The sequence below is a fragment of the Microtus oregoni genome, unplaced genomic scaffold (assembly GCF_018167655.1).
Source record: "Microtus oregoni isolate MIOR12 unplaced genomic scaffold, Mior012 000000F_ref0000247, whole genome shotgun sequence".
Lineage (NCBI taxonomy): Eukaryota > Metazoa > Chordata > Mammalia > Rodentia > Cricetidae > Microtus > Microtus oregoni.
Genome location: NW_024543059.1, coordinates 80,329,872 through 80,568,985, shown reverse-complemented (window position 1 = coordinate 80,568,985; position 239,114 = coordinate 80,329,872). Strand labels below are relative to the sequence as shown.

At 41.2% G+C, this 239,114-nt stretch overlaps 2 protein-coding genes across 2 annotated transcripts; both read left to right on the top strand.

The window, feature by feature from the left end:
- Positions 1–74,548: 74,548 nt before the first annotated feature.
- Pde5a (phosphodiesterase 5A) lies at positions 74,549–198,496 on the top strand. The gene is made up of 21 exons (XM_041649022.1): positions 74,549–74,925; positions 92,063–92,651; positions 103,233–103,322; positions 118,686–118,757; positions 120,708–120,797; positions 127,557–127,694; positions 130,147–130,214; positions 141,597–141,705; positions 142,604–142,691; positions 153,516–153,691; positions 155,031–155,090; positions 166,177–166,323; positions 171,380–171,505; positions 173,574–173,668; positions 180,305–180,392; positions 184,397–184,497; positions 186,130–186,207; positions 187,491–187,554; positions 190,693–190,767; positions 191,535–191,618; positions 194,558–198,496. The coding sequence occupies exons 1-21, from the start codon at positions 74,804–74,806 to the stop codon at positions 194,684–194,686; spliced, it is 2,589 nt and encodes an 862-aa protein (XP_041504956.1). The 5' UTR covers positions 74,549–74,803; the 3' UTR covers positions 194,687–198,496.
- A 24,371-nt stretch (positions 198,497–222,867) lies between these two features.
- LOC121450771 (fatty acid-binding protein, intestinal-like) lies at positions 222,868–227,706 on the top strand. The gene is made up of 4 exons (XM_041656061.1): positions 222,868–223,094; positions 224,331–224,503; positions 226,919–227,029; positions 227,432–227,706. Exons 1-4 carry the CDS (start codon positions 223,028–223,030, stop codon positions 227,480–227,482), a joined length of 402 nt encoding a protein of 133 aa, XP_041511995.1. The 5' UTR covers positions 222,868–223,027; the 3' UTR covers positions 227,483–227,706.
- Positions 227,707–239,114: the final 11,408 nt, after the last annotated feature.

The window sequence follows — 239,114 nt, the reverse complement described above, 5'->3', positions numbered from 1 at the left end:
ACCACATCAATACACAACAAAAGAGAATTCCAGACCCATTTCCCTTATGAACAGAGAAGCAAAAATTCCCAGTAAAATAACTGTAAATGATAACATATCAAGAAGATCACCATGACCAAGCAGGCTTTATCCTAGAGATATAGTGATGGTCTAACATACAGAAATATAACTCACTATATAATCAGGATGAAAGATGAAAATTACATGATCATCTCATTAAATGCACAAAGGGGTTTTGACAAAATCCACCCCCCCTTCATAATAAAAGTCCTGCCTATGCTAGGAATACAAGGGGCATACCTCAACATAATACAGACGATTTATAGCAAACCTCACAGCCAACATCAATCTAATTGTAGATTTAATTAAAATCAACTTCACTAAAGTCAAGACAAGGCTGTCCACTCTCTTCATACCTATCCAATACAGTACTTGAAATCGTAGCTAGGGCAATAAAGACAATGGAAAGACATCAAGGGGGTACAAATAGAAAGAAGTCAAAGTATCTTTATTTGCAGATGATATGAGCATATTATTAAGTGACCCTAAAGACTTCACCAGGAAACCTGTACAACTGACAAACAATTCAATCAAGCGGCAGGACACTAAATCAACAACAACAAAAAAAATCAGTAGCATTTCTATATAGAAATGACAGATGGAGAAAGAAATCAAGGAAGCAACACCTTTTACCATAGCTTAAAAATATCCTGGGGTAATTTTTACCAAGCAAGTGAAAGACTTTGCTGTGGTTTGAATAAGGATGGCCTCCTAAGTTCATATACCGAATACTTGGTCATTAGTGAATGGCAACACTTGAGAGGGATGAGGAGGTGTGGCCTTGTTGGGGTAGGTGTGGCCTTGTTGGAGGAAGCAAGTCACTGGGACTGTGTTCTGGGGTTTCAAAAGCTGCAGCCAGCCCCAATGTCTTCTCCTGCTGCCCTCTGACCTTGATGTAGAACTCTGAGCTACCCCGTCTGTCTGTCTGTGTGCGGCCAGCTGTACTCCCTGCCATGATGTCTCAGCCATAGAACACTGACTAAGATAGACCTACATGACAGAAATTTTAGGTCATTGAAGACGATATCAGACAATGGAAAGCTGTACCATGATGATGGATAAGCAGGATTAATATATGGCAAAAATGCCCATTCTACCGAAAGCAATCTATAGTTTTAATACTATCCCTTAAACTATAACATGTTTTTGTTTCTTTCTCCCCACATGCTCATTCCTGAATTACACCACATTGCCACTAGGGGGCAGAGGAGTGTTTCATTTTGTGAAATGGATTCATCAGCAAAACCGATGGTGCTAATTCCTGCGCTTATTTCATAAATTAGACTCAGTTGGACCCAGTATCAACAGCATAGCACAATTAATAACACTAAAATTAGGAAATTTGAATCATCTCTCTCTTCAATACACCCATAGACTTTTGGATGCACGTGCACTCAAGCTTCCAAAAACCTTGCTCTTTTATTGATTGCCAAGTGTGAGAATCCATAACAGCACCTCCGAGACTTTACAAAGTCGAGAGTATAATTTTCTCTACAGTTCAAAGTCTTATTTTTTCCATTCTCTCTTTCTCCAAAGTGTATAGAAGCTGTATTACTTGGGGGTAAGACTGTCATCTCATTAAAGAATGTATTATTATTGTATGATTGTCTTTAAAATTCCTGGTTTGAGTCTCATATAATGCACACTGATAGCTATACTACACTAACAGGCATTCTTTGGGACTGTCTACTACTTTTAACTGTAAATGAGTATAATTTTAGAAGTATAGCTCAGAATTATAAAGGATCTCTAATTAAGCTTGTTTCTTTTTCTGTCTTTTCTGGGGATAAAGGACTCAGAATTTATTTCTGAATTTCATTCTATCACAGCCTTGGTATTGACAGTGCAAATCAGACTCTTAAGAAAAGCTTGTTAAAAAATAAAGTAATGCTGAGGAATATTCGAATAAAATGGATTAGGAAACCCTCAATAAGGTTACTTCTTAAAATCATATATCCAAATATTCCCTTTTTAAAAGATTCATTTGTGTTTATGTCTGTGTGAGCGTGTGCCACTGTGTGGGTACTCTCCGAGTCCAGAGGAGGGTGCCGTGTTCCTGAAGGTAGAGCTGCAGGTGTTATGAGCTGTGTGGATGCTGGAGACAAACTCTGGTCCTTTGGAAGAACAGCAAGAACTCCTAACCACTGAGCTCTCTCCATCCTCAGGGAAATTTCAGTGGGATTTTGGAGAATTTTCACCACCTTTTCATTATGCTTATGGAAAGATACTTTTAACAGTAACCAGAATTTGTCTTTCCTCACTATTGTTGTAAACTGTCAAGTGATGAACTGCAAACATCCCAAACTTTCCTCTTAGTGTCCAGCTCTATTAGAAGCCCTGCAGGCAATGCATCTTCGTGTCCAGCCGTCAGCTAATCGGCTCCTACTGTAAATTTCAGTCTTAAATCAGAGGAGCACTGGGCTGACTGGGACTTTTGTGTCCTACACATTTTTAACTTTGAAACAAATTTTATAGTTTATGTAAGTCTATTTTTAGCGTGGTATATCTTATTCTGAATCCTTTTATCTCCTTTTAAAACCATGAGGTCCTTTATAGAAAATATGTGTGTCGGTACAGAAGTTGGAACCAGGGTCTGGGGCACTGCTGTGTCAGGCCTGACCGTGCTGTTGTCTGGAGGAATGTGGACTTTGGGACTTGGGAGTAAGCAGTTGAACACTTTAAGAGGGGCTTATGGGTCATCCCAGTAGGAACATAGAGGATAGTGGTGCTGAGGGTGATTTGAACTCTGGGGGCCTGGCTTAACAGGTTCCAGAGGAGATCAATATTAATATGGGGGCTAGAGTCTGTTCTTGTGATATTTTGATGAAGAATGTAACTATTTTCTCTGCTTGTCCAAAAAGTCTGCCTGAGACTAAGTTGAAGAGTTTTGGATTAATTGCATTGGCAAAGGCAATCTCAAAGCAGCCTCGTGTTGACTCTGCCGTGTGGTTATTCGTGTTCACTCTTATGCAGATCTGCAATGAAAAGGACACAATTATTGCTCTCGAAGAAAAGCAAACTCTTTCCACAATAGACTGGTGTTAAAATGGCCAGGGGAACTCAAGAACCCATTCAATGCCTACTTCTCTTTTGTTTGGGTCTGAAAAAAAATAAAGATACTTCTGATTTATTTGAGTTATACATGGAAAGCAAAGTATTCGTGTTGGCAGGAGAGAGACCTGAGATGACATTCATCAGTCACATTTTTTTCCTCAACGGCTCTGCTTTCCCTTTTGCTTGTCGTATAACAATAATTCTATAATTGTAATACCGTTCCAGGATATGCACATTAACCCTAGAGCTTGGGGAAATAAGATACGAGGGTAGTAAGTTAAGGCTGGACAGTTCTCACCTCTTGAACTCTTCAAACTGTCTTACTGCGGGGCAGTTAACATGAACTGAGTACCAACCCCTCCCAACAATCTCCTTCACAGCTCCTGCCACCTTTAGGAGCCAGCTGGAGCTACAGAGTCTTAGCAGCTGTCTGTCTATCACACACAAGGGTGATTTTCTAACGCTTGTCATTAAACCACAAATAAGAGGGAGTGTTCAAGAAATGCGAATACTCAGTTCTTTGTCCCTGGCTGTTTCCCTGAACTCTGTGGGCATTCCAAGTGAAATAAATATATTTAAAGATCCAAAGTTAACATCCAGTTGACCCATTATATTGTGAAAGCTTTCCACTAATATCAAAGCCTTAAAGAGACCAAAACAAACAAACAAACAAACAAACAAAACATAACAAAAGCCACTATAAACCCATACCCTGGATGAGCATAGGTGTAAGAAAGTCTCAGAAAACTCCTCCAAACCAAAGTTCAGAACAAATTAGAAGATCATACACTGTGAAAAGGTCAATTTTACTTCAGTTATTATCCAATGTACACAAACCTACAAATGTGATAGACAACATGGATTTAAGGACAAAAATATTGTGATTCTATTAATGGGTGAGAAAATATTGTGATCATATCGATGGGTGAGAAAAAGTCAGTGACAACGGTTCACTGTCCCTTCATGGTCAAAGTCCTGAAGAAATTAGGAGTAGAAGAAACATAATCTTAACATAATAAAATCTCGCCGGGCGGTGGTGGCGCACGCCTTTAATCCCAGCACTCGGGAGGCAGAGGCAGGCGGATCTCTGTGAGTTCGAGACCAGCCTGGTCTACAAGAGCTAGTTCCAGGACAGGCTCCAAAACCACAGAGAAACCCTGTCTCGAAAAACCAAAAAAAAAAAAAAAAAAAAAAAAAAAAACATAATAAAATCTCTATATATGGCAGACCTACAGCCAACGTTACACTAAGCAGTATAAAACTGAAAATATTTCAGTGGAAGGCTAGAAAGTCAGTCACTTAGAGAAATTCAAACAATGACAAATAACAGGAAGTACAAAATGGCTGGAGAGGTGGCTCAGCGGTTAAGAGCACTGCCTGTTCTTCCAAAGGTCCCGAGTTCAATTCCCAGCAACCACATGGTAGCTCACAACCATTTATAAATGAGTCTGGTGCCTTTTTGAGGAAGAGACCTGGTCAGTTGTTCTTATCAACTTAGACTGTGAAACCCAATATGAACAAGTTCAATAGAACCGCCATATACCAGCTGCCCATGCACGCTTCAGCATTACCAGGGCATAAATTTCAATTTTTTCAATTCACAAATAGAATTGGTGATATCTATAGGATACCATTAAAAGACCAAATCTATTAGTCCTTGGTAAAACAGAGGGAGAAGTTCAAGATAAAGACATAAAAATATATTCAATAAAATCATAGTGGAAAATTTCCAAAATCTAATCAAAGAAGTGTTTTTTATGGAAAGCATTTAGAACAGCAAACAGACAAGATCAGGAAATAACGTTGTCATGTGAGAACACAGGAAAACACCTTAAAATAGAAACACAGGTAAGCGTTTTCTGATTGGACGATGAGACCAAGAATTAACAGACGGGACTGCATAAATTAAAACATCTTCTATATGGCAAGTAAAACAATTAATTGTGTTAAGGGACAGTCTATAGAATGGGAGAAATTTATTAGTTGGCTACACATCACATGTAAGGCTAATATTTAGAATATAGAAGGATATCAGAAACATAAATGCAAAGAAATCAAGCAATATGATCAATCAAATCAGTTAATAAAATGAGCAGAAAGTTCACAAAAGTGGATGAACAGTGGCCGACATGGAAAGGGTTTTCTTTCGGCAGCCTTAACCATACATATGGAAACGACTCTGTGGTTCTGCTATCTCACCTCAGCCAGAAGAACGATCCTAAAATAACAACAACAAAAACGCAAATAACAAATTCTGGCAAGGATGTACAGAAGAGGAATCCTTACGCTGCTACTAGGAATGTGAACTAGTGAATTTCAGTGTGACAGTTGTTCAAAAATCTAAAATTAGAACGCTCATGTGACCAAATATACTGCTTGTAGGCATATATCTGAGGAACACTAAGTGAGCATACCCCAGAGATAGGGTAGTACTTAGGATAAGAAATATCCTGGTAGCCTCATGTCTTTGAACACTTGGTCCCTAGTTGCTGGTGATGGGTATTTTTTTTTTTAGATTTGTTTATTTATTATGTATACAACATTCTACCTCAATGTATGCCTGCAGGCCAGAGGAGGGCGCCAGATCTCAGTACAGATGGTTGTGAGCCCCCATGTGGTTGCTAGGAATTGAACTCAGGACCTCTGGAAGAGCAGCCAGTGCTCTTAACCTCTGAGCCATCTCTCCAGCCCCTGGTGATGGGTATTTTATAAGTTGCTCCTGGTCATGGTAATCTATCACAGCAACAGAAGGTAACTAGCTCAGAAGTTGGCACCGGGCATCTGGTGTCTCTGTGAAGAACTTCTTTGGGTTGTTTTTTAGAATGATATGAAGACTTTGGAATTTTGAACCAGAAGCAATTGAATGCTATAAACTGAGATTAACAGTCCATTTTAGGAGGACCCTGGAAGACAGTTGTTTTGAGAGCAATGCACAAAGGCCATAGAGACAGCAAGATGTATTAAGTTGCTGTTTGCTGCCGGGCTAGAACATGCTAACAAAACCAGCATGGGGAGGAAAGGGTTGATTTGCCTTATGCTCAGCCCATCATTAAGGGAGATTAGGGCAGGAACCCAAGCAAGAGCCTGGAGGCAGGCACTGAATCAGAAGCCCCGAGGACTGCTTCTTACTGGCTTGCTTCTCAGAGCTGCTCAATTTGCTTTCTGCATTCCAGGACCACCTGCCTGGGGATGGCATTACACACAGTGGGATAGGCCCTCCCGGATCAGCCATCAGTGAAGAAAATATCCCACTGACTTGGCCTTCAGTCATTCTGATAGAGGCAATGCCTTCACTGGCGTTACCTCTCTTCGGATGACTGAGGCTTGTGCCAAGCTAACAAATGGGGCAGGTTCTTTTCGACTTCCAGCCCCAAAATCACGACAAAGAGATTTAGTATTAACTATGAAAGCTCAGCCCTAGCTCAGGCCTGTTTCTAACTAACTTTTATAACTTAAATTAACCCATGTCTATTAATGTATGTGTTGCCATGTGACTTGTGGTTTTTTTTAAATCTCTTCCCCTGTTTGTTCTGCTTCCTCTGCGTCCGGCTGGCAACTCCATGTTTCTTCTTCCCCAAGACCTCTCTGTCTCCAGAAGTCCTGCCCAAATTCGTCTTGCCTAGCTGTTAGCCATTCTCCTCTTTATTAAACCAATCACAGCGACACATCTTCGCACAGTGTAACGGAATATTCTGCAACAAACAAACAAACAAACACAACCAGCACAGTTGATCCCTTGACAACTTGATGCACAATAACCATATCCTTTCTTTCTTGCGAATTCCCAAGGTCTCACATTAATGTTTCAACATAAAACCATGTAACTTTAAAAGCCCTCAATTCTTTTAAAAATTCAAACACTTTGGAGGTTTGAAAAGTCAAACACTTTTAAATATGCAACGTTTCTCTGCAAGTTCAAAGCCTTTCAGCTGTGAGCCTCTATAAAATAAAACATACATTAAACAATTTCTTTAAAAAGGAGGAACCAGCGAGTAGTTGCAATCAGATCAAAGCAAAACCAAGGTTTAGCACTACAAATAGCTCTGCGTGCAGCATCTGGAGCTCACCCTCTTCTGGGATCCACAGGGCTTAGGTAGCCCCCCTTTCCGGCTCTGCCGTTCATAACACATGCAACTTCTTGTAGGCTCAGGCTGGTTCCACCGTACGCCTGCCGCTGTCCTTGGTAGGAGGACATGGTCCTAGCGTTGCCAGTATGCTGGGGTCTCCACTGCAATTGAGATGAGTCACAATGCGTGATGCCAATCTCTGTCTTAGTTTATTTTCTATTGCTTTTTTAGAACACGATGACCAACACGAACTTAAGTAGGAAAGGGTTTGTTTGACTCATGCTCTAATATCACAGTCAAGCACGGATAGCTCTTGTTCAGGTCTACAACTGAAAAGAGCATGTAGGACAGAAAGAAATACAAAATGTAAAGTCTGGAGACAAAATGAGCACTAGGAAACCTAAGGCTCTAGCCAAGGCATATGCTGAAAGAGAAGTTGTTGAAGAAATTGGTCTTGTTAAGCGGGGCCTTCTGCTCTGTGCTGGAGATGTAATCCCAGGACAGACCCTGCCCAGATCAGTTTCCAGCTAGTGAAAGAAGAAAGCACAAGTTGCTTCAACACACACAAGCTGTAGATAATCTGGTCAGTGGGGGAAAGGGTCCATCCCTAGCTAGAGGCCGACAACAGCGGTGTTATCTATGTGGTACTGGCTTAGGAGTCGTGAAAGACACAAGAGTCAGGGGGTCATGGATTCTTCCTCTGTGGTTTCGGGGACCTATTTAGGTTTCTTTTTTTTAAAAAAAAAAAAAAAACAAGCAAACAAACAAAAATGAACAAAACCAGAAAACAGTGAGCTACATTTTTAAACTAATTTGATTGCTTCTAGATTTTTCTGTGTCTATTTTTATAGTTTCTATTCCATTCGCTTTATAACACTGTGACTCAAACACTAAGCAAGCTTTTAATCTAACCTAACAAGAAGATGAAATGAGGGCAAGATACTTTGATGTTAGTACATAAAAAACCAAAGCAATGTCAAATCATCTCTGATGAACCTTAGAATTAAACATATTAAGCATGCTTTAATCTAAGGGTCTCATTATTAAATCTGGTATCACAAATTGTTATTAAAGCAGGTAGCAAAAGGCAAAGGCCAGGAGGTGATTAGTAATAAAGAACTAATTGATCAGAATTGATTGGAAGATAAGTATTTTTAGTTGGTGATTTTAGGAAATAGTTGACATCCACAAGTGCCTTTGCAAGGTCTGCATGACATTAATAATTCATAGTCAGTGCTGAGAAATCTTAATAAGCAAATGCCTGCCAGGTGTGATTGACTCCCAGTTTCATCTCCTCTGTGGATGAAAGTTCTTAAGAAGCAGCTGCACCTTCCTCTGAACCTCTGACAGGCCGGTTAACTCCTTAGAATGTCAATGACCATGGAGAGTTACAAGTCTAGAACCCAACTTGGGCGTTCTCTTGGTTTTTTGAGACAGGATTTGTCTGTAGCTTTGAAGACCGTTCTGGAACTAGCTCTTGTAGACCAGCCTGGCCTCAAACTTTTAGAGATCCACCTGCCTCTACCTCCAGAGTGCTGGGATTAAAAGCGTGCACCATCACTGCCGGGCTCGTCTCTTGCGCCCTTAAGGGCTGTTTACTGAATTTCAATGTGTATGAGCTAACATTTTTGTGACCATCAGGGTAGATCTCCCGGGATGCAAAAACTCTTAGTCCCCACCAATCACCAGGCTAAGCGTCCACACTATCCGAGGCGTATAGCAGAGATTTTTCCCACTTCGCTTTAACCTGACTCCCTAATGTTATATTTCAAATAAATATATTTGAAAAGTGTCTTGATTTATGCTTTTCTTGTTCTATTACCATAAGAGCTTTAGGAAACTTCTGCATTGGAATATGAATCTGGACGAAAGTGAAATCTGTGTTCTTGGGCCATGCTCACTGATATTTGGCTGTAGAATAAATGACTTCTTTTCCTCTGTGAGGTAAGGATTGGGTCTTTTGTGCCAACAGCAATGAGTCTGATGTGCAGCCCTGAGAACGATCCACTTTTCACCAGAGTAATAGCCTGGATAGAAGGAGGAAGCCAGCATGGCCAGCCCCACCCTCACCCCCACCCCACCGTCCCCCAGTCTAAGCCACCTGGTGTTATCTCCTTAGGAGGATTGTGGTGAGCTAAAGATCCCCTCGTTTGTTCTGAACTGAGAGTTTAAGGATTATATTTGATAGATGCTTTTTTTGTTTCTTTTTGCTTTCTAAGTGTTTGGTTTAAGGAATCTATTTTGTTTGCTGGCTTTGGAAGTGTTTTGTTTTCTAGCATTCAATTTGGTTTTTGTTTGCTTACAGACTTCTGAAGGCATTTTGGTTTGTAAAGCTTGCTGGAGCTCTCCCTTTTCTACTGCCAAGAACTTTTCTTCCATATATTATCTAAGCAGAATGTTTGGGGGAAAAGATATTTGGGTATTTAGTATTCCAACTGGTCTTATGTCTGTTTATTTAGTGTGTTAATTCAACCTGCAAGCTGAAGATTAAAGTGCAATCCAGCTAAGCTAACTTAGATTTCCCTCTATAGGGAACACTATTATTTCCGAATTGTTTTTTGATGCATTTAACTAAAAAGTTCTCAGCAGTAAATTTTTTTTAAGTCAAAACTGTGTCGCCTGCTTTAATTGGAATATAAAATCATCTAAAAAAGAAGTAGTAAAATTAGTAATTTATAAAACCAAATGCCTGTAAAAATTATATGTGAGTTGAAAGGAGATATTAAAGGAAAATAAGATTTTTTTTTTAAATTTGAGAGGTTATAGCAGAACTAAAGATAAATTCTGAGAACAAAACTGATCTCTGATCTCTTTCTCTGACGTGTTAGGACAAATTTGCATCAAAGAACAAGATTATAATTGCTACTAATAAAGTTGAGAGAAAAAAAAGATCTCATTCTGTATTAAAATTCCTATTTATAAAGGCCACTTTTCCTTGGGAAATCTCTACCTGCAGTTGGGTAACATGTTTGTGTCAAATTTAACATGGTCCCTTGTTCTCTGCACGTTGACCAGTTGTGGGTTTCTGTCTGCTGCAAAGAGAAGATGTTTTGACAAAGGGTGAGGGCTACACTTACCTGTGGTCACTTGTTGCTAGATATTTGACTATACCATGTAGAGATATGTCACTGTGATTGGTTTAATAAAAAGCTAAGCGGCCAATGGCTAGGCAGGAGATCTAGGTGGGACTTTCAGGCAGAGAGAGCTCTGGGAAGAAGAAAAGGGGAGTTGCCAGCCAGACTCAGGGGAAGCAGGACGTGTAGGAGGAGAGGTAAAAGCCACAAGCCCTGTGGCAGTGGTGTGGAAGGTCCTTCTGTCTATGTGTTGCTTTTATTGGTTAATGAATAAAGAAACTATCTTGGCCTGTGATAGGGCAAAAGAACAGAGCTAGGTGGGGAAAACTAAGGTGAGTAGTGGGAGAAAGGAGGTGGAGTCAGAGAGACACATGGAGCCGCCGCTAGTCAGACATGCTAAAACTTAGCCAGTAAGCCACAGCCACATGGTGAAATATAGATTAACAAAAATGCGTTAAATTAAGATGTAAGAGTTAGCCAATAAGAAGCTAGAGCTAATGGGCCAAGCAGTGATTTAATTAATACAGTTTCTGTGTTATTATTTCAGGGCTGGGCAGCCAGGAACGAACAAGCGACCTCCCTGCAATGTGGCACCATGCAGGTTAATAGAAATGGGTTCACTTAAGTTATAAGAGCTAGTTAGAAACAAACCTAAGCTAAGTCTGAGCTTTTATAATTAATAAATAAATCTGTGTATTGCTATTTGGAAGCTGGCAGCTGATGAAAAGGCTTAGTATAGTCATAAGGGTAAATATTTAGAATGCAGTCAGGGATTACATTGTAGTGAAGTCGTGATAGTTCTCTAAGACTCAAGAACTCACTAGCCCTAAGTAGCTTGCTAGGTTTCTCTTCTGTTCAGTGGGCCTTACATCCAAGTAGAGAGCTGTTGGTTACCACTAAGATGTGAATGCCACTATTGCGCCTTAAGGGATATTGTGCTACTCTCTGGTCGTTGTTGTAGTTCATAGGCATTAAGCTGGTGAGGATTACAGCTTGCTTCCATCCCTGAGTTTCTATGAGCAAATGAAATATGACTAGGCCAAAAGATAGCATGCAGATCGGAGTAAATCTTTACTAGCTGTGTGTCAGAAAGAAGATTAATATTTACTATATAAAAACCCACAAAACTAAATTCCAAGAAGCCTAGCGATTGAATCAATAAATGGATTAATGAAATGAACAAACATTTCTCAGGATATGAAATATGAATAGCCAATAAACATATGAAAATATTAACATCCTTAGCCATTAAGGAAGTGCAGACTAAACCTACATTCAGATCCCAACTCATCCCAGTCAGAATGACCATTATAGGAAACCAAATACCAAATTCTGGCAAGTACATGTGGAAAATAGAACTTGAGTAAACGCCTGGTGGACCTGTAAATTTGTCTAGTCACTATGGAAATCTTTCTGGAGGTTTCTCCAAAAGCTAAAATTAGAAGTACAACGTAATACAGCTGTGCCACTTCTGGATAGCTATCCAGAGAATTCCAAGACAACCTGCTTATTGAAGTATTATTCATAATAGTCAAATTATAGAAAAAACCCAGATGTCTACCAAAATATGAATGAAGAAAAAAATATATATATATACACACAATGGAGCTTTATTCAGTCATAAAGAAGAATTAAATTATGCCATTTGTTGGAAAATGGATGCAATTTGAGATTATCATATTAGGTGAAATAAACCAGACTTTAAAAGGCAAATGTTGCACGTTCTCCTTCATTTGTGATATTGGATTGCTGTATAGCTTCATCAGCTGTATATATGCATGCATGTGCATGTGAGTCTCTCTCTCTCTCTCTCTCTCTCTCTCTCTCTCCCTTTCTCTTTCTCTCTCTGTTACGTAGTATTTAGTTCAGTTCCTTAACAGCATCACGGGGGACTGACAGACATTCTACTTTTCCATAACACATTCTTCAGGGTGTGGATCTGTCCTCCGGAAAACTTTCCTGCATCATAACTGAAATATATAGTATAATGTTGTCTCTTTTTCTGTGTCTCTAATTATGAAGAATTTCCCCCCAAGCATCCCAGTAGATTCCCCTCCATGGCTCCTTCATCAGAAATACATTATACATACTGCTGGTAGGGAGAATGAGATTACCATGATTTTATTAGGAAAACACATGGCCTTCTGAAACAGACCAAATCATCCAAACAAAAATTGATGTTCTTTTGGAAAGTTGGAAGAAAGGAGATGTGGCGGGTTTTATCCAGCAGCAATGCAAACTTGGTACTGCTGCAGGGATTAACGCCTAGCAAGTGACTTTCACTAAAAGGTACCCCATCATTTCCCAGGGTTGAGGTATAAAATTGATTTCTGAAAGGAGATTTTATTGGGAGAGTCTGATAACCCAGTCTGAATATTTGCAGCTTGTGGCTATGAAACAGCAGGACTACGATCATAGAGGTTGAGGCACAGGTCACACCTGGAGAGAAGCTTGAAGAGGTTGGGAAATTTAAACCCTTTACCTGTTAGGAGAGCGGTAATCATCTTGTGACTCAGGCTGATGGAATTTGAAGTTTCACCCAGAATGCAACCATCTCTCCCATGAAAAGATCAGTTCCAAGTAATATAATTGCCAGCCAGAGAGAATCTGCGTTCCTGTTTTGTCCTTTTGTGAGCTTAGTCTAAACATAACGCCTTTCACATATCTCCTTGGCTTGTCATTCCTCGTATGTTTGCTACATTGTTGCCTTGCTTTCTTCACAGGTCCCTACTCTTTGTAATTTTCACGTTTCACTCTTGTTGCTGGCCACCAACAGCTGTCATTACAGTTGGAGGAACTAAAGAATGGAAGATACTGTAGGCAAAATGGACAGTCTATGTTCTACCAATAGGACCGGCTGATTCTCCTTGAAGCTGGTTAATGGTTGTGGCAAAAGGGGCCGAACGAGGTTTTCCAGTTTCTCAAGAGAAATCTGGAGACTTAGATGCTTACAATAGTGCACAGAACTACTGGGAATTGATTTGACAAGTATGTGCACTTTATGAAAACTTGATTTGTACACTGTACAAGTTAATACAGTTTACTTCAAGGGAAAGAATCTAAAGTATAGAGCAAAGCTAAAAATTTTTAAGGACTGAGATATGGCATAAGAGCAACAGTTTGTAACTATCATTGGTACTGTGTCTCATAGTTTGGTATCAACTTGCAGACAGAGGGATGACTTTGGGATGGAGAAGACATTGGGTTACCACGGTAACTGAGAAGTTTGTCTATTTTGACCCTTCTACTCTTTATATACTCTTATAGTCTATATAGTCTTCAGTATCTTCAGCCAAAGGACAGAAAGCCTGACAAAGAAAGCCTACTGTTCTCGGGAGCTGGCTGATGGCAGAAAAGTCAGAGAATTTCTATTTCCTTTTTGCAACTATTCCCCAAGTAATAAAAGAGAACCTATTCCAACTATAAGTCTGGAAAGCCGTTCTAAATTTCCTAAATGTAACAGAAAGCATCCCAGGCACAGCTCCTTGGTGTGGTTTAGGATTCTAGGGGTAGAAACAGATCCTTGTTAATACATATCGGGGCCTGATGTTCCAGAGACGTTATTTATCTTGCCTTTCTGCTAACTCTTGTTTCTTTTTGAGTGAGTGATTTAGGATGAGATTGGACCTTTGTGGGATTCACAAAAAAAAGTTTGAAGTATTTTGCTGCTAAAATTATAGTGGGGCTATTTTTTTGTTGTTGTTCATGTTTTAAGGACAGATTTAAACACTCGAACCTTTAAAAAGTTGTTATTGGAACAGGAAAGATCAGGCCCTTAAGTATGTCCAAATATACATTGTGTGAGAATCTGTGAGAAATCACAACCTGGATAGGTTGCAATTAAACATAAATAAATAAGAACACAAAAGAACCTAATTAGTGTAAATATATATAATATAATGTAAAAATATGCAATGATAGCATACATACTTTTGGTTTCTAAGCAGAAAGAACAGAATCGGCAGTACTAAAGGCCATCATTACTTCAACCTAACGGGATTGTAACAAAATCACACCAATGAAAGAGATAGGCAGTGGTGAGAAGCAGAAAACAGCGATGTTTTGTGGCCACATTGGAAAGAAGAACAAATAAAGTGTTCTACTGGTCCCCATCTGTCTTCAGGGTACTGACGTGGGTTTTACATGTAGTGAGAGGGCAAGTGGCATACATAATTTAGCAGTCATTGTCAAAGACTGACTCATCACCGTCGCTACCTCCATCTTTCAAAGCGATCATTAAAGGTGCCCCGTTAAGTTGTAAACGTGCTCACCGTTGTCAACACCCAGGACAGTCCTCTCGATAGACAAAGACGTCCACTTCTATTCTAAGGCCGTCCTTATACTTAAGAAAAGTGTCCTCATCTGGGAGGAGAGCTATTCCTGGGAGATTTTGCTTTTCTTGGATTTCGAAGAGTCTTAGGAGGAAAGGCCGATGATCACCTGTCACTGTGATCCCAGTCAAACCACAGACACAGCATGAAGGCTGAGATGCCAGAGATTCATCTTAAGTCATCTTCCTTGCAAATGAAGTCAACACTTTTTAGCAAACGCAGCTTATAACCACCTCCTCCAATAGTGTGTTATTATTGTAGCCTACCTGTGCATATTCTGATGTCTTACCCCTGTCTAGCTATAACTCATTATTCAGAGGTCACCTTTCCCTGTCCCCCTCACCCCTGCTTCATGCTCTCCACAGTCCTAACTACTGTTCTACTCTCAACTTTGATGAAACCTAGCTGTTTTGATTCTATAGAGGAACCAAGTCTTGTAAGCCTTGTCTTTCTGTGCCTGGCTTATTCACTTAATGTGATATCATCTGGATTCACTTGTCACAAATGATAGGATTTCATTATTTTCATGACAATATTTGATTGTGTGTGTGTTTGTGTGTGTATACACTATTTTCTTTACTCTTGAAAGAAAAGATAATTACTAGTTGTTAGCCTCTTGGGTTGTTTTATTCTTTTTGGATAGTGCAGTAATGAACAGGGGCTCTTTTGCAGTATTCTTCCTGGAGAGACCTAACAAATATCCGCTCATAGGGCACTGCGAACAGACAAAGGAACAACTGTACTCAAGTCAACCTCAGTAAACTCATGGGAAGCCTGATGAATAACCATTCTCCTTTCGAAAAGAGTAGAAGAGATGGGGGTAGGGGAGAAACGGTGTGCAGAATATCTCCAGAAAACATGTGGTGCAGAGACTCAGGTAGCTCTCTGCAGCTGGACCCCTGAAATTGTGCAGCTTCTTGCCCAGGACTGGCACTTCTTGGCCTGTCTATTTCCCAATTAGATTTGCCTCGTCCAAGCCCCTTGATACCAGAAATTTTCTAGCTAACATACTTACTACATAGACCTAGTGACTGTCCAATCATTGCACGTGGCTCAGTGACCCCTAGCCCTGCCTGCCCCCTGACAGGAATGTTCCAGTTGCTCATATCCAGGCTTCAGACCTAAGACCGGTCCACATTATCAGGAAGATTTGTTCAAATCTCTCTGATCAAACCACTGATGGTACCAGACTATAGCAGAGAGAAACAGCAGAGCTGGGCTGGAGGATTTAGCTACAAACACCAGACAAACAGAGGAAATAAAGATTCCAACATTGCTATGAGTTAGTCCCATCCCAAACATTGTAAAGACCTCCACTGAAAGAGGAAAGCTGGCTTGAACAACAAAGAAGGAAAAACTCAGCCAACAAACCTACTCCAGGTGCATAAATCACAATGAAGAAAAACAACATTAAATGTCAAAATTCCAGGCCACCTCTGACAACTACAAATACTACAGTAAACACCTAGTGAAAATTACCCGGGAGAACTCTCAGAGAAAGAACTCAAAAGAATCCTTATAAGTAGAGTCAAACTCAAAGATAAGGAGATGGGTGAAACAAGAAAGTAAATCCAAGACAAGAAAATGGAGTTTGAATATTTTAAGAAAACCCCAACTTAAATGATACTGGAAATGAAAGACTCAACAAGACAATTTAAAACCTCAGTGAAAGCCTCACTAACAGATGGACTATGTCAAAAAAAAATATGTAGAATCAGGAATGTGAGACAAAGTAGAGGAACCGAATCATTTAGTAAAGGTCTGTGAGAAAATATATACATATTACACACACACACACACACACACACACACACACACACACACGTGTGCTGTTGCCTGAAAGTAATCAGAGTTTATTTACATTTTCTAAAGCATAGTTATGGTTCTGACATTTTAGAACTCTTTTAGGACTCCTGAGAGGGTATAGATGTAAGGGACACCATGAACTGGCTCCGTGGTTACTCATTCTGCTTCTGCAGAAGACCTAAGTTCTATTCCCAGCACCCGTGTTGGGCAGTTGACAACTGCCTCTAACTCCAGTTCCAGTGGGGCCTGATACCTCAGGCCTTGCAGGCATCTGTATTCATATGCACATGCCTACACACAAATGCACATACACATATAATTTTAAAAACAAGTCTTTTTTTTTGTTAACAAAAGAATACTAGATATTGGTGTAGAATGAATGTTATCTAATTCCAGATTCAGGTGGGATTTACTTACAGGTCTCCTTGTAAGTACACTTATGTGCAAATCCACGTGCCTAGATAGTGTAACCCTGCTGATTCTGCAAGGGTGGCATTGAGAGCTAGCCCCTAGATAATACTTCCCCTGTCAGATCTGTGAGATGGCCACACTCTGTACTCAGCTCGCCTCTGCCGTGTCTCTCACAACTTCTGTTTTCTTCATTCCCCAAATATGATGTGTCTGCTGTCTCCAGCTTATCCCTTATAATCACCAGATTACAATCTCCACACAAGCCAGAATCATATCTTACTCTTTTCTACCCATTCTCAAATACGGTGTTTGTTTTTTTTTTTTAATACAACATGACTTCTTGGAGTTTTTGATGAAATAGTATCTAAAGCTGTATCTTAAGAGATGCCTCAAACTGTTATTTCTACCTCAATTATGTCCTTATTTTGTCCAAATAACTCATACTGAAAATCGGCTACATTGTTATCTTTGTGTTTCTAGAATTGAAACATTTTTTAATTTCTTATAAAATAACATAAAAGCATATTTTAAAAATTATAATAAATATTTCTTCAGTGTCCTTTTCTTTCCCTAGGTGTGTTGGGGCTTAAACACATTGACATAGATGGTGGGTAAAACTGCCACAGTTTAAGCCTTAACCAGTTCAAGAATAAGAAGTTTTTAAACCAATAATTCTCACTTCGTTATTCTCCAGCATATTTTTTTTTCTGTAAAATGTACCTATAAAGTGTTACAAAAATAGTTACTTTTAATAGTATGACTTCATCCCAACCATCCAAAGAGCATTCGCTACATGCCATTTCATTTGAGTCTTTGGATGTACCAGAGAACATAACCTTCATCTCCTTTCCTGGGTAAGGAGTTTGTTGTGTAAATCTTTACAGAACAGAACACTGTAGTCTTATTCTTTCCCACTGCTTTTCAGGATAAAGAGTTTCAAGCCGATGCAATATATTATTTGACTTCCACTTTAAAGTGAAGGCATCCCTAAAATATCTAGACTGGTTTAATCCAGCAGTCCCTGTTAGAATCCCATGTCTCTCCACAGCTGTTGTTTGCTTATTAGCAATCAAAAAATTCAAAGACAACACAATACCCCCCAGGATCTGGGCTCTATGTGTATTTCCTATCCCTACATGGCTTACTCTGTTTATATCACTTTTCTTCTCTTTTTAAAGACTTTACTATTTTTTTTTTGTGGTTTTTCGAGACAGGGTTTCTCTGTGGTTTTGGAGCCTATCCTGGAACTAGCTCTTGTAGACTAGGCTGGTCTCGAACTCCCAGAGATCCGCCTGCCTCTGCCTCCTGAGTGCTGGGATTAAAGGCGTGCACCACCACCGCCCGGGTTTTTGTTTGTTTTTCGAGACAGGGTTTCTCTTTAGCTTTGGGGCCTGTCCTGGAACTAGCTCTTGTAGACCAGGCTGGTCTCGAACTCACAGAGATCCGCCTGCCTCTGCCTCCCGAGTGCTGGGATTAAAGGCCTGCGCCACCACCACCCAGCTAAGACTTTACTATTTTTAAACTCTATTTTTTCTAACTGACTATACCCACTTTCCTTCCTTTGTTAAGACTACGCACATTCTAAAAACACACTGTAAACAGGTTTAGGGGTTTTTCCCATCTGGATCTGTCTGTATTGCATATCTCTAGCCTTTTTTGTTTGAATGAACAAAATCTTAAACTGCCGAGCGACTGCTGGGTCTGCTGGCTCTGTGCCCTCCTCAGTCCCTGAAAGCTGAGCTTTATGCCCCAAACCTGGGGAGAGCTGCCTTCAGCTGGGTACTGATCTAAGAAGCTGGTGCCCTGCGCAGTGGCAGGTATTTTACTCAGCTTTTTGTTCGACTTAGTGCACAGGCTGCTCAAGGGCTCGCTGCATGGCAGAAACTCTTAAAGGAACCATGGCCCTTTTTCCCTCAGCTTTTCCAGGCCCTGTGAGGGAAATATGGGCTCCATATTGGAATACCAAAATGCACCAGGGTTTTTATTTTTCTTTTGGGCCACCAACCAGCCCCCAAATCATGACACAGAGACTTATTATTAGTTTTGAATGCTTGACCTAGCTTAGACATGTTTCTGGCTAAGCCCTTTTAACTTAAATTAACTTGTTTCTTTTTATCTACCTTTGCCTCGGGGCTTATTACCTTTCTTCTGTATATCTTACTTTCACTACTTCTCTATGGTTGTCTGGCGTCTGCCTAGCTTCTTGCCTACGGTGTTCCCTTGTTCTTCCTCTCTAGCCTAGATTTCTCCTCCTATCTTTTTCTCTCTGCTTGCTATCCCTGCCTATCCTTCTCTCTGCCTCGCTATTAGTCATTCAGCTCTTTATTGGACCAATCAGATGCCTTAGGCAGGCAAGGTGAAACAAAAACAGCACCTCCTTACATCCTTAAACAAATGCGGCATAAACAAAAGTAACACAATTCACACAGTTAAAGTAACATTCTGCCGCATAAACAAATGTAACATCTTTGCCTGGTTAAAATAATTCACAACAAACAAGGAAGGAGAAGGGAGATAAGTAAAAAGAAGAATTAAATTTCTTTCTCATACGTTGTGTCCTGAACATCAAAATCTAAAAAAATAAGGTTTAATTTGAATCGTGTGTATGAGTGTATGTCTCTGTGGGGGTTTGTGGGCGCAATACATTTTAAATATATTATCCGTAAAAAAATTTAAAAGTAAATAACTTCTATTGCTGTTAACTAACTGCATTATTTTATGCCCCTGGCTAATCAATCTCTAAATTAAAATTTTCTCACAGGATTAGTAAAATAAGAAGATTGATTCCTCCCTCTCTTTCTCTCTTTTTTTGGTGATGGGTGCCACATTCTTCAGTCCTTGGATGAAAGGGACAGTACTTCCTTTCTCATGAAATCAAAGCTCCCGGAGTGTTTGCACAAAACTGGTCAGGATGTTCGTCTGTCTCCAGCACAGCAGTTATGTCAGTCTTCCCAGCTGCTGCCCTGGCCAGCCCTCCTCAGGCCTCAGCGGATCAGCACATCTCAACACCAAAAGCTGCCTTGTCTCTCCGTACGAAGAATCCTGCCTCTCCAGAAACTCATGCCTCCTCCTCCGACAGAGGCGGCATGGAAAGACTGCCAACCCTTGCAGATTAGAGCCTGTTCTAGTCTATGGCTCGATCTTCTTAATTCTGGATGTAAGTTTGATCTCTATATTCTTGACAGAACAAACAGCTGAAATTCTCACAGTGTTAAAAAAAAAAGCTGTGTCTATTACATTTTAGCTTTATTCCCAGAAGACAAAAATTCCATAGAATTAAAAATGGGCAAATTGTATTGAGAAATAAGAGTCATTGAAGCAGTTGGTTACTTAGGACTGGTTATTTTTTAATATTGCAGTATGTGTGTGGTAAAGTATTATATTGTGGCTTACTGTTCTTCAGGGTCTGGAAAAATATAACTGAATTACTTTGATATATGCCTAAATTCCATGGATAACTTTTCAGCAAAACCAAAATAACCCCACAAACAAACAGACAAATAAAACAAAAAAAAACCCCACAATAGAATAATCTATAAAAACAGTAATGTCAATATATTGACAGAATTCTCTAGCATGAGCCTGATCAAACAAGGTTGTGAAACCCTTTTCTCTAAGGAAGCGCAAAAGGATGTTTACATTCCTAAATTTTCTTCTCATCTCAATCCAAGTCTGAAGACTGTAGGAGTTAAAGGCCATTGCATCTCATCCAGGGAAACCTCCAGTGGTAGAATTCAAAAACAAAACAAAACAAAAAAACCCTGAAAGCAAAAGGAAGTCATCTAGTGAGAATGTGGGAAGCTGGGGCAAAGAGGATGTAAAGCAACAGCATCCCAAAAGGAGAACGAGTCCGCATGACTTCCGACCTTCTCATCTGCTATGTATTTCCAGCTCCAACTCAAGGCTGAGGCTCTCAGCCAGGAATATCATCAGGAGCATTCCCAGAGCCATGTCACCACCCAGAGCCACTATGCCGCACTAGACAAGACTCTCCGCAAGTGTGACATGAGCATGGGTCTTAAAAAAATAAGAACTTCCTCCAGTTATTCTGAAGCACGTTTGTGTTGCAATCCCGACTTCCAGTAAGACTCGCTACCCAAACAGAACTGGCATATTTGTGGCCATCCCTGTGTGGTTTCATACACAAATCAACAACCGTAGGCTCTAGATATGTCAAACAAAGTTGGCAAGCTAGCTTCCTAGATCTTTCTACCAGGCCTGTGCAGTTGAGAGCCTGGCTCACAAAGATTCCTGAGAATAATAACGAACTCTGGTCTCTGGCCCAGAGTGATAAATCCTGTTCTGGTGTTCCAAAATTGCAAACATCAATCTCAGACACTCTGTATCATTTCAGAACCAAGCTGTGTGGACCTACATATGCTGCAAAGAATGCTCTTCCCTTCTTGGACCCCTGGGCCATTTAACAGGTAGATCTGTGCTCTTAAATTCTTCTTGTAGCACTGTTTTCTAGCAAGATTAGACTATGTGCTCCTTCATAACTGTAATTTTGCTACTATTACAAATCACAATGTAAATATTCATGTTTTCTATGGTCTTAGGAAACCCTGTGAAAAGGTTGTTTGATTGCCGGGTTGAGAACCTCCAGGTTGAGAACCTCCAGGTTGAGAACCTCCAGGTTGAGAACCTCCAGGTTGAGAACCGCCAGGTTGAGAACCGCCAGGTCGAGAACCTCCAGGTTGAGAACCTCCAGGTTGAGAACCTCCAGGTTGAGAAGCCCTGCCCCAGGCACTTTTCTGCTAGTACTTGCTCCACCAGCATGGTCTCTTCCAACTGCACCTCTTCGTCAAATACACACTGAAATCCTGAATCTAAGTTTTGACTGGGGAAAGATTCTTACAGTATTTTTCTAAGACTAACAACCTTTCCCTTCAGTTACCTAGAATCTAGCGAGGCCAAAGAGATCACAATGTCTTAGATTAAAGGAGTTGGTAAATGTTGACCCCGCCACCACCGCCGCAGCTTTCCAGAAAAATATGTTAATGTTTGCATTTCCACCCCAGAGGGCTAAGTTCCATTCTGATTATCCACATGGATATGAGAAAGAAAGGAGGTTGAGAGGGCATTTAGTAGGATAGGCATTTCTTCTCAGAACTCCAATCGAAGACCGATTTGAAAAGCTCCCAGTGTTGAACCAGCAGAGTGTGAACTTCTTGCTCCCAGCGTCCTCCTGGTTTCCCTCCCTTGCTCGGTTGCCACACTTCTTGCCAGGATTTTTCGTTTTCACAAGTGGCTCCATTAGCTCCAAAGCTGTGTAATAAATTCAGCTCTTTCCTGTTTCTTTATCTCCTACAACAAACCTGCCAGCAAGCACGATCAGTTCTGCACTCTAAATCCTTACTGATTTCATCAGCCTCTCTCTGTCTTCATTGACTACAATGCAGGCTGGCACTGTGTTGTCCTGAGACTAGCATAAGAAGGGACAACTGACTTTCAAATATGTACTGTGTGCCCTGTGAAATTTTTTCTATACCCTGATCTAATGTGTTTGCTCATTTTTCACTCACACCTTTTACTGCACCAGTCTGGGACTGTTTGGAGTCTAAATATTGAATCTGAATCCCAACTTCAGGTCGGGTTTTCCAGATGCAGATTCGCTGTTCTGCTTACCACCCCACCCATCCCACCAAGCATTGTGCCAGTGGCCTTGTCAAAGAATCAGCAGGTGTCAGGTGAAGTTCAAAGCGTCAGCCCACCAAGCGGTGAATCCTTGTTAGATGAATCTTAGATAGGCAGGATGATGATGAAAAGCATGTTTTTACCTTATAATTATTCACTTGAAAAATAAATGTAACCACATTATAATTTCTATATTGCCTGAAGGATTTTGTTGAGGTGTATAAACTGTAGAAGAAAAAAGATAGAGATAGAATATAGAATCAGAATATAAAAGAAGAATAAAGAAAAGGTTTGAAGAAAACCATTAAGAAAGCGTGTGGGTATCTTTTATTTTTACTCCATTAGATAAGAAGTCATAGTACACTGATTCTGTGTATTCCCTTTGAGCCCGGTGTTGCTGGAGGCTGGCCCCTCAGGCAGCAAAACCACTGTACTTGGTGGTGAGTTTTCCCTTCCAGTCAGCCAACCACAGTCTTCATGGCTATGGCTGAGCCCTTCTCTGACATTCATCTCTGGTTGCTTTCCATAGCTAAAAACATGACTGGACAACCCAGGGCTGGTCCTCCCAAGCTAGCACTGCACATGCTGTGTGGTGCATTTGACTTGGGGCCCAGGGGTGTTGGCTCACTGTTTTCACATTTTCAGCTATGGTATAAACCATCATTATCAGCCACCCACCTGTGAATGCTCTGCCAGTGTCCCGCCAACTCCACTTTTCCTGCCACCACTACCACCGACAAGGTTAGTCAGATCCACGAGGCAGCTGTTTTCAATTCCAGCTTTTGCTCCCTGCTGCCGGTTTGTGGTGCAGTGGCTCAGCAACAGGGCAGGTCACGCCTCTAGGTCTCTCTTATTATTATGTTTAAAACTCCTGTGGCTCAAATAATGTGCCTTTTCCATACATGTGACTGCCACCATTTTAACTGAGGTCAGGTGACCTTACCGCCATCTTTATTGAGGTCAGGTGAATTCACCGCCATCTTAACTGAGAGCTAGGTCAGGTGACCAAGTCTTACCATCCTTACTGAGGTGTATACCCTGCCTGGTACCTCAGTTTACTTATGTTTTTGTCTCTAAATTCCTCTTGCTGACCGTTAATTTGTGTTTTGTGCAGTGGCATGCTTTGGTAGGGCCCGCCAAGAGCATCCACTTTGCCCAATTCCTGTTCACTATGTGTGTATGCATACATTGAACTTAAATGCACCTATGTTTAACTGTTAAATGTTATAATTATCTGTTCATTGTAGACTCATTCCAGACTAGAAAGCAATAAGTCTCATGTTTTAAATTGGTATGTACTTTTAAGTTTCTTAATCCAAACCTGCTTTAAAATATATTAAGCTGTCCTCTCTACTATTGTCAACCTTAGAGAGGAACTTATTTAATCCTCCTAAAATTATTCTGTAAAACAAAATCTGAAGGAACATTTTCTATATTTTTTATGAAGCCACTATTATCCAGATGCTAATCACATGACTCACCTGAAAAAAAAATGTTATAGACCAATATTTCTCATGAACATAGATACAAAAATTCTCAATAAAATACTTGAAAATTGAATTCAAGAGCACACCAAAAAGATTATCTGCCATGACCAAGTTCATTTCATTTTAGAGATGCAAGGATGGTTCAACATACAAAAATCAATAAACACAACCCATCACATAAACAGACTAAAAGACAGAAGCCACTTGATCATCTCACTCGATGCAGAAAAGGCATTTGGCAAAATTCAGCACCCCTTCATGATAAAAAAACCCTGGAAGAGACCAGGGATATGAGGGATATATCGCAATATAATAAAGGCCATTTACAGGAGGCCCACATCCAACCTTATTATAAACCAGAGGTTCTCAACATGTGGGTTGTGACCCCTTTGACAAACCTCTATCTCCAAAAATATTTATATTACAATTCATGGCAGTAGCAAAATTATGGTTATGAAGTAGCAACGAAAATAATTTTATGGTTGGGGGTCACCATAACATGAGCAAATCTATTAAAGAGTCATGGCGTTAGGAAGGTTGAGAACCAATGTTCTGAATGGAGCAAAACTCAAAGCGCTGCCACTGAAGTCAGGAGCGAGACAAGCATGTCTACCCTCTGCGTCCTTGTCCAATATAGTACTTGAAATCTTAGCTAAAGCCACAAAACAATTGAAGGAGATCACTGAAAACAGACCTATTGCAGGACACAGCCATACCATTTCTGGACTTATTCCCAGAAGACTGGTACACCTTAACGCAGAGACACTTGCACAGCCATGTTCATTGCTGCTCTGCATGTAATAGCCAGAAACTGGAAAATTTAAAATGAAGATTGCCACATACATTCACATGTAGATAAACGACACCGTCTTCCAAACACAAATGCCTGTGTTCTATTCTTTCCTTGTTCCTTTCTCTCTGAATTTTAAATTACTGCTTCCTCATCCCACTGAAAAGAATGATTGGTTAAATAACCCACCCAACATTTGCCCCTGGAGTTTCCACAGACATGGGAAAAACACCACTTCCTCTTTGATCTGTAATAGATAAACATCTCTCTTAATAAACAAAGCATAAATTTACTGTTATTTTAAAGTTTCAAAATTAACGACTGAGAGACTCGGTGATATTTGATAATTCTCCACGACATTAGCACCTGCAGTTTGAATCTCAAAGTTTTCTTTCTGTAAATTGAGGATACAATGCTGAATTCATTGGGTACATGAAGAAAGAGAAACACATAAATTACAACCGTTATACTCTGCTGGACACTTAGTCGTTATCTTCTTCGCTTAACAAGCTTCAATTATATCACACACTTGGAAATCAAAATGAAAGCATATCTTCAGGAAAAAGGATATTTCACATAGCAATGCAAGGTCCTAATAAGCTTGTTTAAAATGTCATATAATTGGTGATCATTGTTTATCTACCCCTTCGACGTCCAAGGATATATTTGGTTTTATTATGAATTCCAATTCTTGAAAACCTTGGAGGAAAGTCTTCAGTAACGTAGTATGTCAAATACAAGCCCTGTTTTGCTTATTTATACTAAATAGTTTCTAATCCTAGCCCATGATGCTGCAGAAGATTTATTTGTAGAGCCTCCAGCCAGAGCTAGAGTTCCTCAAGTCCTGAGTGTACATAAACTCCCTCCAGCGCATTGCTCTGGGTCACTTCTGATGGGACTTTGATTTCAGCATGGTTGTCCACTTAGGTTTAGAAAAATACATACTTCTGGATCATGTTTTCCAGCAACGGCTCTTTCATTTAAAAAGCATATCGTTGAAAATTAAAATTTCAGCTGGGTGAGGAGGCACATATCTTTAATCCCAGCACTCAGGGGGCAGAGGCAGGCAGATCTTTGTGAGTTCAAGGCCAGCCTGGTCTACAGAGTGACTGCCAGAGAACCCTGTCTCAAAAACAAACAAACTACCAAAACCAAAACCAAACCAAACGAAAAGCAAAAAATAAAGAATTAAAGCTTCACTTATAGACCAAATTGCTACACAGGTTATAAATTAGATCTTAAAGGTAAGCTCCCTACATCTTAACTTTTTCAGAAACGTGTGATTTCCTGAGTTCTTCACATGAACTCAACAGGTTTTGAACATTTCAAGCTTGTCCTACAGATTAACATGAATCACATCCAAAGTTACACGTTTTCATTGCCCAACTTATTATCTTCCCACAGCAGGGAATGAAGCTGTCTATTATGTACAGCTGGCTCTTTGAGATTACTGCCCTGTGACGGTTTTAGATATTTGTCTAACTGTGTTCTCACTGAAAGACGATACGAGCTGAAAGAAAACTGGTTTTAATAAAACACAAAGAGAATCCCAAATGTTTAAAAATTCTGCTCTAAGTCTTCAGGATTTTGTCAGGCACTTTTGGAACATTAGTAAAACATAAAAACAAAATAAGCATATTTGAAGGGAACAATCGTATGATTTGTTTTGATAGTATTTTAGTAGTGAATTCATAAAATTGGCTTCCAGTTGAGACATTATTATATAAAATTTCAGGAAGTGAAAAAACCCCTTCCTTCAGAAATTTTAGCTGCAGGTTTAGTGATAAAGACCTATCATCTTATCTTGGGCTGCTCAGCTATTCTGTAAAATCATATAACCAAAACACATGGAAAATAATTATACTCTTTAAAATTCTTTCATAGATATTATTTTAAGAACAAAGTTACAAACTTCATTGAACCGAGTTGTTTAGACTACTGTAGGAAAAAACCTATTGTCATTCTTTACTATTTTTTTTTGACATTTTGCTGATCCCAAAATAGGGCATTTTACTAAAAGACACAATAAGGAAAGTGCTTTTCATTTCAGAATAAAACTAATATACTGTAGGTAGTATTTTTCTCAATCAATTTCACCCTTTTAAATACATAATTGCATTATAGCCTGAATGGGGTAAACCAGAGAATTTTCACAGAACTTGGGAATGAGGGTCAGAAATATTAAAACCAGCTTAAGAATTGAACAAGAAACAAGAGTCAAAACACGAGCTACGATGGAGGATTTCACTTCACTGGACTTAATAACCATGCACTGTGTGCCGGCAACGAGAGGTCCAAAAGATGAACAAGTTCAAGGGTATATGGAGTGGGAGCTCATGGAAATTCCAGGGAAGGCGGGGCATGAAGTCACCTCCAATACCGACCTCGTCAGAGGGCGAAGTGGCTTTGGGGGTCACCGATGGTTTTAGTTCATACCGTGTTCTCCATTCAGTGCCTGTTTTCTAAGTTCTTTTCCAAACCAGTCAACTGAGAAGGCTGTTCTCTTTATTTCAGTGAAGCCCAGCAATGTGGCCGCTCTAAAAATCTGGGGACATTCCAACTAATGTCTGATAATCAAGAGTGGATGTGAGGAGCTACATGTTACTTCCAGACCAAACCCAGCATTTTCTGTACTTCCCCTCACCGCTTTATGAAGTTGGCAGAGACGAGATGCTACGTGATCGTGTGTGTACGGCGAGGTCGCTTTTGTTTCTGTAGAAAAGGCTTGAAATATGCAAACATACTCATTTACGCTTAATGAAAAGGCACAAAGACCAACTGAGTTGGGGGTAAAGATTAGCTGACTTCTCAAACTGCCTAAAACTCTGCAGGACAGAGGTACTCCATGACCAGTAGGTAGGAAGGCAGGGTAGTTCCATCATGGAAGCCTCATGTCAGGATTAGTAGCACAGAGACTTTGTTCAGCTCTGTTTAACTGCTGAAGAGAATAGGGACATGAACAGTGATACAGTCTGCCTCTTTGTATCATGTCCATCTTCACACACACACACACACACACACACACACATTCACACGCGCGCACACACACTCACACGCACGCACACACACGTGAATAGAAATTGTGTCTCCACCATCCTCAGCACCTTCTAGCCTGGGGTCAGTGGCCTTGCTTTAGCTTTGTTTCAGCACAGATTTTGAGTTCCCGCCTGCATAGACACATAGGCAGCCCCCTAAATAGTCTTTTGGCTAACAACGAGCAGATTCCAGTTCTCTGAGGATTAACGACTCACTTTATTTCTCTTGGAAGGCTTGGCTGTAACTAAAGCCCAACATTTTGTTTATCTTCCACTGTTTATCTTCCAAGAAACACACTCAAATTCATTCACCATGACAAAGTGTCTGCTATGGAAATATGCTTTAATATTCTGAGGGCTTTTTGATAGGAGAGGGATTATATCTAATTTTGAGAGTGTTTTAATCCTTCCTAGAGGTGGACAAAATATAAGGTTCTTAGAGATTTTAAATATGCTTATCTTTGTTGAAGTGGTGTTTCTAAGCACACTGTAATATATAAAGTTTAGCAGATCTATCCTTATGGCAATTGGATTATAGAAATCTATACATTTTAACAAATTCTTTTAAATTCTTTTGATCGGCTATGACACCATTTTTTTTGGACAACTGCTAAATATTAGGAAGAGAAAAACTTGCGTTCTTGGTCAAGCCACAGAGTGGGTTCTAATTAATTACTGGATTCCATGACGAGAAAACAAAAGCACGGAGGAGGTGGTTACAATCCGCAAATTCTACCATTAGTCCCCAAATGCCTGAAGATTTATCATTCGTGGGCGCATTGTTTTCAATTCTCACTATTAACTAAACAAAAAAAAAAAGCAATAAAGATGGTAAGATGTAACTGAATGGAGGCCCACTCAACAACACCCCCCACACCTATCAATCCCTTTGGTCCTACGTGCACACTCTGTATTGGAACTAGTTAGAGCAATGCACTGGGGTGGGGGAGGGGAAGATAGTAAGCCATTTTCAGTTTCCTCTCTAAACATATTTTTATGAGAGTAGGAAATAAAGGAACTCAGCGATTTTATTATTTGTCTCGATGACTGGGTTTTAGCAGTTAAACATAAAAAACCTCAAACATGATGTTCTATAATTCAAAATACATGCTAGAAGACTAAGTACGTCAATGAGAATTAATACATATATAGTCTTAGCCTTCCTTCAACCAACATTTTATTTAATTAATATTTAACACTTATTGATCATATATTATATGTCAGAATTTTATATTTTAAGTATGAGGACTATTATGTCACACTCCCTTCCCAAAAAATATTACTGGATAAATGAGGATTGTTGGTGAGAGCCAATTATTCGCCTTGGGGATAAGAGAGGAAGAAAGTCTAAAAAAGAACTTGGCAAAGACCAGCGTTCTGATGGTAAACATCAAACAAGTGGATCTCCGTGATTATTTTCTAACAGAAATTTAAGTGGCCGGTTATCATGGTGTCAGATCTCAATCTGTCAGTTCTACCAGGTTGACGTTTCTCCCGTGGAACTGGAAAGTGGCACGTTCTGACCCCCTGTGAGGCCATGCTAGCAATTACTGTTAGTGACCACACTCCGACAGCTTCCCAGATACCCTAGGGACCCACTTATAACCACATAGCCAGACAAACTGGGAGACAGCGTGGGTCAGGACTGACGTGCTGTGTCCTGTAAATGCACCAATGTGTCCCCTTTTCTTTGTCTCCTTTCACCTGTAGAATTTAGAGCACCTGAATTATATTCATTTTCATATTCTCTCATATTAATATTCTCTCTCTCTCTCCTTTTTTCCTCCCTCCCTCTTTCCTCCCCCCTCTCTTCCTACTCCCCTGATACATTAAGTATCTGACCTCTGATTACGCTTTGGGAGCCTAGCAATGACTTCATCTTCATCTAAGTGTTTCCCAGCCTTAGAATGGTATATGCTCACTTCATACCTAACAAATAAGCTATCTCCAAGTAACAACCACTTGCAAAGGAAAAACTAGTTTTCTCCAGGGGAGTCTCACTGGGTATGTAAATCATACATAAGCAGCAGGCCCCATGTTTAGCAGTAGATGGCCAACACAAAACAAATTAATAGGATTTTTGGAAGTTTTTTTAAAATCCTAATGGTCTTTTGTTTGTATATTATGGTTTCTCATTTTGTGTTTTTATGAATCTTGTGTGTTTGTGTGTGTGTTGTGTGTGTGTGTTTGTGTGTGTTGTGTGTGTGTTTGTGTGCATATGTGTTTCTTGTGCTTTTTTCTTTCTGTTTTTATTTTTGTCTCTTTGCTTTCTAAGGAGAGAGAAAAAGAAGATGTGAAGTTGGATGAGTGGAGAAGTGGGGAGGACCTTGGAGGAGAAGAGGGAGGGGAAACCATGGTCAGAATACACTGCTTGGGAAAACATACTTTTAATAAAAAGATGTAGGTGATACTCAGGGATGGGAAGCAGGATGAAGTTCCTGCTTCATCAAGAATATCCTTAATGAAAACTTGTAATTGTTAATTGAGAGTGTTAAGATAGTTCAGTGGATGGCTCTGAACTCATGTATATATATGCAATACTAATTGGACTTACCGGATTCCTAAAGAATAAATGAAGAAGAAGAGGAGGAGGAGAGGAAGAAAAAGAAGGAGAAGGAAGAAGATGAAGAAGAAGAGGAGGAAGAAGACAAAGAAGAAGGAGGAGGAGGAAGAAGATGACATGAAGTTGGGAGGGATATGCCAGAGGGGACATCAGGAGGAGTTGAAGGAGAAAATGGGTGATTTCCTTGTATAGTTTTTCTTTATATATACCATGTTTTATTGTATATTTATGTGAAATTCTCAAAGAATAAAAAAGTTAAAGAGAATTTAATGACTGTAAGCCCAGTTTATTACCCCCACATCAGTTTGAACTAACCTCTGGAACTATGGTTTTTATGTCACCAGTGCAAATAGCAAAGCAAACTAAAAAGCAAACTATTGCTATAGAAGTAACTTTTTGCAGACTCATGAAAGGATGTTCAGGATCTCTGGAGAGCCACAGACACTGTTGAACCACCATCCTTGTCTAAAGTCAACAATGTCCCTCTGTCTGGACTTTATAATGGCTTTTCCATATCTATTCTTGCCCCCCTTGTAATCTATATACCAAGGAACAGCCTAAGTGAACTTTTGGAAAGTCAATTTTAATCATATTACTTTTGATCCAAAACACTTGTATGAATTCTAATACCCTTAGGACAAATTAAAATACTTGCAAGTGTTGACAGAGTCACTCATAAGCCAATCCTTGCTAACTACTGCAGAATCACCTCTCCGGGTTCTCCTCCTGGATCTTTTTGCAATGGTTCCTTTCTGTTCCCAGAATATAGTAAATATATTATTATACCAGGATATTGACACATGTCCTTTATTCCTGTAATGTTTTCTCCATATGTCACGTACCTGATTCACTTCATATCTTTCACCTATCAATTTAAGGGGCATTCCTTAATAATTGCTTTAGATTCCTCAGAGATATATGATCTCACAAACATCCTTGGGATTTCATAACTACTGTGGTCCTACATACATTTGAGGTTAGCTTCCCCCACGAAACTAGAGATGGTCAAAGAAGAGATGGGCAGACTTGCTCTTTATCATATCCCTAAACCTGGGCATGGATTGAGAGCTTCGAATGCTGTCTGAGTTTGCTGAAAGATGCCATCTAAAATCAAAAAGAAGGAACTGGAAAATTGCTTATTTATAAGTACCAACCTGTCTGCTCCTTTGAGTGCACAAAATTGACACTGTGGCCTCAATATATAGAACAGGAAAGTATTTGATGCAAACTACCTACCAAAGATGTTGTTATTATTAAAGAGAAAGAACAGCAAAGTGAAGACACAGAACATCTCGCTCATCCACACAGTAATCAAATTTGAAACTTAACCCTCATAATGAATATCTTGTTATTTTATTCCACAAGTCTCTCTCTATTTTAATATAATAAATCTCCAGGGAGATTCATAAGTTCTTCATTTAAATATATCATATAAAATCTGTGACATATACAGCAGATATCTGAACTCAAAGGTAAACTTAACGGAGCCTTATGTATAGAGGTTCAAAGGTAAACTTAACAGAGCCTTATGTATAGAGATTCAAAGGTAAACTTAACGGAGCCTTATGTATAGAGATTCATTGTACTTCATCCATTTCTCACCTGCCCGTAGACTTCAGGAGAAAATACTGAGCTCTTCTAATAAATTTTAGTCAGGTGGGTAATTTCTTGACTTTCTAAGCAGTGTTATCATGTTTTTAAAGTTATCATAGATACTTACTTGATGTATTTCAAAATTTGTACTTTAACATAAATAATACTAAGCTTTTCCTAAATTAATATGGGCTAATTAAGGTTTTGCTATTTTATTTGTTCATTTTATATAAATGACTATTTGTGTGGCTGATTTCCGTCTAATACATATGCACACAGTAGTCTATATGAACATTCACAGTGTTTGCTAAATAGTTTTTTCTCTAATCAGTTTTAAAATTTCCTAGTATTTGAATGCTGATTTAACCCTGCATATAGTATACAGCACTGATGTTTTGATGTAATCACACAAGCCTAGTTATAAGTGCTACAGATTCAGAAAGCTTAAGAATAACACATTCAAGACCTCGTTTCACTTTAAAGGAGAGACTTGGAAGGCAGGGGCCATTAACCGGACATGTCACCTTCATTGTCACCTTCCTTTGTATTCCTCCTGCCGTATATCAACCGCAAAATCACAGCTCTCCACAGGGGAAGCCTGAAGTCAGACTAGCGAGAAAAGCAAAGTGCCACATCCTTCTTGATGTTCCACAGAGGGATGCAACTGGCTCTCCTCATCAGTGACCATATGGTCACGCAGATGTCTCTCTCCCTTCCTGGGCTAGCAGAAAACCATCTTCTCTACTGAGTCACCATTATGTGCCAGCCTTGAATACACATTGTAAAAGTCAAGGCCTGCAGAATGAGTCCTCTCTTCGGAAGACAAACAGAGCTTTAACTTCTTGTGAAAACATGAAATGCTCCAGAATCTCACTTCCCCTCTACAGTCTCCACATCTTTTTCCTTTTTTCCTGACAAATAGCACTGAGATGCTGTAATCATTTTAGTGTCACCTCTCTCTTACATCTTTTAGCCAAGCTTCCAGGAATTCCTATGACCTCCTCTAAACAAGCAAATAAAAAAAAAAAAACCAAAACAGAATATGAACATTTCTTTCCACCTTCACCGTGGCTACAAATTCACACACTCTCTTACCTAGATTACTGAAATAGCATCCTGCCTAACTTTAATACACACATACACACACACATACATGCATAGGCAAAGTGTGTGCATGTGTGAGAGAGAGACAGAGAGGGAGACAGAGAGAGAGAGAGAGAGAGAGAGAGAGAGAGAGAGAGAGAGAGAAGGCAAAAACCGAGGCAAAAATAGAAGTGAGTTGTTAAGGAACCTACTGTGTTGGCCAAGATGAGAGACAGCTAGTACTCCTCACATGCCCACTTCCAGCACATTGACTTCTGTACTGGTTTTAAATAAACTAGGTATTTTCTTAATGTTTCTTGTCTGGGCAATTTCTTAACAAGCTTTATTCTGAGTGGGTGTGATGGCTAATCTTGGCTGTCGACTGTATCTGGAATCAAGTAAAACTCAAGTAACTGGGCATACCTGTGAAGGGTTTTCCTGATTGCAGCATTTGAGTTGGGAAGACCCACCCTCCATCTGGGCCACACCTTCTTGAGCAGTCTTTGTAAAAGGACATAGAAGATAGAAGCTTTTGCTTGTTGCCTGCTTGTCCTCGCTCTCACTGGCAAATTCATCCACATTGCTGCAGAGGCATTTCTTTGCTGGTGTTAGAACCCACAGCTTTGGGATTCCAATGTAAACTGAAGATGAACTGAGATGTCTAGCCTGGAGTGAACAGCTGCTGGATTCTGGCCTTTCTGTCAGGAGACAGACACTGTTGGATTAGCCGGACCACAGCCTGTAAGCCAACCTAATAAATCCCTTTTTTACAGTCTACCAATATTTCTATATTCTGTCAATACTCTTCCTCTAGATAACCCTGAAAAACACAGTGTCCTGTTAAATATTCAAAGAACTCCCCATCCATCTACCTATAATGTATAAATCTCTCTCTCTCTCTCTCTCTCTCTCTCTCTCTCAGTTTTTTGAGACAGGATTTCTCTGTAGCTTTGAAGCCTGTCCAGGAACTAGCTCTTGTAGACCAGGTTGACCTTGAACTCACAGAGATCCACCTGCCTCTGCCTCCTGAGTGCTGGGATTAAAGGTGTGTGCCACCACCACCTGGCTAAAAATCTCTTTAAGTTATTTTCCTTTTATATAATTTATGTTTTCAAATCTACTTTTTAATTTGCATAATTTTATGCTTATTGATCCTCTTCCACAAAATAAACTCTGCAAGAGCAGTTTTCTCTGGTTATTGTCTTTTCATGGCTGTTTCTCAAATACCTAAAAGTGTACCTGGCACATAAGAGGTACTCTACAAGCATTTACTAAATATAATTATTATGGTAAATATATATCAGTGTTTAGATAGCAATATACAATTTAAATATTGATGATGCCTCCAGTTCTAGCCTTTTCTAAATTACTATTGTCTGCTAGAGAAATTCAATTAAAATTCTTGGGAACAAAGTATCTTGAAGTGTGGTAGAAAATTAGTATTACAAAGTGTCCTTGAGACAAGTACAATGCATGCCTCTTAGGAAGTCACAACTCATGTTTTCTTCTCATAGATTCTGCTGTATAGAAATCTCCCTACCTGGGCTGGTAGAGGTTAAGAGCATTGCCTGCTTTTCCAAAGGTCTTGAGTTCAATTCCCGGTAACCACATGGTGGCTCACAACCATCTGTAATGGGGTCTGGTGCCCTCTTCTGGTCTACAGGCATACACACAGACCGAATATTGTATATATAATAAATAAATAAATATTTAAAAAAAAGAAAAAGAAATCTCCCTACCTGTAAGCCAGCATTTTCCAGAGTTACTTAGCAATCTTTTTTTTTTTTGCATAGAGCAACTATGTCTTAGTTAGGTTTCTATTGTTGTGATCAAACATATAATCAGAAGCAACTTGGATTGGAAAGGATTATTTCAGCTTACACTTCCACATCACAGTCCTGCACTGAAGGAAGTCAGGGCCAGAACTCAAACGTTGCAAGAACCTAGAGTCAGGAGCTGATAAAGAGGCCTTGGAGGAGTGCTGTTTCCTGGCTTTCCCATGGCTCATTTAGCCTGCTTTCTTATATCCCTCAGGACCACCAGTCCAAAGATAGAGCCACCCACAGTGATATGGGCTTTCCACATCAATTAACAGTCAAGAGAATGTACCACAAACTTTCCTACAGGTCAATGGTGTGTGTGTGTGTGTGTGTGTGTGTGTGTGTGTGTGTAGGGGTGCATTTCTCAATTGAGGTTCCCTCTTCCCAAATGACTCTGGTTTTTATCAAGTTGACATAAAAGTAGTCACCACAAACTGCTAGCATCCCATGGAATTATTGTTCTGAACATTATACTTCGCAATTACTGCTCTAGGCCAGTGAAAATAATTTTACATTGAATTGGATTTGGCCTAGGAATGCATAGTTGGTTCAAGTGCGAAAGCAGTAATTGTAATGAGTTATATTCATTGAGCAAAGACTGGGGCCCACAAGATCACCTCAACAGATGTTGAAAAAGCATTTCACAAAATCCAGATGCCTTGTGTTATCAAAGCATTGAAAAAATGAACACACACACAGACACACACACACTTGGTGGTAAGAGTCTACTAACTTTTTCTACACTCAGTATTAAAAAGGAATATTTACTCTCTTTTATGCAACAATAGAGTGAAGATCCTAGCCGGGTGATTAGGCGAGAACTTTTGAATGAAAAAGCAAACTATCTTTATTGTAGTGTTTATTGTTTTTGTGTCATACTAAGGAAAAACTTAGGAAACACTAGGAATTCATACATACACATGCATGCACTCATACATCTTTATCCATTACAAATGACACATGAATGTGTTCTATGCCTTTTCCTGATATGGTGGTTTGGATAAGAATGGCCCCATAGGCTGACATGTTTGAATGCTTATTCACCAAGGAGTGGCACTGTCTACAGGAATTAGAAGGACTGCGAAGTATGGCCTTGTTGGAGAAAGTATGTCACTGGAAGTGGGCTTTGATGTTTCAAAAACTGATGCTAAACCAAGGTTTTCTCTCTCTCTCTCTCTCTCTCTCTCTCTCTCTCCCTCTCTCCCTCTCTCTTACATACCCTCTCTTGGCCTATGGATCTGGGTGTAGCTATTGCTCTCGTATCACGTGTGCTGCCATGCTCCTGGCCATGATGATAATGGATTGACCCTCTGAAGCTGTAAGCAAGCCCCTAATTAAATGCTTTCTTTTATAAGACTTGCCTTGGTCATGGTGTTTCTTCACAGGAATAGAACAGTGAGTAAGACTCCTAGGGAACGGTAAGCAAACAGTCATTCACACCGGATAGGACATTGACAGACTCAAGAAATTATTCCGTCCAAGTCCAGCGTGGTGAAGCAGCGAGTACATTGAAGTTATTTGCGGGAACATGGGTGAGGGTTTATTCACCAGAGTATGAAGTGACTCAGAAGCAGCTGCATCCCTGAAAAGTCCCATCACAACGAAAGTGACCCCCCAAACTGCATCCCTAGTGTCTCATTCTCAACTTCATGCCTTCTAGTTTTTCTTCTAGCACCTCCCAAAAATGTATGTAACTGGGAGAAAGGGTGTCGAGGAGTAGTGGCTGGGATCTCTGGAGAGGGGCTGATGACCCTCCCTGTCTCCTTCTACTGTGGAATGTCTACAGCTCCATGGCCCTTACTTTAGAGCTAAACAAAACAACTGTATTGTTTTGCTTATTTGGTTGCCATAACTACAGCTCGACTTCATGATGGCAATGGTCATATTATGCCTGGAGGAAATGACTAGAACGTTACATAATGATCACAGAATTCAAGACCCATATGCAAAAATCAGTTGCATTACTATCTATTAGTGCTGACTAAAAGAGAGACAAACTTGAGAAAATAGAGTATTTGTTAACAGTATCAAAAGGGATAAAGTATTTAGGCTTAATCTAGCTAGAGGCACAACAGGAATACACTGAAAACATATATGATCATCAGGTAAATGGATGTCCAAGTCTTGGAAAGACAGCCTTTGTCCATGCTTTGAAGATTTAGAGTTATAAAGATGACAGTTCTTCTCCTAAAGAGTTCTACAGATTCAACACAATGACTATCAAAATACACACTGATTTATCCTTTTATAGAAATTGACAATCTTGTCTTAAAATTTGTATGGAGAATCAAGAGTTATAAAATAACAGTCATTCTTCAAAGAAGATAAAGACATAAGTTAATAATGTCAATACTTGTTACAATACTATTGCAGTGAAGTCACTAGAGAACTAATCACATCTAGATCTCTACAGCAGTGATTCTCAACCTTCCTAATGTTGTGACCCTTTAAGACAGTTCCTCATGTTGCGGTGACCTCCAACCATAATATTATTTTCATACTACTTCATAACTGCAACTTTGCTACTGTTATGAATTGTAATGCAAATGTTTTTGGAACTAGAAGTTTGTTAAAGGGGTCATGACCCACAGGTTGGGAGCTGCTGCTCTAGACAGACAGATCCAGATAAAGGTATATGTAGATATAGACTTGGATAATATACAATATTATGGTGGAGGATTTGGGGTGGGTTGAGGGAAGAATTCACCCTGGAAATCAAAGTAGAAAGCAGGGTTTTGACTTAGCATGCTACAAAGAGGTCCAGACGTAGCAGTAACAGAAGAGTCTCATGCACAGCAATGGGTTGTGGGGGTCTCTGTTATGGAGGGGTACTCATTCTGTCAGGGTGAGTCACATGTAACAATAGAAACGCAAATGACAGTGGCCTGTGGCTGTGGCTAATTTTGTTGGGATGCATCATTCTGTTATTCCAGCTTCACCATTTGAGCTGCTGAAGTCACACATTTTCTTTCTTGGGATCCAATTTGAACCTGGCTCACACTGCAGGCTTGTTCTTTTTCTGGTCTTTCGATCATGACCTTTCCACCACATTCTACTCTGATGAGCGATAAACTCAATCTTGTGACATTAGAGATCTCCAGTAGCTTCCACAAACCTTTTCAGATTGAGCTCTACTCATCATTTCACTTGTAGAAGTTCCACGGTGTACCACAAAAGTGAACTATATTCAGGAGCAGTTTTGCTCAAAGATCTGGGTTGTGTGCTAAGGGGGTTTACATCTTACAGCAAGGATCTAAAGCCTGGCTGAAGCATCATTTGAAGACAGAACTCCTGAACCTTAGAAGAAACAAACCTAGTTAGAACGTTTAAAATGTAGGAATCGAGCCAAGGTTAGGTTTGTTGTGTAGACTTATGTTAAAGTAGTTAGAAAATGATGAGACAGAAACTGGAATTAGGGTCCACTTGATTTTTGGGGAGAGATATGATAACATTTTAATGAACATAAGGTATTTTCTTCTCAGGGTCTAAGAATCAGATTTTGCTTCACTTTCTTAGACTATAACCCAATGATGAGTCTGAGCAACCAGAAGGGACTTCTCCTATGTGGTCCCAGGGGATCAGTGACTCCAGTTCCTAAAAGGGCATCACTCGAGGGCAAAGGGGTCTATGATATTCCCAAGAGACTCAAGAGACAACTTGCAAAAGCCTGTTCTGTTTCCTGCAAGAAACTTCTGAAGGCGTCCATCCGATGGTAAGAACTATTTGGTGCTGGAGCCAACAGTTAAAGCAAGGGTGCTGGAATAATTTCAGACCGAGGAAGATCCACCAGTGTGGTATCATAGAGAGATCCTCAGATGAGTGGGAAGATTGTAGTTAGACCTCCGAAGGGATGGCCGGAAAAGAATGGAAGCCAAAGCTGTAAAGTGAACCAATCCACCCAGCAGTGGAAGAAATCCACACTGTTGCTTGGTACCCGACGGGGGCTGAGAAGAAAGAAACAAACAGTTCGGATTCCACCAAAGAGCTGCTTTGGGCAGAGAGCCTCAGTTTTAGGGAAAGAGGGCTTTTCAACTTAAATGTCTGTTAATAATGTCGGGTCCCTTGCCTCAGAGGCCTGTGGGATTTTATTTTATTTTATTTTTTTTGAGAGAAGTACAGTTCAGTGTAGGTCAGGAAGAGCTACGAGAATGTTTTTAGACTCTCTCAGACTTAAGACTCAGATGAAAATTACACCTGCCAGGAGGTTGGATATTTCCTCCAGAATACATGCTGAAATTCAGTTATCATTGGACTACTACTAAGGATGAAGACTTTACATTATTGCTGCTTTTTTTTTATGGCTCTCTTTTTTTCTTTCTCTCTCCCTCCCTCCCCCCTTCTCTCTCTGTGTGTGTGCAGATGCATGTGCTTCTGTGTGCAGAAGCCAGAAGAAAGCTTTGGATCCCTCATAGCTGGAGTTGCAGCATTCATGGGATGCTCGAGTCATTCCACGGGAATTCAAATCCAAACTTAGGGCTTTATGAATGCGCAGTGAGCCCTCTGAGTCCCGGAGCCACCTCTCTAGCCCTGGCCAAGTTCTCTGCATCTTGTACCTGCTCCCTTACCTTTCCACCCTGTTATGTCACAAAACAAAGACCATGAGATGATGGTGTCATGCTGTCAACCTTCCCAGCTTCCAGAATTGTGAAGCCGTCAGTTTCTACGTTTGTAAATTACCCCGTCTATGGTATTCTGCTGCCTCAGGAGAAAGTGGGTTAAGATATCTTAAAGTCTCACCTTTCTCGTCAACATATCACTTTCCACAAGCGCAGAGGACGTGTTAGCCACGTGGGAAGGAGAATTTTACATATATATGTGCGCACAGAAATCTACTCAGAATCCTTTAAGGGCATCCATCAACACTTGAAAGGTCCTTGGAAGCTTTTAGTCTCAGAATAAATTTGCTAACAAGACAGACCTCAAGAGTTAGCTTCATTCATCACTTAGGTGCAGCATTACAAACTTGTCTCATCTGAAACAGAGAGCGCAGCGTTTCTGCAGTCCCGCCTGATGCTAACAGTGAGGGAGCACAAAATGACTGTCTAAAAACCTCACTACTTGACAGCTATTCCGTCTTCCTTTTGTCTTAGATAGTGGCTTTGCCCACAAGAACACTGCACAGTCCCTGGCTGCTCAGAGAACACAAAGTCATGCTCTCTGCCTGCCAGGAAGCTGGCCCGGGTGGGAACCTTGTATATCCAGCTGTAGGATTAGCCCCATGGCAGTTGTTTGACAAGACAAGGGAAGGATGTCCAGAGAAGATTGTGGGGTCATCCTGGGCCAAGCTTCTCGAGTTCTCATCTGTCTCCTTTTAAAGCCTGTGGAGCTGACCACATGCGGGTTCGAGCTTTGATAAAAATGAATCATGGGATGGAAATAAGCACCGTATCTGGCGCACGTTTTCCTCTCGTTTCTTTGGACACTGACTCTAAACAGTGGCCTTCCGTGGGAGTAACAATGACCAGCAAGTATTTGTAAAGAATTTATATTTTATCTAATGATGCGCCATAAATTATGTCATCTTAGGTAAAACATAACATTTGAAAATGGTATTTCATAGGTCAACAGACTATTAAATGAATTACAGAGATGTGCTTAGGTTTCTCAAACCCAAATTTCTCTGCTTATAAAACAGCAATGCTTAAAACAAAACAAAACAAAACAAACCCCAGCAATGCTAAACTTCCCCGTTCTTTCTCTTGTATTGACAATGATGTTATTGCAATACTGTGTGTGTTTTTTAGACTAAATGATGCTTTTCTGGGCCAAGATTCCAATGCCTACTGGGGAGTTTGGGAGCCAAATGTGGGAGACTAATTTGTCTTCTTACCTTTGTTTCTATTTTAATCTGATTTTATTAGCTTTTAACTTTTTGTATCATATATTTTGTAAGTTATCTGTCCCCTAGTCCTTTTGTAATAAAATGAAACTATAAACAATCACACTTTAGCGAAGTAGTAGAATTAGTTGTTGGTTGTTCTGGACTGTGTAGTAACGTAATTACAGGAATGGAGCACAGGAAACAGGAGATGATCTTAGTCCATTGTTTAGGCGCACCAATATATTTACCAATTTTAGATAAATGAATTATCAAAAGGAGGTTCTACTTAAATTCTGGGAGAATTTTTTACTTCAGCATGTAGTAGAAGTGACTAGCGAATGTTTGTTAGTGTCTCTGTATATGCCATGCTGTGTGTGAGATTGTTTCAGCTCCATCAATCTAGGTCTTCCTATTAGGGGTTCTTTACGTGATGCTCCATTGCTATCCCCATGCTCGATTTATAGAAGAGAAAACCCATGAGAGAGTGGTATCTTGTCCAGATTCACACTGGTGGGAAGTGGCAGCTAGGACTCAAAGCCAACTGGCTGGTGATGACCATTTTACATCACTATGCAACATCACCCTGAACAAGACAGCTGTACACATAACTCTCTGAATTCGGACTCCAATGGCTCAGTGGCTTGTCTAGAAAGGGGAATTTAAAAGAATCATGTTCACTCAGAATCATGAACTGGATTTTCTAAAAGGCCCATACAAATTTTATTTTCTTCTTGTACTCTGGGCAAGAACCACTAAAATAGACGAGTGTTTGATTTCTATTTACAACCTAGACTATACTTCAAGGACTACATTCTTTTCAACCTCTTTTCTAAGTCTTTGAAATATAAAAACGACCAAATTGAAATCAGTGTCATGGTGATAAAATAAACCATAATCCAAAGAACAAAACTACACATAGGGCCCTCACTTCCTCTTCCGGCTAATAAATGATGCTACCGGTGCTGCAGCAGGGACTGACCCACATTCTAGGGGCCACATAAATTCAACAAGAGTGGCAACACTCTGCGGGATCTCCCAAGGCCTTTCGTTTGTGAAGTATTGCACTGAACCATTGGAAATCCACCGGATGGTAAGAAAACGGTACCAAGAAATCCTGAATAATGATAACTTAGGCAGTGGAGTGGTTTGAATGAGAATGGCCCCCATAGGTTCGAATCCTTGGGCCTCAGGTTCTGGAACTATTTGGAAAGGCTTAGGAAGTGTGGCCTTGTTGAAGTAGCGTGATGTGCCCTTATTTGAGGAGGTGTGTTACTGGGGTTGGGCTTTGAGGTTTCAAAGGTCCACACCAGGCTGAGTCAGTCTCTCTCTCTCTCTCTCTCTCTCTCTCTCTCTCTCTCTCTCTCTCTCCTTGTACCTTATGGATTGAATGTGAGCTCTCAGCTACTGCTCCAACACCATTCCCACCAGCCTGCTGTGTGCTTCCTGCCATGATGTTTACGGACTAACCGTCTGGAACTGTAAGCAAGCTCCCAATTAAAAGCCTTCCAATTAGGTTGCATTGGTCCTGGTGTCTATTAAGAGCAATAGAAGAGTAACTAAAACAGACAGAGACTAAGTTAACAATTTCCCCGACAGGAAACAATTAGAAACAGGCTAACGCAATGCTCTATTACGAATTCTGAGCAAATAGTTTTGGGTAAATAGTATGTTAACTGAACCTTTTCAAGCCTTTAACAGCATCTGCCAGTATTGCCTTGCTCTGCGTGTGGCCTGGAAGGGGCAGTATGAGAAAGGTGCCTACATCTTTACTCCTTGCACTCTTGCCAGGCAGGGCTGATCTGTTCCTTGAGGCTAGCAGGGTCTGCAGACATGGAGGCAGCTTGAGAGCCCTGCTCACTACAGAGGCCTCCATGGTCTGCCTTTGAGGCCCAGTCAGCGAACATGGAGGTTGTAACTATGAGCTCAAACCTTTGATATGCTGACTCCTGTTTGCTTTGTGTTTTTGTATTTGTATCTACTTTCGGAAAAGCAAATGCCTCTTTGATTGCTGACTTTCAGAGGTTACCTTAGGCAGTTGCTCCATTTCTTTAATTTTTTTCTTATACAATGGCAGTGGGTTTTTGATCCTACTGCACGTACTGGCTTTGGGGGAGCCTAGGCAGTTTGGATGCTCACCTTACTAGACCTGTGTAGTAAAAAGGGCAGGTGGCTGGGCTGTGTTCCACTTTATGGAATTTGGTAAATTAAAATATGTACACCACACCATAGACACGTATTCAGGTTTTCAATGGGCTACTGCCCTGAGCTCAGAAAAGGCTGATTCAGTAATCACACATTTATTGGAAGTTATGGCCATCATGGGTATACCTGCGCAAATAAAGACAGATAATGGTCCAGCATATGTAGCTAAGAAAATGAAACGCTTTTTTGATTATTATAATATAAAACACATTACAGGTATACCAAATAATCCTACAGGTCAGGCAGTTATAGAAAGATCAAATCGTACTATAAAGGATATGCTGAACAAACAGAAAGGGACCGAAAATACCCCCAGGAATAGATTACATAATGCTTTATTAACCTTGAATTTTCTTAACGCTAATGAGAAAGGAACGACAGCAGCAGAGAGACATTGGATAATGGAAAAGTCTGCTGAACTAAACCAACCGATTTATTTCAAAGATGTGCTGACCTCTCAATGGAAGCCAGGAGATGTGCTACGTTGGGGAAGGGGATTTGCTCTTGTTTCCACAGGAGAAGAAAAATTGTGGATACCATCAAAATTAATAAAGTTTCGATTTGAAGAGGAGAAACCTCTTGGAAAGGAGAAATGACAACTTATCCACAATGATGATATTCATACAGGTGGTAAGAAAAACATATAGAATGGGGGCAGGGTTCTGTTCTTATCTCCACAGGAAAACACTCATCTTTGAAAAATTCAAGGGACCCTGGATATTTGGATACTGACAGATGGAAAAATACCTGCCCAATAGGAAATATCAAGAAAACTGAATGGGTTGTGTAAGTAAAATTAAACCATATTTCTAAATTTATAAAGCTGGTTTTGAAGTTGGACTCTGGCTCAGTCCCTCTCCAATTCCAAGCCTGTTAGTAAGAGAAAAACCCAGAGTTTCTGGAGTTTCTGTCTCATGTCAAGAGCCATGATGTGGGACAGAAAGAAATATGAGTTTAGAAAACATCTTTGCTTTTCTTCATATCTATCATACTTTTCATTGAATATATCTATCATGTCTTTCATTGAATATATATATATATGTCTATATGATTAATGTTTAAGTTTTTCATAATGAACAATGAGTTTTTCCTGAAGTGACATTTGAAGTTTCCAGGAAGAAGATGGGGCCCCATAACAACAACTCCACCTGGTTGATATGACGTCATGATACTGATAGCGCTACTACAAGACCTGCTTTGGATACCAGCTGCACAAGACAGTTCCAACTTGGTTAGCTGAAATGGTGCACATCTTATACAACATTTTGGCCAGACCTGCACAAAATTCTCAGAGACTATTGGCAATTTTAAAAGACATTGATCTTGAAATTTAACCATCATTTTACTTTCACAGGATCCCCCAGAAAGAACGTCGCCCCCATGACAGCTGGAAGTAATTCTAGAGGACAACGTCCCCTCTCCCAGTAAAGTTTGCCCTTGGGTTTAGGGACATCATTTAGGGGTTGATTATAATTAGTATACGATTAAGGGTTGGGGGAGGAATTTTATAAGCTCAGGGATCATTTTGGGAAAAAAAAAAGAGGGATGATGGGATAATAGATTTGTAATTGTGAGTTACTGTTTTTAGACAAATATATTGGTATAGATTCTTGTATATTGACACAAAGTTAAATTATATTGACTATTGTAAGCATGCATGTTTCTACCTCTGCTTAAAACATTTTTTATGTATTGACATATATTGTATTGATATATATATTGTATATATTTACCATATTGCAGTGTACATTTCTACCTCTGATTAAGATACTTATATAATGTTTGTGTATTGATATATATTTACCTACTGCAATGTATATTTGTACATTGTTTATATTTGGAGGCCATTGTCCTCATTTGTTTCACAGTCGTTTATTGTCTTAGTCTTTAAGTTAGATAGATATTGAGAATTATATGGACTAATAGTCATCTAAGTTTGTCATTTATAATTAGACTAATCAGGTTCTTTATGTATATAGAGATTATACTCAGTATAGATAGATAATCTTCAACTTCTTCAAAGAGCTGTAGAAAATGGCCTTTAATCTAACTCAGAGTTTTGCGGTAGTGAGACACAATTGCTCCTGGCAACACCACTCTATTCCCGAGAGAATGTTGAGCACCAAAGACACTCCACCTGGAGCCTTCTTTTTGGCAGAACTGGCCTTGGGGCAAAGAAATGCCCATACCCCAACCACTGACAAAGATACAGAGCATGCATCAATGGATAAAACAGGGCTGTCATATCCTGCCAAGACAGGGTAAGATAGTTTTGAAAAGTTGCTTGCCTTTGAAAAATGGTATGTCAGTTATGTTAGGCCTTAGCCAATGTTGGTTGCTTCAACGCTGCTAATGTGACTTTGGGTGATTGCCTAGGTAGCTAGTTGTCTCTGTGATTTGTTGCATATTTTGGAAGTTGTTTTACTGAACTTCCTAATTACCCAGGTAACATTATTTCCCTTCTCAGATCTTCGATGGGGTTGAAGACTATATAAATGCAGTTACTTTCTCTCATGACTTAGCCAAGTTATTTATTATACAAGACCTAAGCTAGTTAGAATAGGATATTTGTACTTATTGTATATAATTTCATAGTAGGTTTAGAACTCTCTTATTTAAACAAAAGGGGGAGGTGTTACGGGAGGTCCTTCCACTCCTCCAGCCTATCGCCGCTGAGATACCAGCCCATTGGGGCGTGGTCTCTCTCCCTTTAAAAAAGCGGCCACTTCCCTCTCCTCTCTCTCTTCACTTCCTGCTCCGCCGGCGACTAGACTCACTTCCTGGTTGCGCAGAGGGCTGATAGTGATCTGTAAGTTTTTTCCCCTTTAAATAAATACCACCCTATTAATCATAATTCCAAACTGGTGTGGCATTGTTTATGACTTACGCCTTCAGACCTGGATAGAGGTGGGCGGTCCTTGGGCTTCACACAGGTCAAGGAACCCTGATTGCTCTTCGAGCTGATGAGGGAGGGGGACTTGATTGGGGGAGAGGGAGGGAAATGGGAGGCGGTGGCGGGGAGGAGGCAGAAACCCTTAAATAAATAAATTAATTAATTAAAAAAATAAATAAAAATATTAGCCTAAAAAAAATGAAGATGCTGATCACTACTAAAATTTTGTTGCTTTCAAGGCAATGCATTTTCTAAAGCTAGCCTCTACAGATTATGATGAAAAGTAGCCAAAAATTAAGTTTTTAAAAATTGCTTTATTTTATTTATTTATTTATTTTAAGATTTATATTATTTTATGTACACTGGTATCTCACCTGCAAGTGTGTTGGTAGATGTGATAGTTGTGTGTCAGATGCCCTAGAACTGGAGATACAGACTATGAGCTGCCATGTGGGTGCTGGGAATTGAACCTGGGGCCTCTGGAAGAGCAGCCAGTGCTCTTAACCAATGAGCCATGAAATGCAGCCAAATGTTAATTTAAAAAAAAAAACCAGTCATTATGTCATAATGCCTTCAAGAGAAGTTTGTCCAAGTTGTGCTACTTCACAAATGATAAGAGATGGAGAGACTGGAGAGATGGCTCTCAGTTAAGAGCCTTGCCTGCTCTTCCAGGGGACCTGGGCTGGATTCCCAGACCCCACATGGCAGCTCACAGACATCTGAGATTCCAGTCTTAAGGAATCTAACTCCCTCTTCTAGCATCTGCAGGAACAGTACATGCATGGTGCTTAGACGTGCATGCAGGCAACACACACACACACACACACACATAAAAAAAGAATAAAATACATTCTCACACATACTACTGTGGGTTAATAAATGCCGTATTTTCTTTCCCACCAAGGAAATTTATAAACATTTCCATGTTTTTATCCCTCCTGGAATGCAAGTCTCATGTGGACAATGAAGAGGTGGAAAAAGTCATGAAAAGCTACTTGGTTCTGACATGGACTCCCCACTCAGCACCCCGAGGCTTACTGTCCCGAAAGCCAGAGTGCTAGGACCCGTGTCAGGACTGTCACAGAGGCACAGTTCTTGCCTAAAAAGGAAGAGAATGAAAAGAGAAGGGAGTTCACGTTTTGAACATCCAGATGTGTTAAATATTATGGTACGGATGTTTACATAGCATACCGTTTAAATCCCGACAGTGGTTTTGTGACATGGCTATTTTTATGAGAAAGTCACTTGAAGTTCAAAGAAAGTGAATCCCTTGTTGAGAATACACTGTTAGGGAATTATCGTTCGACTATCCGAAGACCCTAAAAGCCAGCTAAGTCTTTGCAGGTTCTTGCCTCCACCTTGTCGTGGGTTATGTGTGGTAGGGAGAATAGTCTCAGCACACAGATGAAACAGGCTGGCTTTGACTTCTGACACAATAAGCTTCTGTGTTCTCATCATAAGGGCCCTTTTAAAACAGCACACACATGTGATAGATAATAGATGGGCTGAGGTCTGATCTTTAATGCATTTGATTTGATTGATAATGCATTTGTCCTAAGGTCAAATGGAAAAGTGACAGCAATATCAAGTCGCAAGTCTCAAAAGAATACAGAAAGGGCTTAGCCTGGGGACAAATAAACACACACACACACCATGGACCAAAACATACACACACATTACATTACATATGTAACACACGCACACCACATCATATATATAACACACACACCACACACACCACATCATATATATAACACACACACACCACACACACACAACACACACTCTCCCATGACTTTCCTCAAAGAGAACACACAGACGTAACCACTGTCCCATTCAAGAATTAGCAATTCATGATAGCCACAGTCTTCCTCTTGCTACCAACCATGATTCTGACTTCTAATATTTGATCAGCTTTGCCTGCTTTTGACCTCAATGCAAAGCGGAATCATCCGGTTTGTGCTCTTGGTGTCTAAATTCTGCTGAACATAATTGTTTGAGATTCATCTGTGCTGTTACATGAGATTCGTCCCTGCTGCCACATGTAGAGTTGCTTGTGTTCATTGAACAATGTGTCACTGTTTGAGTAAAACATGACGAATTCATTCTTTCTGTGTGCATGGACATTTAGACTACTGTCAGTTTGTACTTTTATTTAGGTTTAAAAGTGATACATACATATGTACAAACTTTTGCTGTTCCCATATTTCCATTAGCCAAACCTAAGAATGAAATTACTGAGGAATTGTCTGTACATTCGTACAGCTTTAATATTTATTTTGGAAATATTTTCCAAAATTGCTTTAGTCATTTACACTTGTACTAGAACAATGTTTCAGGTGCTTCACACCCTTCTCAGGCTGGGGAGTGTCAGTCTGTTTAATATTTGCTGTTTTGAGAGCATACTGTGGTATCTTGTGGCTTCAGTTTGTACTTCCCTAGTGGAAGATAACCTGGGCACAGGGGTCCACACCTGTAATCCCAGCCCTTTGGATGAAGAGTCAAGAGGATCATCAGTCAAAAGCCAGCCTCAGCATGTAGTGAGTTCAAGACCAGACTGAACTGTGTGTGACCTTGTCTAAAATAAGAGAAAACTTTTATGCAATAGGGATATGCTTCTTCCCAAAGCGTACATCAAGGCTTCCAACGTTGTTCTGTGTTCTCTATCTTTTTCTTTTTGAAAATTGGAATTGTTAGTAAGTTTTCCCTTTTTCTTCTTTCTCTTTGATCCTCTGATTATGAGTCTAGTGTCGGTGTATCATAGCAGTCTGAGTGGAAAATGTCCCTGTGGTTTCTGGCCTTTGGTCTCCTGGATCTCAGTTAGAGGCAGTGCTCAGGGAGGGTTAGATGATCCAGGCTTGCTGGAGGAAGTGTATTCCTGATGGTGGACTTGGAGTTTAAAGTCTTCAAGCTTTTGCCAGTTTACCTTTCTGCTTTGTGCCTATGGCTCAGGATATGAGGTCTCAGCTTCCTGTTCCGGCTGCCTTGCTGCCTCTCGCTACCATGCCTACACAATGGACTCATATCCTCTGGGACCATAAGCCAAGATATACCCTGTCTTCCATCAAGTCACTATATGTAACTAATATATGCATGTGTTGCATTGCTTGTCTTACGCTTTTCCTTTTTGCATCCTTAATTTTATTTTATTTTTATCAGCAGAGGTTTTAATATAGCACAATTTATCAAAAATTTCCCTCCTGAGTGGTGTCTCCTTTATCTTGTCTCTTTCCAGGTTTATAATGGCATTCTTACTTCTGTAAACTGTCCTATTTTTTTCTATCACATTTTGATCTCAATACTAGTCTTAACTAATTTCTGTTTATGGTATGAGTTGCCCTTACGTTTCCATCTCTGGAAAACGATCAATTATAGTCAATTATCCAGGGTAAAAGACAGAGAGATCATAATGAACCTAAAAAGGAGGAAAAACATCATTCAGTGGGAGACAGTCAAAGAATATTATGTTTAGGATTGAAGATGAATCCTTCAGAAAATATATTGGAAGCTGTCCCTGCTAGCAGTAGCTTTATTCTGGAGGAATAAGAAATAAATAAATTGGCATTTGAGGGACAACGACCTCTAGTTTCTCACTGTGGCAGGAGGTAAAGGAACTTCATTCTTGAAAAAGGTTCAGAAGCCTCAACAGGGATATTCGTAACAACAACAACAACAACAACAACAAAATGGTTTGTATTTCAGCTTTGCCCCTGGCCAGCGGTAACAATGCAACTACTTATCTCTCTATGGAAAGTAACACGTATCTCCTGGTTTGAAGGGAGGAAACCACGAGTCTCCACTTCTCGTAGCCTGCGTCCCCCAGCAGTTGCGATACCCTACGGCTTGCCATGGAAACGTGACGCTAAACGGCTTCTGCCTCGCGTTTGTTGGTCCTCAACTGGACATGTTTAAAGGCTACAGTGCAGAGAAAGCAAAAGATGGAAATCAAGGAAATCAAAGGCCGGCTACTTTTATAACTTTGTCAAAGAAAAACTAAATGAGGCAGCTTAATAGTAATGGCCGAGAAACCCTATCGTTTAAAAACTCCATCAAGGGTTTTTAGAAGGCCAGAAACAACCATAAAATGACTTTTTGAGTCCAAATACATGTATGAAATTCTCCAGGAGAGAATTATCTTAAAGTATTATATTAGAAACATAGCATCCTGAGTCAGATGTTGAGGAGAAAGACTGAGGCGTCTTCAGGACTAGATGTTTGAATTTATTTTACAGATATATGGAAAATAATATTAATAAGCAGAAAGTTGAACATGTAATCTCTTTGATGAATTTATTCATCAAAAGGGCCCATATTTTCATTATACCTCGTATTCTTGAGAATGTTAGGTTTTCAGACTTTACAAAGTATAGAGCTTTGCACCAAATGATAGCGTTAACTTCAGTGTCAATCTTGTTAGAAGCACTGCCCCAGGGACTGAGAGACAGTTCAGCAGCACCAGTGCTTACTGTTTTTGCAGACGATATGAATTCCGTTCCTTGCACCTATATCATGAAGCTCACAACCACCTGCAATTCCAGTTCCTGGTGATCCTTTCCTGGCCTCTGTGGATACTGCACACATGTGGTACACATAATTTCACATAAACACACACACAATTAAAATGAAAAGAAAATCCATTTCTCAGCCCCTCTTTTGACCCAAGGACTCAGGAGCAGCATCTTAACAAAGCCCACACATGATCCATACAGACTTTGAGAAATACTGAGCCATGCAGCTAATTGTCTGTTATATGATAGCCAATATGATAACGCACATCTTTAGGATAAAGTTGAGAGTGGGAGGATGGGCTGATGAGATGGCTCCCTGGCAACCAAGTCTAGGACCAGAGTCTCTCAAGTTTTCTTCTGACCTTCACGCATCCAGGCTTACACCTACAAACAGACAGAGAGACAGACAGACAGACAGACAGACACACATAAATATATCAAGGGTGGTGAGACTGAAGAAATAAACACGATGTCGTGTAAAGCTAAATTTACCTCTTACAGGAGATGCTCGGCTCTGCATGCACTGCCCACGTTAGCCTAGCTTACTTAAAAATTATGGTGATTCCATCTTACTTTTGATTTCTATCTTGTGCTCAAAGAAGACAACAGATCAGTAAAAACAAAAAGAAATCACAGGAGAGGAAGGAAAGGCAAATTCTCTCTGAGAGAAGTACAACTAACAGAATCAGCTCTTCATCTAGTCCTGAAGACGCCTTCAGTCTTTTTCCTCAACATCTGACTCAGGATTCTATGTTTCTAATATAATACTTTAAGATAATTCTCTCCTGGAGAATTTTATACATGTATACAATATCTTCTGATTACTTTGATCATATTCATCTCCTCCTCCTCCCAGATCCATCCCTCTCTCTCACTTCAATGGTCTTCTATTTTCTCACTACTGAATTTAATTTGTGCTTCTCATACACTCATGAATATGGATCCATTCATGTGACCATAACGGACTTGCAAGGGACCACTGCACCTTTAAACAAAACCGACTCTTCTACTCCCTTAAGCCACCAACTGTAACTGCTCAGCTAGGAGTGTGAGTCTCATGAGCCCTCTCCATATCCACGCAGAAATGGTGACCGGGTTGGTCTTGTGTCAGTGGCTACCACAGGAGCTCAGGGTCCTATCACGTCCGGAAGCTACTGTTCCTCTCCGGCTCCCCTGAACTTCGGCTCTTACACTCTTTCCATCCCTTCTTCAAAGACAGTCCTCGGGCCTTGTTGGGGAAGAGGGTGTCATGGGTGTCCCATTTGTGGTTGAACCTTCCCCTGAAAACTTATTCTTTGGGTCCTCTGACCAGTTTTGAGGTTTTGCTAACCTTCATCCACTGTACAGATGCTTTTCTGATGAGTCCTGCCTGACAGCTGTCTTAATCTGCAGCTATAGAGGTAAGTATTTAGAAGGCGGTTTAGTACTATGTCAGGTTAGCAAAATAATAGTTCTGTGTGCACCATACCATGAGGTTTTGGTCAAACTGATAGTAATAGGCATGTGTTTCCTCCTGTGGAGCAGGCCTTAAATCCAACCGATAAGTGGCTGGATATCCTCTAATAACATTTGAGCCATTGAACCTCTTGGCACATCTTATCAAACCAGTCATTATTATAGTTGGTAGGGTTCACAGTGGGGTAAGACACTTGAGGACTTTTGTCCCCCAGCAGTCTATACAGCACCTCCTGGTGCCATTAAATATGGCCAGCAGGGAGGGAGCTGACCGATAAGCACCGGCTTATTTTCTCTGTGCTCCGTGACCGAAGTCTGTGGTGTCTTTAGTAATGGGATCGTCCTGTCAAGTTCTGGTGGATCACCAGGAGCAATGGCAATAGCTTGCATTATTTTGGGGTCCCTAAGACACTTCTGATCGACAACTTGAGGGGTTGTGTCCCGCACCTGGCACTGCCTTTTTGGTTGGCAAGCTGTGCTTCTGGGACGAGCATCATCTTTTATGTAGAGCGGCTCCAATTAAACGTCGTGTGTGTGTGTATGAAGGTGAACCCAACAACACAGTATGCTGTCATGTGGTTTCTTTTTTTTTTAATTTATTTATTTATTAAGGATTTCTGCCTCCTCCCCGCAACCGCTTCCCATTTCCCTCCCCCTCCCCCGATCAAGCCCCCCTCCCTCATCTGCTCGAAGAGCAATCAGGGTTCCCTGTCCTGTGGGAAGTCCAAGGACCACCCACCTCTATCCAGGTCTCATAAGGTGAGCATCCAAACTGCCTAGGCTCCCCCAAAGCCAGTGCGTGCAGTAGGATCAAAAACCCACTGCGATTGTTCTTGAGTTCTCAGTAGTCCTCATTGTCCGCTATGTTCAGCTAGTCCGGATTTATCCCATGCTTTTTCAGACCTAGGCCAGCTGGCCTTGGTGAGTTCCCAATAGAACATCCCCATTGTCTTAGTGTGTGGGTGCACCCCTCGTGGTCCTGAGTTCCTTGCTCGTGCTCCGTCTCCTTCTGCTCCTGATTTGGACCTTGAGATTTCTGTCCGGTGCTCCCATGTGGGTCTCTGTCTCTGTCTCCTTTCATCGCCCTTGGCATCAGTTACCCCCTCCTCATTGTCTCCCCTGTCCTCCCATTGCCTTCTCCACTTAAACCTTCCTCTCCATTATTTCTCTTTGCCCTTCCCTTAAGATCTCTCTCCCTGCCACAGTGATCCCGTTCCATTTTCTTGGCTTCCATGGGTACTCCAAGTTAAATGTACAACTTGAAGAGTCAATGGTAAGGACCCTAAATTTCTTCTGACTGTCTGTGTCTCCTTTTGATGAGATAATGCACTTTAATAATAATGATCTGAGGAGATAATCCATATTAGTAATAATGAGTGGAGGAGATAATCCATATTAGTAATAATGAACGAAGGAGATAATCCACATTAGTAATAATGAGCAGTTGTGATTATAGGTAGTATTTTTGGTCAGTTGCTTATTCAATAACATTCTAGTGAGTACCATAATTAAAGCGACTAAGATCACTATAGTTCTAGGAGCCTACAAGTTTGTGAATTTCTAGATGGTCCACTACACTCTAGTAAGTGGATATACCTCCTTCCAAAACCGACTTACTATTGTTACCTTCACTAGAAAAAGTTTGCATGTAGTCAGACTTTCTTTAGGCCACCAGCTCCCAAATAATGACAAAGAGACTTCATATTAAGTATGAAACCTTGGCCTTAGCTTAGGCTTGTTCCTAAGTAGCTCTTATAACTTAAATTAACCCATTCATATTAATCTACAGCCTGCCACAAGGCTTGTTACCTCACCTCAGTACAGTGCATCTGACTTGTTCCACAATTCTGTCTCTCCTTCCCAGAGAGAGTTTCTATCTCTGCCCAGAAGACCCACTTATTCTCTTGTGGGGGCTCACAGATATGAGCCTGTTCTACCTTGACTAAAGATCAGAGAGTTTGGGATTATTTTTGCTTTTTCAAAGTTGTTAACAATAGGTGTGGCTACAAACACGAGCTCTTAACCTAGGGTGTGGTTAATTAGTGTTTTGAGTATAGAGGTGGATTGTCTCCACCTTGCTATTCCTGCTCCTTCAAAGGAGATTGGCAGGAGGTTCCATGGAGTAGCTGCCTGCAGAATACTTGTCTATTCCTTATATCATGTTAATGAAGTCTGTTGCCTCCCCCTCTCCTTTTGGAATGAAGTATATAAGTATGTGGTAAATAAATATAGGTGGTTCAGTATTCACTGAATTTCCCTCCTGGTGCTGTTCTGTGTTTCTGTCTTTTATTTCTCTCATCTCTCTGTTCGTTTTGCTTAACAATTCTAATCCTTGTGTTCCTACCCTGAAACTTGTGAATTTCATTGAGGCTAGACCCTGACAGATACCGTTCTAATGTGTGGCTTATGACATCCTCTCCTACCTAATTATTGGTCATTCAGCTCCTTATTAAACCAATCAGAAGGTGACTTGACAGAGACACATCTTCACAGTGTGCATAAAGGGTTATCTCACAACATTTGTAAGTAAGAACAAATAGAACTGTATTAGTTACTGTTGACCAAGGCAGCTTATGAAAGAAAGCCTAACCATGAGCTGGACAAGGACAATGCCAATAGACAAGTTAACATGGACAGGAAAGTCCACATGGCCTCAGTCCTACACAAAGAACTACAGGGCGGTGGTGGCGCACGCCTTTAATCCCAGCACTCGGGAGGCAGAGACAGGCGGATCTCTGTGAGTTCGAGACCAGCCTGGTCTACAGAGCTAGTTCCAGGACAGGCTCCAAAGCCACAGAGAAACCCTGTCTCGAAAAACCAAAAAAAAAAAAAAAAAAGAAAAAAAAGAACTACAGGCAACCAAAGAATGCTGACAGTAGGAAATAGTTTTCCCCATTGAAGAGATAACTGATTGGTTATCCATTACCAAATGATCAGCCCTTAAATCATACCTACAAGCAATATTACACAGACTGAGCAGGTTGTATTATGTATTTAGAATATATATGTATATACACATATACTTGTTACATATATGTACATAACATCAATTAATGAAAAAATAGGCTATGAATTTGAAAAAGAGCAAGGGAGGATGTATGAGAGGATTAGGAGGAAGGAAAGAGAAGGGAGAAATGATATAAATATGCTATAATCTTAAAATGTATGATAAATATTTTTAAAGTGTTTATTTAGTTTATGGATTCAGAGTTTTAGCATCCACGATGGTGGTACAAAGTCATATTGGCAAGAACAACTAGGAGTTCACAAGCTGATCTATAAGCAGGAAGCAGACAGCACACTGAGATTGGCAGGAATTTTCTGAAACCTCAATCCCGTTCCTAGTGACACACTTCCTTCAACAAGTCTATTCCTTCCAATCCTTCCCAAACAGTTCCACCACCTGGGACCAAGCATTCAATCATGTAAGCCTATGGGGACATTCTCCTTCAAGTCACCAGAAGAGCTATCACTAACATGTCTGGTCCAAAGTATATCTCAAGAACTTTGTTAAATGTCCCAGAAATGATTTTATATATGATAATTAGGAGTCCATTTATCAGTTGTCATTTACTGGACTTCAGAGGTTAAGCTGGAGGGGAAGGTCACTCTAACATGAAATCATCACTAATAAGTGGACCAATCATAATGTGGATTCCTATTCAAACAAACATCAATCTTACATGACGCTAGTCTGGCTTCATCCCAGGGCAAGAGGCAAAGGCAGGGAGAGTGGTCATTTATTAGCTCAGTTAGTACTTACTTGTTTATTTTGAGATAAGGCTCCTATGTAGCGTCCCTGTTGTATAGTCAGCAACTCGCTGTATTTCCAAGGCTAGCCTTAAACCTGTGATCTTTCTGCCTCCGCATCCTAGAATGCAGCACAACCGTAGAACTTGGTAAAGAAGCAGTTGATTAGAAAATATATTGGAACCCTGTTGAGATCACAGGCAAAGGCACCACTTAAGACCTGATAGAGACAATACTAGTTAATAATGTAGAAGGGAAATTTGGAAAACTGTTAACAAGATATGTTCTTTTTAAAGTGACCTTAATACCTAAGGATTATAATCCTGCTTTTAAAACAGCTCGAGAAAGTTGCCATTCTGCCCTATTATCTGTTGCAAGAAAATCATGGCCAGTTAATACCAGATTCATTATTTATGATAAGAAATTAGTATATTTTAGAAATAACATAACTATGCTTTAGGATGAACTCATTTTCACAGAGCTGAGCTTGAATATTTAAGGATGAATTACTTATGACATGTTATGAAATTTTATAGTATTTTACAGTGCATTTATTCTAAGATGATTTTTTTTTCTGATATCAAACTTGCACAGATATAAAGCCTTGGAACACGGGGACCATGGGAGAGGGTTGAAGGTGGGGGGGGGAAGAGGAAGAGAGGGGAGCAGAGAATAATGTATAGCTCAATAAAATCAATTAAAAAAAGCATTTTCTGTTTCATTATTATTCATTTTATATATGAGAAAGCAGGCTGTGCAAGACTTCACGGTTCACCAGCTCACAGTCGAGAACAGTCTGGAAGATCCTAGGAAGCACTGCTGCCAAAGGAGAATTCTAAAGTCATCTCCATAATAAAAATTATTGTTATAATATGAAAAGGACAGAAAGTCAACTTAATGACAATGAAGTCAACATGAATAGGGGAAATGTTGCTTTAAATCCCTGATTTTTAAAGCGACTAAGAGTAACGTGATGAAATATGGTATTTAAAGGACAGGTGAATTCAATGGACTTTTTAATTTGGGGGCCAGAATACGTTTTTCTCAGCAGAAAAATCAAACTCAACTGTTCTAGAAAAAAAGGTTCCTGAAAATAGGATATCCATTACAACATTTAGCACAAAGCAATTTGGCAAGATTAGAGGGCTCCTGGAACCAGAAACCCATCCGATATAAGCTCCCTGCTACACTGCTCAAGTTTTTGAACAATGAGTATTCGATTTATTACGCATGCAAATTGAAACAAATGATGCATCCCCAGAGGAACTCTGGGGACCACTTTCCACTCGTAGGCTTACCCATGAGGCCTATACTTTATGGATATATATGCTAATTAAGACAGTAACAAACTCCTCGGTGAAATAAACTGCATGATGTATTTGCAGGGCTTTACTTCTCTGAATTCTGGGCTCTCCTCCTCTTCGCACATTTGAGACAAGTTAGTCTTCTTGATGTGACTAGCTGGATCGCATGACATTCTTGGGGGATGAGGGGGTAGAAGGAAAATCTATTACATATGATCTACTTTCAGGGATCCTGTCAGGCAAATTCTCTGTAATTCTGTAAGAAATGCAAATGCCAAAAGCAAGTGTCACAGTCTTACAAAAGAAATTTGAGCTAGGGAAGACAGTTGCTTTTCAATATCAAACTGAAGAGCAGCCAAGAAAAAAGAGATTGAAAACCACAGATTTAAGTGTCTGACAATCAAAATGAATTAATAAAAGTCATCAGGTAAGAATGAAACCTAGCAACACATCATAGAGAAGACACGTTTAAGCTAATAGCGCCCCAGCATTTGCCATGCTTGATGACTTTCTCTTCCACATATGTAGCTTTACTCAGTTCTTAATTACTGCATATTAAAAACAGACATACAAATGCTTTTTATTTCTTTAATTCTATAGCACAAATAGTGTGCACAGCTGTGAAAAGTAATGATAATTACTCTTCAGTTTTGCATACACATGAGAGTGAATTCTACAGCTTAAGCTCAATCCATAGGCACACCGAAGAAAAGAGAAATTATATTTGAGAATGTTTACAAAACCTACAAAAGTAGAATGAAAACTACTGTTTCATCAGAATTATAGATGAATAGGTCAACAGAATTGCCGCATGTGTTCTAACACTGCAGGGAAACGATGGCTTGTGTTATCTGGCCATATCTTAGCAGTGTGGGATTGCAGCTGGACAAATCATATAATTGATTAAATACGAACTGGGGAAATAATCTCCTCACCTAGAGATTGAATTGCTATAATCACATCCAACTAATTTATAAGATACAAATCAGGGGATTGTGAAGGCAAGGGAGCGAACAGCTGCTTCAACAAATGTAACACCAGCGAGGTGTTTAGAGAAATTTGTGCAGGTTCCGGAACTTACTGCAAATGTTCAATATCAAGTCGGGCAGGAGAAAGGCTTTCCATCTGTATGTGGGCTTTTCAGACGTTGCCGTCAGAGGAACTGAGTATAGACATATGAAGTAAGAACAAGTTACTAGGAAAGTTTAAATTAAAACTTAAGAAAATTGCATGCTACAGGATCATAAAGGACCACAGATTAAATGTCATCCCCATCCTTCACTCCACACCACATAACTCTCACAAAGAGAACAGAGAGGAATCTGAGAGCTGGAAAGAATTTTTCCCTAACAAGGTTGCATTTGGAGCCTTATGTTTGAAAAAAGTGAAATATTGGAGAAAGAGAAATTTGCTTCTTCTGAAATGTATAACTTCCTTTGATTTCAACTCAATATATGTTGAGAAGTTTGTTTACTGATTTTAGGTAAAATGGAACTTCTTGTGTGGAGCATTTTTATGGGAGGGAGATATCAAATTTGTCATAAACATGGTATCACTTCAGGCTCACTGAGATGGCAATAAGAGAAATGGACATCTGAAGTTCTGAAGGAATGTCAAGGAATTGGAGCCCTTACAAGGGAATGTGGAGCCATGTAACTGCTATAGACAATAACTTGGCGGTCCTTCAAAAGTTAGACAGACGGTTATCATATGGCCTAGTAGTTCCACTTCTAAATATTTATCTAGGAAATTGAAGACATATGTTCTCACAAAATTTGCACATGCTCACAGGAGCATTATTAATCATGACCAAAATGTGGGGAAATCCTAATGTGTGCCCATCAGTGAAGAGTGGGCAAACAAAACGCAGTACGTCTTTATGACTGAATACTAGTTAGTCAGAAAAAGATGTTATACTACTACATGAAGCTTGAAAAAATTATATTGTGTGAAAGAAAACAGAAAGAGGGCACCTGCTTCACAAGCATAATTACCTGAGTTCAACTTCCATAATGCATATAAAAATCCCAGTTATCATGTTATTATTACCATATTGTAGTAATATATAGTATATGCCTATACTATGATTACTATAGCTTGTAATCATAGTACTTAGGAGGAAAAGGCAGGGGATTCCTGGTGATCAACAAATTCCAGGCTCAGTGAGAGACCCTGTTTCAGAGGGTCAATGTCCCTGAAGATGACACCCGAGGTGGTCCTCAGGCCTTCACATGGCAAGCACATTCAGTTGTATGTACACACACATACACACAGACAGACTCAAACACTTTGAAGAGAAAGCAGTTACAAAAGGGTACCTATTGTATAATTCCATTTTCCTTAAATAGTCACAAATAGGCAGACTTATAAAGACAGAAATTTGCTTCATTGGCCTGAGTAAAGGGAGAGACAGTGTTTAAATAATGGAGTCAGAGTTTATTTTGAGGACCATGGAAATGTTCTAGAATTATTGATGTTAATTCCTCAACTTTTCTGTTGAAAACATTCAACTAAATACTTTGAAAGATACTTTTATATAGAACACCATATAAAGCACATGTCTGCTTATCTTAAAACAATCATTTACAGGGTTCTTTAGAAAGACATTGTGGGCTGAGGGAAGAGCTAAGAACAGTTCATCTCTAATTAGGCCAGAGGAGTATCATGGTCTGTTCTGCTCTTCAGCATTTCTAACTAAACAGTATTTAAAGTGCAATGTTGTTTCGAAATATCTGTTCCAAATATAGAAATCTGTAAGGTAGAGTTTTTCATTCTGCAGTATGGTGAAGAACTTGAAGAACATATCTGAAGTACTTTGTTTGCCCAACAAAGCAGGAATCAAAAAGTCAAATGGTAAAAGCCATCAGGGTTCAGGGAGGTGGGGGTGGGGGGAGAAGTACCAGACTTTTCTAACGGTTTTTGTATCACAGTAACAAACCAAATTTAGTCTTGCTCCACATAATCTAGACATACAATTTGGGGCATTTTTTTCTGTTCAAAGACAAGATTGCAAAAGAGATGCATGAGAATAAAAGGAGGTGAAGAGTAAATCCTGGCCCGGAAGAGGCGCTAGATCCAACAAAAAGGTATTTAAAGTGCAATGTTGTTTCGAAATATCTGTTCCAAATATAGAAATCTGTAAGGTAGAGTTTTTCATTCTGCAGTATGAACAGGCAGCCCGTCACACAGGTTTCCAAATGTATCAGTGTGGTCTCTTGAAAAGTGTAGTTCAAAAGAGAGAAGTAGATGGCAGGCAGTGCGAAGGCAGCTGCTGCACCAAGTTAGATGAGGACTGAAGCTGTCATGCCGGACGTGCAGAGCAGAGGCTCTTTGTGGGCTTGCTGGGTGCTTTTCTGTGGAGTGGGAAGAGAAGAAAGCATAACAGCAGTGAGTTTAGAAGCGAGTTCTGTGAAGAAGTAAAAACCTGCCAGGGCATCCAAGAAGAGCAAGAGCCAGGCGCAGTAAGGATGGGAATGAGCCGAGAAGGAGAAGGCGAAGAAAGCAAAATGGGCATGGGGTTTTGTCGAGGAGGTAGGCAGAGAAAGAGGTAGAGCTGGGATGGAATCAGACAAGGGCCCCTTTTCTGTTTGTTGTCATTGTTTTGTTTGTTTGTTTAATAAATAAGAAAGGAGGTGCCTTCTAGGAACTGTTCTATTGCTGTGAAGAGACACCATAACTAAGGCAACTCTTATAAAAGAAAGCATTTGATTTAATTGGGGGCTTGCTTACAGTTTCAGAGGCTTAGTCCATTATCATGGTAGAGACTGTGGCAGCTTTACCTAACTTTGAATTTTCTAAATGTTAATGAGAAAGGAACAACAGAAAGGCAAGACATTGGCTAGTAGAAAAAAAACTACAGAGTTAAATCAGCTGGTATTCTTTAAAGATGTACTAACCTTATAATGGAAACCAGGACATGTGTTACATTGGGGAAAAGGTTTTGTTTTTGTTTCTACAGGAGAAGAAAAGTTATGGATACCATGAAAATTTATAAAGATTTGTTTTAAACAAGAGATACTTCTTAATTAGAAGAGATGATAGTTCATCAAACAGCATGGTTGTTCAATCTAAACTAACCTATAATACTAACAAATGCTTTTCATTTTATCAGATATTACTTGCCAAAAGAGAATCTTCCCAAAATTAGAGTGGGGGAAGGGTTTTGTTTCTATCTTCAGAGGAGAATAAAGGTATCAAGCTAAGGAATCTGAAGGTCACAGAACAAATGAGACATTTGAAGAAAAAGAACAAATCATCCAAAAGAAAAAAAAAGCTTCAAGAGAAAGAGGAAATTGGTCTATTGGTGTGTCACATTTCCAACAGGATAAAATTTCATAAATCTTCCCAAATGTTTGTTTCTTCTCTTCTCTACAGATACATAATGCAAACAGTCTTTTTGTAGTTCCAATCCAATTAAAAAGAAAAGCTGGCTCTGGAGTTGGAGTGTGACTCTCTCCTTCTCTAAACCTAAGCATGCTTATTAAAGTGAAGTCCAAAATCTCTGTCTCATCTCAGAAGGGTTACTTGATATGGGATACAAGAAAAAAAATATTTAAGGACTATTATATTGCCACTAGTTTCATAATCCTTTGTTGGGTTTTTATTTTATTTTATTTTTATTTTGAGACAGGGTTTTTCTGTAGATTTGGAGCCTGTCCTGAAACTAGCTCTTGTAGACCAGGCTGGCCTTGAAGTCATAGAGATCTGCCTGCCTCTGCCTCCCAAGTACTGGAATTAAATGTGTGTGCCACCATTGTCTGCTTAATCCTTAGGTTTATATTGACTCTTTAATAGCTTTTACTTAAGGTATAAGATTTTTAAGATTAATATTTATATTTATCTACATATATTTTAAACTTTTTGTCATGATATTAATGGTCATATAGAGTACTAACTAATTCTAGAAAAAGGCTTCATCCACCTTTCTATACATGATTTTGGGTTTGAGTCTCTATCAATTTTCTGCAGTGAACCATAATGACATGTTATTTCCATAACCAATAACAACTTGTAACCAACCTCCCTAAACAATGACAAATATCCATAACCCACTGAACGATCAAAAACCATCCATCCCACCTCTTGGGAATGTAGGTATTGTGTTCTTAAATTTACTTGCTGATGTCTGGGAGCAATGGCATCATTAGGGGATCCAGAAAAGAAATATTTTTTTTTTTGGTTAATTTTCAAGTCCTGGGAGAGGTAGCTTTATCATTTGTTGTCCAGTTTCTGCATATTGGGAAAGTGTAGGGCTTGTCTCAAGTCTTGGCTAGAGTAGTCTGTGAGGTTGAGTCCTCTCAGTTAGCCTCCTCAAAAATGGAGGAAAGCTGAACAAAGAAGATTAGATTCAGAGTTCTTGTTTTGAAAAGAATATATGATAGGATAAAAGGGTAGGCTATTGAATCTACTCTGGAAAGAAATAAGGGAGGATATATATATATATATATATATGATAAAATAAAAAGACAGATTACTGAATCTACTTTCAAAAAGCAACCACTTGTTTTAAATGTTTACATTGGATTGAACTTTTGCATATTGTATTCAAATTTGTATAGGTACAAATTTGAGATTAATTTTGTTATAACATATTGTGCGTACATTTCTACTCTTGTTCAAGGTATTGTGCCTATACAACTCATTTAACAATGTAATGCAAATTTTTGTCCTTGAAAATTATTATATCCAACTGTTTAGGATAATATGGAAATGCAGGTTAGTAGTTAATCACCTATTATAATCAAATTTGTAGTCACATTAAGTATGCTTTCAAGGTCAAACAGATATATTTTAGATAGACAAGTCATCTTCAAATACTTCAGAGATCTGCAGAATATGGCATTTAAGATGTTTTAATAACATAGTTTATTTTTTATGACAATGAGATATGTCAGCTTCTGGCAGCGCCAATCTACTTCAGAGAAAATAATGGCCATTGGAGAAGTTCTACTTGGAGTTTACTTTCTTTGTGGCAAAAGTAAGCCACGGAGCAAGAAAATTCCCTTGCCTCAACATCTGACAATATCCTGTCGTTATTGGACAAGCAGGACACTAAAGAAAGTGACTGTCAAACATTGTCAAGACAGGGAGAGATAGCCCTTCAGAATATCCTGCTTCACAGAAAAGTCAGTTGGATATGCTAGGCATGTAGGCCAAAGATGGATGCCCCAATGTTGCAGAGGAACCTTGGGTGACTGTCCAGGCAGCCAAATGTCTCTGTCATTTCTCACATTTGTTTTTGGAAATCGCTTACTTGCACTTCCTGCCTACTCAGTTAATATTATTTCCTCCTTGGGTCTCTGGGGGAATTGAATCTAGATAGCTGTACATATAGTTTTCCTTGTTTACCAGACACAGAAAGCAAGTTATTATAGAAAGTAAATTAGGTATAAGACTTTGGACTCACCAAGATAGGATAGACATGGAGTATTTTCTCTGAATTTGTCCAGTGCAAATGAACTAGAAATTGTTGGTGCATTTATTGCCTGTATATATTGTATAGAGTTATTGTATTTATTGTATATAGTTTTTCTTATATTAGTTATAGCCTTCTTTTTATTTTACACAAAAAGGGGAAATTTATTATTTGTGTTTTAATAAATAAAACTTGCCTGAAGATCAGAGAGCAATGCAGCCATTCTAGTCAGTCATACAGGCCAGGGAGTGGTGACACACACTGTTAGTCCCAGAATTTGGGAGACAGGCAGGTGGATCTCTGGGAGTTCAAGGTCACCTGGGCTAAACAAGATTGAATCTAAGTGAGAAACAGAGCTCACACAAAGGTGATCCAAGCACTTGGGAATCACATGTTTTTAATCCTAGCACTAGGGAGCTGGAGACAGGAGCCATATGGCTGTGCTGACAGAGGAATCTGAAGGGGAAAAGATAAAAACTCTTAATGATTTTCAAAAATTGCATAGGGGATATTAACTGGCTAAGGCCCACAATTGGATTGACAATTCAAGAACCAAGTGATTTATATCAAACTTTACAAGGTGATAAGGACTTAAATAGTCCAAGAAAATGATTAGTTGCGGCTGAGAGAGAATTGGCTTTGGTGGGGTAGAAATTATGGGATGCACATGTGGATGGCTGGGATCCAGAGCTGGATTGTATCCTGGTCATACCTTGTGTGCATTCTCATACAGGAATTCTTTCTGCAGAGAGGCGATAATATCTTAGAATGGATATTTTTACCACTCAGAGTGAAAAATTAAAGACCCCTGTAAAAAATATTTCTACATTGATCCTGAAAGGAAAATTGAGATTGTGTCAGTGATCAGGAAGAGATCTAACAGAAATTGTAGTACCTTTTACTAATGTCGAAATTGCCTCATTATAGACAGAAAGTGAACATTAGCAAAGGGTCTATAATAATTTCTTCAGAGAGATTAGCAACAAATATCCCCAAAGCAAGAGATTTCTGCTGGCGATGGTGGCGCACGCCTTTAATCCCAGCACTCGGGAGGCAGAGGCAGGCGGATCTCTGTGAGTTCGAGACCAGCCTGGTCTACAGAGCTAGTCCCAGGACAGGCTCCAAAGCCACAGAGAAATCCTGTCTTGAAAAACCAAAAAAAAAAAAAAAAAAAAAGAAGAGAGAGAGAGATTTCTATTGATTAAAAGAACTAATTGGAGCTTTCCCCACATTATTTGGGGAACACCAACTTCTGGAGTTCTTTTATTCTATACTGATACAAACAAATCAGGAAAAGCAGGTTATAAATCAAGAAGTTTAAGTAAAGTGGCTCAAAGTTGTTATGATTCCATTCAAAAGTCAGAATTATAGGCTATTCTCATGGTATTATTAGATTTCCCTGAACCTCTTAATATAGTTACTGACTCTCAACATGCAGAAAGATTTGTTTCACATATTGAAACTATTGAACTTATTCCAGATGATTCAGAATTAACTCTATTATTTGTTCAATTACAAGACATAATTAGAAATAGAAATCATCCCTTGTATATAACACAAATCAGATCCCACACAGGCCTACCAGACCCTCTAGCATAAGATAATGATGAAATCAATCACCTATTGGTTGAAAATGTTCTAGAAGTCTCGGAATTTCATAAGAAACACCGTGCTAATATCAAGGATTTGAAGGAAGATTTTTCTATCATTGGCAGGAAGTCAAAGAACTTATAAGGAACTGCTCTACTTGTTCATTGTATAATCAAACTCCACTACTTGCAGGAAGTAACCAAAAGGGTATTCAGAAGAAATTAAATTTGGTTAATGAATTTGTTTCATTTTGCAGAATTTGTCAAATTAAAGTATGTGCACCATACTGTAGATACATATTCAGGATTTCAATAGACATCTGCTTTGGGTTCTGAAAAGGCTGATTCTGTAATTGCACATTTATTAGAAGTTATGAACATCATTGGGATACCTGTATAAATTAAGATTGACAATGCCCAGCATATGCCTCTAGTAAAACAGTTTTTTTTGCATAATACAATAAGAAACATATTACAGGTATACCACACAATCGCACAGAACAAGCAGTTATAGAAAGATCTAATTGCACTTTAAAATATATGCTTAATAAACAGAAAAGGGTAATAAAGACCTCCTGAGATAGATCACACAATGCTTCATTAACTTTACCTGTTTAAAATGCGAACGAGAACAGAACAGCAGCTATGGAGAGACACTTGATAGCAGATAGAAAAATCGGCTTGGTTAAATCAGCATATATACATTAAAGATGTGTTGACCTCTGAGTGGAAGCCAGGATATGTGTTATACTGGGGAAGAGCTTTTGCCTTTGTTTCCACAGGAGAAAAGCTACGGATATATTCAAAACTGATAAAAGTAAGATCTGAACAGGAGAGACCTCTTGATTAGGAGAAGTGATAATTCATCAGTGTGACCATTCAACCTAAACTCATTTATAAGACCAGCAAATCCTTTTCATTTGGCTAGATATAACCTGCCAAAAAGGGAAAATCCCCAAAGTTAAGGTTCAGGCAGAGTTTTGTTTTTGTCTTTCCAGGAGAACATCCAATTAAGGAATATGAAGACCACTGTACAAATGAGACATCTGAAGAAGGACAAATCATTCAGAGAAAATGTCCCAAGAAAAAGAGTAAATTGACATAATGGTATAACCTACTTCTAACAGGATGATACTTCATAATTCTTCCCAACTGTCTGTTTCTGCTATTCTCTACAGACATATAAGGCAAACCGTATTTTTGTAATCCCAATACAATCAAAAAGTAAAACTGGCTTCGGAGTCGAAATCTGGTTCTCTTCTTCTCTAAAACCAAGCATGCTTATAGAAGAAATATCCAAAATCTCTGTGTCATGTCTGAATAGTTGCCTGATAGGGGACAAAACTGACCATAAAGTGTACTTGAATCAGAGGGTAGAACTAGCTACTAGCACATCAAAATTAACCATAGAAGTTTTGGAAGACCAAAGACATAGAGAGAAACACAGGAAGTAGTAGGATGTGGCTTAGAAAGATTTTTGTTCATGTTGGATCAAGGAAGGAGAGAGAGAGAAGGTAACTGCTCACTTCTCTGAAGTTTCTCTGATCCTTCATTTTCTTACCCAGAGTTTTTCTGACTCCCAAATTTTTCTTGATAATGAATAACTAAATAAACACTTTACTAGAGTCTTTTTTGTTTGCTTTTGTTTTGTTTTTTTTGAGGCACGGTTTCTCTGAATAACCCTAGCTGTCCTTCAACTCACTTTGTAGACCATGCTGGTCTTGAGCTCACAGAGATCTGCCTGCCTCTGCCTCCTGAGCACTGGGATTAAAGGTGTACGCCACCACCACCTGGTTTAGAGTTTATTAAATGACTTACTTTTAAACTGGTTTTAGTCAAATGTGGCACACCTTGCTAGAGCTGACATCGAATTGATTCATTCTTTGCTATCTCGTTCTAATCATTTTATGGTTAATTATTTTGGTTAGTGTGGGACATTTTCTTTAGTGATTAGATTATCTTTAATGGAAAAATGAATGGGAGGAAATGATTTTTTGCCTACGACTGCTTCATGTTAATTAACTTTTTTGAATAGCTAGTATTATTTATTAATAAAGACATATTTCCTCTGTTTAATGTAATCTCTATGTACAGATGAAAGAGAAGCTCATCCCTTCTTCGGTTTCTTAGCTTGATCTATGCCTTAGACAAGATTTAGTACATTATCACCAGATGTTGGCCGACACTGACCGTTAAGATCCCTAGGGAAAAATTCCACAGTTGTTTTTTATCATAAGCCCATCCGTGTTACATCCGTTTGTTAGGAAAATGTGTCTAAAATCTGTCCTAAATCACCCTGCCTTAATGTAATTTTATTTCCTCTACATGTGATTGCTGTTGATATGAAGAACAGTTGCTTACCGTCATCTGTGTAAGGTCTTCCACATGGATCTGCTTTGTACCTCAAGTTAAGTTCCTGATTGCTGCAAGAGGCTTTTGTAGAAACATTTCCTAGTAGATTTGGAAAGAGATATTCTGTCCACTTACTGGATTGCTAAGACCCAGTGTTAATAGGATTAAGCTGCTTTTGTCCTTTAAACTGAGAATCAGGACCTAAATTTGCACATTTATAGAATGAGGTTGTAGTTAAAATTTTGGCTGATATTAGGATGTTTGTATAACAACTTAAAGTATGTACTCCAGCATGATCAACAGAAAAATGCACCTTTTTTGGCACCCAGTGTTGCTACGTGGGACGGTTTTCTTACTCAGTGTGGTAAAAATCTCAAAGACCACAAAACAGACAAACAAAAAAGCTTAATTGTTTGATTAACTAATTAAATTTAATTGTAAGTTTAATTGCCAACATTTTAACATTCAACACACTGAAGAAGGGTTACGGCACTCTAGGAAAAGTCCCACGTTTCATTTTAAATTGATTCAGCAAGTATCTCTCCAGCCAATCCTTTGTGTGGGTTTTCGTGTCTGCTGATAGTGCTGGAACACACATTGTAACTTGTTACACAGGTGTCCTAATATAAGCCTAAAAATGTAACTACAACCTTATATTTTAAATGTGTGGATTTAGGTCAGATCCTGATTCTCAGTTTAAATTTACAAAACCAGCTTAATAATAATAATATTGTGTCATAGTGGGTGTACAGAATTTCTTCTTCCAAATTTTGTAGCTGGCAAGGATGCCTCCCGTTCTGTGGGTTTCTTCTTCACTTCATCGCTTTTTAAATCGTACCCAAGTTTTATGCGCTCTTGCTTATCAGCTGTTGACCTTAAAACCTGTAAAAAATCAGGCCTGATATTCAGAAAGTTCTTTCCTACACCCGTATCTTGTAGGGTTCTGTCTTACATTTTCGTCTAGCCATTTTAGCATTTTAGGTTTCAAGTTGAGGTTTTTGATCTGCTTGGAGTCGGTTTTCATGAGAGTTACAGATATGAGGCTAATTTCATTTTTCTGATGCAGAAATCGAGTTTCTCAATCACGTTTGCTGAATGCTCTGTCTTTTCCCCAGCGTATATTTTTCGCATTTTTGTTAAATATCATGTAGCTATGGCTGTAGCTACATGAACTCATGTGTAAGTGGATACTTTTCTCTGTCTCTTCTGGTCCCATTGGACTGGTTTTTCTTTGCCCACCTGTTCCCTAGTAACTACCCAGAGGCTTAATATCAGTTACAATCATTTGGCCAATGGCTCAGGCTTCTTATTGGCTAGCTCTAAGTATAAATTAACCAATTTCTATTAGTTTATATTTTACCATGAGGCTCATGGCTTGTTACCTCACGTTTCTTGGTTCCCCTGCAGTTATATAGTGTCTCCTCAACTCTGCCCCCCTCCTCTGGATTTCCCACCTGACTTTACTCTGCTAAGCCATTGGCCAAAACAGCTTTATTCATCAACCAATAAAAGCAACACATATGCAGAAGAACATTCCACATCACTCATATTTGGATTTTTCTATTTTGTTCCATTTGATCCCATGGCTATTTTGGTGAAATTGTACTGTTTCTTTTAGTATAGCTCTACAGTACATCTTGAAATCTTCAATGGCAATCTCTCTTGTACTGCTCTTTGTTGCTCAGGATGACTTTGGCCATCTGGGTCTTTTCTGGTTCTATATGAATTCTAGAATGGTTTTTCTATTTCTGTGAATAATGTTCTTGTTTAGGTTGAGATTGCATTGTGTCCGTACATTGCTTTTGGTAAGATGGTCATTTTCACAATATCAGTTCTGCCCATCCATGAATACGGGAGATTGTTCCATTTTCTAATGCCTTCCTCTCTTTCTTACGATATTTAGAGGTCTTTCACTTCATTGGTTGTGTTTATTCCAAGATATCTTATTGTCTTTGATGCCATTGAAAATGAGGTTGTGTCATGATGTTTTTCTCAGCATGTCTGTTTATGATATATAGAAGAGTTATTGATTTCTGTAAGTAGATTTTTGTGCCTTGTCACTTTGCTTAAAATGATGATAATTTCCAGGAATTTTATGGTGGAATTTTTGATATCTCTTACGTAAATAAAGATGATTTGAGTTCTTCATTTTTCCTTTTGTGTCTCTTTAATTACTGTCTCTTGTCTTTTTGCTCCAGCTTGTGTGTTTTGAGTACTGTATTGAAAAGGAGTAGAGACAGAGAAGAGCCTTGTGTGGTTCCTGGTTCTAGTGGAATTGCTGGGATTTTGTCTCCGTTTAGTGTTACGTTGGCTGTAGACTTGTCATACAACTTTTTTAGGTTGAGGTATGTTCCCTTCAGTCCTACTTTCCCTATTGATTTTATGGTGAAAATATTGGATTTTTGTCAAAGGCATTTTCTGCATCTAACGCAATGATCATGTGACTTTTGTCTTTAAGTCTGTGTATGTTGAACTATCGCTGCATCTCTTCTGGGATCAGGCCATCTTCATGGTGGTGAAGGATTTTGGTAGGTGCCTGTACTCTGCTTGCTAGTGTTTATAGAGGAGTTTTGCATCTGTATTCACCAGGAATATTGGCCTGTGGGGCTTTGCTTGCACTTGTGTCTTTACCTGGTTTTGGTGTTAGAATAATGTTCTCTTGTAGAAAAGCTAAGGCATGTTCTTTCGGGTTCTTTCTGTCTGTCTTTCCCTTTGAATAATTATAGAAGTATTTGTTTTAAATCTTCTTTGAGGGTCAGGTAGAATTGTGCTCTGACTCTGTCTGGGCCTGGGATTATTTTTCATTAAAGTGCTTCGTACTGCTGTTTCTACCTCTTCATTTGTGATGATTTGTTTACGTTTTTCTTCCCTTGGCTTAATTTTAGTAACATAGATGAATCAAGAAATCCATTCTTTTCTTTTAGATCTTTCAACTTATTAGAGTAGGTTTTAAAATTATTTCCTTACAATATTCTGATTATTTTTTATCTTCTATAATGTTTTCTCATTAATTTGGGTCATGTCATTCTTTCTTCTGGTTAGTTGGCTTAAGGATCTGTTGCTTTCGTTTATTGTCTCAAAGAACCAATACTTAGAGTCATTGTTTCTTTGGATTGTTTGTTTCTACTTCATTGATTTTTGCTTTAATTCTTGCCATCTCCTGTTTTTAAGTTTAGTTTGTTCTTATTTTTCCAAATTTTTGAGTTGCATCATCAAGTCATTTATTTATGCTTTTTCTGATGTTTTTAAACATAAGCACTTAGAGCTAGACATTTCCATTTTAGAATCACTTTTAATGTGTCCCCAAAATTTTGTTGTATTGTTGTTTTATTTTAATTTAGTTCCAGGTATCTCTTTTTATTTTTCCTTATTTCTTTTTCACTCATTGACCTTCCAGGAACAAGTTGTTTAAGTGCCATGTACTTTTGTACTTTTATCAGGGATTGTTTGCTGTTGACTTAAAGTTTTATTGCATAATGGTTGTATAGGATCCATGGAATTACTTCACTTTTTCTGAATTGGTTTTGTCTCCCAGGATCTGTTTTTTTCAGAGATGTTTTCATAGGCTACTGAGTATAACATGTATTCTTTGGTGTATTAAGTCCATTTGATGTAAGATGTCATTTAATTCTAAAGCTTCTAAAGTTTCTCTGCTTACTTTTTGTTCAGATGACCTCTCTATTGGAGAAGGAGGTGTGTTGAAACCATCTGCTATTACAGTATTGGTGTTGATTTGTGTCTTCAACTCTCAGTAGTAGACGTTTTATGAAATTGAACCCACTGTATTTTGGTGATTATGTGTTTAATATTATAATGTTTCTCTATTAATTGTTCTCTTCATTGGAATAAAGTACGCTTATTTGTCTCTTCGGATTGGTTTTAGTTTGAAATTCATTTTTTGAGGTAACAGGATGCCAGCATAGGCTTGCTTCCCGGTCCCATTTGCTTGGAATACTTTTTTCCCATCCTTTCTCTTTAAGGTGATTTCTATCTTTAAAGCTGAGTTTCTTCTAAAAAACAGGAAGACAGACTTTGTTTCTTAGTCCATCCAGGTACCTATGTCTTTTGATTGAAGAGTCTAGGCCATTAATAATAAATACTGAACGATTACTGAAGCTCATGTGGCTGGGTGTGGAGGCACATGCCTTTAATCCCAGCACTCTGGGGGCAGAGGCAAATTATCTCTATGAGTTAGAGGTCAGCTGGATCTACATAGTTTTTCCAGGCCAGCCAAGGTTATATAATGAGACCCTGTCTTAATCAAAACAAAATAAAATAACTCCCCCCCCCCAACAAAAACAAAACAAAAAAACAGGAAAAGTATGTGTATATTGTTGTTTGTAGGAGGAGGGTCACAGCTGGCTCCGGGCCAGCAGAGCATGTGCATGAGTGACTTCCAGATGAGCCAACCAGAAGTCTGCCTAGAGGCCTGGAGACAGCTGACATCACGATGACCTGGGCCAATGAGAGAGAGACAACACAGCATGCCAAACTGGCACCGCCCCTGGGTTCTGGGAGGGAGTGTAAGAGGGCTACCCATACCCTCAATGAAAGAGCCAGCTTTCGGTTTTCAGCTGGCTCGGTGAGTCTGCATCGTTGATTCTGTGCCTTCTCACCCCCTCTTCCAAGAGATTACCTATGTAGGGTGGTGGTGGCTCATGCTTTTAATCCCAGCACTGGTAGGCAGAGACAGGCAGATCTCTGTCAGTTCCTGGCCATCCTGGTCTACAGAGCTAGTTCCAAGACATCAAGAAACCAAAAAAACTAAAACTAAAACGAAACGCTGTCTCAAAAAAGGCGGATCTCTGTGAGTTCGAGGCCAGCCTTGGTCTACAAGAGCTAGTTCCAGGACAGGAACCAAAATGCTATGGAGAAACCCTGTCTCGAAAAAAATCCAAAAATAAATAAATAAATAAAAACCAATACCAAAAAACCCATTGCAACAGTTGTTGATGTTGTTGTTGTTGTGGGGTGTGTGTGTGTGTGTGTGTGTGTGTGTTTAGTCCTGTATTGCATTTCATTAATTATAGCTTTGTTTGTTCTCTTTGTAGAGTATCTTGGCCATGCTAATTCCTCTCCTTAGTCTCAAGGATTGATTCTAACATTCTTTGTAGGATTGTTTTGGTGGCTATGAATTTTTTAAAGTTGTTTACTACGCAAATAGTTTTGCTGGGTATAGTAGTTTATGTTGGCAGTCAAGGTCTTTTAGAATGTGGAGTGCATTGACCCAGGATCTTCTGGATTTTGAAGTTTGCATTGAGATATAAGCTGTTTTTCCGACGGGTTTCTCTTTACATATGCCTTGTGCTTGTTCTTTTCTCTCTTGTAGTTTCAATAGTACTTTTTTTTTTGTTCCAGTATTTAGTGTTTTGATTGTGATGTGATGTGGGGAGTTTCTTTTATAGCTTTATCTACTTGAGGTTTTGTGTACTTCTTGTCTCTGTATGTTTCTTTCTGTATGGAAAGGTTTTCTTTTATGATCTTGCTCTATGCTCCTGTTCTGGAATTTTCTTTCCTAATCCATGTCTAAAGCGTCCAGGATTTGGTTTTTCCACAGTGTCACAGTTTCTGCACATTCCTTTTTTGTGGTTTAAATTTTTTCATAGTCTTTGCTTTTTTGGTCTAGTTCCTATATTTTATATTCAAGCACTGATATTTTTTTTCTTCTATTTGATCCATTCTGCATGTAAGACTCTCTTGAGTTCTTTAGTTGGGTTATTTTGTTTTTTTTAGTTCTATTTTCATTTTAGCTTGATTTTTCTTCAATGTTGCTATCAGAATGTTTGATTCTGATTTTAAGTCCTAAAATTTAAGTCTGTAAATTTCCTTCAAGCCTATATTTATATTTTTTTAGACATCACTCAGGCATTTATTGCTATCCCCTTAAAGTTCAATAAGTATATCTTTAATTTTACGTTTATGTTTATGGTTTAAGTTTATGGCTATCCTTTTAAATTTTGTACCTGAAGTTCATTTCGGTACTTAGGAAACATTTCCATAGGACTAGTGTGTTTTCTGGGGCACATAGTGTCTTGACTGTTCATATTGTATTTGCAATGTGACTTGTGAACGTGAAGTTCTTTCCTTTGGTTGTATGTTTGATGTAATAATTTGTCCTGCTGGGCCAATGCAGGAGCTGAGTGATGTGAGGTTGGTCAGGTAAAGTTGGTCCTGTGGGTGTGGACATGGCACCAGGGCTGATGGGAGATAGGAGGGGCAATTTATTAGGCAAAGATGACTGTCCACCATAGGTCAGGCTTGGAGGTGTTGAGATGGCAGAGGACAGAGGGAAGAATGAGAGAGGGAAGGAGCAAAATCAGCAAAAGAAGTCTGGGAACTGAACCCCAACCTATGGAAGAGGAGCAAGGACTTTTAACCACAGAGTCAGCTCTCCAGTTTCCAGAGTTATGTTTCAGTGTGAATTGTGGATGGGGGCACGAGCAGTCGAGGTCCAATTTCTAACTCTTATTCCAACGAGTTTAGTTTTAAATTAAGTGACTTCTTGGTAGGAGGAATGTGTGGATAGGAGGGGAAGTATACAGAGAACACTCACCAATGAGGGGAAAGTCCCCATTCTCTGAGCATAACCAGTATTAGTAATTAGTACTGCATTAACATATCAGGAGAGCACAGCCACTTTAAAATCTAATATAAGATATCACATGTTGCTTTGATCATCGTGTTTTTCCACAAACCTAGAAACCTAAGGCAATGCTATGTTGAGGTATTGATGTCAGTTAAATATAAATGAATAAGTTTTACATTAACTTCATTGGGTGTTCTCAGTTGTACATGGGTAGTTATTGTTAGTGTTCTTAAGTCAGCATTATCGTGCAGAGGTATTCTTATTTTCAGAATTCACAGGCAAGGACAGATGGCTGTAATTTTTTTTTTTTTTGTCCTAAGCCCATCCCCAATCTTGCACTGTCAAAAGGAGGGTCTTTGCTACAAGGAACCAGCACACTTCACAACTGATGTTAGCATTAAGGAAATTAAGGAAGGGTGTGGTTTTGTTGGAGGTTACACCGTTCCGCATCTGCAGGTTTCTCCTGGTGGTTTGTACCTCAGTTCTCTCCCTAGCCTGTGGGGTCCCTGGTAGGAGTGCTCGGAGTGACTGGAGTGCTCCTGGGAGGGACGTGGGTTCTGGGTCCTCTCCATCAGGAGCTGCTTTATGGAGAGAAAAAAAAAAAAGATGGGGCTGTCCTTGTACTACTAAGAGGAAAACGCCCTGGTTAACGTTCCCCCCCCCCCGCCTCCTTCGTTCTGGACTCAGCGTGGGTCCTCAATGTGTTACCTTCCCCTTCCTTCAGTTGGGCATTGCATACACGCCCACCGGCACCTTTGCGAGCAGATGGAAGCTGTCTCGGCCCACAGCGCACCCCAGCGGGCTGTCTGGGTTTCTCCTAGCCCGGGCCACTTGGCTTCCGGAGAGCTCGCCAGTCAGAGCCGCGGCAGATGCAGAAAGCCGGTCTCCGTGGGACCCCAACGAGGGCACCCGCCACCTGGGAACGTTGGGGACTTGGAGGGGCGGGGCAGGGCGTGCTGGGAGACTTGCCCGCGGCCCTGCGGCTTCGCGGGAGGAGTGCCGGCCTGAAGCCAGGCAAAAGGGGAGGGTCTCGAGCACTGTCCCGCTCCTCCGAGAGAGGGACCCGGCCGGGTGGAAATCCTGCACCCGGGAGCCACTGAGACGCGCGGCACACACCATGGAACGAGCCGGCCCCAGTTCCGTGCAGCCGAAGCAGCAGCGGGACCAGGACTGGGTGGAAGCGTGGCTGGATGACCACCGGGACTTTACCTTCTCTTACTTTGTTAGAAAAGCCACCAGGTAAGAAGAGGATCCACAAAGGACACGGCCAGGGGCGTGAAGCGTGACCTAGGGCTTATTTTTTTTCCCCATTCAATTTTCCCCTTTGGTTCAACATTAAACAATCCCGGTTCCCCGGCCCTTTGCTTCTGAAGTAGCTTCTCGGTCCCAGTGCGGACTGGAGTCCTGGACTTAGAGCGAGCACGGTTGAAAACTGAGGCGTCGGATTAGATAGACTTGTCCACGAAGTTAAAAACAAAAATGTATAGCCGGCCTGAGAGTAAGATTACTTTCACGCACGCTCATGGGCCTTCCCACCCGGCCCCCAGCCCCCTCTACCCTCCCGGTTTCCCCCTAAAACTGATTTAGCAAAACCAAAACAAGCCAGAGCCCCCTTCCCAGCGGCTCCGGAAGCACCGCTGCGGGCGCGTCCCTGTGGCCGCGCTCCTCCCCTGCCCCGCTCGCTCTGACCCTGGCTGGGCGGGGAAGCCGGGGGGATCGGGACCAGGCCACCGGGAAGCCCGGGAGCAGCAGCGTGCCCTGGTCGCCCCAGGGAGGACTATCTTCTTGGGTCCCCAGGCAGTCCCCGGATCATCCCGCCGCAAGCTGCGGCGCCGCTAGGAGGTCCTTCCAGGAGCTTTGCTGCGCGCACACAAAGGGCGCGCGGGGGGGCTGGGTGGCGGCTGGGGCGGACTCAGGGGCCCGGGGCCCCGGGCACCCCAGAGGCCAGCTCTTCCTGGTCGCGAGCCAAGCGCCGGGAGGCCGCCGCGGAGGGCGGGGAGGAGGGAGCCTGTCCTCCAGGAGCCGACTGCAGCAGGGGCAGTCGGGGCGCGCGAGGACTTGAGAGTGGAACCGAGGGACGAGAGGGTGGAGCAGAGTGCGTGGCGGGCGGGTCCCCCCGAAGCTCGAGGAGTCGCCTCGAAGCCCGCGCGCGCGCTCATCTCCCGCGCGCCGACCTGGGCTGAACTAACAAGCTCTGCTTTGGAGAAGGGGCTGGAGCCCCGCCACCGGCGCCTTGGGGCAACGGCCGTCGAGCAGCTGGTGCTGGCCGCCCGAGCCGGGAGGGCGACTCTCGCCGGGCGGGGATGGTGGACAAGCCAGCGGGGACTCGCCTGTGCGCGGCCGCCACTCGGCCCGGCGCTGCCCGCCAGGGGGCGACGCCACGCGGGGTCCGCAGCCGGCGACCCGCAGCGAAGAGGAGGCACGGACCGTAGGGGAGCCAGCCGGGCACCCACGGAACTCCTCCGGCCCCGAGAATCTCCCGAGTCCACCTTCCGAGGAGTTCGGAAACCAGAGTCCCACATTTGCTATGTTGCCCTTTGGAGACAAAACGAGGTACTTCCTTCAACATCCCACTGGCCACTTTGCCTGGGGAGGGGTGCGGGAGTCGTCAGGGTTGGAGGTGGCACTCAGCACACCTGCGGGAGTAAATGGGCAGTGTGATTTTGTGTCTCTTCTTGCTTTCTCTCCGAGATACTGTTGGGGGTCAGTTTTCCCTTTTCCCACCCAGTAGTCACTTCTGAACAGTTTGGACGTTTTGCTTGTGAGCCTAACTTTTAATCTCTGAGCCATCCTCTCCCGGAGAACCCAGATAAGCTCTGAGTACCCACCCCTCCTTTCATTCCACCCCCCACCCCCCAGTGCCTTCTTCCTTCAATCTGTGAGTTTAGAGCGATAAGATGATACCTCCGAAGGGAGAGCGATTTCTTTTTAAAACGTTACTGGGTGTTTGAGCAGAGGCACCAAGATAGACAAACCATCTCGAGCTAGAATTATCGATTGCTGTGAACCAACAGTTTCCAAGGGTCACTAGCGACTCTGAGACCATCTGTCCCCGGTGTCCTGTCTCTGCACATTCTCACCCTCTGCTCCCTTTGAATTAGAGCACAGGAAATGGGGAGGGGCTAGAGAGCAGGGCTGAGTTTTAAAGAATGCTTTGGAGGTGTCCTTTAGACGGGTTGTTAATAGAGGACAGAGTAAGACAGCTTGTCTAAAAACACCGCAGAAGCGTCCCATTCTTTGTTTCCCCTCTCCGCTTTGAAGACAAACTTTGGACGGTTTACTTGCAGGTTTTTGACTAATTCTAGGAGAGAACACTCTCAAACCTTCCAAAAACCTTGAAAGCACAGCAACATTGTATTTGAAAGTCTAAACAGTCTCAATACATTTGCTATTACTTTTTTTCCTCTCAAGTGGAATACGATTAAAATCTCAATTACAGTGCTTACTGTAAAATTTAGATAGTCGGAGACTCCAAAAAACTGTTTCCAGTTAAGGCATTATTTGATTCTCTCTCTCTGAGTAAAACTTGGAAAATGAGATGACAGTGTAAAATATTTAAAGGCCTTCTTTTTGAGAAGTTGAGAAAGTTATTAGCATAAAGAATAATACTCTAGGAATTTTTGTGCAGCCCTTGGTCGTTCTTCGTGGAATTGAAGTTCGGCTTTTTGCTGGCGATATTAGCTGAAGGCTTTTTACATAAGCATAGGAAGCTGGACACCACTTGATTATTATTATTTTTTTTAAAAAGAATGGCTACAAGGGTTAATGTGCTTCACATTGTTGAGATAAAAGTTTACTGTGTTCATTTTAGCCATGTTAAGTTTACAGCACAGTTCTTTTTAAACTAGAGCCTGCGTCATTTTGTTGTGCTTTGTAAGTATAAAAAAAACATATGTGCATATGTAAAAAGTATATGTGAGTCTACAGAGAGGCATGTGGCGTGTTTAAAAGCTTAAAATGAATTTAGATTCATTTAGAATGCCCATCTGCAGCAGAAATCGGGCTTATTGATAGAAATGTTTCTGCATTTATTAATTGTTGTCACGTGGTACAAATGTATGATATATCCTCCTTTCCGCCAAGCCCAATTGTCTGCATCGAAGCGTAGTCCCGGAACATAAACTCCTGGCGTTCTGGGTTTTCATACACCTCTTAATCTGGCTTGGCCTTGATAGCAGTGAGGTTGTCAAGTTGGTTTTTTTTTTTTCCCCTTAAAAGTCTCTTCAAATACATAGCCACATCTGTATTAATGGCTATATTCTCCAGCAAAGGAATGGATGAATGCTTCTTAATGGTCACGAACCATTTACATGAATCGGAGTGTGAAAGTTGAACGAGGTGCAACATAGTCTATTAGCATGAAAATTCACTTTGCTTTTCTAGTAAAGGACTAGCGCACACCTCCGACCCTCGCTATCCTAAACTACTGGGAATCCTTCAGGACTGAGTTAATTGGAGGCTTTAATGTGTAGCTGTTTACAAAGACAGCCTTCATGGTGCTAAAGCCTCCCAGCAGCTGCTGTTACTCCTGAGAGCATATTGGAATAGTGTTACCTTTCATTAGTTACTAATCGGGTCTATGACTGTGGGTGATGCTTTAAGTCGTTTAGTACTGAAGGGGTGAGATGGATGCATTTTATTGTTTGTTTGCCAGGCCAGAGCCTGAGAATATTTGGCCTCCAGTGGAAACAGGAGATTTAAGTGAGGACAAGTTTTATGGCAGGTTGGATCAAAGTCCAGAAACAGAAGTTTTACAGGTCCTCGCAGCCTCCTGTGACACACTTGACACCACAAAGCGGGGGCTGAAGTAGTTGAGTCCCCAGGTCCTGCCGTTGGGATTCTTCGTTCTTCTCTCCTTGACTTTTTTGTATTTGTATTTATTTTTGTTGGTGCAGTTGTGGGAATTAGCTATGGTCTTCCGCACGCAAGGCAAAGGCTCTGCCAATTGAGCTATATTATACCCAGCACTCGAAATTTTGAGGTAAGGTCTCATTAAGTCGTCCCATGGTTTTGAACTCACTGTGTAGCTCAGGCTGAATCTATCTCGGCTTTCCAAATATTTAAATAGTTGGTATTGGCACAGGCCACGATGCCTGGTTCTTGTTTCATTTCTAAAAGATGTAACATTTTTATTTGTAAGGTACATTCGTTAAACTTATATGGAGGCTATAAAATACATATTGCTACCCATCCTTAAAACTCCCTCTTTCTGCAGTTACATAGAAATGGAAACCGTTTCGGCCTTCAGAGAAATATTTACTATGTGTATTTTTTAGACAATGGTATTGGAAATACTAAGTTCTTCAGAGCATTTGCCCAGTCTGAGTGTGACTATGGGTGTGTGTTTATGTATTTATAGCAGTGATTCTCATGCAGTAATGGACAGTTTTCTTGTGTTGTCCTGCGCCGCGCTGCCTGCCTTCGAGGCTCCTGGATGCTCTCTGATAACCTTCTCTTCTCATCTAGAAGAATCCATAGAAGCCCTTGGAACAACAGCTATTTCTCGTTGCCCTCTTCTCTGTAACGCTTTCATTTCAGACTTCTAGATCCGTCTCAGATCCTAAAGTACACGATCAAGATTTGTAAATATGCATATATTTTATGCAGTATTAGTCATCGATGCCTTTCTTGAAGTAAAGTGATGTCCATGTACAATGTAAACTGAGATAAGCTTGTAAAATCTATAGTCTTTTCCAGTTTGTGATCTGAAAAATCCAAAGAAACTGTCAATATTTTCATGATATCATGTCCACAGTAGTTTAAGATTAGGAAACAATGGTGTTTTTCTTATTTGACAAAACAAGATTTATTTTTTCATGGTGTTAGGGATTGTATCTGCAACCTGCAGCACCATAGACAAGTTAGTGTCCCATCTGTCAACTTTGTGTAGGGCCAGCCCCAAATTGCCCTTCAACTAATCCCACCTACACAGATGATCTCTGTTCTCTGACATTGTTTCTTTTAATGTAAACTTTTAAAAAACTGAATAAAGTTACACATTCAGCCCTTATCAACGTCAGAGGATGTGGTTTGCGAAGATGCTCCCCTTCCATTGTATTTGGAAACAAATTACTGGCTCGCTCCCCCTGCCGTGAATGTTTCCATAATGCTCCAGAATGATTTCCTCTGTAACGGGCAAAGACTACACAGAACTGGGCAGTATTTGTTTCTAGCCTAAGCAGAGTTTATTAAACTTTCAATTGTGGTTTTCGGGTTGCATTTGTTTTTGTTGTTGTTTTCTGAGCCGAGTGTAGAATAAAAAACATTCCTTCCTAGGATGAAAAATTTGTTAGTAAGCCCATGGAACAATCAAACAAATCAGTGCGTTGATTGGTCATTCAGAGTTGAAAATGCTTCGTTCCTGAGTTTAGGGTGCAGATGAGCTGCGCACTGTACAGGACTTTCTGGAACTTTAGTTTGGAGGCTCAGATGTAGGTGCAGGTTGTTGGTGTTGGTGTCACAGTCATCCATGTGCCTGGGGAGCAGCTTTGGTGTGAGGCTCCCAGGAGTGAGTGCCCGAGAGCTGTAGGCATAGGAATGAAACCGGAGAGTCTCGCCACATGACTCATTCATTTGATATTTAGTTCTATAATCATATTTGCTGACTTGGTATTCTCATTTTGTTTTAAATGCTATCATCATTCATTTATTTTTATAGGACTTTCTTCATTTTCAGTGAATGGTAGGACTTTGTAAGCATTTCCAATCAAATACTTGAGTATTAAATTACTCAAAACAAATTGAGTGTTAAGTTTCTAAGAATCTTGTTGACAAATAGAATAAAAACTATCTTAAAGCCTTTAAAAAATATGTCCATTTCTATGGGCTTGAGTTTGTAATGGACATACTGTTTGAATTCTTTTTTTTTTTTTTCTTTTTCTGAGATGATTTCTCTCTGTAGCCCTGGCTGCCCTGGAACTTGCTTTGTAGACCAGGCTGGCCTTGAATTCAGAGCTCAGAAATCTGCCCGCCTCTATCTCCCTGCTGGAACTAAAGGTGTGTGCTACCACTGCTTAGCTTTTTTCCTTCTTCCCCTTCTCCTTCTCTTCCTCCTTCTCCTTTTTTTTCCTGTTTATCATGTGCCATCCTTACTATCTTCTTTGATAAAATGACCTCTGAATAAAGAAGTGTGTGTTTGTTTTGGGGTGTGTGGGTGGGGGGCATTCTTAAACTTTGGAGGAAATTGACTGTCATTTGATGTTTTAGTGATAAATATATTTATTTATATATATATATATCTATATATACACCATCTGTATTCTCTGTTGAATTCCTATGTAAGAATGTAAGAAAATATCCTATTCCTTTGAGCTAATAAAATAATTTAACCCTCAGATACACACAGAGAGGGACCGGGAAGAGGGGGACAATGAATTTTATAGTTATAGAATCCATTGTTTTAAATTTAAGTGATATGCCCCTCATATCAGAGGCCTTGGGCTCAATTTGTAGCATAAATCAAACAAAATAAATAAATAAAACAAGCCCCACCCCTGTTAGATAAGGGCTTTCTTTCTGATGTCTGGTATAGTAGTTAGGGAGCTTTTGTTCTCATATGACAAAACCCTACCTCGGCCCAGATAGAACTGACTGTTCATTGGAATGCCCAGGGATTGGATCAGGTGTGCGTTCACCTGATCAGATAATCTTGTTAAGAGTCTGTTTGCCTGTCTGTCTTTGCCTTGCCCATTTATCTGTTGGCCTTGAACTTCATCTTTGGGTGCTGGCAAAATTCCTCTTCGGTGAGTCTTAAACTTCTGCTGTTAACAGGACACCTTCTTAGCCTTAGTGATGCACCCCACGCTACTCCCCTTTACTGGGTTCATCTGCCTTCTCTGCAGTAATCCAGGAGAGTAGGGAAGTTCGATTGCTTTAGTTGGGCAGTAGCTACACAGTTCTCAGTTTTCCTTTATGGAAAGGGCTGTGGGGGAGGGGAGAAGAAAAGGGAGGGAAGAGGAGGGATTGTCAAAGTAATGTGGACAGAGCCAGTGTGCCAGGTGCCGTATCTGGTGCTGATCCTCCCCGCTCCCCCCCCCTTTATTTTTTTAGAACCTTACTCTGTGTGGCGGGCTTTTCTAGAACTCTCTATGTAGCTTCAGGTTCCTTGTCCTCTTCCTGCTTCAGCCTTCTGAGCCCTGGGGTGAGTCACCACCACCCCCATCTTTTCATTTTAATGTGTAAGCCCAATGTGGAACTTTTTAAAGTCAATTCGACGTAGATAGGTATAATTTAATCGTAGCTACAACATTTGTGCAACTGCAGTCCTAAATTGCATTTTAAGTGAATTATGAACAGAATGATAAAACTACAATCAAATGCAAATTGGCAGCAGTCATTAAACGTCCCTTGCAGCATCATTAGCCCCGCTGTGGTGATGAGCAGTACATCCTGGCCATCAGGCCTCTTCCATGTCACCCCGCAACGGCAGCTCCCACCTCCCGCCCTGGGAGCTCTCTGCACCTTTAGCATGACATCCTCACTTTTGGATTTCTTTTTCTTTTCTTTCTTTTCTTTCTTTCTTTCTTTCTTTCTTTCTTTTTTTTTTTTTTTGGATTTTTCGAGACAAGGTTTCTCCGTAGTTTTTGGTTCCTGCCCTGGAACTAGCTCTTGTAGACCAGGCTGGCTTTGAACTCCCAGAGATCCGCCTGCCTCTGCCTCCCGAGTGTTGGGATTAAAGGCGTGTGCCCGGTTGGATTTTATTTTTCGTGTGGGATGGAAGTCTGCCTGCATATTAAATTTACTTTCCCACTAACTTATTGAAGGCAGTAAGTGGGTGATTCCAATCATTTATGGCATACTTTCACCTTTTTATGTCTTAGTCATGACCTTTTGAAAATACCAAACTAAAGCACTTTTATGAAATGTAGTCCTTCGAAATATGCATGTATTGAGTCCTCAAGTCTTCAGACTGATAATTATGCATGTATTGAGTCCTCAAGTCTTCAGACTGATAGATGACCACTTAGCGCCATTCCGCCTGTTTCTAAACTGCAAACCAATCAGCATACTTAGCTAGCTCTAGGTTTCTGTTCCTAAACTTTCTTCCAGATTGCGGCAAGTTGGCCCTTAAGTGATGTCATTTCTCCATGCACATAGGAACGCAAGGAAAAATACAAAGCAGGGTGACCCTCTCAACCTGGAAGCGTTTTTTCGTTCTCTTTGCCTCTGCTCTCGGTTTCTCCCAGAGGAGAACTCTTGGGAATTGAAGAACTTTAGGCGGAGGGTTCCTTTCATTGCCATATCAAACCCAAGTGAAGAATGTACCATCAGGGTAGAGCTCACGGAGGGTGTGAGGGGCCTCAGAGGTCTTGTTTCCTGTGCTGTCCTTATAGCCAGCTAATCTTTTATTCACCTAAAGTGTTTCCCAGACGTATAGGTCGGGGTTTGACTGTGATGTGCTTTGCTCTGAGACATTATCCATCAAGTTTCAGGGTAAATTGCTTCCTTGGGCCCCAGGTACTTAATGCCAGGAGCATTTCTGATGTCAAGAACACCCCAAGATTGTGACACCAGTCTGTACCCCCACATTTCCAGATTTCCCTCAAGGACTGGCACCATCACTCAGTTTAGACCCACCATTTAAGAACCTTTAAAAATGCATTTATGTTATGGAAACTTGGAGCCTTATATGTGCCAAGCTTAGGTGTCAATTCCTAATCCATCTTTCTGAGAGAATGGCTTTAGCTATGGTGTTTACTAACTCTGTAAATTAGTTCTCAGGACAGTAAAAGGAGATAATGCATGTTGTCTGCTTTTTCCTGCTAGTGTTTTGTTTTATTAGTAGTTTATGGTTCTCACATTGAGAATTAATTGCACCTAAAACTTGATCATAAACATTGATAGCTATTTCCTTTTCCTGACAAATAGGAGTCAGAACAATATTTTAAAAGGCCTCAAGTGTCCTTCATTCTTAGGCTTTTTATCAGTGGTCTGACGGAGCCTTATTTGGGATTGTGTAAGGCTCTAGCAAGGTAATTGGAACAGGAATTAGGCCCTAAGGTTTTGCTCCCAGCTGAGATGGGAGCTGAGAGGGGCCAGGGCCAGGCCACAGCTTCACCCCTGACTTTAACGGGCTCCTCCAGCTCGAACATTCCTTGCTTCTCAGGAGAACACAGCATCAGCTTCTCAAGTTAAACAGTTTCATTCTTGTATTTTTCCAAGCTTGAGTAGCGGATCCAGGTCAAATTATGCAAACCCTGTAGCTAAAACTGTATAAAATAGGATCTAAGAGTAGGAAAAATAGCCAACATTATTTTTATGAGAGTTATTTTTGTATTTTTTTTCCTACAAATAATTTTAGGAGATTGTTTTATACAATCATTCTTTCCAGCCAGAGGACTTAGTAGGCGCTTTCTAATTCAGGTACTAGTGATTAATTGATATAACCGGTGGATTAAAAAACATTGAAAAGAACAAAAAATATGACATTTTAATAGTATAGTTATAAACATGAACATGAACTTGAGTGCTGTGGATTAGTCACACCTGCAGATCTTCCCTTTGTTTTGTTTGAGGCACCCAGAAAAAGCTCTCTCAAAAGTTATTGCTCAAGGAACTGCTCCGAGGGTATCCTTGAGGTCCAGGGTTGGCCACAACCTACTCCTAGTGTTTCCCTTCAGTTGTATAATAAATAAAATGAAAGAAGAAGAAGAAGAAGAAGAAGAAGAAGAAGAAGTAGTAGTAAAATGGCCAACCTTTATACTTAAATGACCTATAGCATTCTTAATCAAGTTTTAAAAATATATCCAGGTATAGAATTATAGAATTATCATATTATAGAATATTTCTGAGTTAATTATATATATATATATATATATATATATATATATATATATATATATAATTTTTCAAGACAGGGTTTCTCTGTGTAGCTTGGGAGCCTGACCTGGAACTAACTCTGTAGACCAGGCTGACCTCGAACTCACAGAAATCTGCCTGCCTCTGCCTCCCGAGTGCTGGGATTAAATGACCACCGCCTGACAGTGTATTTTCTAATATATGTGGCTAGATAATTTTATCCTTTTAGTAGTAATGGGAAGACATGTTCATTCTTGTAATTGTTTTATTAAACTAAATATCTAGCTCATAATCTTTATGTATGGTTTAGAAAATTATGTCGTATATGAGTCTCCACATTGTTAATGTGGAAAATCTATTTTTAAATTTTAATTTGAAAAATATCTTGAAACATTTTCTTTTTCTTCATGTTAAGAGTTTCTGTAAAAATTGATCTTTTACATTTATTTTAGTGCGTGTACACGTGTGTGTGTGTGTGTGTGTGTATACACAAGTATACCGCAGTAAGTTTTTCAAGGTCAGAGGTCATATTGTGGGAGTTGTTTCTTGCCATCATGTGGGCTCCAGGGATAAAAGCTGGGTGCCCATGCTTAGAGACAGTTACCTTTACCTGGTGAGCCATTTGGCCTGCCCCAAATGGTAGTTTTAAATTAAGTGCTTAAAAGGAAGTAATGAAGGGCTGGGCATGTAATCCCAGAGAAAGCTAAGACTAAGAGCTTCTTACGTTCAAGTTCAGCCTTGGTGAGTTCTAAAATAGAACTGAGGAAGAAACAATAGTTCTTATTCTGTTGAAGTAAATTGAATAAATTCTCGTCCTTTAAACAGTCAGGTGATTTAAAGTGAATACTATAGTCCGTGTTCGGTTAGTTATACCATCACTGTACGCACATTGAATTAGGTTTCTGGACTGTGCGAGGCAAATAATATTTTACAGGGAGAATAAATTATGTACCTAGTGTCATATTCTTTGAAAGAGTTGGTGTGGGTTTCAGTCCTGATTCTCTGTGACCAGAGCCCCTCAGATATCATTATCTACACTGAAGTTCATTATCAGTTTTAACGAAAGAAAAAAACTAAAGCTTATAGATTTAATGTCGTGTGGAATCTAACTCAAGAAGAGATTAGAATTTGTCTAAGCTTCTTTTTTAGTGTACAAGACCATTAAATAATGGGGTGTCTTTGCTAATGTGAATATATGTTGTGAATATATTTTGCATATAACTTTAATGTAAAAGCCTCTAATGTCATCGGCTTTTTAAAAAGTGACTGAAAATCTAGCCATTAAGCTACTGCAATTAGATCTTAATTAGATCTTAATACTAGAACAAAATTGCCCTAAGTATGGGGCAGTGACAGCACCTGGTGTTCTTGCAGAGGACTGGGGTTCAGTTCCCAGCATCCACACCGGGAGGCTCGCAACCATCGGTAACCCCAGTTCCAAGGGATCCGGTGCACTCTTCTGGCCTCTGTGTGCACTTGAATGTCTGTGCTGTGGATGCACTGACTTAGGTACACATGTCCAGAAAATAAGGAAGGAAGGAGGAAGGAAGGAAGAGAGGGAGGGAGGGTAGGAGGGAGGGAAGGAGGAAAGGAGGAAAGGAAGGAAGGAAAGAAGGAAGAAAGGAAATAAATAAATTTTTGAAAAACATCCAAAGTGCAGAATATTTTCAGTTAAAAAAGTTCTTTAAGAGTATTTGTTTGGGGGGTTGGAGTGATGGCTCAGCGGTTAAGAGCACTGGCTGCTTTTCCAGGGGCCCTGAGTTCGATTCCTAGCACATGATGACTTACAACTATCTATAATGAGATCCGATGCCCTCTTCTGCCCCACAGAACTGAGAACATGCAGACAGAGCACTTGTGTACATAAACAGTTAAATCTTTAAAGAAGTAACAATTATTTGGGCAAAAGGGTAAGATGCATTCCGTTAGTTGCTTTGCAAACAGATTTTATCCATATTTTAATTCAAGAGAGTTATTAGGTTTATATCACAATTTTGCTTTGTCTTGTAAATTTTTGTTTCCTTATTTTTATTGATTCTAAGATATATTCTATAAAACATAGACAAAATATTTTCTTTTTTCCTATCAAAATATCTAGAACACTCATGATACATTTGAAGCCATTTAAGCAGTTTGACTTTGATAGAGAGTGGTATGACTGTTCCATAGAGCTACTTAGAGACACAGCTCTGTGTGTGTGTTCTCTTTGGTAGAAAATCATATTGGAAATGAATGATATTTTGCTTCCCTGTGTCCTATCAATATACTAGGCCCATGATAAGTGGTAGACACAAGCTCAGTGGTATTTTTGGAAGGATTTTTTTGTCTCATAGTCCTGGCTTTTTTTTTTTTAATCTAACATATCTTTTCTTCATATGTTATGGTTTTTGGTTTTGTTTTGTTTTTATTGGGATCTCTGTGTGTGCGAATGTGTGTCTCAGCACCTGTATGTGTCTTGTGCTTTGTCTTGGGCTCTTTTCTGTTTGTTTTGTCTTATTCTGATTTGTTTGTTTTCATATTATTATTATTATTATTAGTGCCTGTTTGTCTTCTAATGAGAGAGAGAAAGAAAAGGTGTGAACTTGGATGGGTGGGGAAGTGCAGAAGATGAGGAGGAGAAACTGTGATCGGAATATATCGTATGAAGAAAAATACTTTTAATAAACCTTGAAAAAATACTCATGATTAATGAGGAGCTATAACTTGTCTAGTTCAATGAAAAACACAAACTACAGATTCCAAGTTTAAAATAATCCTGAGTGAAAATGAAGATTTAGTTTCAACACAATGCATGCTATTTAATTTTTCATTTTTAGTAGTATTGATGATCTGTAAAAACTTAAGAGGATATATGTAAAATTGAATTCTGTTTTATTTATTTGAGCCAGGGTCTCATTATTCTCACAGTGGCCTTGACCTCCTGGTATAGCCAAAGATGACCTTGAACTTCTGATCCCTCCTGCCTCTCCCACTACAGAACAGGCCTTACAGACATGGCCCTAGGCTTGGTTATGTGCAGTTCTGGGGGTTCATGAATGCCAGGTGTGCTGGTTAGTTTTATGTTAATTTGACACAAGCTAGAGTTATTTTAGAAATTTTAGGAAAAATTTCCCCATCCGATTGGCCTGTGAGCATGCCTGTAGAACATTTTCTTGATTGGTGATTGATGTGGGAGGGCTCAGCTTATTGTGAGCATCGCCACCCCTGGGCTGGTGGTCCTGGGTGCTCTTAGAAAAGAGGCTGAACTAAGATGGGCATTAGCCTGTAAGCAGCTCCCCTCTGCAGCTTCTACACAGCTCCTGCTTCCAGGTTCCTGCCCTGACTTCTCTCACTGATAGACTCTTATTTGGAGGTGTAATTGAAAATAATCCTTCCCTTTCCAAGTTACTTTTAGTCATGGTGTTTGATCGCAGCAATAGAAACCCTAACTAAGACAGTAGACAGACATTCTACCAATGGAGTCACATTTCCAACCTCAAATTTATCTAAGTATTCGTTAAAAAGTATTACTAGTTTGGCACCATTTGTTCAATTATTAATTAAGTCTATCAATTATCCTTTTAAAGGAAGCATAGGGGACCTGTAAACTGAAATGTATAGCATTTTATTTCTGCTTGCGTGTAACTTTAGCTGTTGAGGTTACAGTAAAAATTCATGACATCTCACCTCCTAATTATCTCCCTGTGTAGCTTTGGACCTTCTGCAATCAGCAGTCAGTTGATTCATGTCCTTCTGTGTACTGTAAGACCCAAGCCTCAGAGCCTGGAGTACACTACAGCTGCCCGAGCTTGGCCAGCCGTGAACCTGGGGATGTGTTCCTCAGCTCTCTATCCACACGGTAACAACATCGTGATATGTACCACAAGGGAGTTTCACGAATCACAATGTCTCAAAGACATTGATTGTTATATTAAAGCATTTCATGAACACTTAGAGGGGCCGAGTGCTGTCCCTAGAATGGAGCCTTGGAATAATACATTTCTGATTAGAGTTGTCTTCTAAAATTAGTTGAGATTTAAGACAGGAACTCAGGGCTTGCTGGTGACAACTTCCATTTGATTCCCTTTCCCCCCCACCTAACCAGTATGGATCTTTTGCTGTTTCCCGTGTTTGGCATCTGCCGACTAAGCCTGCACACCATCCGTGATAGACAAGTTGACAAACACAAGTCGTATTTACCATTAGTGTTACTTGAGGGCAGTTGCTGCCAGCAACGATTTTGAGGCCTTCCAGGTTTTCTTCAGTTATTTTAAGACAATACTGTAAAAGCTGAAAATCAAAACTAACTTCTGCCACTTGTAATGGGTATACAGTGCAGCTCACTTATGAGGTAAGAATGCTCTGTGTCTCAAGATAAGTGAGTGACTGGGCGGTAATTTAGTGAGGAGAGGGAGCCATTTGGAGGGGACGTTAGCGTGAGGATCTTGGGAATCAGTTTTCACTACATTTTTTTTTTTTGGCTATCATTCTTTGAGGTATTTGTCTTTTTATTCACAGCCTTGTAAAGCTAAAATCAACTAAAAGACTTCAAGCCTCGTGCTTTCTGATTGCTCTCAGCAGGTTCTAAGAGCTGTTAGTAAGGAGAGACTTGTGTATTATTAATTATCAGTGCTTACAGCAAAGAGTAAAAACACCTATGGGGATTCTCATCCCCTTACCCCAAATGTTTTTTATGCAATTAAAACCCTATTTCAAAAAGAAAACAAAAACAAAAAGACCCAAGTAGAAATGTTCTGGAAAGGATAGCAGTTGGAGCGCCTGCTTTGGCCATGGCCCAGAGCGTCCATGATGGATGCAGCTAGCATATACCAAACCATACCTGTCCCTCTGTCAATGGGTTCGTTCTCTCCTCTTCTAATTGGCTGTATTTTATGAAGCTCTTTTCTTGGTAAAACATCTCCATTAGTGTGGCACTAAGAACCCAGAACATAATAAAATCTTATATTCGGTCATCTTGCATCCCCTGTATCTTTTCTGCTCACATTTAATTTTAACTTTAAGAGCAGAGGTTATGGACTTCTTGCAAGCTTTAAGTTGACTTGCCCATCAGCCCTGTGTCAAGGGTAAAAGACTCAGGAGAATTTCTGCCTGTTTAAAAGTGAAGAAGCTAAGGAGCAACAAGAAGTTTGACTGTTAGATCCAAGACCATCTCCTGGCCAGCGGACAACATAAACTGTTGTGGGGTCTTATCTTGTCAACACAGCAGCCATTGTTACCACTAAACACCCTGACCTGCAGAGTTTTGGGAGTAACTGACCATTGAAAGCTGAGCCCTAAATGGGATGTCTAAATCATTCCCTCCAAGGCTCAGGGAGCATTGCTTCTTCAGTGAGGGGCGCAGAAGCATGTAAGGGCTGGAGGAGGGGAACATCGTTATGGGATCTATCTTTTTGGATGTGGCATGGCTATTGGATGTCAGCTCTGAGCTGCACCAGACTGGTACAGGGGAGGGAGGGATTCATGAGGCCCCATCCCTCCCCGAGACTGCTGTTGCCGTCTATGCTTGTCTTTCCTTAGTCATGTAACCACTGGGGTTGTGCCCATGTTTCTACTAAGCAACCCCTTACTCAGTGGACTGCAAAGAGAGTGTGGGGTGGCTAGGGAGAGGAGGGGGTGATACCTCTCAAGGGAGAAGACTGCTTGGGAAGAGAAGGGATTAGCAGGAGTGAGAAGAAAAGCAAGGGTTATGAAGGGTAATGCATTCTAAGATGTGTGAATGTGTCCTAATGAAACCCCTATTGTATATAATTGATATGTGCTAATAAAAACCGTTTACCAAGCACTAGCTTGACTACTAGAGAAGCCACAGTATCTCCACTTTGACTCCCATGTCAGCCCTGCATCTGATCTCCATAGTGTTGAGGTTGGAGCTGGAGTTATTCCCTTCACGCAGGTATTTTTGACCTTTGACTCCACTGAAGATAGTCATGCGTCTTCTACTTTTTGCTAAGAAGATGGGGAGTGGGGTGGGCTTGAGAGATGGCTCAGAAGTTAAGAACACTGACTGCTCTTTCAGAGGATCCAGGTTTAATTCCCAGCACCCACCTGGTGGCTCACAATTGTCCAGAACTCCAGTTCCAGAGGATCTGATACCCTCTTCTGACCTCCACAGGTGCCAGGAGGGCACACGGTGCACAGACATACATGCAGACAGAACACCCATGCAAATAAAATAAATTAAAAAAAAAGAGGTTGGAGTAGTTAGTGTTTTATGGATGATGCAATTGAAACTCGAGAGAAGAAGGTGACTCACCATTGCTCATGTATCCCATTAATAACAAATGCTAAGGTTAGAACTCAGAATTGGAGGCTACAAACTTATAATACCCCAAATGGACTCTAACCCTCTGAAACCATAAGCTGCACATTAAATGCCTTCCTTTATAAGTTGACTTGGTCATAGTGTTTATCACAGCAAAAGAAAAGTAACTAAGGGAGTAGTTGGTACCAGGCAGTGGACTATTGCTTTTACAGGCCTGACTGTAGTGTGATTTTGGAGGAATATGGATGACTTTGGGACTTTGGACTAGGAAAGCATTTGGTTTCTGTAAGCAAGGCTTCCTGGGCCACCTTAGTAGAATTTGGAAGATAGTAATGCTAAGAGCAATGTGGATTGTGCAGGCCCAGCTTGAGAGGTTTGGAGTGCTATATTATTTGTGTTTTAATAAATAAAGCTTGTCTGAAGATCAGTGCAAAGCAGCCATACTAGTCAGCCGTATAGGCCAGGTGAATCAGAGAGAAATAATATTAGCAGCTGGGCTGGAAGGCATTCTTGTGATGTTTTGGCAAGGAATATGGCTACATTCTGCCTTTGCCCTACAAATCTGCCTGAGGAAAAACTGAAAGTTATTAATCTCCTTGACGGAGGTGATTTCAAGGCAGCCTACTATGGCCTCTGTTGCAAGGTTGTTAGTAATCACTCGTATGCAGGTCTACAGTGAAAAGAGCAAGTTGGGGGAAAAAAACAAATGCAAAATATACATTATGAAGAGAAAGATAACACCAGAAAATCTAATGTCGGAGTCAAGGCTTGTGCTGAAAGAGATGAGACAATTAAAGAAAGACCTGATCCAAAGTGAGCTAAAGGGAGGAGGGCACTCAGGTCGAGACCCCATTAGCTAAGCTTCTGAGGAATTTTCTGTTTCTGAAAGGACACAGAAACAAAGCTGCGGAGAGCCCAAGGTCTGGTCCACACTGATCACACACCGGCACTGAGCCTCAGGCCCAGCCTTGGTGAAGAGTTTTCATGTTTAGTAGCACAAGCCCTTGTTAAGGTCAGCCTAGCTGCTGGGCTGTATTCAGCCAGGCTTCTGCTCCAATTAGAACCCTGCTGGTCTTTGCCAAGCAGATAGAATTGCCGTTAAATCCCCAGGTATTTCCTCTGTCACGTGGTAAAGGAACTTTGCTTCTTGGAGAAAGAAATTGCCATCCACAGAGGTGTTTATATTTTCATGTATATATATATATGGAAAGATTGGAGAGTGCTTACAACTGTACATTGACAGGATTTTTGGAAGTTTTACAAGGTACTACTATGTTTCCTCAAATATCTAACCTGTCTACATGTTATGGTCTGCAGAGAAATGGTCAACGCATGGTTTTCAGAGAGAGTTCACACCATCCCTGTATGCAAGGAAGGCGTCCGAGCCCACACGGAGTCTTGCACCTGCTCTCAGCAGCAGAGCCCTCATGCAGATAACGCCACCTCTGGAGCGCCAGCCAGAAAAATCTCTGCCTCTGAATTTGACCGGCCTCTTCGACCCATTGTTGTCAAGGATTCTGAGGGAGCTGTGAGCTTTCTCTCTGACTCAGGAAAAAAGGAGCAGATGCCACTAACCCCGCCAAGATTTGATAGTGACGAAGGGGACCAGTGCTCAAGACTCTTGGAATTAGTAAAAGACATTTCCAGTCATTTGGATGTCACGGCCTTATGTCACAAAATCTTCTTGCACATCCATGGACTCATCTCCGCCGACCGCTATTCCCTATTCCTTGTTTGTGAGGACAGCTCCAAAGATAAATTTCTTATCAGCCGCCTCTTTGATGTCGCTGAAGGTTCAACCCTGGAGGAAGCGTCCAATAACTGTATCCGCTTGGAGTGGAACAAAGGCATTGTGGGACATGTGGCAGCTTTTGGTGAGCCCTTGAATATCAAAGATGCCTATGAGGTAAGTAGGGGAGCATAGAGCATCCAGCAATGGTTGTGAGGAGTGGTGGGAAGGTGGGAGGGAGGTGTGATAATTTGCATGATTGGAATGTAGCCAGGGCTGTAGCTTAGTCAGTGGTGGAGTGCTTGTTGTGCCTATGCGTTGGATTGAATCTCCAGTCCTCAAGGGGATTGGGGAGAACAAAACAAAACAAAACCAAAACCAAAATTAACTAAATATATGCTAGGTTGCTAGCATGTCGATGCCAGTTTTTCTTCCCTAGCACTTTAGTACCAGGCAGGGACTGAGGGAAGTGTTTTCTTTTTCCATTAAATATAATGTAAGCAAATGCATCTCATATTTGCATGCTGATGAGTCTGGGCTATTTCTATTTGAACTTTGTGATTTTCAAGCTGGGGTTCTAAAATGATAGGTCCAGAACTTGTCAAAGTAAATAAATAAACAAGCTTCTTCTTTCATTCAGGATGCATTCAAGAAGGCGCTGCCATCTTTTGAAATCCCGTTGACACCAAAGTTTGGTTTTCTTTCCTTTCATCTTTGCTTGGCCTTTTTTACTTTTCATCAGATGGACTCTTGGGGGGGGGCAGGGGGGTCCTACTCAGTTGTTAATCAGTTGTTAAGTGATGACCGAACGCTGGGAGATGGGTATTCCTCAACCTTCAGTATTGAGTTTTTATTTGCAAAGATAGTAGGAGACTTTATGTTTCGGCATCGCTGGCTTTGAAAGTTCTGTCAATGGCTAGTCTCAGTTTTCTATTTTCTTTAAATAGTTAAAAAAATTCATTGTAATGAATTTACAAATGAAAATATCATGCAGCTAGATTAACATAATCACCCAGGCTAACACTTGGCGAGTCCCTACCGCTGTATATCTAATGAGTAAATGCTGTTCTCTTAGCATAGCCATTCTGAAGCCATGGAGCTTCAGTTTTATACTTTCACACTCATTATTTTTATACCCTATCCACAACAAATTTGCTTTATATCCTTTACCTCAGTCCTGTCCGTCATCATTAATATTACTATTTTTTCTTCCCTCTTTATGTTCCTACACATATATTTGTATATTTGTTTACATATGTAATGTATACATTGTAGGTTAGGATCCACACATGAAGGAGAACATGTATTTTTTTTTCTTCCCGAGCTTGGATGACCTTGTAACTGTTACGAATTCTCTGTCCATCCATTTTCATACAAAATTTTTATTTCATTTTTTAGAACTGACTAATATTTTCTATGTGTACCAGATTTTCCTTTTCTATCTGGTGGTGGGCCTCTTGGTTGGTTTTATTTTCTTGCGATAGTAAACAGAGCAACAAGAAACATGGATGTGCAGATATCTCTATGATGGGGTGTGGAGTTCTCTGGGCCAGTGCCCGGGAGTGAAGTAGCTGGGTCATATTTAGTTCTGTTTCTTTTTTTTGGGGGGGGGGAAGGGAATCTCCAGGTTGCTTTTCATATTGACTGCACTAATGTGTACCCCACCAGCAGTGAGTACGGTTCCTCTTCTCCAAACCCTCCCATATTGACTGTACTAATGTGAACCCCACCAGCAGTGAGTACGGTTCCTCTTCTCCAAACGCTCCAACATTTGTTGTCAGATTTCCTTTGCTCATTTTTAAGATTTATAAACAGTTTATTTTATGTGGGTAAGTGGTTTTTTTTTTCCACATGGAAATGTGTGTACTGTGTGCATTCCTGGTTCTTGTGGAGGCCAAAAAAAAAAAAAAAAAAAAAAGTGTGCTGGATACCCTGGAATTAGAGTTACTGATCATGTGCTGGGAATCAGACCTGGGTCCCAGGAGAGAGCAGGAAGTGGTCTTTACTGCGAAGCCATCTTGAATATATTTATTTTGGTAGTAGAGATGTTTTCTTATTAATTCTTCCAGTCCAAGACTAGAAGGTCTTGCCATCTTCTCTTAAGTGTTTATTAGATATAGGAGTTTCCTGATAGTCTAAAGGGTCTTTTATCTGCAAATACGGATAAATTGACTTCTGCCTTTCCTGTTTTTATCCCTGTACTATCTTTGTTTGGTTTAATTGCTATAGCTAAGACTTCAAGCAAATATTAATTGTGAGAGGGGAGGCATCCTATCTCATTCCTGACTTTAGAGGATACACTTTCAGTTTTTTCTCTATTCAATGTAATATTGACTGTAGGTTTGTGATAAATAACCTTTGTTTTCTAGAGGTATGCCTTATCTATTCCTAATATCTCTAGGACTTTGTCATGAAGCCATATTGAGCTTTATCAAATGCTTTTTCAGCATTATTCAAGATGCTTATGTAGTTTCTGCCTTTATGTTTTTATTTTTTAATGTGTGTTATTTATTTATTTAATTTACTTGTGTTGGACCAGCCTTGTCTTTCTGAGATAAGACCCATTTGGTCATGGTACATGATCCTTAATATGTTTTAAAATTTAATTTTTAAGTATTTTGTTGAATTTTGCATGTGGCTCAGCAAAGAAATTGGTCTTTAGCCTTCCTTCCTTCCTTCCTTCCTTTTGTACATTTACCTACCTAGTTTTAATGTCAGAATAATACATAATGGTTTTATGGAATGAAGTTATTTCTTGTATTGTTTTGTTTCCAATTATCTTTGTAGTTTTTTTATACATTTCTTGCTGATTTTTACTTTGATTAAATTGTAATCAGATCGGATGAAAAGCATTACCTTGGGCTGGAGAGATGGTTCAGCAGTTAAGAGCATTGTTTGCTCTTCCAAAGGTCATGAGTTCAATTCTCAGCAACCACATGGTGGCTCACAACCATCTGTAATAAGGTCTGTTGCCCACTTCCGGCCTTCAGGCATACATGTAGACAGAGTGTTGTATACATAATAGATAAATAAATAAATAAATAAATATTAAAAAAAGAATTACCTTGCTTTTTTTTTTTAGTACTTATTGAGACTTCATTTGTGTACTAGGATATGATCAAGTTTGAAGAAAATCCCATATGCTGCTTAGAAAATGTGTATTCTCTATGGGGTCAAATATTGTGTGTGTGTATACACACACGCACGCACAGGCACACGTATATATGTTAAGTCTAGTTGATTGTTAGTGTTCTTTAGCTGTGAAGTTCTTTGTTTGCTTTTAGTATGGAAGACATCTCTAAATTACAGTAGAGTATCAAAGTTTCCCAGTATTACTATGTCAAGACCTATGTGTTCTTTTGTCCTTTTATGCCTTTTAGTGGTTTGTTTTTTTTTAAATACTAGAGCCTCCAGTATTTGATGCATACATGTTTAGAATTGTTATATATTCTTGATGAATTATTCCCTATATTAGTGTATAGTGTCCCTTTTAATCTCTTCTAATTGTTTTTTGTTTTTAGTTTGGTTTAAAGTTTACTTTATTTAATATAAGGATAATTAGGCCTGGTTGTTTATGGTTTCCCTTTGATTAGTGGTTTGATGTCCATATTTTTGCTATTAGTTTTTGGTTATCTTTGGTGGCTAATTGTGTTTCTTGGAAACAATATATAGCTGGTTCTTGTTTTTAGAATTAATTTCATTAGTCTGCATCTTTTAATTGTAAGCTGAGGCCATTTATATTTAAAGTTATTGTTAAAAAAAGGAATTGAAGGGATTATTGTTAGTCTCCATATGGTTTTGGGGATGTAAACTGGATTCTCTAGAAGAGAAGCCGGTGTTTTTAACCAGGGAGCCATCTGTCCAACCCCTTAAAATAAATTATAATTTTTAAAAAAAGCATCTTAATTGAATAAAATGCTACTTTGCCTAGTGATGAAGTAGCTTGCAGTGCCTAAGATTTCTTCTAGCATTCTACTATCCACTACACCATGCAGGCTTAGGGTTGGTGTGGCCCAACTCACCATGTTCCTAGTGTCTGTTTTAGTGCTGGGTGGGTAGGACATAATAAGATTTGCTGGCTTAAAATTATATTGGATATAAAGGATAACTGGAATTTCTTGCATTAATCTCAGGTTTCAAGCTGGTTATATCTGTCAAGGCAGTGTCATCAGGATCAGGTGTGACATAGAGTGAGGAAGATGGGCGAAGACTTTTTGGAGAAAGAAATGTTTAGTGGGCCCTGGAAATCATGTAGGACTTCCGTGACTGGGATGTGGGCCCGATGAGACTCCGCAGTAGAGAGAATTGGGGAGGAGAGTCAGGGAAATTGGGTTGTGGACTGTAAGGGTCCAGGTGTGAGTAGGCTTTGGGGAGCTGTGGGTTCACAGCCAGGAAGCCGCCGAACTCTTGATGAGGGGTATATTATTGAGTCAGAACCGAAAAGAGGCACTGAGGGAGTTTTGGAGGGTGGTGAATATTCCTTAAATTGTGTTTTAAGAGGAGAAAGTTTCATCTTCCGCAGCCTTAAAACATATTATAAAGAAATAGAGGCTGCGGGTATAGATTATTTTAACCGTCTGTAAGTGAGGGAGTGGGTCGCTGAGCCGGAAATCGGAACAAAGGGGCGGAGTTCCCAACAGCAGAAGCTGCGCTGTGTGGCTGCCACAGCCGTTGGGGTACTGCAGTGATACACAACAGAATCAGAATGGACTGGAGTTTGGGGAAGGATAGCTGAACAATGGCGGAGAGGAACGTCAGGGCAGTGGTGTGTCGTGGTAGTTCAGGTCGTTTAACTCCCCGGATAGTTTTCTGATGCTCTTTGAAAAACTTAATGGTCTTCATGGAGCTGCTCTCAGCCTCCGAGTGCTCTAGTAAGAGCCATATTTTCTATTCCTGCCGGATTTGCATGTCCTTTCTCTTCCTGTGGGAGGGGACAGCAGGATTTATATATACTCTTCAGTGGCACTGTAGTCCCAAGAATCCTAGGACCATAAATACTCTTTGAAAAGCTGTCATTTGTCCCGTGGTCCTGCGTGTCTCAAGCGTGTCAATACTTCACTCGCCTCATTTTATTTAATCTACTTACCATGTTTGAAGTTTGATGAGGAGTTTTTGCTTTGTAGTTGATAGCGGTTTGGTTCTTAGGCTATGGTCTAGGCTAACCAGGTCCTCTCTTTTGCACTAATCCTAAAGGTGCAGCCTTTTAGACTCAGGTTGCTCCTTCTCTCCACCGTTGGTATTCTCCATCATTAGTTGCGGTGACTTTGTGGACTTTCATGTCTATTATTCCATCGCGAGTGTGGAGCTCATCTGTGTTCCAATTTACATTGGTATTAGGCCCTGGGAGTCATTTATCTCATGGAAAATTCTTCTCTCAGCTTCCAGCATAACTTGAATAATAAAAATACTGTCTCAGGGCCTTTTGCAAAAATAGTCAGATCATGAACATATGTTCGGATGCTTCCTGAGTCTGGCTTCTTTAACTATGAGCTAGTAAAAAACGACCCTGCCAGTGTGTTTGTCCCTTAAGCTTCTTTGGCCACGGAACACTTTCAAGGTTATAACGCAGAACTCCAAGAGGGAGCCATGAAATATAACTGCTTATTTTGAAGCTGAGAACAATTTCTAAATCTTCATGGATGCTTTCATTGTGAGAAATTGTCAACATTTGATTCACTACTTAGAAATCCACCACAGAAAATTATATAAGATAGCACATATCTGAAAACATAGTTAGAACTGATAAACTTATTTATTACCTTATTTCAATTATAAGTTAATATCCTCAGCTTAGCCCAATGGCTTTGTTAGACCATGGATACCAAGGGGAGGATTTGGTGGCAGGAGCTGTTTAAACACTGATTGATGTTGGGTCTTATGATGTCCTAGTTGGGGAAACTTCCTTCGTGTGGCATTGGCTTTATATAGTAAATATATATTAAATCAAAAAATTTAATAGGAAGATAAATTCAACAGATTTACCAATAAGAAGGTAAGGAAATGTTTGTATGTGTAAGATATTGACTTAACAAGCTATGTTTTCATAATAACAAAATATTCAGTACCTACACAAGACTACCTGAGATGGGTGCACTTTTTAAAGAAAGTTTGTATAACTGCTCCCTGTGATTGTTTTTATGTCGTAAGGCTTTATATTATTAAAACTCCTGCCTCTTCCCTGACCTGACTCTAATGCAAGCCTCAGTGCTGCTTCTGCATGGCCACACCCCCACACCCCCACACCCCCCATGGTCCGTGATGTCTGGAGGGCACAGATGATGTTAATGAGGATTCACAGCACCATTTACACGGCTGACATCACATAACTGCCATCCCTCCCACCCTCCTTCTTTTGCAGAGGAACAAATCTGGGTCCTCTCACTCCGCGGTCCTCACTTTCTTCTGAAGGACTCCCTACAGATCCCTTAGGCTTAAAGGCGTATGGAATCTCTCTGGTGAATTACTAATGAGTACAGTTATTTCCAAAATAAATATTAGAAAAGGAAAGAGCACCAGCAGATGCTTCAATTTAGATAACTCATGGACTCTTGCGGTGCTGTTGTGCCCCCAGGGAACACAGTCTGGGAACTGCTGTGCCTGCGCCTGTCCATGTTCATGCTCTAATTTTAGGCATTATCTTTAAAATGCCATTCTTGGAGAAAATGAGCCCTTACTTGGCAACTCTTTTGTGTTTTTGTTTTCTGTTATTTTCGTTTTGAATGCACAGATCAGTGTAAGAACCTTCCGCGCCCTGTCTTCTCGGCTCTTTACTTGCCTTCCCTGCTTTCCTTCATTGTGTCCCTCTTTCCTTCCATCTCTCTCTCGTAAGTCACACATGCTCAGTATGTTTTTATAGTAAGTCGAAGATATACTTTTAGTAAATATTTTATCATAGTTTTAATTTTTTATTGGTGTGTGTGTGTGTGTGTGTGTGTGTGAGAGAGAGAGAGAGAGAGAGAGAGAGAGAGAGAGAGAGATCACATGTGTAGAAGCCAGAGAACAACTTACAACTTCTGGGAGTTCTTTCCTTCCATGCACCATGTGGATCCCATGGATTGAACTCCAGTTTCCAGGCTCAGTGGCCAGAACCTTTCCCCCACAGAGCCATCTCACCGGCCCTTCTTTTTGTGTTTTTCAATAAGCATGTTCTTCTTCATGCAATAAAATGATCAACTTCAGCAGAGCGGACAGTGGTGTGATGCTCTTATCTAATGTGTACAAGCATCCGATAGTCCACATTCAAGCAACGCCCCTCATTGCGCTCAATAATCCCGGTGTGGTTGTTTTCCTTTCCAATCGGGATGCAGTTCAGGATCCGATCACTCATCCTGCTCAATAACCCGGATGTAGTTGTTTTCCTTTCCAGTCGGGATGCACTTCAGGATCCGATTACCCTCAGAGCTGTCATGTCTCCCTCCAAGCTAATACGGTTTGTCACCGTGTTTATCTTCCTTGATTTAGGTATGGTTGAAGGGTACGGGGCAGTTATTTTTAGACTGTCTATCATGGGTAGACCGAAGTTAGGCCCTTTTGGCACGGGCACCCACAGAGGTCTAATTTTGAGGCCGTCTTTGGTTTTCCAAACAACAGCTAATTCTCAATTCTCCTGTGAAATGTGGATGTTTACAATCTGTTTAATTCTATTATTACCCCGGAGGCACAAGCCCTATAGGTTAAGGCGACAGTCCCACCTAGGTGCTGTCTTTCCCAACACCCATCTCAAAGGTGACCCTGGCAACCTACACTTCCTTCACGCTGTCTTCAGTAAGAATCCCTGTAGCCTTCTCAGGCTCAGTCATCTGAACAGACGAGCCACACAGCTCTGCAAAGCACTGTGTCTTTGGTTAAAACTCTGAAACAGTTCAACTAAAGGGAACCCAGGATAAGACACGGGGGAAGGAAGAAAACCCTGGGCCTCTCTCTGGTTCTTGGCTACCCCAGCGCAGAGATACCAGGTGATCCTAGAAGTTCCACCAACCCTGTGTTTGTGTTGCGATCTTGGTGTGTAGATACAAATTCTGCTGCTTTGACTACATGGTTGAGTTAAATCCCCTTCCTTATCAACTGACTTTGCAATGACAACATTTAACAAAATTTTTACAAAAGGTACATTTTTATTCTTAACATTTGATTTAGTACTTTGTACAGTAATTCACCAATCCTTAAGTTTTACTTTCTTAACCCATCACTATTAATATTCTTTCTACTTTTCTTAGATACAGTGAAGTCTAAAGATAAAAACGTCTAGATAAGCAGAGATAAAGTAAGAATTATTTCGCTGGAAACCTTTGGCTAACACGGCCTGTGTATCTGAGTAAAGCCTTGTGCTTATTTGCAGGAATAAAAACCCAAGAATGCAGTGGTGCTTATCATGTAATATATATATATATATATATACACACACACATATATATATATATATTGATTTATCTTTTCCTTCGACGTTATCTTTAAAGCCAACTTCAGTTCTACCCTCTTGAGAAAACTGGCCTCATTTCTGACCCCATTTGATAGACTCTGGTGTAGTCACCTGATTCATTCACAGCTTTGGCTTTGCACAACGTTAGGTCAATTTAAAGAAAAAAAAATAGAGAAATGACCTTCAAGGAAAGGAGGGCTTTCCTGTCTGAATATCCCATATTCCTGAGGGGAATACCAAACGCAGCTTTTGGAGCAAGGCTCCTATTATTAGGTGGAGCACGGAACCGGCTGGGGTCTGTATGCTCTGTAGTGCTCTTTCTGATCTCACCGTCTGTGCTCATGTGCGACTTTCCTTCCTCAAATTCCAGTCCTCATGAACACGCTTTGTTTGAGGATTATAAAGAAGGACCGCATCTGATAATGAGAGTATCACTATAATTTTTCTAATTTTTAGTAACCAAGTATTAAGAAGACAGTAATATAGTGGAAAGGTGCGTTTTTTAACTTTACTTAATCCATATTTAGAACTTCTATGCTTTTTACACATCTTCTGTAATTCTTAGATATGTGTCCTTATGCTTAAAAACAGAAACAGTAAAGATGGGGCTAGAGCGACGTTTAGGCAGCTGCGGCGCGAGCCGGGGGCTGGGGTTTGCTCAGCTCCTGACCCACATCAGAGAGTTCACAACTGCCCTAACTCCAGCTTCAAGGCGTGTGCTGACTTGTGCACCTCCTTGGGTATCTGCTTTCATGTGCGCACACACTTACACATTAAAATGCCAATTAAAAAAAAATGTCAAGAGCTAACAAACCCCTCACAAACACCCGGTGTAGATAGAAGCAGCGCCAGCACTTTGGAGGGCAGAGGGAGGAGCCATGCCTCCCCACTGACAACCTCAGCATCCTGAAGACTTCCCTTCTACTTTAAAACCAAGCAAGGATTCAGGGCTTTGGTGCCGACAAGAGTGTAAGGACTAGCCAGTTTAGGAAGCAGAGTCGAGGTTTAAGAAGGCTATTTGTAGCGGGCGGTGGCGGCACACGCACGCCTTTAATCCCAGCACTTGGGAGGCAGAGGCAGACAGATCTCCGTGAGCCTGAGTTCAAGGCCAGCCTGGTCTACAGAGTTAGTTCCAGGATAGCCGGGGGTTACACAGAGAAACCCTGTCTTGAAAAACCAAAGGAAAAAACAAACAAACAAACAAAACAAAACAAAAACCTCCAAAAAACCAAGCTATTTGTCTATGAGTTTAAGAATAAGGGTTAAGCCGGGCGGTGGTGGCGCACGCCTTTAATCCCAGCACTCGGGAGGCAGAGGCAGGCGGATCTCTGTGAGTTCGAGACCAGCCTGGTCTACACGAGCTAGTTCCAGGACAGGCTCCAAAGCCACAGAGAAGCCCTGTCTCGAAAAACCAAAAAAAAAAAAAAAAAAAAAAAAAGAATAAGGGTTAAGAGAAGAAAGTTAGAGATGCATATGGAGCACTCACAGGGAGGACTCCCTGTGTGCTAGACAGTCACATATGGAATTAGGGTGGGGCTTGAAGTTAATATCTTTGATGAGTTGTTAAGACTGAGTGGCTCTTCCTGGGCAGCTGATGAGATGAGAGTCTAATCTACAGGGATGCAGGAAGACATCTTCCATGTAAACAAAAGTTAGCGGATTTCCGGGCCAGAAATCATACACATTCAGGCCCAGGTCATTGCTACTTTAACATAAGATTGCTCTTTATGAAATGAACATTAATTCTATGCCACCGGCTTTTTTGGAAACTGTTTGTGCTGGACTTGGAGGTTTCCGCTGAGCTCGTGAGAGGCTTTAGCCAGACTCCGGGGTGAGGGGCTCCTTTTCTTTTCCACTTCCCCATGATTTCTAGTTCTCTCCTGTCCTGACAGGGTACTCTGGATGTGCAGAACAATCCTCACCGCAGAAACTGTATCATTTGCTGGAAAGGTTTTAGGGCAGAGCTACTTTCTTTTGAGTGACAGGGTAATGACAGTCAGTAGGCAGATGGAGACAATTTCTCTCGGAGGTCAAAGATGCGACTTGTTCCTCAACCACAGAACTCTCTAAATATTTGTATGCCGTTTAGCTTGGAACTATTGTTGAAATCTTGGTTTGGGACAAGGCGCTTGGTTTTTGTAAACACTGGAACCCCAGAACAGCCTCTTTTACAGATGTTTTGGGCTTACATGGTTTGCTGTCTTCACAATGCTGAAATCATTACTCAGGAGTAGCAGGGGAAGTCAAAGGTTAGATTTCTCTAATCTAATGCAAGAGAAAAAATCAAATCAGTCTTGGTACAGGTAGGCCAATAAATTGGATTTCTTTTTTCTTCCTAGGATCCTCGGTTCAATGCTGAAGTTGACCAAATTACAGGCTACAGGACGCAGAGTATCCTTTGTATGCCAATTAAGAACCACAGAGAAGAGGTAAGGCGATTTTTTATTTCCTTTAAAAGGTCATTTGGAAATAGTTTTTGCTTTGAAAAATATTTTATACTCTACACATGTATGAAAATCATACTTTCGTGACAAATTATTGTTTAAATTAATGTATAAATACTTAAATGTTCTGCTTGGGATTTTTAAACACTAGTTACAGGGTTGAATGCTGATTAGAACTTGCCCGTGACCATTAATTGTATGCATTTTTGCTTCCTATCTAATGCATAGGAATTCTAATGGATTTATTTCACATTGTATGATATTGTCTAAATAATGCTTATTTCATAAATGATCATCTCATTGGTATGGTTCTCGGTTGATTTCTTTGGATTTACATTGCAGTAAGGAACACCTAGAAATCGTAGCTAATTTCAATGACATATATTTAGATGTGAAATTATAACAGGTATGAGAAAATATTTCGTATTTCATCTAACTAGAAGGTTTAGCGTCTGTTAGCACCCAGTTCCCGCATCATTTTAGACTTCCATGAAAGGAACAGTAAATTGCCAATTAAACCAAATGTTTGAATCGTGCATTCTCAAATCTGAAATCACATTACAACCAACCAGGGGATTCTGAAAGATTGCCAGTTAAATGAGTCATTTTTGTTGTTGTTGTTTGTTTGTTTTTGTTTTGTTTTTTGAGGCAGGGTTTCTTAGTACAGCTTTTGGAACTTGCTCTGTAGACTAGATTGGCCTCAAGCTCAAATAGATCCGCCCGCCTCTGTCTCCAGAGTGCTGAGATTAAAGGTGTGCGCCACCACCACCCGGCTGAGTCAGGGTTTTAAAGAGAGTCAATGGGATGCTTATAGATAAAGCTGAGATCTATTATGGGAATTAGCCAACATAATTGGAGGCCAAGAAGCTGATAATCTTCCTTCATTAGCCTGGAGAATTATTATATCCGGTGGTGTAATTCACTGTGAGATCTAAGACCTGAAAACCTTGGGGGCTGCTAGGCAGGGCCAAATCCAAAGGCCTTAGGACCTAGAGTTCTGAAGTTTGGAGGTTGGAGATGGCCAGTTCAGCTTGAGGAGGGAGGGCATTTTGCCTCTGCCTCTGCCTGTCTCGTCTACCCAGATCCTGAGTGTCTTGGCCATTGCCCACATACATTGGTAATGCCCATATGCATTGGTAGATGAAGAATGTTCCTCATGGGATTGTTGACTGAGGTGCTATTCCTTCCTGAGACACCGTCACAGGCACACCCAGAAATGGTTTTACCTGTTGTCTGGGCTCACTAAAAGGGACTGATAGATAAAATTAATCTTTAACATCAGGGAAGTCAGAATATCTGGATTAACTGTTCTGTTGTTACCAGAGAGAGCATCTAAGATGGTGAGAGAGAGCAGGAAGCTGAGACATCACATTTTCAGACTCAAGCATGCATTGGAGAAAGCGAACTGGAAGTAGGGGAAAGGCTATATGAATTGTAGGAACTGCCTCCACTGACATACTTAACGTCCCCAGATCCTTCATAAATGATAACAGTACCAACTGGGGACCGGGTATGCAGATACCTGGGCCTATGCGAGAAATGTCTGATCCAAACCACCATAGGTCCACAGAGGTCCTGCGTGCTGATGTGTTTTCAAAGCCCACTGTAGGTTCCCATAAAGTCTGTGTTTGTATTCGTCAGTCTTAATCTCAACTGTGGAGCAGAGAACCATCTGCTATGGTGGAGCATAAACTCATGCCTTTCCTATGGCTTAGCCTAATATGGAGTTTGTATCCAGCAAGGGTCTGACGTCAGTCAGATCTGTCTTCATTTTAATAGCATCCCTTCTTTTCCTCTTAGAGGCAGACTGATCTTTTCAATCTGTGGCCGGGGCCAGTTCTCCTATCTTCCTAAGACTCCCCAGATATCACACCTAGGGTTAGGGTGTGTCTCCAGAAGCAACCACGCTACTGAGGCTTGTGAAGACCTGATCTTTTGTCATTCTACTAGGGGGATGTCATTGTGAATGTCAAGTAGAGTCTGGAGTTCGAGGTTCTCAGACTCCACAGCATCAAAGGGAGAGATAGGTGGATGTGGATAGATTAACCGGCTGGCCTCAGCCAATAAGACACCCCCTCTCCCCAAAGCTATGTCAGGACCACCTTGCCCCTACACTTCCCTGCCTGGGGCAAGCCTCCTGCTAATTGCACTTTTCTCTTGTCAGGGTCTGTGCCCCCCCCCCTCCACTTTTGCTTCCTAGAGGTTTTCTCATTTTGCGCTGTTGCAGGTTAAATGGAAGCTCCCAGACTTGTGGTTATTCCTTGTTGTCAGGCCCTTAAGGTAGCTAAGTTTTAAATGATAGGTTCTTTTTTTAGGGTGTGCCTGACCACTGCCCTCTGAGTCATATGGAGTGGCAGAACGGATATTTCTGGCCTCCTCTATGCCTCTCAGCTACTGACCCTTCTGCAGGAGGAATCACTGTTTGACCAAAACCCACAGCTGGTTTGGGGTTTGCAGAGATGTGGTTTGTCCTGAGGCCAGGACTGCCTGTCTCTGTTCACCTTTGGGATGAGGCGACCGCTCCCTCCCCTCCCAGGGAGCCTGGCTGCAGCTGCCTGACTAGGTTTGTCAGTCTTTCTCCACACGTTTCTGTCATTGCCACTGTGAGAAGCTCTTCTCCTTCACTGAACAGTGTAAAAGACATGTTTTCTTATTTTCTTTTCTCCTTTTTCACATCAGACAGAGGCAGCCTCTGACGACTAACCTACCGGAAGTCTCTCAAAAATTTATAAATTTACAGCCCCCCCCCCCCCCCCTGTGAGACTTTTAGGGATGATTGTTTGCTCTCTCTTATTGCTTCCTGGATGACTAATCTGGGTTAAACCTTTTGAGCTTCACTTTCCTTCCCTGCGGAGTGGGGCAATAAAAGACCCACCTCCTGAGCTGCGGTCACTCTGCAGAGGGCCAGGCAAGCTTTGGGACACAGTGGAAATGGTCAGGAAACACCATCTAGCGCCTTTTGAAAGAACACAGATAAGCAGCAATAATGGAACTTGCAGCTGAAGGAGAGAGAAGGAAGCCAGAGGCTGTCACCAGCCACCTTGTAATCGGCCTGCTGGGCCCCAGATGATAGTGGCACAGTCCTGGACTTCGTCATTCTGTTTACTATCCTCTAACTAACTGTAAACTTTCAAGGAAAAATGGCTTTCTGTTCTTTTTTCTCATAGCTGGGGCAGAGCGGATTTACTTTCTTTCTGTTTAAATCATTAGTATTGAGCTATCACCCATTCCAGTTACTTACCAGAGAACCTAAAAGAGCCATGGTTATTAAATTACTGTTTATGTCTTGTTTATAAAGTAATTTATACTTTCCAGTGACAGTAGTTATTCAAGGGAGGTAGTTCTGGCAGTTGTATGAATGGGGCAGTTACATATTAAATACTCAAGTCTGTGCTCTGGTACATTATGGAAGATTTTTAGGATTCACCAAACTACTGAATATTGCCTCTTATTTATCTATCTATCATCTATCTATATATCTATCTATCCATCATTTATCTATCATTTATTTATCTAGCATCTATCAATCATTCATCTATCATCTGTCAATCATTTATCTATCTGTCAATCATTCATCTATCTACCTATTTATTATTATCTATCTATTTATTTATCTATGTGCACATACATGCATGTGTGTGTCCAAACATGGAGATAGAAAGTAGCTTTTAAGAGTTGGTTCCCTCCTTTCATCATGTGGGTCCTAGGAATTGAACTCATGTCTTTAGAGTTAGCAGCAAGCACTTTTACTTGCTGAGCTATCGTGTTGGCCCAGCCTCTTGTTCTTGTGAGATATTCCAGCAAATTAAAATTTTAATAGTTCTTTTCAATAATGTCAGTAATATTATCTATCGTTGTAATCCATTGATGTGATGGATATAACCATACTGTTTCAGAAGTTGGGATCATAGCTACTCATACATACAGTGCAGGAGAGTAAGTTTTTATATTCCTCCCTCTCCTCATTTCCTCTTAAGATAGAGGTTAATGAGTCAAAAAAAAAAAAAAAACCAAAAATGAAACAAAACTAGTGAAGCTGGAGGAAGCTAAAGTATTCTATTTCAGAAGGGTCAAAAACTATTAGCTAGAGGCAAATGAATGGCAAAAGAGAGAAAAGAAAGAAAGGAAGAAAGAAAGAAAGAAAGAAAGAAAAGTAGATCTGGGGGTGGTGTCACATGCCTTTAATCCCAGCACTCAGGAGGCAGAGGCAGGCGGATCTCTGGGAGTTCGAGACCAGCCTGGTCTACAAGAGCTAACCTGGTCTAAAAATAAATAAATAAGTAAATAAATAAATAAATAACTGTCCAGGTTGTGTGTGAGAGTGGGTGAGGGTGTAGAACAGGACTTGGGGAGTGATTGCCTTATGTGTAGAAAGCAGTTAGTTACCACGGTGACATTTCTAGAGTGAATTCTGTGGGAACTGTTCTCGGGACCTGCCGTTTTGTAACATCTTACTCCCTGTTAACGGCTGGGGAGACTAAGACTGGAACTAGAGTCCAAAGCTAGAGATTTCTAAACCAGCATCCACAAGCACGCCCTTTGAGGCTTCTTGACACTCTGCTCTGGAGGACAGCAGGACTCTGTCTCCCACTTAGATTTCTGTGGCTTTGCATGGGAAGGGGCGCTGATGTGGAGATGTGGGCAAAGGCAGCCTTTGTTGTCTTCTGAAGGCTCTTCAGCGCTACCGCCCTGAACGCAAAGAGAAGGAAGGAAGGAAGGGGCAAAGACACATTCTCTAATGTCTTAAGAGGAACCCATGGGCTACTTTACTGTTAACAAAGAGTTACAAGAAGGACCAGCGTGCCCCAGAAAGCGACCGTGGTATGCCAACAAAGCAAACCTGGAGAAAGCAACGCAAGTGTGCTTTTCAGGCCTGCTGTTAAATTTCATTCAGGCTTAATTCTGGGTTTCCCAGGCAAGGGCACTTGAGATGGTTTTTATTTTCGTCACTTGTATTGGTTATTTGTGTAAGAAGTACAGAGAATTTAGCTGCCGCTGGACCAGATGGCCTATTTCTGAAACACTGCCCTTTCCTGAAGTACCGTTCCTTGGAACATGCTAGGAACGAGTGTTCCTTTGTAGTTATAGGGACCAAACCCAGATACTAACTCTTAACTGAGAGACTCAGCACTTGGAGGCTTACTGCAGCTTTGTCTGTCAGGATCTTGGGAGGGGTGAAGAGGAGACAGCAGGCAGGACATCATCAAACAATGCAAATGCTCCAAAAAGCCCCTGCCAGTTTTTATGAGATTTTATGGAATAAATTCTTCGATGAATTAAAGACACAATGCACACCCCAGTTACAAAATAAGGCACGAAGACATGTAATTCAAATTACAACTTGCAAAGGTACATGCTTTGTAGAATGTAAACTGTATGACCTATGTTTGGTTATTTGGAAGGATTCTCACTTGTTTTCATCAACACCAGAGTCTTACTTAGTTTGACAGGTGATGGTTGTTAGATTTCAAAGTGGGGCAAATGGCTGAGGCACCTTTGAACACACCAAAGCAGACCCTGGCCGCCAGGTTCTCCCTGCAGAGCTCAGAGCTCAGACCCTACCTGTTACAGGGCCCTGATGGCTGGCTTATCCCTCCTCCTGCACGAAATTTCTCTAGCCCAGGAACAGAGCTGTCCTGCCCCCAGCTGCCCTTCCTGTATAATCAACCATTTTGGTTACCTGGGCTTTCTCTTCTACCCTCTTTTGGGCCTCCACAACCCCCTCCCCACTTCCCCTTTCCCCCACATGGGGCTCAGGGTCATGTCCACTCTGGACTCTCCCAGATGTCCCTGCCCCTGGCTGTGTACTCCCGCATGTCTACAGTAAACTTTCTCCTCCACCATCCCTAGGAGGAGTTATGCCCTTTCCTTTCCTTTTTATCTCTTTTTCTTTTCTTTTCTTTTTTAATTTCCCATTCAATGGTTGAGTCATTGAAGAAGGTAGATGCTGGCGTAAGAAGAGACATGAAAAATAAATGGTGTACTGAGTGTGGCGGTACACGTCTCTAAGTCCAGCATTCTGTAAGTGGAGACAGGAGGATTATAAATTCAAGACTAGCCTGGGTTACCTAGAGAGACCTTAACTCCCCCCCAAAGCAAATAATAATAGCGACAACATTAATACATTTTAAAGAAGCAAGCAAAATACTTGTTTTTTAATTTTTCCATTTGGAGTGCGAGGGTTTGTGCACCAGAAGCAAAATATCTGTACCAGGTGGATATTCAATGGGTCCAGCAGTCACATGACAGACAGGGCTGAGCCACTGAGACCTGGCAGAGCAAGGCTGAGAGCCTGCTGCTGTGTTCATCTGTGTCTTCGCCCCCAGCCTTACGGCAGGAGCAAACGCCTGCTCCCGTGATTCGCACATTGCTGCTTGTTCCATCTTGAAGGTACAGGCAGATGGTCCTGTCCTGTGGTCTATGCCCTGTATAACAATGGAGACATTCTCAAATTTGATGAAGAGATTTGGTTCAAATAAAATGTTATAGTGGTATGCCTATAAGTCTTCAGTTCCAAGGAAAATATAATTACAAGAACCGGCTACGTTTATTAGTGAACTGTCGGTTGGTCTAAGTCTATTTTAGTCTAAAGAACTGGCTAGCTTTGAAAAACTTTTAGATGGTTCCCTGAGCTTATTCCCCTGCAGTGCTCTTTCTTGTAGGTTTGTTTTAGAAACAGAATAGGAGTGCACAGAGCAGTTTCTGTTTGTTCTGGACGCTGAGGAAGATCTTTCTCTTTTCCACATTACCACTTAAATAGCAAACAAAGACATTAACCACGTTCCCAAGGGGGGGAGGGTAGGAACATTTTCTAAGAATAGCGGATAAAAAACAATCTAATAGGTGAACTCTTTGCATCTACACCATGGACCCAGAGTGAAAAAAGAAAGTGTATAAGCAATTCAGGCTTGAGGAATTCGTTTAGCCGTTTTCTATGATCCAAATGATACTTTGATTGTAGTACTTAGAAAATTGACTTCAAGCTATCCTTCATTCAGTAGAAGATTTAACTTCATTGGTACATTCTGTAACCATTCTGATGCTTGCTGGAGGGTATTTTATTTTTAATTTTACAGATCATTTATAAGTTTAATTTCGATGAGTTTTTTTTTTTTTTTCTTTGTGAATCTGACTTACTTTATTTCACATAACAATTTGTAGTCTCATCCATTTTCCTGAAAATGTCATGATGTCACTTTTCTTCCTGACCGAGTAAGGTTCCATTGTATATATGTCCCATGTTTTCTTTTTTTTTTTTTTTTTTCTATTTTATTTTTTTTTTTGAACAAAATCCCCTTTATTATTTTAACAAGTGTCACAAGTTCGCTTTTCTTTTCCTAAAAAATTAATTGGTAGGGATTTTTCTTTTTAATTTTTTTTTCTTTTTTTTTTTTAATTTATTTATTTATTAAGGATTTCTGCCTCGTCCCCACAACCGAGTCCCATTTCCCTCCCCCTCCCCCGATCAATTCCCCCTCCCTCATCTGCTCGAAGAGCAATCAGGGTTCCCTGACCTGTGGGAAGCCCAAGGACTGCCCACCTCTATCCAGGTCTCGTAAGGTGAGCATCCAAACTGCCTAGGCTCCCACAAAGCCAGTACGTGCAGTAGGATCAAAAACCCACTGCAATTGTTCTTGAATTCTCAGTATTCCTCATTGTCCGCTATGTTCAGCTAGTCCGGATTTATCCCATGTTTTTTCAGAGCTAGGCCAGCTGGCCTTGGTGAGATCCCAATAGAACATCCCCATTGTCTTAGTGTGTGGGTGCACCCCTCGTGGTCCTGAGTTCCTTGCTCGTGCTCCGTCTCCTTCTGCTCCTGATTTGGACCTTGAGATTTCTATCCGGTGCTCCCGTGTGGGTCTCTGTCTCTGTCTCCTTTCATCGCCTGATGAAGGTTAATATTCCTGAGGATGCCTATGTGTTTGTCTTTGGATTCACCTTCTTATTTAGCTTCTCTAGGAACATGAATTATAAGCTCAATGTCCTTTATTTATGGCTAGAAACCAAATATGAGTGAGTACATCCCATGTTCCTCTTTTTGGGTCTGGCTTACCTCACTCAGGATAGTGTTTTCTATTTCCATCCATTTGTATGCAAAATTCAAGAAGTCCTTGTTTTTTACTGCTGAGTAATACTCTAATAAGTATATATTCCATACTTTCTTCATCCATTCTTCCGTTGAAGGGCATCTAGGTTGTTTCCAGGTTCTGGCTATTACAAACAATGCTGCCATGAACATAGTTGAGCATATACTTTTGTTGTATGATAGGGCCTCTCTTGGGTATATTCCCAAGAGTGGTATTGCTGGATCCAGGGGTAGGTTGATCCCGAATTTCCTGAGAATTTCGATGAGTTTTATGTCGCTCTCAGTTGTGAGTGTTAAGGATCTGGAAGCAGTTGCAGGCATTAATGAACAATTGCTATCTGTAATATTTGACCCAACACTGTAGACCTGTTGATATATTTTGATGTTTTTCAAAAATTATTTAAGTAATTGTCAATGAAATTACAACTCTCAACAGAAATGTGTACCAACATCTACATTCAACCAAGAACTAAAGTCACACAGGGAAAATGTTCCATCAACGTTCATGACTCATGTTCCTTTTTAAAGTCTGATACATTTTAATATCTGCACCACACTGATATAGAAATGATGAAAAAGGTAAATTTTTGTATCTAATCCAAAAAACAACTGTTAATCTCAAAATACTTTATATTGGTATGGATTTTAGTTTATTTGCTACAAATTTAAAGTCAATTTTGTTATACTATATGTATATTTCTACTCTTGTTTAAAGTATGTTTATTCAGCTCATTTAAAGATGCACTGTATAGTTAAGAAATACAAATTAATAGTCATATATGATAGTCAAATATACATTCATGTTAGCTTGATTTTCAAGGTAATACAGAGATGCATTTCAGATAGATAGGCATTCTTCAAACACTTCAAAGACTTACAGAATATGCCATTTACAATGTTTCAAGAACTTAGACTTTTCTTAGACACATCTGCTCCTGACAGCACCAATTACTTCAAGAGGATGATGGGCATTGAAGAACCTTCTTATGGAATTTGTTTTCAATATGGCAAAACTAGCCATTTGGGCAAGAAACTGCTCTTGCCTGGACTGCTTGACTGTATACTATATGAGCTAGACATGCAGGACCCACAGAAAAGTGACTGTTCAACTTGTTGAAATAAGGCAAGATGGTCCTTCAGGGTTCCTGCTTCACAGAAAAAAACTAGGAGACATTCTTCAGGACACAGAAGAAAATGACTGACAAACTGCCAATATAGGCAGGACAGTTTCAAATTTCCTGAGAAGTCTACCAGACACTCTAGGACTATAGGCTGAAGATGGATTCCCCAATGTTACAGAAAACTTTGGGTGACTGTCCAGGCAGCCAGATATCTCTGTTATTTCTAGAGTTTTGGAAATTGCTTACAATGCACTTTCTGTTTACTTAGGTAATATTATATCCTTTTGGGGTCTTTGATGGAGTTGAAGACTAGATAGTTACAATTATAGTTTTACTTATGATAAATGATAAATTAGATTAGATACTTTAGACTCACAAAGATAGGATAGATGATAGAGTATTGTCTTTAATTTTGTCAAATACAAATAGACTAAATATTGTAACTGTAATCCTTGCCTGATAAATATTTTGTTAATTTTGCAATATTAAAGTTAAAACTTTCCTTTTTAATTAGACAGAAAAGGAGAGATGATGTGGAATGCCCTTCAGTATGCTGTGAATATGTTTTATTGCCACTGGTTAATAAAGAAGCTGATTTGGCCAATAGCTAGGCAGAATATAGCTAGATGGGGAATCCAAGCAGAGAAACGAGGAAAGAACGCCAAGTAGGGGAGGCAAGACGAGAGGTAACAAGTCACGATCCTCATGATAAAATATAGAATAATGGAAATGGATAAATTTAAGTTGTAAGATTAGTTAATAATAAGCCTGAGATAATATGCCAAACAGTTTGTAATTAATATTAAGTTTCAGAGTGAATAGTCAGGAACTGGCGGGCAGGAGAAACACCTCCAGTTACATCACATAAAGATTTATGCTGAAACTTTACTGAAAATTCTACATTCTTCTCTCCTGTAAAGAGAAATTCAGTCTCGTAGGCTGAATTTCAAGAGAAAGAGATGTGTCTTAGATTTTTTGTAGTGCTGTGATGAAAAAGCATTACCAAAAGCAAGCTGGGGAGGAAAGGGCTTCATTTTGCTTACATTTCCACATCCCAGTTCATCAGTAACCTCTGTCCCCTTGTGTTACGTCTTGTTGGGTATTCACAAGAAAACCAATGTCCTTACCATTCTCTTCTTATTAATGGGAAAAATTCATCATTTGCTTGTTTTTCCCTATGAGCTGGGTATAAATTTCCCAAATAAAAGAAACTCATTAATTTATAGAGTAAATGAATTTTTTAAAAGAACGCTTTGGCGAATTCACTACAGTTGATTATATTGGATATCACTGTTGTTGTATTTACAGTATGCTGCCGTGTTATTGTGTATTACTGTTATATTTACAGTATGTTGCCGTGTTCTAGTGTCTTGGGGTGGTGTGGCATTTGGGTGAGGTTCGACTAGCCTACAATGAGCCTTCTATGGCTAGGTGGGAGGGCTGTCTGATTTGCAGGCTCTTTCGTTCCTCCCTTGCCTTTGAGTTCATGTGGAGCATCTGTGGGAAATTGAAGCGGGGTGATGTATTGAGATTGACATGTGACCTCAGTACATGTCTGGGATTAGCCACTTATTGAATAAAAGGTTGCTCTCTGTGACAGTGATGGGTTGTCCCTGAAACAGCCAGCTGTCACATTCCACATTGCAAGCCAGGAGAGGCTCAAGGCATTCTAGAGAACATTCAGCCCTGTAGGGACAGGGCATCTGTTTATGCTGTGCAAATGCCAGTAAAATAGAGGCTCCTTTCTGCTTCAAAATGTAGCACAGGGCACCAGGTAGGCAGCAAGCAAATGGGCTTCCCAGTAAGGGATCTGACATTTGTAGTGGCTTTGACTCTCACATGTGAAGTCTGAGCATACACTTCCCATAAAAGCTGTGTAGTTCATGCTTGTAATCCCTGTACTCTAGACCAGGAGGCTAGAGGATCAACCAGCCCAGCCTTGGCTACATAGTAAGTTCCAGGCCAGCCTAAGCTATAATATATACTGAGAGTATATATTATACCAAGTGTCTTGTTCATGGTAGACAATCATCTCTCACTTAGCTAGAGTCTCAAACCCTCTGTTCTTACCCTGTTGCCTTATTCCATGTTCTTTTTAGATTGTCACCCATCTGCAGGTGGAAAGAACACCATATACATGTTTGTTTTTTCCCTTGATCTAGTAGTTTCTTGAGAGAAATGCCTGGCATTTGTTTGTTTGGTTTGCTTTTGGTGGGGATTTTGTTTATTGACTTATTTATTTTTGAGATAGGGTCTTGTACATACCCGATAGACCTGGAACTCCCTTTGTAGCCCCATTTGGCCTTGAAATCTTTACAGAACTCCTGCCTCAGCCTCCCTATGCCACAACGTACAGACATGGGCAACTGCCTCTAGCTGCCTGCCTGTTTTTATTTTTTTAAAAAAGAATATTTGTTTCTATGTGTCTGGGTGCTTTGCCTGCATATTATGTCTGTGCACACATGTGTGCCTGATGCCTGCAGAGTTCAGAAGAGGGTGTGAGGGTGTCACATCTCCTGAGATGGTTCTGAACTGCCGTGTGGCTGCTAGAAATCAACCTTGTGTCTTCTGAAAGACCAGCCAGCGCTCTCAGCTGCTGAGCAATCTCTTCAGCTCTCCCTCGCCTAGATTTTAATGTAAATATTGTGCTCAGATAGTCATCCTACCTGAAACAAAACCAGCCCATCCACTTCTCATCTAAGTCTACAAGATTAGTAGTAGAAAATTATTGGTTACCAGAAAGGATGAGTGACTTCTTGCTGAACTACCTCATTGTATGAAATTGTCTTAGTATATATCTTTCTTTACCCTCAAAAGAAATTAAATATAGTCAGCCTTCTATAACCATGGGTGCTGCTTCCATGAATTTATCCAACTGCAGATAAAACTATTTTGAAAAATTTGGTTTGTTTGGAATATATGCAAACTTTTTCCTTTGTTATTCCCTGAATGGTACAATACAGCAACTAATAAAATCGCACACAATGTATTATGCATTATAAGTAATCTAGAAATGATTTAAAGGAGGTGGGGGATATGTATATGTTATATGCAAATTCTATGCCAGTTTATATGAGGGAGCTTAACATTCTCAGATTTTGGCATTGGAACAGCAAGAAGCCTGTAATTAATTCCCCGTGGCTTCTGGAAGACAACTGCATTGCAAATGTTTGGTATTGGGGGACAAAAAGTAGACTTCCAGCTCAACAGGCCAACATGAGAAGACAAAATTGATGTAAAAATCCTAGCATTCTACAAACTTGTCCAAGGTCAAATGTTACTAAAAAGTGAGGTTTAAATTATACAAATGAATTTAAAGAGAAGGGAAACCAACAGATACCTGGAGCCAAAAGGGAACCCAAGGTTAGGGAAGCGAGTGTCCAAAAGTCAAATGGGCTGACGGTGTCTGAGATTCCCTGTGGAGAGAGTGTGAAATTGGCATCTGTGGACTGTAGGTGAGTTTATGCTGCAGGAGGAAGTCAAGTGGGCCAACAGTGAACTCCGTAAGAAGACTTGTCTGTGGAATTCTACCCATGAGCTGAGCTCATCATCATCAATGATGTGGGCAAGTTGTGGCGGAGCTTGCCCTCTGTTTAAGCTGTGAGCCAGGAAACAGGAACCTATGCCATACACGGCCAGCAAGTTCAAATTCTCATCCCAGCACATGCAGATCACTGAGCAAACAGTAGGCAAGCTCTCTGCTGGGGGTGGACTTACAGTCCAGTTAGGATCTTCGGAGATGAGCACCAGACACTAGTATCTAAATAAGAAAGAAAAAAATAAAGAATGGATGAAGGGTTTCATACACAGTATACTTTAAAGATATTTTTCTTTTAACCAAGAAGAAAACTTTTAATCTCATAGTTATGAATAATGCTTATTTATAAATAAATACCCCTAGTGTAAAACCACAAACTAAAACTTAGGTTGAAAGGGGAGGCGTACAACCTCTTGCCAACAAGCTCAGCACATGAGAGGTAGAGGAGGGAGGATTGCGCCAAGGTCAAAGGTGTCCCGGTTTACAGACAAAGATAGACCCCCATCTCAATCAAGAAATCAGAGTGAGAGAAATAGCGAGGGAGAAAGGAAAGAGGAGGGGGAAGGAGAGAGAAAAATTGGGACACAGGTTTTAATAACGAGAGAGCCCCAGGGACCATTCTGTGTCTGAAGAAACCTTGTTCCAAGTGCTCTGATACTAAAATGGAAGACACCGGGAACTCCAGGGAGCCAGCAGTATTTTGAGTCTGCTTTTCTAGTGGGAATTGATGTTCCCTGACCCACACGTCTTCCTTCCTGTAGGTCTCCCTGGTTGTCCACTGTATAGCCCACTGACGAGGTTGAAGTTTCCGGTAGTCTGGAATCTCATTTGACTTCATCTTCAGGGAACTCCAACGACTTTAATGAAATCTCAATATGATTTCTGTAACTCTTAATTTCAGAGTTGTACAGCTGATTTTATTTTTTTTTCACAACTTCAATGTTGACTTATCTCATTGTCAGTTTATGGTAATATACTGATGGTCTAAAAGGTTCTTATAATTTGATTTGGGATCAGCTTTTAAGTAGCTGTGTGTTTTTGAGTGAACATGCTATCCTTTCTGATAAGTGACCCCTCCACCATTGTGCCCTCCATAATACTAAACAATCACACAGCGTATTGACTCCACATGGGTCATACCGTGCCCACTGAATTCTTAACTTCTTCCGGGTAACCCTTTCTAATGTCTTTGTTATTCGTTGGTTTTTTAGTAGGCAGTTGTTAAATAAATAAACTTGTTGAATAAGTGAATGGATGGGCACTTAAAATCGGGTTACACTTCTACGGCTACCCATGAGGTTGTTCTCAGCAGCTCTGTTTGAAGGGAGGATGCCCACCTATCTATCAACCAGCCATGGTGGACCTGGACCGAACCTTCCCCAGGTGTCTGCCATTCAGACCAGAGCATCTAGAAACATTAAGTGTATACAAGAAGCTTGTGAAAGTCAGAGTGAGTTGAACCCAGGGCAACAAAGGCAGTTAGGATAAATAAATAATTCTCTTTATAAAAAAAGCTAATTGTCCTTTTATAACATAATAAAGAAGGAGAAAAAAAAACAGTGTTAGAACTACCAGAAAACTGCATCCCTTTAGAATATATTTTCCCTTTTTTGCTCTGTTCTCCTAAGGGAGAGTTTTGTATCATTTTTCTTGTAGGTAGGGAACTTAGTGTGAGCTGGACCAAGAAAGATGAGCCTCCCACACGGAATGAAGGCTGCGTTTCCTAAAGTGTGAGCACTTAGGGGGAAATAGTTTATCTTGACGATGCTAAATTGGGAAAAGAAGGAAACAGAATTCATATTAAGAGGAAGCTGAAGTAAGTTTTAAGTTGCTATAAACACAGAGTAATTTCTCAACCTGAAGCTGGAGCTGGGCAAGCCTAGTGGCCCTCCAAGCTGACAGATGAGCGGTTTCTTCAAGCCTTTCTTAACCTTTTGTGGAACTCAAGGCCTACGGGCCAAGTTTAGCTTGGCCAACTTAAGTACAGTTTATCTTTCAAATTCCTTCTGACCTATGTGAAAGTAGGCTTCGCCTGTTAATTCCTGTTTGGTTTTTTTTTTTTTTAATAACTTCTTTTCCCAAAAATAATTCTGTTGAAGGTCAAATAATTTTCAAGGCCAGAAGTTTCAAAAGAGGCTGAGCTGCATTCCTGCCTGAGAAATTCTTGTGCACTAATGATTCTCCTGCATTCCTCCGTAACTGGCCACTGGGCCCTGCTTCACTTTCAGTAAATGAGTGATTAGCCTTTCAGAGACAGTCGAAATCAGTGCAGAATGTTTGCTTAACTATATGTTCTGTGGGAGAGATAAAGTAGTTTTGCCTGCTGTTTTTGTACTTGAAAACTATGTAGAATATTTACTTAAAACATAATTACCAGCTAGTTTACCCTGGATGCAAGGTGAAGTCCCAGAGTCCCATGTGGTTTGAGCTCCAAGAAATTAGGACTATTACTGCCCTTATTAAGACTAAAAAGGACTGGACTCGGGTTTTGTTTTAACATTTCAGCTTTGTGCTTTTAAACAGCCCGTATCCTCTGTAAACACAGTCGCTCTGAGGAGTTGGAGCTAATGAAAAAATATCTTACTTTTATCTTCTTATCCTAGGTGGTCGGTGTCGCTCAGGCCATCAACAAGAAATCAGGAAACGGTGGGACATTCACCGAAAAGGATGAGAAGGTACCAGAACCTGCGCTTGGCACGATGCCAGCTTAGAAAGACACATTCTCTTTATAGCACATGTCCTGAGTTAGGCATTGTTGAAATGGTTGCTAAAAAAAAAACAAAACAAAAAAAAAACCCAACTATGGTTCAGAGGGTGAATCTGTGTGTTTGGGGGTGGGGTGGGGGTCGGGGGTGGGATTGGGAGGTGGAAGGGGATGGGGCTGGAGGTGGGAGGGGTGGGACTGGGGTGGAGCTGGGGTGGGGTGGGGGTTGGGGATGCCTGCAGCAGTAAGAACTATGGAAGAGGGGTTGTGAGAGCGAGAGGCAGAAGCTGGAGAGATGGGAGTTTAAGACAGCGCTCATCCAGGAAATCCTCAGCGACACCTTCTTTAACAGTAAAAGAGAAAAAATGGTGTGAGTTTTAGAAGACTTTCTTCAGCTAATGACGACAGGGATTTGACTGGAGAGTGCTGAGTGCCAGCAGGAGCCCCAAGTTCTCTCCTCACTGAGCCACCAGCAAGTCCTTCCCTGAGTTGGTGCACACAAAGAAAGGGCCCTTCTGTATTGTAGTGATCTCCTCGTCCTTTCCATCAGCCCTGTACAAAAGTTTATCCTTGGAGGGAGGGAAGGGGGCGAAACAAAACAAACCCGATTGCTCTAAACCTTGCGCCCTGCACTGGCTGAGCATCCGCGTTTTCCTCCTGGTAAAGAAGCTTCCTAGTCTTATTTATGAGCTTTGCGCCGGGTCCCAGTGAGTGAGTTCAGGAAGGGTTGTATGAATTTAGCTTCCAAGAGAACAGCAGTCAGCGTCATCTTAGCATTCCCGTCCAGTTCTGAAGAAAACGCATGCCGCATGGCGTGTCGACAAGATCCCCTTCCAGCTCTCCTCAGGTCTGCCCACACCTTGGTTCCCCAGAGCTCTAGGATCCCTCCTACTGAATACGCTTTACACATCTGTCATGCCCACTGCCTCTCCGCCGCTCCAAGCCACGTTGCTGCTACCGTGTGGCACCTCTGAAAATCAGCAGGTGCTTTTGAATTTGGAAGCCATTCAAACAAGACAGTTAATTTTGTTTCTGTGACATAGCAGTATTGACACCTGTGTTAGCCCCCATGTTTTAATTGATCTAGATCATAAGAGGCGATTTTTAAAGTCAACGTAGTATAGCTATTAGTTACACCTGATACAAAGACATGGTTATTAGATATGCTCTATGTCTACTCTTGTAGTCCATTAAAATAACCCCGCCCTTAATACATGCTTAGACTGCATCACGTAGGTGTGGCTAAACCATACCATCTAATTTCACTGTGAGCACCTCACCTCACTGTATTGCAGTACTTTACGGATTCTAGATTCATATTAAAAAGATGTATTTGGGGTCTGGACAGATGGCTCAGCGGTTAAGAGCGCTGGCTGCCCTTCCAAAAGTCCTGAGTTCAATTCCTAGCAACCCTATGGTGGCTCACAACCATCTATAGTGGGATCTGATGCCCTCTTCTGGCATAAAGTTGTACATGCAGATAGAACACTCATACATAAAATAAATAAATATTTTTTTTTAAGAATGTATTTGAACTAGTGTTTGTCACCTTACATAACACTCAACTTGTTATGGACAATATTTTCTTAAATATGTGAGTTTTCATTTACTTCAATAATAAGTTATAAGCTATTTATTTGGTCCCTCGTAGGCTTGAATCTTAGTATCATGTAGACTCTACACCAAATCCTGTATAGAGAAAATTGCAACTTTATGCAAAATTGTCATCTCAATGCCTTTCCTCTAGAGGTGGCATTTATCTGGCCGTCAGTTTGCCTGAGTTCCTAATTTTAAGCATAGCAAGCATCTACATTTTGGTGTTTAACATTTATTTCAACCGCAAGCACTTTTCTGATTCTGGCAATGGTTCTGGGCAGTTTCACAAGCAGCCCCAATCTGGCCGCTTTTGTTTCCTCTCTAGGACTTCGCTGCCTATTTGGCATTTTGCGGTATTGTTCTTCACAATGCTCAACTCTATGAGACGTCACTGCTGGAGAACAAGAGGAACCAGGTAATTCGGGGATTTCTGAAGACTGCCTGAAGCTCGTTTTTAAAGACATTTATGTTTTTATCCAAATCCTGAATGCACCCAATTGAAATTCAATTCATGCGATTTGATTTTGTAACTGTTTGATTTGCTTCTTTCTGATAGTCATTTCCTTTTCCATTTTCCATGTTCAAAAGCTCCATCACTGCTAGACAGTGGTCTTTGAGAGACTTAGATGCTTGAATGTGTGTCATTAAATAAAGCCCTGAGTTGTTATTCTCAACTGCAGCCATCCCTCCATCCCATAGCTTACTAAAGGAACACCTTAGCATCTTTGGTCTTCCTAGCATCTTTGGTCTTCCTTGCGTCTTTCCCAATCCTACTTTTTGAATCTGCTATCTGTATTCTTTTTCTTATTTGTTACAGAACTTGCTAATATATGTATTGATCTATAGTCATGATGATCTTTTCTTAAGTTTTGCTTCTGTTAATTTTAATTTGTAATTACTCTATATACATATCTGTATTACTTTTGCTATCTAACTTTTAGTTTCCCCCTACATTTCTTAATTCCTTCCTTCGTTTCTTGGACTGTTTGCTCTAATGTAATCTCGTGTTCCTACCCCTCACCCATCCTAACTCTCACACACTTTCTAGGGCTCTTCTTTTCCTAAGATGTCCCAATTATGGATCTCCATATTTCCTGTCACCCTAAACTACCTCTTCTGTGCCTGTACATACAGCACCAGGCAACTTGCCTTCAAGCTTCTCTTAGAAAAATTCTGTTTTCTGGATCTCTCAACTTCTTGTTCACGTTAACCCCGTTCTGTTTCGGTGTGTTATCGGTCGAGTGTTTAAGAACAGTATTGATGAGGTAAGCCTTGGGAATCTTCGTATGTATGAAATGCCTGTTTTCTCCCTGCACCGCTCCGGTTGCTGTGACCCTGTGAGCTGGAAAGCTGAGTTTCTCTGATAGAAAGGGTTACGCTTTGTCTTGTGACTAGCACTGATGCTCTGCTGCTCGCCTCTTCACAGATGTTTTGTGTGTATTGTCTATTATAGGGAAACGTACGACCTATAATGTATTTTTCATGTTATTTATGTTTTATGTGCCATGTTTTATATTATACTGGTGTATTATTTTGTATTGCTAAGCTTTTAATGTTTGTCATTGTTTTCATAAGTTAGTTTCACAAGGTCTCTTTTTATTACCGTGCCTATATGTCAGGTCATCTTGTTAAGACTGGAGATTTAAGACAGCCTTCAGTTCTGTATAATCCTTTTCTATTATTTTTTACATCATGACCTTCTCCACACTCTATTTTCTCTTCTCAGAATTAATGCTATGTCAGGGACTATATCTCAATGGCAGGTCACTTGACTATCCTAGGTGAAGCCCTAAGTTCAATCCTAGCACAGAAAGAAAGGAAGGAAGGAAGGAAAGAAGGAAGGAAGGAAGGAAGGCCCAGTGCTAATAAAATATGAGTTATTCAGTTGTCTTAAACTGTAGAATTCTCCACATTTCCTTCTCTTATCTCACCATCTTTCATTTCAGTCCTAACCTTACCAATGCTGCTGCAGCAACACCGCCACCCCCCACTGTATCAACACCACGTCCCCCCTACTGTATCAACACCATGTCCCCCTGTACTGTATCAACATTGTGTCCCCCCTACTGTATCAACACTGCGTCCCCGCTACTGTATCAGCACCACATCCCCCTGTACTGTATCAACACAGCATCCTCCTGTACTGTATCAACACCACATCCCCACTGTACAGTATCAACAGTGTCCCCTGTACTGTATCAACACCGCGTCCCCCCTACCCCCGGACTGTATCATGGACCAAGCTGTTTAGCAGCAGAAGGCTTTGTGGGCTTGCCTCTGCTCAGGAAGCATTCTTGTCTCCCTGTTTGTCTTTTCGTGCTGTATGCTCCCATAGTTCATTTCACTTCTCTGATATCTCCCTCCTCCAGTTGACCTTACTGAATTCCCAACCTCAGTAAGAGTGGTGCTTCATGCAGTAAATTTTCTGGAAAAAACTTCTTTCTGTCCCTCATCATATAAATTCTTCGTGCGATTCTGGAAAGACTTCCATGCCACCCAGAAGTGAAAGATAATACTTAGAAAGGCTCAAAAGGAACTTATATTTTTTTCCTCAAAATATATTTGGATCATATCTTTCCCCTCCTTGACTCTTCCCTCCCTCCCTCCCTCCTTCCCTCCCTCCCTCATCTCTTTCAAAAACAAAAAGTACACACATACCACAAGAAGTTTGTTTTATGTTGACCAGATCTTTCTGGTACTGGGACTGCCTTGAAGTGTGGTTTTTCTACTTCCCATGTACATTAGATCCATGTAAGTCACTCTTAGGGTCCTCTTTGTTGTCTAGTTTTTCTGGGGTTGTGAATCGTAGGCTGGCTTTTCTTTGCTTTATGTCTAAAAGACACTTATGAGTGAGTACATATGATAATTGTCTTTCTGGGTCTGGGTTACCTCACTCAAAATGATGTTTTATAGATCCATCCATTTGCCTGCAAATTTCAAGATGTCATTTGTTTCTGCTGTGTAGTACTCCATTGTGTAAATGTACCATATTTTCCTTATCCATTCTTCGCTCAAGGGACATTTTAGGTTGTTTCCAGGTTCTAGCTGTGACAAATAATGCTGCTGTGAACTTAGTTAAACACATGTTGGAATGGTGATACCGTTATTATTTAGGAATGTTTTAGCTATCCTATTTCATTCTCTCTCTCTCTCTCTCTCTCTCTCTCTCTCTTCATGAAACTGAAGATTTTTTTTTCCAGTTTCTGTGAAGAATTGTTTGGGATCTTGATGGGAATTATAACTGAATCTGTAGTTTGCTTTTGGTAAGATAGCCATCTTCACAGTTTTAATCCTATCAATCCATTAGCGTGGGAGATCTTTCCATCCTCTCATGTTTTATTCAATTTCTTCAGTGTTGGAAAGCTTAAATCCCCTGGTAGTAATGCCACCGCCAATGTAATAATTCAGATTAGAGTAAATTAGTAAATCCAGGTTTAATCTGAGCAGAGCAAAACAACTCCTGGGTAGCCTTTGGGAAGGCAGGGGAGGAATCACTTGGCAAATATGGCTACCAGGTCTTATATAGCCTGCAGGCATAGTCTTGAGCAGCCCCAGGGAGGGGCTGGTTTTTGGTGAACTTCTCAGGGGCAGGATTTGGAATGGGAGGAGTGAGACCAGAGGGTGGAATGGAGCCCTTAGCTGGAGAGCCCCAACAAGTGTCTTAAAGTTTTTATTAAAGACGTCTCTTACTCGTTTCAGGTTATTCCAAGGCATTTGTTTTTGAAGCTTTTGTGAAAGGTGATTGTTTCATTGATTTCTTTATCAGAGTGTTTGCCATTTGTATACAGGAAGGCTTCTCATTTTTGTGTATTAATTTTATGTCCTGCTACTTTGCTGAAGGTGTTTATCGGCTATAGAAGTCTCCTGGTAGAGTCTTTGGGGTCTTTTATGCATAAAACCATATGATCTGCAGAGAAGAATACTTTGGCTTCTTCCTTTTCTATTTGTATCCTCTTGAGCTCTTTCAGTTTTCATTTTGCTCTAGCTAAGACTTCGAGTACCACATCGAATAGGAATGGAGAGAGTGGACTTTGTCTTGTTCCTTGTTTTAATGGAAATGCTGGGAGCTTTCTCTGTTTATGCTAATTTGGCTGTGGGCTCACTATAAATTTCCTTTATTATGTTATATCCCTTATATCCCTAGTCTAGTTGAAATGATCATGTGGTGTCTGTCCTTGAGTCCTTTTATTTTATGAATGACTTTACTGACTCACATATGCTGACTAGTCCTGCATCCCTGGAATATAAAGGTCATTTTATTATGATGGATAATCTTTTGACATGCTCTTGAATTCAATTCGTGAGTATTTTACTGGAATTTTTGCATCTATGTTCATAAGGGATATTGACTTATAATTTTCTTTTTTGTTTGTTGGGTCTTAATGGTTTTGGTATCATGGAAATAGTGGCTTTGTAAAAAGAATTAAGTAATGTCCCTGCAGTTTGTGTTTTGCAGAATAATTTGAGGAATGTTGGCATTATTTTGATGGTCTGGTAGAATTCTTCTCTGAACCCATCTGGCTTTGGGCTTTTTCAGTTAGATTTTAAATTACTGCTTCTATTTCATTTAGGATTATGAGTCTCCTTAAATTATTTATTTCATCTTGATTTGACTTTGGTAGACCATATATGTTAAGAAATTCATCTATTTCTTTTAGCTTTTTCCAGTTTGGAATACAGGTTTCGATAGTATGCATATATAGTTTCTATAGTCCTATGATTTTCTGGATTTCCTTGATGTCAGTCATAATATCCCTTTTTATCTCTAATTTTATTAATTTGGATATTTCTCTGCTCTTTGTTTAATTTGGCTAAAGATTTGTAAATCTTGTACACTTTCTCAAAGAATCAAGTCTTTGTTTTATAGATCTTTGCAGTCTTCTGTTTTTTCTGGAGTTTTCAAGTATGATATTAAGTTATTAATGTGAGATTTCTCCCTTTAAAAAATATAGGCAGTTAGTGCTATGAACTTGCCTCTTAGACTACCTTTTAATTTCTTAATTACCTTTTAACTTTTACCTCTTAACTACCTTTGTTGTGTCCCATAGGTTTGAGTATGTTACGTTTTCATTTTCATTCAATTCTAAAAATCTTTTAAATCTTTAAATTTAAAAAAGTTTTATATTTCCTTCTTGATTTCTGTCTCGATCTAGTTTTTATTCTGCAGTGAGTTGTTTAGCTTTCATGAGCTTGTATGCTTTCTGCCATGTCTTCTGTTGTTGGTATCCAGCTTTAATCTTCGGTGGTCAGATAGGATGCAGGACATGTGTCTTAGTTACTGTTCTGTTGCTGTGAAGAGACACCGGGACCTTATAAAACTTTTACAAAAGAAAACACTTCCCTGGGGGCTTGCTTACCATTTCAGAGGGTTACTCTATTATCATTACGACAAAGAGCATGGTGGGAGACAGACAGGTGTCTTCAGGGTACTATCTGGAGCAGTAGGGTACATCCTGTCCTGTCTGTAGGCAGCAGGGAGGGAGGGGAGAAAGAGACTAGGCCTGCCATGGGCTTTTGAAACATCAAAACCCACCCCCAGTGACACACCTCCTCAAACAAGGACACGTTTCCTCAATAGGGCCATTCCTCCTAATCTTTCCCTAAACAGTTGACCTACCAGGGACTAGACATACAAATGTATGAGTCTATGGGGCCATTCTCATTCAAACCAAGATGGTGTTATTTTAGATTTTTTTTTTTTTATCTTTTGAGATTTACTGTTTCTAACATTTTACCAAATTTGAAGATAGTTCCATTGGCAACTGAGAAGAAAGTATATTTCTTATTATTTGGTTGCAATGTTCTACAGATATGTTAGGTATATTTGATCTATGATGTTATTTAAATCCAGAGTTTTTGGTTTAGTTTTTGTCTAAATGACCTGTTCATTAGTGCAAGTGGTGTACTCAAGTCACCAGCTATCACTGTGTTTAGGTCAATACATGATTTTGGTTGTAGTTTTGTTTCTTTTATGAACTTGGATGCCTTCATGTATGGTACATGAAAGTTTAGAAATATAATTTCTTTTTTATGTATTTTTCCTTTAATGATTTTTGAATATCCTTCCCTGTCTCTTCTGATTAGTACTGGTTTGAGGTCTATTTTGTTAGATTTTAAAATATCTACACCTGTTTGCTTCATGATTCTATTTGCTTGGAAAACCTTTTTCTATCCTCTTACCCTGAGGTGATGTCTGACCTTGGAGGTGAGGTGTGTTCTTGGATGCAATAGAAAGATGGGTTTTGTTTTCTAATCTAGTCTGTTAATCTGCCTCTTTTTATTGGAAAATTAAGACCTTTAATATTAAGACTTATTAATATAAAGTCATTATTTCCTATTGTTTTGTTGTTCCATTTTTCCTCTTTGGCACAGTTAGCCTTCTCTTCGGACCAAAGCTTTTCTTTTAGAACCTTCTATAGAGCTGGTGGACAGATATTGTTCTTAATCATGAAATGTTTTTCTTTCTTCATCAATTGTGGTTGATAGTTTTGCTGGGTATAGTCATATGGGCTGGTGTCTGTGTCTTTCAGAATGACTTGGTCTTTTCCCTTTTAGGTTTTCTTTTCTTTGTTCTGTCCATTGAGTGTTTTGCTTATTGTGTGACATAGGGAGTTTTTTTTTTTTTCCTGGCTTCTGTCTAATTGGTATTCTTTATGTTTCTTTTGCCTTGATAGGCATCTTTTTCTTAAGAGTTAGTGAGCTTTTCTTCTTTGATTTTGTTAAAAATATTTGCTGTGCCTTTGACTTGGGTTTCTTCTCTTTCCTCTATACATATTATTTGTATACTTGTTCCTTTCATAGTGTCCCAGAATTCATGATTCATGGATGTTTTTTGCTTCTTTTCCTTTTTGTTTTTGAGTTAACATTTTATTTTGGTGAGCTGCTCATTTCTTCTACCTTGTCTTCAAGATCTGTTATTTTGTCTTCCATGTCTTTTCATCTGTTGTGGAGGCTTACCTCTGTTGTTTTTCTTTGACCTCCTGAAGAATTAGGAACTGATTACATTAGCCTAAGTACCTATACTGACTTTATTAATGGTCTGTGCAGAGTTGCATTAGCCCCACGGCCACAGATTTAATCCTTGAGTGGGAACTTGCTCATGAACGACCTTTGACCCATTGAATCATTATTCTACGCACAACTACATCATAAACTGTCACCTTTTCTCATCTAGGTATTGCTTGACCTTGCTAGCTTAATCTTTGAAGAGCAGCAGTCATTAGAAGTGATTCTGAAGAAGATAGCTGCAACCATTATCTCCTTCATGCAGGTGCAGAAGTGCACCATATTCATCGTGGATGAAGACTGTTCTGTGAGTACAGAGGATGACTGGCTTTGCAAGATGGAGACATTCTCGAAAACTCCTTTTGCTTTTCAAACCCAATTTTTGCTGCCTTAGAATCCACCCCAGCTCCAACTGTATATGAGTATTTATGGAAAACCAATACAAGGGTGAAGCGTGTTTGAAGTGGGGTGGTGAAGGTGGCAGGAGCCTTCGGTGCCCTGCCACTGACCATGGATGTCTGTATGCTGCTCCTGCCGGTGGCTGCTCTGTCTCAGTGGGGAAACATTTTGTTACTGCAGTGTACCAACTAAGCCATCAAGAGCTATGGTGCCCTGGTACCTAAAACAGGTAGACTCTCATTCTGAGTCCATTTCTTCCTTACCAGAAATTATTTAGAAGCCAGACAGTCTAGATGGGTGGAATTAAAGGTATTTGTAAGTACTACATCATTTCCCAACAGCAGGAAGTGACTCACTGTTTAATTCACAGATTTCAGGCCAGTGATCTATATTGTCAGGGAGCTTTTCCCAGTGAGAGGGCTGGAGCGCCCCCACAGGGCTGGCTCTCTGTACTTGAATGCTGTGTGGAGTTTCTGCCTTGTGCTTCCCTGAGAGTCAGAACACAAGCCTGCCCCAGTTTTCCTTTTGCAGATTTTATCCTCCTAACTGTATGGACCAGTGGAATATTCCTTATGGTGAAAGTTGTGCTTCCTATAGTCTAAGGTTATTAGGAAAGGTGAATGCTACTATCACTTGAGTGGGTCACTTACAATTCATTTATAAGTTAGAGCTGACATTGCTGGCAGAAGTAGAATAATAAAAGACATTCAGTCATTTTAAAATTTTAATTGGCTTAGATATTAAGATAATTCATTATCCTCTTAATTATTATATGTTAGAATGGGTGTATTGATTAGAATAAAGTTCTATTAATAGCTTACCAAATAAAAATTCATTATACCAAAACAAGAATCAGTATTTTCATGGAGAGCTACTATTTCATATTTCTAATCAGTTATGATTTAATATAAAATGATTACAAAATAGTTGCTAGCTTTTTAAAGCTCAGGTCCGAATTAATTAATTTGATATGTCAACTTATCATTTTCCTTTTCTGGCCCACTCTTTAGCTTTTAATTTTAAAAAGTTTTCTGTGGAAACAGTCCTTTATTAACAAACTTAAATCTCACTTTATTAACGGGCAAAGGAGTTTTTAATAGGTAACAAGCTGGTTTAGGTCAGTGTGACTCGCAGCTCAACAATATGGCTAGGAATATACTCTGCTGTCTTTAGAAAACATACATTGTTGGGTTTGGACAAGAAATTAGTTTAGGTGATATTACAGTTATTTGTGTTTAAAACTACTTCAACATGAGTAAGCCCACCCAAAATGTACTCAGTTCTTCCACTCTTAGATTATACTTTTTATTTTCTTATGTTTGTGTTTCCTTCCAATTTCTCTTCGTTCATTTGTAAGTGCATCATGGAGCAATATGAATTTTGTTTTGGATATCATGTAAAATAATTCCTGATATTACTAAGTCTTCATATTTATTCTATTACTCTTGTAAAATATTTCCAAATGGTATAACTCTTTAGGAAAGACTTCTTTGGGCTGAGGAAATAGCCAAGCCAGCAAAGCTCTTACCTTGAGAACTTAATGACCTGAATTAGGTATCAGAAGCCCCAGAGCAATACCAACATGTTGGTGCAAGCAATTCCAGTGCTAGGGAGGCAGAGGCAGGGTGATCCTTAGGGATCGTCTGTCAGTCAGCTAGTGAGGTCCAGGTTAAAGGAGATTGACAACATTCCCAAAGATGACACCAGAGGATGTCTTCTGGCCTCCACACATTCTCTCTTTCTCTGTGTCTCTCTCTTTCTTTCACACATACACACACACACATATACACACATGAGTACACATGCATATGAACACATGCATACATGAACGCACAAACTGGCATATACATACATTCATAAACACATATGCACATGAGTGCACACATACACACACTCATAACCACATACACAATCATACACATGCACACTCACACACTCATAAATACACGTGCACACATACACTCACATACTCATGAACACACGAGCACATCAACACACACTTGCACATACACACTCATGAACACACATGCACATGAACACACACACACACACACACACACACACACACACACACACGAACATATCCATCAAGGAAGTACAGCAAAAGTGTCTTCTCAAAAAGGAGCAGCGGTGTGCACTCAAAAAGCTCCCTACAAGTAAAATGAGAACGCTATGAGCCTTTAGTAACAGAAGGCATCTGTGAGGACGTTGTGAGTTCGTGCTTGGATCCAGTTAGTCAAGAATATGGGAAATGTGTTCAACCAGGTGGCGTCATCAGTGTCGCACAGCAGATGTGTGTGGTGTGGCTGCTTTCGTTGCCTTGTCTAACGTCTCAACCTGCGCTGTCCCTCTGTTTCCAGGACTCCTTCTCTAGTGTGTTCCACATGGAGTGTGAGGAGTTAGGAACATCGTCTGATGCTTTAACAAGGTAAAATAGCTTCTCCGTTTGTCTTTACCACAGGATATTGTGCTGCTAAACAATCGCCTTGTTACTAGTTTAAGGTGTATAAGGGACGGGCTGTTTTCCCTGCGAAGATTATTTGGTTTCTCAGAATGTTCTTGTGGAGTTACTATGCAAGAGTTTTCCACTATATATACTTAAGAATTATTTCCTATAGCAAATAATACTTTAATTGGTACAAGTCTATTGTTTTGTTCTATTCTATGTTATTATGAAGTCATTCAGTGAACATCCACAAGTATTGTTCTTCAATTATTATTTTTGTTGGCATATATGGAAATACCATAGCTTCCTGGCATCCTCTTTCTGTAAATCTATTCTGAGTTGAAATCAGCCATGAGAATTTACCTAGTAACAGGCAGAGGCTGATGATCCTAATCTTAGCAATCTTTGTTCCCCGCTGGCTGGATCAAACCAGATCTACGCATTCAGTTACTTTCTGTAGTGTTTAAATGTGTGCTCACTTTTCTGTTAATTGCTCTGACTGTGCTATTACTGCATTTGTGTGATGGAGGATGCAGGTGCGGTTATTTCAGCCTAGCAAGTGCTTTCTGGAAGAGTTTGAAGTGGATTTAGGGAAAACTACTAAATGTTCTCACTCATATTATTTTTCACCCACACCTAAAAACTATATTGTTCTCTTAAGTGCTAGGATATCCTGAAGAATGGAAATTCACCAAGACAAGGTGCCGGAAATTCTTAGGCATTTATTATACTTGCCATTTCTTAAAAGCTGTAGATATAATTTGATTTTGTAAGGCTGTAGCTACTTAATTGCTTTTGTTACTATATATAAATAAGAGCAAGCATGCATTCGTCTCCACAGGACAAAAATGAATCATATGATGTTTGTTAAAAATATAAAACAAGTCATCTAAGCTTACTTTTTTGTACTTCTGCCATAGCATGTAACTGTGTAATTAAATTTTTATATTGACATTTAAATTTTTCTTGCAAATTCAACCAACATCTTCTATCTAGTGTTAGCTGGACAAACCTAGTGTCTTGTGTAATAGCGACCTCTGCTGGTGAACACATATTTTTCAAGCTGCAAAAGCTAAGATTGATGGTTTTTTTCTTTTTTGATAAGTCCTCTGTAAAATATCTTATCATTTATAATTATGTACCATCTAAGTCATTTCTAAAATATTTTATAAGGAATAAATATGCTAGTGTGATTATTTTAAAAGACATAAGTTCGAACTGATTTTTAAAGTAGTATTATGGTAATGGAAACCATTCATTATCAGTAGTTTATGTCAGCCTGTCATTTTAAAGTTCGCCTTTATTCTGACGGTGCAGTGAAAGACCATTCACTGGATTAAAATATTTAAAGTGGCCGGGAGGTGGTGGCGCACGCTTCTAATCCCAGAGGCAGGCGGATCTCTGTGAGTTCGAGGCCAGCCTGGTCTACAAGACCTAGTTCCAGGACAGGCACCAAAGCTACAGAGAAACCATGTCTCAAAAAAAACAAAAACAAACAAAAACCACAAAAAATATGAAAAAACTTATTTAAAATGGTTTTTAATTAAAATTAGATATCTGGCTTAACTTTATGAAAAGTGAACTCTAAAAGATGTTTAGTAACTTAAGCGTTAAGCTGATATTGATACCTGCTGTTTAATCGTCCATTATTTTGCTTCTAGCATTGCTTACCTACGGTACAGTGATTTGGTACTCTCTACTTCTCAGTATTAAACACTTCAGTAGTTCAGAACTCATCCATGAGATGAAGTGCCATACACTTCAGGTTAATAGTTTAAATCAATCATTTTCATTTCAAGCTCTTACCTATTGATTCAAAATGGTGGGTCTTGAGGCTAGGGATGCAACTCAGTTGATAAAGTGCTAGCCAAGCACACGCAAAGCCCCGGGCTTGACGGACCACACCACATAAGCCAGGTGCGGCTGCACACGTGCAATTGTAGCTCTCCAGAGATGGGGCTGGTGAGGTGGTAGGAGTGTACAGTCACCTTAGCTCCACAGAGGGTTCAGAGCCAGCATGGACTGGAGACCCTGTCTAAAAAAATAACGGGTAGCCGGGCGGTGGTGGCGCACGCCTTTAATCCCAGCACTCGGGAGGCAGAGGCAGGCGGATCTCTGTGAGTTCGAGGCCAGCCTGGTCTACAAGAGCTAGTTCCAGGACAGGAACCAAAAAGCTACGGAGAAACCCTGTCTCGAAAAAAAAAAAAAATAACGGGTAAGAATTCATGGTTGCCTTAGATTAGCCTATTTTATATGTTTAAAGAATATATAGATCAGAGCTTTGAAATGTTAGATTCAAAATATAAACAACTGTTCTGGTTAACCCTGTCTATCATCATCAGAATGGTCACATTAGTGGGGGTGAAGTCAGTTGGTTCTTGGGAACTGGCTTATTACTCCAGAGTCCAGAAGTGGGGGACATTTCCAAACGGTGGGCGGTTTTCTTTCTGTGCCGTGATATAGATTCATGCTGGAGTTTGTTTTAACCCTTTATTTTAATTAGATATTTTAGTCCTACCATTCCATTCAGGTGATTTTTATGTTTTTAAAAATAAATGTGCCTTTTAATTATGTAATGAGAAACACATAGAGCTGCTCCTTCAAATTCATCTTGGAATATACTATATATTAGCTAGTACTTGCTATTGATTGTTAAATTTGAAAATACAAATATAGTTCAATTGAAGAAAATCTCTAATGCCGAAGTAGCTGGTCATCCAGTGGCGGGAATGTAGAATATAGTGTAGAACATAGGGTGTCATTAGCTTTAGCTTTTGCTCTTTACTAACTATTGTGCAAGTTATTTAACCCCTGATGACTCAGCATCTTCCTCTGTAATGATAGAATTGTAAGAAGGCTCAAAAGAACCTAATGCACGTAAAACTTCTTCAAAAATCAACCTGCACCATGGACTTCTGAAATTCGGAAAGGCTTGTCTTCCTCAATTCCCGTGTCACCCCCCCCCCCCCCCCCCCGCTTTCTCAGGAGTTTTCTGTCATGCAGCTCTGTTGATATCTACTGTGCAAATGTTTAAATGTAGGACTTGGCCAGGCCCTTCCAAACGGAGAGGCAAAGATCCTTTTAAATATGTGGGGTTTGCTATGGAGCACACTCCGGGAAAATCAAAGGGAGAATGATATGGGGGAGGCTGTTGCGGGGCCACCAGGCCAGCATGACTGTCTTAGCCAGTCTGTGGTCTGCGGGATTGGGGAAAGAACAAAGGAAGGATGTGTGCTCATGTGTTAGCTGTGAAGTCTAAAGAAAACCTTGCCAGGCTGTTGGGGAGCCCACTAGCTCAAGTTTCTTGGCTGTAGAAGAATGGATCTCAGAAGAACCGTCTTGATTTAATGGCCTGGTGGGCTTGGTCTTGAACAGCTCTAGGAGGCTTGACCTCAAAAGTTGGCTCTCCCGCTCAGGAACTGAGACATCAGCCGCACACTCTTCCTACAGCTTAAACTCTAAGGCATTTCTTAAGGCCACCACGGTATTGCTGTTATATAAGGGATGACGTCCGTATTCATTGCATTACGCTTTGAAATCCTCCACTATCTATTCTATCTGTCCAAACATTTTTGTCCAGAAACACCCACTTCATTATTATTTTTTTCCCAGAACATTTATTTTTCACTAAGATTTTCCCGGAGGACATAACTAACCTTATCGCCACCCCCACCCCCACGAAGGGCTAGGGCACTCGCTGCTGTAAAGCAGATCCGAACAGATTCAAGGACTGGGACCAACCTCAACTGTTAAAGAACATTGTCTTCCTGAACTATCATAAAAAGTGTGTAAGTAAAAAGAAAGGGAGTAAAGGGGCCAAACAAGAAAGTTTAGATCCACCAGACTGTCAGTAAAAGCCAGCAACTGACGGGCGCCATATGTGATGGAGGGACTGTTGGGATTCATTCTCTTCAGGTGTTCCTCATTTTACACACACCTTCCACGCATTCATTCACACACTCGTAGAGTAAATCTTGCCTTCTGGTAGGCTGAACCAGTAAAATGGCATAAGGCATTGCATCAAACACTTTGCTGCAGCTGCCGCTACCCTGCCATCTCTGCACACGAGCTCAGCCACCCACTTTTTTCTTGATAATCTGCGGCTATTTAATGTTTCTCAAACGCATGTAGAACTCACTCATTTCAGCAATGTGTTTTATGTTGTTCTTCTTTTATTTTTCTACCCCACCGTTCTTTCCTTATTTCCTTTTCCCTTCTTAAAGCCTGGGTAGCTTTGTGAGCATTTCTGTAATGCCATTTCTTTCGTAAACTGATCTGTTCAGATACTGTCCGCCCATCTTCTCCACACGGCATGTTTGCTCTGTTACCAGTAGTATTTGGGAAGGTTAGTTTTAGCTGCGCATCATGAACCTGCAAAATTAAAAAAAAACTTAAGCAAGAATTCAAAATGGTGTCCTCCATATATGACGGGGAAGTTGTGCCAATGATCTCAACAGTATGGTCACCTAAATAAGACCTGCATAGTAACACCAGTTGACAGCCAGGATGGGTGGGGAAAATCTCACAAGGTCCCACCCCTAGGTGAAGAGCTATGGGCAATTAATGGTTGCTAAGAAAGGGAGAATCTCTCCTCTCCAGGGATAAGTCCCCATAGGCTATGCAACCCGGAGTGGTCAGCCCTAATATACACGTAGGAGCAGCACTACATGGACTTAGCAGGTTGTATTTGTATACACATATGTAGCAACAATAATTAAAGAAGAAGTCATGGGTTTGAGAGTGGGTGTGGGGGGACGACAACACAGGAGGAGTTAGACAGGAAAGAAGGGGGTAGAAGTGATGAGACTATATCCATATAGGAAATTCTCAAAAAATTAAAAAGTATAAATTTAAAAAGAATGTAATCTCATTACTTTCTCCTGGGTATTCTCAGAGATTAGCAGGTCGAGTCTGAAGTTGTACTTGGGGAATTGTCCAAATGGCCCAAGGTCTCTGCTGCCTTCTGCCTCACACACCTTGGTTGTCTTCTCTCCATTCAACAGAAAAGATGGAGCGCTACCTATCACAACCAAGTCTTAAATAGGGGACCAAGGGGACAACACACATTTATCAGTATTCTAGAAGTTGTCCCACATAAGCATCTGTCATCCTGTTGACTGGGACTTATTCCTGAGGTACCGCTAACTCTCCAGGTTGCAGAGTAATGCAGTTTTATCTACATTGGACGCTGTCCAAAGAGGATAGGCAGCTAAGACTCCATCGTTCCATCCCAGCTTCCTGCTAGAGCCCCAGTTCCTGACGACGGCGACTGACCTGTGTAGTTTGTTTTGCTCCCACACAGAGTGGAGAATGCCTTCCGGGGAACAGGTGTTCCAGCTGTATTTATTGAGTGCAGGAAGCAATTTATCAACATCTTTACGAAGTAGGAAATTACCATGGTGTTATGTAACTTTAGGAGAACACATGCCTCTGCATCAGGTGTTTCCGAGTTATGGCTCCGGCAAGTTTCTTAGGTGTTTTGGGTTTCTTCTGACTCCTGCCATCAACCTAATGGTGATGACAATTGAAAGAATAGTATAGTTGCTATTACTGTTTCTTTTATCAGGCTATGGGAGCTTTATACAAAGCCATCTTTTTTTGGTGTTCTTCCTTCTTCTGATAGCCACCTCTTCGTTTTTTTCTCTTTTTTATGGTTTCTCGTTTTTGTTTCCCTAGGCTATTGTTTGCAAAAAATCCTTGTAGTTTTAAGGGTTTTTATTTTTGATTAGCCTCAAATCTACACTTACAACCTTTCTTGAATGTCACACAAATAGCATATGAAACAGACCAGGAGGTCAGGCAATCTGCCTGCCTTCAAGATCATGCCGGAAGCTCCTCTTGTTCATCTTTTCCTTTGCTACATTTGTAATTTCCTTTTCATTCTTTTTCATTTATACACAATACTTTGGAGTGCATAGAGCTCTAATTGATTATGTTACAGTTAAGTTAGAGTACATGAGACAGAAAGAGAATACTGAAATATCTGAGTCGTCGTGGACTGTCATGTGACATCACTGTCCCACGATACAGCCTGGTTATAAAGGGCAGTAGACAGGCACTGTATTGGAATTTTGAAAACTTAGAACCAGAAAAGTTCTTTTCCTAAGACATGTATTTCCTTTTTGCTAATTAAAATCGTTCTTCATTCTTCAGAATTTCATACATATATACAGTGAAATATGATCCTACCCCCTTTCTGTCCTCCAGTTCTTCCTTATGTCCCCCAAAATGCCCTCCTGATTTCATGCTGTCTTTAATAACTCACGGAGTCCAATTCGTGCCACCCATATGTCCACTGGGTGAGGCCATTGATGTGGGAAGCCTGCCAGGAGGAGCACCACCCAAGAGTAAGGGTTCTCACTCCCAACAACTCTCTACTGCCTATTGCTCTCAGTAAGGAGCGGGGCCTGGGGAGCACCTCCCCATGCTATGCCCGAATCGCGACTGGCTGGGTTTGTGCAGTTCTTGTGTGGGTAACCAGAGCTGCTAGGAGACAATAATTAGAGTAGCTCTGTGATGTCCAGACAGCATTTCTCTGCACCCTTGCCCACCTTCCAGCTCTTCCTTTCTTCCTGCCTCCTCTTCCAGGACATTGCCTGAGCCTTGGTGGGGAGGGGTGAGTGATAAAGATGTCCCACAGGGGCAGAGCGATCAGCCTCTTCCTCTTAGCGTTTAGACTAATTGTATGTTGATTGCTGTTGTCCTAATCAGGGTTTCTGTTGCTGTGAGGGCACCATAACCAATAGAAAGGTCTTCCAGAACTTCAGAGCCCAACCCCAGTGACACATCTCTTCCAACAATGGCACACCTTCTAATCCAGTGGTTTTCAAACTTTCTAATGCTGTGACCCTTTAATACAGTATAATATAATACAGAATAATTGCTAAAATAATAGCAATTATTTATTGCTATTTCATAACTGTGATTTTGCTACAGTTATAAATCCTAACGTAAATATCTGATATGTAACTCCTGTGAAGGGGTCATTCCACCCCCAAAGGGGTCACAACTCAGAGGTTTAGAACCACAATCAGCTAACCGAGTGTTCAAACTCATAAACCTGTTTGGACCAGTCTCATTCAAAACACTGCAGTGCTTGCTGCATTAAAAAAAACCTCCAATGAAGACCGAGAGCAGCCTAGGTCTATGGGCAGAAATATAGATATTTAAGGGGCAATTTGACAGCATGACCATTTAAGAAAACAATAGCAGAAGGCTGGAGGGATGGCTCAGAGGCTAAGGACACTGCTCTTCCAAAGTACACAAGTTCAATTCTCAGCACCCACGTGGCATCTCATAACTGTCTATAACTCCAGTTCCAAGGGATCTGATGCTCTCACACAGACACACGAGCAGGCAAAACACCAATGCACATAAAATAAGAATAAATTTTTTAAAAAGTAAATTCTTCCCTAGAGCCAAATGCCTTCCTCACTGTGGACTTCTGACCTGAATTACAATACTAGGCATCAAAACCCCTCCTGTGGAGCTGGCCTCAGATTCAGCCAGAAAACAAGTAGTTACCCCCAAGATAGTCCTTTGTCTGTTGCGCCTTGGGGGTGTATTGCCTGAAGCTCTGTGCCGCAGCACGTGAGAGTCCAGCACTCAGCAGACCCAGATGTCTTCTGTGGCCCAGCAGCCTGCACAGCCCCTTCTGACACTGAAAGTTAGCCAGCTGGGAGTCCTGCTTAGTCTCAGGTTGAGTCTTCTCTGTTGTGAAGGGAAAGTGTATGGTGTCTTCAGCCGTGTAGTTATGATGGCTTGTTTTGGAGACCTCTCGGGACTCCCTGGCCATTAATTCTCTCTCTCTTTTTTTTAAGGTTCATATTTTATTTTAACATCTTATAATTTCTTTTATTTTTTTGAGATTTTAATATAATTACATCATGTTCCCCTTCGCTTCCCTCCCCCTGAACCTTCTCACGTTACCTCCCCCATCTCTTTTAAATTCATGGCCTCTATTTTTGTTGTTGTTGTATGCATGTCTGTGCATCGTGTGTGCGTGTGTGTATGTGTGTGTGCGTAACTAAATACAGCAATACAACCTGCGTAGTCTGTATCATGTTACTTGAATGTAAATGTTTTCAGGGCTGACCATTTGGGATTGGATAGCCAGTTTGTGTGCTCTTCCCTGGGAAGGACTATTCTTCCCCTCTCAACATTCCTTAGTTGCCGACAGATTTTATTTTTTTGGATAGGATTGAGACGTTGTGAACTCTCCATTCACATTAGTATGTCTATTGGTGTCAGCCTTGTTCATGTTGGTGAGACTTTATGGGCGTAGCGGCTGACATTTCCTAGAGACACAATCTTCAGTGAACTGGCTCCTGGTCTGCTGGCTCTTAGAATCTTTCCCCCCTTCTTCCACAGTGATCCCCAAGCCTTAGGTGCCGAAGTTGTGTTACACATGAATCAGTCAAAACTGGGCTCCACAACCCTACAATTGGATTGGTTGTGTTTTTTCTGTAATGGTCTCCGTCTGTTGCAAGAAGTTTCCTGAGGGGTGAGAGCAACATTCATCTATGGCCTAAGGACAAATATTGAGAATGTAGTTAGAAGTTATGCTGATATCGTAGAACAGTGACTGCAGGTTCTCCAAGATCCATGATGTCACCAGCCCTGTGTTGTTGGCTTGGTTTCCAGTACCAGGCATGAGTTCCCTCTCGTTGAGTGGATCTTAAGTCCACTTAGAGAGCTGTTAGTACCGCTGAGGTATTCATGCAACTACTGTACCTTCCGGTTATCCCGCCATGCTGGTCATTGTTGTGGTTCATAGGCAGGATAGCTGGGTAGGATTGCTAGCTGCTGCCCTCCTTTGGAAGCTTGCACGGTACCTTCTGGACCCCTGAAATCTCCTTCTCGGGGAGGGCTTTCACTTACCAGTGACTTCTGGAGGTATCTCATGCCCAAGGCATATTAAAGCACGATTATTAGAAACTCAGAGAGAGAAATTGGGATTCAACCTGAAGACCTGAAAAGCAAAGCAGTCTGAAATAGCCATCTTGCCTCCATGAATCTCAGAATGAGACTGTCTGAGAGCTGTCCCCTCCTGTCTCATGATTTTCTCTAGGGCTGGGATTAAAGGTGTACACCACTGGGATTTAAGGCATGTACCACCTGGTTTCTATGGCAACTATTGTGGCTACTGGGATTAAAGGTGTGTGTTACCATTACATGATCTATAAGGCTGACGAGTGGGGCTGTTTTACTCTCAGATATTCAGGCAAGCTTTGTTTATTAAAATACAATTGTCCACTATATGTCCCCTTTTTGTCTAAAACAAAAAAGGCTATAACAAATATAAGAAAGCTATATACAATAAGTACAATGACTATATACAGTATGTAAGGCAATAAATACATCAACAATGTCTAGTCCATTTGCATATGATAAATTCAGAGAAAATATTTCATATATATTCTATCTTTGTGAGCCTAAAGTCTTGTACCTAATTTACTTTCTATCATAACTTACTTTCTGTGTCTGGTAAATTATAACTATAGCTATCTAATCTTCAACTCCCTCAGAGACCTGAGAAGGAAATAATATTAACTAAGTAAACAGGAAGTTCAAGCAAGCGACTTCCAAAAAGTGTGAGCAATGACAGAAACAGCTGGCTACCTGGACAGTCAACCAAAGTTCCTCTGCAAAGTTGGGGTATCCATCTTTGGCCTACAGGCCCAGCATATCCAACAGACTTCTCTGTGAAGCAAGATATTTTGTATTCTGCTTGTCTGATTAGGACAGCATACTGTCAGAAGTTGAGGCAGGGATATTTTCTTGCCCAGTGGCTTACTTTTACCACAAAGAAAGTAAACTCCATGTGTCGTTTCTTTGCTGCCCATTATCTTCTCTGAAGTAGGTTGGTGCTGCCAGAAGCAGACATGATTCATTGTCATAAAAAAGAAGAACCTAGGTTATTAAAACATCTTAAATGCCATATTCTGTAGATCTCTGAAGTGTTTAAAGATGACCTGTCTATCTAAAATACATCTTTGTTTGACCTTGAAAACAAACTTGCTATGACTACAAGTTTGATTATACTAGGTGATTAACTACTAACCTGCATTTCCTTATTATCCTAAACAGTTGGTAATAATAATTTTCAAGGACTAGAAGTTTGCATTACATTGTTAAATGAATTGTATGGGTACAATACCTTGAACAAGAATAGAAATATATGTATAGTATGTTATAACAGCATATGTTCATTTTAAAATATCACCAACTAATTTTCCATTTCTTCAGTAGTAAAACTATAATTAAAATAGGCATATCAGACAGAAACATACACACATACACACCAGGAGGAAGATATAACTAGAGAGAACCTCCTAAAATTCTTTTATGCCTTCTTGACATTTCCTTTAATTTTAATTTTTGTAAAAGATTGTCTTATTGACGTAGGGGTTCACAAAATAGCAATTAAGGAAGCACGAGTCCTACACCTTAGGCATTCTGTGGTCAGATAAAATAAAACATGGAGTGAGAGAATCAGTACAAATATTACATTAAATGACACAAAAAAGTAAACCTGATCTTTTATGCTATTGCACGTAGAGAATTGTTTATCTGAATGCCTGGGCCAGATGTCTGTTTGATTCAGGACCTTTTTAGATACTAGAATATTTGTGTGTGTATATATATATATATATATATATATATATATATATATATATATATAGAGAGAGAGAGAGAGAGAGATCTATTGGTATGTAAGTCTAACCAGGAAGTTTATTTGTTTCATACACATAGCCTGGAGGTAATTCATACAATATTTTCAGTGTGCCCACCTATCAATTGCAATTAGTCACATGAAGTCAGGTGTGAAATTCGATACCAGTGATCTCCTATTAGTGTTGACCGCGTTCTGGATTTAGAAGTTTTTCAGATGTCGTATTAAATGTTTTTAAGTTCCTGCTGTTTGACTTGTGATTGGATGACTAAGGACATTCTTAGACCTTGTTCTAGACCAGTGGTTCTTAACTTTCCTAATGTTGCACGCCTGTAATACAGTTCCTCGTGTTGTGACCCCCGACCATAAAATTATTCTGTTGCTCGTTCTTAGTTATAATTGTGCTGCTGTTATGAATTCTAATGGAAATATCTGATGCGCAGGATATCTGATATGTGACCCCACTAGAAGGGTCTTCTAGACAGTCCAAACTGTGTGGGTGTTTGCTTTATCAGACAATCTAGATTAGAGTAATGACTGAGCTGTAATCATCTAACACACTTTCAAATTAAGATGTAGATTCCCCTGTTCTCCACAGCCGCTGGTTCCTCCCCTGCCCATTTGTTTAGTTCCTCTGTGCTCATCTTTCCCCACTGCATAGTAGGAACTCACATCTATTATTTCTGCAGGGAACATGATGCAAGCAAAATCAATTACATGTATGCTCAGTATGTCAAGAACACGATGGAGCCGCTTAATATCCCAGATGTCGCTAAGGACACGAGATTTCCCTGGACAGTAAGTAACCTAATTTGAGACCCGATGCACACAGGCTGTTTTCCCTTCAGACCTCCGCTTACAGCTGCTCCTTGTCTGCACAATTGGGCTGGAAATTGGCTGTTTAAGGGTGATCTCTGTTTTTCCTGCTCAGGGAAGGGATGATAAAGTGCTCTAAACTCACTGGGGAAGCCACGCTGTATGTTTTCCTTGGCTCTTCGTATAGTAACAAGCCAGCATGTACATGCTGAGGTAACTGAATGCCGTGGTGTCGGTGGCTTTCCTCAGATGGGTTTTCTGACTTTATCTGTGAACATGGAGGTCCCTGTGGTTTAGATTAACACAATTGGCGGTCCAGCTGCTCCGTGGCTGTTCATTTGCCTCCATAGTCAAGTTCCAAAGATGTGTTCTTCAGACAGTCAACACTTTGAAGTCCAGTGTTTTCTTTCATCTTTCAAAAATATTAGCCTGTGGCAAACTGCCTTGATTCTGTTGCCTGCACACTTAGGACAACTTTTTCTAACCATAGAAGTGTAGGCTTCAGGTAAGGTGGCATTATTAGGAAGGTCAATACTGTAGCGGGTTGTTTCCAGGGTTTTGGATTCTGCTTCCTTTTTAAATTGAGACCTCGGCTTTGCCAGGCTAGCAGGCACTGAATAAATATTTGACTTAGTATTACTATAAACTCTTTGGAAAGTTTAAATGGGATAAAGGAAATTTGGGGTATTATTCTAATAAAGACTGACTGTGTTGTCCTTATGGAAACCTCTTTATAATTGGTTCCCTGTAGATAATACAAGGTGATACTTGTATTATCTGTAGATAATGCATGAGGTATCCCATATGTGCCGTGCAGTTAAGACGATGTTTGCGAGAGAAGTCATTTCTGTTGTCCTAGCAGTCTTGTTTTGTCCTTTAGAATGAAGACGCAGGGCATGTAAGCACACACCGCACTGGAAGTTTGCTTTGCACGCCCATAAAAAACGGGAAGAAGAACAAAGTCATAGGTAAGATCTTCCCATTGCCTTAACAGTCTGCATTTGTTTAAGAAAAAAAAATTCCCAAGACTTTCAAGTCTGAATTGTGAATTAAAGAATAAAATGTCCGAGGAAAGAGAAAATTTAGAATTATAAGTTACAAATTTTATGTTGACATATTCCAGCATGCATGTCAGACATTTTTGTTAGCTATACAGTATTTTTTTTCAATCACTGGAATTCAGTTTGGGGAGAGAGGTTATTTGTTTTTTTTTTTTTTTATTTGTTTGTTTTTTGAGACAGAGTTTCTCTGTGCAACTGTGGTTCTCCTGGAACTCACTCTGTGGACCAGGCTGGCCTTAACTCACAGAGATCCACCTGCTTCTGCCAGCTGAGTTCTGGGGTTAAAGGCGTGTGCCACCACCGCCCGGCTTAGAATCCTTTGTCTAAGAAGGACATGCTGAAGTCAGCAGAGCGGACTGATAGAATGACTTGGTGGGTAAGGTGCTTGCCACCAAGCCTGAATTCTGTTCCCGGAACCCACGCGGTAGAGGAAGAGAACCAATTCCAAAACTTTGTTCTGACCTCCACATCCACACTGTGATGCACCCACACAGGTGCGCGCACACACACACACACACACACATAAAAATAAAAGAATGTTAAAAGTTCATACACTGAGAGACATCAACTGACAATGTATATTTAGTCTTATTTCCTCGTATTTTGACTCCTCAAATACATAGTTGAGATTATAGGTTGTATTGCTTTGTTTGCTCATTCAATCAATATTCGTGGAACAATTACATAGTTTAGGCACTTGGCATAAACCAGCGAGCCAAGCAGAAATCCTTGTCCTGGGGTCTTACATTTGCATACAAAGGTTAAAGGTTAAAGAACAACTCTACTACAGAATGGTACAGAAGTTCTTTCCCCACACAATGGTGTTCCCTGTTACTGGTGTGTTTACTTCTTGGTATCTCACGCTTCGTTAAGAGCAGGGCAAGCATTGCTGGGCGCTGGTAGCACGTCACTGTAGTCCCAGTGCTCAAGAGGCAGGTAGATTTCTGAATTTGAGGCCAGCCAGAACTACATAGTAGAGGCAGAAAAGAAAAATATGTTATTTTGTATCCTAGTTTTCCACGGTTAAGGCAGAGAAAGCAGCCTGACCTAATAGTATGCTCCAAAGATTGTAGAAATAAAGGAAAGATAACTGACTTCTGAAGATTAAATATTAAAACTAACACCCTAGTGGAGCCATACTTACATATAAATTGACCTTTAAAAATCCGAACAGCTTTAAGGTTACATGTTAACAGGGCAGGTGCGTGTGTGTGTGTGTGTGTGTGTGTGTGTGTGTATGTGCGCATGCGTGAACCCGTGCGTGCGTGTGTGCGCGTGTGTGTTACAAATGTTGCTGAAAGTGCCTATCCAAGCTGGACACAACTCCAGTTCCTTTACTAAGAGGCAGTTAAACTTTCCATGATCCACCTTCCCGTGATCTGGTCCCAAGCCCACCAGTGTGACTTCTCTGATCCGATTTTTCTTCTAACGTAGTTCATAGGAAAAGACATAGCTGCTTTGCAGATCCACGTGTTCATGTTCTAAAGATGCATCTGTTTCTTGTCCTTGCTGGTCTTTATTCATCAGTCTCGTCCTGCCCTGTCACCAGCACGCCATTGTAGGACATGCACTGACAAGACTCAGAGTCAGGTTCTATTAGAAAGCCCTAGAAGCTTGTAGGCCGTTCCTTGCTGTGCTGTGTCTTCAGCAGGACTGCTCTGGGCTCAGAAAAAAAGATCGGAGGCCACTGAGCATGTAAACACATCTGTAAACTTCACCACCAAACGGTCTCTAAAATCAGCAACAAATATTATGGTATAAAATTTTGCTTGCTAGGAGACCAAAAAGGATACTTTTAAAAGCCACCTAAGAAGCTGGTGAGCGGCCTTTGAGAATGTGAAATTGAGTTCCCACGGGAATGTGTCCTTTACTAGTAAGTTGTCCTAAGAAGGAAGGAAGACCTGGAGATGGTTTACTCAACAATGTCTCCGTGATAAAATATGTGGGAAGGGGCGGGGCTGGCTGACGGTGGGTGGGCGGGAGATATCTGGCACTTCCTGCACTCTAAGCATAGCTAGTTAGGGAGCACAGGCCTGGGGAAGGGGCTTTTTTTTTTAACAGTTATATGAACTTTTTTATTACCAGAATGTTGCTGTTGCCCAGGAATTTGATAAAACATTAATGGGTTTTATCATTACATTTCTCTTTCGTTCTATTATTCCATTATGTCTTGAGCCAATATGACTTCCATAGAGCCCCCCCCCTTTTTTTTTACCTTTTTTGAGCTTTTTAAATTTTAATTTATTTTTAAATGATCTCTTTTTCATTTTACATACCTGCCCCAGTTCCCACTCGCTTCCCTCCTCCTGCTCCCCCTCCTTTCCCCCCCATGCCACCCCTTATCTACTCCTCAGAGAGGGTAAGGCTTTCCATGGGGAGTCGGCAAAGTCTGACACATCACTTTGAGGCAGGACCAAGGACCTCCCCTCTGTATTTAGGCTGAGTTAGATGTCCCTCCAAAAAGCCAGTTCAAGCACCAAGGATAAATCCTGGTCCCACTGCTAGTGGCCCCACAGACTGCCCAAGCCACACGACTGTCACCCACATTCAGAGGATCTAGTTTTGGTCCTATGCAAGTTTTCCCCCTCCCCCCACTGCTATCAATCCAGAGTCAGTGAGCTCCCACTAGCTCAGGTCAGCTGTTTCTGTGGGTATCCCCATCATGGTCTTGACCCCTTTGCTCATATTATTGCTCCTCCCTCTCTATTCGACCAGTCTCTGGAAGCTTGTCCAGTGCTTAGCTATGGATCCCTGCATCTGCTCCCATCAATTGCTGGATGAAGGTACTATGATGACAATTAACGTAGTCCTTGATCTGATCACAGGGGAAGGCCAGTTCAGGCACCCCCTCCACTATTACTTAGGGTCTTAGCTGGGGTCATCTTTGTGGCTTCCTGGGAATTTCCCTGGTGCTAGGTTTCATGCTAGCCCCATAATGGCTCCCACAATGAAGATATCTCTTTCCTTGCTCTCCCTCTCTGTCCTTCCCTCATCGTGATCATCCTGTTTCCTCATGTTCTCCCTCCCCCCTCCTTCTTCCCTGCCATGCTCCCAATTTTCTCAGGAGATCTTGTCTATTTCCTGGGAAGGGTCTCTTAAGCCCTCTGCTTCTCTCTTGTAAATTATTAGGAGCACTTGATAACTTCCTAGATCTCTCAAATTCACCTTTTGATCTTGTCTGTGTTTCAGAAAAGTGAGAAAAAAACAATTTTTAAGCTAAGAATGGCAAGAATTCAGCTGAGCATGGTGCTACACAATGAATGGGTGCGCATCTCTGTGAGTCTGAGGCCCATATAAGAACTGCCAGGACAGCTAGGGCCGCATAAGAGAGAGACTCTGTCTCAGAAAATAAAAATCAAAAGAAAACAAAAAAAGGATAGGAATAATCAGGCTTGTTTGGGCATATACTTTTTCCTATTGAATAGCAGAACCAAAAGCCAGCAAATGTCTTTGGAAAGAGAAAATTCTGTTTAAAATGCAATGAATCATTTCTGTGTGTTTCTGTGTGGTTCTGTGGCACAGACAAGGTAAGGGACTCAAGTTCATTGTCAGTGTGAGATGGAGATTGCCTGGTGCACCCTGCTGTTTCCTAAGCTTGGCAAAGCAGGGCGACTGAATTCTGCACATCCTTATCTATCTGCAGGTTCAGGGTGGAAAAGATCGTGGTGGGGATAATTCGCCTTGCATGACACAGACCAGATCCCAGTATGCAATTCTAATAGAGAATCTCCCCCCAGAGATCCATGCAGAAAAACAGGCCACCCCAGTGTTTTTCTGGAATCTTCCTTCCTCTTCTTTGTTGTCGTTACTGACAGTCAGATGAATTTATAAACACTAGACCACTTCAGAGCCTGTTGTATCATCAATTTTATTCCCCAAAGTATTTTTTCCTATCAACAAACGTTTTTGTAGTCTCTGCCTGATGTAGAATGTTTCCGCCACTGTCCAGAAAAAAATGTTTCTCTTTCAGAACTCATTCGTTTTAACCGGTTGTTTGCCCAGTTGATAAAGCTGAATGTGCCCCTTTTTTCCCCCATATCATATTTTCTGGAAATTTTGTTTTCTATTCTACATACCTATTCCAGAGCATATTTTCTTTTTGGCTTATATATATGTAAATATTATATATGTTATAATCTAGATGCGTCATTTATTGCCTCTCCTTTCTCCCTCCCATTTCTCCCTCCTTTGTTTAGAGCGCTCTTTGGAGAAATCACCATTCAGTGGAAACACAGAAACCTTTCAGTGTTCCTGTTTTAGATGGGTTATATCACCAGGTTATTAGTAAGAAAATACAAAAATAAAATCACAGTATCATATAGCACATTGTTCAAGAAGCATTAGAGGAAATACACCCATGACCGTGTACGCTGTAAGCTGGGTGCTCGCCTGACTCATCTTTGCTGTAGGAAGTTCCTTCCTGTTGTTTTTTTTTCTGCAGTGGGTTTTCAGGTTTTCTATATTCATACCCGGCATGCCAGTGTGCCAGTCCACAGTGGACAGCATGTGGTGCCTTGAGGCAGAACCGTCATCGTCTCAGGTTCTTTAAGTTTCCCTATTATGTTCACACTTGTTGGAACCACCTGTGCCGCACCCCTCGGGATGGATTCCTACCCTTAAGGGACATATAGAGCCGTTCATTCTCAGGCTCAGTTCATTTGAACTCCCAAGCGCCTCCATCATTTTGATGCTCAAAAAAAAAAAAAGTCCACTTTGTTTTTAGTTCCTTTGTGTCAGTAAAACGTACAACCTCTGCATCTACAGATATTTCTGGGTACCCTTCATTAAAGTTTGGGATCATCAGATCAGACGGTGGTGGTGCACACCTTTAATCTCTGAGTGTGAGACCAGCCTGGTCTACAGAGTGAGTTCCAGGACAGCCAGGGCTACACAGAGAAAGAAACCTTTGGATCATCAATTATTGGCTTGGTATTTCTTGTTATCTTACTTTCTTGTGTTGTTTGGGCTTCATTTAATAACTGACTTACGCGTGGACCTTTAAAGGGTGCCTATTTGGAGAGGTGACCTGCCCTCCTGAGCTGTGGCCTAGGTTCAAGTGAGAAATAAGTATTTCCGAGGTGAAAATTTTAGATTTGACTTCTCTTTTTTTTGGCATAAAGTTTTATCCCTGGCACCAAAACTTTTTTCCTTGTTTTCCAAGCATTTTCTAAGATTCTCACCTTGCAAGTAAAATTAAATTCTGCCCTGTTCTTCACAGTACACATTTTCAAATATTAATTACTTAAAAGTACCGATCCCTGTCCCTGCTCCCAGGTAGAGAACTGCAAATTACGTTTGGTTATAATATGTCCCAGGAAATAAGACAGTAGTGGAGCTGTAGTAACTGGAAACAAAATGAAGAAGTCATAGCTTTCAGTACTCGAAAGGCTGCTGCAGGAGGATCACTGCAAGTTCAAGGCCATTTTGGGGCACACAGGAAGTTCAAAGTCAGCATGAACTACATAGTGGTCCTTGTCCCAAACAAACAAAAAAGGGAGGTGTCATATGATCCAACTGTTTCACTGGATGGAGCGAAGCACACCAGGCAATGCTTGAACATCCATATTTCTGCTGCCGTACTCACAGTCGCCAAGATGTAGAACCGTTCTAAATGTCCAGCAGCAGAGATGAATGTGGTATATGTGCACAGTGGCATTTTATCTAGTGGCAAAGAAGAAATCAGTTGTGCCATTTGCAGGCAAAATGGATGAAACCAGAGATAATTACATCAAGTAAAATAAGCCAAGCACAAAAGACAAATACCATGTCTTCTCTCATATGCAGAACATATGTGTGTGTGCATTATCATCCTTGTGCTCATATGTGTCCATATATATTAACTCATACATGTGGATATAAGAATGATAATGAGGAAGATAGACAGAGATCTAAGCCAAAAGGGTAGGAAGAGCCACTGAGCATAACTGGGAAAGAAAGGCACAGTAATTATGGTTCCTATGCAGAGGGTAGACTTAACTACAGACACCCAAATATGTGTATGAAATGATAAGGGGAATTATCGGGGAAACCAGCACAAAGGGAAATGGGGAGGGTGGGGCTGTCAAAATACAATGATTGAAAAGAGTCTTAATAAAACCTGTTTTGCATACTAGCTTTAGAAAAATAACTAGAACTAAGAACTTAGAGTTAAAAATTATAAACGTGGAGATTCGCTTTGAGATTTGACTGAAGAATAAAAAAAACACTGGGAAAGGAAGAAACATCTCTATATTTGGCAGGAAACACTAAGGAATTTCTGAAGAACGTAATGTTTTATTATCAACCAAGAATTAATGAAATTATTGTAACCTAGTTTCCAACTAAAGCGATCTCGAAGAAGCACCTGTCTCCCTTCTTTCCAAAATAAACAGGAAGGGAGAAAGCGGGAGAAGGAAATTGGAAAAAAAACTAACCTAAACAAGAGATGGGGAGTGGATAAAAATGAGTCTCTAACACACAAAACAGGGATAGGAGAGAAGCACCAAAGAGGCAGGAGATGGGATAGAATTGTAGATAGAATTGTAGATAGATAGGGAAACTTAAAGAACCTGAGACGATGACGGTTCTGCCTCAAGGCACCACATGCTGTCCACTGTGGACTGGCACACTGGCATGCCGGGTATGAATATAGAAAACCTGAAAACCCACTGCAGAAAAAAAAAACAACAGGAAGGAACTTCCTACAGCAAAGATGAAATGGTTTTCAATAAGATAACGATGTGCCGATAGCCAGGCATGGTGGTGCACGCTTGTACCCCCAAGTCATGCTGCCCAATACTATTGAGTGGGGGGCCATTTTTGGAACATGATCAACCTATGAAGGGTCACACCCTTAAAAATGACTCTTCAGAAAGGGCAAGAGGGACTAATGGAACAGGAGGAGTGAAATTGGTTGCAGGACTGAAGGGAGGGATGGTGGCGTGGAGAAGGACAACTAAACTAATCTATACATAGCTTAACTGGTTTTACCCTCTCATTGGTGACAGTGCCCTTGCCAGACACCAATGCCAGGAATAAATAAAATAAATAAAAAAGCCAATGCCAGGAATCAGTTACTTCTTTTGAAGATCATTCTTTTGAATACTTGAAAAAAATAAATATTTTGTTTAGAAAAATGTTCCTGAGTTAAGATTATTGACAAAAATAAGTACAAAGTTTTTTTTCACAAGATTAAATCTTGTATATATTTTTTAAACCATCTGGCTGGAGATTATTGGAGGAAAAACAAAAGCCAAGTATGGTGGCACACATCTTTAATCCTAGCACTTGGGAAGCAGAGGCACGTAGATCTCTGACTTTAAGACCAGCCTGGTCCATAGAGTGAGTTCTAGGAGAGCCAGAGCTACACAGAGAAACCCTGTCCTGCAAAATTAAATTTAGAAAAAAAAAGTAAGATTAGTGTTAAGGTAGTCTTTATGTATTTTAACACCAGATGCTAATTTTGATGTTTACATTTATGGTGGAGAGGACCTATGGCTCTAGCAAAATATATATGCCTTAACCCTGTTTTGTCAAAATACCGGGGCTTGGGTGCAGACTATGAGTCCCAGGAGCAGCGGCAGGATTTCAGAGCCATCCTCACTGTGACTTCCAGAGGGGCCTTGGTACCAACCCTTACAGTTGCCATGGTCTCATGAGGTGATGTCTGTATAAGCGAGCCCCCCCCCCTTATAATATTAGGGGACACTGATAATTTGCTGTTTGGTTTTATTATTGCTTCCTTTTCCTCCTACTATGGTTTTGGGCATTATTTTACTTTATGATTATATTTATCAGCTGGTATTTATGAAATAGTTTTCTAGTATCTTTGATTCTATTTAGCAACTTTTCAGAACACAAACAACCCACGTTTCATCACTGCATTGTTTAGCTCTTCTCCCAGATCATTAGTGAAGAAATGGTGAAAATTTAAACTATAGATGTACCCAAGCTTTAAATATTCCTCTAAGAGGAACTCCATTTGTTTCTTATAAACCTTCCCATATATTTTTGCTTGCTCTAATGAAATTTTCTGAGGATTTAATGAGATCAGTCGGCTAAGCATGAATGCTGCGCAGCCCATTTTCAAGAGAGAATTTGATTATATACTTAAATGGCTTTTTGTCTTCAGTATCCTTTTCTTGCCCTGGAGTTTAATTCTATATTTCTGCACCTGTAGTGATGGCTTGTAACACAGACACATTTGATCTGGTCTGCGTTGGGCCGTGGTTGTTACAGAGAACTTAATATTCACATGGCATTTCATTTAAATAATTTCTGAGCAACTCCAGAGGTAGAATTTAATATTCCTCATCCCGTTTTTCTTTTTTTCTTTTTTGCCCAGGGCTTTGCATATATTAGACCAGCAGTCTACCACTGCGCTGCTTCTCCAGATCCGTTAATACCTCTTAACTTATTTGCTTGGTGAATTTTAGCTAGGACAGATTTGAATTACTACATAAAAGGCTTCGTTAGGACACAGCTTAGCGAGCTGCCTGATGTGCACATCCCAGGCCCTCTGTCACACCGCCCTTCGTGTGCCTGCAGGAATTGTTATGAAGTAACGCGGAAATCTTATTTCTGAGCATTGACCACCACGTAGACGATGACTTCTGTAAAAGCTGGAAGACGCTTCCACCGCGATCTGAGCATAACAGCATGAATCGCGTGACTCCCAGGAAAATGCCAACTGGGAGACAGCCAGAGCCTACATAAACAGTCTCCCATAGTTATAATGTGAGGAGCCGCAGAGATGAGAGGGCATAACCCCTGCATTTTTACCTAATTCGGGATGTGTGTTGTTAAGATAATGCACGCTGACTGCTCTTTTATGCTTGTCTTTTTGCCTGTCTGCATTCCTCCTGTCTTGCTTGAAGTTTGGTTTCGTAATAGAGTAGTGTTAGAAAGGTGGTTCCCTACCTGATGCAGATGGGAAAGCACACACGTATCTACAGAGGCAAGCAGAAATACACACACAGGCATCTACATAAGCAAGCAGAATGCGCACACGTATCTACAGAGGCAAGCAGAAATGCAAAGCAGGGCCCAGATCATCTGCAGTGTTAAGAAGAGGGTATGCAACCATGGTGACAGAGGGAATTAATATGCAATCGGATATCATCACAGACTATGAAAATCTTTTGTGCTCCAGGAAAAATAAGGGCTAATAGTCAATACAATCTCCATGGGAAAAGTACCTCGGGTCAGAGCTGGAGTACCGCATCTGTTCATTAGCTCAGCATTTTGTTTTCTTAAGTTTTCCCTCCCTGCCAGGGCTTTTGTTAGCTGAGAAAGGGGAACTGGGAGGAAGGGGATTGCTAAGCCCAACATACAGCTAAGAAAGAAACAGAAGTGAGGTCTGCCGTTATTCACCAAGGGTTACTGTGCACAGAGGGAAGAGAAGTGCCTGCCCTGTGTCCGAGGGGGGAAGCCGGGGGTCTCATTGTGACAGACATATAGACTTCACCTGGGAGACAGGCAGAAGACTGCTGGGCAGTGATGCTGGCCCAGGTCGATGGAACGGCCAAGGCAAAGGGGTGGGCGATCGGAACATTCCATGTAAATAAACCTGTGAAGTGGAGGAAGTTGGGACGAGGCCAAGGCGGAGACTGCTTTTAGACTCCCATTGTGTGTGCTGTGTGGCTGTGATCAAAAGCAACAGCCCAGCCGGGCGGTGGTGGCGCACGCCTTTAATCCCAGCACTCGGGAGGCAGAGGCAGGAGGATCTCTGTGAGTTCGAGGCCAGCCTGGTCTACGAGAGCTAGTTCCAGGACAGGAACCAAAAAGCTACGGAGAAACCCTGTCTCAAAAATAAAAAAAAAGCAACAGCCCTTTTGTCATTCCTGTAATGGTCCTGCCACCTTCACAAGGATGATCACGAGTACCAGAGATTTTGTGTCTAATCAAGTACCCGGCACAGTGCCCATCCCACAGTGGAGGCATAGGTACAGGAAGTCTTGTATTTGGAGACCACGTGATTAAAAACGTTAACACATTTTACTCCATGGCAGGCCATGTATTCCAACTCCTTGTGCAGCCACCTCATTCTGTAAACACAAAATCCCACAGCGACATGAGCTGAGTAAAGATTGACATAACATTACGGTAATCCTCCACTAGCCTCATTGCGTCCACTGACCTAGAAGCAAGGACAGGACTTAGAAGACTGTGATATTCTTTAGGGACTAAATCTGCTCTTATCTCTAAAACAGTCATTGTTCCTGTGTTTATCTCCTTCCATGTGATTGTCTTGGACACCTGAGTGTGTATCTGAAGCTGCCTGTGTGATTTGCCTATTTTCTGTATTCTGCTCAGTATGTAATTGCATATTTAAACTCTGATTTCTCAGAAGGCAGACTATGTGACCCAAAACTCCGATCTGCATCAAAACTGTTCTCTTGGCACATGTACAAAAATCCAATTAGTTTCCAAAGGACAAATTGTCTTTGGGGACTCAACTGACCTGAAGTTCATGACCAATCTGGAGGGAAATCCTTCTCTATGATTTTTTTTTTTTTGAATCATAGATGATATACATTCAGGGCTGTGTGACACTAACACTCATGTAAATTAATCAGGGTTACTTTCCTAAGTTTATTTGTAGAAGTCACTAAGCAGATATGAACTTCTACTTGGACATGCCAGGCATTTCTAAGAGAAAACCTCCAGACAACCTTTGGGGGTGAATATTAAGGTTGATCGGAGCTCTGGTGACGAACACTCACTTCTGCTTAATTTCTCGGATTGTTGCAGGAGTCTGCCAACTGGTTAATAAGATGGAGGAGAACACTGGCAAGATTAAACCTTTCAACCAAAATGATGAACAGTTCCTGGAAGCCTTTGTTATCTTCTGTGGCTTGGGGATCCAGAACACACAGATGTATGAAGCCGTGGAGAGAGCCATGGCCAAGCAAATGGTGACATTAGAGGTGGGGACAAAGCTGACCAAATTTGGTCTGCTCGGCCACATGCGGGGCTTCTCCTTTCCCTCCCAACATGAGCAGTGTGGATGTGTGTTCTGGCATTGTATCCCCACAGAAACATGTGATTTTCAAGATGATGTTTGTACATTTATCAATGTCTGTACACTTATTTAAAAGTTAAAGAAAGTAGATTTCAAGTATTAGACTCTCGCCAAGGTCCGGATGACCAAACCAAGACTCTGGCCCATCCCCCGCTTTTTCTGCATAAAGCAGTGTTTGCCATTTGTACTTCCTCCACACAGATGCCCGCTGCCCAGTGCCCCCAAGTCTGTCTCTTCCTTGTCGAGCGCCCCCATGTGTCTGTCCATGAGGATACCTGTAAAGAAAGCTTTTAGAAAAAGAAATCCCCTGTAAGTCTTAGAGAATTGAAAGTAAGGAAAGGGAAAAATAAATAAAGGAAGTCAGCACAAGGCAGAAATCAATCCTCTTTCAGACAGAGGTCCATGGCCTCTGAAGCTTATGATCTAGATGGTTTCATGGGGAGGCTCTAAATATTGCTGCTGCTGTCAAATAGAACTTTAAAATAAAAAATTTAAAGCATTAAAAAAACATTCTGCACAATCACATTTTTTGTTCAAAAGGAATATCTAAAATAACTCCTTATTACTTAGAAGTTACAATTTTTGAAAACAAGAATTACGATTATTTATTTTGTCAACTTAGAAGATTTAAAGTAAGCCCGACCTTAGGGTAGCACTGGGTCCTGGTTCCATTGTGAACTTAATAGACCCGGTGTCCTCAGCTGCTGTGGATAGCTTTATCTGATCTGCTCTTGACTTGTAGACTAAGAGCATCTTTAAATCTGCGTGACCATTCATCCCAGCCTTCAGTTTTCTGCATGGATTCGATGGTTATTACAGGCCTCACCTGAGAACCATTTTTTTTCTTGACAAATAGCAACTTAAATATGTCTATTCATGCGAGAGTTCTATTCCGTATTCTGTACAAAAAAACATTTCTGAAAAGCAGTTCCAAATAAACACTTTGTTGCTGTGGGTGAGCCAGAGATGATTTCCAGAGTGACTTATAGATAATGTGTTTTGTTATGTCAACAACATCAGAGTGACAGTTTCAGGATTTCCTATAAAATTAAGGCGTGTCACTTCAGGTGCAAACACTCCACCTTTCATGCAGGTTTCACTGTATTGACGAAAACCACAAGCAGGGGCTGGCAGTCAGAGGAGCCTAGTTACCTCTCCAGGAAGTTGGGGGAGCATCCCAAGCTGACGTTCTGTGTGCATTAATCGTATTGTCTGGGTAACCTGGACTCCTGTCTTACCCCTAGGTCCTGTCCTATCACGCGTCAGCGGCGGAGGAAGAAACAAGAGAGCTCCAGGCTTTAGCGGTAATCCTTTCTTTTGAAAACTTGCTGACCACAGCCATCTAGTTAATATACAAGTGCTTTTCACTAGTGGTGATATTTAGATGATCACAGGAATTATTTATGTTGATTAACGGTACTTTCTTGATAGGATACAAGGTCACCAGTAATACAAAACACCACTGACTTATGTTGACTTTGTAATATTATTCTATTATTCTGATTGTTTTTTTCCAGTTCGCCTCTTTCTTTCACCAAAATTAACTTAGTTTTCATTTACTGGGGAGATCGAGGTGGGTGACTGCAGATGGTTGGTTGTCGCCGGTAACCGGCTCTGCACTGTCAAGAACTGAGAGCGATCCGATTTCTGACCATATGGTCTACGGCAGGGTGCTTGAAATCGGGATCAGATAAGGTTAGTTCCTGGAGTCCTGTCATGATGCAGTATAAAGTGAGACAGAGGCAGGGAACCGTGTGAGGACACAGGCCAGATGCTCTGGGTCTCGGCTAGGAATGCTCCGGTAGCGGTCCGTGTAAATTTGAGGCTCTGACACCTAACCCTCAACGGTTCGCTTGATGCGCTTACAATGCTTGCGTGTTAAATCCGTTGCTGTGACACAGCTCGGTGTGTCTGAGAAAAATGTGCGGGTCAGGAGTGGAAAGTTGGGACGGATCACAGACATTCTCTTTCCTTGTTATCGACACCGTAGCTTGCCAGAACGTATCGTATCCTCTTTATGCGTTACCCACGTGTTCTCATGGAAGCTACAGCTGTATTGTGAAGACCACCCTGGGGCCTAAGAAACGCCAAAGAACTTCAAGTTCACGCGCCCATGCAGCCGAGGGAGTGAGACAGAAGTTCATATGTTGGTGTGGAGTGCTGAACCCAGTAGTTAAAGGCCAATAGAAAGAGGCCTTGGAGACATCCTTAGTTAAATTGTCATGGGTAGGAACATGAGTCATCTAGCAAGGACAGCAAGGAAATCAGTAGGTGATTGTGTCTGAAAGGTCACACGGGGTTTAAAAGTATCATTTGCCTTGGGCTTAATTGACATTTTTGTTGTTGTTGTTGTTGGGATAGGAGACAGGCTCTCACAGTAGCCCAGCCTGGCCTGGAACTCACTTGAACTCCTGACATCCCTCTTGCCTCGGGCTCTCCAGTTCTAGAAGTATAGGTGTGAACCACCTTACCCTAGTTAATTGGCAAATTTGCCTAGTCCACTAATGAGACCTATTACTCAATTACATGTACTCTGTGAGTAGGAAACCATTCTGTGCTCTCAAGCCCCGCAAGACATGAAGCAGTGTCAAGGTAAAGGAAAAGCCATACTCTGCCAAGTGTCTTATGGAAATCCAAAGAGCAAACTCAGAAGCTTCTCACGGCGATGCTAAAAACATCACTGGAGTATGAAACTCTGTTTTGCACTTCAGAAAGAGCAGAGTCTTTCACAAAAGTCTAAACTTGGCTTTCTCAATTATGCCTATAATTTTAGCAAGAGAAAATCACTCTGGAATAGCGGGAAATTGCTGTGCAGCGTATTGTTCAGGGCCATCTGTGGCTCCATTTGGAAAATAGATGTCTGGCAGCTGCACTGAGATATGTAGGGCTACATCTTTTGCAGGTCAAGTAATTTATTTAAATTGGTTGAAATTCAGCAAGCGATTTTAAGTCTAGCTTTATGTCAACCAAATAAAAATTCTTCTACAGCTCCAACTACCCAGGTGTCTGCATAACCCAGCACTTCCCTCTTTGCCATGTGTTTGCTTGTTTATGTCTGTTGCAACTGTAAAATAAATTCAAAAGCTGTCACATATTTTCTTAACTCCTGTTTTGAAGTTTTACTCTTCGGAGATTAAGCAATATGTATGACTGTATCTAGACTAAAATTTGCAGAGCACCTGAGTTTGGCTCCCAGCACCCACACTGTAGCTTTAACTGCCTGTAGCTTCAGTTACAGGGATCCAGTGCCCTCATCTGGCCTCTTTGGGTGCCAATCACACAATGATACACACGTATACCTACAAGCAAAGTTATACACATGAAATAAAAACAAATTAATCTCTTAAAGAAAGATACAGAACATAAGTTTGATTAAATCAACAATTGGAACATGAATGTGTGCTTGACTGACTGGGTGACTGATTGCTTCTTCTGTCTTCTGGTCCTACAAGAAAACAATAGGTAGTGAATAGGTATTAAAGAAAATAAACTACGTGGTTTGGCACTGAGTCCGTTCTGGTCCAGCTTCGGCTGAATTTTACAGAATCGTGGATGATGGATCTAGAAGCTAACTGAATTTTTTGATGTCTTAAAGGTGCTTTGAGTCTCTTTATTTGAGAACCAAATTAGAAAGAAAGAGCTATGGTAGTCACTGAGGTAAGATTTCCTAGGACAGAATTCCCCTCATTTTCACCTTAATCTTTCAAAGAAAGAAATGCCATGTAGGCCCAGCCTTGACCAGGCGACTGCGGTGAAGGACAGAGCCAGGACCTTACCCAAATCTGATGCCTAAGTCAATGTCTAGATCAAATATCTCACAGCAAGATACTCATTGCCCTTGATCTGGGGAAATCCTTTAAAAAATCACCAATTATAACTTGAAACTTTCAATTAGATGGTTTAACCAAGAGTTGGTCCTGGGATCTTGATGGTACCCAGTGCTACTGAACCGAAGTCATCTGTGGCCTTGGTAAGGGATTAGGTTCCTTAAATTGAGCGAGAGCCTAAGACCATCTCTGGCCTGTCGATGGAGGCTTCCTCTTTTATAGAGATCTAAAACGATAAGACAGCTACGTGTTCTTCACGTATGCAAGATTTCGGTAGGTTATCTGTTTGAGTCTTGCTGTCTCACTTTGATTTTCCTAGTGGACAATTTCCAGCCATAATCTCATCTCCAAATACTGAGACTCTGTTATTGAACTTCTCATAGACAGTGGTTGTATGTAGCTTGGAAACACCACAGTTTTTAAAATAAGGTTTGTATGTGGACCTAGGTAAGCAACATAATAGCAGATCTGCGTATATTAAAGTATGCTCGTAAGTTCCTCTAAGTTTATACTTAAAAGTATTTATATCTTGTCATAATTTTATCATGATGGCTTTGTTGTATGATTTTTTTTAAATGTGTAGCCCAGGCTGGCCTCTAACTCGTGATCCTCCTGCCTCTGCCTCCTTCAGCAAATCCTACCGGCATGTGCCACCACAACCAGTTTGTTGTATGATTTTTAAAAAGTGTAAGCTCATTATCTAAGTTTTAAATATATGTCTTCCCTACTAAAGTTAAAGGAACCACTTATGTAATTCAAGAAAGAAGGAAACATAATAATTTAGTAACTAAAGAAAATATTCAAGTTCTCTGCCTCTGTGTCTTAGACACATCTCTCTGGAAGAATGGGTTCCAAACTGCCTGGTGCACCCTAACTCTCTGTAGATTCTTCTCATTTGTGTTTGAGTGCACCCCTGTCTTGGAAAAAAGATACATTCTAATAGCAATAAAAGCTGTGTGTGTTTCCTTTTTAAACCTACGTTTTGAGAGTTTGGAAGTGGGGAACAGAGGCAGCAGCCTTCCGCAGAGTGTAGGATAGTGGCTGTTACAGGGGCTTTCTTCCAAGGCTGGAATGGCCTTGTCATCCTTTGCCTAGGGCACCTGAGATGGGAGTATTGGTCAGGGCCCACAGCGGAACATCCAGCACTTGGCAGGAGACCTTTCTTTGAAGCCACTGGTATGACCTATCAAATATATTCATTTGATCCCTGAAAAAAATTTTCCTTAAAGGGAGAACTAATTGAAATTTCTCGTTTTTACTGACTAAATATCAAAGAGAAATGGAACAAAATGACTTTATAAAACATTGACACTATTGGAAGAATTTGACATTTTATGGAAGAGCAAGTTCAATAGCTTCTTTTCAAACTTATTTTAATAAATATTTCTTGTGCAGAAGGAGCCTTTTATTAACGGCTGGCTGTCAAGACACGTTTCAGTTGCCTTGATTTCTATTTGGGGCTTGAGAGCTGATACTTAACATTTAAGGCAGACTGAATGCCCTGATATCAATGTGGCTTATTTTTTTATTTATTCATTTTGGTATAGATTGTGTAGCCCTGTGCTAAGACATTTCCTATAGGCAAAACAGTAGCCTTCACCAAAACCAAGAAATTCAATAATCTTTAAATGATTAGTATAGTTATTTTACCCAAGTGGGATATTTTCCCTGTTCACATGCTCAATGGTTTTCATGGAAACCATACATTTGAAAAATACAATCATAGTTGGGCAGTAGTAGTGCACACCTTTAATCCCAGCGCTCAGCAGGCAGAGACAGACAGATCTCTGTGAGTTCAAGGCCAGCCTCTCTGTTTACTGAGAAACTTGAACCTGTGCAGCTGTACCCTACTGTCTTAATGCCACTTCTTGGTGCTGCACTCCCTCCTAACCAGTGCTCTAACTGAGGTACCACAGATTGAACATGCCTGTGACGTGTCTCATTTCAACATGGATTGTGATTCTGCAACCTGCTGAAAGTTCATTTGGATTTTGTCTGTCAGATTCTTTTAGGAAACCCATAAATCCTCTTATTTTCTGATCATGGTTTGAACCAAAAAAGATTGAAGTCTAGAGCAGCTTCTGTGTTTCACCCTTCTGAAGCAGCAGCAAGAAGCAGCCAGCTCCCCTTGTGGTTTCTGCCCATTAGACTGTGGCGTGGCATTTACCAATGGACCCACAAAGGGCATTTCATTGGAGACAGCCACACTGACCTCGTAAATGGCTGTGTCATTAGCTGGGTTGGCCTCTCCTGAAGCACTGGGTCTCACAGTGTTGCATCCATCGGAATCACTTGGAAGGCTCATCGCAACACACAGATGGCAAAGGCGTACTCTTGACTTTTCTAGTTCATTAGCTTTGCTTTGAGCCCAAGAAGTTGTATTTTTAACAATTTGTATATGCGACTCTGATGGAATTCTGGGTCCTTCTGATTCTGTATCAATTATCCAATCTCAGATTCTGAATCTTGAGGGTCTGTTGCCTACAATCACTTTTGTTACAAAAGTAACCATTGTCAGGATTCAACGGAGGAAATAAAAACTGCCTTGAGTTTTAAGACAGACAAACATTTTCTTTGAAATCATTTGAAGAAGTCAATGAATGACCCCAGGAAGGAGTTCCTGAAACAGAACGTATCTTAACTATTGTATCATATCTGGACATACCATCAGACACATAGAGTAGATCAGAAAGCCACTGGCCTATCAACTCTCACCGACATCAACCATGCTGACAGATATTTGGGTAGTGGAAAAGGGACTCTGTGTTCTGTAAAGCTACACTTCCCTTCTTAGTAATTAAATAAACTACGATAAAACAAAAGCTAACATATAGAATAAGACACACAAGCAAACAGAAGGAAAAGAGTTCAAGGAGAGGCACACGAAACAGATTTAGCTGCACTTCTCCTTTCGGCTCTAGGACCCCATGCTGTGCACGCTGCCTCCATCTCTGTGCATTCGTGTGTGCACTGATACTGTTGATTTGGAAGACGTTGTTTCCTTGGTGTCCTCCATCCTCTCTGCCTTTTACATTCTTTCTGCCTCCTAATCTGAAGGGTTTCCTGAGTCCTGGGGCAGGGGGAGATTTGATGGAGACATCCCACTTAGGGGTGAGTGTCCCAAGGTGTCTCACTCTCTGTGCATTGTCTGGCTGTGGTCTCTGTACTTTTTCCCATCTGCTGCAGGAGGAAGCCTCTCTGATGGTGACTGAGCAAAGCAGTGATCTCTGAGTATAGCAAAATGTCATTAAGGGTCATCTGGTTTTGCCCTAGGTCCATGAACTACCTACTGTCAGTCTTGGGCACCCAAGCAGTATTGGGTATGGGTTCCATCTCAGGGAGTAGACGTTAAATCAAATCAGATACTGGCTGATTAGTCCAGCCAGCTTTTTTCTACCATTGCATTAGCATATCTTGTAGGCAGGACACCATTGTAGGTAAAAGAGATTGTCTGAGTCAGTGTTCCATTTCTTCTTTGGTAGCCTCTAGCAGAGTGCCTTCTTGTATCAAAGATGCTGATATGTAAGGGTGAAGGCTCTAGGTAGGCACAAACCTGCCTTCTCCATGTTTAAGGAGTTTTGTGGGTGTGTCTTCAGCAATGGAGCCTTGCTGTCAGTTTGTGACGAGCAACCTATATTCTTGGCAACAGACTGTGTTGTTTGGGGATCCCCATGGGATCCCTTTGACCAACAACTCAATTAGATGTAGTCCACTCCCAGTACTGGAAGCTTCATTTGGTGACAAGAGATGTCCAGCTGGGGCCCTGTGTCTCCCCTTATTTGGCAGTTTCGTTTATATTGCCTTCGTATATATGTATATTTTAGGAAGCTTCTACTATACTAGGTTTCCATACTACCACTCAGATGTCCTTAATTTTATCTGTCTCTCCCTGTATTCCTCCCTTCTCCCTCCCCCACATAGCTACATTTGATCATCTCATTCCAGTCCCCCACCATCTATCCATAGCTATCTATTCTATTTTCCTTTCCTAGAGAGAGCTCTCTTTCCCCACCATATCTAGACCCTTACTCTACATTTAACCTCTGTGGTTCTGTGTATTGTAGTTTGGTTGCCATTGACTTAATAGTCAGTATCCACACATACACAAATGCATACAATATTTGTCTATCTTGATCTGGAGAACCTCACTCAGGATGAATTTTTTTCTACTTTAATCCATTTACCTGTGAATTTTATGGTTTCATTTTTATGGCTGAGTAGTATTCCACTGTAAATGTGTACCACATTTTTATACATCTAGGTTGTTTCCAATTTCTGGCTATTATGATTATTGCAACAATGAACATAGTTGAACATGTGTGTCTCTGGTACAATGAAGTGTCCTTCAGGTATATGCCTAAGAATGGTATAGCTAGGTCTTCAGGTAGATCAATTTCTGAGGAACCACCACGCTGTTTTCCATAGTGGTTGTGCAAGTTTGTACTCCCAGAGAGATGAGTGAGTGTTCCCCTTACTCCACATCCTCATCAGCAGGAACTGTCAATTGTTTTATTGATCTCAGCCATTCTGAGTGTAACATGAAGTCTCAAAGTAGTTTTGATTTGCATTTTCCTGATGACTAAGGATGTTGAACATTTCCTTAAGTGTTGTTTCTCAACCATTTGAGAATTCACTGGTTAGAGCTGTAACCCTGTTTTTTGTTGGGTTGTTTTATTGATATCTAGTTTCTTTAGTTCTTTAAATATTTTGGATATTAGCTCTCTATTGGATGTAAATTGTAAAATTGGTAAAAAATTTTTCAAGTTTTATAGGCTATTTCTTTGTCTGAATGACAGTTTCCTTGGCCATACAGAAGCCTTTCAGTTTCATAAGGTCCCATTTATCGATCTTTGTACTTGTGCAAATGGAGTTTTATTCTGAAAGTCTTTTCCTATGCAACGAGTTCAAGGCTATTCCTACTTTCTTTTCTGTCCGATTCAGTTTATCATTCTTGATGTGCTTTTTGTTTGCTAGTTGGTGAGTCTTGCCCTCTGAAGGGGAGGGACGGGAGGTTGGAAGAGAAGACCTGTATGATCGCCTGGAGATGGTGGGCAGGAAAGGAGCAGAGGCTGCGAGCAGTCTGCTGAGTTTGGGACGCGACTGGGGTATCACAGTCAGAGGAGTGTGAGGGTGAAGATCTGCAGCCAGCCTACCTGTTCTCCTGGCTGGTGTCTGCAGCTCACCTACTTGTTTCCCCGGCTGGTGTCTGCAGCCAGCCTACCTGTTTCCCTGGCTGGTGTCTGCAGCTTGCCTACCTATTTCTCCAGCTGGTGTCTGCAGCTTGCCTACTTGTTCCCCCAGCTGGTGTCTCATTTTCTAAATTCTAGTGCATACAACTGTGACCAAAAGAAATTCTGAGAATCTAGAATTGTACCTGACTGCTCCACCCCCAAATATTACATACTTCGGTCTCTGCTATTAGGAAAATGTGCAATGTTTTATCTTCTGGAATAGTAAGAAAACAAACAGAAAGTTGACATTTTATGTGATGTTTAAGGAAGGAGCATTTTAAGGGATTTCTGACTTTCTCAAGCCTCGTTAGTGACTGGTCCCAGTTCTGAACCCGGTATCTGCTACAAGGCCCTCGTGGAGAATGTTTGCCTGTCTCTGTTGGGTCTGTTCATGGAATCTGTTTGTGCTGTGGTGTGGTAGCGACTGAAGAAGGAAAGGACACTGCTTTCCTGTCAGTCTGAGAGGCCGAGACTCCACGCACAAAGGGGAGGCCTGGGCTGGACTGTGTGGGCCACCTCTCCTGCAGCTGTGGAATATGCTTTGTGGAAGGAAAGGAAGAAAATGTCCTGCTGTAAGAAAAATGATGCTGAGGAATAAAACATCTGTTCTCTGGTCTAGTGGGTATGCTCAAGGAAAGCAGATGTTATCTGTTTCCTCCCCAACTGGAGCGGCTCCCTCTCTGATGCTGGAAGCCACTGTAAACAATGAGACCTTTTTCTAAACATGTTCAGTTGTCTTCCCTGGTTCAGCCCCCACAAAATCCATGGGACTGGCTTTCCAAGGTGCATATTTTCTCGTGAAGTCCTGCCTGCGGGGAAGAGTCTTACAGGATGGAACAATCTTATCTACATGAAGTAAAACATGACAGCCACCATGAGCTGGGAAGTAGCTTTGAAGGTATAGGGGCTATCGAGCGCCCAGTTGCTCTGGGAGATTTTAGTATTTTGACAGCTTTAGTTCACAAAGTTGAAAGGAAGACAGGATAGTGCTCTCTGAATGCTAAGAAACCGAAGGGGTGGGGCAACTGTTTCCACTCAGTATTTCTTTTCTCAATAAACAAAAAGGCTCTTTTTATCAAGTTGCTCTCATCCTGATCAGGCTACCACCAATGCTAACACTCAGTTGCATGTCCACAGAGTACATGGTCCATGGGTCCGGGAGTAGGGGGCCCTACAAGTTCAAGTAGCCACAGGCTCCAGCAAGCATAGAGGAGAGAACGAGAGAGCAGTGAGGCTGCCAGGGTCCCTTGACCTTGGCCAGTTAATCATTCATCGATGCTTTAGAAAAAGAGTTCAAAGATCGTGTTGCTGTTTAATTTTCCTAAAACCTAGACAGCATAACAAATTAGGGGTTTCTGAGAGCAAGATTAGGATGTACTTGGAGGACTGCCCCAACACAGGCAGATGGACCTCATCCTCCTAGGAAGCTTTAGGACTTTAAGAATCTTGGTGTACGCCTATCGTTCCAATACTGGCAGTGCTAAGGTAGGCTAGCCTGGAGTCCATAGGAGACTCGTCTTGAAATAAAATGAAAATTGTTAAGTTAAGCAAGAAGAATAAGATTTTTTTTTAAATTCCCTCCCAGTTAATCTTAAGTACTTATGTTAATAAATAAAAAGGCATAGGAACCACGACAATAAGTTACAGCCATTCGTGCCACTTAGCAGGTATTCCCAGAGAGGAGCTAGCAGCGGGGGGTGCTTACTCCTACTTTAGATTGTAACTATGTCTTAGAGGAACTTATCAGTTAAAGAGCAGGAGCTCACAGAAGCAGACAGTGCAAAGAAGGAGAGATGGATGTAAAAGAGCAAGACCCTCCAGGTGCTTGCTACAATTAAATGACTGTAGCAAGCCAAGGATTTCAGGAGACAGAGAGAGAGGGAGAGGGAGAAAGAGAGAGAGAGAAAGAGAGAGCGCCACCCCTTCCAAAATACAAACAAAATCAGCTTCCCACGGCCACCTGTAGTGGACTAAGTTAAAATTCCCACGCCAGTGCTTTTGTTAGCATTGAGGTGATTGACATGTTCAAGCTAGGAGAAGAATCTGCATCGGCTCCACTACAGGGTATCAGTGAGACAAGATCTGAGCTAGGTAATGTGCTGTCTTGGAAATCAGCTCCGTTCCTCACCTGGCTTCTATGTCAGGTAAGGGTGCAGAGTATCCACAAGGTTTTTGTATGAATGAATCATAAGTTGTCTGTACCATTATCTTTACCATGCTTTCTGCTGACTTCTGATGATGGGATAGTTCCAGAGAGTTGCATCTGTCAAATTAATAGGAGGTATAACAAAGCCAGATTTCTGGGGTCTTCTTTGCTACTTTCTGTTTGAAGTGCGGTCTCACGGTAGCAAGCCTCTCACCTCTCTGGAATCATATTTGTTAACCCCATGTGGCTTGTTTTAAAAAGGGTAGGGGGATCGATCCTGTGACAAAGATTTCTAGTCTATTGCAGTTTGCCAGTGCTTGATAACGTACCTGAGAGAACCAACTGAAGAAGAGGACGTTTATGTGGGCTCATGGTTTCAGAGTTTGTAGTACATAATCAAGTCGGCTCTACTGCTGTGGGGTCTGGGGTTGCCCCAGTGCATTATGGGAGAAAACTGGTATAGAAAACTGATTGTTCCATGACATCCAGCAAGTGTTTTCAGTAAGAGGAAACAAAGGCTCCAGAGTCTCCCATTCTAGGTCATACCTACAGTAAATTTATTTCCCCGCCATGAGCTCCACCTCTTGACACGTTCCACTGCCATGTGCTAGTTAGTTTTATATAAACTCAACACAAGCCGTTTTGTAAGAGGAAAGATTAATTGGGAAAATGCCCCCACCAGATTCGCATGTAGGCAAGCCATTAGTGATTTTTCTTGATTGATGATTGATGTGGCTAGGCACAGCTCACTGTGGTCAGTGCCACCCCTGGACTGGTGGTCCTGGGCGCTCTAAGAAAGCCATAAGGATCCAGCCAGTAAGCAGAGCCCCTCTATGGCCCCTACCCTACTTCTTGACCCCAGGTTCCTACTCTGAGGCCCTTCCCAGGCTTCCTTGGATGATGGACTGCAAGTTGTAAGATGCATAAATGTCTCCCACCCTAACGTTGCCTTCGGTCATGATGTTTTACCACAGCAATAGAAACCCTGACTAAGACATCCCAACAGCACTGAGCTGAAGAACAAGCCCACTTCTTTTCAGGAACAATCCAGACCCAAACTACAGCAATATTGAAAGGAAAAATAAAAGAAAGAGCATGTTCCATGGCCCTACTGAAAAGTGAGAATGCATTGTGACTAACTCCGTCTTAGTTCATAGCTTTATTTCATTTTCTTCTCTTCATTAAGGCTGCTGTGGTACCATCTGCCCAAACCCTTAAGATTACTGACTTCGGCTTCAGCGACTTTGAGCTGTCTGATGTGGAGACGGCGCTGTGTACAATTCGGATGTTCACTGACCTCAACCTTGTGCAGAACTTCCAGATGAAGCATGAGGTAGGAAGGCAGCAATGTGCATTTGTAAAAATGTGTGTGTGTGTGTATGTGTGTGTGTGTGTGTGTATACTCATAAAATTTGTGTGTGTTCTCATGTGTCTGTGTGTAAGATAGAAAACTGTACCTGACTAATAGCACCTAATAGGGGTTTTCCGCTTTAATGATTAACATACGCTTGCCTAAGAAAACCCATCAGTCATTAAAAATGCATTCATTAAACTGAGTGCTGGTGGTGTATGCCTTTAATTCCAGCAGTCGGGAGGCAGAGGAAGGCAGATCTCTGTGAGTTCGAGGCCAGCCTGGTCTACTGGGTGAGTTCCAAGATAGCCAGGGCTACATAGAAAAACCCTGTCTGGAACCCCTTCCCCCCAAAAAATGCATGTATTGGATTCCCACCACGTGTCAGGTACCAGGTAAAAGAATATAGGAGGATTTTACCTAAAACAACAGGAGAAGCACAAAAGCAGGTGACAGGAGGTACTGGGTAGGACACGGGAGGGGAAGGTGGCCAGAGAAGCGGCTGGAAGGGTGAGCGGCAGAACAGTCAGTCCGGGGAGCCATCTAAGGGAACTGGCTCTCCTCCAGTGGCGACTCACGGAGGAGTTCGAAGCCTGGAAGTACCTTGACACCATCGCCAAGGCTGTGATGACCACGTAGAACGCAGCAGCACCAGGGCCCTAGTGTGAGGCCAGACTCCTCAAACGAGGTCATCTCCATAGAGCAGAAATGAGACCCCTTGGGGCCCAGTCTCCAAATACAGATTGCCTATATAAAGCTTTCTGTCTTCAATACTTTTATGATTCTATTTAGCCCTGCCTTGATTCATACGATGAAAAGTTACTCGCATGCTCTTTGTGATTCCAATGATGAGCTGACCCCGCTCTCAAAGGCCTCACAGAATGGAAAGAAAGCCGAGGGCAAATATACTAAGGTTGATAGAGTGTCGCTTTTCTTCCTGGGGACCCTAATCTGATTCTCACTTAAATTTAATCAAAGTTCGTATTACTTTTCTTCGATGAAGCGCAAGCAATTCAGACAGGCTAATGATGGTCTCTCTTGTCTGAGTGTTAGTTGGGGGATGCTGTGTTCTTTGATTATTCCAACAAATTCCCACGAATGGACCTTATTCGCGAATGAAGAAACCAGGCCGTCCCTGAGGAGGAATGTCATGGACTTCAATCACAGATCTCTTAGTGACCCGCACACACGCACCCGGAGAGTTTACCTCCCATGTTCTCAGTTTCCTTACCTCTTAGAGTAGATGATGTTACTGTTCCGGGGGAGCCGGTGTGAATTACATGTTCATCTGTACCTTACATGCCTGCGTATGTGTGTGCTTGTAACATTCTGCTTAATCCACAGATACAGAGAGCATGTCAATTATCTCCCCTTTCGGCTAGTTTGACCATGCTAAATCACCGTCAGATTTTTCCACGGTGAGATAGGATTCACTTTGAAAGTCCGCCCTGTGGATGTGATAAGTTCAGATCTGGTGTCAGAAGTACTAAATATGGATCCCGGTTTTCCTTCCTAATACCTTGATCAGTTCCATGTGTTCCCAGAGTGTCTGCATCTGTGACTAACAATGACTGTCTTCCAAGGGCTTGGCTAGAGCACAAGAATGTGATTCTTTTTGAAAAACGCTTATTGTTGATTTACGTTTTGTTTGGCTTATAGGTAGCATTTGAGGACTGGGTATTATAGATAGATACTCGTTTTCCCTAGCAGCCCTTTCTTCGGATTCTTAGCCTCTCTAGATCACCTATTTTCTTTTCCTCTACCTTAATGGCAAAAACAAGCAATAGATAACTTCACATGAACAAAGCAAAAATAGCTCGTTGAGGTAATTTTTTTTTCTCCAGTGGAACTCCATGACCCAGACTGGGCTAGCGAGCACCCCGGGGCAGGAAGTTTAGTTCATTTTTATTCTAATACAGATGGTGACTGTATTTTTCCCATTGGCCGGGTTCTGACCTCACAGTCTTTGAGATTGGCTGGTTTTAAAAGACTCAGTGTAAAGGAAATGAAGGAAAGTGATGAGTTGCTCCAGACCGTAGGCTTTCAGGATTACAGGGAGCTTTTTTGTGTAAACAAAAGTTTTGCCAGATGGAAGAGATGAAAAGATTTTCATAACAGTTGTACAAGGTGGGGAGATTAAAAGATTTTAATTCCTTTACATAGAACTTCTACAAGGTGGGGGAAATTTATGGAATATCGGCACTCTGTGAGCTAATTTTGATTTAAAATGACTCAGGGCAGCATCAACCTGACCGTTGGGGTTATTTCGGTTGGCTTTTCTGCTTAAGTGTCTAGTCTTCTCTTGTGTTTCAGGTGTTATTGTCAGTATAATTTTAGGTGGGGAGGATGTCCCTACCAAGACATTTCACACTGAACAACAAAACTCCAGCATTATTAATGCTGGTGGCAGCCACTGCCCGTCACTGGTCTCTGAAGCAGCCCACTATATTAGAATACGTGTTGACTGTCTTTCTGTCTCTACTCCCCTGAACTGTATCTACTGCACTTTATTCCGTGGTCTCTGCGGAACATAGGTTCTTAGTCATGTAGGAAAAGAATTTTAGAACAGACTCAGACACTTGAGGATCATTTTATCAGAGTTTAAGCGAAATAGCAGGGAAGGCAAGCTGGAGATGTCAGCAGCTGCCAGGAGCTGAGGGCGAGAGAAGGCAAGGCTTTCTGAGGAGGTTAAGAAGCCACCCAGGCCCAGCAATGGTAGTCTGTGAGCACCTGCTCGGGAGCCGGAGGTCTTCAGAGGGAAAGGAAAGCCCAGAGCATCGACGCAAGCAGGTTTAGGGTTTGGGTCAGTTTGGTTTGGAAAAAGGAGCTAGAAAGAAGAGAAAGAAAATACTGCTTTCTGAACTGGAATTCAGAAAGTGGGCAGGCCTAGTGTGATGACAGAGTCAGTGGCCATGGCTTCTGGGTTTCCCAGTGCACATCTCTTCTTAGCAAGTGCTTAGGCTTCATCTTTCTTCTCCCCTCCTGGCTGTAGGCTGTTCTCTTGAAGTCGTAAGACTATCCTTCCTGTCACAGACAGTCTTTGGCCTTCCTCAAAGGTGTTATCAACCACTGACCAAGCCTCTTTACTGATAATTAACCTGAACTCTGTTTCAGATTCTAATGCCCTGTCATTCCCCCTCCCATGCCCAGGAGGTGGGGTCCATTGTCTGTTGTGATGAAGGTTCCCATCCTCAAAGAGCCCCAAGCTAGTACGTTTTACCAGATCCCCAAAGAGAGTTACTCTAGCCATGGTTTAATTGCAGGGTAGGAATACATATTTAATACAAGCTTTAGGCTTTGAACTAGTGAAGAATATATTGAGACATTGAATTTCCAGTTTTTCTCATGACTTTTCTTGCTGCTTTAATTAACCACAAGAGATTTTCTACATGATATTGATGTGTACTCTCAGAACACATCAAAGTACAACGTGTGGCTTTCATTTAAGTTCCCCCTACTGTGACTGCTCTGTCATCTTTCCACCAGAGTGTCCAAAAACATCCGGAATAAAGAACTCTGTGCTGAGATTTCAGTGCTGAGTGAGCGCACAACCATCGTGGCCACACAGACCTGCTTACACAAGGACGACTCACGGGGCCCAGTGCTCAGAAATCCCGAGGTTCTTTATTGGAGAATTCTCTGGGAACTGAACCACAGAACTAGAAGGCAAAGCCATAGAAAGAAAAGTGATTAGACCAAGTCCTCTGTGATGGAGCAGTTTCTACCAACAGTGCAGAGCCTCCCGCTCAGCCCCCAGAGCCAATCACAAAGCTGGACGTTTTCAAAGCTGCGTTCTTTCCCCTCGAACTTTTTCCAGTCCCGAGGCAATGTTCTTTGTGTTTGCAATATCCCCAGTGACACACTTGGGGAAAAGCGCATCCTTGTTTTTACAAAAAGAGCGTAAATCATTCAGATTTTAAGAGAGGCGGGCTAGTAACACAAACAGAATCGCCATGCTTAGCTCATGGGTCCCTGAGGACTTAATTTAATACTCCACTTAGAAGTTAAATTAAACCCAACTTGGGAGACTTGCTTGAATAATTTTGCCTTTTCCCCCCTTCCCATCTTTTAAAAGAAATGTTTTCCATATGGCTCCCAGGAGCTTTCCTTCGTATACATTATTTCCATATTTTGATTTCTTGGTAGGCAGTCATTAAATGTGCCTAACCCTTAGGCAGAAGTGAAAGTGTATAGACCTAATGAAGAGGGTATCAACCTGCGACTCTGGTTTGTCCTGAGACTTGAGCTAGATACCTCGACCCAAGCCACCTTAGGTCCTGGCACACAGAGCATGGAGTGGGCTCATTCTCCAACCCTCAGACACCTATGACTCAGATTCTAAGGACGGCACCAGGAGATATTTTTTATAAAGGTAGTTGGTGTCCTACCCATGACGAAATACCTTTCTTTGAGATATTATCCATTTTCCATCCAATCGAACTAGGTTAGCTTAGTAGATTCTGGACTGAACCAGTAATATTTGACTTCTGGCTCCGCCCCCCTTATGAACAACCTCCACTGACAGGTTACCTGATTGAGTGTTGTTTCTTCCTTCTTTTCTTCCTTCCTCCCTCCCTTCCTTCTTTCCTTTCTCTTTTTCTCTTTTTAAAATAGTTATTCATTTTTTTCTAACATATTTTATCTATTATTTGAGTTTCACGTAATGTCCCCCATCACATTCACTTGCCTGACTTTCCAGGTCCACACCCCAACCCCCCACCCCACCCCTGTCCCTTGGGCCTTTCCCAAAGAAAAAAAGAAAACCCAAGCCAGTCCAGTTTGTATCGCCTGTATTCTCACTGCAGCATGGTGAGATGTGAGTCCTTTAAAACTGAGCTCTACCCCATCCACCCCTGCCAGAAGCCATCAGCTGTGAGGAGCCAGTGTTGCTCTCTTCCTTTGTCAAGGGGTCAGAACAGTCATGCACGCCTCCCTCGCGGCTGTAAGGATTGAGCGTGAGTGCCGCAGGGTGCCGGGACCCAGAAAATGATGGCTAACTTGGCAGTCATTGTCGCTCCTTCTCCTTCATCTCCTAAAGGTTCTTTGCAGATGGATTTTAAGTGTTAAGAAGAATTATCGGAAGAACGTCGCCTATCACAATTGGAGACACGCCTTCAACACAGCACAGTGCATGTTCGCTGCTCTGAAAGCAGGCAAGATTCAGGTACTCACAGCCGTCCGGAAGTCTGCTTAGTGGAGTTTACGGCAAGCCCGTCTTTTCAAACTATTTATAACATGCCGCTATGGTCTGATGTGGGACGTCCTTCTGTGTATGTGTTGTTTTTATTGGCTAATTAATAGAGCTGCTTTGGCCAATGGCAGGGCAGAATATATCCAGGCTACAAGAGATCTATAGAGAGAGTAAGGTGGAGTCAGGGAGATGCCATGTAGTTGCCAAAGGAGACAGATGCCAGAACCTTTCCCAACAGATTAATAGAAATGGGTTAATTTGAGATGTAAGAGCTAGCTAGAAATATGACTAAGCTGTTGGCCAAGCAGTGTTGTAATGAATACAGCTTCTGTATGATTATTTGGGTCTGGGTGGCCAGAAATGAACCAACCATCTCCGTTTACAATGGTCGTTGACTAATGTACCACATAATGACTCATGGTGGGTTGAAGATTAGCACTGCAGGATAGTCGGCTGCAAACTTTCTTTGATTTAGAATAAATACCATGTAGTAAAATCCCCTGACTTCATGTTATGTTTTAGTAGTCCTTGGGCAAATAAATATTTCTGCTGGAGGAAGAGACTGAAAGCTAGATATACATTTATATATTCACACTCAACTGCTCCATGGCAGAATTACTCAAAACTCACCAAGTGTTGTCAGAGACAAGCTCCTGGCTGTCAGTCCTACCCTGTGTGGAAGGCGGCCACTCTACACCTGCTAACTCAGACAGGTTTCGCTTTGATGTGCATTGATCTGAGGCCAGTTAAAAGGAAGACGAGGGTAGAAAACATTCACATAAAGCATTCGTGTCCAGCCAAATCCTGTCGTATGTTTGTCCTTAGATTTTATCTTCAGAGGGAATTGACTAAGCTATTCTGAGTAAGTAATTCTAAACATCTATTATGTAATTTAAATCCAGAGCCTCCCAGTTCTAAAAGTAAATTTAAAAATATTATTCTCTGTCAAATTCACTTTCAGGGGTTACACATTTTAAATGGTCAATTTTAAAAGAAATGACTGGCCGTGGGTTTAGTTTAGTGACTGAACACTGGAACAGCCCCTGTAAAACCCTGGATTTGATCACTGCACATAGAAAATAAATAAAAGAAGAAGGAGTGTCCTCAAGGCCATACAAAATAGCATAGTGCGATTTCACTCCTGCAGAAACATTTTTAAGACCAGAATAAACTCATTCTGGGTTGTGCAAGAGTCCTAAGGTTATCACCCCTGAAAGTTATCCGTGGCTTTTATGACGAAGAGTGAGGCCATGTTTTACACTTGCTTCAATGCTTACGGTGCTGGGAGTTCCGGGAGAGAGTGACATGGCAGCTTAGCCTGCATTTCCTCCTGATGATGGGAATAGCGGTGTAAGTAATATAAACGGCAAGGCCTCAAAAATAGCCAATGGGCTTGTGAATATATTATACAATGTTTGAAGGCCCATTTCCCCTCGGTAATCTTATTTCTACTCTTTTGTTTAATAGTAGCGTTGTCTAGGTTCCTCAAGGATGTAGCAGCCGATCACAGAGAGCAAAGCCATGGTTACAGAGAAACAAGAGAAAAAGATAATTGAAGTTTTTACAGTCATTCCACATGTATAAAAATAAAGATTCGTGACATTAACAGTGGGTGGGCAGATTATTCTTTTTTTTTTTCACTTGAAAAACTTACATTGTGTGTGTGTGTGTGTGTGTGTGTGTGTGTGTGTGTGTGTACACATAGGTCATGGTACACGAATGACCGTCAGAGGACAGCTTTTGGAAGTTGGTTCTCTCCTGCCACTCACGTTGTTGGGCTTGCATAGCAAGCACTGTTACGCATGGAGCCAGCTTGCTGGTCCCAGGTTGTTCATCTTGGAAGCATCTCAATGTTTTCTGTAGTCGAGTGACGTTTGTAATAGCTCATTATGAATGAGAATCTAAACGACCACCTACGGAGCAGAGTGTCTGGAGTCTCTGCGGGCGCAGCAGTGCAGGAATTAGTACTGAAAAGCCACAGGAGGAGGCCCTGCCCGTGCTTTATCTTTCTTTTTCTCTTCTTCAATGCCTTTGCACACAGAACAAGTTGACGGATCTAGAGATACTTGCTCTGCTGATTGCTGCTTTAAGCCATGATTTGGACCATCGTGGTGTAAACAACTCGTATATACAGCGGTAAGATGGTTTCTCCAGTAAAACAAGAAAATGTTTCCTCTAAATCATTGAACTGTATGTTAAGTTAGAGCTACCAAAAAAAGTACAAAATATCAGTTGGTTGAGCTTCAATACATAGTCTATTTATGTTTAAGTGTAAAACTATATTAATCACATTTCAGGCATGAAGTTCAGGCAGTATTTATGTTGAGAACCTTATTATGTAGTTGTTGTGAGTTTTGCTTTGGTTTTTGTAGACCCAGCTTAGGAGTGTCTTTATAAGACCATGAAGAACAGTCCAGAAGGGGTGGCATTTTTACCCTGGAGTAGAAAAGACAGTATTCGAAAAAGTGCCTAGCTGGGCCCTGCTGACTTACAATAGACTAAGATTTTCAGTTCTAGTGGAGGTGACATCACACAGTGTTAGAGAACTTGAACTCTGTGCTCAGGCTGTGGCTCTGCCCAGTGCTCCCTTGCAGCCTTGGACAAGGAAGCTGACTTCTCCATTCCTTCATTTCCTTTAAAATGGAGACAATGGCATCCTCATAGCACAAGGATGGTGTATGTTTCCAGAGGCCACAGGCATCCACCGAGTGGAAGGTTTAAAGTGTATTGTGTTAGGTCCTAGCAGTAATCCCTAGAGTTGTGTCCAGAGTGATGCTCTCACCTGCAGATCTTAGGAGTGAGAGTCTAACCACTGGAATAAGAATTTTCAGGTACTTTCGAGGATCAACACTTAGGTGGCATTTTGTGATGGCAACTGAGTGGATAAAACTGATAGTACTTTTCATCAAATCATCCAACCCCTGTTGTAGTCTCTTCTTCTCATAGCAATTTGGTTGAAAAGTCTACTTTGGAATCGCAGAATCTCGTACTACTGAGCATCTTTGTAAGTGAGGCGGTGACTTGACTGATCATGTCACCAGGGATTCCCGATGTCTGCAGGGTGGGAGACGGCTCTCCAGCCGTCATCCCTGTATGTGACAAACAGAAGACGTTCTGTAAGGATTCCAGCAGTGCATAGTCATGTCCTGTGCTGCCCTTCGTGAACAAGAGAGAAGGCTCTTCCCTGTCCCAGACTGATTTTTTCCACCTGAAAACCTAAAGATTTAGAAAAGTAACTTGATGATATGTCCTTTGTCCTTGTGCTTTATTTGTGGTCCTGAGTGTCACATAAACGTCATTAATGAAAGGGAGCTGCAATAGGAAGGGATCCTCAGTGTGATCCATCCATATAGCATGGCTATCCTCCCTGTGTGACCAGTCCATATAGCATGGCTATCCTCCCTATGTGACCAGTTCATATAGCATGGCTATCCTCCCTGTGTGACCAGTCCATATAGCATGGCTATCCTCCCTGTGTGACCAGTCCATATAGCATGGCTATCCTCCCTGTGTGACCAGTCCATATAGCATGGCTATCCTCCTTTCGTGACCAGTCCATTATAGCATGGCTGTCTTCCCTGTGTGACCAGTCCATATAACATGGCTATGCTCCCTGTGTGGTCAGTCCATATAGCATGGCTATCCTCCCTGTGTGACCAGTTCACACAGTCTGTATAACATGGCTCTCCTTCCTGTGTTCATATAGAACTGCTATACTCCCTGCCTAGCAAAGAAAGGAACATTGTGTTATTAATATATATATTATTAATCATTGTAGAAATTGCCCTCATGTTGCTTTATATATGTGAAGAAAAAGATAGATTGCAAGTTTTTTCTTTCATTTAAAAATAACTAATATTAAAAAATGGGGGACTGGAGAGATGGCTCATTAAGTCACTGCCTGCTCTTCTAAAGGTCCTGAGTTCAGTTCCCAGCAATCAAATCATGGCTCACAACCATCTGTAATGAGACCTGGTGCTTTCTTCTGGCCTGCAGGCATGCATTCAGACAGAACACTGTATACTTAATAAATAAATCTTTTAAAAAAAACCCTATATTTAAACTATTAAAAATATTATTACACCAAAGAGCTTCTGGAGCAATTAGATCTTCTCTTTAGGTTAAAAAAAAATCCTGGGGTGGGGGGGCAACACAACAGAACACACAGATTGTAGAGTCTTATTTTCCCACACAAAGTAGACACTAACCAAGCAATAAGTCTTGGAAAAGCTAAAGCTGCTCAGAGGCTTTTATTTCTTCTCACATTTCTGTGTTTTGAGTAAAGGAAAACAGGCCTCTTTCTTTCCTTACTGGTAATGACTGGTATTTAAAGTAGGATTTTCTGCACAAGTGAGCCCTTGAGGTAGTAAAGTCCTGTAAACAGCCCCGTATACAGTTCTGTCTTCTAGAGGGACAAACAGTACCCAGAACCCATGAGGCATCCAGACTGACACATAGAAAAATAAATAAAAAGAAGGTACAGAAATATGAGTGGTTAGTCAGCAAGAAGGAGGTGTCCATGGGTAATGGAGTCAGAAACCGAGATCCTCCTTTCTCTTAAGTGACTTCGAGAAGTCTACTTTGAGGTAAGGCTTTCCTTGAGCAGAAGGCTGTGGTGGCCTAGTGTTGGCCCTCCCTCTGCTCCTCCCCCAAGGCTGACATCACCAGGGGTCCCATTGGTGTCCCGTGATATATGTAAGGTCACTGTTCCTGTGGGAGGGGAGGAAGAATGCTTCCAGGCGAACCGCCAGCAGACTGGCTGTAGTTCAGTTGGTAGAGTGCTTGCCTAAGTCCGCATGAAGCCCTGGCTTTGACCCTTCACACCCTGTAAACCAGACGTGGTGGTACCCTCAGGTGGCAGAGGCAGGAGGGTCAGAAGTTCAAGGTTAACCTCAGCTACAGAGCCAGTGTGAGGCTAGCCTGAGCTACGTGAGTCTCTACCTCAAAACAATAAAACAAAATGAGTGGTGGCCAGAACACTGTAGCTGATAAAAATAGTCATTAAGCTTGCATTATAGAGAAAGCGTCTGCCTCAGGCTTCTCATCAGTGTCCCAGGACTTGCATGTGCATTTATTTGCTTAGTTTCAAGTCCAACAATTAAAAAGTGATTCAACAAAAGTAGGCTATATGTTAGGGTCATGCATAGTGAACAATTGCTAGAGTTTGGGTTCTTTGCTAGGCAGGAAGAAGCTAATTATCTAGAGAGTCCCGGGTCATCTAATGAAGTAGCCGTCAAGTGTCCATCAGAGAAGGAGATTGGCCGAGCCTAGTGTAGCCCATGTCCATTATTCATAGAGAAGGTGAGATGTAAGCTGAAAGGTGGGTGGATTTTCAGATAACGGACAAGGATATTCCGGGATGCTGTGAAAGGGGCATGGACCAGTAGCGGTAGACCAGCAAGAAAATAGACAGGCAGGAGCCACAAGACCTCCTCAAGGGAGGGGTGTCGCCCTATGCCTTATATACTGAAATTGATAGAATTTGTAAAAAAAAAAACAAAAACAAAAACAAAAAAAAAAACTGTTGCGATGAAAAAAACATTAGGAGGGAACGAACCGCACGATAAATGGATTGAAATTAGAACCACAGAGCTCAGCTAGAAAACTCACAGCAAGCCAGGTGCAAACCGACAGTCACACCGGGTAGAGGGGGAGGAGGCCAAAGAGCAGCCTTAGTTAATTTCACGTGGGGAAGCTAGAAGGCTGCATGCAGAAAGGAGAGAAAGCTGAAACAGCGGTGGTGCTGCAGTGAGCGTGAAGGCGTGGGGGGGGGGGGGGGGGGGCGGGGTAAGGTACAAAGCAGCAGTGATTCCCGCCTGGGACCTGCGGCTGCACAGGCAGAACCGCGAACACTGTCTGTGGTGGTGGAGAAGCCTGAGAGATGGCTCTGTTTTTCTCACAGGACATTTACTTTGAATCAGTTTCTAAGGCTTTCTGTTTCTAGTGTATTTCCCAATACCACTGTCCAGGATAGGCCAATCACTGTGCAGGACAGGAAAATGCAGAGAAAGTATGTCAGTTCGTTAGCGCCCGCCGACATCCGCGTGGGAAGAAAATTCCATAGCGGTAGTGGTTTAAATAGGTCCTTCTGATGTGCCCCAAATAGCAGCAACACGAATACATTGGTTTCCATGCTTTTTTTTTTTTTGTATACAGGAAATCCAAGGCATTTTTTTTTTCACCCATTGCTTGATTCATGAATTTGTATTTTTAGAATGTAAGTAAAGACAAACACATTTTGGCATTGGTCTATCTCACAAGCCAAAAATCCTCTCTAAATCTGATGCAGTTCTTCCTGCCTCCCCTAGAAATGTAAAGTATGTTTGAAGTTCTAACTGGTTTGTGTTGTATCCACATAATTGCATTTCCTGCACCGGCTCCCAACTAGGTCAGTGAATAGATACTGCTTAGACACCAAGACAGAGAGAGGCAATGAGAGGATGCACTCGAACCCCACGCCTGTCATTTATATCCCCATTGAGCAAATGAGATAATCTGCCTGAACATTTAAAACATGTGCAGAAATGCCCATTGTATAGCACTCTCTGCCTGGGTTCCGCTGAAGCCCTAGTTGGAGGTAAAAGTTGCTGTATGTATAGCTTGCTGGTGAATATGACCCCACAGAGCACAGAGAAAGGTCTGGAATGAAGCAGGAGAGGAGGGATATTCTCCAGATAGACATACAGATGAGCAACTGGTACCCAATCCTGCCAGAGGTGATTTGGAGCAACTTTATGGGAGGAGCCCAAGAGCCGCTGGGCTTTAAGGCAGGAGACGCTTATCTGTAAGACCCCCTTGCTCCATTAGTCAGTGGTGGTCCCCAGGCCTTAACTAGTCTACACTGGCCCGTGTGCTTGCGCTTCAAGACTGTGGGCACCAGCTGTGGGTCAGGGGAGCGGTACCTAGGGTAGGCCAAGACAAAGTAGAGAGCTTTCTGATTAGCACCTGTGTCTAGTCTGTTAAAGTCTGAATGAAACACTGTCTCAGCGGCTGAAGTAGGAGGTAGGTGGGAGGCGGCTGGTCCAATACTTACACAGTGAAATACAGTAATAATAAGTCAAGTAGCACAGCGCCTGCGTGGTACAAGCTCCTGATAAACGGAAACTGTTGTCCCAAAGGCCAGCAACTTCAGCAGGTTTATAGTCTGATGCGGTGACAGATTGAGAGCCGCAGCACCTGCTGAGTGACTCTGGTCAGAAGCTGGCAGTGTGTCCTCAACCCTTGTCTTAAGTGTTTGTGATTTACATTTATGTGAGTTGGTTGGTTTGCTGTTAGGTTCTGCGAAAGGTTTCCATCTCGTATCCTAGGCTGGCTTCTAACTAAAGCTCCTCCAGCCTCAGTTTCCCTAGGGTACTGCCCTGCTTTCATCCTCTTTAGTTCTTTCATAAACAAGGACAGTAGACACCTGAACATCTTCTCTTTTGCCTGAAACGAACGAGGACGTGACTGCTGTGCTAGTTGAGCTGACTTTAATATGAAAGACTGGAGAAGAATAGGGGGTCTCTGGAGAAGATAGGGAGTCCGTGGAGAGATTCAAAGGAGAGGTCATTCTCCTATGTTGAGCGCAGCCCCTGGTCCACAGTACAGGTCATCAGTTAGAGGTGGCGTGAAGAAGAAAAGCAGCCAAGGACTGGGAAAGGTTATGCCAATAGCGGCATTAAATCAGAAAGACGGGTGGCAGTTTAAACAAGAGGAATAGACAAGGTGACACATTCTCCCGCCTTCATTGGCCGCTCGTTTTCCTACTGCATCTATTTCTGTTTCTTACTGCAACCATTTTGTTTTTCCGCTACATCTTATTAGCTCTGGGTAGGTTTTTAATGAAAAGTCAAAATGGAAGGCAATATACTAGTGAAGAAAGAGAAACTTGTTCGTGTTTTCTAGCACTGTTGCGGGGCTTTGCGGTTCATAAGCCCTGTTCCTGTACATTTTAGGAGGAACGGGTTACAGAACGCTTTCGTGGTTTTAAGAAGGAAGTGAAGAGCGTGGTTTTTCACATGGGAAGGGTCATGAGAAATGAAGTGAAGACTCTTCCTGTCGTGCTTCAGAGTCCTTCTGTGATTGCTGTCCCACACATACAGTAAACAGTGCTGCACCCTCCCGCTCTGCTCCCCCGGCAGGAAGTCTAAGCTGCTTCTTCAGAGCTGGGCTTAGAAAGCATGAGGGCTGCCCTGCACTCAAACAACCCCTGTGACTCAGCATCCTCCTTCCTGCTATCCCCCTCCTTCACTCGGCACCCCTCCTTTCCAAGGCTGTGTACTTACTGCCCCCCTTTGTCTTACTTTCGGCCCCTCACGCCCCATTAACCCCAGTGGTCTCTTTCCTTATACATAGGCACACATGGCTAAACTAACCTTCCACCTGCACATCTGTTCAGGGGAGTTTGGTGCAGGGGGAAATGGCAACATGGATTTGTTCTAGGTTTTAAGTCGATTGCCCTATTGAAACCTAAGTCCAATCCAATAACGCTTTAGGTACTGTGGAGTGGTGCATGGCTGTGCCAAGGGCCACAATCTTCTCCCCTCGTTCCTCCCATCTGCTGTTTTCAGCCCTCAAGGCAGTGTCGCTGATCTCTGAACCAGCAGCATCATGATTTGAAGACAGTTTGCATCAGTGTTTATTTCTGAGAGATTACGCCACTCTCCTCGGCAGGGTAGAAAATTATTAGTGCGGCTCGTTTTGAGATAATTTCGGTTAATAACAGTAATGGACTGGTGAAGTAACATGTTCTGGAACTTCCCGTTTTTCTCCCTCTCCGACGCCGTCACCCAGAAGCGAACACCCGCTGGCCCAGCTGTATTGCCATTCCATCATGGAACACCATCATTTTGATCAGTGCCTGATGATTCTAAATAGCCCCGTAAGTACAGCGTTTATTGTCGTGAATCTCAAAGGGGAGCTTTATAAATGCAGCTTTATTTTTAGGTTTTGGACTTATTCCCAGCATCATAAATTCTCGAACATTCTCTATTCCTTTTTGGGTAAGGAAGGAATAGCCAAGGCATTAGACATCGCTACAGCCTCACGTCTGGCCGGTAAGAACTATCTCATGTTTCCCGTGAAGGAAATGTGATGACTGACCTTTGATTATTCCAAACTGGAAACAAAACTGGTGCTTGATGGCTCCCACTTTAACTTTTTAAAAGCAGGTGAAGTGGTTCCTACAGATCGGTATCTGTTTCTTCTTCTTTTTCTTTTGACTGCGTGCTGGGGTCAAGCCCAGGACCTTGGACCTGCTAAGTGGGTTTTTCCCTCAATTGTACTCCCAGCCTCGGTTTTATCAGCGTTTTTAGCTGCAGGCAAGCCGTTCTCTCTAGGACTGAGAAAGCTGTTGGAGCACACGGATAAGTAAGTGTTAGAAAAACGTGATACAGTTCGCTAAGTAAACGCACATGTTCAGGAGTGCAGTATTAGCAGAACGTACATCATAGCATGAGCTGGGTTGAGCGTGTCTGATGAAACGCTTGCTAGTTTTTATTCTTCTTGTGGGATTGTTAATTATCCTACCTGTGTTGGATAAATAAAAGAGAAAGGTTTTACCATTACATTTAAATAGTCACAAGGCATGGAACATAATCCTGGGCAGTTTTATCACAATGCCTTCGTGTTTGCTGGGGTTAGGTCTAGTTTTTTTTCCCCTGAATTTTAGAGAAGAATTAGGGGGTCACATTGTGGTCACTATTATTAGGTCCAACTGTATAGTATATCATTCTCATGTCACAGACCAAAGTGGCCACGCCAACATCATAGTTCATACTGTGAGGCCGATTCCTCCTTTACGCCTCCATAAGCATCCCCTGTTCCTTACTATGCATGTCTTCTAGCTCCTTCCTTACTACCAAGCCTCTGTGTCTCCCACCTAATCAGCCAGTGAACAGGAAAGCAGAATAGGCAAGAAAAGGGTCTGGCCTTTCTTAACACGCTGACAGTGTTGAGCGTCCTACTCTTTGTACCTGGTAGGTATTAGTAATTTTATCATCCCTGCAAAGCACCCTCGTGATGGAGACACCCCACAACAGCTACAGAATGGCCAGCCCATCTGGTCTTGCCTTTTAGGTTTCTTAGGCAGTATGCATCGCAAGTCCATTCTAGTCCCCCCTCCCCCACTGAACATAGGAAGCATATGCAGGGTCTCCTACTGGAGGCTAAAGGAATCCCCACTTCTTCCATAATACCGTAGTGTGACGATAATGTTAGGGAGTGTGCAGCTTGGGATGCAGCTCAGAGATAGAGTGTGTTTTGCACGTGAAGAACACTAGGTTAGACCCCCAACACTGACAAAAAAGTTATACAACCTCTTCTGACTACTTCCTCAGGAAGTTTATATAAGGCTTAATAGAGTGTTTGCTATAACGTGTAGCGTGAGTCAGTTGATATGTGATCAGTATCATTTTAATGTGGTGTTTGAAGAGTGAGAAGCAGGCCCTTGTGCCCTCCTCCTCCGCTGCAGGCTGTGAGAGACACTTGACCCTGCTCTTCCCTCCCCATCAAATCCCATGGACACTGCCGCACCCCACAGTCCGGCATTCCCTTCTGTGGCTCTGGTGTTTTCTCCGTGCCTTCTGAGGAAGCCCCCAGGCCTGCTGGGCCAACTCACCTCCAGAGAGAGCCTCCCTTGCTTTGCTTTGCCCTCTAGTTTCAGAGTCGTATAGGTTTTGAGTGATCTGCCCCAACTACTTTTCCTATGAACTATGTTATTTTTAGTGTATAATTTTCTAAAATTGAGATTGGAGAAACATATGCATGTTAGGTTAGAAACATCTGTACTTTCCTTGGAAAAATGCTCTGTACTAAAGCTTTTTATTTACTTTGTGGTAGGATAGGGAGTTGATTTTTTTTTTTTAACTTGGGCTCGTACAGCTCAACCTGGCCTCTGTCTCACTGAACAGCTCAAAGATGGCCTTAAGGCCCCAATCTTCCTGTTTCTACTTCCCAAATTCATGGATTACAGGAGTGCTCTACCACACCCTATCTAAAAAGTCCTGATGGTGTCTTATTTCAAGTACAGTCCCAAACCAATGAAATTACTAACCTTTTAAAAAGTGTATTAAATATTTCCTATCATACTTCTTTTATTAGATATATGAATTATTGTATAGTGTGTTGTTACTTAGCATGACATATAGCAATCTGGCTATACATTTAGTTGGCTTAAGTCATAAGAGCTGTCTATATAGTTTGTCTTTGTAAGCACAATTAAATAAAAAAATACAGATTGTACTCTTTGGAAAAAAAAACCTGAGACTGCAGTATCAAAGCTATTTCAATATCTCCTGGCAATTGTTTTACCTTAAAAATAAATAAAAGCACCAGAAGTTTTCTGAAAAGTTTCACGTGGCCCAGATCTAAAGTGATGAAGTAATGACTGTGGCTGTCATCACAGATGTGGTCATTAATTTAATTCATGGATCTCATTACTCCCTAATCACTGTCTTCCCAGCCGAGCAAACCAGCAGTGCCCTGGCATCGTTCTTCACCACCTGATCTCCTTTCTAAAGCTCTGGGCACTTTCTTGGCTCTGATTCTTAGAAGGATTACACACATTCTGAGTATATTTGGAGTGGCTGAACTCTGGGCTTTGTTTAGTTGAAGATCAAAAGGAACCACTCTGTTTTAAATTACAGACAAAAAAAATGCAAGATGTTGTAACAAAAACCTTCAGTGATGATACATGGATTGGCCCCCATTGACCCCCACCAGGTTTTTCAGAAGAACATTTTACTAATATGGGAAATAGGACCTACAAAAATTCCTGCGTAAGGTGGATCTCTGTGAGTTCAAAGCCACCCTGCTCTACAGAGCTAATTCCAGGACAGCTAAGGCTACACAGGAAAACCCTGTTTTGAAAAACAAAAATTCCCACATAAATAGTTCATGAAAAAATTATAATGTCTTTTGATTATTGGGGGGGGGGTAATATAATGACATCATTTCTGCTTTCTTTTCCTTCCAGCCCTCCCATCTACCCCTCATTTCATTAATTATTTGTGTGTGTGTGTGCGTATGTGTGTGTATTCCTAGATATGTAAATACAATCTGCTTAGTCTGTATAATGTTCCATGTTTGTAAGTTTTTAGGCCTGATCATTTGGTATTGACTAACCTGTTGGCATGGTCTTCCCTGGGGAGGAGTGTTTTGGTGTTGACTAACCTGTTGCTGTGGTCTTCCCTGGGGAGGAGTGTTTTGGTGTTGACTAACCTGTTGCCGTGGTCTTCCCTGGGGAGGAGTGCTTTGCCCTGCTCTCAGCATACAGGTTGCTCCCTTTCAAGCATCCTTCCAGACCTTTAAGCTCATGCTTTCTTAGGTCACCAACTAGTCAGCACCGTTGGATCTGGCCTGCTAGCCATCTGGACTGTCGAACTCATAAGGAACACCTACAGTTGTCAGTATTGGTTAAGCTGTGGTAAATGTGAGCCAGAAATGTTACCAAGTTTGTTACGGAAGCCACAGAGGAGTGTCTCTAAAATAATCAGTTATATAAAAATTTCACAACTCTATTCTTCATATTCATTAATATGATTTTGAGTTTTCAGTTTCGCTTTGTTTTCTGTTATGTTATGGTAATTAATCCGCACAAAGGAAAATGACAGACTTATTTAGTGTGTAGATTTCAACTCAGTCGCAAGGAGGAAACACACGTGTACAGAGGCAGGGATAATGTCATGTTGTTGTTTTTAATCTTACGTGATGGAGCGGTGCATGGTGGGAATGAAGAGGGGAAATACTACTTCATAGCTCATACTTTTAAACAGCAGGCTCAGAACGAGGTGTGTGTTTAAGTCATGTGACTGTATCTTCAGCGTCAGTTCTTGAGAGCGGCTCCTGCGGGTAGAATACTAACGATGTTTCTCTTCTTATATAAAGGGCAACCAGATTCTCAGCAGCCTCTCCATTGAAGAGTATAAGACCACATTGAAAATAATCAAGCAAGCAATTTTAGCTACAGACCTGGCACTGTACATTAAGTAAGTCTTCAAAAGAGATGCCCTCCAAAATAGGTCTTAGATCGTTTTCATATCCACACTGGGAAATTCTTTTAAAAGCAGGCATCCAGACGCTTACCAGATGGGTCATTTTGTGTGTGTGTTTTGTTTTTTTGAGACAGGGTTTCTCTGTAGCTTTGGATCCTGTCCTGGAACTAACTCTTGTAGACCAGGCTGGCCTCAAACTCACAAGAGATCCTCCTGCCTCTGCCTCCCGAGTGCTGGGATTAAAGGCGTGTGCCACCACCACCCAGCTCAGATGGGTCGTCTTTAAAGGCAACTCCTTTGTGCCCTTACTGCTCCGAATGATTGCACAGGATGCTCTTCTACTGCTGTGTCTGTGAAGCTGTCTTGAGGCATCGTCACGGGTCCAGTCTAACCATCCCAAAGGCTGCTTGCTTTCCTCCTTTCCGTCACTCGCCAATCCCTGCCCACTCATGATTCATAGCCACCCCAGCCTGGGTGGGCAGGCAAAGAGCACCGCAAACCGTCCTCTTTTCATCTGCCTTTGGCAGGAGAATGCTACTGTGGAACTGTGGAGTTGTTCTAGCGTCAGACAGTGCTAACGAGTGCTGTTTCCGATTGCACTTGGCATGATTATCACCCTTCTTTACGAGCCAGACAATGCTCATTGGCGTTGGACAGTCATGGTTTCCAACCTATAGACTGAGACCTCTGTATGTGTGGAATCACCCGTCCCGGGCTTCATCTCAATGTGGAGGTCTCTCCTTTGACACAAGGGTTCACAGCCGTGGTAGTAGTCTCTGCTATGAGGAGTTAACAGGCACACGCCAGTTACACCGCACACCCACTGCTCACTGTCTGCAACTATGCCTGCATCTGCGACTGCAACTCAGTCAGCTTAGGGTTCATCAGAAAATGCAGCAAACTTCAGATTATTCAAAAGTATTGTAAGAATACTGATCATCAAATCACAAAGAACATGAAAAGATACCTTGGTCTGCATAGGCTTCCCATTTTTATGCCATCTGGGTTTCTTTTCTTTATGTGGAACTTCCGTGTTTGATAGTTAATCGTACATAGTCCAGTTATCATGTAACTTTATCTTTTGGTTGGCCTCAATTCTCAAGGTTCTTGCTAATGTTGGGCACATAGGAGGTATTTGCTAGACACAGATGACTCTTATGGCCATGAATGAGAAGAAATATTATCTGGAACTTGCTCTTTGCTTCTAAAGAATTTAATGTCTTCATTGCCTTTTTAAAAAAAATGCTTCAGCAAGATGTGGATGGGTTAGAGACCTTAGATCCTATTACCCCTATGCACTTAAAGATCTCAAATCATTATCATCTCATTTTAATTCACATTATTACCCCTATGCACTTAAAGATCTCAAATCATTATCATCTCATTTTAGTTCACATTATTCTATTTCTTTTATAAAAAATATCCATGAAGTTAAAAACATTATGCCTTGAAATAATTTCCATAGAAAGTGGACCCGGGTACTGAGTGCTGATGAAGCTTTGTTGTTGGTTGGGTCTGGGATGGGGAAAATGGAGATCTTCGAGTATACATTCAACAAGTTTGGTAGACCAAGGGAGAAGAACCTGAAAAATTACCATAATCACCATTTTCTTCTTATTGTTCAAGGAGACGAGGAGAATTTTTTGAACTCATAAGAAAAAATCAATTCAGTTTTGAAGATCCTCTTCAAAAGGAGTTATTTCTGTAAGTTGACTTTCCTGTTCGTGCAAGCTTTGCTACCTCGTTAATTTTCTCAGATCACTTGTTAATTGGGATTATTTGTTGTGCATACTGACTTTTGAGGCTGTCCCCTGCTCCAGAGTGTGTGTCGTACAAAGGACTGACTGAGTGTGATGACTGGCAAGTTGAAGTATTGTTGCCTTGCTGTAGACTGATGAATACAGTAGAGAGGTGAAACATTGATGGCCAAAAGATTTGTTTTATTTCTCTCATCCTTTGGAATGGAAAAGCAAAAATTAACAGCTCATAGATTTCCCATTTTTATGCCACGCATAAAAATTTCTTTTCTTCATGTGGAACTTCCACTTTTCTTGGACCACAGGACAGCAGTGTTCTCCAGTGGACCCTTCCAAATGATACTTTTCCTCCTCCCTTCTTTTAGCAGGAAGTAATATCTCTGCTGCTACTTGCTGCCACTCTCTCTGCCGTGGCAATAACTTTAATTAGTAAAACAGATCCAGGAAGCCACCACAGTCCCTGCACTTCGGAGGATGAAGTAAAATGATTACCACAAGGTCAAGGCCACGCAGGGCACTAAATGTTGAGGCCCTGTCTCAAACAATAAACCAAAGCAAAGTTATCAAGTCAGTAATAACACCTGTAATCCCAGAACTTTGGTAGTGGATCAGAGATTGAAAGTCATTCTTAGCTACATAGAAAAATGGAGGTATCTCAGGATACATGAGACCTCCTCTCCCTGTCCCCCAAAAGGTAATCTTCACAGCTGTGCCCTTCTCTTCTAACGTGCATTGTTAGATCCTGGAGACAGGGTGGTTCCCCCTGCTCTAACTAGAGAAGGGCTAACAGCTCCCTCTCTCCCTTGCTTTTCTCTGCTGGAGGAGAAGACTCCCCAACACGCACCATCCACCCATGCAAAAGTTGTTGTGTGGACAACCGTACAGGTGGTGCATGAATGAAGGTGACCCACTAAACCAGAGTGTCCTCAGTAGGGTGTGTGATGTTATATCCTTGTGGCTAATCGGTATGATTTCATCTCATTATCAGTGTGAGAAAGCTAATGATTAGACAAGCGTTTATCCCACAAACAAACTCCAATAACACACAGGACAGTGAAACAGAGAGGGTGTATCACAGTTACAGCAGCCGGGTTTCCAAACGAATCCATTCTGTTTGTGCTTTGGTCTTCAAAAATCGAGTCTTCTGTTGTTAAACAGATTTTAAGTGAACTTTTTGTTAGTAACTTCTTACTGAGGATAAATGATTTGGGGTTCTCTGTCCTTTCCCAGGGCAATGCTGATGACTGCCTGCGATCTCTCTGCAATTACGAAGCCCTGGCCGATTCAACAACGGGTATGTTGCTCAGTGGTGATCAAAGCAGTACTCAAAAGTCAAAATAAGAAAAGTCTCTTCACTTAAAGTGAGCTTTGGAAGTCAGGATTTATGAAAATTTCCCTCTAATTTTAAGCAGTGTTAAAAGCAGATGATTGAACAAGAAAATGTTTCCCATTTTAAAAAATTAATTTACACTTAATATCCACATGATACATTGAAAAAGATGGTTTAAAATTAGCTGCTGGTTTGATTTCAGTGCTAATTACTTCTTGCTCACTCTGGAATATTTTTGAAGCATCTCCCTTTGATAGTCTTAAAAATTAGAAGAAGCAAGGTTTTCTTGTGATTTAGCTTGTTAGGCTGTCCCTCTGTTTAAGGAGACATAACAAGTACATGTAAGGAGTGTTAATAGCTGTTGGCAAGGGTCTGATCAAGAAGCCAGAAACAGATCCTTCTCTCTGCGTGAGAAGTAACTGCCCCAACTCTTTTACAGAGTGGGTAAAGGTACCAAAAATGACTGCGTTGTTTTATATGCTATATTTTTGTTTGGGGGATTGCATTCAAAATCTTAATACACAAGCAAAGATTGTTGGCCTGCTTTTAAACAAAACTCTGGGCTATATATCATGGATACAGCAAATGTGGGCTTTCTCATGAAACATAGATATGGAAGAAACAAACTCATCTATGGGCTGAAGGTGTGGTTCAGTAGAGAGCCCGCTGACCATGTACAAGACCCAGGGTTCTATCCACAACAGTTTCTGCTCTATATTAAATATGATTGCATCAAGAGTCAATTCAAAATAGATCAAGGACTGATTTAAAACCTGAAATGCTGAGATCACAAGATAAAAATGGGGGCTACTCTTGACGACAGAACTTCCAAATGGAGCTTCTGTAACAGGCTGGCCCTCAGCATCAGCAGCGACTACCTGGGCCCCTGTGAAATGACAAGAGTTCTGCAGAGCAAAGGGAAGTTGTCAGCAGAGCAGACGGACAACCCGTAGAGTGAGAGAATCTGCACCAGGAAGGCTTTAAGAAATGAATTTGCCAAGGGAACAAAACTGGCAGTCAACAAATGGGCTAATGAAGGTATAGATAGTCCTCTTTAAAGGAAACACAGATGGCCGGTGACTATTATAAAATGTGCTCAATATCCCTAGCCATTGGGGAGATGCAAATTAAAACTATTTTGAGCTACCATATTACCCCAGTCAGAGTTGCTCTCATCAACAAATTTGACAACAAATGTTGGAGACAATATGGCGAACAGGGAGCCATTGTTTGTCACTGGTGGGGGTGCAGGTTAACACATCCATTATGGACGTTAGTTTGGGGGTTTCTCCAAAGCTTGAAAGCAGAGCTCCCATATGACACATCCTCCCATGTGACCTCCAGGGCCCACGTTCACAGGCCTCTGTCCTCTGTCACGGAGATGTTGTTGCCTCACTCACTGTAGCAAAGGATTGGAACCAACCTACCTAGTCTGTCACCAGATGAATAGGTAGTGAAAATATGGTACCAGTACAGACTGGAATTCTATCAGCTCTAAAGAAGATGAAGTCACAAAGTGTTCATGAATATGGGTGGACTTAGAATGTATAATGTTTAGCAAGGCCTCTAATTGACTCAGTGTGGAGCATCCATGACCCATCAAGACATGAACTACAAAGCAAGAAGATGAGCATAGACAGCCTTGTTATACTGAAAGCAAAGAAGTACCCAGAAAGCGATAGAGTGTATCCAGAGAACGGACACCCAGTCCAAGAAGCCTTCAGCGGCCAAAATGGAGCACCCAGAAGGACTGAAATACATAAATATGTCTAAACCTCAGAATTCAAATAAGGAAGGCATTAATAAAAATGAAACCTTCTGTTGTCACCTTTGGTAGATGTTTGAGAACCAAATGGGTTTATAATGGGTATGCCGAGAAGAAGCTTGCTTTCTCAAATATGAGTTACACTGAAGCATAACCAAATAATTGATGTGGGAAACTTTCTTGGTATTTAAAGCTAATAAAACAAATCTAAGAAATGTTGACTTTGACTGTCACCCTTGTGAAAATCCCTAAATAAATGGACCCCAGAAAACATCCATAATTATCACCAGGATCACACAATGAGGGGCAGCCTCCATATGAGTAACCACTACTGGACGTCTCCAGCGTCATGGCTACGGAGCCGGAGCTGGAGCTGACTGATGAGAAAATGGTCAGCCAGCTGAGCCTCAAGAACCCAGGAAGAGGCATTATGGGAATGTGGTCTACAGAATCCGGACTCTGGAAAGCTATAAGATAAACAAACCAGGGTGTTCATCAACAATAGGAATCGCATGGAAAGATAAAAAGAGAGATAACAGGAAACTCAAAAGCCTGTCACCACCTGCATTTGGTGCTGCTCCCCACCCCCATCTTTTATAAATAGGTGTTTAAGAGCGTGGAGTTTGCTGTGACCTTGTGTCTCCCAGGAATGTCAGAAGCCACCTCCATAAAAACCTCATCAGCATAACTGCCCGGGCAAGAGCTGAACAAGGGCAGCACCCATAGACTTGATAGCATGGTTGGGGGAATGCTCCCAAGGCCTCAGCCCTTCACAAAGAACTACAGACAACTAAAGAGTGGTGGGGGCAGGAGGGACTGTCTCCCCCAGCCAGGGAGAGCACACCCAGCACCACATGGTCAGCCCTGAAAACACACACACAAGCTGCAGCTATGTGTTTACACTTGCGCATGTGCATGCGTGCACACACACACACACACACACACACGTTTTAACAACTAATGAAAAAAAGAAGCCATGAATTTGAAAACAAGCAAGGAAGGGAGGAGTTGGGGGAGGAGTGGAGGGTAAATATGATCAAAATCTGTTGTATGAATTCTCAAGGAATTAGTGCTTTATTAAGAAACATTAAAGAAATGGGAGCTTAATAAATAGCTTGCTGTTCATTCTTATGGATGGGCGCAGTCTTGGTATTGCTTGGCAAAACTGACACTTCCTGCTTAGTTCCAGAAGGTCACGTAATTGTAGCTATATTGGTAAAGCAAATGCAGCCTTATTTCTGTTTCTCGTTGTTTTCTTGCTACTGATGTGCTGGAAACAACCGGTTTGCTAAAGTCTCGGTTTTGAAGAATGACACCCAGTCTGCTGTCTGTTTCAGATAGCGGAACTCGTGGCAGCGGAATTCTTCGATCAAGGGGACAGAGAGAGAAAAGAACTCAACATCGAGCCTGCTGTAAGTAAGAGGCCTTGTTGGTAGGAACTGTTAAGCCACATTCTTAAATTCTATACTTGTTGTGGAGATTGCTTCTTACAGTGTCCGTCAGACTGGTCTCAGTCATGCCGTGGCCTCTTGGGGCTGAGTTCCGAGCATGTGACCACACTTGGCTACAGTGTGTGCGGCTTCTTAGTACTCCTGTGACACCTTCCCTTGAGAATGAGGTGCCCATTTTACTTTTTAAAACTTTCTTTTTAGAAGAATTATCCCTGCTGATTGCAAAAGCAAAAGCAAGCTGGGAAAACAAGAAGTACTGACAAGTCGTGCCGCCAATTTTCTTGTAGTTTGTTTTCTCCACTTTAATGTAATAAGCCACTTTTATTCTCATATAATCTTTGGTGTATATGGATCATAATTATATGAAATGAGTATGGCCACAACTTAATGCACTTCCTTTGCTGTAATATTTGCCATATCCATTGCTGTAAACAGCACAGTGATAAACAACCACATTGCTGCCCCTTCCTCTCTGTTATTTTGTGAAGGTAAATTCCCATAAGGAGACTTTAAAAGTGTTTGATGTAGCCTTGTAATATAAAGGTATACATCACAGATGTGAAATTTTAGATTCTTACTTTTCTAGGGTTAGGAATACACACGCACACACACACACACACACACAGTTGCTGTCTTACCTCCTTAAGCTAACCACTGGTTCATGTTTTTACAGCCAGCCTTTCCTGTGTGCTCTGAATAAATGTAGATCTGTCTGTGTGTATTTTCAGGATCTAATGAACAGGGAGAAGAAAAATAAAATCCCAAGTATGCAAGTCGGGTTCATAGATGCCATCTGCTTGCAGCTGTATGAGGTATTTACAGAAAAATATTAGATGGCTAAACTTAGATTATGTTATGAGTCGAATCTGAAGCACATTGAAGAGATTAACACCAGACATGTAGTTTTGCTTCTAAGTCCGAAAACATAATTATCACTGGTATTGTTTCTTCCTGCTGACGAATGTGGTGCTGTACAGAACAAGGGATACAGTCCGCATTTGCTATTTCACGAAGGCATTGACTCACTCGGTGTATAAATATCTGCTTCGGGCTTAGGATGTGCTGGACATCAACATGTTCATTTAGGGGACACTAAGAAGCGTGTGCTGGTGCTGCCCTCCAGGAGATGTTTCCTGCACACTCTGTGGTAGCATTATTTTTTTTTTTAAGTTTAATTTTAGCCTAAGTACAAAAAATAGTCACCCAGCATTTCCTCGCTGTCATACTGTGGCTTGGATATTGTTAAGAATTTTTTTCCTTAATACTAACAGCAGAAGGTGGCAGGAATATGGGTTCCAGTTTCCCTTCTTTTGCTAGTTTTGCTTTTTTGCTTTTTATAGCTTTTATTGTTCTAGTAAAAAAATAAATGCATCTATTCAAAATGTTGGTATAGATGCTTCTTTCCCCAGCAAAGAAAAGAGATGCTGCCTTTGTTTTTAAAAGTTCAAATGGATTTGTTTTGTTTCTTTTAGAAATTTACCCTGGAGTTGTCATAAAAGGTTAAGATCAGACAAAAACTACAAAGTTTCCAATCCAGATATTGCATATTCAGTAACTGGGTGTGTAAAGTTCATCTTGCATAGAAAGAGTGTTTGCCCCAAATAGGTAGTTGGTGGAAAGCCCAATGGATAATTCAGTTCTCATCCTTTTTTTCTTTTAATTTATCATTGTTATTATTTTCTAGACTAGACTTCTCTGTGTAATAGCACTGGCTGTCCTTGGACTTGTTTTGTAGACTAGGTTGGCCTTGAACTCACAGGGATCCACCAACCTCTGCCTCCTGAGGTCTGGGATTAAAGGCATGCGCCACCACACCAGGTCTCCAGTTCTTATTCTTAGTGCATGGTTCTAGCACTGTCTTAGTTCTGTTGCTGTGAAGAGACACCATGACCAAGGCAATTCTTATTAAGGAAGGCATTTAATTGGGGGCTCGTTTACGGTTTCAGAGGTTTAGTTCATTATCATCAGGGCCAGATGCAGACAAACTTGGTACTGGAGAAGTAGTTGAGAGCTACATCCTGGTCCACATGCATGGGGTGAGAGGTAGGGTGGGGGTGTCCTGGTCCTGCGCTTTTGAAACCTCAAAACCCACTCATAGTGAGTGACACACTTCCTCCAGCAAGACCACACCTCCTAACCCTTCTCAAATAGTGTCACCCCGTAGTCAGCCTTGGTGACGAAGCATTCAGATTTATGAGCCTGAGGGTACTTCTTATTCAAACCACACAAGCAACAAAGGGTTTAATAAACTATCCTGCTGATGAGGAGGAAGGGGAGGTAAAACAGAAGGCATCAAAGGAAACAGAAGCAAAGGCCGCCCAGGTCACCTCTATAGCACTGCCTTCCCACAGTCTGCAGGGTCCGTTTGGCTAGTTTCCTCCTTGCTGAAGAAATCCTTCCTCGGACCCTGCTGGAGGCAGGGTTTTAGGCACCCTCCAACCTCCTTTGTCTGACAGACACTTGCCCTGTTGGTTGACTAAAGAGCTTCTCATTTGATGATACCCATGGCTCTTGTTTTTTCCCATCCCTGAAATCAAGGAGAAAGAGCAGCATAATCAGAGGAGCTACTCTAGATTTCACTTGGTTGTGCAGTTTGTGTACGTACTGTTCGTGCTGTTGGGAAGTCTACGTGATCCCAAAGGGTGTTTTGCGTTTATCACGGAAGTAGTATGTTCTCACCGCAGAACAAACAAAGTCCCGAGAAGCAGAGAGGAAGATAGATGTCTCTCCGTCTATTTAGAGATAACCACCGATGTCAGTGTGTGTGCCGTAAGATGCTCTCATGTCCTTTAATAAAAACTGATTCTCGAAATCCATGCTAAAACACACGTAGTTCCACATCATACATGTGTCTGAGATATTAGTAATGACTGTAAAATGCTCACAAAATATGGCGTTTGTCATTTCTCCATGACAAAGAAAGCTACGGCAAATGTTCTTGTAGCTAAATGCACGGCACTTGGTAATAATAACCTTTGTGCAAGTCTTGCTTTGAAAAAGCACGTTGCAGCCGGGCGTTGGTGGCACACGCCTTTAATCCCAGCACTCGGGAGGCAGAGGCAGGCGGATCTCTGTGAGTTCGAGGCCAGCCTGGTCTACAAGAGCTAGTTCCAGGACAGGAACCAAAAGCTACTGAGAAACCCTGTCTCGAAAAATCAAAAAAAAAAAAAAAAAATGAAAAAGCACATTGCGTAAAACCATCTGTGCAGGCGTGGATCCCACAGCCCCCTCAGAGAGCCAGTCTTCATCCAGACAAACAGTGCACCCACACAAATGAGCCCCCACAGCTCAGCGGTTTACAGTTTTAAGATTCATTTTTATTTTCAATCACGCGTGTGTCTTTGTGTGAGTATGTGCACACGAGTGCAGGCGTCCCTAGAGGCCAGAGCCAATGGGTCCTTCTGGAGCTCCAGGAGCTGTGAGCCGCCTGACATGAGCGCTGGGAACCAAACTCAGGTCCCTCTACAGGAGCAATACATGCTACACCAATACTCCCCTCAACCTCTCCTTCAGGCCCCCTCGGTTGTCACTGTGCTCTCTTTGTCCCCAAGTATGCCTCCTTAGACATATAGCTTAAGGGAAAGCTTTGATAAATACTGCGTATGCGTGCGTACGTGCGTACATGCCTATGTGCACATGCGTGTGTTCCTAGGACTTAAGAGAACGGCGCCTGTGTTGCTGCTCACACAATTTATGTGGCTCCTGGTGTCAAGCCTGTGGTTCCTTCTAGTTCTTTCCTTTCTCTTTTTAGGCCCTGACCCACGTTTCAGAGGACTGTTTGCCCCTGCTGGACGGCTGCAGGAAAAACAGACAGAAGTGGCAGGCCCTCGCTGAACAGCAGGAGAAGACGCTCATCAATGGGGAGAGCAGCCAGGCCTAGCGAGACTGATGGTGCATCCCCTCGCGCCGACTGCGGCAGACCGGGTTGTTCCATATACCATGCGTACTTGTGTGCACTTTGCCACTGCTGCGTTTTGTTTTTGCACAACTTTTGAGAGCGTAGCATGAAGTGTCTTAGAGATTGCTACCTACTTTCTCCACTTTGGTTTTCTGCCACTAAAGCAAAATGGTTAGTCATCTTCACGTTGAACACATTGATAGGAATGGTGTAAATGGCATTCCTACACTCAGCGTGGTTTTGCTTGGGAATTATAAATAACCGTCTTTGTGTTTCTGAGTCACCAGTCTTTCAAACATGTTAGAAATCTTTCTCAAAAAGTAGGTTAGAGACAAGTTGACAATGTTCTGGGACATTTAAAGCGATCATGAGATGAATGTTGACCAAGTGGATTTTAGGGGAGAAATGAATATAAACTTGAAGAGTCTTAACAAAATTAAGGTGTTGAGAAACAAGAAAATGTGGTATTTAATTGGTCCACTCTTTCTGTGATGGGAACAGCTTACCTTACATGTCGCCTGTGTGGCAGAGCAAACGCCAGTACAGCCAATCCACGCAGTAGCCTTCAGCATGCGATCTCAGAACCCCACCTAAAGCCCAGGGCCAGATGATTCCCCCACCGACCTTCCCACGAGAGAGAGTGTGTGCCAGACATGGGAGGGCCCGGAAGAGCTTTAAGCCAAGAGAAATGTCTCAATGGAAGATCTTTCTGACAATCTGCATTTTAAATACTGAAAACTTCAAAAACTAATTTCTTTTTAACTTTTCATCGCCTTGATCCAGCAATTAAGTTTCAACAGAAAAGTGGTCACAGGACCACTTGCCTGAAGTTAGGACATGACCACATGTATGAAAGTGAAAATTAGCCTTTATTCCTCTGTCAAATCTACAGGAAAGGAAAATAATTATACGAGTTGCATCAGAGGTTTGTCTCTAAAAGGGAGCTCAGACAATGAGTTCAAAGGAACAGTGTGAGATCTTCCTGTGGGAATAAAAGCAGCCTTCGGTATCGGGAACAGATAGCGAATCGAACCGAGCAGTTCAAGGAGGGAGGAGTATCTGTTCCAAATGTGCAGAAATGTTTGAGTTTGAGGAGAAATTGAGGGATTTGATTTATTAACTTCCGTCCTTTTCCCACCTCCTCCCAAACTGGGTGAAATATTTGATCTGGGTTTCTAACATTAATTTGGATTGAAATGGTTTCTTTTCCCTTTTCTCTTTGCTTAAAACGCACCATGTTCATTTTGGATCCTGTGTATGTATATTTTATTGTGGCCTTGCTCTTACTCAGATACGAGAAGGCAAAGCGAGTTATGCTAGCATTGTTTAGTATGGGTGAAGGCCAACCCAGGGAGTTGTTGCCCAATGCCAGTTGTATTTTTGTTGTGATACTTGTATTTTCAGAATATCATTTTGTTTGTTTTTCATATCACGTAGATGAGATCTGTAAGGTTGCCTCTAATGCACTGGTGTGTAAATTACACAGACCGTCACCAACAATAGTCATATCAGCACACTGTATATACACCTATGCATGCATCCATAACTCCTGAGTGCAGACTCGGGCTTAGAGAACATTCTCTCCTCCTAGCACTGAACCCCACACGTGACTGAGCAGTTATGCTGGAACGCGGGCATATACATGTGTCGTGCCAACCACTGGGAACATCTTTAAAGGCGACATTATGTGTGGAGGATTTGTCTGTGGTGTTAACAAGCAAGAAGTCAGAGCAGAAATTGTTTGACTCGCTTTAGGCAATAGTTTATTTTACCTACGTGTATAGGCATTAAAATAGAAAGAGCAATGCCATGCCTCCGCTATGTCATTGCTGGATAGTTCAGTTCCTACAGAAGAGAGTACTATTTTATTCAAATAGTTTTTATTTTATAGGAAAACTATTCCATACATGGAATTTCTGTCTGTGGTACAAAAACACAAATCATAGTTTTCGTTCTGAATGTGAATATTTCCTTTCTAGTATCCTCTCAAGTTGGATTATATTTATTATATTATATTATTATAATCTCTCCCTTATGCTACCATGTATTGATATTGCCCATAACGAACAAGACATTGTTGTTGTCCTAGACTGTTTGGTTAATTGCTTGGCAGGCTGTAGTGAGATAACATGATAACATTTAATTTTAATATTTAGCCAGAAAAAGAATCTGTGTTTTGGTAACTTGCCTAGAAAGCTTTCTGGATCTTACATGGTTAGAAGATTTGCCTTTGCCAGTCATGATACTATGTGAATGTGTATAAATCAGTTAGCCTCTGCACCTAAGGAAGCTGTGTTCCTAATGTGGTCAGGTTTGGACAAAGCCTGTGTTCCAGGGAAATGTCACAGGAGGCAGCTAGCTCCTAAGCCTTCCTCATGGGCCTCTGAGACCACTGTCGGAAACGAGGTATTGAAGTAGAGACATGACCTCATCCCGCAGGTCACTTCTCAGGCTGAGTTCCTTAGATGGAAAGCAAGTACATTTAATCCGCTCCACACAGACCTGGCTCCCCAGGATGCTGCTTCGTCACTGTGGATTAATTGCGAAGAAGAGTTTCTGTTAGCAGCCTGGAGACAAGGGTGAAGATGAAAATGTACTAGTAGCATTGCTTTCTTGGAGGAACTGGAATCCCAGACGAGTTTTGCCTACCAGTCAAGTGCCTTTACTTCCAGAATGTTGCGGGCGCGTGAGGCTTGGCACCTATTACATTTCCAAATTATCTGTGTTTTTCTCTAGATTACACTCCTTATCCATAGCACGTAAGCAGCGAGGCCTTTTCTTTAACCTGATTTAAGATGAGAAAAGACAAAGTGGTCCCTTGCTCTCCTGTAAACAATAGTTTCAGATAAGTTGACAAAACTTATTTACTCCGCATCAACCATGCATCAGCCCACTAAATCCTCTCCATATGTTAGGAACCGCGCTCAGCGGCCGAGACAGAGTAGTAACTCCACTGAGCTCGCGGGCTGTGCAGAAAATGACTAGGAGCATCGTTTCTCATTCCTCCAGCTTCACATGAAAACGGGAGGACATCCCATCCCTTTCCTCCTCATCTGTCACGTACACACTATGCACTTTTATCCAAAATTTCTTAGTATGCCTGTGAACATCCTGTCTTCCTGTCAGCACGGATCTGCTAACTTGCTGATAGCTTGAAGAACGCCTTGTGTAAGACGTCCTGTCTTCCATGATGTAGATCATGTTTCCATATTTCAACCAGGGAGAGGGGGGTCAGAATTCTCATGGACCCCTTCTGCCCTCTCACGGAGAACAAAGAAGGAAGTATTAAAGCTTACCTCACCCCTCCTCATTCTTACCAACAAGCCTGTGTAGACATGTCTTGAATGTTGTTGAAACGGATGTAAATAGCTGAAAATAGAAATTTCTATTGCTGTTTAAGAACCCTAATGAACCATCACGCGCCACTGTTGATATCTGTTTGTATTCTTACGCCTTTTCAGTATATCTGAACAAATATATAGTTTCGGGCACTATTTTTATACTAGCATAAAAGAGTTACTATGTAAATTATGTCCTGTTGTGAAGTCATTTAAATGATTGGCAGGCTGGTTTTCCTTTCCTCTCACCACACCGGAAACCATTCCCGAGGATCCTTCTGGGAGAGGGTGGGTCACCCTCCAGAAGAGCAGGTGGGCACCTCCTCGCCCCCCCACCCCACCCCCCATCCCTGTGACGTCAGACACGGCCAAGGTGGTTTTCACTGTGAGAAGTGATCACGCATCAGGTGTTTTCTCATTTTGCAGTGCTGTAAAAATAAAATGAATGAACAAGAACCGAATGTGGTCTCTTCATGAGGGCGCCTTGGGTTTTAAGGGTCAGGAAACGATGCGGAAATTGGGCTTCACGCCGGGAAAGCCGGTCCAGTTAGTTTCAGAGAATTTTACACTGAAGTTTGATAACTATTCAGTTAAATCGACTCTTCAGTAAGTGTCATTTTATTGGTAGTGTCCTGGGCTGCCATAACAGCACTGTGGGGGGTGATGGGATTGTTACCAACCTGGTGTACACAGGGAGCTAAAACTTGGGTGTTTCCTTCTTGCCAGAAAGCTTGGACCTGAGAGGGGCCCAGAATTGTAGCTTCACGGCCACTGTTAACACTACAGCCGGCTCCTTTTTAATGCGAGATTTTAGAAATCCTACACCCAGACTTCATGGGTCAAATCACTATCTAGGAGCATTATAAACAACACGGCTCTCAGGAGGCTTTGCTTTGGTTTGGGTTTTATGGATAGGTTTCCTTAATTTAGTTCTCCTGATAAAGGTTAATGTAGGGCCTCAAGGGACTTCTGACACCCATTGGTGTTTCTGGGATAAAAGACATTGTGGTATGGATACTGGAATTTTATTTTCTTTTGGTACCTTTAGGCAAGCCCTCTTCACTCTTCGCTGGCCAGAAAACAGCTCACCTGAAGAAATAGTGCCAGTACACATAAAAGAATACTTAAAACCTCTGACCATGAGAGGGCGCCAGAATTTCATTTGTATTTAAAGAAGTAGCAACTGGCGTTAAAGGATAATTAAAAACTGCTTCTTCAAATATTTTTGGTGGCTAAATAAGAAAAAAAATCCAAATGGAAATCTATGAAAGTAATGAAAAATTCATTTTTCTATTAATTTTTATGGAAACTTAAAGCTTTGTTTATTGCCCTTAGTCCAGTGATCATGCCGTCAAGATTTTCTCCTTGTGAATAATCAGACCTCTTGAGTTCTCTTTTACTCCCGATTCTGCTCCTGGGACAGCAACCCTTTCTGTACAAATAAGAAGCATTTAAAAAACTTCCTTAATGCATAGTCCCGTGATTAGCTGTTTGTCTCCCAGCAAACCGGAATTCTGGTCCCCATGTTTAATGCATAGGAATGTCATGCTATGACTTTCTGTTTGTAAGGAATGCGACAGTAAGCTCCAGAAACCCCGAACTTGCAGAGAGAATTGTCTGGTTTTAAGCTACATTCAGCTAAAGTTGGAAGGTTAGGAGAGGATGCCATTCGTCTAAATAAAAATCTCAGGAAATAGGCATGGAATGAAAATAAAGTTATTTGCAACAAAAAAATTCTAATGAAGTGGTCCGATTGAATACTCAGGATAGTGTTCAACCTTGCAAAGTCCTGACTCACTGCCCTGAGCCATGGCTCACATTTTGTCACCGTTCGTCCTTCGGGAGTAGCTTCGAGAAATGGCAGGACTTTCTTCAGCCGTTTCCTAAGGTCTCTGCTCCCACTTCCACTAGCAGGCCCTTCCAGCTTCCCCAGAAACCACACCGCTAAGAGACAAGTTCACCATTCATGAGGTAAGCATGAAGAGAAACAGTTCCCAGAGCGTGATGCCAGAGTCAGAGACAACAATCAGAGAGTCTCAGGCGAGTCACATAATGGGACCTTTTGAGGGGAGTGCTGGAGGCTCACGGATTCTCCAGCCGTCAAAGGACTCTCTCGGCCTCCTGCCTCACCTGTGCTACAGCCCATTGAGGCACCTGGCTGAAGAATCACAGCCTTTTGTCCACAGTCATTGATCTCTCTGGAATTCAGCCAGCAATCAGGCTGCCATTGTACCACAGCTGAGGACACTAGACGCAAACCTCTTCTGTAGCCTGAGTGGATTCCTAGGTGGACCGGAAGTAGTGACAGGACCAGAGCGCTTTTCAAATGCCTTGATTTATAGCCATCTTTGTTCTGTTACTGTAAAAACTCTATGAAACTGTTTCCACATCAGAACACGGGGTGACCTGGGGTTTCCTGGGTTATGGTCACTCAAATTTGGCTCAAAAATAAACTCTCTTTATTCCTTTTGAGGCGAGAGCTGTGTGGTTTTCGTGAATAGGATATTTGATAAAAATAATAACTTTATTTTTCAGTACTGAACTTGGAGTGGCAGGCAGGCTAGGAAACTGTTCTTTCTCTACTTTCCCATTTCCGTTCAGATCCGCCGTGTGAACAAGCGGGATCCTTTCACGCCCTGCGGCTCCCAGGCCTAAGACTTCAAGAAAAGTTTAAGTACTGTTCAGTCCTCATAAGTAGATTTTATGAACATTTTGCTGCTGTTGATGTTTTTATTGCATTTATTTATTGCGTGGGTGTGGCTCCAAAAGGACTGATTGCCACACGTGCCGCGGCCTGAACCTGGAGATGAGGGGGAGCATGACAGGGCTCCTCACCTGCAAAACAGATCCCTACAAGATCACACATGACCTCGCTGGGCCGTCATCTCGTGCCACGCCATGAGGTCAGATGACAAGTTGTGGGAGTCAATTGTCCCCTTGCCCCCACATAGATCGTGAAATCAACAGCTCGGCCAACAGTACTTTACTCGCTGAGCTATCTAACTGATCCAAGGCATTTGAAGGGTAGAAACACAATGAATTACATGCTTAGAGCAGAAAATACAATTAATAGTGACTAAGTAGATTTGTTATTATTATTATTACTATTATTGTTATTATTATTATTATCAATTACCATCATCATGATGACTGTGAAACCAATCCCAGGGTTCAATTTGGAAATTTTTTAGGCTTAAGTAGCTCAAATTTGGAGGCTGTAAACATAGTGAGTTAAGCCAAGACTGAACTCTGTCTTCTACCTTGGGAGGTCTGTTGAATCTTCACAGTAATTCTGCAAGAAGGAGTTACATTCACTTCTTCCCGAGTGCATGGATGCTCTGCCTGCACGAATGTCTGGGCACCAGATGTGTGTAATGCCTGCAGAAGGAGGTGTCAGGTCCGCTGGAGCTGGAATTGCAGATGATTGCGAGCTATCCTGTGGGTGGGTGCTGGGAACTCAGTGCTCTTAACCACTGAGCCATCTCTCCAGTCCCACCAGTGGACTATTCTTGGCTTTTGGTGCCCATCTACCAAGGAGGAGACTGAGCAATCCACATCAGCAAGCCCGTAGGTTATTCTGAGGCAATTTTAAATTGGTTACATATTAAAGCTTAATATCTTAATCAGTTAAAACCACTGATCTAAGAAATGGCCTCTTTATCTAATTAGTTGCGATCCACAGATGGGAGTGAGAGCAGGAGGCAGGGTGTGTGAGAGAGAAACAGAGACAGATCGGTTCAGTAGTTGTGTACGATCCAATGATTAAAAGTATCTTTTATTAAAGAGGCTTGTAGTAATTTAAATAGCAAACTCACTGAAAACTTTGTTCGGTCTCTGTGTGGATTTTTATCCACAGCAAAAGTGGTCCATCCACATGGGGGAAGAGATGGCATTACAGTCCTTGCTTCTGGAGCTTCTCTTCCTGCCTTATCTACAATCGCTGAACTGGAACCTTGAGAGATTAGCTCTGCTCGCAGTTCTCTTCCTTTCTCTTCCTCCTGGCTCGCGTCCTTGGAGGTCACTGAACTCTAAAGATGGAGAACAAGCTGGTAAGCCTCCCGTGGGGGAGTCAAGAGTCAAGAGGGGCAAAAGGAAAGCTGGCATTTTATCTGATGTGTGTTTGCATACTAGCGATCCATCAAATTGTTCCTAGTGTCTGAGGATAGAGGGCGAAGCAGAGCGCTCTTTCTGACTTACCACCTAAACACATCCTAATATAGCAGGTACACTGGCCCTGCTTGGCTAAGATCATATGAGCCCGCACAGATAAGGTCAACCTCATGAAAACCTAGCACATCTGTCTTCCTCCTTGACTTTGGGTCACTCTTCCCTTTGACTCTACGCATGATAATCATGAAAACTTCAATAATCTGTCTAAAACCCAGTGACTCCTAACTGAGCGCACCCCTTTCAAGGCTGAAAGCACAAAGAGTCATCCTAGTAAACCCACTGTTATCTTGGATTCCAGGAGTACCAATATCTTGCAGGCAAGGTAGATCACAGCCAAGGTAGAAAGCAGCACTCAGTGATGGAGATGCAGAGGCTACATTCTGGAACAGAAGTCACCGTCTTATATAAATCAGATGCTTCTCCTAAAGCTGACAGAGGACCCACCTGCAGAAGCAGAGTTGAGACAGAATCGGAAGAATAGTGCAGGATTCTTGCTTCTTGCCCCAGCTCTTCTTCAGTTTAAACTTAAAGCTCATCTCAGAACCTTGAAGACGAAGTTGATGGACACCTGTTCTTCCCAATGTGTATTAATTAAATCTCCTCTCTCTGCTTTTCATCACTCCTTGCCTCTTTAATTAGTATACTGGCACATGAGGCTGAACATAACCTGTTGGGGTTCCTGGAGCCAGGGGATTTTGCCCTAAAACTCTGGTTATACAAATATGCTAGATTCTTATATAGGAGCAATTTGGGTAGCCTAGGAAACTCAGTAGTCCCCACTATGGAGGGTCTAAAGTTCAGTGTTCACTGTCAGACCTAAAGGAATAGTTGTTGGGAAGAAGTCCTCTTTCTGCATCCATCCCTCCTTCTTCCAAGCCATTCTCACACCCCAGCTAAACAGGAATCCACCTCTTAGGAGTTTTGTTATCGCTTACACAGGGGGAAAGGGCTAAGGTGAACATTTTATTGTTCAGATAATCAGGGTGATTGCTAGAGTCTGCTAATCTCAGCCTGTGTTCTTAACTTCTCTGAGCAAGTTTGAGATATATAGTCTGCTCATAACCATTGGACATAGTTGAGCCAGGTTAATCATTCATTTGTCCAGAGCTTCTTTGGAGTTTGTGTTTGTTATTCTTAAGTGGCCAAACTAACCCTGTGTAGAAGCAAACATCTTTAAAAGCATAGGTCTACCTGTCTATGCGTATACACGGATAATATTAAATCATTGCCCACTAGCAAATCCTTGACTATCAGAGAATGTCTCACTTACTGCTTACCAGATACTGCTGCACTTTTGTTTTGAAGAGCTGCTTTTTAGGACAATTCCATGATAGAACCCAGCCTATACAGCAGAGTTCCCTGGTAAATGGCTTTGCCAGGCAGAGACGCCAAGTAGAAGGAAGCACTTTCAAACAGACCGCTAAGTACGCTCCAACCCGATCTAGCATGAGAAACACAGGCGTCTGTATGAGAGCTGGCTTGACTGGGAAAGCTCTCCACCAAGTCTGCTTTAGCAATTCTCAAAAACAAAGACATGCATAAGTTTCAAACAGTATAAATATGTACCCGCTGAACTAAGAACATTTTGAGATATTTCTATAAAACAGTACCATGCAGACATCAAAGTCATTTGTAAACTGTTCCACCAAAGTAATATATTTTAAAAATTATTTACTTTGTGCTTATACATATTTGTGCGTGAGGGTGTTCACGTACCCTGGCACATGTGTAGAGGTCAGAGAACAAGCTGTTCCCAGTCTTTATATCACTATTTGGGAGCTGAGCTCAGGCGGTCAAGTCGTCCTGCAGGCACTTTGCCCTCTGAGCTCGCCACCCGGCCCCTAGTAATTGTACTGATAAACGGAAGAGATTGCCACACAGTAATACGGATTTTAAAACCTTTTTCCTTTTGGAGAGGATGTGATTGTATTACGTGCTGCTGCTAAAATGGCTCGCAGAAGAAAGAAAAACAGTTCTATCTCTTGAGTTAGCCGCTTTTACTTTTCTATACGTTCTGGCTTTTTTTTTTTTTTTTTTTTTTTTTTTTGAGGAAGGCCTGTGTTGTTTTTGTGATCAAGAGAGGTGAAAAATGCAACAAAAGACTCTGGAAAGGGTTCTATGAGACATTTGGAGGTGGTGCACACCCCCACAGCCCATCTGGCTGAGAGGCAGAGAGCAGCGGGCTTGTAAAATGCCAGGCTAGTCTCTCTTCCTTCTGCATTGTACCTGTGCCTGCCTTTACAGCGAGCATCCCCTGTGAGCTTCAAAGAGAGGTTGTGAACGGGTCGGTCGTTGATCCCAGCACACAATGCCCTTTCTCCTTATGCACTTTGGTCACTGATGCTGCTGATTCAATTGCCCATGGTCTCCTGAAGGCTGATTATCTCAAAACAGATTAAGAAATGTTTCTTTTAGACGACAGTAGTTGGCAGCCTGATGTTCGGTAACAGGTGACCAAGTCTATAGGATTTTCAGAATTGGATTTTTCTGTTTCTCTGGGCCTCATGAAGCCTCTCAAAACTGTATTTTCTGAGGAAAGTAGAATTCTTTTATTTGATTCCATACCATGAAGCTCCATATTGTAACAAGAACACCAGACCTATAACAAGTTAGCATTTCCCACAGCGTTGAAAGCTTCCTAAGAACCCTGTGAGATGGCGCATTGCTGCGCATTCTCAACATCAAAACTAGAGCCCTCGGGTCATGCTCCTAATACTAACTAGAAAAATCTACTATGATATTTTTCCAAATCTCACCGCTTAAATATTGTATTATAAAATATGACAAAATTTGTAATATTCACCATTCTTAATATGGGAAAGATATATATAATTTTTCATTTACAGATTCCCAGACATCTGATCAGATCTGTGGCAATGAGAGCAAAGGTGAAGCTGAGGTAGGGTAGCCAGCTGCTGAAGCAGCAGTCGATTGCAGTGGGGTGACCAGGCAGCTGGCCTAGCTCCACTGGGTCTGGTGCTTATGGCAAAGTAGTGGCTGTTCCAGGAAACAAGTCCAGAACTTGTGCTGGGCTGTACAAGACAAGGGAGGGAGAGGCCTGAGAAGTAGACACGAGGGGAAAACAGGCAGGAGAAGGCCTTGTGGATAGGCCACCAGGGTGTCCGAATGGCGGCTGACGATGAGCAGCTAATGCTGCTGCTATTGCCCGTTTGGGGGCTGGGGAGAGGCACTGTTTTGGGGAGATGGCAAGGAGAAAACGTCCCTGGTGGGAGAAGCCGGTAACCCACAGCAGCATCGGGGAAGTGACAGCTTTAAAAATCTACCGTGTGATCTTGCCATGTCTCCTTGGGTCTCTGATGTTGTTGACTGTTAGATAGTTATAGTTATAGTTTCCCTTAGTTATGATAGAAAGTAAATTATATGCAAAACTTTGTACCCACCAAGATAGGGTAGATAATGGAGTATTTTCTCTGAATTTGCCAAATACTAATAAACTGGACATTTTAAATATATTTCTACTTGGTAATTGTTCTTATTATATATAGTTCTATTATGTTAGAGTTAAAACCTTTCCTTTTTATTTAGACAAAAAGGAGTAATTAATGTGCAAGAATTGTTCACACTGCCACTCCACTGTGCTAATAAAACCATACCTTGATTAGAAGGGTGGAATCAGTGATTGGCTGACTGGAATTAGTCATAGACACATTGGAGGACTGAGGAAGCTGGATAGAGAGGGTCAGGAAGAGATAAGGAAGGCTTGGGGAGATTTTGTGGGACTTTTGGATCTGGAAAACATGAAAAGTATGGTTGGTCAATCATCCCTTCCCTGTTCCTTGGATTTATTAGTTTTTATCTCAATTTCGGATTCCCAAGTTTTTATTAATACTAGAACAATTAAGGCGAACACATTACTCTGGTATTAGAAATAAGAATAAAAGAACTAACTGCTCCAATGTAGGGATCATGATGTAGATATTTAGGTTTCTAAAATGAAACCACAACATTTATAGTGGGTCTATATTTAACACCCCACTAAAAAATTACCAGCTCTTGCTGGGCAGTGGTGCACGCCTTTAATCTCAGCACTCAGGAGGCAGAGGCAGGTGGATCTCTGTGAGTTTGAGGCCAGCCTGGTCTACAGAGTGAGTTTCTTCCAGGACAGGCTCCAAAGCAACAGAGAAAGCTTGTCTTGAAATCCTCCACCAAAACAAAGAAACAAAACCCTGCTCTTGACATGTTTCTGGGGACTGGCAAAGATAGAGATCATGACCATGGAACATTAAGGGACCATGAGGTTAGCTGACCTCACTCACCATGAGCTGAGCTCTATTAAGTTAGTGGCTTTGAACCAGGAGTAGTCCCTACCCTATAGTCCTAGTAGGAATGTTTGTTGTGAGGGAATGCACTTATCATCTAGTGTATAGAGGTCAGGGATGCTGAAAAGTGTTGATTCCTTTTATGAGGGGAAAGAAGACACTTCAAACAATCCCATGTCTTTTAAAATGATGTCAATTCCATTTCTATGAGCAGAGGCTGCCCATATAATTTAATTATTCCCACAAAGCTTCTTAGTATTATATTTCTTAGTAATATAACAATAGTATTTGAGATTAAATAAGAATTTTGGAAGGGACCCAGACCTTAGCACTTACTATTAAATTCTTCATGACAGGCTATTTTGGGGTATATATGGAAGAGGAAGAAAGAGCAGAAAAGAAGGAAACAAATCTATGCTGGATGAGTTAATATTCAAGATACAACTGGGCTAGAACTCATTGTGGACTTTTTGAAGATTAGATAAAACACATCCTGAGGCAAAGAAGTAAAAACTAAAGGTAGAGAAGTTTGGCTCTACATTGACCAGCTCATGCCCATCACATATTGAGGCCTCCTCCTGATGGCCCAATTCCTTGGCATTTCCAACATGCCCAGTCCCTGGAAGGCTGAACCATGTTCTGAGACCAAAGCATTGCTCATAAGCCAAGCACTGAAGGTCTTGAGAAAAGACTCACATGAGAGCCTTTGAACACAGCGAGGGGAAGGGGAGGAATATGTGTTCTTCCTTCTAAATTGAAGGTGGTTAAAATTATGCAGAGCTAAACTGGGCATCATGACACAAGCCTTTTATCTGAGCACTTGGGAGGCAGAGGCAGGTGGATCTCTGTGAGTGTGAGGTCAGCCTGGTCTACATAGTTCCAGGACAGTCAGGGTTACATAGAGAGATTTTGCCTCAAACACATACACACACACACACACACACACACGTGCATATACACACATGTGCACACACACATAAAGTCATACACATACACACATATATAATATGAAAAGACATAATATATAACATATATAATGCTTGCTGTATTCTTAATAGTAATTATATGTAATTTTTATATAATGTTAAAATTTATTCAGTAAATGCATAAATGTTTCTTGAACAGTTTCCTTCTTTACAAGTTTGCTGGAAATAGATCCTGAAATGAGTTCATTTTTACTGTTTTACTCACTGGCAGCTAGAGGACCATGGTCTTCTCACTACTGGTGCTGCTCTTTGAAGAAATACAATCTTTTACAAAACAACAGGGCCTCATGTGAAAAGAAGAAACACTCTTTAAACAGGATGCTTAAGAAAACAGCATGGTATGAAATTTGATTCTATCCTGTTTGTATATCTATGTTTATAGTCTAAGTTTTATCCTTAGCATTAGAAAAAAAATTATTTTCAAAATCTTTCCAAATTAAAAAAAAAAAAAAAAAACAGCTCAAAGCCGGTCAAGTCCTCATTCCCTCGATCTCTCTCTCATACATACTACTTGATCCTCCATTAAACAACTTCACCTCCAAATGGCTGAAGGGTAATAGAATCACTATTAGCATAGAAAACTGCGAATTCATTGCTCTGAGGTTCTTACTTTTCTCCAGACCAGCCAGGTCCATCAGTGCCCATCCAAGGGTGGATGTCCCTGCTCTAGCGGCACTGTGAACCTGAGAGAGTGAGGTCTAACAACGAGGCCATATAAAGCCTCACGCAATAGGCAAATTTCTTCAGAGCGTCAGATAAATTATATAATGAGGGTTGAACAAGGTCAAATGAGCAAAGGTGACACGGGTTTAGGCTGATTACAGTCATGAGGACAACCCGAGCCTGGAAACATCGCCTGAGTCATAACAGTAGATGACAGGCAATCCGAGCTAACCCACTCCTGTTTACTACACCTGGGAGGGGCACATGAGCACATTCCAAGAGCAGCCCCGGTGATGGGGAGACAGAGGTCACAAGACTTTCGTCTTGCTTACTTGGAGTTTTCTTACAAGCGCCCAGAACTCTTCTTGCACAGCTCTGTTTGTGGACCGTGTCCTGACAACCCGGCATTTTCTTTTGTTTTATGTAACCGCTTTGTGTTCAGGGCCTACTACATTAGCGTCTCAGCTCTAGCTCACAATTAGTCCTTAGTCTAACCATTAAAATAGATCCGTCACTAGCATTTAAAGACTGACTGTCTTCAGTCTCCTTCATACGCAAGATGCATGGACAAACTTGATTTGGATTGAACATTTTTACTGAAAGCAAAAACCTCTTAGTGAAAGGTGAAGAAAAATCAGAAACTGGGGAGCTCAGTGTGCAAAGAACTTGCCTTACAAAGGCAAACGCAAAGAACTGAGTTCAAGTCCCTAGAGCGTACACAAAGTCAAGCACCGTAGCACACAGTAAAAGAAAAGTGGTAACAGGACATGGGAGCGCTCATGGGCCACCCAGTCTGACTTACACAGGTGCAGAACAGGGTCCTCTCTTAAGCAAGGGGAAGGTGAGGATCATACCCAAGGTTGTCTTTTGACTTCACAATAGGTGTCAGGGCACATGTGGGCCTATACTCACATGCACAATTCTGCACAAACTCATGTAATATACACACATGTGTATACACAATACAAGAAAGATTAAAGAAAACATTGAGTTGCATGTCAATTAAACTTCATAAATTGTGTTGGTTTGACTTCTATTAGTTAATGGATTAGTTAATTCAAAGACAAACAAACAGTGAAAGGACAATTTAAATTAATAAGGAAAGGTTTTCCATTTAAATTAGCTCCATTGAAATCTATTCCCTGGCAGAAAAATGGTTAAAGAGACAAATTCTGACCAAGGGTGGAGAGAGTAGGAGCAAATTACAACCTCTGATTGGGCAACTGTCTCAAAGGTTGAGCTCCCATGGAGATGAGCAAAACCAAAGGGGTGGTTTACTCCAAATGTTGTGGCTGATCCAGAGTTTCCAGACATAAGCAGCACCCACCTTCCCCTGGGACAGCAGGCTAGAGCACTGCCCCCAGTGTTTATCTCACTCGGTCCTTGTAGGTCTAGAACTCAGCATATGTAGCTCTGACTCACTTCATAAGGAGCCAAAGTCCTTTGTAGTGAGTCTCCTGTCATCTAGATAGTTTCTGAGCCATCTATCTTCAATTAAGTTTCTTTGGGTGATCCTGAAGATAGGAACTCCTCAATGAAGCTGCAAAGTAGGCGAGAAGTCAGCATGTTATGCTGGAGAAACAGGACCTGGTTATAGAGAAGACGGCAGCATACAGTTCATGGTGAGGGAACGCGGTAGATGAGCAAACATGGGCAGTCTGTCTTCTGAATGGAAATGGATACAGTTTTGAATGCACAAATGGGAGAAATAATTAAAGAAAGAAATAGCAAGTACCTTTAAAGCTGAGAAGGCATAAAGTCAGGGGAGTCTTGCAAGAGGGTCGGTTCCTCTTGCCAGCCATCTGTTGAAGACAAAGGCAAAAGACTCTAAACTGACTAAAAGTACAGGCCTTGTTATAAATGCAGAAAACCACGCAGAAGGCTTGCCAGGCAGGCAGATGATGAGGGTGGGACTAGGAAATAGGAATGTGTAATAGCAGCAGCACCCCATCATCAGAAAAAGGCACAGGGGGAGTTTGTTTGGTTTTGTTTTTCTTGGCAAGAAGATACTGATTAGGATAGAGTGCAGATAAAAACCAAGAGGGGCTCCAGCTTGAGAAACAACCGCAGACTGACTTTCTCTTCAGACAGCTAAGAACAAGGAGTTATCTTGAGTCACAGGAAGGAACACATGCACAAATTAAACCAACTAAGCGTGGCTTGCCAGGGCAATTCTATTTGTAAAATGGCTGGGTCAGAGCCCAAACCTGGCCAGCAAGCACACAGGGTCAAAATGAGTGCCATCTTTCATCTTGGATCTAGACGGTGACTCCATTTCATTCCATCGGTGCAAGCTTGACTTCACAATCTGCCTCAGTTGGTTACAGAGGGGAAGAGAAGGCTTGGGAAATATAAACCCTGGCTGGACTAGCTACCTTTGATAGAAGATAAATATCAATAAAGAAAGTGGGAATACCTTTAATAGAAAAACAACACACAATCTCCCTTGAAAGACCCAGAGCTGCCACTGTGGGAAAAGCAAGGAGCTGAGAGGACAAAAGCCATGGCTGCAGTGCTGTGGGCAGGACAACATTTGGAGGGTATGCACATCTCAGCACACAGCATTGGGCTTAAGTAGATAGAGCAATAATGACAAGATAAACAGTGATAGCCAGGAGTTAAGGCCAGAGAGATGTGGCTTATCCATATGGACTTTGAGGTCACTCAAGATGGTGGCACTTCAGGGTTTTCAGTAATAGGAGGCAGATAAAAGTAGATAGGGGTAGATAGCTGATAATTCTGGGTAACTTGGCTATATGATCAATAGGTAAGAGAGATAAGACAAGATGGTAGATAGCAATGCTGAGATAGGCTGGAAGATATCAGTGCCAAGTTGAATGGGCACAAGGGAAGAGGTATATATGTATATAAATATGTATGTGTACATATATATACCCACATCATACAGAAGTCATGCTTCCTCAGGAATAGGCATTCGACTTGGTGAACGTACCTGGAATTCCATGCCTTGGGAAATGGAAGAAAGGGGATGTAAAGTCCAAGGCCTGATTGAGCTACGAAGCAAAACTCCTTTTCAGGAAAACAGAAGAGGAAAAAAAGTAAAGATTGACAATTTTTGGATGACAAGTGTAGTGAATCCTTCAAAATCACTCTTGTTATTCCGAACCAGGAAAGCATACCTTCTGTTACATTTATATATCCTCTGCATGCTGCCAAACCTACACTCTTTGAAAGAGAGCCAACAAATCATTTCAAACTCTGAAACATACTCAAGCAAGTCTTAACAGGTCATGAACATCATGAACACAGAATTTGGTAAAGTTTGTTGGTAAATTTTAGAATACTCCCATTTCCCAATTGTTGCTAGGGATGCAGAGTAATCCTAAAACTTTTTATGGCAATCTGATAGATTTCCATGTATCTGCTAGTCTTTGATATGAAAAGCCGAACAACTTGGGATGAAAAGCAGAGTTTAAATACCATGCCCTTCAATGCTCTTTTGATTTCTATGATATATATATATATATATATATATATATATATATATATATCAAAATAAAATGTTCTTTCCCGTCATTTAATGGGGGAAAGGGGATTTCTGTGAGTGTCTGAGGGTCAGTCCTCTGAGATAAGCTCAGGATATCCTCTTTCCCTTGTTGCTGACATCTCTGGATACCATGATAAAATATTTGCTCCTTATCATGAATCTCCTCCTAGTATTTTGGACTATACTGTGACCTTTATACTCAGCTGAAGGACGGATATCAGACTCTGAACCCTTGGCTCAGTAGGGCAGTCAGACCGTGGAATACCCTGGGATTACATAGTGAGGCGTGGAGACTGGCTGTAAAAGCAGTTGATATAAACAGTGCTAAAGAATGTGGCTTCTTCTTTCCTTTGGAGACATAGGCATGCATCAGCGCCAGCTTTTGCTAATGGCTGCTTCTTTCAGACCACTCTCTCAGGGGGTTGAGGACTGCAGAGCCCAGGGAAGGCAGCTGAATTCATAATATCCTCCACAGCATCCACAGCCGCATCCTTCACTTCCCCAAACCCAAAGATGCTAAGTCTTAGAGTCTGTAAGAACAGGAAACAAACAGGCCAGGTCCACCCTAAACTCACTCAGTATTACCAACAGGAAAAGTCTTCAAGGTAAATGTTGTCCTGCCCACAGGTCTTACGTAATTCTTTCTTTCTAGATAGAATCTAATAAGTGGTAAGAGTGGACTAGCTGTATGGAGAGGGAACTGGAGAAGTATAATGTTGTAAAATTAAGAGGGCACTTAAACATTTGGTGATGCTACAATACAGAGAAAATGGGTTTTCCAAACTGATAAGTTGAATATGCCTATCTGTTAGCAGTGTGTGTGACTCCAAGCAGTGTTCTCTTACATCCGGGTATTTTGCTCCTCTCAGTAGTTTAAGGTGGCCACAGACAAAGTGGGGAGTCCTAGTGTGGAAACACGATTAGGTGAGCAGTGGCAAGAAATCATTCTGGTGTCTTCCTTCCAGATCTCTTCCTTGAGCTATGTGCTACTTCAGCGGCCTTGAGATCAGAGTGGAAACATACCTGACCAGACAACACTTACTCCTTGCTTGGCACATCCAAGGCACACATAGTCCAAGGAGTCACCTCTACCAGACACTAAATACCAAAATCACTTTCTAATAAACACCAAAAATATAAATCATCTTCACAAAATAGTCAGGTGGATCTAGACCTGAGGTGCTCCTACTGCATTGGTATTGGTGTGCAGCTTCCTTTCCCAGACAATGAAAACAGAAACTAAGGTTTATTAAGTACCTGATGTCTACCATTTCTTCAGGTTGGTGCTTTTGCACCAATGCTTCAAAAATGCTCTCTAGTGGACACTGGCAGATCAGGATTGAGCCAGCCACCTGACTCAGAGACAGCGATCTCCACCGGAACAAGTACAGGGGAGTAATCGCTGAGCAAGTGAGCCAGAGCCAGAGACTGCTGAGGGTCTGGACATAAATCTGGGACCTTCAAGGGAGTATACTTAAGCCAGCACCCCGGTGGCTCTGGGCGTGAGACTAGGACCTCTCAGGAACTAGTCTTGAGCCAGGACCTCTGCCATTCTGGGCATGAGTGAACCTGGGACCTCCGAGGGAATAAGCAGGAACCAGAGATATCAGAGGGGCCAGGCATGAGTCTGGGTCCTCAGAGGGAGTAGGCCTGAGCCTGGACCACTGTGGGTCCAGGCATTGGTCTGGGACATCAAAGGGAATAGGCAGGAACCTGGAACCTCTGCAGGTCTGAGCATGGGTCTGGGCCCTCTGAGGGAGTAAGCAGGTCCTCTGTGATCCTGGGCAAACCTGAGCCTGGGACTTCTGAGGCAGTAGACTAGAGTCAGAAACCTTTCCAGGTCCAGCTCCAACCCAGGGACTTCCGCAGAAGAAAATCCAGACCAGGATTTACAGAAACAGGTCAAAGCCGGTAACCTAGGCCACATTTGCCCTGAGGCAAGGAATGCACCAAATTTCACAGGGGTGACTCTGAACAAGCTACCTACCACAGAGAGGGCCTGAGGAAAGAAGCGCTCACTGGAGCAGAAGCCGGGAGCAAATCCAGCCCCAGAAACCAACCCAGTCCCGGGACTCTGGCAGATCAAGATTGAGCCAGCAACCAGATCCAGAGTCAGCGATCTCCACCGGAACTGGTACAGGGGAGTAAGCGCTTGAGTGAGTGAGCCAGAGCCAGAGATTGCTGAGGGACCTTCAAGGGAGTATACCTAAGCCAGGACCCCGGTGGCTCTGGGCATGAGACTAGGACCTCCCAGGTACTAGTGAGCCAGGACCTCTGCCATTCTGGGCATGAGTAAACCTGGGACCTCTGAGGAAATAGGTAGGAACCACAGATCTCAGCGGGGCCAGGCATGAGTCTGAATCCTAAGAGGGAATAGGCCTGAGCCAGGACCTCAGTGGGTCCTGGCATTGGTCTGGGACATCAAAGGGAATAGGCAGGAACCTGGATCCTCTGCGGGTTCGAGCGTGAGTCTGGGACTTCTGCTAATCTCTGTGCACCTGATCCTGGGACCTCAGAGGCAGTAGACTGGAGCCAAAAACCTTTCCTGGACCAACTCCAACCCAGGAACTTCTGCAGGAGGGGTTCTAGACCAGGATTTACAGAAACAGGGCAAAGCCAGTAACCTACGCCAAAGTAGGCCTGAGACAGCAAACTCCAAGAGAGCAGAGCAAAGCACAGGAGCACTGAGCTATCTTCAGGAACACGGAGTAACCAACAAGGTAACTAGAGCTGCAACACTGACTGTACCATGAAGAACAACCATCTGAGCTTTGGATTCACTGGCACCTAGAAGATTATTCAACAGAATCTCAAAGAGCCCCAACCACACCTATTAGAAGAAAAAATGAGCAAAGAAGATAAGAATACATGCAACACCACAAAGAGCAACACAACATCAGTAAAACCTAAAGACCTTACAACACCAAGACCTGAACAACCAAGTATGAATAAAGCAGAATAAAATGACCTAAAAAGTAACAAAATCATGGAAGAAAACTTTCCCAACCTAAGGAAAGATATGCCTATGAAGATACAAGAAACTTACAGAACACCAAATAGACTGAATTCAAATAAAAAATCCTCTCACCACATAATAATCAAAACACTAAACATACAGAGTAAGGAAAAAATATTAAGAGCTGCAAAAGAAAAAGGCCAAGTAACATATACAGGTAGACCTATCAGAATTACACCTGACTTCTCATTGGAGACAATGAAAGTCAAAAGGTCAAGCGTTATGCAGACATTAAGAGATTACGGATGCCAGCCCAGACTACTATATCCAGCAACACTGTCAATCACCATAGAAGAACAAAACAAGATATTCCATGACAAATCTAGATTTCACCAATACCTAGCCACAAACCCAGCCCTATACAAAATACTAGAAGAAAAACTCCAACCCAAGAAAGTTGGCTACACCAACACAAATACAGACAATTGATGGTCTCATAGCAGCAAATCCAAAGAAGGGAAAAATGCACAATTAACATCACCAACAATGAAAACTAAATTAATATGAGATTGCAATCACTGGTCATTAATATTCCTTAATGTAAACGAACTCAATTCACCTATAAAAAGGCACAGGCTAACAGATTAGATACGAAAACAGAATCCATCCTTCTTCTGCATACAAGAAACACATCTCAACCTCAAAGAAAGACACCATCTCAGGGTAAAGGTTTGGGAAAAACATATACCAATCAAGTGGACCTAAGAAACAAATGGGTATACCTATCCTAATATCTAACAAAATAGACTTCAAGCTAAAATCAGTCAAAAGAGACAAAGAAGGTCATTTCATATTATTCACAGGAAAAATCCATCAAGAGGAAATTTTAACACTGAACATCTATGCCCCAAATACAAGGGCACCCTCATATGTAAAAGAAGCACTTCTAAAGCTTAAATCATACATCAAACCTCAGACACTAAGAGTGGGAGACTTCAACACTCTTCTCTCACCACTGGACAGGTCAATCAGACAAAAAATGAACAGAGAAATAAGAGAACTAACATATGTTATGACTCAAATGGACTTAACAGACATCTACAGAATATTCCATCCAAGCAGAAAAGAGCCTTTTTTCAGCACTTCATGGAAACTTCTCAAAAATTGACCACATACTCGGTAACAAAACAAACCTCAACAAATACAAAAAAATTGGTATAACACAATGTACCTTATCAGATCACCATGGTATGAAACTAGAAGTCAACAATAATATTAATTCCAGAAAACCCACAAACACATCAAAATTAAACAATTCTCACCTGAATCATCAATGAGTCAAGGACGAAATAAAGGAAGAAATTAAAGACTCAATGAAAATCATCACACAACATACTCAAATTTATGGAACACAATGAAAGCAGTGTTAAGAGGAAAGTTCATAGCACTAAACGCCTACATAAAGAAGTTGGAAAATTCACACACTAGTGAATTAACAGAACATTTGAAACCTTTAGAACACAAAGAAGCAAACTCACCTAAGAGAACTAGAAGGCAAAAAATAATCAAACTGAGAGCTGAATTCAACAAAATAGAAACAAAGAAAAATATACAAAGAATCAATGTGACAAAGAGTTAGTTCATGGAGAAAATCATCAAAATAGACAAATCTTTATCAAAAATAACCAAAAGGCAGAAAGAGAATATCCAAATTAACAAAATCAGAAATGAAAAGGGGGACATAACAACAGACATGGAGGAAATACAGAGAATCATCAGGTCATATTTCAAAAACCTGTACTCCACAAAATTGGAAAACTTAAAGAAAATGGACAACTTTCTGGATAAATATCACTTACCAAAATTAAATCAAGACCAGATAAGCAAATTAAACAGACCTATAACTGCTGAAAAAATAGAAACAGTCATCAAAAGTCTCCCAACCAAAAAAAGCCCAGGACCAGATGGTTTCAGCTCAGAATTCTACCAGACTTTCAAAGAACTAATACTAATACTCCTCAAATTATTCTACACAATAAAAACAGAAGGAACATTGCCAAACTCTTTTTATGAGGCTACAATTACCCTGATACCCAAACCACAGAAAGATATTACTAAGAAAGAGAATTACAGACCAATCTCATTCATGAATATTAATGCAAAAATACTAAATAAAATACTGGCATATTGAATCCAAGAACACATCAGAACCATCAACCACCATGATCAAGTTGGCTTCATCCCAGAGATGCAGGAATGGTTCAATATACAAAAATCTGTTAACGTAATCCACCATATAAACAAGCTGAAAAATAAAAACCACATGATCATCTCATTAGATGCCAAATAAACTTTTGACAAAATACAACATCCCTCCTTGATAAAGGTCTTGGAACGAGCAGGGATACAAGGAACACACCTAAACATAATAAAGGCAATATACAGCAAGCCAACATTAAACTAAATGGAGAGAAACTCTCAGCGATTCCACTGAAATCAGGAACAAGACAAGGTTGTCCACTCTCTCCATATCTATTTAATATAGTTCTTGAGATCCTAGCCAGAGCAATAAGACACCAAAAGGAGATCAAGGTGATAACAAATTGGAAAAGAAGTCAAACTCTCACTGCTTGCTGATGATATGATAGTTTACATAAGCGATCCCCAAAATTCTACCAATGAATTTCTACAACTCATAAACACTTTCAGTAATATAGCAGGCTACAAGATTAACTAAAAAAAAAAATCAGTATTTCTCCTGTACACAGATGATAAAAGGGCTGGGGAAGAAATCAGAAAATCAACACCCTTCACAATAGCCACAAATAGCATAAAATATCTCAAAGTAACTCTAACCAAACAAGTGGAAGACTTGTATGACAAGAACATTAAATCTTTGAAGAAAGAAATCGAAGAAGACATCATAATGTGGAAAGATCTTCCTTGCTCCCGGATAGGCAGAATCAACATAGTAAAAATGGCAAGCTTACCAAAAGCAATCTACAGATTCAATGCAATGCCCATCAAAATCCCGGCAAAATTCTTCAAAGACCTTGAAAAAATGGTACTCAACTTCATATGGAAAAGCAAACAACCCAGGACAATAAAAGAACTTCTGGAGGCATCACAATCCCTGACTTCAAACTCTACTACAGAGCCACAATACTGAAAACATCCTGGTATTTGCATAAGAACAGACAGGAGGACCAATGGAACTGAATAGAAGACCTGGATATCAATCCACACATCTTCAAACACCTGATTTTTAACAAAGCAAAAAAATACAAAATGGAAAAAAGAAAGCATATTTAACAAGTGGTGCTGGCATAACTGGATATCAACATGTAGAAGAATGAAAATAGACCCATATCTATCACCATGCACAAAACTCAAGTCCAAATAGATCAAAGACCTCAACATAAAGCCAGCCACACTGAACCTTATAGGAGAGAAAGTGGGAAATACACTTGAACACATTGTCACAGGAGACCACTTTCTAAATATAACCCCAGCAGCACAGACACTGAGAGAAACAATTAGATAAATGGGACATCTTGAAACTGAAAATCTTCTGTAATGCAAAGATCATGGTCAATAAGACAAAACGACAGACTACAGAATGGGAAAAGATCTTCACTAACCCCACATCAGACAGAAGCCTGATCTCCAAATATACAAAGAACTCAAGAAATTGGTCACCAAAAGAACACATAATCCAATAATCCAATAAAAAAAATGAGTACAGACCTAAACAGAGAACTCTCAACAGAGGAATCAAAAGTGGCTGAAAGACACTTAAGGAAATGTTCAACATCCTTAGTCATCAGAGAAATGCAAATCAAAACAACTCTGAGATTCCATCTTACACCTGTAAGAACGGCCAAGATCAAAAACACTGATGACAACTTATGCTGGAGAGGCTGTGGGGAAAAGGGAACACTTCTGCATTGGTGGTGGGAATGCAAGATGGTATAACCCCTTTGGATATCAGTGTGGCAATTTCTCAGAAAATTAGAAAACAACCTTTCTCAAGAACCAATAATACCAATTTTGCACATATATCCAAAGGATGCTCAATCATGCCACAAGGACAAGTGCTCTACTATGTTCATAGCAGCTTTGTTTCTCATAGCCAGAACTTGGAAACAACCTAAATGCCCCTCGACTGAAGAATGGATAAGGAAAATGTGGTACCTTTACACAATGGAGTACTACACAGCAGAAAAAAATAATGACATCTTGAATTTCACAGGGAAATGGATGGAGCTAGAAAACATTATTTTGAGTGAGGTAACCCAGACCCATAAAACAATTATCACATGTATTCACTCATAGGTGGTTTTTAAACATAAAGCAAAGAAAACCAGCCTACAAACCACAGTCCCAGAGAACTTAGACAATGAGGACACTAAGAGAGACTTACATAGATCTAATCTACATGGAAAGTAGAAAGTAGGAAAAGACAAGATCTCCTGAGTAAATTGGGAGCATGGGGACCTTGGTGGAGGGTTGAAGGGGGCAGGGAGAGAAGAGGCAGGGAGGTGAACAGAGAAAAATGTAGAGCTCAATAAAAATCAATAAAAAATGCTCTCTATATAAAGTACTACTGTCTTTCTTTCTATGTGAGGAAACTGAGGCTCAGGCAGGTTCACCAATCTGACGTCATGCATGGTAGCGGTTGTTATGATTGCAGTGTTAGTACTTCCTTGTTTGTTTCTAAAACACGTGCTTCTTTTTAAATATATCATATTTCTACTCCATTGGCCAGAGATTGGCCTTACTTTTGTAATAAAGATTGGATCTATTACCGCTAAGCTTAAAAAAATTGTATTTTTTTCTTCTTTTTTTATTTTTTTTAACTTTTTTTTATTGAGAAAAGAGAAAAAAAAAACAAATTTCCTCCTCCTCCCAGCCTCCCATTTCCCTCCCCCTCCTCCCACCCTTCTCCCCCTCCCCCCACTCCTCTCCCCCTCCCTCTCCAGCCCAAAGAGCAGTCAGATTTCCCTGCCCTGTGGTAAGTCCTAGGTCCTCCCCCCTCCGTGCATTTCTAGGAAGGTGAACATCCAAACTGGCTAGGCTCCCACAAAGCCAGCACATTACGTAGGTTCAAAACCCCGTGCCATTGTCCTTGGGTTCTCATCAGCCCTCATTGTTGGCCATGCTCAGAGAGTCCAGTTTTATCCCATGCTTTTTCAGTCACAGTCCAGCTGGCCTTGGTGAGCTCCCAATAGATCAGCTCCACTGTCTCAGTGGGTGGGTGCTCCCCTCGTGGTCCCGACTTCTTTGCTCATGTTCTCCCTCCTTCTGCTCCTCATCGGGACCTTGGGAGCTCAGTCCAGTGCTCCAGTGTGGGTCTCTGTCTCTGTCTCCATCCATCACCAGATGAAGGTTCTATGATGATATGCAAGATATTCGTCAGTATTGCTCTAGGATAGGGTCATTTCAGGTTCCCCATCCTCAGCTGCCCAAAGAACTAACTGGGGACCTCGGCTTGGGTATCTGGGAGCCACTCTAGGTTCAAGTCTCTTGCCAACCCTAAGGTGGCTCCCTTAACTAAGAACCGTGCTTCCGTGCTCCCCCATCCAACCTTCCTTCATCCCAATCCTCCCCCTTTCCCAAGCTCCCCCCCATTCTCCCCCCTCCCCCCTCTCTCCCCATCTCCCCTTACCCCCATCCCACCCCACCCCCAAGATCTCAATTTTCTCCCCGGCAATTTTGTCTACTTCCCATAGCCAAGAGGACAACTATATGCTTTTCCTTTGGTTCACCTTCTTACTTAGCTTCTTTGGGATCACCAAGTGTAGACTCCGTGACCCTTGTTTATGGCTAGAAACCAATTATGAGTGAGTACATCCCATGTTCATCTTTTTGGGTCTGGGACACCTCACTCAGGATAGTGTTTTCTATTTCCATCCATTTGCATGCAAAATTCGAGAAGTTATTGTTTTTTACCGCAGCATAGTACTCTAATGTGTAGATATTCCACACTTTCTTCATCCATTCTTCCATTGAAGGGCATCTAGGTTGTTTCCAGGTTCTGGCTATTACAAATAATACTGCTATGAACATAGTTGAACAAATGCTCTTGTCATGTGATAGGGCATCTCTTGGGTATATTCCCAGGAGTGGTATTGCTGGGTCCAGGGGTAAGTTGATCCCGAATTTCCTGAGAAACCGAAACACCGATTTCCAAAGTGGTTGCACAAGATTGCATTCCCACCAGCAATGGATGAGTGTTCCCCTTCCTCCACAGCCTCTCCAGCAAAGGCTATCATTGGAGTTTTTTATTTTAGCCATTCTGACAGGTGTAAGATGATATCTCAAAGTTGTTTTGATTTGCATTTCCCTGATTGCTAAGGAGGTTGAGCATGACCTTAAGTGTCTTTTGGCCATTTGAACTTCCTCTGCTGAGAATTCTCTGTTCAGTTCAGTGCCCCATTTTTTAATTGGGTTAATTAGCATTTTAAAAGGATATGGAAGCAGAGAGGGAAATCAGAGAAGCTTCACCTTTCACAATAGCCACAAACAGCATAAAATATCTTGGGGTAACTCTAACCAAGGAAGTGAAAGATCTATTTGACAAGAACTTTAAGGCATTGAAGAAAGAAATTGAGGAGTATACCAGAAAATGGAAGGACCTTCCTTGCTCTTGGATTGGGAGGATCAACATAGTAAAAATGGCAATTCTACCAAAGGCAATTTATAGATTCAATGCGATCCCCATCAGGGTCCCATCAAAATTCTTCACAGATCTTGAGAGGACAATAATCAACTTTATATGGAAAAACAAAAAACCCAGGATAGCCAAAACAATCCTATACAATAAAGGATTGTCTGGAGGCATTACCATCCCTGACTTCAAACTCTATTACAGAGCTACAGTGATGAAAACAGTGTGGTACTGGCATAAAAACAGAGAAGTTGACCAATGGAATCGTATAGAAGACCCGAATTTTAACCCACAAACCTATAAACACCTCATTTTTGATAAAGGAGCCAAAAGTATACAATGGAAGAAAGAAAGCATTTTTAACAAATGGTGCTGGCATAACTGGATGTCAACCTGTAGAAGAATGAAAATAGACCCATATCTATCACCATGCACAAAACTCAAGTCCAAATGGATTAAAGACCTCACTATCAGTCAGAACACAGTGAACCTGATAGAAGAGAAAGTGGGAAGTACCCTACAGGAGATGGGCACAGGAGATCGCTTCCTATGTGTAACCCCAACAGCACAGACTTTAAGGGCAACATTGAATAAATGGGACCTACTAAAACTGAGAAGCTTCTGTAAAGCAAAGGACACTGTCACCAAGACAAATAGGCAACCTACTGACTGGGAGAAGATCTTCACCAACCCCGCAACAGACAAAGGTCTGATCTCCAAAATACAAAAAATTGTATTTTTAATTGTGTGCACTTATGTGTCTGTGTGAGGGTTTGTGTGTGCATGAACAAGGTGCTGACAGAATCTGGAAGAAGGCATCCATTGCCCCAGGACTGGAGTTACATGCAGCTAAGAGTCAGCCTATGTGGGTGCTAGGAATCAGAGTCCTCTGTAAGAGCATTTGGTGGCTTTTTGTTTGTATGCTTTTTGCTGTTGTTCCTTTGTTTGTTTGTTTGCTTGAAACACAGTCTTGTTCCCTAGCTGTCTGGAAACTCCCTGTAGATCAGGCTGTCATCAAACTAGAGAGATCCATCTGCCTTTGCCTCCTAAGTACTGAGATTAAAGTCGTATGTCATATGCCATCACACCCAGCTACAGCATGTACTCACAGTCTACTGAGCAATCTTTCTAACCTATGGCTTCTTTAAATCGTTTTAAATTATTCTTTGAAAATTTCATACTTTTGTACAAATTAATTATAACATTCCACCATCGTCTCCCTCCAGCTCCCTTAATGGTCCCCATCTCATCACCTTCCCAATTTCACGGCCTCCTTGGTTGTTATAATAACTGTTGCCCATGAATGTAGGTCTACCTATTGGAGGATTGGTACCCTACTAGCCAAGTTCCCAAATGACAGTGTCACATCCTCCATCAACAGTCACCAACATCCAGAGGCTTCTAAATTCACCAATCCCTGTAAGTAGTGGACTGCCTGAGAAGCTGTTTTGTAGGCTTTACCATACAGGTCTGTAATTTGACACGGCAACAAGACTACATGATGTCATTTACAAGGTTCAAGGTGGAGAACTGAGCAATCAACTTTTCTCAAAGAGTCTCAGGTATAGATGCAAAGAAAGCATGGAAAGAGAAGCCGAATGGGGCATGGCGTGTTAAGTAGTTAGGCAATCTCTTGAACTTTAAACTTCCACATCACAGTATGGATTGGTTCGAAGATAAGAAGTAGGATAAATTCTCTCTCGTGGACAGGACCGAATCTCTGCTTTCCCAGAGGCGCACACAGCTGAGGCCATGGCATTTGACGGCAGTTGGAAAGTAGACCGCAGTGACAACTATGAAAAGTTCATGGAGCAAATGGGTAAGCACTGTCTACCTGGGCGGCTCAGCGTTTGCTTTCTCCTGTGTGTGGTAGAGAATGCCTGGTGATGTAAGGCTTCAGGTGTGATGGTGCAAAGCCGGGAAATCCGCATCCATGCTTGCTGCTTTAGGAAGGACATCTTGTCTCCCTAGGGCAAGTGTTAGAGTCCCTGTGTTTTCTTTCCTTGCCTGTTGCACCTATGCAACTGAAAACTGAAGAAAGAAAATTCTAGTGAGTTATGATAATTTCCAGAGTTTAAAATATATAGATTATAGGCAGTAAAAGAATAAAAACTTTTAATAAAGAAAATAATTTTATCACAACTAATCTTGAATAAATTCTATGTAATTCTCTTCTCTGTGCTATCTAACTTTAGAAATAAACACAAAAAGCTGTGTGTTCTCTGTGGAGGTGTAATTTGACTATTACCAATGTTATAAATGTCTACTAATATTCTGGCAACCTACACTACAAAATTAAGCAAAGAATTATGTATCATTTCCCAAAATAAAACCCACATAAATGTCTTATACTTTAATAATTCTGAATTTATGTTTATGAAATTTGTGCATTTTATAATGAATTTAATCATAAAAATTTCTAAGGTTTCTGGTTTTAGATCAATTAGAAATGCCACAAAAGTCAGAAAAATTATGAAGCAAGCAAAACCTGGTGCTATCTGCCTGTGATTTTAACTCTTCAAGAGTGAAGTGGGAGCATCTTAAGTTAAAGGCTAGCCTAGGCTATGCAGTAAGTTTGGAACCTGCACGGGTTCTAAAGACCCAGTTTCAAACAGCAACAACAACAAAACAAATTCAATCTTGAAAGCAGTGTTGAAAATTAGTAAACATCCAGATAGAAACTTGTGTTTCTTTAATATATGAATATATATTATTTAATAATTATTCAGTTCTCCATTTCACCTTGCTGAAACTTGCCTGGACACTGAAGCACAAAGTTGGTTGTCTCGCTAACATCACCCAGGGCTCAGGTGCTGCAGTTTGTTGCTTCATTTGCACTTTCTTAGTTTGGAAAAGCTGCTCGAACCCTTTCTCCGGATCTGCCAGAGCTTCGGCTTTCTCTCAAAGCGTCTCAGTGTTGCCTTGCACACACGACAGTTTGCTCTTTCTCCTCCACCCACAAAATAAAGATGAGCAAACAAGACAAATTTAAAAAGGCAAACACTCTCTGTGACATAATTATTTCTTGTTCTCTCCAATCTCTCTCCTTTCACAGGCATTAATGTGGTGAAACGGAAGCTTGCGACACACGACAACTTGAAACTGACCATCCAACAAGAAGGAAACAAATTCACAGTCAATGAGTCCAGCACCTTCCGCACCATCAACATTGTGTTTGAACTTGGTGTCAACTTTTCTTATACTCTAGCAGATGGAACAGAACTCAATGTAAGACTTTTTTCTTTTTTATAAACAATGCATTCTTGATTTTTTTTTTTTACCAATACTCATGTAGTGTTTATCTCATGTAGTGGTTCAGCTAATGCAAACTCGTTCATTTATTGAAGAGGTCAACAAAGTCTGTTCATATTTTATATCGCACACATTGGTACATGTTTAAATGTAGTATTTCACTGTGATGCACATCTGTAAAATAGCTATACTGAACAGTAAGATTTATAATAACCCGCTTAAGATGAATTGAGTATACGGATAGTCACAGGGTGTCTCACTTAGGGTTTATGCTGCTCTGAAGAGACACCATGGCCACAGCAATTTTTATTTTTTACTTTTCTAAGGATCTATTTTATTTATTATGTATAGTGTTCTGTCTGTATGTATGCCTGCATACCATAAGAGGGTGTCAGATCTCATTATGGATGGCTGTAAGCCACCATGTTGTTGTTGGGAATGGAACTCAGGACCTCTGGAAGAGCAGCACCCAGTGCCCTTTATCTGTGTGCCTTCTCTCCAGCCCCAGCAATTTAATAAAATAAAACATTTCATTGGGCTGCTTATAAATTCAGAGATCCAGTCCATCATCATCATGGTGGGACATGGTGGTGTGCAGGCAGACATGGTGCTGGAGAAGGAGCTGAGAGTTAATGCATCTTGATCTGGAGGCAACAGGAAGTGAACTGTCACTGGGCATGGCTTGAGCATAGGAGACCTCAAAGCCCACTCCAACAGTGACACTCTTCCTCCAACAAGGCTACACCTGCTCCAACAAAGTCATACCTCCTAATAGTGCCACTCCTTATGGGGGTCATTTTCTTTCAAACCACCACCCGAGGGAATGGGAAGTTCTGCGTTTTCAGCTCTTCTTGCTGGGAGACCACAAGCTGTTTGTGTTTAAAATATGCAAACACAATAGCTGTTTATAAATGTCCTTGGACAATAAACTTAGAAGCCCGGAATGTAGTTGAATCAGGAGACTGTAACAAGCAGCAAACTCTGGGTTGTGTTTACAGCACTATATAAAAGCTGGGCATGGTCACACACACCTGTAATCCCAGGACTTGGGAACTGGAGTCAGAGGATCATAAAGTCAAGCTTTAACTCACATACAGAGCAAGGTTGAGGCCAGCCTGGACTATATGAGATCTCATCTAAACAAAAGCATTGCTTAGAAAATTAATGAATGAGAGCAAAGGGGACAAGACCATGATGGGGACACGCACAGAAACAGCTGCCCTGAGCTAGGAGACCTCACTGACTCTGGACGGATAACAGGGAAACCTGCATAGGACCAAACCAGGCCCTCTGATTTGTCGTGTGGCTGGGGAAGTTTGTGGGGCCACTGGCAGTGGAACCTGCTTCAACTCGTATCTAGGTGCGCATTCTTTTTGGAGGGGTACCTTGCTCAGCCTAGATTTAGGGAGAGGGCCTTAGTTATGCCTATAAGTGAAGTGTCAAACTTTGTTGATTCCCCATGGGAAGCCTTACCCTTTCTGAGGAGTGAATGGGGGGGAGGGAGAGGAAGGGAGAGGAAGCAGGAGAAGGGGAGGGAGTGGGACCGGGGATAGCTCTGTAAATTGAGAAAAGATTGAATTTTTAAAAAAATCTTAATTAAGAAAAGACAAAAGGATAATGAATGACTGAGTAGACAAATGTGAAAGTCTAATAAATTATAGATCATTAAGAATGTCCCTTTCAATGGACAGGGTAAAACATTTTAGGGACTTGGGCTTTTAAATTAATTTTTCAAAAAGTATTTTTAGCCTCAGAGTTTCCTAGCTACGTATACTTGTAGTGACGTGTGTGCAGCTCTCGCACATGCCCACTGCAGAGGGAGAGGCCAGAGGAGGACAGGAAGTGCCCTCATCCACTACTGTATCTCACTGAACCTGGAGGTAGGCTGATGGCCATGAAGCCCCCATGATCCTCCTGTCTCTGCCCTCTGCAGTGCTGGTGCCATAGGCGTGTGTGAGCACACCTGGCTTTGTACGTGGACTCTGGAGATGTGAATTCAGGTCCTCATGATTGGGTTACGAGTTCTCTCACCAGCTGAGCCATCAGCCCTGCAATGACAGTGTAGCTGTGAATATTTTATCCCTAATGATAATCCCTTCTCATCTGCACTAAAACTCGGCACATAGCAATTGTCAGCAGAGTGGTGCTTAACAGTTCCCAGGGCAGCCTTGGCTCCCGCAGCTCGGGGCCAGTCCTCTTTCTGACTTGTGAGGAGCTGCTCTGTCATTCCACAGTCGCTGCACATGTAAAATGGGGGCAATGTATTACTGCATGGCGTCTATAGGGCCACTGTGAAAATGTGGGTCTGTAAAACTGGAAATCGTGTTAAAGACAGGTAAGACCATAAATAATAATAATAATAATAAATTCTGCATTATTGTTGTGGTGCAGGGGACCTGGAACCTTGAGGGAAATAATAGACTTATTGGAAAATTCACACGAGTAGACAATGGAAAGGAGCTGGTTGCTGTCCGAGAAGTTTCTGGTAATGAGCTAATCCAGGTAAGTTGTAAAAAAGATTTACAACTACATTCCAAAGACAAAAATGGCCATGAACAAGAATTTTGTCACTGCTGAGCTGTACCTTCAATAAGCAAATTGCTACTTCTCTCTTGTAAATATATATAAATATATGTGTCATATATATATGAGACATTTGTTAATTGGGGAGAGTTTACATATAAGTACATTAATTTCTGCTTTAACAAAAAAGTCAAATGTCTACAAAGCAAAATGTAATTTTAATGGTCTATCCTATATCTTCCTAAAATGCTTCTAACAAATATAAGAAAATACAGAACAGCCTCTAACGTTATTGTTTTTCTTAATTTTGGATTAACAAATTCTTAAGTGAATTGACACATATCTTAATTAAAACGTTCTATGGTTGTAAACATCTTTCAGACCTACACATATGAAGGAGTCGAGGCCAAGCGGTTCTTTAAGAAGGCATGAGCAAGCTTCTTGGAGCCCAGAGCAGCACTGAAGAGCTGAACTTTGGTCAGACTTCTCTCTCCATCATGTTAATGAGAGAGAGATCCATCCTTCCCTGAACACCGGCAAATTTCCAGTCTTGTCAATGCCCAAAATGTAACTGCGAGTTAGGACATTGTTTGCTTTATGTTCCTAAAGACATATATGAAGTGGTATTTAAACGGAAAATAAATATTGTTCTCACATCTCTTTGTAAGTAGTGTTTCCTTAAATTAAAAGAAAAGTTTCGTGTTATATGCATTGATGGCTGTTTTTTAAATACTTTATTTGTGTGTGTACTGAACTGTAATTTTTCTGAACATTTTTAAATTGATGTGACATCCACAAAACACCTTGAGTGGTCCCTCCTATGGAGCTGGTCTGCAAAAAAAATGTTTATTATATAATCATGTGTTCTTTTATTCTACAGAAAATGGACCAAAATGTAGATCGAAAACTTTCCTTTGAGGAGATGGAAATTCTCTTCAGTTCTCTCTCCCTGGGCCTGTGTGTGACCAAGTCTTACCCTGGCCAATGAGAACTCTTAGTTCTGGCCCAGTCTTAGGCTAACCACTGTGAACTTGAGAAGCCACTTCACTGCTTTGGGATCTAGTTCAGGCATCTTTAAAATGAGGTGATTGGACTAGGTTTCTAAACTCCTTTCATATACATATAAAAGTGTCTGAACAACAGTTGTGTGTGTGTCTCCAAAGAACAGTAACTCTCCCTTTCTTTCTTTTTCTTTTTTTCTTTTTTTTATGTTTTTTTTTTTTTTTTGATACAGGGTTTCTGTGTAACAGTCCTAGCTGTCCTGGAACTAGTTGAAGTCCAGGCTAGCCTCGAATCCTCCTGAGTGGGTGAGTGCTGGGATTAAAGTTGTGTGCTACCACCACTCCACTAAATCTCCCGTTCTTAAGCAACCATTTGGGAATATGCCGCGGGGGAGAGAGTGCTGGGGTGTTAGAGAGCATGGGGTGGGGAGAGAACTATCACGTATGTTGTTAAACATGGCTGCTTTCATGGGCTCACAACCCGTTCTGGCTCAGGAAGACTCTATGTTTGTTTTACTGTCTTGATGTTACTGTTGTAATAGTCTCAATAGCAAGGAGCCCTTCTATTTTTTTCTTTTTTCCTTCATTTCATGTGTGTGTATACATGTTTATGTTTGTATGTCCTCGTGTATCAGAGTGCTTGTACACATACATGTGTGCCTAGGTGTGTATGGAGGCCAGAAGTTGACACTGAATATCTTTCTCTATTCCTCTTCACCATATTTTAGGGAACAAAATCTCTAACCGAACATGGAGCTCATCCATCAGTGGCTGGCAGGCCAGAAAACTCTGGGGACCCTCCTGTATCTACTGCCCTCCCAACATTGGGGTACAGTGGTACAGCACTATACCCAGGTTTTACATGGGTGCTAGGGATCATAACGTGGGCCCCCTCATTTGTGTAGCAAGCAATTTACGCCAGAGCCAGCTGAGATCTCAGTTCCTTTGGTATTTGTACTGACCCTGCAAAGGACTTACCTAATCCTATCCCTAGGGGTCGACTGTTCTTAAGTACAGAAAGCATGGAGCCAATCCGAAGTCATGGTGATGGACTGTTCCAGAGGGTGTCTCAGTTCACCTGTTCTAGAATACAGGGTTATAGAAGTCCCCTTGCTGTATAAACCAGATTTCCAAAAATGAAGATAGAATACGAAATTGCAATCTGGTAGTCAGGGCTTAGGACTGGGAGAAGGTGAAGATTAGTAGAAATCAGAAGAGAGGTCTGAGTGCTCCTGAGTCTCAGCCCAGTAGCAAGGTCAAGTCTCCTTTCCAAAAATTCTATCACACACACACACACACACACACACACACACACACACACACACGGAGGCTCTTTCATGCTAATTCCATGAGAGTTAAAGAGCAGACCTCTTCCTGAGCTTACTGAAACACCTCTCTGTGTAAAGGAGCACACGACTGAGGCCATTCCTTTGCTCCACTTCCAGATAATGTGACAACAGAGTTTGAGCAGGGACGCCGAAGGGCAGACATGTGACACAGTTTCCCTTTATCCAATGATCTGAGCAGGAAGAACGGATGAGCACAGCTCCACACTCCAGCCCAGATAAGTGCTTGTCCTCTGGGCTCCAGAGCAGAGCTTTTCACCTCTTCATTTTTTTGTTTTGTTTAAGTTAATTTTCCACACAATCTATGTTGATCATGTTTTCCTCCTCTCCTGCCTCCTCCCAGAGCCTCCTCACCTGCCTACCCATGCAACTTTCTCCTTAAAAAAACAAAAAGCAACCCCTCCCATCTCTACAAAACTACAGAATTGTAACGGCGTAAACGAATGCAGACAGATTGTAAATATATATATATATCTATAGCTTTAATGTAGAAATAGACTTACAGAACCACCGTTCCCGCGGAGACCAGGAAAGCAGAAGCAAGGCTGGGAGCACGCTTGCCAAATTTATAGGCAGACATTAGCCCGAGGCGAACACGCCCCCCGAGGGGCGGAACTTATCCCTACATCTCCCCTTTTTGTCTAAATAAGACAGAACCAAATCAAATGCAACTATATACAATAACAACAAATAATAAATATAACAAACAATATTGAGAACAAAAGCTTTGCTAAACATTCTATCTCAAGGAATCCAAATAATGTAGAGAGTAACTACAATTATATAATCTTCAACTTCGTCAAAGATCTGAGAAGGGAATAAACACTACTCAACAAACGAGATGTATCCAAAATGTGCAACAATTGACAGAGACAACTGACTACCTGGGCAATCACCCAAAGTCTCGTCTGCAACGTTGAGTCAACCAATTTTGGCTAAGGCCTAACATAACTGACATACCATTATTAAAGGCAAGGAACTTTTCAAAACTATCTTACCCTGTCTTGGCAGGATATGACAGTCCTGTTTTATCCATTGATGCACGCTCTGTATCTCTGTCAGTGGTTGAGGTATGGACATTTCTTTGCCCAAAGGCCAGTTCTGCCAAATAGAAAGGCTCCAGATGGAGTGTCTTTGGTGCTCAACATTCTCTCGGGAATAGAACGGTGTTGCCAGGAGCAATTGTGTCTCACTATCACGAAACTCTGAGTTAGATTAAAGGCCATTTTCTACAGCTCTTTGAAGAGGTCGAAGATTATCTATCTATACTGAGTATAATCTCTATATATCTAGAGAACCTGATTAGTCTAATTATAAATGACAAACTTAGATGACTATTTATCTATATAATTCTCAATATCTATCTAACTTAAAGACTAAGACAATAAACAACTGTGTAACAAATGAGGATAATGACCTTCAAATATAAACACTGTACAAATATACATTGCAATATGGCAAATATATATCAATACACAAACATTATATAAGTATCTTAATCAGAGGTAGAAATGTACACAGCAATATGGTAAATATATACAATATATATATATATCAATACAATATATGTCAATACATAAAAATGTTTTAAACAGACATAGAAACATGCATGCATACAATTGTCAATATAATTTAACTTTGTATCAATATACAAGAATCGATACCAATATATTTGTCTAAAAGCAGTAACTCACAATTATAAATCTATTATCCCATCATTCCCTCTTTTTTTTTTTTCAAAATGATCCCTGAGCTTATAAAATTCCTCCCCCAACCTCCCAACCCCTAAATAATGTCCCTAAACCCAGGGGTAAACTTTACTGGGAGAGGGGACATCGTCCTCTAGAATTACTTCCAGCTGTCATGGGAGCGACATTCTTTCTGGGGGATCCTGTGAAAGTAAAATGATGGTTAAATTTCAAGATCAATGTCTTTTAAAATTGCAAATAGTCTCTGAGTATTTTGTGGAGGTCTGGCCAGAATGTTGTACAAGATGTGCACCATTTCAGCTAACCAAGTTGGGATCATCTTGTGCAGCTGGTATCCAAAACAGTTCTTGTAGTAGAGCTATCAATATCATGATGTCATATCAACCAGGTAGAGTTGTTGTTGTGGGGCCCCATCTTTTTCCTGGAAACTTCAAATGTCACTTCAGGAAAAACTCATTGTTCATTGAGAAAAACTTAAACATTAATCATATAGACATATATATATATATTCTATGAAAGGCATGATAGATATTTTCAATGAAAAGTATGATAGATATGAAGAAAAGCAAAGATGTTTTCTAAACTCATATTTCTTTCTGTCCCATATCATGGCTCTTGACATGAGACAGAAACTCCAGAAACTCTGGGTTTTTCTCTTACTAACAGGCTTGGAATTGGAGAGGGACTGAGCCAGAGTCCAACTTCAAAACCAGCTCTATATATTTATAAAGAAATGTTTAATAAGACATATATGTAAAAATTAGTACTTACAAAATGTGTCCATCCATCAGTAATTAAATATTCAGGGTCCCTCAATTTCTTTGAAGATGAGTATTTTCCTGTGGAGATAAGAAAAGAACCCTGCCTCCAACCTATCTGTATGTTCGCCATCCTTATGGAAGAATTGTTATTTATCTTTTCCAAGTGGCTTCTCTTCTTCAAACTGAACCTTTATTAATTTTGATGGTATCCACAATTTTTCCTCACCTGTGGAGATAAGAGCAAAACCCCTTCCCCAACGTAGCACATATCCTGGCTTCCATTGTGAGGTCAGCACATCCTTGAAATAAACTGGTTGATTTAGTTCAGTAGACTTTTCCATTATCCAATGTCTTTCTGTAGCCATTGTTCCTTTCTCATTAGCATTGAGAAAATTCAAGGTTAACAAAGCAATATGTAACCTATTTCTGGGGGTGTTTTCCACCCCTTTCTGTTTGTTCAACATATCCTTTATAGTTCGATTTGATCTTTCTATGACTGCTTGACCTGTAGGATTGTATGGTATACCTGTAACATGCTTGATATTGTAATAATCAAAAAACCGTTTCATTTTCCTAGAGACATAAGCAGGACCATTATCCGTCTTTATTTGTGTAAGTATACCCATGATAGCCATGACTTCTAATAAATGAGTGATTACTGAATCAGTTTTTTCTGAACTTAAAGCAGTTGCCCACTGAAAGCCTGAATAAGTGTCAATGGTGTGATGAACATATTTTAATTTGCCAAATTCTGCAAAGTGGAACACATCCATCTGCCAGATTTCATTCCTTTGGGTGCCCTTTGGATTAGCCCCTGCAGGCAGTGGCGTTTGGTTATAGAAAGAGCAAGTAGGGCATTTCTTTACAATCTCCTTAGCTTGTTGCCATGTAATTGAAAACTCTTTCTTCAAACCTTTGCTATTAACATGATGTTTTTTTATGAAATTCAGAGGCTTGTAGCACACTACCAATCAATAATTGATCAATTTCTGCATTACCTTGTGCTAGAGGACCTGGCAGACCCATATGGGATCGGATGTGTGTTATGTACATAGGGCAAAGCCTGTTCCTGATCAAATCTTGAACCTGGAGAAACAATGAGGTTAGTTCTGTATCATCAGGTATAAATTCAGCAGTTTCAATATGTAAAATAACTCTTTCTGCGTATTGTGAATCAGTGACTATATTAATAGGTTCTTTAAAATCCCTTAGCACCATAAGAATGACATATAATTCCGCCTTCTGGACAGAATTATAAGGACTTTGTTCCACCTTACCCAAGTCTTTTGATTTGTAACCTGCCTTCCCTGCTTTATTGGCATCAGTATAGAATGTACGGGCTCCAGTTATTGGAGCATCACGGACGATTCGAGGAAGAATCCAAGAAGTTCTCTTTATGAAGTTAAGCCTCTTGCTTTTTGGATAGTTGTTATTAATGTCTCCCAAAAAATTAGCACAAGCTCTTTGACATGGTTCATTATCTTCCCATAATTTCTTTAGGAATGTTAATTTCGGTATTCCATTGTCGTAATAGGTCATGACCCCATAAATTCATTGCAATATTGGCTACATATGGCTTTAATTTTCCTATTTGTCCCTCTGGCCCTATACATTCAACCCATCTCGTGCTCTGCCTTACTCGAGATAGGGTTCCAATTCCCAGGAGCTGAACATTTACATTCTGAAGAGGCCAATATGGATGCCAAGATTCTGGGGTAATGATACTTACATCAGCACCTGTGTCCAGCAGGCCAGTAATAAAAATGCCATTTACACACACTCTCAGTTTAAGTCTTTGATCATTTATAGAAGTTTGCCAAAACACATATAACTTATCTTTCTGATCATTATTGCTTGTAACAGTAGGCATGGGGCTTCCTAATTGTCCTGATGAGGCACGTTCTCTGCAGAAACTGGAAATGACTGGACCATGTTTGCCATGGGGGCCTGTGAGGCCCCCCCTCTCACGTTTCCCGACTGTATCAGGTTGCCTTGTCTATCTCTTGTAGACCTGCATTCATTCGTCCAATGTCTGCCTTTTCCACATCTTCTACATAAACCTGAAGGCTGAGTCCTCCTATTTCTGTTATTTCTGGAAGATGCATTATTATCATTATTTCTGAAAGATGCATTATTATTATTATTATTATTATTATTATTATTATTATTATTTCTGAAAATCCGTTGTCTACAATTCCTTTTCATATGACCCATTTTTCCACAATTAAAACATTTGGCATTCTGGTGTCTCCTTTTACCATTGGAAACTGCTTCTTCTACCCATGCTTCAGTGCCATAATCAAATGTATCAACATTGACTGTATGCAAGACCCATTCTTCCAAGGGCGCTGATCTGAGCTTTAAAGGCCCCAAAATCCTTTTGCATTCCACATTTGCATTTTCATAAGCCAAAGACTCAATCATTATACATCTTGCTTCTGGGTCAGATATCCCTATTTGTACAGCCTTAGTTAATCTTTGTAAAAAGTCACTAAAGGGTTCTCTCTGACCCTGTTTAACTCTGACAAATGATTCCATTCTCTGTCCTGGGTCTTGTACCCTGTCCCCAGCCCTTAAGGCTGCTGTAGTACACATGGAGAGTGTGTTTTCATCCAAATTAGCTTGTTCCTGAGGGTCGGAAAAGAGCCCTTCACCTAGAATTTGATCTAGGGAAATGTCAATTCCCTTCACTTTTTCCTGCTGTTCTAAAAGTCTAGCCTCTTGCCTGAATAAGCATTTCCATTTCAATTGCGGTCCACTCTCAAGTACCGCAGAGCTCAACTGGAGCCAGTCCGAGGGGGTTGCTCTGCTTGTCGTGGCCCATGATCTTAGCATCTCTTTAACAAAAGAGGCTTGCATCCCAAAAGTCATGACAGCCTGTTTTATTTCCTTGAGATCATTCATACGGACAGGCTCCCATGTATCCTCCTTGATGACCCTAGGGTTTCTGGAACCAATCACCTTCTCTGTTGTTATTACTGGAAAGGCAGGTAGAGCTGTAGGTAGAGCTTTGTGGAAATTGTCCCGGAGAGATTTACCCACAAATGTAGTTAAAATTTGCCTTTCTACCCTTTGCTCTTCTTCATCAGAATTTAGAAATTCCTCAATCTTTTTAATCCTATTCACCATTGCCTTCTGCAATGTCTGAATCTCCTGTCCAGAATTATGTTCCAAAGCCTTCACTGAGGATTCTAAAGTATGAAGTTTGTCTGTTAGAGATAACATCTCATCTTTGGACATAATTTTTATGGCATAAACCGTGCCTTCTGGTATTGACAATCTTTCCGCCGATCTGTCATAAGCTTTAGACAAAATCTGATTGTCACATTCAGCAGTTTTGATTTTCTCAGTTAATGTTTCATTTCCTACAGAAAGGGACTGAAGCTTACGATCCAAATCAGCTGTTCCCTCTTCCATAGTAATGAATTTCTCATTAATATCAGTCACTAATGTGTCAGTTCCTACAGAAAGAGACTGAAGCTTATGATCCAAATCAGCTGTTCCCTCTTCTATAGTAATGAATTTCTCCTTAACATCAGCCTGGAGAACTTCAAACTGATTCTTGAGAAGATTGTTATCAGCCTGGAGAACTTCAAACTGATTCTTGAGAAGATTGTTATCATTCTCAATTGTTTTTAAGTGTTCAATCTCTGCCTTAAGAATCCTCGATTTGTCTCGTAAAGACTTTATCATATTTCTATTATCAAACCATTTAGTGCCAATGAAAACTACGAATCCCAGAAGGATCCATAGATGTGGGGTGATAGACACCTCTTGTAAAATCTCCCACATGGTACAATTAAAAAAACTGTTAAATTCTTAAATAGTAACGTGTTCAGACATTTTATTTATAAAAGAAAATTTTTTTTACCTGCAATGATCGGTTCCTGCCAGTGGCGGTCTCTGTGTTTTTGGAGCCTGTCCTGGAACTAGCTCTTGTAGACCAGGCTGGCCTCGAACTCACAGAGATCCGCCTGTCTCTGCCTCCCGAGTGCTGGGATTAAAGGCTTGCGCTACCACCACCTGGCCGGCCTCAAACTCACAGAGATCCGCCTGCCTCTGCTTCCCAAGTTCTGGGATTAAAGGCGTGCGTTACCACTGCCTGGCCGGCCTCAAACTCACAGAGATCCGCCTGCCTCTGCTTCCCAAGTACTGGTATCAAAGGCGTGCGCCACCACTGCCCGGCCAAGTCACTTTGTATCAGACCAAATCTGCCACTGTGGCAGCTTTTGTTGCAAAACCGCAGGTACTTGAGCTTCTGCTAATTCAGGCAGTGGGGTTCCGCGGCAAACTTAGCCAAGGCAGGCAGAATGGGCCTGTGTGCCCGAGTATGTCTCGGACTCGGCACTGGGGCCGGAGTCACGGAGTCACGAACTAAAAAACAGCACCCGGGAGGGTGCTGTGTTAGCTAGCGGGCTACCCTTTTGAGTCGGGGGCAAAATAGCCCCACATTGGGTGCCAAAATGTAACAGCTTAAACGAATGCAGACAGATTGTAAAAATATATATCTCTATAGGTTTAATGTAGAAATAGACTTACAGAACCACCATTCCCGCGGAGACCAGGAAAGCAGAAGCACGGCTGGGAGCACGCTTGCCAAATTTATAGGCAGACATTAGCCCGAGGCGAACACGCCCCCCGAGGGGCGGAACTTATCCCTACACAGAACCAAAAGTCAAAACAACTAAAAGACTAATAAAATATTTTTTTTAATGTGAAACTAAACAAAAATACCACACACACACACACACAGAGAGAGAGAGAGAGAGAGAGAGAGAGAGAGAGAGAGAGAGAGAGAGAGAGAGAGGGTTCATTTTGTGTTGGCCAACCACTCCCGGGCATGAGGTCTGCCATGGTGTCTGGTTGATATGAGCAGCAAGAGTCCCCTAGAGGAAGATGATTTCCCTTTACCAGTAGATGTAAATTCTCCTCTTGGTTATGAGTAGGACCCCACGTCAGTCCTCCTCTCAGTGCTACGACCCCTCTGACTTGAGCTCTGAGGTCTATGTGTGCCATCGTCTACAAATTCATACATGTATCAGCCTATTTTTTATCTAGAATTTTTTAATCTCTTTGATTTTGTTTTATTTTCCTCCCAAGCATGTCCTGAAAGTCTTTTTTCTTTTATTATTTCTTTGAAATTTTTGTACAATTACTTTTGACCATATTTGACTACCCCAGATCTAAGCTCTCTTCCCCACCTATCTGACTTTGTGACTTCTTAATAACAAAAAAGAACAGATCCATACATTCTTGGTGTGTAGCATCCCACTGGAGTGTGGATGACCCACCAGTGGTAACATTCTTAAAGAAAACTGGCTTACCTTCTTCTGGTAGCTGTCAATTACCCAAAACTCCTTAGGTATGGTTAGGTCTTCATGTTCACCTCCCTCTCCATACTGAGATTTCTTCTGACCCACAACATGAGCTCAAATATTTATTTCTATGTTTGTTTGTTTGTTATTCTCACATATATTTCATCTCAACCACAGTCTTCTCTTCCTCCCCTTCTCCACTCTCTCCCTTCACCACCTCCTCTCTCCTGCAGATCCACACCCTTCCACCTCCCCTCAGAAAAGAGTAGGTCCTCCAGGGACATCAAACAAACGGGGCAGAACATGCCGCAATAAGACCAGGCGCGCACCATTACATAAAGACTGGATGAGGCCACCCAGTAGGAGAAAAAGCAAGGAAAAGAATCAGAGACAGACTCGCTCCCTCTGTTACCCAAAAGAACCACAAGTCACTCAGCCACAGCACATATGCAGAAGACCTAGGTCAGACCCCCATAGGCTCCTGTTCTCTGAACGTACTATGAGTCCCAGATAGTTGATTCTGTGGGCCATGTTTTCATGGTATCCCTGACTCCTCTGGTTCCTGTATCCTTACTCCCCTTCCTCCTCAGAACTTCTCCAGCTCTGCGCAATATTTGGCCGTGGGACTCTGCACCTGCTCCCATCAGTTGCTGGATGAAGTCTCTCTGGTCTCTTTGATGAGGATTCTGCTAGGCTCTGGTCCCAGAACACTGTACAGGGAGGGCACACTGTAGGGTCGAAGGTTTTGTGGTTGGGTTGGTGACCCTTCCCCTTAAGGCCTTGCCTGGTTACAGAAGATGCTTGGTTCAGGCTCCACCACTACTGGGAGTTTTTGCTAGCACGGTCCTCTTATTTCATGCAACTTCTGTTGCATTAGGTTTCCACCTGAAGCCTGAAATACCTTCTAGTTCCAGACATTTTTCACAATGATTTTCCTCTCTCTCACTCTGCCCATTTGATTCCTCCTGTTCCCACCCCACCCACCCCCAATCCACTTGAAACATCTTCATTTCTCCTTCCCCCATGAACTCTACTTCTTACTTAACTTCTCTGGGTCTGTGGACGCCAGCGTGATTCTTTTACTTATAAATGGATTCATACTATGTCTGTCTTTCTGGGTATGAGTCACTTCATTCAGAGTGATTTTTTTTTTCAAGTCCCATCCATTTGTCAGCAAATTTCATGATGTCTTTCTTATGAATATCTGAGTAATGCTCTATTTTAAACACACTACATTTCCCTTATCATTCTTTGGTTGAGGGACATCTAGGTTGTTTCCAGTTTCTGGCTGTTCTGAGTCAATAGCTGGGCTTTGAGATTGTGAGCAGTCTGTCACTGAGGAGGGAGAAAGGGAAACCAGAGAGCCTGGAGAGGAAGAGAAGAGACTGTGGATTGAGGCTGATACGTGGACTGCTTCTCAATGTGGTCAGAAATTGTGGCAGAATCACCTGTTTTGAGCCTCATAGGTAGGAGCTGTTTTTTCCTTGATTGACTTATACCATGTGGTCACTTTTAATCAAGATGGGAATATGGTCATGTGGCAAGGATGCCCATCAGCAACATGGCTGCCTCCATCTCAACGAAGGGACAGCAGCTAAGGTGGCAGCAAACCACATTCTTTTTAGAATTACCTATGTGTAGATTTTTAACCATCACCCTGATGTTATGAGTTTTAAGTTATTCCCTTTGTTACGGATTTTACATTGTTTTAATCATACCCCATGGGCTTACAAATCTTGAGGTACAGACAATTTGCAGAATTCTATAGACTTTGAGGTAAGATTTATACCTAAGCAAAGGTTTTAGAGAGTTCAACCTAAACCAAAAGAGTATGAGATGAATAGCAATAGCGCCTATCGGAGACTTCTATTTTGTTTTGCTCTCCTTTCTCCGTCACATAGTCACGTGGCTTTCCTGATATGTGACAGAGAT

Bases quoted from the DNA above. Each gene is read 5' to 3' on its own strand.
- Pde5a (XM_041649022.1), top strand. From the start codon at position 74,804: ATGGAACGAGCCGGCCCCAGTTCCGTGCAGCCGAAGCAGCAGCGGGAC. The intron at 166,324-171,379 runs GTAGGAAGGCAG...CATCTCCTAAAG, and splicing joins ACTTCCAGATGAAGCATGAG to GTTCTTTGCAGATGGATTTT. The intron at 184,498-186,129 runs GTAAGTCTTCAA...TTATTGTTCAAG, and splicing joins GACCTGGCACTGTACATTAA to GAGACGAGGAGAATTTTTTG.
- LOC121450771 (XM_041656061.1), top strand. From the start codon at position 223,028: ATGGCATTTGACGGCAGTTGGAAAGTAGACCGCAGTGACAACTATGAA. The intron at 223,095-224,330 runs GTAAGCACTGTC...CTCCTTTCACAG, and splicing joins AAAGTTCATGGAGCAAATGG to GCATTAATGTGGTGAAACGG. The intron at 227,030-227,431 runs GTAAGTTGTAAA...AACATCTTTCAG, and splicing joins CTGGTAATGAGCTAATCCAG to ACCTACACATATGAAGGAGT.